The sequence below is a fragment of the Mytilus trossulus genome, unplaced genomic scaffold (genome assembly GCF_036588685.1).
Source record: "Mytilus trossulus isolate FHL-02 unplaced genomic scaffold, PNRI_Mtr1.1.1.hap1 h1tg000215l__unscaffolded, whole genome shotgun sequence".
Classification (NCBI taxonomy): domain Eukaryota; kingdom Metazoa; phylum Mollusca; class Bivalvia; order Mytilida; family Mytilidae; genus Mytilus; species Mytilus trossulus.
This window is the reverse complement of record NW_026963312.1, coordinates 242,025-470,472: the sequence shown is the minus strand read 5'-3', so window position 1 is coordinate 470,472 and position 228,448 is coordinate 242,025. Positions and strand designations below refer to the sequence as shown.

Sequence of the window (228,448 nt, the reverse complement as noted above, 5' to 3'; positions counted from 1 at the left end):
GAATTTTAGGAATTGACGCATACAAATAGTCTGTAAACATTTTGGGGAAAATACATAACACCACCCCCTCCCCACCCTTGAAGTTGAAATAGTCATATCTTAGAAGTTGGTGTGTTCTGTCTTATAATTTAAGTCTCAGTTTTTTATGGGCTTCATGTTGCTAAAGAATTAGTTGTCTAAGTTGTGTATCTTTGCTTGTTTGTCTTTAAATTTTTAACCAAGGTGTTGTTAGTTGAACTATTGAAAATAAATAATAGACAGAGACACAAAGGAAAACAAACAGACATACAAACAGAGGGACTCACATAACAATGGATACTGAATGAAGAATACAAGATCAGTTATTTGAATTTTAGGAATCCAGCATACAAATATCTGTCAACATTTATTAATGTGAGTGTTTAATTTAACCAAAACATTCAGTATTTACAGTTCAACAATTTTGTATCAGAGACTACAGCATTGTCAACCAGAGTTTGAATGTTTCTTTACATCATCTATAGCCATGTTGACGAGTAGGTTTGTGCACCTTAAAGAACTCTGAAAAAGAAAGCCTAAATAACTCTGGTCAAGTCTGGTTAAAACTACCCATACTCTTTTTGAAAATATCTATAAAAGTTATGGAGATCAGAATGGGTCAGGCCAGATGAGATCAAAACCATCTATAAATGAAAATGCTTAAGACAAACATGGCTCATCCTGAAAACAGGGGAAGTAACCATGAATAAATTGGCATATAAATCAACAGACTATCAATATAATCACAATGATTAAATTCCTTCAGAATGTTTACAAAATTTATTGCAAGGCCATAGCTCCTGCCGAGGACTCGCCAATTTCTAAATCTCTCCGTTTTGAATTCATTAGCTCACGTCTGACTTCTGGAGTAATCTGTTCGTGTACTTGTGCTCGTAAGAGATCCATTAAAGCCTCACATTGTTCACATGAAATGTCCTCTTTATATCTTTGTACAAATGTCAATAAACACTGATGCCACAACACAGGGAGCAATCTTTTATCTTTTGTGAAACTGAAAAATAAATAATATCATGTACATATGGTTGATAAGGTAAACAGGGAGCAATTGTTTATCTTTTGTAAAACTGTAATAATAAAATATATTATATAATTCATTGATAAGTTGTTGTTTTTTCTAAGGTCGGGTTGTTGTCTCTTTGACACATTACCCATTTCCATTCTCAATTTTACAACTATAGAACAGTAAAAGTGACTACAACCAAATTCAAATTGACATTTCAAAAGTTATGTAGGAATTAATTTATAAACTTGCAGAACAACCTTTTGTTCCTTTGTACATGTATTTTAAATATACAAGCATCTAAAATAATAATGACTAATGTGTAGAAAGTTTGGTTTGAAATGGCTCATCAGTTATAAGGGGGTGCTTGCACGAAAAAAACTTGAAATAAGACATAATTTCACGTTGAACGAGAAATAATTTCTGTAATGAACATTGCACGAAAAATAAACACTTTTATGTAAACCTTTTGTGACTGAGTCACTGTCTTCTTGTATCTATTAACTCTTTGTTTTACTTGATATTCCCGATTTAGTATACACATTTATGATATAATTGGTTTACGGCTTTTAGACTGCTAAAAAAGTATTTCTTGACGATCCCTGCCAAATGTTTCAATTTTATTTGTAAAATACCGAGCACGCAAAATAAGACTTTGAAAATCACGATGCACGTAAAATTAAATAAAAAGAACACGTTGAACGAGGCACCTGTCTTGCACAACTGAACGTCAAATAAAAAAGTAAAAACATGTTGAATGTGAAATAAAAAAGGGTGATCACGTTGCACGAAAATAACCATTTACCACCCTCTTGTAGGGGAGAAGAGTTTTGTAAAAAAATCAAATGATGATGACAGATTTCAAGTGACGAGAATAGTACATCTGACCTTTATCATGTACTTTTGTTTAGCCCTTTCTAGCTAACACAGTGAAAAGAATGATCCTAGTTTGATATAGTCAAATCTATTTATGATCCTGCTTATTTTTCTATGTTCACACACTGTGGATTCATTTATTTTCTTGGGTACCAATTTTAGTGGATTGAGTAAAGCTTGCATATTGGTGGATATTTTATTTCATGGTTTTTGCAAATTCTGCTTACATTCCTTTAGAAAATTGTCAATTTGTTAGTATTTAAATTCGTGGTTCCCCTGTTCCCACGAAATCCACGAAAATTGGCATCCAACGAATATTAATGAATCCACATATCTGACATGAGGAGGTACAAGAAAAAGAATTTGTTTCATGAATTTAATTGTTAATAAATAATATGTGCAACTCAATCCCTTTCTAAGAACTTTTGAAGATAAATGTCATTTGGTAGGTTAATGTAGGAATTCTTAACCTTGACATATACGTTTCTAATTTTGGGAAATCAGTTTTTATTCTTGTTGCTGTCTTGCTTTTTTTTCTTTTTTTTTTTGTAGCTAATGTTTGTTAAAACATACACACACATTTTAGACAAGATATCATTTAAATCCAGCATTTCCTCAAAACGTAATAATAAAATTCATGTTTTTTGTCCACTTTTCATCAATTAAAGGAACTATTACACCCCAATGCCATAAAAAAGAATAGGTTTGTTTGCCTAAACGCTACCTACCCAGATAAAAGCTGCCTACTCAAATTCTTTTATTGTCATGATTTGAAGAAGTTTTTTTTCAATGAGATAGGCATGAAGACTAATAAACAACTGATAGTTTAATTTCTCTTTTTGAAAAAAAAAAAAAAAAATGCCTACCTACCTACCCACTGTCTCAACCTTTGGGTAGGGTTTGAACAAACCAAAATATTTTTAATTGTGGCCCAACATTTCTGAACTTACAGCATATTGTTGAATACTACTCCATGTGAATACTACTCCATGTGAATACTACTCCATGTGAATACTACCCCTTGTGAATACCACTCCATGTGAATACTACTCCATGTGAATACTACCCCATGTGAATACTACTCCATGTGAATACTACCCCATGTGAATACTACTCCATGTGAATACTACCCCACGTGAATACTACTCCATGTGAATATCCCATGTGAATACTACTCCATGTGAATACTACCCCATGTGAATACTACTCCATGTGAATACTACTCCATGTGAATATACTACTCCATGTGAATACTACCCCATGTGAATACTACTCCATGTGAATACTACTCCATGTGAATGTGAATACTACTCCATGTGAATACTACTTCATGTGAATACTTCTCCATGTGAATACTACTTCATGTGAAATCCAAATCTTTATTCATGTTTGACTAGTTTTGTGAGTAGATTAACTTACCTTAGAAAATGAAAAACAACAGCATCTATTACTCTGAATGGAAGGGCATATTTTTTATCCAATAATGTCCTAAGAAATATACTGTTTGCACCATTATAGTCCATTTCTGCTATTTTCAAGATGGCAGCTGCTGAATGTAACATGGGTATTGAATTCTTTGATAAGATACTAGCTACAATCACTGCCTCTCTTAGTGTACAATTTCCTGACTGTCAATTGAAAAACATTCAGTTTTTAAAATTCTTTTAAATAGAATTTAACTTCACTTTTTAAAATTCTTAAAAATAGAATGAAACTGTGTGTTTTGTTGTGTGTTTATTTATACTAAGGGTGCATGAGCAGTTGTCAAAGAAATTAAAAACGTGGTCATAGCTAAAATAGTTATAAACAGATAATCATTGGTCATCTCAACTCGATTGCTTTTCTGGCTTTCCCTGTACCTACTCAAAACCATCTGAACCCTGCCTCTTGATGCGGGTTTTCTAGCTGCAATGAGGACCCACTAGTAGCGTTGAACTTTGTTTTCTCTTTAGAAGATTCTTGTTTCTTTGACACATTCCAAATTTTCATTTTCTATTCTTAATAAAGTTATTTGCAGTGCTGAGCAATGGTAAGAATTGAAATAGAATACAATGCATTTCTTTAGCATTCAGACATTTAAAGCTTTATAATAGTTTGATAACCGGTATGTTGGAAGAAACAAAATAATACTAATAATTTTCTATTCATATTAACCAAAATATTATCTTTAAATCAACAGGGATAAAAAAAAAAAAAAAAAAAAAAAAAAGGAAAAAAAAATCAGTTTTACTTCATGAACAGGGAGATAACCAACTGCAATTATAATTCAGAATAAATTTGAGTCTCTGGAAAGGGCTTATGTTTAACTATTGGTGTTAGTACAAAGACTGTAATAAACAATATACTGTTTTATATTACTCACCTCACAAAGTGGTAGTAATATACCTTTAAAAAAGGCAGCTGGTTTGAATAGGGATTTTTTGACAGCCTGCAAAAGAGTAACATTATCATAAATATATAATCCTAATGTCTGAAAAGAAAGAGCTTTGTTGTAGTGTAAGGTTCTTTATGATCAATAGGCTATTTGCCAATTTCCGTTATTGACCCTATAATTAGAGACCTTTATTTTTGTTGTCTCCCTTTTTTTTTATTTACAATGAAGAGCTAGCATAAAGAGCAAATTTACCTGTGTGTAATGTTAGTAATCTATAAGGTTTTCAAATCTTTTAATTCCATTAATTTGTTGCTTAGCTAAATACTTTTGACATCTGAAATTATTTTGCATGAACAATTAGTTAAAACGCAGATACATCACTTTCAATTCATCATGCTTTGCATTGGCAAAAACCAATTTTGTCCGGTATGGAACCAGTCTGACAAACAATGACAAAGGGAAGTAATTTGTTTAAAAAGTGTGTAATAATAGAATCAAATCGGTAATTGGCAAATGGACTATTTAGTGGTTCAAGTTATAAAATAGTCGTCTATGGTGACTGGACTAACCTACAATTTTTAGATTGAGACAGGAAATGGGGAATGTGTCATAGCGACAACAAATTAACCCGACCATAGAGCAGACAACACCCGAAGACCACCAATGGGTCTTCAATGTAGTGAGAAACTCCCGCACCTGTAAGCATCCTTCAGTTGGCCCCTTAAAAATATGTATACTAGTACAGAGCAGGGCTTCAAAAACAGTCATATATTCCCGTCATTTGTATAATGTCCGGTAAAAGACCGGCTGGGAAAAGCATGAAACGGTCATATACTTTTTAGTTTTCAAGGCTTTTTGGTCATTTTAATATAATTCACCATCTTTTTGACCCAACATTTTGCGTGTAACAGCCATACATTTCCAGTCATAAAAGTGACATGTTGATTAATTACTATCATAACAACCCTTACTTCAATACTTTCTAATTTTAATCAAGGCTAATTAGTTGTTGGACAGCTTAAAACTATACCTGTTCAGGTGACAGGTAAACTAATTTCAGTACCGGACATCGTATAAATTAATCGGTCCATTCACAATTACTTTCAGACATTTCAGCGGTTTGTATCTAATTGATTTAGTCCAAAAGATCAAATTTATAATAAATACATTTATCATGTTTATAAACTTGATTTGATGAAACATTTAAAAAGGTTTTACATGAAAAAATCGTCAGAACTACATTGTATGAACAGGTAAACTAATTTCAGTACGGACATCGTATAAATTAATCGGTCCATTCACAATTACTTTCGTACATTTCAGCGGTTTGTATCTAATTGATTTAGTCCAAAAGATCAAATTAATAATAAATACATTTATAAACTTGATTTGATGAAACATTTAAAAAGGTTTTACATGAAAAAATCGTCAGAACTACATTGTATGAACAAGAACATGTGTGCGCATGTGCACAGGTGGAAAATTCAATTATGCATCTTACATTTGTTCAAAGTTCTAAAACTATCATTGATACCTGTACCTAACGTTAATTTCAAGTATTTTGTTGAAGAAATAACGTGGAAAGAGCTTCTTCGCTCAGTCGTGCTATGTTAACGTACACAGATATTACGTATCCGTTTATGGTCCATGTTTTACCATTGTCAAGTCAACATCTAGTTTTAAAAAATGTGACTTTAAAAACGAAAATAAAGTTCTAGACAATGTCATTTTGCACAAATAAAGAGTCTAATGCAGATATGAGCACGCTGATGTGCACACTTTGAGTGATGCAATGCTAATTTTAACAGTTTATGTCAGAACATCAAATTCATATCAAAGTAAAGTTTAATATCGTTTTTAATCTAATGTCAATCATTGGGATGGCCATCTGATTACCATAATTGCCTTTTGTGACTTGGTCTTGGGGATTAAAATTCGGATCAAATATAAAATGTCCGGCTGGCTCAGAAAAATTTTGGAAGCCCTGGTACAGAGATAATGGACGTCATACTAAACTCCGAATTATAATCCAAAGCACTGATGAAAACATGTGCATCGGAAACCATCATAACTTGCACTAAAATTTTTCTTAGTCATTGAACTGTAAAATCAGGTTCATTGGTTTGGCATTTATTTATAAAATTCTCATCAAATAAACATGCATTGCATGTTTAACCCGCCGCAATTTTGCGCCTGTCTCAAGTCAGGAGCCTCTGGCCTTTGTTAGTCTTGTATGATTTTAAATTTTAGTTTCTTGTGTATAATTCGGAGTTTAGTATGACGTCCATTATCACTGTACTATTATGCATATTTTAGGGACCAGCGTAAGGACATATGGGACAGACAAACCAAAAAATTTAACCTGATATGGGACAGACAAACCAAAACATTTAACCTGATATGGGACAGACAAACCTAACTAGAGGCTCTAAAGAGCCTGTGTCACTCACCTTGGTCTATGTGAGTATTAAACAAAGGACACAGATGGATTCATGACAAAATTGTGTTTTTGTGATAGTAATGTGTTTGTAGATCTCACTTTACTAAACATTCTTGCTGCTTACAATTATCTGTATCTATAATGAGTTAGTTTCAGTGGAAAATGATGGTGAAAATTTACAAATTTTATGAAAATTGTTAAAATTTGACTATAAAGGGCAATAACTCCTTAGGAGGTCAATTGACCATTTTGGTCAAATTGACTTAATTTGTAAATCTTACTCAGCTGAACAATATTGCTGTTTACAGTTTATCTCTATCTGTAATAATATTCAAGATATTAACCAAAAACAGCAAAATTTCATTAAAATTACCATTTCAAGGGCAGCAACCTAACAACCAGTTGTCTGATTCATCTGAAAAATTTAGACCAAATAGATCTTGACCTGAATAACAATTGTACCCCTTGTCAGATTTGCTCTAAATGCTTTGGTTTTTGAGTTATAAGCCAAAACTGCACTTTACCCCTATGTTCTATGTTTAGCCATGACGGCCATCTTGGATGGTTGGCCGGGTCATCAGACACATTTTTCAAACAAGATACCCCAATGATGATTGTGGCCAAGTTTGGTTACATATGGCTCAGTAGTTTCAGAGAAGAAGATTTTTCTAAAAGGTTACTAAGATCTACCAGAAATGGTTAAAAATTGACTATAAAGGGCAGTAACTCCTAAAAGGGTCAACTGACCATTTCGGTCATGTTGACTTATTTGTAAATCTTTCTTTGCTGAACATTATTGCTGTTTACAGTTTATCTCTATCTATAATAATATTCAAGATATTAACCAAAAACAGCAAAATTTCCTCAAAATTACCAATTCAGGGGCGGCAACCAAACAACGGATTGTCCGATTCATCTGAAAATTTCAGGGCAGATAGATCTTGACCTGAATAACAATTTTACCCCCTGTCAGATTTGCTCTAAAAGCTTTGGATTTTGAGTTATAAGCCAAAAACTGCATTTTACCCCTATGTTCTATTTTTAGCTATGGCGGCCATCTTGGATGGTTGGCCGGGTCGTCGGACACAATTTTAAAACTACATACCCCAATGATGATTGTGGCTAAGTTTGGTTAAATTTGGCCCAGCAGTTTCAGAGGAGAAGATTTTTGTAAACGTTAACGACGACAGACGACGGACGACGACGGACACCAAGTGATGAGAAAAGCTCACTTGGCCCTGTGGGCCAGGTGAGCTAAAAATTGAATTATTGTAGATGTGACATTGCAACAAACCCTGTATTGGAATGACCCTTAAACATTACTGTTTTTTGTCGATTTTATTAAATACAATGGATTAATGCTCTATTTATTTCAGTTTTTCAATTGGACCATATTACAGTTAAGAGTTGAGCGAGAGTGGACCAACAGATGTCCAATAGTTACAGAAGAAAAATGTGCAAGTTGAAATACATGCAATGTGTATACCAATTAAATTTAAATGTGCATAACTTTATTTTTTTAATGATTCAACCTGTTTAGATACAGAACCTGTGTCCATGCATGGCTTGCAAGGATAAGAAAATGCTTAGTTCTATTTTCTGTTCCTCTGATTTTGTAAAATTGATACGCATCTTCAAAAATTTGCAGGCAGACATTTCATTGGCTAAGGTAATATTTACCAGATCAGAAAGTAACCAGGTGCTCCGCAGGGCGTAGCTTTATACGACCGCAGAGGTTGAACCCTGAACGGTTGGGGCAAGTATGGACACAACATTCAAGCTGGATTCAGCTCTAAATTTGGATTGTGATTAAATAGTTGACACAACATAGGTTTCTGACAGAGAATGAATGTGTTCTAATGAACTTAAAATTTTGTTTTCTCTTAGAGCAATTCACTATGCTGTTGAATATTAATCTTCTCAAAAAAATGTTTGAAGACAATTTTCTTTTTATTTATGAAATTTCAAATGAGAAAAATTGAACCCAATTTTTTAATTACATCCCCCTTTCCCTTATTTCAAAACTAATCTCAATTCAAATAATCTAATGGAGTTTGCAACAATAACTACTCATTTAAATACATCATAAAATATTAAGATGTAAAAAAACTGCTTGTTATCACTGAATGGTAAAGATTATTTATATTTATCAGTTGGTAGTAAAAAGTGAATATACATTGTTTATTGTATATAACAAAGATTTAAGTTGATTCTGGACAAAGAAAGATAACTCCAATTAAAAAATAATCTTGCTTTTGCAGAATATTGTGCAATAAGATATTTCTTGCTTACTCTTCTGGACAAAGAAAGATAACTCTAATTAATTTTTTTTTTGCTATTTCACAGTATTGTGCAATTAGATATTTCTTGCCATTGCGCAATACTGTACAATTGAAAAGACTTGCTATTGCACAATATTTAATATAATAATTGTAGATCCTGATTTGAACCAACTTGAAAACTGGGCCCATAATCAAAAATCTAAGTACATGTTTGGATTCAGCATATCAAAGAGGCCCAAAAAATCAATTTTTGTTAAAATCAAACTTTATTTAATTTTGGACCCTTTGGACTTTAATGAAGACCAATTTGAAAACAGGACCGAAAATGAAGAATCTACATACACAGTTAGATTTGGCATATCAAAGAACCCCATTTATTCAATTTTTGATAAAATCAAACAAAGTTTAATTTTGGTCCCGTTTGGACCAACTTGAAAACTGGGCCAATAATCAAGAATCTGAGTACAGTTTTAGGTTCAACATAGCAAAGAACCCCATGGATTCAATTTTTGTCAAAATCAAACTAAGTTTAATTTTGGACCTTGGACCTTAATGTAGACCAATTTGAAAACGGGACCAAAAGTTAAGAATCTACATACACAGTTAGATTCGGCATATCAAAGAACCCCAATTATTCATTTTTTGATGAAATCAAACAAAGTTTTTTTTGGACCCTTTGGGCCCCTTATTCCTAAACTGTTGGGACCAAAACTCCCAAAATCAATACCAACCTTCCTTTTATGGTCATAAACCTTGTGTTTAAATTTCATAGATTTCTATTTATAACGTTATGGTGTGAAAACCAAGAAAAATGCTTATTTGGGTCCCTTTTTGGCCCCTAATTCCTAAACTGTTGGGACCTAAACTCCCAAAATCAATACCAACCTTCCTTTTGTGGTCATTAACATTGTGTTTAAATTTCATTGATTTCTATTTACTTAAACTAAAGTTATTGTGCGAAAACCAAGAATAATGCTTATTTGGGCCCTTTTTTGGCCCCTAATTCCTAAACAGTTGAAATCAAAACTCCCAAAATCAATCCCAACCTTTCTTTTGTGGTCATAAACCTTGTGTCAAAATTTCATAGATTTCTGTTACCTTAAACTAAAGTTATAGTGCGAAAACCAAGAAAATGCTTATTTGGGCCCTTTTTGGCCCCAATTCCTAAAATGTTGGGACCAAAACTCCCAAAATCAATACCAACCTTCCTTTTATGGTCATAAACCTTGTGTTAAAATTTCATAGATTTCTATTCACTTTTACTAAAGTTAGAGTGCGAAAACTAAAAGTATTCGGACGACGACGACGACGCAGACGACGACGCCAACGTGATAGCAATATACGACGAAATTTTTTTCAAAATTTGCGGTTGTATAAAAAGCTGAATTACGTAAGATCCTTATAGGCAAAGCTTACATATACATAATTTGTATTATTATTAGATTGTCATTGATCTAAAGATGAACTGATGTTGAAAATTTAAAAATGATTGCAATGTTTTTTTTATTGTGAAAAATTGCCACAGGTTATTATGGCAATAATTTAAACTCACATTTTAATTTTTTTTATATGAATTCAACCAGATTTTACTCAATATCGCAAAAATTGTTAATCGACAAAATCGCAATAATAATGCTTGGAATAATTTCTGAATTTACAGTAATATTTTATCAAAATAATCCATACCATCCCCACTTAATAATATTTTGGTTTTTGTACTCACCATATATAAATGAAAATTGAGTCGTCTAAATTCTGAAATGTCATCTCTTATTCTTGGAAATAAAACCAAATTGAAAAATCTGAAAAAAATATATTCTCGATTATAATTTACCAATTTTATACTTGTAGTTGGAAAATTATTGTCATGCAAGGAAAGTTTCCTTTCAAAGAGTTTTTTTGTTATTATTTCTTTTAAACCATAAATTTGAAAATCCATAAACAATAATCAATTAAACTCATCATAGATACCAGGATTAAAATTTCAAATATGATGTTAACTGGTAGGCAAACTGCAATACAGTGACTCTGATGAAAGTTTAAACTATTTTTTTAACTTTTTGAGACTTTTATCTTTAATTAATGTTTATCATTACATCATCAATGATGAGTTTTTTGTAGACAAAACACAGGTCTGGAGTTGAATTTACAAAAAATCTTATGATTAAGATTGATCACGACTCAAGTTTTGTTGTTACATTTACCTCTGTGCCATTTTTGCATTTAGATTAGAAACAAATATTCTGGTAGCCTGGTACATAGAGGCTGCTGACCAAGTCTCAGGTTCTGTTAAATACAATATCTGAAATTACATTTAAATTAGAGGTAAATATTCTAGTGGCCTGGTACATAGATGCTTCTGACCACATCTCGATTAAATACAATATCTGAAATGACAACTCAAACATGTTTTAAATGTTCATAATCTTGTAAAATTTATCAAACTCTACAGCTAGTACAAGGAAACTTATAGAGAAACTAGTTCAGGTACCAGTCTTCTATTACAACTCCAGTTTCCAGTGCACGTCAAAACATGGAGGGAACAAAATAGTGCATTTTTTTCTGAATTTTTTTCTGAACTCAATTTTTTCTGTTTGATTATAGGTTTATGCTGAGTTGAAACATATATATAGACTTTTAAAAAAATCTTGCATCTTTTGGGGAAATCAATCCAGGAAAGTGGAAGGATATCATGTTTACTGGAAGTGGTGCGGCCCAGTAAAAATAGCAAAAAGAAAGCAGAAAAAAAAATTCTAGGAAAAATAATTAAAACATTCTTGATATCTCATTGAAATCTGGCTGGACTGATTATTTTCACAACTGGTTTATCTAAAGATGGTGAAATGTTAAGTCAACTCCAAAAATAATGAATATTCTTAATTTGATGTTGCCATCTTGGCCCATCTTGTCATGGATGCTTAAATAATTAAATATATCCCAATAAAATTTCTTCTTTCAACTGCTAGACCTACTATGGCCTAAAGGGGTGACTTCAAAATGTCATCAAAAGAATTTGTATACCTGCTAGACCTACTATGGCCTATAGGGATGACTTCAAAATGTAATCAAAAGAATTTGTATACCTGCTAGACCTACTATGGCCTACAGGGATGACTTCAAAATGTAATCAAAAGAATTTGTATACCTGCTAGACCTACTATGGCCTATAGGGATGACTTCAAAATGTAATCAAAAGAATTTGTATACCTGCTAGACCTACTATGGCCTATAGGGATGACTTTAAAATGAAATGAAAAGAATTTGTATACCTGCTAGACCTACTATGGCCTATAGCAGGGTTTCCCCTGGGTCAATTATTTTTTTCGCCACCAATTTGGCAAAACAATATACTTTTCGCCACTTTATTATTTTTTTCGCCAAGTTACACAGATATATTTTTATTTTGAAATTTTCCTTTTTTCCAGCAACCCACCCCCCCCCCCCCCCTCCCTAAATAAGAAGTGGTTTTTACAACAAAACGAGGCATCTAATCACTTGGAATTGATCCCTAGTGTAAGGTGTAGTCATTACATTGAAGGGTTATTCTCATGCCAACCTTTTGGATATATTTTCTTCATAACGACAGTTTTCTTTTCTAGACCATCGTAAATACGTAAAACTATATGCTTGAAACACGTGTGTAAGTGAAACGACTTTGAAGTACCCACTCAAATCAATGATCTATATGAAAGTTAAATGATAAAGTTTTAAATCAGAGATCTTTCTTACTTTTGGACATTTTTCGTCATAACATCAATTTTCTTTTCTAGACTATCATTGAAAAGAGGAGAGGAAGCGTAACATTTTTGCTTCAAACATGTGCGTCGCAAAGTGGTTAACAAATCCCTTTTGTGACATGAGACAGAAGCCATTGAACCATATCATTTTGTAATATCATACAATCAACACCTTTATTAATTAGTCCTTTGATAGCTATGAATGCAATCAGCTGATTATTGATTTTCTGTCAAAATCTTAACGAGTTCAAGGTGAATTCCGAGTATTGTCTGATCGGTAAAGTCAGAGAAACCCGAAAAAAAGTAAATAAACAAGATGGCTGAAAATAAATCGGTACATATATTTCTTTCGCCAAATTCTTTCGCCAATGACGAATTTTAATCGCCACAATTATTGTTTTTTCGCAAATTGCGAAAATGGCGACCGCCAGCGGAAACCCTGGCCTATAGGGATGACTTCAAAATTTAATCAAAAGAATTTGTATACCTGCTAGACCTACTATGGCCTATAGGGATGACTTCAAAATGTAATCAAAAGAATTTGTATACCTGCTAGACCTACTATGGCCTATAGGGATGACTTCAAAATGTAATCAAAAGAATTTGTATACCTGCTAGACCTACTATGGCCTAAAGGGATGACTTCAAAATGTAATCAAAAGAATTTGTATACCTGCTAGACCTACTATGGCCTATAGGGATGACTTCAAAATGTAATCAAAAGAATTTGTATACCTGCTAGACCTACTATGGCCTATAGGGATGACTTCAAAATTTAATCAAAAGAATTTGTATACCTGCTAGACCTACTATGGCCTATAGGGATGACTTCAAAATGTAATCAAAAGAATTTGTATACCTGCTAGACCTACTATGGCCTATAGGGATGACTTCAAAATGTAATCAAAAGAATTTGTATACCTGCTAGACCTACTATGGCCTATAGGGATGACTTCAAAATGTAATCAAAAGAATTTGTATACCTGTGAGACCTACTATGGCCTATAGAGATGACTTCAAAATGTAATCAAAAGAATTTGTATACCTGCTAGACCTACTATGGCCTATAGAGATGACTTTAAAATGTAATGAAAAGAATTTGTATACCTGCTAGACCTACTATGGCCTATAGGGATGACTTCAAAATGTAATCAAAAGAATTTGTATACCTGCTAGACCTACTATGGCCTATAGGGATGACTTTAAAATGTAATGAAAAGAATTTGTATACCTGCTAGACCTACTATGGCCTATAGGGATGACTTCAAAATGTAATCAAAAGAATTTGTATACCTGCTAGACCTACTATGGCCTATAGGGATGACTTCAAAATGTAATCAAAAGAATTTGTATACCTGCTACACCTACTATGGCCTATAAGGATTACTTCAAAATGTAATCAAAAGAATTTGTATACCTGCTACACCTACTATGGCCTATAAGGATTACTTCAAAATGTTATCGAAATAATTTGTATACCTGTTCCCAGTTCTGTAAATTTGGGATAACTTTAAAGGCTTTAGGGAGCTTCCCACTTCTATATTTCTGTAAAATCTGTCTAATACTTTTATACATGCCAACAACTCTCTCGTCTAACTGTTGCATATTTACACTGGCATTATCTGAAAATAGTAAAAAATAAAAGATTAGTAGTTAATCTTAAAATATGGATATGTGCTTATATTGTAAATAAACTCATCATAGATACCAGGACTCAATTTTGTATATATGCCAGACGGGCATTTCATCTACAAAAGACCAAAATTCCTAAAAGTTTTGCCAAATACAGCTAAGGTAATTTACGACTTAGTATTTCAAAAATTCAAAATTCGGTAAACAGTTAATTTATATATTTTACCATATCAATGATAATTCATGTCAGCACAAAAAGTAAATGAAACATACAGTACAGATTTTGAGAAAGCTTTCCCAAACTCCAAACACTTAGTTTTACTTGGTGTGACACCAGGAAACTCCAACATCCCTCCCTACAGTCAGGGATATAACTCTATAGGGTTATTACAGAAAAATAACATACATTTGTTATTGTGGACTACAAAAACAAAGAACTGTGATATCATATGTATGTTACATGTTTCAAAGGGACAATATACATCATCAGTTTAGTTAAAATGTTAACAAGTTCTATTGAAATTACTATTGTCTTTATGTATACTTAACTATTGAAAGATATAACAGTTTATAGTTTGCCAATTTTGCATAGTACACCTATATGTTATTACAGAAAAAATATGCCTGTTATAACTAAAGGGTGTTATCACAGCTACTCTATATCACTTCAAAGCATTTGCTCAGACATTCATCATGCTTAATTACAATGTATTTTAATTTATTGTAAGAAATCATGACCAGAGCATGAAATGAGGTTCTGCGCAAGTTTCCTAGTATTCCCAAGTGACTAATATAATGAGTAACATTCCTTAAATCACATTAAAACAACTTAGCCTTGTTATCACAGCTAAGTTTATCCCTAAATAGCCTTGTCTAATTGGTTTACCATGGTTAATCAAAAATGTAAAATTTAGTTATTAAGGCTATGCATTTAGTTTCTGTGCAAAGTCTCAAGAGTTCCCTATAGCCATGATAGCCTACTATAAATTAAATTATTTTACAACTAACAAACATATGTTATTACAGATTTAGAAAAATTAAGGCATAAAGATTAGACAACTCATGAAAGTATCTGTAATAACACATGCAAGTTATTTTCTGTAATAACCCTATAGAGTTAACGTTATATCTATGACTGGCCTAAATCCTCAGAGAAATTTGGGAGTATCCCTCCAACTTCCGCGTACATTCGCTACCAAGGTTGGGCGGTAAATACCACCCCCGGTATTTACCAGTGGTATTTACCGGTAATTACCGTCCCGGACAATACTCCCCAAGTTTAAAATTTAGTTTTTATGAATTATAATATACATGTAACACTTAAGATATATATATAATATATATACAAATTTATATTTTATTTAAACATGTTTAAATAAATGAATTTTTATTCAAAATGTATGATTTTACAGGTAATTAAAACTAAAGGTAAATAAAACTACAGGTAAATGAAGTTACATGGGTCTTTTTACCTATCACCTGGCATTGCTAGGTGTGAAAATTTAATTACTAAAACAACAGCCTCCAATAAAAGTTGACAGTACATGGGTTGAAAGTAATAAAATTGATATTTGAAGACTCCCCTAAACAATAAATTATTTCCTGTCTATAGCTATTTAACTGTGAGATAAAAACCTTCTTCATGCTGGAAATGAAAATTTGAAGTAGGGACAAAAAGTTTTTATCCTTTAACTATAATATTATGTTCACATTTATCAATATAGATTCCTGTTTGAATTTACAATAGAATTAAAAATGATTTGAACACCTTCTATATAAATTAATTATTAATTGTAATTATAATTGACCAAGTAGATAGAGGTTTTTATAGTAATGACCACTCAAAATTTCAATCGACCAGTATTTGCCGATATTTCCCAGTATTTGCCAGTATTTCCCGGTAAATACCGGTATTTACCACTGGCATGGTCAATACTAGTATTGACCGCTTTTTTGCCAACCTTGTTCGCTACCTTTGGTTTATTATATAAGCGACATCTCTCCTAGTGCAGTGTGAAACGGTGTCACACCAGGTAATTAATTGCCCTAATCCTTCTGATCCATGCCTACATGCGACAGTCAAGGTATGTGAGATTACTTATGTAATTAAACAATTGTATTTCCTGTCTTTTGATAATCAGGTTACATTTCTGATTGCTTGATACAAATAAAAGATTTAAAAGCAAAATGTTATTGTTAATTCTTTCACTGTACATTTTAATATAGTTTTCTTGTAGAAAAAAAACTATATTTAATGTTTACCTCGTTTTTTTTCTGTTCAGTAACACGAGTAAATTAATATTTAATTTACAAAAGAAATATACTTGTGTAAAAATAAATGGAGATTTACACTGAATAAATGTGGGCAGTTTAAAGGAAATTACATGTCTCAAAGTTTTGTATACAAGTAAAAAAGAAAATATTATTCACTATTTGTTATGCTAAAGATACCACGCCATTTTCTTTTTACGATTACAGAATTGCTTGAAACAAATAAAAGATTTCAAAGCAGAATGTTGTTGTTAATTCATTAAAGTTTTATAACAAAAACTAGACTAGATTTTTAAGTTCATCGGTAAATTATTTTTTTTTAGGAGAAGAGACATACTTGCTTAAAAATAAACAGAAATAATGCTGAATATAAAATGTGAGCAGTTTAAAGAAAATTATGTGTCTCAAAATTTATATATGCAAGTAAAAAAGAAAATACTAATTCACCATTTGTTATGCTTAATAAGTCTACAGCATTTTCTCTTTAGGATTTGTTAGCATTACTTTAGGAAAATTAATACATTCCCCATTTCCATTCTCCATTTTATTTCGCCTACAACAGGAATACACAGGGTGTTGAAATTAGTGGGGGTTATTAAGATAATGATACTTAAAGTAGTGATGTTTGGGAAGGAAATTGATGTATGATACTTAAACAAGTGTTTTTCATGTCATTACCTAGATTCAGTACAAGGTCATAACTTGAAATGACCTGGTCATCCTATCAACACAGATGTTGGTTCTGATAATTTTAGAAACGTAATTAGTCCCTGGATCATTAGTATTCTATATTTAAAGTAACAATAAAATTAAATCACTTCTTCTAGTGATTAATTTGTACTACTTAGATAGGAGATTATTAAAGAAAGACAACTCTTACTCCCAACCTTTGTGGAAATAATGTTACTTGAATCAGTGATTTAGAAAATCACTCATGTAAGTAAGTCCCTTGACTGAATATTTACCTGACATTTGTGTTTGTACTTCTGTCTTCTTCTCTGTGATTTTCTCCATGATGATATCGGCCAGAGTTCTTTGTTTGACCGGCTCGTTGGACATGAACATTTGTAAGGCTTTCTCATCATCTTCATCCACTTCCTGCGAAACATTAAAAAAGAAATACATAAAAAAGTTCTTAAGTCCCCCACCTTCCACTTATTTAATATTTCCAAGGGGCATTTATAACTCTTTTAAAAAAAGTCTATTGTCCACCATAATACAACTTGTCCCAGATATAACTGATACTAGCCTATAGTAAAAGTTTATAAAAATTTGGCAAGCAATAAAACAGACATATAAAAAAAAAAATAAAAAATGCTACATTTACTTAAAAAATTAGTCAGAATTCCTTAAATTCTTAAAATGAAATTTAAATGATTTACCAGTAACAACTTCCGATATGTTGATAAAAAAATTCTTAAGAAATCCTTATTTAGGGTCAGTCATGAAACTCTGGACACATTCCTTTGTACTTGCCCTTTCTTATGGAGTTTCTACATGTATGTTATCATCTTTTTCTATTTAACTTAAGAGTTTATAACTGCTCCTTACTTTTTTTTAATATCCTAACCACATCTTCATCAAATTCAAATGATATGAATGATTGCCAATGAGACAGGCATTATAGAGTGAGCTCCAGTTATTTCCCTTTAACAAATTTAGTGTGGGAAAACCAAGTAGGACCAAAAGAAACAATTTTTCACATATGATACATTTTTATGAAGTCCTAGCTTACAATGTCTTCATAAAATTCTTCATTATCAGAGGCAAGATCATTGTCAGAATCTGAATCATCTCTTGGTGGCCCTGTATCTAAGGTGGTCTTTTTCTTTACAGGTTGGGACCTAAAAAAAAATCAATATTCATGTAAACATATGTATAAAAGTATAATTTTAATCAGAATCCTGAACTTCATAAAACAGAATAAAACACAACACTTAATAGAACAGACTGTACAACATTTATAAAAAAAATTTAACAAAATTTCAAAATTCCAAAGAAAATTCAAAACCAAGATTGTCCTTTATCAAATAACAAACCAGATGCTCCTCAGGGCACAGCTTGATACGACCACAGAGGTGGAATCCTGAACAGTTTGGGCAAGTATGAACACAACATTCAAGCTTGATACAGCTCTGAATTTGGATTGTGATTAAAAAGTTTATACAGAATAGTAGGTTCTGACACAGAACGAATGTGGTATAAGAACTAAAAAAAAAAAATTTGACATTTACCTTTTATGGTACAATATCCAAAATCTAAATACATGGTTAGATTCAGCATATCAAAGAACCCTAAGAGTTCAATTTTATATGAAATCAAATAAAGTTCAATTTTGGACCCTTTAGAACTCAATGTAGACCAATTTGATAAAGGCGCCAAAATATCAAAAATCTAAATACATGGTTAGATTCAGCATATCAAAGAACCCCATATTTTCAATTTTTGTTGAAATCAAACAAAGTTTAATTTTGGATCCCGATTTGGACCAACTTGAAAACTGGGTCCATAATCATGATAATCAAAAATCTAGGTGCATGTTTGGATTCAGCATATCAAAGAACCTCATGAATTTAATTGTTGTTAAAATCAAATTAAGTTTAATTATGAACCCTTTTGACTTAAAATGTAGATCAATTTGAAAACAGGTTAGATTCAGCATATCAACCCCAAGAGAAAAGGAAAACGGGATCGATCAGGATCCCAATGCAATCCTGGTGAAATTGTCGGGATAAGCCAGGATAAGCATCTGGAGGCAGGATCCCATTCGGGATAAATATCTGAAACTGGGATCCCATTCGGGATAACTGTCTGAAGCTGGGATTCCAGTCTAGATGAAACGGGATAAATATCGGACACTGGGATCCCAATCGGAACTGTTTAAAGCCGGGATCCCAATCGGGAAAACTGTCTGATGCTGGGATCCCAGTCTAGTTAAAACGGGAAATTGTATGAACCATAATTAATTTATGTTGTTGAATATATGCAAGTGTTTTGTTTGTGTATACATATATGTCTCTAATAAATGATCAAGTATAGGTTATTGGTGTTAATTAACAATGTGTATGACACCAAAGCTGTCAGGTGAAGCCAATCACATTTAAGTGTCACTTAATATTCAGTTTGACAGATATTTATAAGTCAGAAAAATGCCGTGATTTTCGCGATAAAAATGATACTGGAGGGTGTCCGAGGAAATGTCAACGGGTGTTTTGCCAGACAAGCTTAGGTAGCAATACACAGTTAGGAGTTTAGTTTCGCATTATGGCCCCTGTGGATTTTTCAAATAGGAAAGTTATTGTGTAATAAAATTCATTTTTAGACAGATGAGTGCTAATTTAGTCTTCAAAGGTGGTTTATAAGAGCATCAAGATTATTTTTTACATGTTTTATGGGCTGTTTTCTGTTTGACAATCCGTATTTTCATAGCTAGACCGGCCATCGGTCCAGAAATTAATGTACTGTTTACAAACACTCTTTTTCTACACGAAGTTTTTGATGCATTTTTACAAAAAAATGAGATGAAAGACATATGATTTTCATCGGATCTGCTGAATGATATATGTACACAGTTTCAGAAAAGGTATTACTTCAAGCAATTGAAATTCTACTTTTAGTCAAATTTTGGGGAAATATGTGACATCTTTCCCCCCCTTTTTGTAATATTTTATAACAAATAAATGCAGATTGTTGCCATGGATACACCAAAAAGAAATTATATTTTACCATTTTATATACTGGAAATAAAATCTATGGAAGATTCTGATTACATACATATGCCCATATATATGACACAAACAGTAAGCTTGATATTGCAAGAAAGCAATGAAAAGGGAATGGTAAAATTCATAGGGCAAATTTTAGTATTTTTTCCTAACTGTTTATTGCTACCTTATGGCATACTTACCAAGCTCAGAATTGTATAATTTAAGACTTTTCATGCCACAAATCTATTGATATTTAGATTCAAAATCAACTTCTGAGTAAATTAAGTGTTTAACAATGACAATATGTGTCAACTTTATTGTTTACAGTCCTTAGCAACCAAAATGAGACATTTTGACACTAGGGTTATACTTGTACTCTATCGGCTTAACGCTTACTTCTGATGGATTGGGCTGCATGTAGTAGCCCAAGTATTGAACGCGTTGTTTTTTTTCTTGTGAATATATCATATTATTGTTTTTATCAAGATTTTATGTTACATTTTGGCATATATTAGATGTATAGTTAAATCAGAAGTAAGAAATTGATTCCCTATCACCAAGTTTTTTAATCAAGTCTTTGGTATGCAATAAAGCATAAAGATTAACATTTTTATGCTTAAAATTGCTCAATTTTGTACAATGGTGCATCATCAGAGATCTTATTATGATATTCAACATTAAAAAACTGACAAAAGTGGTACAGTTTTTAAGATTTGGCTAAAAATTGAGGTAGAGACAAGATTTTACACTTTGACTTGGCACCTTTCTTAAAATCAGTTTTTGTCGTGTTTCAGTGTCAACTGCTAACCTTCATAAAATATTCATTACTGACCCAATTTTCAAAAATAAAAGGCCATTTTACTCGTTTTAGTTAGTAGAACTCAGAAAATAAGTTAAAAGGGAGAATTTGAAAAAAATATTTACTATTAAGGTAGCAATACACAGTTAGGAGTTTAGTTTCGCATTATGGCCCCTGTGGATTTTTCAAATAGGAAAGTTATTGTGTAATAAAATTCATTTTTAGACAGATGAGTGCTAATTTAGTCTTCAAAGGTGGTTTATAAGAACATCAAGATTATTTTTTACATGTTTTATGGGCTGTTTTCTGTTTGACAATCCGTATTTTCATAGCTAGACCGTCCATCAGTCCAGAAATTAATGTACTGTTTACAAACACTCTTTTTCTACACGAAGTTTTTGATGCATTTTTACAAAAAAATGAGATGAAAGACATATGATTTTCATTGGATCTGCTGAATGATATATGTACACAGTTTCAGAAAAGGTATTACTTCAAGCAATTGAAATTCTACTTTTAGTCAAATTTTGGGGAAATATGTGACATCTTTCCCCCCCTTTTTGTAATATTTTATAACAAATAAATGCAGATTGTTGCCATGGATACACCAAAAAGAAATTATATTTTACCATTTTATATACTGGAAATAAAATCTATGGAAGATTCTGATTACATACATATGCCCATATATATGACACAAACAGTAAGCTTGATATTGCAAGAAAGCAATGAAAAGGGAATGGTAAAATTCATAAGGGCAGATTTTAGTATTTTTTCCTAACTGTTTATTGCTACCTTAGGCGTTTCTAATGTTCCCCAAGTTCTCATAAGTGCGTTTCTGTTAGTTGTCGTCCGGCATCAATGATCAGATAATGACTGACGTCGTAAAACGTTGGTTTCTCAACTTATGTAAAACGTAAAAAAAAAATGATGACCATGTGCTGTGTTTTCAATTGTACTGAACAGTTTGACCCAAGAAAATACTGTCCTAAATAATGCGGCCACTATCTTATCCGCATAGCAAATTAATTAACAGAAAGGAAAACATGACAAGTATCCTTTTGCATAAATAACCCAGGAATCCCAGTGGCAGTGCAATTTGAATTGGTGCATGTATATCCTGCTGGTATTTATTTTTGGGATCCCGCTTTTTTTTTCGGGAATCCCAGTATATTTCCACTGGGATTTACATCGGGATTCTGCTTCTTTTACGGGAATCCCGAAATTTTATCCCAGTACATTTTCATCGGGATCCCGCTTATTTAGCGGGAATCCCAAAATTTTATCCCAGTGGGATCCCAATTGAATTCCCACAATATCCCAGTGGGATCCCAGTATATTTCAACCGGGATTTACATCGGAATTCCCGGACTTTTGGCGGGATTCCCGAAATTTTATCCCGGTGGAATAAGGTGGGATCCCACTTGGAATCCCATCAAAATTCCAGCAGGGATTTCAGTGGAATTCCAGATTTATTTTCTCTTGGGAACATGATCAAAGAACCGCAATAATTCAATTTTTGATGAAATCATGCAAAGTTTAATTTTGATCCCTAATTCCTAAACTGTTCAAACCAAAACTCCAAAAATCAATCCCAACCTTTCTTTTGTGGTCATAAACCTTGTGTTTAAATTTCATTCATTTCTATTTACTTATATTATAAAAGTTATTGTGTGAAAACCAAGAATAATGCATGCTTAATTGGGCCCTTTTTTGGCCCTTAATTCCTAAACTGTTGAAACCAAAACTCCAAAAATCAATCCCAACCTTTTTTTTGTGGTCATAACCTTGTGTTTAAATTTCATACATTTCTATTTAGTTATACTAAAGTTATTGTGCGAAAACCAAGAATAATGCTTATTTGGGCCCTTTTTTGGCCCCTAATTCCTAAACTGTTCAAACCAAAACTCCAATAATCAATCCCAACCTTTCTTTTGTGGTCATAAACCTTGTGTTTAAATTTCATACATTTCTATCTACTTCCCAAGAGAAAACGAAAACGGGATTCATGGGGATCCCAATACGATCCCGGTGAAATTGTCGGGATTAGCTGGGATAAGCATCTGGAGTCGGGATCCCATTCGGGATAAATAACTGAAACTGGGATCCCATTCGGGATAACTGTCTGAAGTCGGAATTTCAGTCTAGACGACACGGGATAAATATCGGACACTGGGATCCCAAACGAGATAAATGTCTTAAGCTGGGATCCCAATCGGAACTGTTTAAAGCCGGGATCAAAATCGGGATAACTATCCCAGTCTAGTTAAAAGGGGAAATTGCATGAACCATAATTATGTTGTTGAAAATATGCAAGTGTTTTATTTGTGTATACATATCCTATGTACATCCAAGTACAGGTTATTGGTGTTAATTAACAATGTGTGTGACACCAAAGCTGTCAGGTGAAGCCAATCACTTTTGAGCGTCACTTAATATTCAGTTTGACAGATATTTATAAGTAAAAAAAATGCCGAAATTTTCGCGATAAAAATGCACAGGCACTTGTTTCTGTCAATATGGGGTTTACTATCCATACCAGTACAAAAAAAGTGTTTTTTTTGTACTGGTATGGATAGTAAACCCCATATTGACAGAAACAAGTGCCTGTGTAAAAATGTCCAAGAAATGTCAACGCCGGGTGTTTTGCCAGACAAGCTTGGGCGTTTCTGATGTTCCCCAAGTTCCCATAAGTGCGTTTCTTTTAGTTATCGTCCGGCATCAATGATAAGATAGATCGACATCGTAAAACGAGAAACCAAACTTATGTAAAAAATCAACACCGCGTGCTCTGTTTTCAATTGAACTGAACAGTTCGACCCTAGAAATTACTGTCCTAAAAAATGCGGACTCTAACTTATCTATATTCACCACGTGCCGATTAATAAAGTATTTTTGTCTTATATTTAGTAAAAACTGGCCCGTAAATAATACTTTATTGTGATACCCTTAATTTATTTATAATACCGTTACGGAGAAGATCAACTTCTGGCCGATATAATTTGGGGCGAAATTGTCACCTCGACGTTCGTGTACTGGTAAATACGTCATCAAAATATGATTACGCTGGTGATAGAGGACCAAAGATGCAGATTTTTTTCAGATAAGTGCATTAATAATTTAATTTAACATGTGTATATTTGTTTATAATGATTATAAAAATAATTTATTAAGGAACTATGATTTTTATGGTTTTTATTTGAGCAAATCAACATCAGAAAGTCTGAAAGCGTAACCTGAAAATATCTATTTTTAACATAAACAATGAATAAACTTGTTATCGCATAACAGGCATAACTATAGTAGTAGGTATAAATAAATTTAATTCAGTTGTGTGTATGTTTATTTTGTGAAAATAGTTAGTCGCTAGTTATTTATCTTCAGGGGATAAAAAAGGGGGAGGGTAATTTATTTCCCTAAAAATATTAAATAGCCTTCCATGACTTCATAATTATTTGGACTAACTTCCAATCTTCTGTTTAAGCATGCAATAATATTTCTATTTAATTTGTTGCTTTCAAAACGTATTGAACAAATGATTCTTTGTGGATTTTTTTGATACTTTTAGGGGATTTTAATGATAGTTTCAAATGGAGCTGCCAACGGAACAGATTGCATGCAGATATTCCAGTTACCATAATTTACTCAGCAATACTAGTTGGAAGTACAGAGACAGCAAATTAATTAACAGAAAGGAGAATATGACATGTATCCTTTTGCACAAATAACCCAGGATCCCAGTGGCAGTGCAATTTGAATTGGTACTTGTATACATGTACCTACTGGGATTTATTTTTGGGATCCCGCTTTTTTTCCCGGGAATCCCAGTATATTCCAATCAAAATCCCAGTATATTTCCACTGGGATTTACATCGGGATCCCACTTCTTTTACGGGAATCCCGAAATTTAATCCCAATACATTTACAGTGGGATCCCAGCTTTTTAGCCGGAATCCCGAAATTTTATCCCAGTGGGATCCCAATTGAAATCCCACAATATCCCAGTGGGATCCCGGTATATTTCAACCGGGATATACATCGGAATTCCCGGACTTTTGGCGGGATTCCCGAAATTTTATCCCGGTGGAATAAGGTGGGATCCCACTTTGAATCCCATCAAAATTCCAGTTGGAATTCCAGTGGAATTCCAGATTTATTTTCTCTTGGGTTATACTAAAGTTATTGTGTGAAAACCAAGAATAATGCTTATTCGGGCCCTTTTTTGGCCCCTAATTCCTAAACTGTTGGAACCTAAACTCCCAAAATCAATCCCAACCTTTCTTTTGTGGTCATAAACCTTGTGTTGAAATGTAATAGATCTGTATTTACTTATACTAAAGTTTGTTTTCTACCTGTATCTTACCTTATAATTCCATGTTCCTCTTCAAGTTCTGCTTGTTGTAATCTTGCTTGTTCCAAAATCTTCTTAGATAGCTTGTCATCAACATACTAAAATACATTAAATTAAACAGGTTATGTTAATATTAAATATTTAAATATCAAATAAGTAAAGATTCATGCCTTGTGACAATCTTCAGGCAAAGTCATTACAACTGTAACTGCAAGTACTCTTGTATTGTAACTTTGTATCTATTGTATTTCTGCTTCATATTGTTCTGAAGAGATACATGTACAATGTACATGTAAGCCATTAGCAACTAATTTTTCCAGTGTTTTCTTATGATGTGTTGTTACAACATGCACTAGTTCGAGATAAATATGATGTGGTACAGCTCTTTTGCCAGACAAGCTGTGGCCATGGGATGTCAGAGTTCATCCAAATCAAAAAGTAGATAGACGCCGCTCAAAATAGATGTGCTGCTTCATTGCTTAGGGAGCCGACTGATGGCCTTGTAATTATATAAATGGGGCATCAATTTGTTCATTTTTCTCTTCATTTATCTAAGTTTCATCTATCTGTCATCCTTTATTTTCTCATATTTAGACAGTTTTCAAAGTGTCCCATTGATTCTGGCATTTCATTTTTATCTTTACAGACACATTTCATCTTACTACATACTGTCCATGCCTATCCCAAGTCAGTAACCTGTACATGTACATGTATTTCTGTGATTTTCATTGGATAGTGTCCGTCATATTTGTTACTCTTATACATGTACATTGTAGTGTATTATCATAAACAATGAGACATCTATAAAAGAGGGACGAAAGATACCAAAGGGACAGTCAAACTAATTGTTCAATGAAAAAATAATCACTAATTAATGTCATTGTCTTTTGATGGATTAATAATAAAAACAAACGTTTTGTTTTGATAAAATATTCAGCTTGAAATTAATAAAAACAATGATGTAAGAACTGTTAATTATGAAATGGATTTACAAGTTCATTTATTTATACTCTCAGACTAGTCGTACTGCATACATTTGTGATTGACATAATACAATTATTTTGTTAACAAATATCAATAAAGATACAGTATATACATTGTATTCCAGTTTTCTACTCTGCAAATCAAAGGAAAAATGATGATAAATTGATTGCGGCAATATAAATATTGTCAATTTTTCAACAAACTTTACCATATTTTATTCAAATACTTAAAATAATGCAACTAGACAACAATAAGAAAATAATAAAAATCAGGGCAAATGGACCCTGGGCGAACAGGTATAAAGGCGAACAGGTACTAGGGCGAACGTGAATCAGGGCGAACCGAACTGGATTCATATTCATGATATTGCTGTGTTTATGTTTTTTCTTTATTGGCTAGAGATATTGGGAGATCTCACACAATATGTTTTACCGTGCCACATTTCAGCTGAATTGACCCGGTTCTGATTTGGTTTGTATACCCATGTTTATACCCTAATTTTTTGTAAAATTTATAAATTTATGACATGCTTAAATTAATCATGTTTTATATCATGTTTATACCGAATCATCTTCGTCCTTCCTGTTACGAATTTTATTTCGGCCTTTGAGTTTAACTGATTTATCTGTTAAGATCTGATCTGCAAGTGTTTGGGTTTTGTCGGTTTCGCCCTCAGTTTTAGATACTTTAACTTTCTTTGCCTTTCCCATGTTTACAGGTTTCACGTGTTGACAATTAATATGGAAGAGATCGTTTCGTCCAAAGAAGTTCCGAAAATTTCCAGAGTGTGCGGATAAAGGAAAGATTGTGTTATACAAATTAGTACCGGAATCATACTGTGATCAAAATCAGCTGATAACTGCTATTTAACTTCATATTACCATTTAAAGTTTCTTATAAAACACTGGTGCATGCCTAATTCACCATGGTGTCATGATTTTTTTTAGTAGACAATAGACAATAGACAATATTTTATTCGCACAAACACATTTACTATTATACATTTGGTATTGCTGTATTTTAATGTTCTCCCTCACGTAAACTGATAAACCCTACGGAAAGTGCATGGCCTAGAACACTTAAGTTAGAGTAAATCTTAAATTTATAAATTTCCTTGGAAATAATTTTTCAAACACTTTGCAATTGCAGATTAATGAGTTTGAAAAGTAGGGGGAGGGGTGTCAAGCAAATGTTTGGTGTTATATACTTGATTTGTATATGGTTGTTGGAAACGTAGTTCAGTACGTATCATACCGGAATCACAGGGGTGCTCCGGGATGATGTTTGTAAATAGTATAATCATCTATATATCCTCCGTATCAAATTACATTAGCATGCCTGTTCTCTTTCTCTTTACCACCACATGTTAAGGTAGTCACACACAAATATATTGAGAGCAGTAAAATTAGTTTTTAGAAACGATTTCGTCCTTTATTAGTCCCCCAAGGACGTTGAATGGTGGAGGACCTCAAATACTTCCCGCTGGCGTTATGAACATTGTATTTTTTGTTTGCATTCCGTCTTTAATACTAGTTTTAATAATGCATTAATTGACATTTTGATTGTGAGAATTTGACCCAAATTACAGCTTAGTGTGTGAATCGTCTGCACGCAATCATCATGCAGATAAGGAATGTATTTTTAGATTGCAGTGACCAGCTACATGATAATGAGCAATGATAAGCTTCAGCGAGAAATTCTTAAATTGAGAAACAAACTTTCGCACCAACGTGCCTTTAATAAAACACCTATAATTTTATCCGATAGTAAAGGGAAATATTTAAAATTACAAAGAAATTTAGCAATTGAATCTGGCGTTCGTTTTTGGCATAAAAAAGGAGCAACAACAAGAGACAGTTATAAATATTTAGAAGGACAGATCGAAGAAGCCGTTCGTCACTACAAAAACATTATATTTTATGTATGGTTAGGAACTTGTGACTTAACTGATTTTAATCGTAAAAATAGATATATCAGTCTCCGATCACGTGACTCTTCCTCGGTCAATGATATAATAAATAACTTTAGGCGAATTTATGCACTTGTCGCTAAATATAAAACAGTCGAATTAGTGTTTTTGGAAATACCTGTTTATTCCATAGTATGTTGGAATAAATATCAAGGCCATAAATATTCGGAACAATTTCAGAATGACGATTTGAAACTTGAAGAACAAATCAATACCGTAAATAGTTTTATTCGGGAGACAAATTTAATTCTTCGAAAACATTCACCAAAATTTAGCTGTGATCTTCAAAATTCTAGAAAATGCAGACAAATGAGAAATAGCCGGTTTACATACAAATTTAATGCCTTTTATTTAGATGGAATTCATCCTACATCATTGCTGTCCAAATTATGGCTGTTGCGAATAGTAGCTTTGATTGTTGTTGATTGCGCATAATCACATATGTTTTATTGTAATAAAGGAATTGTCAGTGTTGAAGAATTTATTTGTTTTGTGTGTATACAGATAGGCTCTCGGTGAGAATTGTCTCGCCAGACCAAGTTTAAATTCATGATTGCGTTGAATTAATAAGACATATAGTATGAGTAAATCTGTAACTTTTGAGGAAGACAAAATAAACCACAACCTTTCTGAATCTTCCATTGAACACATGTATAAAGATCATTCAAATGACCTCTCTCAGTCTAGATATTTATTAAGTGACAGTTTTATTTCGAAACAAGCTATACAAGAGGACGAGTTTAAATCTTTACCGACCCCGACACGTTCGTTTGACAACATAACCAACATTCCAAAATCTACTCCTCGAACGGACATTTCTCATTTACCGTTTACTAGAAGCACAACTTCCTTAATGTCTTCATCCTACTCACCCGCTTCCATCCCAATGGAGAAAATTGTAAAGTGTAGGGAATTCTCAGGTTATCCCCAAGAAAATGCCGCTAAATTTATGACTGAATTTGAGTCCTACTCAACTCTGTATGATTTACTGGATTCCAAAAGAAAAATTGCAGCATTTCACCTGCATCTCAAAGGTCCAGCCCTTACATGGTTTATAAATGTAAGCAATACCACCAAATCTGATTGGACTTTACTTTCAGCTTTATTTAAAAGACATTACATGGACTTTACAGGTCAAAGTTCCACAATGATAATGACAAATGAGATATTTCAAAACATTCGTCTAAGTTCAGGTCAGGCAATAGAAGATTTTTATTGTAACTTGGTGGAAAAAGCCCAAATTTTATCGAAACCAGAACATGAGGTTCTATCTAAATTTATCAATGGTTTGCCGGACAAAATGGCGTTTTTCGTTCGCGCAGGAAACCCAACTACCTTGCAGGCAGCTTTGACATCTTCCAAAATGGCAGAGGCATGCGGTTATCGCACTGAAGCAATATCAACACAAGCTATCAAAAGCGAGACTAAGGCCGTTACTGATTCTAAAACAGAAATAGATGACCTGAAGGATCATATAAAAACACTAACATCAATGGTGGCCAATATCACGGTAAAGACCAATGACAACCAAAGACCAAATTATCGCCGACAAGATTATCGCCAGGCATCAAACTATCCGCCTCGACAAGATTCGCGCGAATGCTACGGTTGCCGGGGACAAGGTCATATCCATCGGGATTGCAATTGGACTGAAACTGGACCTCCCAACAAATCAGCCACCTGTCAGTTATGTTCCCAACAAGGACATACTGCACAATTCTGCAAAACTCTACAACAATTTCAGTCGGGAAAGGTATAAAACCCGGGGGACAGGCACGGTCGTCGGGTCAACAGTTAGCTAGTGCCAGTATGAATGAAAGCAATGGAACTTCTTTTGTACATTTGCAAGTTTCATTTGATGATATGAATGTAGCAGCATTGGTGGATACGGGTAGCTCCATCAATGTTATTTCTCAAACATTATATAATACTCTTTCGCACAAATCAAAATTGAGTTTTGAACAATTTCCGTCTGAAATACGACTTGCTGATAATACAAGAGTTAAAGTGTTCGGTTTAGCAAAGATTTTATTAATATGTAACAATGAACAACATGCAATTGAAGTTTACATTTTGCCGTTTACCTCACACCCGCTTATTTTAGGAACTAACTATTTGCATAGTAACAATATTATTCTTGATTTTAGCAATTTTTCAGCAAACTTTAAGTCAGTCAAAGTGCAAACACACAAGAAACTTACAATTCCTCCCAATTCCGAATGTATTGTATGGGGACATGTTCCTACTTATGTTCTGCCTGGATTAAATGGTGTTTGTTCGAATCATAAGTTCATACTCGAAAAAGGTTTAATGGTAGCTAAATCTCTTGTCACAGTTTCTTATAATCACAAGGTTCCTGTGAAAGTTTTAAACGCAACAGCATTGAGTGTTGTTATTCCGAAAGACAGAACTATAGCGGAGTTTTTATCGCTTAATTCCGATTACAGTTATGTGCCTATTGACCAAAGTTGTCCAGTTGTACAGAATATTGATATTGTAAATAGTTGTGTTAAACCTGATTTGAATGATTGTAGTGAAAGTTGTAGTAGTAATGAACATATAGAGAAGGTAAAGGATCAATTCACCTTGTCTGATCACCTTTCAGAAAGTCAACAGACTGAACTTGCATTGCTTCTTTATAAAAATATAGACTTATTTGTTACCGATGACAATCCTAACTTGGGATATACAAAACTAATCGAACATACGATTCATTTGAAGCCCGATGCTAGTGGTAAACACCAGAAACCGTATCGATTACCACCATACAAGCGTGAGATTTTGAGACATCACTTAGATAAACTTTTGAAACAAGGTATAATCTCACCAGTCAGTGAGACCGAAGATTTGCCAATAACAAGTCCGATAGTTTTAGTAACAAAACGTTCGAAATCTTCCGACCAGCATGCTCCTCAGAACTTTCGATTTTGTTGTGATTTTCGTTATTTGAATTCTCAAACACAGGAATTTAAGTATACCATACCAAATCTGCAGGAGCTTACTGAATCGTTTTCGGAAATGACGCCGAACTATATAACATCGATTGACTTATCATCAGGATTTTTCCAAATGGGCATAACACCTGAATCTTCTCGTTATACAGCTTTTAATACATGTTTCGGCACTTATAAATTTTTGAGACTACCTATGGGTCTAAAAACGTCACCCAATACATTTCAACTGTTGATGGACAGGGTGTTACATGGACTTAAATTTAAATCTTGTTTATGTTATTTAGACGATGTTTTAATATGTTCCGAAAGTTTTGATCAGCACATGTCTGATTTGAGTGAAGTACTTGGCCGATTTAGAAATGCAGGATTGAAACTTGGACCGAAAAAATGTTCTTTTGCGGCACAATCATGCGTATTTTTAGGTCATCTTATTTCGAAAGATGGAATATTGCCACCTGCAGATCGTGTTCAAGCAATTCAGGAGTACCCTGCACCTCGAAATGTAAAAGAACTAAGAAGACTGATTGGACTTTTTAACTGGTTTAAGAAATTTATTCCGAACTTTAGCGCTACAATTAGCTCTCTAACTAGACTTTTACAGAAGAATCAAACATTCAAATGGGGAAAGGAACAAGACACAGCATTTAACGATTTAAAATACCGCCTTGTCAACTCTGAAATGTTGAGTTTCCCTCAATTTAATATGCAGTTTCGTTTGAGCGTTGATACGTCTTCTCGTGGAATAGGGTATATGTTGTATCAACTTGATCCGGAGGACAAAACTTGTAAACCACGAATTATTCGTTTTGGGTCGAAAAACCTAAGTCGTTGGCAGCAATCGTATGGGCCGACTAAGTTAGAGCTCTTAGGAATGGTTGTGAGTATATTGGATTGTTCTGACTATCTTAGAGGAAACCAGTTTATTGTGGAATGTGACCACCAAGCGTTGAAGCCTTTATATCAGAAGCAATTTAAGGGTGCGATTTATGAACGTTGGCTTTCTATTCTTCAACAATTCAATTTCGAAATAGTATATAAGAAAGCGGAACAAATGGAGGTTCCAGACGCTTTGTCGAGATGCGAAAATCACCATGCAGAAGTTGTCGAAAGTCCTGTGGAAGATGACCCGTATTTTCCTTTCGTTCCGGACAAAATTGGACATATAACATTACCAAACGGTCAAAACTTTGCAAACTTATTTCAAAACAATTTAGAGGCAGTTCAGGCTATACATGTGTCAACAGGAGAACATAAATCAGAACATTATGATCCATATGATGCCGATACAGATGAACCGCAATATGGAAATAAACAATATAAGAAAAAGCGTCAGCGCATACTACAAGAATCGTCAAAATCAGATACGGATATAGTAGTTGATAAAATGGTTAATGACAAAATTTTAGCTAAGATTTCTATGCCTATCAATAATATTAAAGAGTTACAGCGCCAAGATACATCTTTGTCTCCAATTATAAACTATTTAGAAAACGATATACTTCCAGATTTACAAAAGGAAGCAAGATGTGTTTTATTGAAATCTAACGATTATGCGCTTATTGATGATATTCTGTTCCATTCAAGAGTTGCAAAATCTAAACGCAACAAAATGATGTCACATTATCAAATAGTTATACCTCAAGCGCTGATACCTTCTGTATTAAAAGTGGTCCACGACTCGCCTCTCGGTGGCCATGCCGGAATGAACAATACACTTGATAGAGCCAAAGAACATTTCTTTTTTCCAAGGATGGGGAAAATTATAACGGATTATGTACAAACATGTCATTTTTGTCAAGTTCGGAAAGTTACAAATTTTAAAACAAAGCAAGCCATAGTGGCATTTCCAACTCCTTCTGAGCCTTTCGAAGTGTGGCAAATCGACTTATGCGGTCCGTTTCCGAAATCAGTTAATGGAAATACTTATGCTTTTACTGCGGTCGACATGTTTAGTAAATTTATATTTGCGCACCCTTTGCGAAATAATGACGCTTTGACAGTTTGTGAAGTTATTTATCGTATGTTTACTCAGTTTGGTGTTTGCAAAACTTTAGTCTCAGATCGTGGGTCGGAATTTGTTAATCAGTGCACTGCTGGACTTTGCAAACTATTAGAAGTGACACAAGAGTTCACGCCCGCCTTTGCTCACCATTGTCTTGGAGCATGTGAACGACAACACAGGACTTTAAATGAACGCCTAACCGCTCATGTTTTAAAAGACAAATTATGGGAAACGGAAATTAATTCTGTTACTTTTTCAATGAATTCGTCAGTCAACAGCAGTATAGATTTTTCTCCGTTTGAAATTGTATTTGGAAAACGTCCAAAATTTCCCGTGTTCGGAGCACATTTCAATCTAAATGACTTTCATCCAAATATGCAAAATTATTTTTCGGAATTAACAGATAGACTTAAAACAGTTTGGGAAATGGTTGTCAAAAATGCTCAATATTCGGGAGAAAAAATGGAAGAAAATGCAAACATTAAACTCAATGAACTAAAAGTTTCAATTGGCGATTACGTATATTTACAAAGAACTCTAACAGGTCAGGGTAGAAAATTTCAGCCACTTTACGACGGACCCTTTGTTGTAAACAGCATTCCTAGTCCTCACTTGATCAAATTACGCGATCCATCCGGAAAACGGAAATTAAAATCACCTGTTCATATTAACCGAGTAAAACTTGCGCATATAAGAGCACCAGATCCCCAAAATTATTTGGTACAAGTTCCACAGCAAAATCCAGTTTCAACAAGTTCCGATTCTAATTCCGAAAGTTCCGAACATGAAATACCTACTGAACAAGATATTCAATTACACAATGATAATCCTACTCCGTTAAGGCGAACATCTCGGGTTGTACAAAAACCTATTAGATACCGTGACGAAAATTTTCTAAGTGAATTAAGTTCTTGCGATGGAGCTCAGGAAAAGATAAAGCGAATTCTAGCAAAGAAACCACACGGAAGTTCGTTTCTCTATTTAGTTCAATTGATAGGCGAGCCTGCACAAAATGCAAAATGGAAACCGTTGTCGGAGCTACCACCAAAAGCACAGGAGCTGATAATTGCTAGGCCACCTCCGCTAGTGTAGTATACCGTAATTGTTTCAAAAATGTTGGAAAGTAAGATTATCACACATTCAGAGCTCATGGATATTTTGTTATTATTCGGTGATAATTGTATCGCCAAAGCGTTACCGTTTACTTGAATGTGGTTTTTTTTGTAAATACCTACGAAGATGTTTTATATGATCGGTGATGATTGCATCGCCACAACCAGCTTAGTGATTTGATGTTCGGTGATGATTGCATCGCCACACTTGTTTGACAATGATGATGTTATAATCGGTGATGATTGCATCGCCAAACGTGCTGAATCCAGATGTTGTGTTAATCAGTGATGATTGCATCGCTATTATATTCGTCCAGTACCAGGGACCAGTTATCGTTGATAACAGTAGACATAATTGAGACTTTATTTGATTTGATTGTTAATTTGTATTGAGATTTATGATTTTTGAATGTACTGTGTGTGACTGCCACCTTTCTCTTATCACTGTATTATTATTACTAGTTGTTATTGGTCGTTTCATTGATAGACTTTGTGTCAAATGAGGTTGATTGGCATGTTCTAGATATAAAACCTGTTTATTTTTCCTATAATATTTTCGTATGTTTTTGTAAGTGAGAGTGTCAGTGTTAACCCAATCTGTGTGTGAAAGTTTATATTATTTATGAATGTATTATCTGAAATATTAGGAGTTTCAGGTCTCTGCTAGACTTATCAAATAGACTATGATTCCTCAATTGCATAACTGAAATTATGATTCATTTGAATGTTTCATGCGCAAGACCAGAACTGTGATGAGAAAATATTACATTGTAAGAGATTTGTGTGGTAGTCGGCGTCAGAGATTTGATAGCTTGAACCTGTTGAAGTTTAGTGAGAAACTTGCATATACATGTATATATATATATTTTTTTTTTTAATTATCTTTTTGATTATGGTCGACTATTATGTGTGTTGTCTTATTTTAGTTTTATATTCTCTGACCTACGTTTACCAACAACCATCACGAAATTTTTGAATTTCTTTTTCTTTCGGGGCGGGGATGTTATATACTTGATTTGTATATGGTTGTTGGAAACGTAGTTCAGTACGTATCATACCGGAATCACAGGGGTGCTCCGGGATGATGTTTGTAAATAGTATAATCATCTATATATCCTCCGTATCAAATTACATTAGCATGCCTGTTCTCTTTCTCTTTACCACCACATGTTAAGGTAGTCACACACAAATATATTGAGAGCAGTAAAATTAGTTTTTAGAAACGATTTCGTCCTTTATTAGTCCCCCAAGGACGTTGAATTGGGGTGATACTTTTAAAGATTAAAAAATTCAAGGGATATTGATTGGGTTAACAGAATAGAAAAATGTAAAAATGCAGACTGAAGGGCAAAAATTTATAGAATAATGAGCATAGGCAAAATTAAAGATATAGAGAATAGAAAATAAAACACAGGCACTTGTCTCAGAAAAAAAAATTACCTATATACCTTAATGTTATATTAAGGTATATAGGTATTTTTTTTTTCTTAAGGTATATAGGTAATATTTTTTTTTCTGAGACAAGTGCCTGTGAAAAACACGTAAAGAATAGAGAACAGTATAAAAGAATATAGAAATCGTTGCGGGACGTTCCGGTAACATTATCCGGCGTTTCGGTCACAGACGTTCACGACCACACGGCCACAGACGTAACGTCGTTCACGACCACACGGCCACAGACGTAAAGTCGTGCACGGCCACAGACGTAACGTCATTCACGACCACACGGCCACAGACGGTCACAGATGTTTCGGCCACAGACGTTTCGGCCACAGACGTTTCGGCCACTGAAGTTTCGATCTAACTGCCAGTTTTGCCATGCATACTTTGTAAAGTGGTTTTTTTTTATTGTTCATAAACATGATAAAGGGAGGAATATAATTGATTAAGAATTAATAATTATTATAAATGACTGAAACAGCTGTGGCTGTATTGGAAGCGGCCCAAAACGACTTGTGGACGGATTCGTAGTGTAGCCAAAACGACGGTCTATGAACGAATTGGTAGTGTGGCAGAAATGTCTCGCCAGTAAGGCTCTAAATGAAGGGCCCCGATCAGATCCTCTTGTATAGGTCATCTTACAATTTTCGAGCTACAGTTTTGGCAAAATCATTCATGCAACAAAATATGAGAAATTGAGTTTATTATAGGCCTATCATAAAGTTTATATTTGTTTTTAGATTAAACAAGAAATAAAACATTATGGAAACTATAAATTTTTGAATAAATCTATCAAATTAATTCACACTAAATATATTGACAATTGGTACAGTGGCGGATCCAAAAGGGGTACGGGTTTGGAGCCCCCCCCCCCCCCCATTTGTTTGGACAATCAATGTATTTGTAATGGGACAGACATGTAGTTGGACCCCACCCCCATTTTACCCTGGGTTGGGACCCCCTTTTTTTAATTGCTTAATCCGTCGTGTTGGTGTGTATTAACTTGCCCAACAAATGCTTCTAATGAAAAATTGTTCAATCATTTAAAAGTAAAACAAAATTTTGGTTATGACAATTATCTCTCTTTGGTTAATTAAGAACTTTGATTTTAGAATTAAGTGCTATTTGTAAATTACGTATATCTGCTCATAAGCTGCAGATAGAATTTGATCGTTTTTCTAATACTCCACGAAATGAACGAATTTGCAAAAAATGCTCCTATGGTTGTGTTGAAGATGAAGTCCATATATTTCAAACCAAGGGTTTTATTATTTACAGTCTAATTGTGTATGTAATTTAAATTCTATATATCGTATATGTATCTATGCGAATCGATGTCCTTTCCCCTTATACTTGTATTCTCTATATGTCCCTTGTGGTTTTTTAATTGGAAATAAATTATCTTATCTTATATTTATGTATCCTGTATATACATGTATATACATGGTGCCCCTCGAGTGATTTGAATTCAATTCAATTCAATTCAAATCTTTATTGCCATAAAACAACATATTTATAGTATGTAACACAAAATAAACGAAAAAAAAAGAACAAGATCATTGATGTACACAATAAAAGTAAATGTCCTCAGTTCAAAAGACTGTTTTAAAAGGGTTAATGAGTGCGGAAATCCTGGTTAATCATATTTATCATTCCTTTATTCATTCTCATTTTTGTTAAGTTCGAAACATTCTTGAGTTTTCCATTTCATGTCGTTAACAGGCTAACAGACGAAATGGCAACAGTTGTTGAAAAACTAATATTTTTCGTCTGCATTTTCTTCCCAAGACTATTTTATTATTATATTGACGCTCTTATATCAGCATTTATTCCTGCCAAACCCAAGAGTATTGCCGGGAAAATTGTACTGGTTACGGGGGCGGGGCATGGAATTGGCAAGGAAATCGCCTTAGAGCTTGCACGAAAAGGAGCTAAATTAGTTTTGTGGGACGTAAACAAGGTAATCATTAGTTTAAAAAAGGTTAATGTTTTATATGCAATTCCGTGCACACGCTGACACGTTAAGTGGATAAATCTATTTTAAGTATCTGGTGTTCGATTCTGTGGTGCAAATGTTGACCACCATGACCACTGTGATGTTGACCTATGACTTATTTGCGTACTAGACCAGTCCAGACGACTTTATCTTACTTTCATTTTGTTTTACCTATATAATAAAATTGAGAATGGAAAATGGGAATGTATCAAAGAGAACAATCTCGTTGTAAATTTGCATTTGTAAATAAGTACTCTGACCCTTATTGTCCACAGTACAGTGTAATAGAATCTTGTTTAGTGTATACATGTATATACATTTACAAATGGAAGTGTTTAACAGCATTGACTGGCTATACTACAGCCCGTAATGCACAGTTGGTGTGTATAAACATTTTTAACGGTAACAATCCTTTAATTGAAAATTTTAAACCAATAAAATACCTTTTAATATATTTCTGTACATACATGACATATATGTTTGTCATGTTACCTAGCTATGATCATTCAAGAAAAACACATTATTTTTATTTTTCATTTATATCCTGGTTGACTTTGAAGGGTCAAACCTTTATCATGTTTATCTTTGTTGTTGTTTAAATTTAGAGAAAAAATCATACAGCACTGATCTCATTTCCTGACCTTTTGCTATCAGACTATCAATTTAACAAATGTTATCTAGTGTATTTCACAATTTTCAGGTGTTATCTTATCTATTTTAAAGGTATTGATAGATTTATGTTTTGTTTTATTTTCTGTCTGTCTGTCTGTCTGTCTGTCTGTCTGTCTGTCTGTCTGTCTGTCTGTCTGTCTGTCTGTCTGTCTGTCTGTCTGTCTGTCTGTCTGTCTGTCTGTCTGTCTGTCTGTCTGTCTGTCTGTCTGTCTGTCTGTCTGTCTGTCTGTCTGTCTGTCTGTCTGTCTGTCTGTCTGTCTGTCTGTCTGTCTGTCTGTCTGTCTGTCTAAAGGGAAATAACTTATTTTTTATTTATCTTAGAATAAATCTTTTGATGAAATGCTTATTAATTACTAGATTTCTGTATTTCTGTTCAAAGGGAAATAATTCATTTTTAAAAGAATTGTAAAAGACTTTGTATTAAGATAAATGACATTTTTGATTTATTTTCCTTTTCTTTAGTAAATTGTTTGAAGAATTTAACGGTAGGTTTGTTTGTTATTTTATGTAGTTTACACCATGACAAAATATAGATCAAGTTAGAATATTTAAAATAAAAATCAAAAAACAAAAAAATCTTAAAGGAGGATGACAAGGTTGTCAGCCTAGCTCAAAATTCTCTTCTCTAATGGTTAATTCATTCAAGCACTTTCTTACAACATTTGTAGATAAAGAAAGGAAGAATATGATGTGGTATGAGCCAATGAGACACCTCTCCACAATGGAACAAATTACACAGAAATTAACAAATAGAGGTCACCATATATGGCCTTCAACAATTAGCAAATCACATACCACATAGTCAGCTATAATTATATAAAAGGCCTTTTAATGACAGATGTAATACAATCCAAACACCATGAATAAGGATAACTAACAGCCAAATGTATGTGTAAAAAAAATGACAGAAAAACAAATGTGGTATAAAGCAACAGGTGCTGAATCTACAGAATCCTGATACAAAATTCTGTTTTAACAGGTTTCAAATTCATGCATTGTTTGATTAAGGTGGTACCCAACACTTTCACTAAAATTAATTTGGCTCCTTTAATTTTCATTAAATTTTGACAATGTATTTACTTTAACCCTTTGACATGTTTGACAAAAATATAAAAATTTCAAAAATTTTGAACCAACCACTTTTTTCAGAAAAAATACACTGGTTAGATAGCAGTTTGACAAACACCAATTTTGATAATTGAGAAGCTTGATATTCCCTTTACAACACAATGTAATTAAAACATGAAGCTGATTTTACAGAGTTATCTCCCTGTAGTTTTAGGTACCACCTTAAAACAGGTTTTGCTCTACAAGAACATAATTTGTGTTTACAGGCTAACAATGAAGAGACAGCTACAGAGATCAGAAGTATGGGAGAATCCGCTACAGCATTTGTTGTTGATGTAACGAAAACTGACGACATCCACAAAACAGCTGAACAAATGAGAAGAGAAGTAGGAGATGTGGATATACTGGTGAATAATGCTGGGATTTTATATGGTGGAGAACTCTTAAAACTTAAAGAGGCTCACATAAGGAGAACTTTTGAAGTCAATACATTAGCACATTTCTGGGTAAATAAGTAATTTCTAAAGTAGTGTTATTATATTTCATATTTGAAATTGATGTGTTCTACAATTGCCTAACTATTTGATTTTCTTACGTCTTTAATTTTATAATTGAATTGCTAGATAAATGATGACAGTCTTTGTTTTATTTCTTTGATTGTTTAACAATGTTTAAGTCTGATCTGTAATGCTCTTCAATTCACAGATGCAGCTTTGTAATACCAAGCTACCCTTAGATTAAAGTAGTTTTAGTATTTTCTTGAACTTTCAATAAGGTATGACATTTTCCCAACTGTTTGATTCTTAAATTTGTCTTTACTATATATTTTTAGACAGTAAAAGAATTCATGCCTGCCATGTTGGAGAAGAACAGTGGACATATTGTTACCATAGCTTCCATGTCTGCTAAATCTGGGACTGCATATTTAGTAGATTACAGGTAAAAAAAAAATAGAATTATGAAATTTGTTGTTGTTAGCTTTTTTCTGGGTTGATGTTTTATAAATGAGTCTAACCACATCCTCATTAAATAATTTCAATAAAGGGATAATCTCATTTCAGATTTCACATTCTTATACAAATGTAGTATGTTTTGCTGATTTGTTCTATTATTACTGTGGATTCATTATTATTCCTTGGATACCAATTTTCGTGGATTTCAAGGGTACAACAGAACCACGAAATTAAATATAGGTTTATATATACAGACTCTGCAAAATCATGAAATTAAATATCCACGAAAATGCAAGATTTTCTTAATCCACGAAAATTGGTACCCACGAAAATAAATGAATCCACAGTAAGCTATTTGGTTTAATCAGATACATACATGGGTTAAGTCTACTTGAGCTTTGATAATAGCATTATAGTCAGTGTGCCCTATTGGCCTAAATGTTTATCAAACATGACCTATTGGTCTTTCTGTTTATCAAATTGCAAGAAAAACGTATGAATATCATGATATAAAATTAGCTCTTAATTATATATAACTGGGCCTAAATATTTATACCTCAAAATTATGGAATGTCTGTCTAAGCCTATTTCTTTGAAATATGAATTATCCTAGCCTTTGATTTCTGTGGTCTAGCAAAGACCACTTACAATTATACCTCTATCTTTTTGATAAATCGATTTCAAATGGCTTTAGATGTTAAGATTTTGCTCAAATAAACACCAACAGAAATTACAATTTAAAACCATTTTGTGATTAATTTTAGAAAGGGCTCCCCCCGGCTGTTGATGTTTCATGTGCATGTGTGGGACTTGCATATTTGTTAATAAAAGTCAAAGCATGTGAAGTCATTTGTTTGTTATATGGCATGTTACATAAAGTTTAAAATTACCACTGAAATTCAATTATCTAACTACTATTAAGTACATGTAATAATACTTTTGCTATTCATTCTCTAAATGTTAAAATGGAAGAGTTTTTATTGTCAATAATTAATTGAGATTTGCTAATTTTACATATACATGTATGACAAAAATAACATCTCACATTTTTATCAAAATTGTTGACAAAAAAATGTGTTTTTAAATAATGTCAAATGATATTGGACTTTCAATGGTATTTTCAAGCATGGTGTAATGTTTCATCCTATGTATATTTATGTATGAATCCCACTGTTTTTAAAAATAAAAGCATATACTTGTACAGCTTATACCTCTAGAATAAAGAATGTACTTAGGTGAGGTTTTGGAATAAGTGTCAAATATTTGGACTACTTGGTGGTTTTTTTTGCATACGATACATGGTAAAATATTTTGCCTGATAACACCTATTTATCTTTTAACATAAGACTTAATAACTCATATAAGTTCATTTGACAAAAATTAAGCGGATTCTTAATTTTCTTTCTTTTGATTTGAGACCAAAACAATACCAATGCAAATTTAAGGTAAAAGTCTGAGTCAGCCTTTTCCCGCCATATTTCATAAAATTTCATAAAATCAAATATCTTAAAAAGGGAGCTCGATCCATGACCTATCAATATATTTAGCTTATTTTGATCCTTAACTGATACTCTTCCATCTTAAAGGAGCACTAGCTACGATATATATAAAAAAAATAAGTATATATTTTTTTAGATTAATCATTAATTAAATTGGAATAATGAAATAACAATTTGCTTTTAGCAATCAATTTGCTTTAATTTTGTTGAAATAAGCGATTATACATAATTTTTGACTGATTCACTTGCAAGTGAAAACGTCATCATCATTCTAACCGGTATTCATGTGAACTTAACTTAACCCCCTAGCTAGAGACTGACAACGCATGCATTGTACGTGAACTGGTTATTTAAAGAAAAAAAATGTCAACAATGAAAGTGAAACTACGGTAAATCATTTGATTACTAATTCGATCCACATAAATTATTTCTTATACGGTTAAAAACAATGAGTAACTTATATTTTTAATCTATAAATTCATATCAAACAGACCTATAAAAATCCAATTGCACGTGCTGGTTTAACCTATTCATATCTTTATTTGTGTTTACATCGCTTATATGGTCATCTGAGGTCAAATCGATAGTTAATTAGATGGCGTCTGGATTTAAATACACACGAAACGAACCTACATATCATCTACCCCATGCTCTGTAAACTGTTTATTTTAAACGTTTGATAGATTGGATAAATGTTTTACATTGTTATTAATCAAATATGAGAATTTGAGTCAAATTGGTGACCATGAATTTGACAGCTAGTGCCCCTTTAAAGTATCTAATTTGAATTCTTGATTTATTTGATTTTACCTTAGATCACCTAAGTACATCCTTAATAGACTAGTGTTCATCCTCCATTCTGGGAACAGTATGTCAATATATATGTTCCTGCTCCATTTAAAGTTGTTTGCAGTCGTGTTGCATAAATTTATGGAAAAGCCTAAATAGATTGACCACAAATGGCATTTATCTTTATTTATGCGATTTTTTTTGTCAACGGAAATTTTAAAAGATTCCATACAGACTCAAAAGAAGATTAAAAGCTGAATTAAATTTAAGGTTAGATATTAGTTAATGATTAAAAATTAAAAAAAAAGGCTCAGAGTAATAGTATAATGGGAAGGGATGATTGTGGCAAGAATGTTTCTTCGGGAAAAGTTTCATAGTTTTTTATGAATCATATACCAGAATGCAATTTCTTAATATTACAATACTCATTGAGTTGCATTGATAAAAGCCTTAGATTTATTTCTGAATTTATAGAGATGAAGTTAGGTCCAACCATCAGTACTGCAATATGTTGGGGTTATAAATCTTCCTCTTAGTGACACTGGGCAGTGATTTGGTCAGGTCTTCCAGGTATTTTCAATTTTTTGTGGGACGCCTTCATCCCAAAAGAAACTTAAAGTAACCTTGCCAGACGTCATAATTATTTGGACTAAATACAAGTGTGATATAGGAAATAGAAATAGAATAAAGTTTACTAATTTCAGTTAAATAAAATTTTAAATGTTTTTTTTGATTTTTCAATAGTGCTTCAAAATATGCAGCGTATGGATTTACAGAAGCTTTGCAAGAAGAAATACTAAAACTTGGAAAAGATGGAGTAAAAACCACAACTGTCAATCCTATGTTTGTTGCTACTGGTCTAGTTAAAGAACCAAAAGACAAGTAAGTCACTGCATTGTAAAGGGAGATAACACACTTTCAAGGGAGATAACGTAATGCATAGGTGGTACTCAGATATTTCCTTTAAATTGATAAAAATGTAATACCAAAAACACTGAAAAATGTCAAAAGTATACCTTTATGACCAACAGCACAGTTCTGCTTACTTCGATTTTTTGTGGTAATACTTGAACACAACCTTAAATTATATTAACTGTAAAAACCTAATCTATGACCCTATTATTATTTAACATCATAATAATTGTAATTCATATAATTCACATTTGTTTACATAGAATATCCTTTAACGAAATTATACTAATGATTTCCTTTGACATTAAGATTAGTTTGGATGCCTTTCTTGTATTTCTTCAGGGTTTATCCAATTTTAGAACCAAAAGAAGTTGCCTTAGAAACAGTAAAAGGGATTATGTATGACCAGGAATTTGTTTACATTCCAAGATCTTTAAACATATCACTAAGAGTGGCAGGGTAAGTTATAGAAATACAGGGTTTGATATAAAAATAAGAAGATGTGGTATACTGTAAACCAATTTATTTTCGCGGATACTATATTTTGCGTTTACCACTTTGAAAATTTTTTCTAATTTCTGGATATAGTTTAATAAGGAAAGAACTAAGTTTTACATATTTGCGAAGATTGATATTCGCATTAATTTTCTACTCGCGAAAGTAGCGAAAAATAAATCGCTCGCGAAAATAAGTTGGTTTACAGTAGTTGCCAATCAGACAATTCTCCACCAGAGACCCTATGACTCAGAAATTAACAGCTATAGGTCATGGTATGGTCTTAAACTTACTTTGAATTCATTTTTTGCTCACCTGGCCCTGGTCGTTGTTGTTCACATTTTGCATTTTAAACTTTTTCTAGAGAAGAACTGAATGGAATGAAACCAAAAATGGCTTGACTGTTCCTTTTGAGGTGCTGACCAAGTGTTGTTACTTTGTAGCCGATCCATTATCCAAAATGGCCGCCAGCGGGGAACTTAGTTTTACACAGGACCCTATGGGAAATGCATACAAAAGTCTTTTTTTAGTGAACCACTGAATGGAATACACCAAACATGGCATTAATATTTCTTATGAGGTGCTGACCAAGTGTTGTTACTTTGTAGCTGATCCATCATCGAAGATGGCTGCCAGCGGGGGACTTAGTTTAACATCGGATCCTATGGGAAATACATACAAATGTTTTCTTTTAGAGAACCACTGAATGGAATGAAACCAAACACTACATTAATGTTCTTATGAGATGCTGACCAAGTGTTGTTACTTTGTAGCCGATCCATCATCCAAGGTGGCTTCCAGCGGGGGACTTAGTTTAACATAGGAACCTTTGGGAAATGCATACAAAAGTCTTCTTTTAGAGAACCACTGAATGGAATGAAATAAAACATAGCATAAATGTTTCTTATGATATGGTGAAGTTACTTTGTAGCCAAATTTTATCTTTTTTTATATGATTTAGAAAACCCAAGTAGAGTCAGGTGAGAGATACAGGCTCTTGACAGCCTCTACTTTTTCAAAGGTGTCAATGTTCTTATCTGTAGAGAAAGTGTTTAAGGGTACTGTAAACTTCAACTCTAATAGTGGGATTTCATTTTTTTATATCGGGGTAAATGTAAAGGAATAAAGATGTTCAACTAGAAACAAATCAATAAAAACATTAATCAACAAAATCAAGTAAATTTTATATCCTAAAAAATGAAATTTTCCTCAATCCACGAAAATGAATTAATCCACTTGCAGTAATTGTTTACATGGTTTTGAAAAAGTTCTAAAAACTTGTCTCCAAGAAAATCACATTTTTGTCCATTAACTTGAAAAAATGTGATAATTTGTAACCCTTCTGAATTTAGTCATGAAATATTTGCAATCTGTCATCTATTTAGCATATGTTAATTTATGAACTTATTTTAAATTATTTATTTCTTTTCAGATTATTCCCAAGAAAATTTCAAAGATTTTTAAAGACCTTTGCAGAACAGGGAATTAAGCCTCAATATGACCCACACAGCAAATCAGATTAGATTCCCTCTTGTTTTTCCAATTTTAAAGGAATATTTTGAATGCAATATGCAACCAGGTTTTCTAGTGTGCAAACTGTCATGTGAAACATGCATTCAGAATTTTTATGTAGTTTTTTTTATAAAAAGTTAGCTGGGCTGACATCATAAAACTTACAGTGTGTTTAAAAATACAATTGGTAATTTATTATCTGATAAAGTGAGGAAATCAGTGAATATTTGAGGAGCTTAAGAATGTCCTCTATTAGTAAGTGAGAACCCCAGCTGAGAATAAATCTATTTATGCTGATCTTTAATCACATTAGAAAATATTCATATGGAATTTTTATACAAAGTGTAATATATGGTGAAATCCTCTTCTACAGCAAATTTGTTATGACCGATGAAAGTTTGGCCATGACAAACAAATATTGTTCTAATACATATATTTGGGGGCATTTGATATGCCTACATTTAATTCATGACATTTTTGTGAAATATCATCTTCTACTCTTTATTTGTCATGACCAACAATAGTTTGGCTATGAGAAATGAAAAATATTGTTCTAATGACATATATTGGGGCCTTTGATATGCATTTATATAGATTACACCGTTGGTTTTCCCGTTTGAATGGTTTTACACTAGTAATTTTGGGGCCCTTTATAATTGTTGTTTTTGGTGTGAGCCAAGGCTCCGTGTTGAAGGCTGTACTTTAACCTATAATGGTTTACTTTTTAAATTGTTATTTGGATGGAGAGTTGTCTCATTGGCACTCACACCACATCTTCCTATATCTATATACATTTATTTCATGACATTTTTTATTGAAATATTAAGTTTTGATGTTAGCAACTTGAAAATATTAACATTCCAGAGTTTTGATAATGATTTATAATTTATATTCATAAGTTCCTTTAAATAAACAGTATATTGTAAAACTGAATAAAACCAAAAACTTTTTATAGCATGACAATTTTTATTGAAATATTAAGTTTTGATGTTAGCAACTTGAAAATATTTACTGTCCAAAGTTTTGATAATGATTTATAGTTTATATTTTTTATTTCCTTTAAATGAACAGTATAACTGTGTAAAACCCAAAAAGCAAAATATTGATTATTAGTGGTGAAGGACCTTAAAATTGAAAGTGATGTGTGATTTGAATTTGAAAGAATTAAGGTTGTATCTCCCTGTTTGTACGATATATATGCAGAAGTTTAGGACGTTCGCTACTCATGTTTTGACTTTTGTCAGATATTTCAGAATCCTCTAGGTTTTTTCCGGTTAGTCATTTTAGTACTGATGAAAATATTGCTAATTTGATTGCTTATAGTTTAAAAAAACATATTCAAAAATCTTATAAAACCCTGGTTATTTTTTTATCAGTTTTGAAAAAAAACATGCCAATATTATATGTACGAAAAATCTACAGAGAATTATTTCCCATCAAATTTACAGTTGATAACTTTTCAAAAATATAGGACACAGACCTGTCATTTTTATCTTCTTTTCAAGTTCTGTTATTTATATTCCATCAATTTATAACAGTCTTTTAAAAAGCTTGTTATTTTAAAACAGAGTAGCAAACATCCTTAGCTATGTACCTCGTTTTTAAAACGAATCTATTCACTATAGGCATACAAATAAACTTTCCATGCTGATTATAAGAACAATGATTGATAGACCTTTACAAAGACTTTTATGTAATATGGGGGACATGTATTTCCATAAAACCCTTGTTAATTACCCTTTTAATCTTCAATGAACCTACCTTGCCTTTGAATAACAAGAATAAAAATCTGTGTGTATGTCTGTCCTAAATCAAATAAAAGTTTTGATTTAAGGGAATTTATGGTCACATTAGCATAAAGTTATTTCATAAGTTCATACACATGTTCATTTTGAAGAAAATTGTTTAATAAATATGCCAAATTAGGAATTCAAAGACCATGAAATTAGGATAAATTCATAATGCATATCAGAAAAGTGTTAGGTTAAATGTTAAAACCGTTTGCTTTAAGGTAAGTGTCAAAATGAAATTTATCAGTTGTGGATTCAGGGGCATGCATACATTTATTATAGTGTGTATTATTTTTTCTTAGAATACGTAAATTGTATTTTTGTGGATAAGATGTCATGATTTTGTCAAAATCTACATGCAAACCATTAGAAAAAATGTAGGTAATATGGTAATGGTGAACTGACATAAGAGGTCTCTTTCAATAGAGATTTAGTTAGTAGAAGTCATATTAATAAAAACAATATGTACTTCATTAAACAGTTGAATTTTTGGTTCAATAATACCTAATTTGCCAGGCAAAAATTAAAAAAAATCTATGGTATCTAAAACAGATGAGTTGTAAACTGTCATTAGATCCTTTACTCTTGTGTATTTTACAGTAAAAGTGATATCTTTAAAGCTCAATTTTTTATATACTTGTTTTTTTGAATATTTACTTTATTCGGCTGTTTTGATATTGGAGGTCAACAATTATTTTTATATTATATTGTACTAATAATAAACTATAATATAAGTTATTTTTATTCAACGTTTGTCTTTATACTGCCTTGTTAAACATTACAGCTTGTATAAATAAAATTAATAAGCAATATAATAGTTGATTGTTTTAATAACATGTGAGTGCAAAACCTTAAACCATGGTACATTTGTAGATATGTACTCAGTAGGAGCTGGGGAAAGGCAAATCCCCCTTTTTTTCTCATATTTGTGAAAATTTTGATAATTTATATGAAACAAACTTTATTTTGTCTTTCTATGTTGTGATGTTATAGTATTGTTTCAGAAAAAGAGAGAAGGTTTTGTACCATTAAAACGTTTAATCCCACTGCAATTTTTTGCAACTGTCCTAAGACAGGAATCTGATGTTCAGTGGTTGTCGTTTGTTTATGCAGTTAAAGTGGTTCTCATTTTTTATATAGAGTTAGACAGTTGGTTGAATGGTTTTACACTAGAAATTTTTGGGGTCCTTTATAGCTTGCTGTTTGGTGTGAGCCTAGGCCTTGTGTTGAAGACCCTGCCTTGACCTATAATGGTTTACTTTTATGAATAGTGACTTGGATGCAGAGTTGTTTCATTGGCACTCATACCACATCTTCCTATATCTATTTAAAGTTATTTCAGTAATATGCAGGGTAAGTGCTAAGAACTTTGCGTATCCCTTGCAACAACTCTTCAAGATAACAGTAGTGAGTCTGTTTCAACAATATGTATCCTGGCTTTAGTACCTTTCACCTCTCTTTTATTCTGTTAACCAACATAAACTCATTTTCAACATGTGGAGCAGGATCTGCTTACCCTTCAGAAGCAACTGAGATCACCCTCACTTTTTGGTTGGGTTCCTGTTGCTTAGCCTAATTTTTTTCAATTTTGTGTTTTGTGTACTATTGTTTGTCTGTTAGTCTTTTTCTTTTTAGGCATGGGGTTGTCAGTTTATTTTCGATCTACGAGTTTGAATGTCCCTTTGGTATCTTTAGTCCCTCTTTTATAGTATCAATTAAAATATCTTGCCTTTTATCCAGGTTGACCAACATCTAGCTATTGTATGAATTGTTGATTTGTATCGTCCTGAATTTGCTTGAAATATTTGTTACTGGACATTAACAAGCATTAATCATAATGAAGTTATATATTCAGCTTGCTTAGAAATGTTAACTGTATACATATTTATGTGTGAGTTACATTCAATGACTTTTAGAATATCCCACCCCCATTCGGGCACTCATATGCTGTTTAGCCTTCATGCTCATACATTCCAAAGTAGAGTGATGAAACAACTAGCTAGGACAAGGGATGTAAAATAATTAGTTTAAAATAAAAATAAAAGGAGACACTGGAATGAATAATGTAGAATGCTTAATGTCTTGTGACAAAGAAGGCTAGCATGACCAAGATAAAGACTTCTTAATGTTAAGTTAACACTAGTATGTTATGAGGTGGATAAAAGGAGGGGCAATCCCTATATAGAGCTACATATATGGTTTATGCATAGACTTTTTACATGTTTCCCTTAAATATTTCTTATCAGTGGTATGCTTCAAAGACTGAAATTGGTGTCCAATTTTTTTTTTATATATATATATTATCTGTTTATTGATGAGTTCTTAAAGTAGCCCATCTTCACTGGGTTAATGCCACTGCAGGTTGAATTTTGTGCACTTGTTATTCCCCAAGTGTATCACCAGCCCTTCTGTGTTGGCATGAATTATCATTGATATGGTCATAAATATATATTAACTGTTGACATGAATTATCATTGATATGGTCATAATTAGAAATTTACTATAAACCAAACTTTGAAGTTTAGGAATGTTTGGTCCTCAATGCACTTCAACTTCATTTTTTTCCTCAATGCACTTCAACTTCATTTTTTTATTTTGCCTTTTTAACATATTCTTATTCGAGCGTTACTGCTGGGTCTTTAGTAGACGAAATGCGCGTCTGGTGCAGATACGAAATTTCAATTTATGTATCTATGATGAGTTTATTTATCTTATATATGCAGCAACATAAGTACCATTTCATCCTTGTTTTAGTTATTATATCACACCCGACAACTTTTGTCTTCGGCTTCAGTACCTAACTTTAAAATGTTTCATTGTGCAACTACATGATTCCTTGCAAAGAATTACGTGCAGTTCACCTTTGGTGACATGTTGTTGCATTTTGAAACCGTATATAATTGCGGCTATGATTTAATTACAATAGCTATACATTGTTGGTTACGTTAGAACATATACCACATGTACCATACGGCTTGAAAGTGAAATGGAAAGTCCCAACGTGGCTGTATATTTTATATTACACAGAAAAGTATCCAAATAGAATAGTACATGGTCTACAGTATTCAAAAAACAGGTCATTGTTTTTCTCGTTTCAATTGTTCGATACTTTGTCATGTCGACCGTTTGTTTTATAACGGACAATATGACTTCTGCTTCTAGTTGAAGGTCGTACAGTGACCTTTATAGTTGCTTACATCCGTTTCATTTGGACTTAGATAGTTGTCTCAATGTCAATCATATGTACCTCGATCCTTATTTACATGATAGTAAAGATTATATGTATATTTTGTAGTTCATCAAAATCAGCTGTATTCGGGTTTACCGATGCTTTACGTGAAGAGATTCTGAAATTAGGGAAAACTGGAGTGAAAACTACAACAGTTTGTCCATCATTTGTTTCTACTGGAATGGTTAAGCAGATTAAGGACAAGTAAGCCAACTTAAAATTACCATACATTTTGTCTATGAAGGTCTGGATCGTGTTTACAAATAATACAGAATTTAATTGGCAAAAAAAGGAGAATAAAAGATAAAAAGAGTTTTGTAAAAAGCATGAAAAATAAAGAATTAAGAAATAGTTGATGCAAGCTATACTTTATTGTAGTTTTAACATTGGTAGGCATTATATGTGTGATAATTTTTGCCCGAGCGACAATGAGGGCTTAAATAATACGAATATAATGCATACACATGTTAAAGCTACAATAAAATATATCTTGCATCAATTGTTTCGGTTCTGATTAGGATAATAAACATGATGACGTAAAATTCTATGTCCGATGTGTCTTAGTGTAATTAATAGAGCGCATGTTTAGGCTCTTTTACGAACCTCCCTTTTTTGTTTATAAAAAGGCAAACGACTGGCAATGTGATTTTTCAAAGGGAGGAGTTTGAACAGCAAGCATGAACGGTTGTCGTATCTAGGTCAAATATGTCAATTTCGAATTGCAACTCATTACAGTCATGATAAATGAATGAGTAACAACATGTGCATCATTTAAGAGTTTTGAAGAGTTTAAAGTTAATGAAATATATTTAATGCATTCGGATTTAGTAAGATTCATTATTCTGCAGTAGTCAATATACGCATATTTAAAACAAATTTTATTGGATTTAGAGCATGGGTTTTTTTCACAAAGCAAAAGAAGCACGTCATATTAAAATATAAATTTTCTGAATCTGCTTCTGAAAAATGAACAAAAGACTCAATTATAAATGCTGAACAGATGGACAATGGACATTTATAATTGTTCGTTATGTAATAAGAAATTTACGATTAAAATTGAGTAAGTTTTTATTTACAACTTATTATGAACAGTTAAAATAGTATTATTCATTTTGAAAAATAATATGAGTTGCATTTTACAGCTTAATAGATGCTTTGGAAATAAATTCAAATCAATGTTCCTTAAATAAAGGCAACAGTAGTATACCGCTGTTCGAAAGTAATTAATCGATTGAGTAAATCAAATCCGGGTTACAAAGTAAACTGAGAGAAAACAACGAAACAACAGAAATACTAAAAGTGAAACAAAAGACACAACGACAATGCAACACTCACAGAAGTGAACTATAAAATGACAACTGCCATTTTCCTGACTTGGTGCATGACATTTTAAGAAAATAATGTTGGGTTAGATCTGGTTTTGTGGCTAGCCAAACATCGCGCTCTTATGTCAATGTTGAACTTAAGATTGTCAATATATAGGTTAATGAAAATTTCTACACCGGAAACAGTGGGCGCTGAAGTCGTTAATAGTATTCAGTGTGATGAAGAGCATGTTTATATACCTAGAGACCTCCATTTTGGATTGAAACTGCAAATGTAAGTTATGAATTAATCAAATTTATGTATATAGTCAAATCTATGATCAATACAAGTATAGAAAATTTGAGACTGATAAAGTTAAAGTGTTGACATTAAAACGTAAAAACAAGAAATCCGGAAAACATGAAGGCTTAAACAGATATGATATGCTTAGGATAGTAAGGCTCTTGTGTAAATTGTTTTGCTTTTGTCATGTCGGAGCTTATCATGACATAACATGCCATATGATGGCCATGTTCATTATCGTACACAGATTAACGTATAGGTATGATAGTTGCATATTTCTACGTCATTTTGCCTGATGGAAATTTGTATCATTGGCAAATACACCACATCTTCTTTCTTCATATGAAAAAAATAAGACAAGAAACTAATAACAAAATAAAACATATTAGACACAACAAATACAATGTAAAAAGTAGACAACACAAACAGTTATATGCCCCACCTACGATAAGCACAAGCACATATAACACCACCTATGATAACCCACCTACGATAACCCACCTACGATAAGCACAAGAACATCATAAGCACATAACAAGTACCTGGAAAGATCTCAATGTAATTTTTCCTCACCTACGATAGTACCTGGTCTGTGCGTCTGTTCGTTCGTCCGTTCGTCCGTTCGTCTGTCCCGCTTCAGGTTAAAGTTTTTGATCAAGTTAGTTTTTGATGAAGCTGCAGTTCAATCAACTTAAAACTTAGTACACATGTTCATTATGATATGATCTTTCTTATTTTAAAGCCAAATAAGTCTTTTGACCCCAATTTCACGGTCCACTGAACAAAGAAAATGAAAGTGTGAGTTTCAGGTTAAAGTTTTTGGTCAAGTTAGATTTTGATGAGTTGAAGTCCAATCAACTTGACACTTAGTACACATGTTTCCTATGGTATGATCTTTCTAATCTAATGCCAATTTCACGGTCCATTGAACATGGCAAATAATAGTCCGAGTGGGGCATCTGTGTACTTTGGATTTGTTTCTACTGTGTTAACAAACAAGACATTATATAAGAACATTCATAAACCAACAAATACACATTATTAAAAGCTAAATTTACGTTTTGTTGTTGTAACCCGCAATAAAGGGCGTAGTTTTGAGGTACAGATATAAAACGAAACATGCTATGTGTCATCTACACTATTATTGATTAGATTGATATCCATTTATAAATCTTTCATACCATGAACTAGGCCTAAATTTTAATTATTAACAAAAAATTGTGTGAACACATTGTTCATTGTAACTTTTAACTTTTTATATTGAATTTTTAGGTTCTTTCCACTCAAGTTTGTAAGATGGTTAAAAGAATTTGGAGAACAAGGCATCGTCCCACAGTATGATCCGAATGCATAAGTTACAAAAAAAAAGCCTTTTGAGTGTTTTACATGATGCAATATATCAGTGCAATAATATAATAAATTTATGTGTCATGCGTATTAGTTACTATCTTTTTGAACCATTGCTGTGATGTCCGCCTATTCATTCCCAATTGCTTCTTTTTAATGAAATGAACACTACCTAAATTTGACTAAATGCAGTATTTTACTGAACATGCTCTTACCTCTTATCTCTTTTATTTGGCCTTTTTAACTTTTTTCACTGATGAGTCTTTTGTAGACGAAACGTGCGTCTGGCGTAAATACAAAATTGAATCCTAGTATCTGTGATGAGTTCATATACAACCACTGGGTCGATGCCACTGTTAATGGAGTTTTAATTCCCCGAGGCCAGGGTATCACAAACCCAGTAGTCACCACTTCTGTGCTGACATGAATTATCATTGATATGGTCATATTTATAAATTTACTGTTTACAAAAAAATGAGATTCTAAGGCTTTACTACCGCAGCAATAGATTACCTAAGCTGTATTTGGCAAACCTTTTAGGAATGGTGGTCATTTAAATTGTTGGGCCTTTTTTACTTATTTGGATTCGAGCGTAGCTGATGAGTCTTTTGTTACCTGGCGTAAAACACAATTTAATTTTGGTATCTATGATGAGTTTATTTATATAATTGTGACCTATCATTTATCACATCAACAGTGAAGTTTTTTTTCTACATGTACGCCATTGAGTTATATAATATAGCTATACCTTGCTTGTTAATTACGTACAACGCTTAGTGACAAATATTTCATGTGAAATAAGGACGAGAATAAAGGACAAGGTACGATAAGGCCTGTTTTGGCCCCCTATTTTCTCATTTTTCAAATTCTGTTTTGGAAAGCTACTTATTATGTTAAAACATTTCCTGATGTTTGAAGTTTGTTATGATGAACTTCAAAATCACTAATTTTTGCAACTGGGTGAGGTGAGGGGGGTTAACATTCTGCTATCATTCAAATATTGTAATTATTATTGATTTTGCAGGTAATTTTACAACAAACTGTTATTTTTTTAGTGCCTGCGACAACTTGACCAAGGAATTGTTTTATTCCAATGTCATGAGAACTGTTTTTGCTATTCAAATCGCAATATTTTTATCTGGGTCACATAGTCACACGCTATTTAATTTTAAGACACAATGGTCAAAAATCGATATTTTTCCTTCTTTTGGCGTTTTTGATGCTCTTTTATCTCCCTAACCTCGCCCATTTTCTGAAATTAATGGTTTTAAAGTTCATTTAAACTAACTTCGAACCTAAGGGCATATTTTGTGATAAGTAACTTTCCAAAGCAAATTTTAGAAATATGAAAAAATAGGGGGGCCTTAAAATTGGCCTTATCGTAAATTGTCCTTTAACAATAAACCAATTTAAAGGTTAAACTTCGTCTAGCTGTGGCTGCATATGTATTCTTCCACGGGCATGTTTTCCTCCACAGAGCCAAACATACTTCCCTATCAGCGTGACTCTAACTATGGAATGGGAAAAGCTAGGGTGATAGTAATTTGGTATCAAAGTCACACACGAACGGAACTCACAATAGCATACGGTGTAACAAGGTTATGTATGCATTTATAGCTTATTGTTCGGTGTGAGCCAAGGCTCCTTGTTGAAGGCCGTACATTGGCCTATAATGGTTTACTTTTATAAATTGTTATTTGGATGGAGAATTGTCTCATTGGCACTCACACCACATCTTCCTATATCTATTCTACGATTCACAATACGGAAACAACAGATATGTACCAGCAAATGCATGTCCTGCTTGGCATTTGCGTGTAAAGAGCTGTATAAGTTAACGGTTACTTAAACATTTGCCTTCAACAATTATAATTAGGTCTTTCCACCTTTCCGTTTTTAATATTTTAATATCAAAATAGATCTTTACTGGTGGAAAGACCTTCAATTGTTCTCTGAACAATTGGTTTTTAATTGCCATTAATATTTCTTCTTTTTGTCGAGCCTTCGACTTTTAATTAGTCGAAAAAGCGAGACATAGCGATCCTACATTCCTGCGGCGTCGTCGGCGGCGTCGGCGTCGTCGGCGGCGTCAACAAATATGCACTCTGTGGTTAAAGTTTTAGAAATTTTAATAACTTTCTTGAAATATCCTGGATGTCTACCAAACTTGGACAGAAGCTTGTTTATGTTCATAAGATAGTATCCAGGAGTAAATTTTGTAAAAATAAAATTCCATTTTTCCCGTATTTTAATTATAAATGGACTTAGTTTTTCTGCCAGGAACCTTTACATTCTCACTCTGTGGTTAAAGTTTTTAAAATTTTTATAACTTTCTTAAACTATCCTGGAATTGTATGAAACTTAGCCAGAAGCTTGTTTATGATCAGACGATAGTATCCAGAAGTAAAATTTGTAAAAATAAAATTCCATTTTTTCCGTATTTTACTTATAAACATGATAAATGAACTTAGTTTTTTCTGCCAGGAAACATTACATTCACTCTGTGGTTAAATTTTTTAAAAATTTTATAACTTTCTTAAACTATCCTGGAATTGTACGAAACTTAGCCAGAAGCTTGTTTATTATCAAAAGATAGTATCCAGAAGTAAATTTTTAAAAATAAAATTCCATTTTTTCCGCATTTTCTTATAAATGAACTTAGTTTTTCTTCCAGTTAACATTACATACAGTCTGCAGTAAAAGTTTTTAAAACATCTTTAAGATTTTTAAACTAGCCTGAATTTTTACCAAACTTGAACAGAAGCTTCTGACAATCCAAAGATAGTGTCAAGAGGAATAATTTTATTTATTTTTTTCATCATTTTTGTTGAGTGTGTGATTAACAGCTAAAGTAGGCGAGACACTGGGTTCCGCGGAACCCTTACAAATTTTTTTCAAAAGCCTTCATATACTGGAATCATGTTGAAATTATTTTTTTTACCAAAAATTGTAAAATGAAAAAATGCCCCAAGTATTTACTCTGGTAAAAGTTCAAACACACCAAACGAATAGATTAAGACTGTCGTATTCCTGCTTTTGTACAGTCATTTCTTGTGTAGAAAATTGTGGATTTAACCTGGTTTTACTGCTTGCTAATAAATTCATTTATACGAGGATTGAAATTTGGTGTTTGCGGCACACGCGCGTTGTTTTTTTTTTTTCTACAAAGAACTTTGAATTGCCAAATAAAGTACAAAATTGATGAGCAATGAGGACCAAAAATTCCTAAATGATTTGCCAAAAACAGCTAAGGTTATCTATTCCTGAGGTTGAAAAAGCCTAAGTATTAACTTCTCATTTGTGTGACAATCGCTTAAAATATAATCTAGTCTAATATCAATCTTTTGGATAATTATTTCGTCTAACATGCTGATGATACGGAAATGTAACATTAGTGACTTTAGTTGTACGGAATTCTTTGAAGTTTAAAATACCAACAAGGTAAGTTCCTCCGATTTGCTTTGTTGTTCAATGTAATGTTCATTGAAGCAATGAAGGACTTATGATTGGCCAACATGTTATCCTGGCTTGTCAAATGATATGTTTTTGTATGTTGAATTACCTAATTGCTCATTTATTCCTAATTCTTTTTACACGACCCTCGTAGTAGTATGATGTACATACAAAACAATATTATGTGAAGCTTTGTCCGCAGGAACAATAACAGCCTTATCTTGAAGATATGATTGATATTTCACAGCCTCTTTGTCTTTGAAAACGGATTATGGTCGATCATTCACACAGTTTGTCAACTTATGAAAGCGAGGTTTTATCAGGAATTTGATTGTTTGACCAATTTTGACAAAGTGTCTAGTTCAACTTAATTCTTCTCGTTTAGCCCATGCTCTAGTGTAGTCCTCATTGGAATCAATGATTGATTTGAAGTTATGGTTCCAATTTAGATGTTAGGGTTGTCTAAACTAAGGACTATGATATATCATTTTTCAGAGATGGTCATGTTGAATCATGTTTAGATTCCCAGTAATAACTTGGCCAGATGGACTGTAAATATAAGGCGGGAACAGTCACATATCAGATGTCCTACAATGTTTGCTTATAGTTGAATACTTTTGGTGCCATGGTTTTATTGTAAAAGAGGGGCGTCAGATACCAGAGGAAAATTCAAACTCATAGATCGAAAATAAACTGACAACACCATGGCTAAAAAATATAAAAACAAACAGACAAATAATAGTGCACAAGAAACAACATAGAAAACTAAAGACTTAGCTATACGAACCCCACAAACACTGTGGGTAATCTCATGTGTTTCGGACGGGTTAGAAGATCCTGTTCCACATGTGGCATCAGTCGTGTTGTAACTGTAGGATACAATCGGAACAACCTGCTTTTGAAACTAAAGTGAAATTTTAGATGTTACCTCTTTGGGATGTAGAACTTTGTTTATGTTGATTGCATCAAATCTTTTATAAGTAATCTGATCAGGAATGAATTTCCTATGTTCCTCATGTGTAAGTTCCAATCTTACTTCCTAAAAAAGGCAGCAAAGAACTTGCATTAGAATTTATTTTTTCCAGTCTGTTTATTGCAGAAAAACGTATTTATGCATCCTTGATCAATTGCATATTCTCTCAAACATTTTAGTATTTAACAGGCAGTGGGGAAAGAAAAGTCTAATGTAATATAACACTACAAGGAGATGAACTTGTGAAAGAAGGTCATTAAAGCTCTAAGAGGTCTATCAAGATTGGGAAGACTTTTTTACTTTATAGGCCGATGGTAATGTTTTGCCTATGACTCCGTGTTTGTCCTAAATCAGTATTAAATAAACTCTTTACATTATTAAGATTGCTGCAAGCTGGACTTGACAAATTCTTACTCCTTTGATGTTTTCATTGCAACCATATGGTATTGCAGAACCTAGTTTCCTTATCTTTTAGTGTAGGGCTAATTGTGCGGTGATAACTGTTCTCGCTGATGCATACTTTCATAGATAAAGAAGGAACATGGCCAGGCTGGTTAAAATGATTATAAAGAACCCTGAATTGAGTTTCTTTATTATCAGACCTGTGTTGATTAGTCCTTTTACGCAGCAGAACTATATTTGTGTTTTTATTTTATTATTTTATTTTACTAAAGGAAATTTCAATACATAATGAAGCTAAAGCAAGATAAAACCTCTATAATATAAGCAAAGATGCCTCCTTTAAGAACACAGATTGACTGTACATATTTTTCTGCTGACACAATATAACATAGCAAACTGCATGAGTTTTTAATGCTAAAAGCTTTTAAAAAAAAAGCTTTGATTTCCTTATTTTTGCTGTGTGACAAACATAATAAGGACATTGCATAGCCCAGTCGTAGTACCGATATGCGGACTCTTTATTACCGGAGATCTCACAACATACACCAATAAGGGTAATTGATTCAGAAAATCCAACTTTTGACATGAAATATTTGTTTTTAACCGTTAAATATAAATTATGTAATGCCTCTTGTCTGTTGGAAATATCAGAAAGATGATGATAACATAGAAATCTTAGACAGTGAGACAATGCAACAGGCTGTATTGTAAAGCAGGGATCCGTAATAACCTCTAGTCGTAGTTCTTCTGGTATTAGTGACGAGTGCTGTAAAAAGGTAACGTTATTGACAATGGCTATTTTCATCTTTTTAACTAATGGCAATGTGGAATGTAAATATTCACTATAATTTGTTTCACGATACTGATGATTGCGTAATCGTTCCATATCCGGTGTGCATCTTGACAGAACATAGTCTGCAAGTGTAAGTGCAACATTGTATTGCCCTATTACGTAATAAAATGACGCGTATAACAACCAGCCGGACACAGCATCAGTATTGATGCCGTCTTGTAAATGTCTATGGTAACGTTTATGTATGTTATACATACTATCTCTTGTATTGGGCGATGGTAGAAGTTGTGCTAAATATTGACTGATTTCAGCATAATAGTATTTACACACCTCAATAATAAACGTACAAGATTCAGACTTTATGAAAGATTCAATTAATACAAGACCTTTAAAACAACTTGGAATTTCTGTTGGTGCCGATATCGATCCACCAAGCTTGTAAAATAGAAATTCTATCTTAACGGACGAAGATTCACTATTTGTTCGTGATATGCGATGATTTGCATTATCAAGCTGAAATATATTCGCTATTAATCCATCAATCCCTCCACACTTTATACTCTCAAGTACACATAGAAGTGTCTTATTGTTACTTTTATTGATCTTTTGTAGGAACATATTATGTTCAGGTATAAAATAGTTCGGACAGTAGCATATGTTTACCCATGATATCAATTTATCAAGACAGAGAGAAAAACAAAAATACAATTTCGATAATTGAAATGTGTCGATATCCTGCTCCTCCGAAACCCAGAATAAAGCCGTCTTTAGAAAGTAGGAACACAGTAACTCTTTAACATTATCGTTTCTGTTAACGACATGCTTTAATGTTAATTTGAGTAGACCGTAACATAGCAGTTGAGTGAAGTTAAACGAATGTACAAGCATTTTTTCTGCTACAGAGAAAGACAATCTCCATAAAAAGTCATCTTCTGATCTGTTCTTAGGTCCTATAGGTACCACCAAGCATCCGTAATCTATGATCCTGTCAATAACGATATTAGGGGCCATTGACGTCGATGACGGTATGCCCATGGAATTGCGTTCTGAGGTAGATATTTACTTCGTATGCAGAATGCATAATCTATTGTCTGATCTTTATCTGATAAACATGGACCGTGTGCAAAGACAGTCATTGTCGGAATCGATTGCTTATTCCTTTCAACAAAGTGATTAACTCTAAGATACAAGCTATTACCAGCAAAAGGTACAAAGAAGTATCCCTCTTTCTTTTCTGCTACCAATCGGAGTCTAGTGAATCCAGGATTATCATTATCAGTCTCCATAACAAAGGTAGTATGGTGTATTGGGTGTTTGATACTCCTTACATTCTGTACTATGTCTGCTTCTTCCATTTTGTTTATGCACATAATATCTATGTCACTTCCGGGTAAATCCAGTCCTTCTGCCTTACTTCCACTTGATATTTTTATTTGATGAGGCGAAACTTCATTTTCGATATTATCACTGATTATAAAGAATCGTTGTCTTGTTCTTATATCGATTTCAGTACCAACTCTTTCTACGAGGTGTTCATATAAGTATTTCTCTCTCGGTTTTGTTTCGAGCCAAAGCAAGTGATCTGTAAAAAGTGATTTTTTTTTCTTTATCAATCATAAAACCGTATAACGTCGTACGAACGAAGAGAGTTATCTCCACGATATTTATCACATGCAATCGTTGTGATTCGATCGGTAATATTGAGTACTGTGGATTCATTTATTTTCGTGGGTACCAATTTTCGTGGTTTGAGGAAAACTTGTATATTCGTGGATATTTAAATTCGTGGTTTTTGTAAAGTGTCCATACATTCCTTAAGAAAATTTACAATTCGTTGAACATTTAAATTCGTGGTTCTTCGGTATCCACGAAATCCACGCGAAAATTGGTATCCAACGAAGATTAATGAATCCACAGTAGTATGTAGACATTATACGTCTATAGTAGTATATTTGGTGACAGGTGAGGGACCTCATGGGGTTTTTGATTATGTGATTACTTGGCCGTTTTTTTCAATGATTATTTGATTATTAAGCCAAATATTTCATGATTATTTGATTACCTAGGACTGTATTTTTAGTTTATGATTATTTGATTACTAAAGATAAGCAAATATTTAATGATTATGTGATTATATTGGCAAAACAATGGTGATTATGTGATTACTAGGACCCCCCATGAGGGGCCTCATTATACGTCTATCGTAGTATATTTTGCGACAGGTATGCAAATTAACAATCAACGGAAAATACTTAATAATTATAAATGATATAAAAACACAGTGTTTTTGTTCTACTTGTAACCATATTCAGACTAAGCAATGTATGTTTGCTTGATAATCTAGGGTGTAAGCGCTTTTTTTTTAAATCCAATTTAGACGCAATTAGTTTATATGTTATTCATGACAAATTAGTATTTTACTGAAACCTAAATACAGATTGTTTTCATCGCACGTACTATACTAATAGTACGACCGACGTATACATTTCAAAAACCTTATACGTACCTTACACTATTTTCATAATTTAGTATTGTATAGCGGGTTATTGCAGCAGTTGTAAAATTTCGTGATTTTCATTGAATAAGGTAAACTAAATATTTTGGCGGATTTAAAACTTTTATCAATACCTTTTAACATGTGCACTTTTAAATTGGCGGATTTTATTTGAGCGATTGTGTTCTATTCGCGAATATAAGTGAAGAGTTACACCCCGCGAAAATAACCCCCTGCACGGAATTAACCAAATCATTTTCACGCGTGTCTTGAAGGGAACGTTTTGAACTATTTGGTGTTTTTTTTAGATTCTATCCTTTCGTTTCTCATGGTTTTGTCTGTTTGTGGATTCCTTTTTTGCCTTGTTGTTCTTTATTAGTCTTTATTTCGTGGTTTAATATTTGAATTATGATATGTTTCCACCTCGTTATATCATTTTTTCATTTGTATTCAAATAGACACCGTCATGCCATGCACTTGATTTAAAGAACATGTTTAACCACGCCACATATTTTTATTTATGTGTCTGTCCCAAGTCAGGAGCCTGTAATTCAGTGGTTGTCGTTTGTTTACGTGTTACATATTTGGTTTTCGTTCATTTTTTTACATAAATAAGCCCGTTAGTTTTCTTGTTTGAATTGTTTTACATTGTCTTATCGGGGCCTTTTATAGCTGACTATATGCGGTATGGGCTTTGTTCAATGCTGAAGGCCGTACGGTGACCTATAGTTGTTAATGTTAGTGTCATTTTGGTCTTTTGTGGATGGTTGTCTAATTGGCAGTCATACCACATCTTCTTTTTTATATTACACAATAGATACCTTTATTACAGTCTGTACAGTTCAGTAAGTAATCCAGATATTCATTTGAAGATTTATCAGGATATCTAAGGTTTAGTATCCACTGCTCATGTGCTTTTCTTCTCTCTAAACAAGCTTTATATGTTCGTTCAAACTGTCTGATTGTCAGTCCGAAAACGTCGTTTGAGATTTTCGTCCCTCCATCAAAAGATTGGTAAAGTAATGGTGTAAATTTACGCCGTCCACGATACGGAAAACGTTTCACACCGTGTATTTCCCAATACGAGATTTTCCTCATTCCAAATATATTACCATCGTCATTATTGTCTCGGTTTGTGGAGTTTCCATTCATAATGCCTGTAAGAAAGTTATATGTAAATACATTTAATCTCTGGGCTAATTTCGTATGAAATGAATACTAAGTTCCATATTACTGTTTGATATATAAAATAATATGCTGACTATCAGTTAATACATAATCAGTCAAAATGTAAAACTTGATTTCTAAGGGAGGTGGTATGATAAGAAGTAAAATAACAAAAATACTGAACTCCGCGGAAAATTCAAAACGGAAAGTTCCTAATCAAATGGCAAAATTTATTCCCTAACTCATCAAACGAATGGATAACAAACTGTCATATTCCTGACTTGGAACAGGCATTTTCTTATGTAGAAGATGGTGGACTAATCCTGGTTTTTATGACAGTCATAATAAAGACACTACATTTTTCCCTTTAACTCAAAAATCAAAAAGTAGTATAAATCTATCACAAACTTATTTTTCAGGTGTTTATAAGACATTAGTCTGTGACAATTGTATTATTTTTATACTTTGTACTACATGTTATGATTAAGGCTTCGAACTTCTTAAATGTAATGCCGAACAGCAAAAACTGTCAAATTAACCACATGTTTTATCTTGTTATTAATATACTAATACTAATATTATAGAACAGCAGCTGCACTCGAGAAAATATTTTGCTACAACGTCACTATGACATCCCACTACAGTGTCCAGATTATATTTGTTTACCAATTAAACTAACAATAAATAAATGAAGATTTCTATTTTTCAATTTTAGGTGTATTTTCTTTTTATCATTTTATAAATCCTCCTCCTTTAAGTTACAATTTACTTTAGTTACATTTCATGTATCTGATGTAAAATGTATGAAACTAAGTTGACAATCGTGTATCTTATATATTAATTCCGATGTTTAGAAAAAAAGTTGCATTTATCATTGTGATTTGGTCTTTATCCCACCTTTATCCCACTCCCCGCCCCCCCCCCCCCCCCAAAAAAAAAATTTAAATAAAATCAAAACAATTACAGTCGATTACGATTACAATTTCGATGATCACATGAAAGTATATTTCATGTCTTATAAATAAAGATAGTAGTAGATTACCAATGTTTAAGTTTCGTATATCATGTAAGAAGAGACTTACTTAGGTTACAAACAAACCCTGGGGAAATCCGGATACCACGACAGGGTAAGCGTCTACTACAATGTAAGTGTTTCTACAGATGTATTATCTCTTACCTTTTTTCACTGGACTGCTTGATGACTGGAACACTTGTAGTCACACAATATTACTTATTTAAGATAATCAAAAGTAGGGTTTTGTAGAAGCTGAAACAAAGAGAAAAACTTCCTGATGAAAACAGTGCAAATATTTGTCATGCGGATATTAGATTGTGATCGTTTTAAATTAAGGATGGAACGAAGGTCACTTGCTAATTGAAAGTTGTGTACTTACAAGGAAATCAAAACATAACGTTCATAAATCATAAAACTGCCTCTATTCTTGTCGAATAATACATAAAATTCCTAGTAGTCAAATGATAACTATCATACATTTATTTGATTTTGCCATTTGATTAGTAACTTTCCGTTTTGGATTTTCCTCGAAGCTCAGTATTTTTGTGATTTTACTTTTTACGTATTTATTACCGTTTTGAAATTGCAATCAATCTGCATCTATTTTAAATCATGTTTAGATTTAAAATATTAAATAATGCGTCTTTGATTGCCTACATTTTGTTATAATTTAATATAGTAGAAAAAGAGAAACTAAAACAAAAAGAAAATAACACTTCCTAATACAAACATTGAAAAGTACTTTTTCGGAGAAGTATCGTTGAGTTGTTATAAAACGATACATAAACTTGTCAAACACTTGTATCAATGTACGTACAAGGACATTTATATTTAGTAATGTAAGTTCGAAGTTCATAAAATCACTTCAGCTGTTTTCACTTTATAGATATAGGAAGATGTGGTGTGAGTGCCAATGAGACAACTCTCCATCCAAAAAACAATTTATAAAAGTAAACCATTAAAGGTAAATGTACGGCCTTCAACACGGAGCCTTGGTATTAGTGACGAGTGTTTTATGTAGAAACCCATATGAGCATAGGATATTTTCATCCTTTCAATAAAAGACAATTTAATTTAATTTAATTCTTTATCTATTTAAAGAGGATTGCCAACAGCCAGAGGCTACGCGTGGATCTCACAATTTAAATTGTACACTTTGTATCTCACAACAATCGTTTAGTTTTTCTTTATTTTTCATCATGTCCGGTGTACATCTTGACAGAACATAATCTGTTAGTCTCAGCGTTACATCGTACTGTCCAAGAACATAATGAAACGACGCGTATAACAACCAGCCGGACACAACATCTGTCTTTACACTGTCTTGTAAATGTCCATGGAAACGTTTTTGTATGTTGTACATGCTACCTTTTGAGTTTGGCGTTGTTAGTAGTTACGCTATATATTGATTGAATTCAGCATAGTAATATTAACATACATCAATGATAAATGTAGAAGATTCAGACTTCATCAAAGATTGAGCAATTGAAAGACCATTAAAACTTAAAAGGTCTGTTGGTTCCAATTTTATTCTAGCAATCCTGTAAAATAGATCGTCAAACGTTTCGAATGAAAGTGCAATCTTTGTACTTGATAAACGGGGATTTTCATTGTCAAGCTGAAATAAACTCGTTATTAATCTATCAATCTCTCCACACTTTATACTCTCAAGTACAAGTATCAGTATCGTTTTATTTCTCTGATTGATCTTTCCTTGGAACATATTGTGTTCAGGTATAAAATAGTTTGGACAGTATTACCAATGTTATTTCAACTGATCGGGCGGAGCTAACGTTTTAATTTGCATGTGGACAGTCTATTTGAAAATGTGTGTGATAAGGATGATTGCCGTTATAATAAATACTGATTTCTAATTACCAATCAGTGTCATCAAAGGAATTTACAAAAGAATGACTAGAAACTTCATTGATGAGTTTATCCTATAACACCTTAATATAGATGGACTGGTTTATTATGAGCGAACCGGTTAAACTCCTCCCAGTCAAGTGAAATAAATCGAGTAATAGCAGATGTTTACCCATGATATTAATCTACAAAGACAGAGAGAAAAACAAAAATACAATTTAAGTAGTCGAAATGTGTTAATATCTTCCTCCTCAGAGACCCAGAATAAAGCCGTTTTTAGAAAGTAAGAACACAATAACTCTTTTGCATCATTATTTCTATTAACAATATGCTTTAATGTTAATTTTAGTAGACCGTAACATAACAGTTGAGTGAAATTAAACGAATGTACAAGATTTTTTTCATCTACAGAGAAAGACAATCTCCATAAACTGTCATCGTTGGGTCCTATATGTACTATCAAACATCCGTAATGTATGATCCTGTCATTTACGGTACTAGATGGCCATTGACGTCGATGACGGGATGCCCATGGCACTGCGTTGTGAGGAAAGTATTTGCTCCTTACGCAGAATGTAAAATCCGTACTCAGTTGTTAATCTGATCTACAGGGACCGTGTGAAGTTACCTATACATTAAACAACGCTATGTTGTGTATATTAATAAAGTAGTCAACTCCTGTATTACATCTTTTACTAGGTTCCCAGACGGGTTCTCCTTTCTTCTCTGCTATTAATATAAGTCGGGCAAATCCAGGATGATCAATATCTGTCTCCATAACTAGTGTAGCACGATGTATTGGGTGCTTTATGTTCCTTACATTCTGTATTACGTCTGTGTCGTTGCGAATGTACATTATATCTATGTCATTTTGTGTTTGAGCTTTTGATTTTGCCATTCGATTACGGACTTTCCGTTTTGAATTTTCCTCAGAGTTCAGTATTTTTGTGATTTAACTTTTTACTAATCGTTTCCCGTTTAGCTGTGCATTACTGCTCTTTGGATTGTTGTCTCTTGATTTGACAACGTTTCCCTTAACTAATTCAGTATTCTAGTATATGTACCTACTACTCAAACTTTAAAACACGTCATCAGTATGTGAGAAGATATTTAAATTTCCAAAGTTATTTAAAAAAGAATCTTGTCCTTCTTAAAAAGTTCATTGGAAGACACCAAGACCTTGTTGATCAATAGTCCGTATCAACTTCGCAAATAATACATGATGGTCTTGCAGTATAGATTCGAAGTGTTGACGCAGTTTATAATCTTATCTTGACATCATTAATAATCTTGATTTATTGATTGACAACATATTTGTTTCATGCTTTTCAACAAGCACTCGGCATTCCCATGGGAAGCAACTGTACCCCTTTATTCATATGAGACTGACGTCATATGGAACTTCTAAAGAAGAAATAAAAAAAGTTAGCAGTATCCTATAATTCACTTTCTGCTATATAGATGAGGTTTTCTGGTTTTCTCACTAAATAATTTAAAATTTGATGACTATGTTGAATGCATTTAATAGTATCCAATCGAAAATAAGATAACGAATACATCAATTACGGTCTCATTTCCTGACTTACATCTAGAAATTGACAATCGTAGTCGAATTAAATCAAAATTTTACGACAATAGATTTGATTTAAGCATCCCAGCACTCTTTTTCTATGTAGAAACATTCCATTAGCTTCTGCATACGACGTATCCATTTTCATGTAATTAGATATTCAATGGATTGTTTTGCGCTGATTGAGAGTTGCTGCTCACAAGAAACCTATTTAAACCAAGAGTTTCAAGTCCCTTCGTATAATTTACGGAGGCCAGCACGAGTTGGATGACATTATGGAACATCCGTTTGTCGTAACTACAGTTCCGTCCTTTGACCCAGAATGTGACTTACCGAATAACACTTATCAACGGGTTTATACAAGCACGAGCAACACGACGGTTGACACATGTAGAGCAGGATCTGCTTACCCGCCCGGAGCACCTGATATCACCCCTAGTTTTTGATGTGGTTCGTGTTGCTCAGACTTTGATTTACCTTGATTTACCTTGATTTACCTTGATTTACCTTGATTTACCTTGATTTACTTTGATTTACTTTGATTTACCTTGATTTACCTTGATTTACCTTGTTGATTTTTGTGTACTGGTATTTGATTGTTTTTCTCTTTTAAGCCATGGCGTTTTCAATTGTTTTCCCGATTTGTTAGTTTGATTGTTCTTTTGGCACCCATCGCCTCTCTAATGGTGTTCTTTTTTAATTGTCTTTGTTCATTTTTAACCTTTTCTGTTTAGTCTTTTTTTGTAAATATACTATAGACGAAGCTCCCATCTTTTTGTTGGTGTACTATTTTCAATTTTGGATTGATATACTCTTATACCATGTATACATAAAAATTATGCACATGTTAATATTTTTCGGAAATTGTGAGATTGTGTTGTCCATGTTTTATAAATCCGACTTTAAATAAAAATCGTATCTATATTATCAATGCTAATCTTATTTATCTTATTAAATATATCGGAAGTTGAAGTGATAAACCAGGTGAGCGATACAGGTGAACAACCAGCTTGTAACTTCTTTCAATGTGGGATTGCCATAGACTGATAACGGCCGTTATATAGGAGGGTATGGATGGGGGGGTCTGTTATTCTGTAAACATTTAATTTTCACCCCATTTTTCTCTAATCTTTAAAAAATTAACCCCTTTTTTCTCTAATCTTCCAAAAATTAACCCTTTTATTCTCTAATCTTCTATTTTTTGGCTCATTATTCTCTAATCTTCATCTTTTTAGGGCATTATTCTTTAATCATTTAACCCCATCTAGGTAGTCAATTACAGTGGAGCATAACTCGAATGATTCAGCGCCCTAGGTCTCTATGGGTCAGTGTCCTAATGTTGCGCTCGATATAGTAAATCGGAATATATCTACTGGATTAATCGGGTTAAGTGGAGCATAACAAATGGAATCGCTTGTGGAGAAGATTATCTTTTTTACGTGTATTTTCTTTCCAAGACTGTTGTATTATTATTGTGTGGCCCTTGTAACAGCCTTGATTCCAGCTAAACCCAAAAACATCTCGGGTAAAATTGCATTAGTAACAGGTGCTGGACACGGTATTGGAAAGGAAATCGCATTAGAACTTGCACGAAAAGGAGCAAAATTAGTTTTATGGGATATAAATAAGGTAATATAATAATAATAAAGTACATATCATATTTAATATCGTCAGTTAAAAACTAATTAATAGTCAGGTAGCAGCCAACACATGACAGTTTAGGGACCATTTAATATGACTATTATGTTATTGTTTGTGCGTTTCTATGTGTGTTTTTGTGAGTGTTGGTGTTGTATTTCTGGCACGTAGTGTAGTATATGTCATAATGTTATTGTTCTATTATAAGTTTGAAAATTCTTTGAACGACAAAATTGTTTACTCGCATAGTTATATTAACCTTATTTGGATTCTTAAAAATTCTAGATTTTTTTCAACCTGTATACCAGAATTCCCCATGTGAAATTATATGAAATTATACTTTTTTTAAATGCTTTGAACGACAAAATTAGTTTATATTTCTTCCTATGTGACGTATATATTTGCTGACGTCATACACGCGAAGTAATGGATGTGGTTTTAAAATTTGATAGATGCTTTTTGTGCTTTTTAGTTAAATATGTGTTTATTTTGATATTGTGACGCAATGATGACTGATGTAACCATACTTTGACTATTTTACCAATTATGTCTTTTTTGTTCACATCGTTGAAAATAAATACAATGGAATTTGAAACGACTGTCATACAGTTTGAACAGCGGTATACTGCTGTTGCCTTTATTTATTCAAACAAGTGAGAGGTTTAGCGCTATACAACCAGGTTCAATCCACCATTTTCTACATTTGACAATGACTGTACCAAGTCATTATGTTTTCTGGTCTGTGCGTCCGTTCGTCCGCCTGTCTGTCTGTCTGTCTGTCTGTCTGTCTGTCTGTCCGTTCGTCCGTCTGCCCGTCTGTCTGTCTGTCTGTCTGTCTGTCTGTCTGTCTGTCTGTCTGTCTGTCCGTTCGTCCGCCTGTCCCGCTTCAGGTTAAAGTGTCGTCAAGGTAGTTTTTGATGAAGTTGAAGTCCAATCAACTTGAAACTTAGTACACATGTTCCTTTAATATGATATGATCTTTCTAATTTTTAAACCAAATTTAACTTTTGACCCCAATTTCACGGTCCACTGAAAAGAGTATGTTTCAGGTTAAAGTTTTTGGTCAAGGTAGTTTTTGATAAAGTTGAAGTCCAATCAACTTGAAACTTAGTACACATGTTCCTTATGATATTATCTTTCTAATTTTAATGCCTTGTTATATTTTCTATCCAATTCCATGGTCCATTGAACATGGAAAATGATAGTGCGAGCGGGGCATTCGTGTACTTTGGACACATTCTTGTTTAAAACTAAGTTTAAAGGGGGGATTAGTTCATATCTGATTTGACGCAATTTCATTGAGTCCTAAAATGAAATGAAATGTGAAGTTGAAAGTAAAAACTGAGTCTATTTTTTTTAAATTAAAATGTATATGAACTGATGCAAATGTAATTATGATGTTTGCAGAAAACCTTACAATTGCACTCTCTCTGTTATCGAAATATCATGACGTGTATCAATTTCATATGGAAATCTTGCAAGCCTTAATGCATGATTTTTTATATTGCATTATGCTTGTAATTTGTGCTTTTCCGTGTTTAAGTCCAAATCCAAAAATTATCAAGGAAAAAAATCGGTTCAAACTTTCATTCACTATAGATATGACAATATTATTGAAAATGTAGCTTAACTTTTGAAAAAATGAAGGAAAACGAAAACATCAGTGTGTCATTATCAATATCTGTTATCTTACTATTATAATGACGCCATTTTTAGAAAAGTAGTTACCGAAATCGTCTATACTGATACTAGTTGTTCTATATTTAGTCCACTTCACCCAAAAATAGTCATCTCAAGTTTATTCTTGGTTATTGATCATACTTATATTATGTAAAGAAGATCTAATCTATAATTCCCTACGTTGATTTGATAATAATCTGAATGTTTATTTATATTACATAAACATTTTCCATCTTTTGATAAAGATTTGTATCGATATTAGTTGATTTATTTTAGTACTAGTGTTTTATACGTTTTGTCGTTGTATGTACATGTATTTTGTCGGAGAAGTCGATCGTTGGTGGTTGATATCTCTTTTGTGTTGTTCAATATTTATTTTTAATGCCATTTTTTTTTTGTGTTTGTATTATGTGTCTTTTTATTTCCGCAGAACCACACACAGAAACACACTAAACAAAATAGTATCAAAATGTTATGACTCTCTCTGAAAAAACACTGAAGAAATCGTTTTCATAAATTTTATCATTACAAAATGGACACGCAAAAACGTGCTTAAAAAGTGTGAAATTAACCACTGAATATTGACAAAGACGACATATAATATTTTTATATTTCTAAAGATTACGTTTATCGTGAATCTTAAGTGAAACAGTGAAACTTTTTAGTTAGCTCGGGTTAGGTTATTTTTGACATGAGATTCACAAGAATTTATTTTCATGTAAACTTGATGCACCTACATGTACAAGAGAACGAAGATCACAACACGAAAAAACTATTTGCATATAAACAAACACTAAAATATGTGTTGTCCTTGTATCTACAGGCAAATAACGACGAGACAGCTTCACAGATCAACCTGATGGGTGGCTCAGCAACGTCTTATGTGGTTGATGTAGCAAATGCCGACAACATTCACAAAACAGCCGAACAATTGAGAGAAGAAGTAGGAGATGTAGATATACTGGTGAATAATGCTGGAATTTTATATGGTGGAGAACTCTTAAAACTTAAAGAGGCTCACATAAGGAGAACTTTTGATGTTAACACGTTGGCACATTTCTGGGTAAAGAAATTGGGTTTCGTCAGTTATTTTGATTTGATCTATTGAGATATGTAACGTTTATAATTTCAAAGAAGTTCAAAAATTAGTTAATACCTTACCATTAAATTAAACAAATCGGACACGAGTCCTCCATGTCAAATCCTCAAAAGGACGCCACACTTAAAAGCAACATCAGACTTGGGAGAAGATTGTTCTACTTGGTCATACGGAAGATATTTGTTTTTTTTTCACACAATTAAGTTAAGAATGGAAACGGGTATATTCAAAGAGATAATATCCCGAACAGATAACAGCCGAAAGCCACCAGTGGGTCTTCAACGCAGCGAGAAAATATAATCTTTTTTTAAGATCGACTTACTAGATCTATTTTTTTCTTCTTCTTAAACTGCATATCACAAAAATAAGTTCTCCACAAATGGAGAGGAACAAAAAATAAAAGAGGTCAATGAAGGCACCACTAAAATTGGATCCAGAAAACTGCAACTTACATGTATTTACCAGATGAAGGCTATATTATTGATAATTGGCCCAGTACTCTTGATGTTGTAAAGTTAATTTTAAAATAATTTTCAATACATTGTTTGCGTATAAAAAATCAACTATTTAACGAAAGCTTTTGAGATGTTAAGATTGAGTTATTATATATGACCATTGTCTCTATGATACATAGACACAGGTTATGGGTCCACTTTTCGCAAAAGTATATAGTAATTTTATAATCTTGTACATGTATGATCAAATATAACCTTCTGATAAAAAGCATAATGTTTCACAGTCAAATTTTTTATATATATTTTTTTCTCTTATATTCGCAGACTGTGAAAGAATTTTTGCCAGCAATGATAGAAAAGAACAGTGGACATATTGTCACTATAGCATCAATGGTAGCTAAATCAGGGACAGCCTATATGGTAGATTATAGGTAGAGCACATGTTATAACATACAGCGCAACTTGTTATGAACCGATATTCCAAAGCTCACCGATAATCGAACATATCCCTTCCGTCGGTCGAAACTAGAACACGATCGTTAATCTAGGATGTCGATTAGTACCCGTACCTTGACCTACGGTGATTTACTTTTACAAATTGTGACTTGGAAATGGCTTTCATACCACATCTTCTAATATGTATTGTCATTTATAGTCTATAAAACTAAAACATGCACGATGATCAAGACACTCGGTCTTTCTCCAATTAAAGTTCGTGAAAGTTTCTCAGTTTTTGCACACGTTATGTGAAGTAACACAATGGATCACAATGGCATGTCATGACGCAAATCGCATTCTGATTTATTTACCGGAATTTTATTTTTGATTTTATTGGTGAAAGTTTTTTTTTGTAGTGACACATATATATTTTTACTTTCTATTTTATAGTGCATCTAAGTATGCTGTATATGGATTCACCGAAGCTCTGAGTGAAGAACTTATGAAGTTGGGGAAGAATGGAGTAAAAACTACAACCGTTTGTCCAGCATTTGTTTCAACTGGACTGGTCAAGCAGATCAGAGACAAGTAAGCAGATTTTAAAAGCGATGTAGTATAAAATCCTATAATTCTATTTTTTTTTATTGTTTTATTTAATTCAATTCAAAGTTTTATTTAAAGTCGATATTCAATAAACTACATACACACAAGCTCATGTGAGCTTTTACAGATCGACTGATAAATTTATTTTTGTAGAAAATTCCTGAATTTATTCAATTATAGGCTGTTAGCATAATACATTTTATAAATTTAGACTGTGTTTAGTACTTTCTTGACATTATTCTACGACAATAGTTGATTTTGCAAGATTAAAGAGCACATTATTACATTATGATGAAAAAAGTACCGTTTTCAAATAAGAAACAGGCATGCTAATTTTAATTTTTTATATTCGGTGTCCTTTAATAAATTTCCGCTTCTATACATAAAACTACGGTATTGCAAGTATCAAATATATGGCTATGCGTCTTGTTAATTGAATGAGTCCGGTTCATCCAGACAAAGGTTCGTTCCACTATGTCTGACCTCTGGCAAATGAGACCGAAAACAGATGTTCGGATACTTTAATATTATATATAAAATTTACACAAGTATGTTGAAACCTTAACATAACTTATAGATATATGAAATCCACAGTCAAATTTTAGAGCGCGGAGCTATTTCGGCTTCTTTTGGTCTTATTCAAACCCAGAACAAAAATGTGATAAGTCTATTCTTTTCACAAGCACATGTTAGTATAGATATAGGAAGATGTGGTGTTAGTGCCAATGAGACAACTCTCCATCCAAATAACATTTTATAAAAGTAAACCATTATATGTCAAGTTACGGCCTCCAACATGGAGCCTTGGCTCACACCGAACAAAAAGCTATAAAGGGCCCGAAAATTAAAAGTGTTAAACCATTCAAACGGGAAAACCAACGGTCTAATCTATATAAACAAAACGAGAAACGAGAAACACGTATAAATTACATAAACAAACGACAACTATTATTTTCTCCATAAGAATGACAAAGTCTTTTACAAAATATCCAGTAAGCAAATGGTGAATACATGTATCAAAATCGTTATTCCGCTTTAGTACAGTCATATTGTTCATTTTGCGTCATCCAATCGTCTTGTCGAGGAAAATTATAAAAAAAAACGTTATAATATTATTTTGCTTTCTATACAGATATTCCATCATTCTTTTGTAGAATAACGACATTATTAACTCCTGGTACTGTGGCTGTTGAAGTTGTTAAAGGTATCCAGTATGAAGAAGAACACGTGTATATACCTAGGATACTCCATCTTGGTTTGAAACTACAAATGTGAGTTATTATAGTTGGGAAACATGCGATTGTGTCTGAAAAAGGCATATATGCCTTTATAATAATGCTATGATTTATTTTGAAAGACAAGAATATTCCTTGTGCGCAAAAACATTCTAAAAATCCTTTTTTTCCTTTCAGATTAGTGTTAAAACTGTTTCATATTTGATCAGTCAGATAGTCTTCTTAATTAGACACTCCCCCGCCCCCCAAAAAATATGATGTGATAAATGAAAAAAATATTTCTTATTTTTATATCTCAACAATAACTGTTTAATTAACAAAATACCCAATGCACACAGTAACTTTATCTCGGGGTCCGTATGCATAAAGCTGCTTAAGATTTGTTCAGAACGAACGGATTTTTCTACATGGCGTCCTACAGTAAGTCTACGTTTGGATATCTTAAAACTTAAGTGGTTGTATGCATACCAACCCAGACTCATAAGTCAAAACCTCTGTTTTAAGCATACACTAAGCCGAAGTTAGTATGACCATATTAAATCACAAGTGCTATGATCTTGAAAGAGGTATATACATTGGCGGATCGGGGGTCGGGGGGGGGGGGGGGGGGAGGTCGGGGAATGGACCCCCTTTTTGCCGATCAATGCATTTGAATAGGGACATATAGTTGAAATCCCCCCTTTTTTATTTTTTAAATGGCTGGATCCGCCCTGAACATATGTATACTCGAGACAACTATAAATGATTTTTTTTAATAGCAGCAACATCTTCATTGTGAAAGTTGGATACATATACTTTTGACCTCAAGATTTGATTAAGGTATAGGTTAAGGTCATCACTTGATTACTAATATCCGCCGGTAAAGATAAATGCTGAAGAAGAGGGGTGTCTATTTGACTCTGTGGGATGTATAAATACGCGACAATGTCTGGTCGGAATTGAGACGTTAAATATTAAATCAACTTTTAGGGAACGTGCCATACTCTAAGTACGTCGTAGGTCGACTGTTGCAAGACAAAATCTCGGACACTTAGATAGCAACTGCCTGAGGGAAGACAAAACTCCATCCATTCCTTCATTTCGGTCCAACCACTTTGCACATTTAACCTTTCATAGTGTATTTAAAAAGGTTCCCTTCTTATAATATTTGCCACTTCACTTGCGGCAATGCCAGTCACCCGGATAATGATTCTGTATATTAAACTATTGGTATTGTGAGGATATATGCATCACATAATGATGCAACTTCCGAAGCAAGGTTGTCGGCTCTCCGGACATTCCCGAAGTCCTGCGTTCAACACGTTGATTGCCGAGTTTATGAGCTTCGGTCCTTGCTTGGAAGTTGATAATGATGCTACTAGTATTTGCTTTATTGTTTTCTTTCATTTTAGGTTTTCCCCACGTAAGTTTGAAAGATGGGTCAAAGAATTTGAAGGTATTGTACCACAATATGATCCGAACTCCTAGATGTTGGCATGAAATTATAAAAATGAACAAAATAAAAACATTTTAATACATTTGCAGTTAATGTCGTACATTGTTTTTATTATAAAACCAAGCTTTAGGAACAGTATATAGTATATGTTCCATATAGAACATACTGGCAAATAAACATTAAGAATGTTCATTAAGGTAATACGTATGCAGAAGTACAACTGGTAACTGATCATTTTCTTAAAACATTGAAGCCAATAATTGTTTATTTTATAGTTAATACATGTATATGTAATTTAAACATGCGTTATACATTTGTATATTATTAATTAATATGTATTTATTCTCTGATACATTTTTGTTTTATGAGAATAAAGTATTCATTCATTCATTTCAAGAAAATTAAGATTGACGAAAATTTTCTTCTTACGACATGTATGAATGTTGTAAACCAGTAAGTTGTTGTACGACAGTTGAAAATAAATATACGTGATAAAACTCGATCATTTTCGAAACGAATACGAAAAATAAAATTATCCCTTTCATACATAATATCATAAAGTCGACGCTTAATCAATAATTTTTGTAGACTTCTTTCAGTCAGTTGTACTGCCTCCTCTGATTTCTGCCATGAAAGCTGGTCAAATTATTTGCCCCTTCATTTGAACGCATCTATCGGTTGTGCATTTCTATTGTCTGGTAACATCAACTCCACCTGGAACCCAAGCATCTAAAGCCATGAGCCGACTTTGGAACCTGCAACCTAAGGATATGAAATACGCGTTTTTACCGACCTATTTATTTCTAATAGTATGACCCCTAAGAGACCTAAGATGTACATGTATATAACGAAATTAGAGCAAATAATACTGACGGATTCGTTTATTTAACACCAGCAACACATATTTCAAGCATATTATATGAACACGAAAATGCAATAAGCGGAAACACTATCTATTGACTGAAAACTACAAAAGTGCTTATTTGGTCCCCTCACTTGCTGAACCCCCCCCCCCCCCCCCTGGAGCAAGACTCAATATTTCAGCCTTTCCTTTGATGTGTAATTTTCAGAAAGATCCAAACACTTAAACACATGTTATTGCATGTAAACTAGAACCAGATGCTCCGCAGGGCGGTATGAAAATGAAATCGGCTGTCCTTTCGAATTCTATGTGTCCTTACGGTAGAAGCAACAAATACCAATGTTAAATCCCAGTTTGATCCGCTATATATGGACCAACGTTCGATCTACCGCAATTAAGATTCAAGTGTAGTGCCAAGTCCCCGGGGGCGGGGGTAACTGACTTTCCTTTTGGTATAACTGTGCCGACAGCAAAAATATTGAAGAATATACCATGTTCTAAACACGAACAGAAATGTATACCCTGTTCTAGACAAATACTTAAGATTTAAAAATATCCACTTCTCTCCAGCAGCGCATGAAAAAAGCGATCCTGTTCTCACCAGCAGGGCATAAAAAAGCGACCTTGATCTAACCAGCAGAACATGAAAAAGGGACCCTGTTTTAACCAGCAGAACACGAAAAAGGGACCCTGTTCTAACCAGCAGGACATGAAAAAGTAACCGTTTTGCGGCACACTCATACCACTAAAAATATAGGTAGTAACACATCCCCCCCTGTTAGGGCCAAGTCTCGCCTACCTTATTAATTATGCCATATAGAGAAATTATCAATCTAGTAAAATAAAATCGCGACATATCAGAACAGGAGCAATTAAAGGATTTAATTTTAATTAGATTGGGAAATTATTAGATATTGTGTGTGCATGTATTCAAGAAATAACCGTCATTCAGAAAATAGAACATTGACCAATGGAAAATAAAAATGACATCGAAGTCAACCCTGCAATACAACAAAAATACACCAAATATAGGTGACCGTTGCTACAAGCATAAATGTTATAAAGAGACATTACTGAAGAACTGTAAAAATGACGGCTCACCAATATTCGAAATTGACCGGTGGATTGTGGTATAAAGCATTGTGTACAAGTTTCATTATAAACATTTGGTCGAAGCAAACTAAAGTTAATGCAATTTTGCAACTTACAGACAAAGGTAAACCTTAATAAAAATCAATGACAATGGTCACAAGAGAGATACTGCTCAACGTAAGTCGTTTGCATACAATAAATGAAGCATCCAGGAAATCTACAAACTGTTTACACCATTGAATCGTTATCGTCATGTCTTGCAATCTGATACGCATCAAATGATACAAACAACCAAGTGATCCGCACGGCACATCTTTATACGACCTTAGTGGTTGAACCCTGATCAGTTGGGCACTATATTCAAGCTTGATACTGTCTGAATTTGGGTTTGTGATAAAAAAAAATGACATAATACAAGTTTTTGTCACAAAATAAATGTGGTCAAAGATCTTACAAATCTATTGCACAATCTGAGATTTCTTCTTGAAACTTTTGATAACAAGCAGTGTACGGGAGGTAATCAAGTAATTTTAACATATATATCAGTCTATAAATTTTAACTGCAATTCCTTCCTTACACTGCTTTTATAGCATTTAAATTGTCCTTTTAACAGAAAAACCCTCGTGTTCCCCCTAATTGCTAAATGATTTGCGCCATAACCCCCCCAAGACTATCCCTTTGTAGTATAATTTGAGGAAGATTTTTATACTTGAACACAAGTTATTGACTGAACTACAAAAGTGCTTATTTGGGCCCTCACTTGTTGACCCCCCCCCCCCCCCTCAACCTTGGAGCAAGACTCAATTCCATCCTTTCCTTTGAAGTATAATTTCAGAGATAAACACAAGTAATTGCCTGTAAACTAGAAAAATGCTTCTTATGGGCCCTTTTTTCTAAATATTCAGGGATGTTTACCTCGAACCTAATTAAAGCCTTTCCTTCGTTATATTGAACCTTGTGGTACAATGTCAGAAAGATCGATTAGTTATTGTTCCGCGTTCGTATCAAAATGCTTGTTTTTGGTGTTTAATTCCTAGACTGTTTGCCCAATAACCCTTAAATTAAATCCAAACCTTCTACTTTATGGTATGAATATTGATGTCAAGGTCAAATTAAATCAGAGTGACCGACATATAGATCATAAAATATTTCCATACACCAAATATAGTATGATACTACAAGAACAAAACTCAAATATTTAATTTTGACCACTGAACCATGAAAATAAGGTCAAGCAATCGAGTCTGGTAAGACGACACCTACCAGCTAGAGATGTACACCTTACATTCTTTCCATACACCAAATATAGACCTACTGCATTCAGTATATGAAAAACAGACAAAAACTTACCACTGAACCATGAAAATACATTGGACATGTAACAGACAGAAACTTCGTAACATGAGTCATATATAGACAAAGTATGAAGCATCCAGGTCTTCTACCTTCTAAAAAGTTAGCCAACACTGCCACCACCGGATCACTATCCCCATGTAGAGCTTTCTGCAACAAAAGCTGCATATAAAGAACCCAAAGATGAAAGTTAACAAATGCTACCATGCAGCCTCCAATCACACAAAAAACATTTTAGATGCCTCGTAATTTCATATTCGGTTGATAAATGTTATAAAGTTCTTAATTTTTTTTAACTCAGATAAGAATAGTTATTTTGGTTTTAAATCTTCAAATCTACACGTATTTAATGATCCAGTATTCAGTCTGATACTGCTAATGATTCACAACCGTGTTCAGTTTGAGTAGGGAACATTTTTTGTTTTTCTGCCATATACATTGTATCTGACAAACTATATCTTATCCTGCTTGCATTTCAATCCCTCCCTGTTTGTCAAACCTACCATCTAATATTTGTTGTAGTTCTGAATGAGCATGAAATATTTGCTACTGGAATTCATCAAACAATTGTTTCATAGATTATTTTGGATTTCCAACTTTTAACATTGCTTGCTTGTTAAGGTTGACAAGGGAATTATTTATTTATAATGCATTATTTGCTTAATATACAGAAGAATATTTAAGTGATCTAGATGATTGTCTTCCTGGAGAAGGTTGACAAGGGAATATTTTTTTACAAGGCAAAACATCTTAAATACACAATATTTCAGAGTGATCTACATGTATTATCACCATCATAAAGCACAACCGAGAGTTGAAATAAACCACCTGATGTACTGTATAGGCTCTTGTTCAGTGTTAAACTCCTGTGGTGATTTTTTCTGGTCTTTTGTCAACAATTTCTTGCGGTCTTATTGACACAGTGCATCTTGCAGATTTTTCAAGTCTAGCATTAACTGATTTTTTTAAAGATTGATTTATTCGAGTGTCAGTTTAAGCGTCATTCTATTGCTTTCTCACTGATGCATAACCTACATTTCCATTTACCCTTTTAAAGCAACTTTTTATTCATTTGACTGTGTTTTTGTTTTATTTTTGTAGTTTGTTTTCATGGTGAAATGACTATGAAGATATAGACAAAATGAAGAGATGAAATAAGTTAAGAGCACTGTCTTTATTTCTTAGCAGGTTCTTCCTTTTCAGAGAAAGATTTGAGCAGTTCTTCCTTCTTTGTTTTGATACGCTCCTCACGACGCTTACGAGCCTCCTTGACTCTCGTTCTTCTAGCCTCTGCTTGGTCACTGAGAACTTTGCTTCTGTTCTTTTCTGCCTTCCTCTTGTGAATATGTTCCATCAAGACACGTTTATTCTTGAAACCGTTACCTTTACATTTCATGTATAATTCATGGTACCTAAAAAATAAAGCAGAACATTTTAAAACTTCATAAAATTACATGTAGAACTGCAATAAATATAGGCAATTCATTAAGTGACATTGATCAAAATTTCTCTGAAATCTATTAGAAAATATTTGAATTTGAATTGCGTGAAACTCTAATGAGCAAAGAGGTCATTAATTATGTTACATCATACTAAAATTCTCTGAAATCATTGTGGATAAAATTGAACATTTTTGTCTTTGAATTGGGTAAAGTATATACAGCATCAAATTAATTAAGTTTGTATTATATTGTACTAATAATAGCACCTTTCATCCTTTTTTAAGGTTCATGTGTCTTGATTGTTTCATAGAAAGTCAAATGTGGCTTGCATGGGTCTTAATTGATTTAAAGAAAATATAATGTAGAGTTCAGGTGTCTAGGTTGATTCACAGAAAATAACAAGTGTTGCCACTGCACTTTCTCATACGAACGAGACAAAAACTCATCATCACTCACAATATGTCATTTTATTTTATTAATATTTAGATTGAAAAGGCTGCAATATCTCCAATAATATATATAAATAAGTTACATAAATTTATAGTTTACACCTGACAGATGACAACGACAAGTGATGGCTAAAGCTCCTTTGGAACAGTGAGCTAAAAAGGTATGCAAAAGGCCTTTAACAACAGACAAGTGCTTATTTAACACTACAATCATCAAACAAAAAGCGCAACACTTCATAACCATGATAACCTAACTACAAATAGTGAGTTTTGTTGGAAATTTTGATGTGGTACATGTAAACCAATAAAGCTACACAAGAAACTAATTCATATTCAATAAGTGTACTCAAGTCAATTTGTGGGAGTTCAGGTGTCTAGGTTGATTCAAAGAAAGAAACAATGTTTCCATTGCACTTTCTCATACGAACGAGACAAAAACTCATCATTACTCACAATTTTGACAGACACGGCAATGAGTGTTAATCTATTAAAGCATAGCAATTTGATGTACAGTACAGATCTAGAGCAGTGTAGGCTGTCTGCACCAAAATCTTTTCAATTTACTAGAAGTACTAGTCTCAAGACCAACATTCGAACAATTTTCTAATGTATTTCTTTGGTTAATTAGCCATTAGATGAATTACAGGGAAACAGTTCGATAAAATTGATAAAACTCTGATTTACTATTTTTCTTTTGGTACCTTTAATAAAACTGTAAAAAAAAACCAGGTTCAATGCACTCAAGGCTAGTCAGTTTAAACCAGGTTAAAAATCATTCTGTAATGGAACTTATTTAAGTTGTTTTAAAAGCTGTTGGGTAACATAATTGTTTAGCATTTGTTAAGGTTGTTCACCTTTCCATTCTGTAAACTTTTGTGCAGTTTCGAATTTTTAAGAGTTCAGGTGTCTTGATTGATTCAAAGAAATAACAATGTTTCCACTGCAATTTCTCATACGAACGAGACAAAAACTCATCATCACTCACATTATTGACAAACACAGCAATGATTGGTTATCTATTAAAGCATTACAATTTGATTGGTCTTGGGTTTTCCCCTGCTTTTGAAACTTATTAAAATTACCAAAGCCTGAATGTAATCTGACAAAAATCATTTGATATACAGTACAGATCTAAAGCAGTGAAGGTTGTCTGTACAAAAGTCCATAATTTCAAACTATCAGTCTAAAGACCAATAATCGAACTTTTTTCTAATGTGTTTCTTTTAATAGTGAATTACTGGGACACAGTTTGATAAAAAGTGATAAAACTCTTAATTACTATATTTCTTTTGGTACCTTAACCATGTCAAAAAAATGTCAATGCACTCAAGGCTAGTCAGTAAAGACCAGGTTAAAAATCATTCTGTAATGGAACTAATTTTGGTTGTGTTAAAAGCTGATGGGTAACATAACTGATTAGCATTAGTTAAGGTTGTCCTCACTTCCATTTTTAAAATTTCTTGGCAGTATTGATAGAGTTCAGCTGTCTAGGTTGATTCAAAGAAAATAACAATGTTACCACTGCATTTCCTCATACGAACGAGACAAAACTCATCATAACTCTCCACATTAACAAATATTGCCATGCATACATCTATACATAACATGGAAGGTTCAATGCTTGCTTTTCAACAGCACTTTGATAAGTTCCTGCTTTTTAAATGATACATAGATACAATTTACTATTTGGTCAAATCAGATATAGACAAACTTGATTATTGTAATTACAAAATCTATATTATACAATAATCAAGTTTGTCTATATTATACATTTTGTAAATGCACTTATGACCATTATAAAAAAAAATTTGGTTTTCACTTATGTTTATATATAATTAGGTGTATGAAAGGACAAGCAGCATTTGTGCTAATATGAAACATCATCTTACAAGTGCTTGTCGATTTTCTTGGCTTCTCTGTATCTTTTTAACAATCTTCTCAGGACTCTCATTCTTCGAATCCATAAAACTTTGACAGGCATACGAGCATTGGCAGTACCCTTCCTTTTACCATGGCCCATGTGACGTCCTTTCCTTCTTGCAAGAGCATTTTTCCTTACACGAGCTCTGGAGTGTACTGCCACAGGTTTACGGATGATCAAACCATCTTTTACCAATTTTCTGATGTTCTGTCCTGAAACAAATGTAGATAATACTACATGTTTAAAGTTACCTGGTAATTGCAGGATACAAAAGTGCAGTATTTTTTTTTCCCATGAACATGGTGATTTGTAAGAATTTGGGGGTCTTTAACAAGAAAACGGTACATGTACATTGTATTTTAATTGTGAGAATTCAGGTGTATTAATTGATTCATAGAAGAGCAATGATGGCACTGCAATTTCTCATATGTTCAGACATTTAATATAACTCATCATCATTCTCAAAATTGTAAATCACTATCATAGCTTACACTTCTATATATATATATATATGTTTATTCTTTACAAAGGTTTGCATGGTCAACTGGAGGGCAAAATGTTTCTTTAATGTTTGCACAAGGATTGAAAGTACAATTATGTTCAATATTTTTCACCAAAACGAAAATGATACAACTTTATTTAAAAGACATTGATAGTCCACCAGATTCCAAAAAGACATGATTTATGACAGAGGTAATCCTCTACAACAACATTTTATTGATTAGCAACAAGTTTTAAGATAGGGTTAGAATGTACACATATGCTGAATGTTACAATGTATTACCAACAAAGACCATTTGAATCAATTTAAAACTTATTTTTGTGTACTTTCAATATATATTATATATGCAAAGTAAACAAGTTTGTCAAAAATCTTTTTTGGACCTCCTCAGAGTGCAAGTGTTTAACTTTTGCTGATCTACAGAGAATCCACGATAATTTTGTGAGATTCAGGTCTCTTGAATGTTTCACAAAAAATGACAGGTGTTAATTTTATGAGAATTCAGGCATATTGATCGATTCAAAGAAAAGCAATGAAGGCACTGCAATCTCTCATATGTTCAGACATTAAATATAATTCATCATCATTCTCAATATTAACTAATACTGCTTTAAAGGTTTATCTTCACATGTTTATATAGCTTAGATTGTTTCTATTTCTTCTAAAGCACTTGATTTGTCGACATGTACATGTATGCACAAGTTAATCAAGGCGAGTATCAAACCAATCAGCCATCTTGTTAAAAAATATCTGTCTTGCATTGACTTTTAACAAGTTTAATCCAGATTGAATGGAGAATGACAGTTAAAGAGTTTCTTGCATTTTTTAACAATCCTATATTCTTTAGGCCACTTTTTTTTTATTAGTTGGTTTACGGGATTCTTCTTAAAAAAGGAAGGGTAGGAGGTCGAAAAAAAAATAAAAATAAAAACAATGAAAAAATGTAGGGTAGGAGGTTGAAAAATAAATAAAAATAAAAATTGGAATTAATACTGGTTTTTTTTAACCAAAAATGAAGAGAAACAAACAATGACATTACTCTATATAATAGTAATATAATTGCTGGAGTATATACACTCAAAAATGAGTCCACTCCTTGACGGAAGATAGATAGATAGATATGATAGTATTATGCATTTTGTACTAAACATGTATGCAGATCGTTTCATAATTTGGTATTGATTCTTGCTGTTTTAAATTAATTTAATGTGTTACAAGGAGTCCAATGTCAATGTAGATTGATGAAACCATGTTCCTGATGAAAGGGAAGTGTCTTTACCAATTGCATTTCTCTTTGTTCTGTGTATTTATTTATCAAATTTAGATCAGGGAGTGACAAAATTCCTCATAACAAAATACAATCTTATTGAGGAAATACCATATGCGCTCTGCATGTCATATACCTTCATATGTGGTACATGAAAACATGTCCTTCTTAGGCTTTTTATGCTATTTTACACTGCTATTAATAAAGTATAAGCTTATATCTTGAAGTGTTCTGTGATTGTCCCTTTTTATAAATGTTGAAGTGATTTTAATTGTCAGGCATTCTATTACAGTAATACATGTTCTGATTTTGTGTTGGGATCTTGTCCACCATATCCCATCTCTGTTCCATTAAATCTTAATGGGTACGGTGGGATGGTATTTATAATAAGGCCAATTAATCAGACACCCATCCCTGGCAGCAAGTTAAAAGATTCTTCCCATAAGTGACGTCTGGCAAGGCTATTTAAAACAAATCTTGGATGCCAGAAAGCCTTGCCAGACGTCATAATTATTTGGACTAGTACCTCATATATGTAATGACAAATGCAGCTCAATCCTCAAGAAACTAAAACAACCCCTTTCGACGGGTTTCAGACTTTCTGATCAACACTTGAACCAAAGTTGACCCGCCGTCAACCTCACTGACTGTCTAAAATAGGGTTTCAAATTAGCGGTTGTTCGACCTTTTAAACCAAACTTTCCAAACCATATGATCTCAAAAATAATTTTCATTTTTATTATTCATGACTGCGATGTTTAATTTGTTCAACCGTTAAGATTTACACCGAAAATCTCCAAGGCAACAATATCAAAATCGTATCTGGTCCTCCATTTCAACTTCTGAAGCAAGGTTGTCGGCTCTCCGAACTTTCCCGAAGTCCTGCGTGTAACATTGATTGCCGAGTTTATGAGCTTCGGTCCTTGCTTGGAAGTTGCCTCCATTTTCAACTGGTTCCTTTTCACCGCATTAAATCATGATGAAACGTTGACTGAACAGGGAACCGCCTTTCAACTGGTTCCTTTTCACCACATTAGATCATTATGAAACGTTCACTGAACAGGGAACCGCACAGGATTTCCGAATTCACTCCGAGGGTATTCCGACTGGAAGAAGAAAGACCGATCTTTTTTTATTCATGTTTTTATTTTTATTTGTACTTCTTCAAACAGAAAAAGGTCGGCGGAATTAAAAAAAATCTTCAAAATCGTTTTTATTTTTATTTCAAAATCGTGAAAAACAGGGTCGGCGGATCCGTAAACCAACTAATAAAAAAAAAGTGGCCTTAACAAGCATAATTCACTTAAAGCCACCTTCATTTCTTTGTCTCTCAAGTCAGCTGTTTACCATTTAATAATCATCTTTTTAGAATTAACTTACTTGAGTTAGCGTTTGCTATTTCATTTGTTTCATTTGGATCCAACCAAACTTTATTTTTTCCACATTTGAGAACGGCTGCGGCCAACCGTTTCTGCAACCTTAGGGTGCTATAAAAATAGAGAAATAAAATCAATTTAAACAAGCCTTCAATATTCCTTTTGCACCTATCTTCTGTCAGTATCATACAGAGAAATAGAGTTAAATCTGACAATGCATTTAGACTTAATAAATCATGTATTCTGTGACTGTATCTTTAAATATTTAGCTAATCTGCAATCAATTCAATCTTCATGCCTACTACATCATTCTACTGATAGCAATGAAAGGTAACACTAGGCCACCTAAAGCTGAATTATTTGTTCAGTCTAACCGGCCAAGAGCTATGGACATGGTGCAGGCAGTGCCTTGATATCACAGGCACTTGTTTCTGTCAATATGGGGTTTACTATCCATACCAGTACCAAAAAAAACACAAGGTAGCTAACGGGAATTTTCAATGTGTTCGCTTCAACCAATATTTTATTACTTTCCCTTGCCCCTTTCACGAATAAAAGTACACCAGTCTTTCGGTAATTAATTTATCTTTACAATGAAACAACTCTCACGTACCTTGAGAATACCCCTCAAACAGTATAACACACTTGAGATGAGAATTATTGACCTTTTTCCAGACCATTGAATTTGGAAGTACTAAACTTCCGGTTTACTTAGGAAGTTAATATAAAACAGCAATCTGATTGGTCGATTTCATCTGGTTACCTGTTTATTTATACTAGTTACCAGAAACCAGAAAAATGTGACCAATGGGATTGCACAGTTTTATTAACTTCCTAAGTAAACCGGAAGTTTAGTCCTTCCAAATTCAATGGTCTGGAAAAAGGTCAATAATTCTCATCTCAAGTGGGTTATACTGTTTGAGGGGTATTCTCAAGGTACGTTAGAGTTGTTTCATTGTAAAGATAACTCAATTACCGAAAGACTGATGTACTTTTATTCGTGAAAGGGGCAAGGGAAAGTAATAAAATATTGGTTGAAGCGATCACATTGAAAATTCCCGTTAGCTACCTTGTGTTTTTTTTGTACTGGTATGGATAGTAAACCCCATATTGACAGAAACAAGTGCCTGTGCTTGATATCCTCAATAACATGAGTTTGAATGCCAGTGAGGGAAGACAGGGCCAATTATTTAAAATATGTTTGTTTCCCCTCCCCCACCTGGCTCAAAAAAATATTTTCCACAAAAAATCTGATTACTTTTTAATTCAAAATAAATAAATTTGGTGTTTTTATTGTCTTCTAATTGGTTCAAATTATTAGTTTTATTTTCAATGATGTCAATTTTGATGGTGACACGCCCACTCTGACGATGTGTATTCTTACGCCAACATGTGTGTACGTTGTTATTGTTAATATAAATAATATAAAAAGTTCTTTGAGCCTTATTTTAATAGAAATTTATTTATAATGAATGGCAATAATTTATTTTGACTTTATTGAACCATAAAACTAATTTTTGACTCTTCACATTTTACATAATCCGCAAAGGATTATTCAATGTGAAGAGTCAAAAATTAGTTTTATGGTTCAATAAATTCAAAATAGATAATAGCCATTCATTAAATATTTTTTAGAAGAGCTTGAAAGCAAAAGGATTGATAATCTAAAAAATACACTCAAATTGACCACAAGCAACTGAATAGTGGCCTTGAAAAAGGTTTCCACTGCACTATAGATTGATGGTAAAATTTTTCAATAAAATTCAAGCTCTGCTCTTTTTTTTTTTGAAAGATCGAGTCGAAAGTTTGAAAAAATTTGTTCCCATGAAAATTAATAATTTTTCAAGGTTTTTTATCAATTTACTATTCAGAAGTATTACTTTTTTCCATTGGATTATGTTCAGCATGTTTCAGAAAGTTTTTTTTAACACCAGAAAAATGTTACTCATTTGAGAGACTTGCTCTATCAAATTGTTGATCATGCCCAATTTGTTTTAAAAAAATGTAAACAAACTAAGGCTGTAAAAAGGGGGGGGGGGGGGGGGGTGGTATCTGAACAGAACTTATGCAAAATAAAATTGGGCAGTGTCAATAGTCAAATTGCCGTTCTAGGCTGCGCGTACCCACATCTGGTTTTCTAATAAAATGCCATCGGATCGGGTATAAAACGTGAAATATCTACGGAAATTATCGATAATATGGGGATATCGTGTAGAACGAGTGAAGAGCATGAAAAATAATATTTTCAAATTGTATTTTTTAAATAATGATACATAATAAACATTGCAAAGTTAAATGCACAATGATGGAAAATGAAAATGTAAAGTCCCTGTAAAAGAAAAACATGAAAGAAATTAATACTATTACAAAATTTTAATGCAAATTTAAAGAATATTTTTTTTATAAATTAAAAATATACCCATATGGTATTTTAAAATGATCTTTTAGTAAAATGTAAAACAGAAACTAAAATTTTAAAATATATAAAACTACTCAATAAAATTAGAGCTTGAGTTTATAAAAAATAAAGTTTAAAGAAGCAAGTGATAATGAATAATGAAACGTGAACGTAGGCTGGCAACATTTGAAATGTGCAGCCGGGTTGAAATCTGTGCCAAAACAATCATATTTGATATGTAGAATTTGTTCCAAATCTTAATTAGTTACATGAATCTTTTATAATTGATTTAAATTGATATCATTACTTAATTGCTTCTTTAATTTTATAAACTCAAGCTTTAATTTTAGTAGTTTTCTTTTACTTTTTTCTTTTCAGGGACTGTACAGTTTCATTTTCCATCATTGTGCATTTAATTTTGAAATGTTTATTATGTATCATTATTTAATAATTACAATTTGAAAATATTATTTTTTCATATTCTTCACTCGTTCTACACGAAATCCCCATAATATCGATAAATTAAATATATTATCATAATATATCGATATATTTCACGTTTCATTCCCGATTTGATGGCATTTTATTAGAAAACCGGATGTGGGTACGCGCAGCCTAGAACGGCAATTTGACTATTCGTACCCGCATGCGGGTACGCGCAGACACTGCCATAAAATTGTCTCTTCACGAAACTCAGTGAATAACGAATCTTTGTCATGGCTGCACATGAAATAAAATGCGGTCGTATAAAAAAGGCAAAACATGTTGCACAAAAATAGGCCTTGGACTTTACCACATTGCATCTTGAAGTGAATTTTGTAGGCATTTAATTTAACAGAAAAATACAGATGGGTAGATTTAAACGTATGATTCAATAGGAAAATGTGTTACAAAACTTTGAGGACTCGTCTGCACAAAAATGTTACATGTACAAGTATTCCCGACTTCTCGATATATAACATAGGATACTTCAATAATATGCATTAAGTTAAGATACTGCTTAATTCAGTAATAACTAAATGCCAACGATATTATGTAAAAGAGGGGGAACATGTGCGTCGAGTACGGCTTTGAAAATAACAAAACCAAGCATTAAAATATTATTTAAGTAACTTGTGAGACATATTTATAAAACAAATCAATTAAGGATAATAGTATCATAATAAATAGGTAATATTTTGCTTATATCACAGGGAAATTTGAGAGAAATCGTGTTTTCTCTTTTACCTCATGGCTGCAGATTGCACGTTGTTGAGAAAGAGAACGAGCGGAGGAATTCGGTTAAAAGTAGGGACGAAAAAAAATAGTTCTAAACTTATTAATCCAAATTTAACTATCATATATGTGTAAGACACCTAAAAAAACTATCATGATTTTAAAGAAATTATCTATTTTATTAAATTCGAAAGTGAAAATGACTATGGTAAAATTTTGGCAATTTGGGTTTGTAATTCGGTCTGTTTCCGGTGATTTTCTATTTCCGGTTCAAATTGTCCGTCGTCTTCTTTCGTTTTAGCAGACGGAAGTTATCCAACGGTGAACAGGTGAAGGTCATATCGGCTGAAGGTTGCAGCCGATTCAGTATCCCAACACAGAATCTCACCTTCACACTAGCTTCATCATGGTAGACCATAGCAGAGAGCATCTTTTAAGGAAAGACAGTATTTGGATCCAAACTGGAAGAGAAGGACAGGAACTTGATGCTGGATCTGCAACTGGCAAATCCCTCGGAGTTTTTACGAGCGGGGGCGATTCACAGGGTAAAAATAAGTCGCAAATGTGCACGTTTAGTTATTACACTATTCAGTGACATTCATGACATTTGCAAGCATGTCATTTGATATAGAAGATCTACTTTGCAAAAGAATTTAAAGAACAAAATTTGTCTATTTATATTTAAATTAATGCTAGTTTACTGTTTTAAAGTAAAGATGTAGGTAACTGGTTCCTCCTATATTAGGAGCACTTCTTTGTGTGGGTTGGTTGTTTGGTTTTTAAGACAGATGGCAGGCTACAGTGCTAGCGTCCTTCATTTGATTCTGACTCAGGGTGCTGGAAATTTCAGTACATTAGAACTAGAAGTGTGATATTCATCGTCCCACACACATCTCTGGCTCTGGTGTTCATACCGGAGTATAAACTGGAAAGGGTACTATGGGGGCCTTGCTTTGTCGAAGTTGGTTATTGGATTATTTATCATAGTTTTCAGACACTGATATCTAAATTAGTTTTCCAGGTGAGCTGAATAGCGCAAATTCCAACATTGATCGATACACAGTATCTGGAAAACTATATAAAAAATAATTCTACAGCATGGAATCCCACACTGACCTTAAATTTAGTTGTTCTTGTACATGTATCATCCATTATTTAAAAAAAAATAAAAATATATGTAATGACTTTATGTCTCTTGCTACTAACTCATTCAAATAATTACATGTACATCTATCATGTCTATCATTATGATGTTTTGAAAGGCTATTTTAAATTTTGTTTTCTCTGTGTGATACCTTCAATAATAATTATAATAATATTTTATTCAATAAAATATTAAGCATATGAATTATTACAATACACAATATATACGATACATTAAGACAATACTAACACATACTCAGGGGTGTGGAAATGCTATGCCCGACTCGCCCGACTCGTACATTTGAACAACCGGACAAGTAATTATTTTTGTCTTGGTTGCCCGTGGACAAGTAAAAAAATACACAAGACAAAGTTCAAATCCAACAAAAACATAAAATTAATTTCAAAACGTATAGAGATGTTTAATTTATGTAAGAGAAACCAATGTTCAGCAAGTAAAAACATCAATGTTCATGACGATAAATATTACATGATACCGGAAATAGATCGATTACCAAAATAAATAAAAATAAGTATGCGAACCCCAGTCGCGTAACATTGCATTGGCTTTGTCCATTGACCCGGGATCGTCGATTAGGTTTTATCCGTCATTTGCCGGAAGTGTCATTTCTTTTAATTTTGTATTGAGATTCAGATTGATAAATACTAAATAAAAAGCTGGGCAAGCAAGACAAAAAGAGTCATGAGTCGAGTAGAAAACCTTAAATGCAGGACACAGAGTATTTAAATAATAAAAACGGAAGCGAGAATTTCAGACATCGTGGATATCAGATTGCCCCTGGCTATCTATGGAAATTCGGAAAATAAATTAAGTTTTTGTCTTATTTATAATAGATGAAAGGTCAACATTATTTGTTGTCAAAGTGGTAAAAAGAAGGGACGCTTTAATTGCCCATCAAGACAATAATGAATAATCAAGAAAAAAACAAGTGTGTCAGTTGAGAGAAACACCACAAAATCAATAGTTTTATCTATTATTTATAGTTTACATTTCTTCAAATTATCAGTCACTCTCCTCAAATTTAGTATATGTACCTACTGGCTACAATTTTTATCAAAACTGCTTACATGTCATTTCATTGGTTGGTTTGCTGTTAGGTTTCTGTCCCATTGATGTTAACCCATTTCCTACTTTCCTATTTTTTTTACACATATAAACAAATGGATGATGCACAACAGTGCAGAGTAAGAATCATATATTAGCTAACAAGAAATACTTCAATATTTATTGAGATCATCAGGGCAAGTAAATATTTTTCCGGACAAGTAAAATGTTAGGTTTCACTTGCCCGGGGACAAGTGCTCACAACAAATATTTCCACACCCCTGATACTTTGTAAAATTTAATGTCATTTTTGTCGAGCCCTCGACTTTAGTCGAAAAAGGGAGACTAAGCGATCCTACTTTCTGTCGTCGGCGGCGGCGTCCACAAATATTCACTCTGTGGTTAAAGTTTTTGAAATTTTAATAACTTTCTTAAACTATACTGGATTTCTACCAAACTTGGACAGAAGCTTGTTTATGATCATAAGATAGTATCCAGAAGTAAATTTTGAAAAAATAAAATTCCATTTTTCCGTATTTTACTTATAAATGGACTTAGTTTTTTCTGCAGGGAAACATTACATTCACTCTGTGGTTAAAGTTTTTAGAATTTTAATAACTTTCTTAAACTATCCTTGGTTTGTACCAAACTTGGACAGAAGCTTGTTTATGATCATAAGATAGTATCCAGTAGTAAATTTTTGTAAAAATAAAATTCTATTTTTTCCGTATTTTACTTATAAATGGACTTAGTTTTTTCTGCGGGGAAACATTACATTCACTCTGTGGTTAAAGTTTTTAGAATTTTAATAACTTTCTTAAACTATCCTGGGTTTGTACAAAACTTGGACAGAAGCTTGCTTATGATCATAAGATAGTATTTAGAAGTAAATTTTGTGAAAAAATAAATCCATTTTTTCCGTATTTACTTTTAAATGGACTTAGTTTTTCTGCGGGGAAACATTACATTCACTCTGTGGTTAAAGTTTACTTTCTTAAACTATCCTGGGTTTGTACCAAACTTGGACAGTAGCTTATTTATGATCATAAGATAGTATGCAGAAATAAATTTGGACTTAGATTTTCTTCCAGTTAACATTGCATACAGTCTGCAGTTGAAGTTTTCAAAACATTTATTAGATTCATTAACTATCCTAGATTTTTACCAAACTTGGACAGAATTCGAAGCTTCTTACAATCAAAAGATAGTATCAAGAGGAATATTTTTATTGATTTTTTTCCTCATTTTTGTTGAGCCTGTGATTTACAGCAATAGTAGGCGAGACTCTGGGTTCCGCGGAATCCTTACAAATTTTATGAGTGTAGTATCCTTTTAAAAGTGCATGGAAAAAGTTTGCTGATATTTTATCAGGGATAACCCATGAAAGCTCTAAAGCTTGTTCCCAATGGAGTCCCTTCATGTAAACGGCTTATAGTTTCGACATACAAAAAAAATAACACACAAATTAATATGACATAAAAACTTCATATAAAATTTTATATAATGATAATTTAAATAAAAAATAAGTTTAATAATATAAAAATGAGTCTGATGAAGCCGCACTATAAATTTTGGTCAAGTACTCTTTGACGCTAATTTTGAAATCCTTTATTTTCTTTATTTTTTAAACATTATTTGGCAACATATTCCAATCTTGTATGCCATTAAAATAAAAGGTACATGTATCTTTTTGTTTACTCTACTAATATTAATGCATGCATGAAAATATCAGCTTGTCCAAGCCATTTAGAATAAAATGTTGATTAGCCCATGCACTAAAAATTGAGGCACATGCATTTTGGAACCACTTTTTTCTTCTTCTCAAGGTTCATCACATGTGTCATAACAAACAGACACAAATTTGTTTTATTAAATATCAAATTACTCTGAATACATTCGAAAGGATTTAACCTGTAGCATCATCTAGATATATTAGGGGTTTCATTATCTTTCATGTTAACTGGTACATTCCTACTTGTAGGTGGTACTTTTCAATATAGTCAATGAAAGTCTTATATAAAAAATTCCTGAATTCAGGCGGTACTTATCAGTAGCATAGGAGGGTAAAAGAACCGGGTACCAACTCCTAAGTCCAAATAAAAATATGTGTGTGGTTCCAGTTACCAGACCGACCCTAGTTTAGACCCCCTGACCCTAGAACTTTTTTTTTCATTTCTGAAAATAAATTTTCAAACGATCAAATTTTGAGGAAAAAATCTATGAAAAATAATTAAATATCCTTTTTCATATAATGAAATGCATTAATCACTAACAGAAGTTGTGACACTTTCTGGTGTGAAAAATGAAACTTTCAGTTTACGTTTCTAAAAATAGACAAATCAATTATTAATGACCTTGAAATGTCGTTTGCGCAAATAATTTTGCGGAACGAAACCTGTGTTTAAAACCAATTAAACAATAAGTTCGTTTCCCTTATTTGTCACCAGTCCGCAAGATGCATGTTCTCATATAAATAGATTTGTCCAAATGTGGACAGGTGGTAGTTCAAGACATCAAGTTAAAATACTGAATTTTAACAAATCATTTGATATTTTCTTGTTTTAAAGATAATAAAAAAATATCGTCCATTTGGATAAAAAAACGGGAATGCATGACAACAGATTATTTAACCTGATATTCTCGTTTTTCCAGTGGACGAGTCTATTACGTTTTTGACACGTGTGTTGAAACTTATTTTCGTACGACGTTTTTACTTTTTTTTTCTTTATCAGTTTTCACCAAGTTTTGATTAAAAGCTAAGTCAAATAACTGACGTGAATCTGTTTTTCTTGTTTGTGAAATGACGATTTAATTTCGTCTTTGTCAGTGTACCCCCCCCTTTTTTTAGGGGAAATTATTAGACAATGTCATGCGATGTTTACAGCTGAGCAATTATATTTCATCAAACTAAAATTTAAGAAAAATGAAAAAATTGTATGACAAACAAATTAGAAAGGTGAAATATATTTTTATTTTGCATATCAGTTTTCTGTCTTGAAAGATCTTTTTTTCTTCTTTTTTTCCGACCGACCGACCCAACTTTTTTATGGAGAAAATCCGTAAACCAACAAATTAAAAAAACGTGGCCTAATGAATGGCCTGATATATTTTGTACTTTAAAGATATATAAAATTGAAATTGGAAATATGTCAAAAAGACTACCACATGTCAAAACCGCTGAAATTTAAAGCAGCGAGAAAATCTGGCATTCAGAGGTAGGGCTCAGCTGGCCCCATAATAAAATTGCGTATTAGTTAACTTCAGGGAAAATTGAGGTCATACTTCATGTACTTAACTCCAAAACATATAAATGTCAGAACTAATATTACAAAACATACATGACTAACACTAACAATGCTAACTAATGCATTTTATGTAAATTATGTTGATTTAGATAAAAATATTTTATGGATTTTAATATCCCAGAAAAAAATAGAATTGATCTTAAGTATATTAGTCATAACTCATATGTGTTGAGGAATGGAATGGAATATTATTGTTGAACTTCTCTGTAAATATAGTACAATACATGCAATTATTAATCCATTAATAGATTAACTATTGGTTATCCTGTTTGAATTGTTTAATAATAATAGTCATTTTGGGGCCCTTTATACATTGTAGCTTGCTGTTCAGTGTGAGTCAAGTCTCAGTGTTGAACGCAGTTAATTGAACAATAATTGTTTTACTTGTTACACATTGTAACTTGGTAACTCGGATGGAGGGTTGTCTCATTGGCACTCATACCATATCTCCTTATTTCTATCTATAATCTGACAGGTTAATTAATATTGATGCTAATTGTTATAGGTAGCACTAATTGCATTCTTCTCATGATCATTATTAATAATATTTAGATACACTGTATATTGGGTCAACTTAGGTGATACCAGAATGAAATGATATATATATATATATAGATATATATAGATAACATAGAAATATCAAATAAATTATTCTATTTTTAGTATGTATATATATATATATACACACAAACAGAATGTTGATATAACATTTATGTAAACATTTATTTTTTGTTGGCTTGTAATTTTCAGACTCTATGCATATGTGATGGAAATTACTCTCACAATTATGAGTAACAAACCTTAAAAACTTTTTGACATGAATAATAGATTCTAAAGGTTGTAATTACCGTTTGGATATCTTTGTCAAATACTTTCCACATTAATGTATTTTTCTAATGCCAAAACCAAATTTAACATGTTTTAATGGACATTCATCTGCCTCTGTAAAACTTTAAAGGTCATAATTTCTGTAAACTACAAGAAGGATAGTGACTGATTTTAGTGTTGTTAGTGATATGAAATAAATATAAATATGAAAGGAAAGTTTAGCAGTTATGCAACATATATATAACTTTTTTATAATAAATTTCTTTTGCAACATATGTCATATGTACATTTTTGTATATTTAGATAAAAGAAAAATTAAGATTTCTCATTCACCCTAATTAATAAGGTCCTATTAGGTTGAATAAATGTATGCATGTATATCACATACATATAGTCTTATAGATAATCAACTATAATTTGTTTTACAGGTATGAATTCTGCTGTGAGAGCTGTGGTTAGAATGGGAACATTTCTTGGTTGTAAAGTTTACTACATCAAAGAGGTAAAATGTCTTCAAATACAAAGAGTAATTAATATGAATCGATTTATCATTATACGCCCGTTTTCGGGACGTATTATGGTATACTGTTGTCGGTCTGTCTGTCGTCAACATGTCGAACAATAACTCACTTCTTGTATTCAATGTAAATATCAAAAACACACTGTATATATAGCTAGATAGCATCTACTGCACCTATATGCAACTAAAAATGAGCTTTTTGAAAAAGAAAATATAGCGTGAAAGTCACAATGAACCTGAAGCAAATGCCTATCGAATCTTCTAGAGGTTGCGTTTCTGTATAGACAATGCAAATTCCCATAGGAACTCCTTTTACGGCTAAAACTGTACCACTTTTACTATGAAGTTTCGAAAAAATTTATATCCTAGAATCATTGAAAGCTCATATGCACTACTATTTTTTTCAAAGGTCAAAATATAGGGCTGTGCGGCATATTTTCAACATTTATATGCCCCGAACGTCTAAGAGTTTAAACTTGTACTTAAGTTCTGTACTACATATACTACCCCTACCTTAACTTTTGGTCTCCCTCAGAATTCAAGGCTGCCGCAATATTTTTTTATTTATACTGGTAACAATCCCAAGTTATGTCTCTATGAGATGAACATGGAGATCATATGTGGGAACCAGTACATAAACAAAACAATTTATATATGAATTTTATATATCTCCCCAAAAGAGGCGTGGTTTGTGAAACAGCTGTATTTACAAAGTGCAAACTAGAAGTATTATTCATCACAAATTTCACCAGAGGTCAACTGTGGTCAAGTGGTGTAAGTAGTTCATTTGCAGTGATCAACTCTGAGGTTGTGAGTTTGAACTCTTTTTGTGGCAAGATGTGTTTGCCTCAGATCTTTATTGACAAGGATTACAAGTTTTCCTGCTGAAGCCTATGGTTCTCTGATAGTACTCTGGTTTCCTCCATTTTTTAAATACAGGCAGCCATGTTACAACCGAGGTAACTGAACTTGTTGTTTTACACCAACAAACCCACTAATTTCAGTGATATAAAAAGTAAAAGCATGTAAGGTCTATAGAAAAATAAATTAGGCTTATAGATGATTAACATATTTATCATGGACCCAATGTCAAAAATACTTAAATCTTTTATTTTACATGTCAAATTTAATTTCTTTAAACAATAATTGCTTTCATTGTAGTGAAAGTAGATTCAATTTTCTGTTAAAGTGGTGTTTTGAATATTTATTTTACCTTTTGCATGTATAATACAAAAAGTTGTGAATAAATTTTACAGACTTTGACGATCTGCCAATAACACCAAATTTTCCAAATGACAAACATTTTCTCAACTGGTAGTTATGAAAAGTATATGTGCACTTCCTCATGTTCCTGAACATGAATAATTACATAGAATATCATTAGAAGAGATGCTTAAAATTAAAGTCTAAATTTAATGGAAGTTCCATTAAGGATGTTCCTGAAATAAAGGCATGGGGCATGACAGGCACTTTTTTTTAAAGACGCTGACCACAACACAATAAAAATTTTCATGAATTATAATTCTTACAAAATTCTGATAAAAGAATGGAGAAACATTACTTTGACCTAAAAGATAAAGAAATATCAGAAGTACCCCCTTCAGACCCTCCTGCTGTACTTTCAAAATTCAAGCCAAAAAACAGCAGCATTTAATTCAGCGAATGAATGATCGACCGAGCGACCGGCCGGCCGTGTGTCCCCAGCTTGGCGGATCAGTCTTTTCCTTGAGGGATATAAAAAGCAAATACCATGGTAGGAGGGATAAAAGTGAGATTTCCTTGGGCAAATAACACAGCAGATAGGTTAAAAAGCAACATGAAACAGGCATTTTTGCTGCTGGTGTACTTTGTGACGGCTTTGGTACCTTCACTGACAGCGTGCTTGGCCAATTCACCGGGTAAGAGCAGACGAACTGCAGTCTGGATCTCCCGAGATGTGATGGTAGATCTCTTGTTGTAGTGAGCGAGACGGGAGGCTTCTGCAGCGATTCTCTCAAAGATATGGTTGACAAAACTGTTCATGATAGACATAGCCTTTGAGGATACTCCAGTGTCTCTGCATTTTGTTGTTATATATGAATAAAATTCATCTGAAATAAAACAATTCACTTAAGCTGACAGCCAATCTAAATCTTGGATATACTTATTACACGTTATAAAACAGTACAAAGCTGTCAACCAATCAAAATCTAGGATATTTGTGTTATTAGACAGTACACTAGCTGTCAACCAATCAATATGATACTTACAATATAAGGCAGTACAGTAGCTGTCAACCAATCAATATGATACTTACAATATAAGGCAGTACAGTAGCTGTCAACCAATCAATATGATACTTACAATATAAGGCAGTACAGTAGCTGTCAACCAATCAATATGATACTTACAATATAAGGCAGTACACTACATGTAGCTGTAAACCAATCAAAATCTAGGATATTTGTGTTTTGAAATAGTGCACTAGCTATAAAAAATTAAAATCAAGGATACTTTTTTTTAGGTGTAATTATCATGTTATGTTCTTTTAATCTATGAAATTTCTATCTTTGATTTTAGGGATACCAGGGTATGGTTGATGGAGGTGATCTTATTACAGAAGCTTCTTGGGCAAGCTCATCTGGAATAATGCAAAAGGTATGAAAAATACACCATGTCATGACTGAATTCTATGCTTATATGGTATCTAAGTTTCAATTGGCCGGAGTGAAGTTCCAAGCAAAAAAATAAAATAAATAATAGTGTAAATTCAAAAATTATTGCAATGTTTTAAATAATGTGAAAATGTAACAGTACCAGGTTTGCAATAATAAACTCGCCTTCATATGTGCAATAATAAACTCACCTTCATATTTTCCGTAGTGATATTCCTACATAAAATTTTTGCAATCGCATTTATTAGATTTCGCTAGTGGTTAAGGATGGCAACGATAAATGCACATATGAATTTCAAAATTTAAATACAGTAATTGTTGAGAGGTTTTTGTTGATAAACAATTTGCCAGTATGTTGGCGTAGATACAGAAATTGTCTTGATAGTCATGACTAATAATTGCTATATAGTTTGAACAAAAGTTAAAAGTTACCAAGGGAGCAAACAAATCCTTAAATTGAAGAAGACTTACTAAAAAATGGCCAATAGGAAAAAACTACAAACGGCAATAGCCCAAAACATTGCATGAAATCTTAAGCTTGGGAAACACCTACTGTACATGTATCCCACTGGGCAAGTATGTCCTGCTGCACATGTGGCACCTGTTATGCTTTTTGTAAGTTGATGACAATTAGACTTTTAGTCAAGAATAAAGATAAATAAAAGGTAACAGAAAGGGATAAATTTGAATAAAGAATATAGTACCTGAAACTCCTATATATATTTAAGGATACTCCTTCGTTGTATTCCCTTGCAGCGACAGAATTAATTGGTCCTTTGTAAGATATTTTGACATGCTGGATAACAAATAAAAAAAAAAAAAAAATTGTTGTCATTACACAATGTGGAGATCTTCTTAATTTTTGTGAATTTTTTGGGTCTTTTTTTATCCTTTTACAAAAAAAGAGGTGGGGGTGGGGAGGGTGACTAAAATTCAAAGTATAGATAATTATATAAATAGTGCTAGGTTTCTTTTGTATTTGAGATCAAACTGGGACGAAGACATTAACAAAGAATTTAAACAATTCAAAATTTGAATAATTAACAGGGTGGAACTGTGATTGGCAGTGCTAGATGTGCCGATTTCCGTCAAAGAGCTGGAAGGTTGAAGGCTGCCAAGAATCTTATAGATAAAAACATAACAAATCTGGTAGTGATTGGCGGAGATGGTAGTCTGACTGGTGCTAACTTATTCAGACAAGAATGGATGAGTTTACTGGATGAACTTAAGGAAACAGGTACAAAAGTCATGTGGATCATTAACAGTGTGTTAGAAAATACTGAGGATTCAATTATTTTCATGGGTACCAGTTTTTTGGGTTTTTAGGGAAATTTGTATTTTTCATGGTTTTTTCCAAAGTCTGCATAAAAATGTTTACTTTGTTAAACATTTGAAATGTATAAATATTGGTTTATAAACTATTTCAATATTGAGTGAAGTTGTCAAAAATAAAAAATAAAAAATGAGGTAAAAAGTTATTTTCTGTTTCAGCTAGAATTTCAACAAAAATTGATATTTAGGTATAAAATTATTCAAAATTGTTCACTAGTGTCAATAATTTTTTGTCAATGATTTTTATACGACTGCAAAAATTCAAAAAATTTTGGTCGTATATTGGTATCACGTCGTCGTCTGCGTTGTCCGAAGACCGATGGTTTCTGGATAATAACTTTAGTATAAGTAAATAGAAATCAATAAAATTTTAACACAAGGATTATAACCACTAAAGGAAGGTTTGGGATTGATTTTGGGGGTTATGGTCCCAACTGTTTTGAAATAAGGGGCCAAAAAGAAGGGGAATTAAGGGCCCAAATAAGCATTTTTGTAGTTTTCAGACAAAGACTTGTGTTAAAGTGTATGAATCTCTCTGAAATTATACCACAAGTTTCCTTCTATACAACAGAGGGATGGTTAGGATTGACTATGGGGGGTTATGGCTCAAACCATTTAGGAATTAGAGGAAAAAAGGGGTGAAAACCAAGTTTTTTTTCCGGTTAGAGGACAATTAAGACAATTTAAAAGCAGTCTAAGGGAGGTAAGCCAATCCCAATTTAAAACAACAATGCTTGATTACCTCCCTTACACTGCTTGTAAATTATGTATTTAAGAATTGAATGCTTCTTTTTGTAAATTTATTGGGTGGTAAAAGCGTTGACCGAAGTACATTTTGTATGAAGCGCGGAAGCGCTTCATTCTAAAAATGTACGCACGGTCAACGCTTTTACAACCCTATAAAGTTTCAAAAAGAAGTATTCAATACTTATAATTACATTTTTTTAGCTAAAATCATGAAAACACGATTTTTATCCAGTTTTATTTAATTCACCTGTGCACTTTTTTGTGGGACCTCGTGTCATCATGCATGACAAATGTTATTGTCTGATGCAATTGTTTACGGAATAACATGTTAGCCAATCAGAATAACGTATTATAATGAAACTTACATCTAATGTAATTATTAAGAAATGATGATTGTCTTGAGGTGATTAGCTGTCAATTTATTTTTAAAAGTAACTATTGATTAATATTAATTTTAGCCATGACTATGTATGTCATTTTATATTTTAAGACTTGTATCATGTATTTAAAAGGGTTATTATGGTATTATGGTTGCAAACTTTATTAAAATTTGTTTTGAGATTATGACTAACACTTGAGGGAATGAATGTTTTTTGGGAATAAGGGAAAGGGGGATGTGAACAAAAATTGGGGGGGGGGGGGGGGGGGGGAGGTAAATAAGAATTTGTGGGGGGGACTATTTTTCTCATTTCAGATTTCAGATATTAAAAAGAAAATTTCTTCAAATATTTTTTTGGGGGGGTTAATATTCAACAGGATAGTGTATTGCACCAAAGCAAAAAAATGTTTTATTAAGAGGGGGGGGGGGGGGGGTAAATTCACAACAGCATAGTGTATTGCACAAAATCAAAAAAAGAATTATATAACCAATTTTTAAGTTCTTTGACTACAGTTATTCTGTGTCAAATATTTAATTACAATCCAAATTCAAACCTATATCAAGCATGAATATTGTGTCCATTTTGACCCCAACTTTTCAGGGTTGGACATCTGCGGTCGTATCCAGCTGCACTTAGCGAAGCAATTTTTTTTTTTTTAAATTGAAAAAAACATAGTTTAAAAAGATAATTTAGTTTTGTTAAAAAATCATATATTTTGAGAAATGTCTTCTTATTATATGTCTTATGCTTTTAACAAAAATTGATATTAAGGCCACACCAATTTGATTCCTTGTTCGACGGACCCGCCCGCACCTATTTTTCTCAAAACAGAATTTTTTTATTTTTTTGCTCACCTGGCCCAAAGGGCCAAGTGAGCTTTTCTCATCACTTGGCGTCCGTCGTCGTCGTCGTCGTCGTCGTTAACTTTTACAAAAATCTTCTCCTCAAAAACTACTGGGCCAAATTGAATCAAACTTGGACACAATCATCATTGGGGTATCTAGTTTAAAAAATGTGTGGCTTGACCCGTCAAACCAACCAAGATGGCCGCCATGGCTGAAAATAGAACATAGGGGTAAAATGCAGTTTTTGGCTTATAACTCAAAAACCAAAGCATTTAGAGCAAATCTGACAGGGGTTAAATTGTTAATCAGGTCAAGATCTATCTGCCCTGAAATTTTCAGATGAATCGGACAACCTGTTGTTGGGTTGCTGCCCCTGAGTTGGTAATTTTAGTGAAATTTTGCTGTTTTTGGTTATTATCTTGAATGTTATTATAGATAGAGATAAACTGTAAACAGCAGAAATGTTCAGCAATGTAAGATCTACAAATAAGTCAACATGACCAAAATGGTCAGTTGACTCCTTTAGGAGTTATTGCCCTTTATAGTAAATTTTTTACCATTTTTCGTTAATCTTAGTTATCTTTTACAAAAATCTTCTCCTCTGAAACTACCAGGCCAAATTAATTCAAACTTGACCACAATCATCTTTAGGGTATCTAGTTTAAAAATGTGTGGCGTGACACGGTCAACCAACCAAGATGGCTGCCATGGCTAAAAATATAACATAGTGGTAAAATGCAGTTTTTGGCTTATAACTCAAAAACCAAATCGCGTAAGATTTAACTGTTTATCAGATCAAGATCTATCTGCCCTGAAATTTTCAGATGAATCAGACAACCCCTTGTTGGGTTGCTGCCTCTGAATTGGTAATTTTAGGGAAATTTTGCTGTTTTTGGTTATTATCTTGAATATTATTATAGATAGAGATAAACTGTAAAAGGCAATAATGTTCAGTTAAGTAAGATCTACAAATAAGTCAACATGACCAAAATGGTCAGTTGACCCCTTTAGGAGTTAGTGCCCTTTATAGTCAATTTTTAACAATTTTCCTGAAATTTGTAAATTTTAACTAACATTTTCCACTGAAACTACTGGGCCAAGTTCAATATAGATAGAAATAATTGTAAGCAGCAAGAAAGTTCAGTAAAATAAGATGTACAAACACTTCACCATCACTAAAACACAATTTTGTCATGAATCCATCTGCGTCCTTTGTTTAATATTCACATAGACCAAGGTGAGCGACACAGGCTCTTTAGAGCCTCTAGTTTTATATTCCCGCTTCCCGCATCCGGAAATGTAATCATGTCCATTTCCCGCACCGTTTTTTAGCTCACCTGGCCCGAAGGGCCAAGTGAGCTTTTCTCATCACTTGGCGTCCGTCCAAGGATCCGGAAATTTTTCCATGTCATTTCGGTCAGTTTTTTTTGGTGATGTAATATTATCATGATTATCATGATGCACAATAATGCATGTTTCTGAGGGTGACAAGTCTTGCACAAGAACAAGTAAAGACCTTTTCTGTGAAATATTAGTTCAAACAAGTGTAACTGTACCTTGAACTATCAGTAACAGTGATGTTTTGGATGTACAAACTACTCGAGGAGACGTTTTTTGTTGTGTATTGCATCTCTGAGGTCATATGCATAACCCTATAAATTTGCATAAATTACTAGAGGAGTAATTGCGGCATGTTTCATCATTTTGAAATAAAGTTATATAAACCAATAAATAAACAACTGTGTAATGTTTCTTATTGTATGTAGATATATCGTTTATGTTGTTCAAATTGTTGCTGTTTGGATGAGTGGAATTGATTACTTTTAAATACACAACAAGATAAATGTGTATTCACCTGGTTTACGATTCGAGGATCAAAAAGGGGAAACTTTTCTGTGAATAAATAACTCAAGTCTGGTATAGTGATAACAATTGAATTTAATATCAAAATTCATGATTTTAAATAAATAAATAGTTTATCTGAATGATAGTTTGTAAGCAATAACAACAATTCAATGAAAACATTTACATAGTTATACTTTTTGTGTTTCTGGCATATGGTGCAGAACATAGCATTAGGTATACTGTCAAAGGTAAGCCATGCGAACAACTGCAACCATTTGGCATTGAAAGATCTTGCATTTTTGGCAGGTTTCTGGTTTTCATCTGACGCGTCTCTTTTACGCTTATTCATTGTTGGATTTGGTTATGAGTTTATATTTAATATTCAAAGGTTTTATACCAGCAAAAAAAAATATTAAACAATTGACAGTGAAGATGTATGGCTTCACCCGGGTAAAAATCGGAAGTTTAGGAGAGAAAACAAAAGAAAGGATAACGCCCATTACATTCTGTGAGTAGAATGGTTTCAAAAAATCGGAAGTGCAAAAAAACCAAAAAAAATCTAGATTGTTCATTCGCTGAGATATTTCTTAAAATAGGCTGTATGGCTTCAAATGTAAATTACGTTATTTATTTTTTATTCTTTTTTAAAACATTTTTTTTTAATTCATCATTTCTATAAACTATATGCTTTACCACTTTTGCAAATCTTTTAATATCTTTAACTACCATACCCGACCGAAAAGTTAACAGTAAAATCCATCTCTCAAGTAAGATAATTATCAATTAACCCATGTTGATCCCCAGTTTTCATGTGCAAACTCAGTAATCATAAATCTATATTTAACCAACAGTGTCCAAATCAGCTGATCGACTATAAATGGATTATAAATGTTTTATTTGGATAAATATAGAAAGATTCTCTAGTCAACAGTGTCATTTGTCTTCTTTAATGAATAAAAAAAATGACAAAATCTAGGTCAGAATGGTTAAAACGTTAAATTTGATGCACAGGAAATCGCCATATTGTTTTTATTTCTGAACAGGTGTTTCCAGGTGAGATTTGTGAGATTTGTGAACATCGCCTTTATGGCTTTAATCAAGACAATAACGACACCCAAGCCGAATTCAAACTTCCTGGACATTGATTACTATCCTCAAGTGGTGATAATTACTATGAAAACAAACCTAGTGGCTTCAACCCAGACTTGCCCCACGCTGTGACTCGACAGAGTCCTGTTCATTGTTTTCACTTATATTATAGAATAAACAACAAACTAATGATAAATATTTATTAAAACACAACTCAAATCAGCAAACATTTTATTTTGTCTCAAACAAATCTATTTTTCTTGATGACCTGAAAACGAAAATAAGTTCAAAATGGCGACTGAAAAATCCTGATCGTAATAAAATGACCGAAATTATTTCTGTAAAAAAAAAAAAAAAAGACCAAAATCCCAATAAATCATTTCGTTCTTCTGAGTTTCCAAATCGGTCATGACTGGCATATATGACCGTTTCCGGACCCTTGCGTCCGTCGTCGTCTTCGTCCGTCGTCGTCGTTGTCCGTCGTCGTTTACTTTTACAAAAATCTTCTCCTCTGAAACTACTGGGCCAAATTAAACCAAACTTGGCCACAATCATGATTGGGGTATCTAGTTTAAAAAATGTGTGGCGTGACCCGCCAAACCAACTAAGATGGCGCCATGGCTAAAAATAGAACAAAGGGGTTAAATGTATTTTTTGGCTTATAACTCAAAAACCAAAGCATTTAGAGCAAATCTGACACGTGGTTAAAAATGTTTATCAGGTCAAGATCTATCTGCCCTGAAATTTTCAGATGAATCGGACAATCCGTTGTTGGGTCGCTGCCCCTGAATTGGTAATTTTAGGGAAATTTTGCTGTTTTTGGTTATTATCTTGAATATTATTATAGATAGAGATAAACAGTAAACAGCAAAGTAAGATTTACAAATAAGTCAACATGACCAAAATGATTAGTTGACCCCTTTAGGAGTTATTGCCCTTTAAAGTCAATTTTTAACCATTTTTCATAAATTTTAGATATCTTTTACAAAAATCTTCTCCTCTGAAACTGCTGGACCAAATTAATCGAAACTTGGCCACGATCATTTCTAGGGTATCTAGTTTAAAAAATGTGTGGCGTGACCTGCCAAACCAACCAAGATGGCCACCATGGCTAAAAATAGAACATAGGGGTGAAATGCAGCTTTTGGCTTTTCACTCGAAAACCAAAGCGTTTATAGCAAATCTGACATGGGGGTAAAATTGTTTATTAGATCGAGATCTATCTGCCCTTAAATTTTCAGATGAATAAGAGAACCCGTTGTTGGGTTGCTGTCCCTGAATTGGTAATTTTAAGAAAATTTTGCTGTTTTTGGTTATTATCTTGAATATTATTATAGATAGAGATAAACTGTAAACAGCAATAATGTTCAGCAAAGTAATATTTACAAATAAGTCAACATGACCAAAATGGTCAATTGACCCCCTAAGGAGTTATTGTTCTTTATAGTCAATTTTAAACAATTTTCATAAAATTTGTAAATTTTTACTACCGGTAACATTTTCCACAGAAACTACTGGGCCAAGTTTATTATAGATAGTGATAATTGTAAGTAGCAAGAATGTTCAGTAAAGTAAGATGTACAAACATATCACCATCACCAAAACACAATTTTGTCATGAATCCATCTGCTTCCTTTGTTTAACATGTTTAATATACACATAGACCAAGGTGAGCGACACAGGCTCTTTAGAGCCTCTAGTTTGTAAATATTATAAAAATATATCAATATTTGTTTTAAAATCACAGTCTATTAACCTGTATATAACGATTTTAAACATAAATGCACGCCACCACACTTCTTAAATATCTGTGAGAATATTTGTTTCAGCATGAAACCTATTTATCCAAAGAAGGAGTTCTCCGATATATAAATTTATAAAAGCGGAAAAATATACCGGTAAAGAACAAAAAATTGGTTTCGTTCCCCTTACTTATATTCCCTATCAAAATATGTTCGTTGTTAGAATAAAGTACAAAGAACTTCTGAAGGATTTGCCTTCAACGGCAATTATATTCTATGTTGGCGAAACAAAACTATCCATAGCCGCTGTATGTTTATGCACTTGTCCTGATTGATTCAGGGGCCTGTCGTTCAGCAGTTATCGTTTATTGATGTAGTTCATTGGTATTTTCCCGTTTGGATATATAAATTAGATCGTTGGTTTTCATGTTTGAATTGTGTACGCTTATAATTTTTGGGCCCTGTATAGCTTGTTGTTTGGTCTGTATCAAAGCCCCGTGTAAAAGGTCGTACTTTTACCTGTGTTTGTTATTATCAGGTTTAGAACAACCCTCCCTCACTCAGACAAGGGGTCATTTTACTAATGTAGAAAAGAAAATAGAAATACCAAGGAGTTGTATAGTTCTTCTATTGAAAACCTTTGAAAACTTAGAATTTTGTACTCAAAAAGAGGAGAGTTACATCATATTTTAAACAACTTTTTCTAAAAGAGAGGTCCACTTATTTTGAATAATATTAAACTGTTATAGTAAATGCGTTAACATGGTTAAAGTCCAGGAATATAACAAAATTCTTGGACATGTTTTGACCATTTAATACGAGATAGATGTATAGTTTTTTGAGAAAATATGAGCCCTTTTGTACAAACAAATATATTATAACTTGTATTGATCACTCATAAAACATGAAAAAAGGGATACTAGTATTTATGACATTAAGGGGTTGCCCCCAAACTGAATATGACTTAGATAGAGAATTGTCTCATTGTCAGTCACACATACATAGACCAGATTTAATTATTTCTTGGTGAACAGGGGAAAAATACTTCAGAAATTAAAGAAAAGACAAAGTACAAGTGATAAATCAAGTTTTAATATTGTTGAAACCTACTATTTTATGTTTACAAAAAAAAAATATAATCGCTCGCCTTTACTTTTCAAGCTAGGCCTCAAGAATTTACAAAATAAATATTTTTTTATTTATAAATTTTCAAATTGCTCGCTCGCCCCAAATTTTGGAGTCTAAAAATCCGTAGAACTGGTGTGGCCTAAGGTGTAATAGGCTATTTCAATGTGATTGCAAATTTGACAATTTTTTTTCTTCTAATATAAGTATAAACCTACTTTTTGTTAAAAATCTTAAAATTTTGATATAAAGTAGGTAACTACCATTATATCAAAAAGAAAAAGTCCCAAAATTTGACTTTATAGTCAATTTTTAACCATTTTTCTAAAATTTTAGTATTCTTTAAAACAAATCTTCTCCTGAAACTACTAGGCTAAATTTAACCAAACTTGGCCACAATCATCATTGGGGTATCTAGTTCAAAAAATGTGTCCGATGACCCGGCCTACCAACCAAGATGGCCACCATGGCTAAAAATAGTACATAGGGGTGAAATGTAGATTTTGGCTTTTATCTCTGAAACCAAAGCATTTGGAGCAAATCTGATTGGAATTAAATTGTTTATTAGATCAAATTTTCAGACAAATCAGACAACCCCTTGTTGGGTTGCTGCCCCCTAATAAATAATTTTAAATAAAATTTTGCAGTTTTTGGTTATTATCTTGAATATTATTACAAACTGTAAACAGCAATAATGTTCAGCAAAATAAGATCTACAAGTAAGTCAACATGACCAAAATTGTCAATTGACCCTTTAAGGAGTTATTGTCCTTTATAGTCAATTTTTAACCGGATTTTTGTGACAAAAATGTCGGTTATTAAATTGGGGATGCTCGGCGGGTGGGCGGCAGGGCGGGCGGCAGGGCGGGCGGGCGGTCGGTAGGGCGGGCGGCAATCAAATGTTGTCCGTGCATTAACTCAAGAACCGTTCAACCAAAGCTTTTAAAATTTTAATATGTTGTTACTGACAACTAAATGAAGGTCAAGTTCAATAATGGCCATTTTGACTCTTACCGTTCAGGAGTTATAGTTCTTGAAAGATTGAAAAATGGCGTTTCCAGTCGTGTCCGTGCATTTACGCATGAACAGTTCTACCAAAGCTTCCCAAATTTTAATATGTTGTTACTGGTAACAAAATGGAGGTCAAGTTCAATAATGACGATTTTGACTTTTACCGTTTAGGAGTTATGGTTCTTGAAAGATTGAAAAATGGTGTTTCCAGTTGTGTCCGTGCATTTACGCATGAACTGTTCTACCAAAGCTTCTCAAATTTTAATATGTTGTTACTGGTGACAAAATGGAGGTCAAATTCAATAATGACGATTTTGACTTTTACCGTTCAGGAGTTATGGTTCTTGAAAGATTGAAAAATGGTGTTTCCAGTCGTGTCCGTGCATTTACGCATGAACTGTTCTACCAAAGCTTCCCAAATTTTAATATGTTGTTACTGGTGACAAAATGGAGGTCAAGTTCAATAATGACGATTTTGACTTTTACCGTTCAGGAGTTATGGTTCTTGAAAGATTGAAAAATGGTGTTTCCAGTCGTGTCCGTGCATTTTCTCATGAACCATTCAACCAAAGCTTTTCAAATTTTAATATGTTGTTACTGATGACAAAATAGAGGTCAAGTACAATAATGATGATTTTAACACCGTTCAGGAGTTATGGTTCTTGAAAGATCGTAAAATGGTGTTTCCATTCACGTTATTGCATTTACTCACAAACCATTCAATCTAAGCTTTTCAAATTTTAATATGTTGATACTGATGACAAAATAGAGGTCAAATTTGATATTGACAATTTTAACTTTCACCAATCATCAGTAATGGTTCTTGTGATATTGCCAGAACACAAATAAATGCTAATAAATCCGGTTTGCTGTCGTTGTGACAGCCTCTTGTTAACAATTTTCTTAAATTTTTGTAAATTTTTAGAAAATATTTTCCACTTTAATGATTAGGCAAAGTTCATTATAGATAGAGATAATTGTAGCAACAAGAATGTTCAGTAAAGTAAGATCTCCAAACACATCACCATCTCCAAAACTCAATTTTGTCATGAATTTATCTGTGTCCATTGTTTAATATGCACAAAGACCAAGGTGAGCGACACAGGCTCTTGAGAGCCTCTAGGTTTTTTTGCTTTAAAATTTTCAATTTTAAGTTGGTTATTTCTGATTTATATATAAAAGCAAATAATAATGATATGGCAGGAGATACACACCAAACAGGATGTGTAAATTATTATATTAAGTATTGTGCAATAGCAAGAAATCTTCAATTGCACAGTATTGCGCAATAGCAAGAAATATCCAATAGCACAATATTGCGCAATATCAAGAAATCTTCAATTTCACAGTATTGCGCAATAGCAAGAAATATTGAATTACACAGTATTGTGCAATTGCAAGAAATATTCAATTGCACAGTATTGCGCAATAGCAAGAAATCTTCTTTTGCACAGTATTGCGCAATAGCAAGAAATCTTCAATTAAAATTAAATACAAATTTTTTAACCCATTTAAAAATTTTAGATAATTCACCACATTTATTTTGTGTCAGAAACCTGTCAAAAATTTGATCACAATCCAAATTCAGACAGTATCAAGCTTGAATATTGTGTCCAAACTTGCACCAACTGTTCAGGGTTCAACCTCTGCAGTTGTATCAGGCTGCACTCAACAAAGCATTTATTTTTTTTGCACTTCACATCCGGTTTTGGGTCAAAGATGGAGATAGCAAAATATTAGTAAAAATAACATAAATTCCTAATGTAAAGTAATATATAGGGAATTGAAGCAGTAGGATAGAGATAATTGTACAATTGAACGAATGGTTTTCAATTAAAAGCTGTGACATGAATGGTTTTACCTGAAAATTCTCTGAAATAGAAGGGAGTACAGTACAACAAGTTAATCATGAAATTCATTTTGCTTTCGGACCAACAAAAAGCATTTTGCTAAGATGTATTTGGCATGACTGTCTGACCCAATGTTAGACAGTGTCAGTCTGGCGGACTGTAAGTCTGTATATAAATTATGTGGTCTATATCAGTGACAACATAATGTCTCTCCTTAAAATAAAATTTTTAAGCTTTGAAAATCTTCAGCTGTTATAAGACTTTCAATATTTAAAAAACTTAATAATTTCTTTTTTATATAGGGAAAATAACAGATGAACAAAGAAGAAATTGCAGTCACATAAACATAGTTGGAATGGTTGGATCTATTGATAATGATTTCTGTGGCACAGACATGACCATCGGGACAGACTCAGCACTGCACAGAATCATAGAATCAGTTGATTCTATTTCAACCACTGCATCAAGCCATCAAAGAGCTTTTGTATTAGAAGTTATGGGTAGGCACTGTGGGTATGTGGCATTTTGTCTTTATAAAAGGATACTGTGGATTAAACATTATTCGTTGGATACCAATTTTCCACGAAAAAACAGAAGTTTTCCTCAATCCACATAAATTGATACCCACGAAAATAAATGAATCCACAGTAAGTAATGATAGCAAATAATTGCCTCTAGACGTCCAAGCTACAACATCATTATACTCCCTCTCTTATGGAGGATACAATTTTACCTCTCAGTCTTCATGATAAACTTTTAAAAATAGAGGCCAGAAGCTGAATTTTACGAACATTTCAGTTAGATTCTGCAGAGAGTATTTTTACAAGCCTGGGTTGGTTAGCCTGTGGTTGAGTGCTAAGACTGGCCTCTGTCTGTTTGTCCGTCCTTTGGTGGGGTTTCCTCCATGTGCTCACTCTGTCCCATGAAATATTGGTTCATTTTTGATAGGAACTAAAAATCAGAGCTTTCTGAAATTTGGCTTCAAACTTCATATGAGCATGTTATTTTAAACAATGCATTTCACATCTATCTCTTATCAACTTCTGAATAACTGAATACAGTCAAACCTGTATTAAGCAGTCATTTATGGGTAGTATCAAAAGTGACCACTCAAGAGAGGTGACCTTTTAATTAAAGTTCTTAAAAAACATTCCTATTCCAACTTAGCACGTGGCCAGGCCCAGGGAAATTATTTAAGTGTTTTCAATTGGTAGAGTTGTCGTTTGTGCAAGCAGACAAATAAAAATGCAGATTCCAGCACTCTAAATTTGAAGAAAACATTTAAAATAGTTAATACTTGTTGAAAAATAAGTCCATGATATGGTTTTTAATGGAAACTGAAAGGAGTGGAACACGAGAAATTCTCAAATTCACTTCATATTGCGCGATCTCAGTTGCAAACAGGTTCATTTTTTCTTTTTGACCTCGATTATAAGCACATGTATTTTTTTCGTCATGATTATATTTTGATCGTTAAAAACTTGAAAGACTGTTGTTAAAAGTTGAAATGAAGATTTCGTCCAAAAATTAGTTGACTGCTGACCGCTTTAGACAAGTGACCACTGAAAAGAGTAAAATTATATAGAGAAAACGTTTGTGAGGTCTGAAAGTGACGGTTAGAGGCAGGTGACCGCTGAAACAAGGTGACCATTATAGCATTAAAGCAGATTTGACTGTACTTACCATAGATATTCTTACATATAGAAGGGTCATGTATTAAATGGATTTTTTTTGTGACAGACAACAATACAATTTACAAATAGATGACCTTTTTAACTAATTATAGGATATTTGTATATTTTTTGTCATCTCCATAGGTATTTAGCCTTAGTTGCTGCTCTGGCTACGGAAGCTGATTGGGTATTAATTCCAGAGTGTCCTCCAGATCATGGTTGGGAAAAAACACTATGTAAAAAACTGTCAGCTGTAAGTATATGTAAAGTTTTGAAAAAGTAACACATTTGAAAAGTGCTACTGCTGATTCATTATTTTTTTAGGTAGTTTTTGTGGTTTTCATGAGCAAATGTGAACCAAGAATTCAGATGTTCAACAAAATACAAAAATACAAAAATTAATGTTTCTATGAGGGGTTTGTTTTAGCAAATGTGTTTCAGGTTAGGTAAGAAGGATTTGAAATTGATATTTACTCCTTTTCCTGAGAGCATGTTAAAATAGAAGTAAGATTTAATACTAATAAGCCTGAATTCAGAACAATGAGTCTTGATTATGGTGATATGTCTTCTTGGGTTCTGTCCCTTTGCAAGCTATAGCTAGCACATTATAAATCATGATTTTGATCAAGTAATACAATTGGTTATTCATATCACATTAACACATTATTTTTCAGGATATGCATGTGATATTTTACAGCAAATTTTCTTGTTCAAACATAAAGCAGCTATAATTCAATCAGTATTTCATGAGATTGTTCAGAATTTTATTCATATAAAGTCTTTTAAGTTAAAAAATCAGATTTGAAGGTCAATTATTTTAAATTTGCCTTATTAATGATGATTGTGATTAAACCTGAGTGCAGCTGATTTGTGTGAAATTAAAGCATTTTTTAGAAACCCATCTGTACAAGTCAATTTAATTCAGTAAAAAATAGAGAATGATAATGGGAAATGTGTCAAAGAGACAACAACCCGACCAAAGAGCAGAAACAGCCTGTGGCCACCAATTGGTCTTTAGCACAGCAATAAAATCAAGTACCCAGAGGTGGGCTTCAGCTGTTCCCTTAACAATAATGACTATAATGTATTCTATTTTCACTGAAATGGACAGCACAATAAACTCTGAATCATACAAATGAACCTAAATAAAAAAAAACACAAAAAATATTTTTAAAATATTACTGGACAGTTAAGGTAATTTCAGTGTCATATTCTTTTATCAGGATGATGGATGTTTATTGCTATAATAGGGTAAGGGAAATGTTTACTTTCTAATTCATATTCAAAGGGAGACAATAAGAAAGGCAAGATTCTTTGTGAAAAGGTAATATAAATGGTGTATTTTTACAATTTGTAGGAAAGAGAGATGGGCCTGCGCTTGAACATAGTCATCGTGGCAGAAGGTGCAATTGATATTGATGGCAATCCAATAACTGCCAATATGGTTAAAGATGTATGTTAATCATTTTATTCAGCGTTTATAGTCAGAGGTCAAAAGTGTTTCTCCATCTAATATTTTAGCTATATATTTATACAAAAACAATAACGCTTAATGTCAATATTTTTAAACAAATAATGTTTTTCAGTAATGACATGTAATAAAAATATTTCATATTATTAAACCAATAGAAACTACAATTTTTAAATAATTTTTTTATGTTAAACTCCTATGTTAAAAATTTTAATATGAGTTTAACATAAAAAAAATCAAAAATCTGTCCTCAAATTAGTTTTTGAGAATGTTTTTATTTGAAATAATGATTTCTGATAAGTGAAACACTTTTGACCTTAGCCTGTATATTGAAAAAGTGAAATGTAGTCTTTTAAATATGCAGTTAGATAGGTAATTTTAAGTTACTTTTTGTTGTAGTTGTGGCTATAAGATGGTTTTGTACATTATAATACTTAATATGAGATTCTCTTTCAAAGCAAAATGTCTTTTAAAATAAATAGTTTTGAATATTTTAACAATTATGACCAATTTGAATAAAGATATGTTGATTTCAAAGCTAATTGTGCCAAATCACCAGTTTTGCAAGGAAAATATTCCTTAAAATTCCATAAAATGATCAAGTGGAAAAAACTAGGGGTTCTAAAGTGTATTAAAAAAAGGAGGTACAAGATACCAATTCGCCTTTTCAGAATCTAAAGGACAATGGGTAATCTCATTATTCGTACACCAAAATGAAAATAACATTAATTCATTGGTTTAATATCCATTGTTTGGGACTATTTAAACCAATCACAACGTTTTGGTGAACGTTTTTGAAAATATTACCCATAATGCATTAGATTCTGAAAAGGCGAATAGGACAATAGAATACCATACATAAAAAAAAGGGAGAAAAAATACCATGGCCAAAAAATCAAACACCATTCTTCAGAACAGTAGACAGAAAACTAAAAGCCGAACTGCACGAACCCAATCCAAAATTGAGTGATCTAAGGTGTTTTTGAAATTGAAGAAAAGTTGCACATAAATAATGAAATATGAATTTAAAATGCCAGAAATATGCCTTTAAGAAAAACTGCACACAAATAATGAGATATGTATTTAAAATGTCAGTTACAATGTGCCTGGTACTGTCACAATTTAATATCACAAACAGTTCTCAATTTACTGTAAGTTTTGTAATAAACCAACATTAAGTTTTGCTAGTAGATAAAAATGCAAATATACAAGTTTAACAACACAAATAACTTGTCAAATCTTACCATACATATAACATTTGTATAAGTTTCATTATTTCTTATTTTTGCTACACATTTGTAGAAATCTAGTATATTTCAAGCATAACTTAGTGGTGAAAATTGAATTTCAATAGAAAAAAATCAAAAATTTAAAGTTTCAAATTGGTCAAAGCATAACCTAGTGGCGAAAATTGAATTCAATAGAATAAAATCAAAAATTTAAAGTCTTTAGACAACTCAATTTCAAATTGGTCATTAGACAAGATTTTCTTTTAGAAAATGAAAAACAGTCACTTTTCGTTGTGAAATGTGAATTGATGCAACACTTTGGTTTTCAAAAATTTGGCAGTTTTTATGTTTGTATATTAAAAATGTGGTTTAAAGATGACAAAAATTGGAATTCAGAAATTTTCTCATTTTTACAAAATCTTGTGTTAAGGGCTTTAGAAACATTGTGTCAAAATTAAGACTCAAACCATGAATTTAATTTTAACAAAGTTCTATGCAATAGAAATTTTAACTACGAGAAAATTAATGGAGATGTTGTGTTTCTTTTATTGTTATTTTGTCAAATTATTGCTTTGCTAATAATTTTTGTTTATAGACAATCCTGTACATGTTTAAATGTTTCTATGAAAAAACCTCAATGTTTCATCATCACTGTGACAGAGGGTAACCTTGTTATAATTGTTTACTGTACTATGAATACCATTGTATTCACATAGGTCATTGGAATAAACTGTACAACTGACCTGTACATTTTCAATCAACTCACCATTTAGTACTATAGTGGCAAATATGTCAAACTTGTAATTTCTCTTATGTGAATGTTCAGACAAAGTTGGAATATTGGGGGCCTCGGTGGCTGAGTGATCTCAGTAATCCAACTACTGCATCATTAGCCAGTCAACACTGAGGTCATTCATGAGTTTGAATCTGGCATGGGGCAGGTGCACTCTACGCCATCCTTAACTATCTAGGATTGTTAGTTTTCTTACCGAAGGTCGGTTGTCCCCTCCCGGTACTCCGGATTCTTCAACCAAAAAAACTAACCACCACGAAATAGCACAATAGTGTTGAAAGTGGCGTTAAACACCAACCAATCAATCAGTTAGAATATTGGGAATACATTGTATATATGGCAGATTTTACAGTATTGTGTTCTGTCTCCTACTTTCATGTTGCTAACGTGACGGAGACAAAAATGAGTAACGTTAGCGAACTTTGGACATGTCACATGAGCAACAACATCTTTAAAAGTTAAAATGTATGCACACAGTGATGTTTGATATATGCCTGGAGTAATAAAATTGTACAGTCTGGTTTAGAATTTCTAAATATACAGAATGTCATTTTCAGGTGTACTTTATATCAAATGAATACACAAGAAACCAATTCGTAATAGTAACATTAGCAACATCTACTATCATGACATTACGTTTTGTTGCGAATGTTTTTTTGATGGACGGAATACATTTAAGGTCCTCTTGTAACGATATTACATACAACTTACCTTTTTTGCTTCCCCATCATGTGAAGGAACTGACTCCAAATCTATTTCTGCAAAGGGCGATATCATAACTCCTATACAGGAGAGTTACAGATCTAAATATATGTTGCTCACGTGACACTGATTTGGACGGAAACCTCGAGCAGTAACGTTCGCAAAAAATAAAACAGCCAATGATATTGATTCCTCAAGTCCTTTGACCCCCTTGCGTCATCCAAATTTAATATGATTGCTATTTTCAATTATTTATAAAACCCGGGATAAAAATAACTACAATGGACTGTCTGAGAACCAACAAGAAAATTGCGATTGTGACATACCACAATGGACGGAAAAGACGTGACGTTAGCAACAATATAATTAAATTACCTTTTTTAGCCTTTACCAATAAAAATCTGCCTTAAAGTTATGATTAAAACACAAAAGAAGACTTTTTATTAAAATATAAGTCCATGTTATTAGGCTCCACTTATAAATAATACTTCAAAATTCCACTCCAAATAAGCTGGATGTCAGTAAAGTAGGTCATGATGTCTATTCCATGTCCAATATTTTGAAATTGAAAACCCTCTAATTCTAACAAAAAACACAAACACAGAGTAATTTTAATTTTTATTTACTCAGAAAGACACATTTTATTCAATAACATAATGCATTACTCCAATACACAATCTGTTTCACAGTTTCAGCAATTGCTTTTTTGATGGATACAAAAAAACAATAATTCCTTCTTATTGTAAAATCTGCCATATGGCAGTGAAATCGGCTGATAAGGCCTAAAGGTGACAAACAGGTCTGTGAAAAGTTGGTTTACAGTATTCATGGTATATATCATTATTTAGGGAACGAATCTGAAAGTTATTAATATTTTTCAAATTCTTATGAAAATTATAAATTGATTTTTGATACATCAGGGTATGAATATAGCACAAACTTGGTGAGGTACATGTAAATCAGTATGAAGCCTTAAGCTTGCAATCATATTTAAGTTATTACCTTCTTTAAAATAAATGTTATAATTTCTCTCTTGCAGCTAATCACAAATGAGTTGAAGTATGATACAAGAGTTACTGTTCTCGGCCATGTACAACGAGGAGGAAAACCAACAGCTTTTGACAGAATTCTGGTTTGTACATGAAAAGTTTGCGTAATTTACTATGTGATTTATACAGCTTATATATTTGATTTGTGAAAAAGTATTTACGTTAATTATGAAATCTATAATATCTTGCAAGTGTCATCTTTCTTGGGAGTTTAATGAAATACATGTTAGAGGTTAACTTCACAATTGTGTCAGACAAGTTTGAAAATTGATGCTGATGGAGATATTTTGCCGTAAGTAATTAATGTAAATATTAAAAAAAATTACATTGTTGGCACTCTGACATCTTCATTTTTTTTACTGTATTCTCCTTTTGATAATGTTTTACCAAAAACCAAAAAAATGAAAGAAAGAAAAATGGAAAGGGTGTTATTTACTGTTGTTAAAGGCTTTTGAGTTTGTTAGTGGTATGACCCAAATAACCCTTTTTGCAAGTTAATATTGAATGTTGTCACAGGTGATATTTAGGAGATGGCCTATGTAAATTGAAGGTTTTACTGTCTTGATTGCGTTGACCAAAAAATGTGATGGGGAGCTAGATAGATAGATTTTTACAACAGAAAAAACAAAGTTTTAGTAGCCCATACTTAAAAAATATACAGTTATCTCCAATCTAATGCAAATTAAACAATTTTATAAATGGAAAATTCAATGAAACCTTGTTCTTGTGTTTGGAACTAAGGCAGTCTGACTTCTAAGCTTCTCTTACGACATCAAAGGTAAAAGCTTCAGTATGAAATAAATTTAACAATGGAAAGATTTTCATATAAATAAGTTGTCATCCAATCAAACTCTTTGCTACAACAAATTGCATAAAAATGTTTATTCTCGCAATTTTAAAAAAATTCAATATTTTTCAGGGAGCCAGAATGGGTGCTGAGGCTGTACTAGCCCTGATGGATGCCAAACCTGATACACCAGCATGTGTTGTGTCTTTAGATGGTAACCAGACAGTTAGAGTTCCTTTATTGGAATGTGTTGAAAGGGTAAGCCAATCTTCATCTACAAAACTTTAGATGCTGCCATTTTGAATGCTTGATATGAAAAACAAGGTGGTTTTGATTAGTTATACCCCCACTTAAAAGGAGGGAATATACTGGTTTTTGTCTGTCAGTTCTTCCATTCAAGTTTCTTTCTGTCCATCTGTCAAATTTTGGTCACATTTTCTCAGAAACCGGTGTTAACTTTTACAAAAATCTTCTCTGAAACTACTGGGCCAAATTTAACCAAACTTGGCCACAATCATCTTTGGGGTATCTAGTTTAAAAATTGTGTCCGGTGACCCAGCCAACCAACCAAGATGGCCACCATGGCTAAAAATAGAACATAGGGGGAAAATGCGTTTTTTGGCTTATAACTCAAAAACCAAAGGATTTAGAGCAAATCTGACAAGGGGTAAAATTGTTTATCAGGTTAAGATCTATCTGCCCTGAAATTTTTAGAAGAATCCGACATTCCGTTGTTAGGTTGCTGCCCCTGAATTTGTAATTTTAAGGAATTTTTGCTGTTTTTGGTTATGATCTTGAATATTATTATAGATAGAGATAAACTGTAAACAGCAGTAATGTTCAGCAAAGTAAGATCTACAAATAAGTCAACATGACCAAAATGGTCAGTTGACCACTTTAGTAGTTGTTGCCCTTTATAGTCAATTTTTTAACCATTTTTCGTAAATCTTAGTAATCTTTTAGAAAAATCTTCTTCTCTGAAACTATGTGGCCAAATTAATTGAAACTTGGCCACAATCATCTTTGGGGTATCTAGTTTAAAAATTGTGTCAGGTGACCTGGCCAACCAACCAAGATGGCCGCCATGGCTAAAAATAGAACATAGGGATAAAATGCAGTTTTTGGCTTATAACTCAAAAACCAAAGCATTAAGAGCAAATCTGACTGGAAGTAAAATTGTTGATCAGGTCAAGATCTATCTGCTCTGGAATTTTCAGATGAATTGAATCATCAGTTGTTAGGTTGCTGCCCCTGAATTGGTAATTTTGAGGAAATTTTGCTGTTTTTTTGTTATTATCTTGAATATTGTTATAGATAGAGATAAACTGTAAACAGCCATTATGTACAGCAAAGTAAGAACTAAAAATTAGTCAACATGACCAAAATAGTCAAATGACCCCCTAAGGAGTTATTGCCCTTCATAGTTAATTTTTAACAATTTTCACAAAATTGTAGATTTTCACTAACATTTTCCACAGAAACTACTGTTATAGAAAGAGATAATTGTAAGCAGCAAAAATGTTTAGTAAAGTAAGATCTACAAACACATCACCATCACCAAAACACAATTTTGTCATGAATCCATCTGTGTACAATGTTTAATATTAACATAGACCAAGGTGAGCGACACCGGCTCTTTAGAGCCTCTAGTTTCTCTAATATTTAAAAAATTAACACCTTTTTTCTCTAATCTTCAAAAAAATAACCCCTCTATTCTCTAATCTTCATTTTTTTTTGCCTGTTATTCTCTAATCTTCATTTTTTAAGGGCATTATTCTTTCATCATTTAACCCCATCCAAACCCTCATACTTTGTGATGCATTTTCAGATTCATGGATCTTGTATTTCTTGTTTTCTGAATTCTGATATACTCTTACATATAATAGTCATGTATGAAATTTTCTTCGCAAACAATTTTGCTTCATCTAAGGAACTACCAAGTTTCTTAAATTTGGAATCAACCTAAATCTTAAAATGCTTCACTGTGACTTTGAGATGAAGAACAGCAATACAAGTGCTGTTTCTTTGCACTTTTTGTGTCTTTTACTGTGCATGTACTGGTTTTGTGTTGTGGATGTAAACCCCATATCCTTAATTTTCTATTTACAGTGTGATGCTTTTAACATCAATCATTCATCAACTTCCTGTTTACTGAATATTTATAGTGCTCTATTTATTATAAGAGAGCAATAGCTTACAATTCAAGTTATTTGTGCAGCTTCGTTTTCAATTGTTCAATTAAAATGGAAAGAAATTGTTATACACAAGTTGTCTCAGTTAAAAAAAAACCAAGTATTTCTTTTGTTGAATGAATCAATGTAAATCCAGGCCTTGCGGTCATACAATTTTCGAGTCAGTTTTTTGCACTCGTACTCGAAAATCAACCAATCAAAATGCTGGATTTCATGTTTCAAGCACGATTTTTGTGCTCCGAGCACTGAGCAAAGTTTTATGACTTCAACCCTAGATGATTGCTGTTGATTTGGGGTCCTAACACTTTTCTTTACCTGATGCTATAAAGTCTGCTAAAGAAAAATACCTACCTATGCTAATTAGTAACAAGTGTATGATGCATGATTTTATAACTATGATTTTTTTCAAAATTATATTTCTTATTATTTTTGAAAATTTTGAAATGTCCGAATTTTATTGGCAATATTGTTCTGAACAGTTTGATCAGTATTAATGAGAAAAATATCAGATCCTTGCCAAATATATACATTATGATTTTCATCAAGTCAATAAATGATACAGGCCCCTGGGAGTCTTTGTTTTTTGTTTTTTATTAAATTGTTAACAATAATTTCTGTAATTTCAGACAAAAAGTGTACAGGAAGCAATGAATAAAAAGAATTTCCAGGAAGCTGTGAGGTTACGAGGAAAGTAAGTTTGATTTGATGATTGAATCTTTGAACAACTTGAGGTAACAGTTTATTATAGATAGAGGTTATGAGGAAAGTAAGTTTGATTTGATGATTGGATCTTTGAACAACTTGCGGTAACAGTTTATTATAGATATATATATATGGATATTAAAATGATCTGTGACTCATTTTGCAAAAAATCTAACGAGAAAAATACTCTTAAGTCATGGAGAGTTCAATACAACTTAGTATCAACAATTGTAATTTTTATGCCCCACCTAGGGGCATTATGTTTCTTCAGTCTGTGTGTCCGTTCGTCCTTCCATTAGTTCGTCCGTCTGTCCCACTTCAGGTCAAAGTATTTGGTCAAGGTAGTTTTTGATGAAGTTGAAGTCCAATCAACTTGAAACTTAGTACACATGAAGTTGGAGTCCAATCAACTTGAAACTTAGTACACATGTTCCATATAAATGATATGATCTTTCTAATTTTAATGCCAAATTAGAGTTTTGACCCCAATTTCACAGTCCACTGATCATAGAAAATGATAGTGCTAGTGGGGCATCCGTTTACTATGGACACATTCTTGTTTTTGTTTGTGAAAAGAGCCATTGATGTTTATTATTTCACATTTTTTAAGACAAGAGAGTGCCTTATAGACTGTGTATGTGTATGCAGAAAGATATTTCAAGTTGAATCGATAGCATTCACTCTTTAACTTCACATTCTCCTTATGGGTAATATAAGTGAAAAAATTATCTCTGAGAGGTGCTACATTTCTTTATTTCAGTCATATAAATGATTATAAAAATAAGAAGATGTGGTATGATTGCTAATGAGACAATTCTAAATGACAAAGAATGTTGACACTTTAATACAAAACAAACCTATAGAAACAATATTTATAATTGAATTCATGAATATTAGAAGGCTCTTTTGTACACAAGAGCCAATTAAGAAGATTTTGGATTTAAGGATGTTAAAGATATTTTATTTTGTATTTTAGGAGTTTCCAAAACAATTTAGCAACATACTTGAGGCTCAGTAAACTTCGGCCACCAAAAGTAATGTGTGATCCCACTGGTCAAGTGTGCTCAGTAAGTTAAAAATAATTATAATTTACTCTAGCAATAAATACAACTTTTTATTTATGTATATTTAACTTACTTCATCTTGATGACATTGAAGTAGAAATAGGAATTTCTTTAATAATTGAATATAAGATAGATTGATTGATTGTAGCTTGTATCTATTTAATATAAAAGAGAGGAGAAAGTTATCAGAGGGACCTTCGCACGTGGACCTTCGAACTCATAAGTCAAAAATATACTGACAAGCAAATAGCCAACAGACAAACAAAATTACCTAAACCACATAAAGAAAATTAAGGCTTAGCAACACAAACCCCACCAAAAACTGGGGGGGGGGGGGGGGGGGATCTCAGGTGCTTTAGAAGTTTAAGCAGATTTTATTTGAAATGTGGCACCTGTAGCCTTGCTCATGTTATTTCAAAACCAACAATAAGTCTACTTTGGTAGGTCACAATCAGGAAAGGGGGGGGGGGGGGGGGGGTGGGGTGTAATGTAGTTACAACATCTATTAAGTAACGTCACCTTAATTGTAGTGTAGATGGGATACAACTCTTCCATCATTTCTTTATTTTCATTCAGGTTGAGTTTTATATTAAGTCAAGCAAGATGATGGCAGATCCTATTAACAACATATCATTGATAGGTTACTGATTGCTTTATCAGCACTGTAACAAAAATATTGTGAAATTCTGTTCTGCCATTTTTATTTCTATTGTCCACGTTCAAATTTGGTCACTTTGACCTTCATTAATAATTTCAATAAAAACTCAAATAAACAAGGAATGAGAGATTAGCTGTTCAACATGTTCAATGGCTCCAATGTATTTATTTTTACTATTTCAGAGTGGTAAAAAGTTAGCAGTTATGAATATTGGAGCCCCAGCTTGTGGTGCCAACGCAGCTGTCAGATCTTTTGTCAGATTTGCTTTGACAAAAGGATACACTGTACTTGGTATCCATGATTCATTTGATGGTCTTCTTTATGGTGATGTAAGTATAGAGGAAACTTTGAGAAGGGAGATAACTTTTTATAACCAATTGCTAAATAGTACAATTTGTATTTAACTATAGCTAGTATTTGTATAGATGTAAGTTGAATACTTTTGTAGTGTTATATACTTTATATTCTGAATAGTATTTTATGTAACAAAAGTCTAGATAGAATTTTGTTTTTATTTATGAAATATCTCTTTATCACAGGAAGTTGAATAAAAGACAACATTACATTTGAAATTTAGTCTTTTTCTACGTTTAAGAAAAAAAGATAGTTTTAAAGCTTGTTGTATAACATGCTATTTTACATTTGAAAAAATAACTTGATTAAAGATTTGTAGAATTTTCATTAAGTAGGCGGTGAATACTAGGTCATAAATACTGATTTTTTTTATTAACTTGTATAAATTTCTTTGAAATTCGTTTGTTGAATATGAGGAAGTGCACAGGGATGAGGGATTTTGCTTAACTTCTCTTGTCCCTCTACTCTACTGTACTCCTTTTTCTCCCTTCTCTGAGTTCTCTTTTCTGTCTTACTTAGATATTAAAAGGAAGATATATAGATGTGGTGTGGTGTGAGTGCCAATGAGACAACTCTCCATCCAAATAACAATTTATAAAAGTAAACCGTTATAGGTCAATGTACTTGTCTTTTTATTCTGTTTTCTAAGCTCTCTTCTCTCTCTTAACCAGATTCTCTTTTTTTTTTATCCCCTTACTATTGGTTGCCTTCTATACCTTTTCTTTCTCTTGCCTATTTTGGCAATTCTCCTTTCAGCTGAAATCGTCTGCTGCCTTCCTCTTAAATTGGGGGAAAACTGTTTGAGTGAAAAGTGTAAGGCTTTTTATGCTTAATTAAACCATATTGAAAAAAAAGTGATAGACTTATAAACCATTTAAAAAATATCAATTCAAGTAAAAAAGAATTAAGGAATTTTCAACTTTTGTTTTTTATATTAATTTAGGCCTTGTGCAAGGTACTTGTATAAGTAATTGGCATGTTTTTTTTGTTTTGTTGGAGGCTTTTTCCAGCTTGGAAAATTTGTGGGTTTGTTTAAGGACCTGCCAACCTGTTCATGCTGTTTAATTTTGAATCTGCTTAGAGCTTAGCTCACTGATAGCTGGGTCCACCTTTAGAAGTCCTGGTATAAAGATAAAAATGAAGTTTATACCCAATTGCATGCACGGGTTTATACAAGGGAAAAGATTCAACTTGAACTAAAATAAGGCGGAAAAAAAAGATGTGAAAATTTGTCTTTCAGAAATTTTAAGTGAAATACAATATTTAACTGTTTTGATGCATGAATTTAACTGCCTGTTTTATGTAAATAATAACCACCCATCAATTAGAATCATTTTATGTGGCATAAGGGAGTATCAAGTATATTTTTGCTTTCCCAAAATGAAATTTGGACAAGTTTCTATTTAAATTTTATGTATAGATTGTAGCAGATTTTTGAAATGATGCAAATTTGAAGCTTTTAACCAATATTGAAGAAAATAATTTTTGTAATGGTCAACTATTTTGTAGAAATTTTTTTTTTCAAAACTTATTCCAGTATAGAAAAGTCCATTGGAAGTACATGGTGGTTTATCATTAAGGGTTCCCATTGGCTGAGGAACTGTTTATTTTAGCTGATTTGTATATACCCATAGTTGAATAGTTGAAATAATACTGTATTTGTTTATTAATTGAGCATTTACTGCACCTGTAACTTCTAATATTTAATTTTATTATTATTTATTAAAATAGCATTTAAATTGTTCTGTTCATGCACCGTGAATTTTTTAGAATGGTTTGAAAATTATTGCTTTGAGTTGCATAGCAACTTTTTGTGCAGGCTGAATGGTTATTTATTCAAGGCATCTCTGAATGCAATTTATTTTATTCGTTCTTTAACTTTTTTCTTGAATTCAGAAGCAACTACAGTGTTAAAAATCATTAGCTGGGAATTTATGGTGTTGGGTATGTGAATATTAAGATTGACAAGGCCTTCCTTATTTTGTGGGACTTATATCCAGTTGATAAATAGGTGTATTAAATCATATACTTTCCTTAATTATAATCTTTCTATATTTGTCTTTCATTCATCTGTTTTATCCTTTCGTCAACAAATTGTTTAGGCACCCTTTTGTAAGAATCTGTCAAAAATCTATTTCCTCTTTGCCCATACGTTAAATTACAATTGATTAGACATAGGTGCATTCCTGCTCCATGTAAACTATATATATGTTAAATTATTTTATTCAAACCCTTTTATTACAAAGAGTGAATTTGTCATTATTTTCAGTTTTAAAACAATTTTTCTTTTTTAATGAAATTTAGAATATCAATGATTGTGCATTGTTTACTGACGTTCCTGTAAAGTTAAGGAGACCAGAAAGTTTTGCAGAGTGAAAATTGTCTTTAACAATTGTCTGTTTCAGAATCTAATGCATCCTGGGTAATATTTTAAAAAGTGCACACCAAAATGTCCTGATTGGTTTAAAACGTTATAAACAATGGAAATTCAACCAATGATGTAACGTTATTTTCACTTTGGGGTACGAACAATGAAATTACCCATGATGCTTAAGATTCTGAAACGGCCAATTCACCAGATGGTTTGTTTTTGCAAAACTTTTACTATAATGACAAATGCAGTAAATTAGGGATGTTTAATGCATTGATATTCAAACACACTTGGCAAATGTTAAAAGAAATAACTAAAATTGTCACCCTTTTTATTTAAAATCATTCACAGAATTTATTCCCTGCAATTTCCTCATAATGTTTGTGTGGTCTTTTGTGAATTTGCTTTCACTATATGTTATAACATACCTTGATTAACAGCTTCATTGATCTAAGAGGCATCACAAAATATCTTATGGGGAAAAAACAAAAAGCACTGGACAGATCTAAAAATTGAGAATCAGGAAACCGTAATCGGGAATCAGGTGGATCTGTATGCATAGCAAACCCATGGCAGTATAATCAGTTTGCTAACTGTACATTTATCTGGCAGAAGCAGAAACCCTAGAAAATATTCAATATTAGGTCAACGTCAGAAAAATATAAACTCTTTTGTATAAGTTGTGAAATTGGGGAAGGGTGAGGTTTTACTGAGCTGTTCCAAAGTTTTGTGCTGAAAACAAAAATGTTCATATTTTTCTGACCTAATATTGTTTTCATACTGCAACTAAATTAAAACATTGATAACTATTTAAATTGTAACACAAATTTCAAACTTATTTCATCCCTTAATGAATCTCGGATTGTGGAAAAAGATACCCATGATGAAATTGACATTGCACAAAATTTAGCTGTGTTACTATATTTAGGAAATAAACACAACTAGTTGCAGTATAAAAATACAGGCTGAACCAGAGTGCTCAGAAACGGTATTAAAGCAGTGCCTACAGATAAAAAAATGAGATATAATTTTACTTCTAAATAATTTGATACTTTTACAGTATATACAATGTTTGTACCAGGCAATAATATTATTTTAATTACAAACTTTTATAGAGTCACCAGAACATTATTGAAATGGTTTGTAATCAATAGATCTCTGTATTTTCTTAACTTAGCTTGAAATGAAATATAGAAAACTGAACATAATTCTCATAAAATATAAAACCATCTGAAAAGATGCTTAAAGATGTGTATTAAGGTGGTACCCAACACTTGCACTAAAATTAATTTGGCTCATTTATTTTTCATAAAATTTCGTTAAAGTACTTACTTTGACCCTTTAACAAAAATATAAAAAAATCAACATTATTTTTGTTTAAACTAACCGTTTTGTCAGAAAAAATACACTGGTTATATATATAGCAGTTTGACAAACATCAATTTTGATCATTGAGAAGCTTAATATTCCTTTTACAACACAATGTAATTAAAATGTTTAGCTGACTTTACAGAGTTATCTCCCTGTAGTGTTAGGTACCACCTTAGTTCCTGTTAAAATGTGTTTATTTGCAATAACTGCTCCTTTGTCCTACTTCAAAAGAGAAACATCTGAAGCATGCATAGAATTAGAAATGCAACTTTCGTGTTCAAAACTACAATTTTTTATTATTGGATTCAATGTATGGAGAATTGTGTCCTGCTTAATGTTAATCATGTTGAGCTAAGTACAATAAGAAAGATTTGCAAAGAGCTAAAAACAGTTTTATTAATAAGTCTTCGTTGTGTTTCTGTTTATAATTGAATTGTGGTGCAAATGCTATAATTTCATCCAATTTTATCAAATCAGATTACAATTTACAATTTACAATTTACAATTTATTTAATATGGTTGAACTGACATTTTTGGTATTAAAAATTGCTGAAATAACATTCTTGCTTTTTTACTATATATTTTACTTTGTGTAGGAAGTAGGAATATATTGAAAAAAAATCAGTGGATAATGATTTTTGATGGGAGGGATGGAAAAGGGCTTAAAAATGGGGAGATTTCACTCCTGGCGAAAGAACCACATGTCTATGGTTTTCAAGGAAAGTCTAATAAATTAAGTCCTGATATCTATGATGTGTTTATCTTATGGTCTTATAGATTTTACAAGATAACTCAAATCCTCAAATTTTTTAGTTTATTGAAAGAGAAAAAACTTTATTTGCTTTCAAATGCTGAAATTGGATGAAAATTACATTTGCTGTTCTAAACAGTAAGAGGGTTTTGTGAAAAAGATTTATTTTATGTCTGGGACGGAAGGTATAATATATTGTCTTGTATTTGAAACATAGATGACACAAATTGTGGATCCGGTAAGGAACTAATATAACTAAACTGCAGTGTTCACCCATGCGTTATTATGATTCAGGTCACACATTTTGATTTTTTTTGGCATCAAAGTCTAAAAATAAAAATAAAAAAAAGTGGATAATTATCCTTATTTATTGAGAAGACAAAAATTATGTGAAGGAGTTTTCGATCTAGCCAAGAAAGAGCTGATAACAAAAGAAATACAAAATTTGTGATATGAATTACCATGTAATCAGAAGGCATATTTTTGAAGAATTATTGCAAAATTATAGAGATCCTCAGTAAAAAATTTGAAAAATGTTTAAATTTGATAATGTCATATTCAAATCTGTTATATGATTATTTGTTATTTTAAATATTTATTTTTATATATGTTATTTTAAAACCTTATGTTTTAGGACTAAAAGGGAAAGAACTAGATATTTCACAATTATTTGATGTCTCGCTTTGTTTAAAATGAAAGGGAAATAACTAGATATTTCACAATTATTTGTTGTCTCCCTTTGTTTATTATTTGTAGATCTCTATAATTCTATGCAATGGTTTAGCTATATGTAGTTTGCTAGTGTCCATTACTTTAGATTGGATTATATTATGGTGCATGTGTAAGTAATTTTGTTTGTTGAATTTTTTATTAGATTTTAAGGGCAGTAGAACCGGTAAGACTTTTCATAACTTCAATCTTCGGCTTTTTAGCGCTTACATTTTTCACACAATTTTCTTGGTTTAGAGTTAGTTTACTATGAAGAATGGCAATATGACTTCCATACTAATGTAATTGTAAATTTCTACACAAGTTTTTCCAAGAATTTTTGTAAGGATAAGTTCAAATAGACCACTTTCAAGTTCATCTGTCACTGCATGGAAAAAACTCGTCAATTATGCGCGCCTTTGTGACGTCATTTACCAGATAGAGGGGGTCGCCTGTATCCCTGCACTATTAATGTTCATCAAGCGTCTTAGTGATCGTCATTGTGCAGGATAAACTAGAAATAATAGGTACTTAATCACAATTCCCTAATGACAGCAGTGCTGATTGTCAATTATGCGAATTCAATTTGCCGCATAATTCGTACAATATAGATCTATACTTTTCCAACCACTCGCTCATCATTGGAATGGAAGTGACGACACACCTAAACGCACGAATGATGTTCACTAAAACCAGAGTTTTTGACGGAAATGCATTGAACTCGAAAGTTGTCTATTAAATCAAATCAAATCAAATTAAAGTTTTATTTATTGTCGATACATAGTTAACAAAGTAACACATTAGCTCTAGTGAGCTTTTAAAAACAACATTATAATAAATTACACATGGAATATAGAATTTTAAATTTAATATTCTTCATAGAAAATGTAAGTTTTAATAGGGTATGATATTGTTGTTGGATATCATTTATGAATATGAATAATTGGCCAAATCAAGTTAATAAAATCAAATAAATTCAAATAATCTAGCTACTTGAGCTTTTTCACTCTTGTTAAGTTTTGGCAAGTTAACAGCTTTCAACTGCTGCAATTCTTCAGAAAAGTCAGATTTATAATATTCAATTTTTAAGACTTCATACTTATTATTTTGATCCTGACTATTATTTTATTAGATATTTTTCTTATTCCACTTTATAGCTGTTGTGCTAATGCATTAATGCATGGATTAATGCCTATCTTGCTAATATTGATATAAAATGTAGTATATATTTCAAGGGAAAGAACTTCCTTTCATATAATTAACAACAGACATGAGTATCCCATTAGTAAAAGAAAAATCTGTATTATTGGGTGTTTTGTGAAAAACTGCTTTGACAAAATTGACAACCTTTCTTTCTCAAAACATGAACATCTTGGAAGAGTCCAGTATTCAAGGTGTTTTAGTTTAAATCATGGGAACTTTTCTCTACTCTTATATATGCTTTTTAAATAGTTTGCCTTTTCAATTTCCATATTAAATATTGAAAAGGCATTTGCAATATATATGGTATATTTTTGACAGGGATATAATACTTTTGTATGTTATTAATTGGAGAGTAAAATAATAAGTGACACAAAAGGTGTTTCTTGTAGTTCAAAATTTTCTCTTTGTAATTTCAAGATCAGATTCAAAGTTATTTAAGGAATGAATGTAATATTTTTTCTGTCTATGAAGAAATAACATAAAAAATGTGGTGCACACTGAATAACGCATGTAGCAGGTTTTTTAACAGTATGCACCAAACTTTTGTGTTATTTCGAATAGACAGAAAAAATGTTACAGTAATTTCTGATAATTTAATTCTAAATTCCATTTTAAACCGTAGAAAGCCATAAAAAAAAGGGTGATGACATCACGGTCACATGACTAGATGACAAGACGTGACACATCCTTAATTAAATTATTATTAAATTAATGATTCAAAACACAAAGGTTCACAACTTAACTGGAATAGATATAATAGATAGAAAATAGAAATCAACTGGAATAGATATAATAGATAGAAAATAGAAATCAACTGGAATAGATATGATAGATAGAAAATAAAAATCAATTTATTGTGATGAAGCTGTATTGATTAGTCCAATCCAAGTCAATTACGATTGGAGTGAACACACAGTGTCGTATAAGAGTTTGAATTCACAACCTCAGAGTTGACAGGATATGGAATTTTGTAGATGAAGTTGATGAACTATTTAGTCCGTGCAGTAGTAAAGTCATTGTATCTAAAATTAATTTAGGTCCTGTATACATTTGTATTCGAAAAAGTCAGTGAATTACAAAAGTTATACATTCTACATCTTTTAAAATTGTGATGTTACCAATTGACCAAAATATATAAGATGTATGAAATGATCTGGACTTATTATTATTTCTAGGTAAAACCGATTGGTTGGACAGATGTACATGGATGGACTTGTCAAGGTGGATCACTGTTAGGAACCAAAAAGTGAGTAAACGCCTGATAACTTAGGTAAAATATATTTAATTAGCTTTTACAACAAAGACTTATCAGTTTCAACTTTGCAGAAGTAATGATGTGGCAGTCATCATTTTTCTCAAGTTAAAGATCAGTGATCAGTTCTTATGAATAAGTTAACATTTTTTAAAGGATTTGTGCCTCAAACAAACCTTTTTTTGCAGCCTTTTATTTTAGCAAACTTTCATTTTTGTTATCTTTTTGAAATTTAGGCCTTTAATAGTCAATTATTAAATTTATTATCTAATGTTAACCCTTTCCTCAATGGAAATATTTTTTTTTTGCATACTAGATTCGCATAGGATTTTTCAATAAAATGCAGAAAATATGCTTTAAATAATGAAAAGGCATTACAAAAAATAGATTTTTATGCCCCACCTACGATAGTAGAGGGGCATTATGTTTTCTGGTCTGTGCCTCCGTTGTCCGTCTGCGTCCGTTCGTCCCGCTTCAGGTTAAAGTTTTTGGTCGAGGTAGTTTTTGATGAAGTTGAAGTCCAATCAATTTGAAACTTAGTACACATGTTCCCCATGATATGATTTTTCTAATTTTAATTCCAAATTAAAGTTCTGACCCCAATTTTCACGGTCCACTGAACACAGAAAATGATAATGCGAGTGGGGCATCCGTGTACTGTGGACACATTCTTGTTCATCAAATAAATTCAAGTCAGATATTCTTGTGAACATCCTTTTCATATTGGATACAAATTTGATTAAGTCTGATGCAGACATTTTGTTGTCTTAGCGTTTCAACTAAGGTATTACACAGTCGTCAAAAGGCGTCATTATGGAGGAAAGGGTTAATTAAAATGAAACTAATTTTATAAAAATATTGATATCTGTTCTTCTTCTTAGATGTACTGCTGCAAGATATGGATTAGACAAAGTTGCCGAAAAATTAAAGGAACATGATATCAGTGGTCTTCTTATCATTGGAGGATTTGAGGTGAGATTAACCAACATACAGTGCTGAATATTTCATGGAGTGGTTTTTAGCTCACCGTTCCGAAGGAACTGTGAGCTTTAGCCATCACTTGGCGTCCGTTGTTGTCATCATTGTCCGTCTGGTGTAAACTATTTCAAACATCTTCTCCTCTGAATCTACTGAACCAATTCCAGCCAAACTTAAGCTGAATGATCTTTAGGATATCAAGAATAAAGTTTGTGTTTTATTTTCTGTTTCGTCAAAAAACACGGCCACCATGGCTAAAAATAGAACACAGGGGTAAAATGCAGTTTTTGGCTTATATTTCAAAAACCAAAGCAGTTAGAGCAAATCTGACATGGGGTGAAAGTGTTCATAAGGTAAAGATCTATCAGCCCTGAAATTTTCAGATGAATCTTATAACCCATTGTTGTGTTGCTGCCACTTAATTGGTAATTTTAAGGAAATTTTGCAGAGTTGGTTATTATCTTGAATAGTATTAATGATAAAGATAAACTGTAAACAGCAAATATGTTCAGCAAAGTTAGATCTACAAATAAGTTTTGTATGACCAAAATTGTCAATTGACCCCTAAAAGAGTTCTTGTCCTTTAAGGACAATTTTACACAATTTGTTTATCATGTTTTCTAACTTTGCAGTTTTTGGTTAATATCTTGAATAGCATTAATGATAAATATAAGTTGTAAATATATTCAGCATAGTAAGATCTACAAATAAGTTTATATGACCAAAATTGTCAATTGACCCCTAAAAGAGTTATTGCCCTTTTAGGACAATTTTACACAATTTGTTTATCATGTTTTCTAACTCTAAACAATCTTTTCCTCTAAAACTACTGAACCAATTCCAAAAACTGCATTTTCAAACACTAATCAATAAACAGTAAACCAAAAAAAAAACCTACGAAGAAATTTGACACTTAAACTCTTAAACGAAAGATAAATTAATAAACAGTTTATTGCACTTAATTATGAACTATTCAAAGTCAGAATTTAAAAAATAATAAGGTTTATTGATTTATATGTTTAATTTGCATATACATCTGGCCATGAATGTAGATGAAAATTATTCAACTAAATATTAATTAGTTCACAGTGGTTGAATGGGTGGGACTGAAATATGCTTGTGACAAAAGACAACTTGGCTGTCTTTATTTAGTCTCCTCTGGGTGTTTTTTTTTATGAGACAGCACTAAAAATTTACCTAAGTAACCATCATATTTCTTGTCAATCTTTAACTACATCCCATCAAAAAAAATTGTTGAAATCCTTGTTATTTCTTGTAAGCTGTTGACAGGGAAAAAAATTTCACTTTACCAAATGTATGAAAATTTAAAGATTACTTATTTTTTTTTGCTTAAATAGGACTCAGAAATTTAATAACTTACTAGTATACATAGAAATGCCTTCTTTCTTACTCTTAAATACAAGTCTTTCATTTACCTATCTTTCAATTTGATAAATTAAATACTGTAAATTCAGAAATTATAGCATGCATTTTTTATTGTGATTTTGTCATTTTAGCCTTAAATGCCATTTTATTTTTTACGAATTTGCGAAAAATCCTGTTCATATAAAATATTTCAAAATGCGAGTTTAAATTATTGCGTTTACAAACTCTGCTGCATTTTTCGCAATAATTTCGGAATTTACTGTATACAGTCTGATAACTTTTACAGGCCTACCACAGTGCCCTTCAGATGGCAGAGGCTAGATCAAAGTATGATGCTTTCTGTATACCAATGGTGGTTATTCCTTGTACTATCAGCAACAATGTACCAGGGACAGATTTCAGTCTGGGGGCTGATACAGCATTAAATGAAATAGCAGATGTAAGTATTAAAATGCTGAGGATAGACTACAGTTAGGGAAGGGGGTGGGGTCTGAGGCCTGCTACAGTATTAAATGAAATACTGTGGATTCATTTATTTTTCGTGGATACCAACTTTCGTGGTTTGGGGAAAACTTGCATATTCTTGGATATTTAATTTTGTGATTGTGGAAAAGTCTGTATTCATTCCTTTAGAAAATGTATTATTCTTTGAACATCTGAATTCATGCTTCTCTCGTACCCACGAAATTCACAAAAATTTGTATCCAACAAATATTAATGAATCCACAGTAGCTATTTTAATTAACTAATTTATAAGGGACATTCTTCAGAAGATATAAAAGGAAAAAAAAGCAGACAATAGTATTAAACAGCATATATTGAGTACAGTCTTCTTTTTTTGGTTTCAATATAGCATGTTATCTGACAATTGTAGCAGATGTAGCAGACATTGAAGTCTATGGGCTATTGAATATTTAATCATAAAGCTGATGTCTTGAAAACATGGAAATTGTAGTGCTGCAGTTATTTCTGCTTATTTGATGACCTTGTAAAATGAATGAAAATATCCCTTAACACAAAGGGTTTGTTAAAAGCAATAATATTGATGAGACAAATGAGCTTTTCCCTGATACACAAAGAAAATTTTTGGGCATTGAAATTGTATTTTTTAAGTTAACAGAAAAGGAGATTTCAGTCAGCATGCAAAATAGAGTCACACGAATAATTGGTCCGATTAGAAAGTATCATCTGACCAAACTCGGTTTCTTCTCATATTTGAACCTTACATTTTGACAGGTGCTTCTTTATTTTGAAATTGTAGATCTTTGATAGATTATTATGATTTTCTAGATCTGTGATAGATTATTATGATTTTCTAGATCTGTGATAGATTATTTTGATTTTCTAGATCTGTGATAGATTATTATGATTTTCTAGATCTGTGATAGATTATTATGATTTTCTAGATCTGTGATAGATTATTATGATTTTCTAGATCTGTGATAGATTATTATGATTTTCTAGATCTGTGATAGATTATTTTGATTTTCTAGATCTGTGATAAATTATTATGATTTTCTAGATCTGTGATAGATTATTATGATTTTTCTAGATCTGTGATAAATTATTATGATTTTCTAGATCTGTGATAGATTATTATGATTTTTCTAGATCTGTGATAGATTATTATGATTTTCTAGATCTGTGATAAATTATTATGATTTTCTAGATCTGTGATAGATTATTTTGATTTTCTAGATCTGTGATAAATTATTATGATTTTCTAGATCTGTGAAAGATAATTATGATTTTCTAGATCTGTGATAGATTATTATGATTTTCTAGATCTGTGATAGATTATTTTGATTTTCTAGATCTGTGATAAATTATTATGATTTTCTAGATCTGTGATAGATTATTATGATTTTTCTAGATCTGTGATAGATTATTATGATTTTCTAGATCTGTGATAGATTATTATGATTTTTCTAGATCTGTGATAAATTATTATGATTTTCTAGATCTGTGATAGATTATTATGATTTTCTAGATCTGTGATAGATTATTATGATTTTCTAGATCTGTGATAGATTATTTTGATTTTCTAGATCTGTGATAGATTATTATGATTTTCTAGATCTGTCATAGATTATTTTGATTTTCTAGATCTGTGATAGATTATTATGATTTTTCTAGATCTGTGATAGATTATTATGATTTTCTAGATCTGTGATAAATTATTTTGATTTTCTAGATCTGTGATAAATTATTATGATTTTCTAGATCTGTGATACATTATTATGATTTTTCTAGATCTGTGATACATTATTATGATTTTTCTAGATCTGTGATAGATTATTATGATTTTCTAGATCTGTGATAGATTATTATGATTTTCTAGATTTGTGATAGATTATTATGATTTTCTAGATCTGTGATAGATTATTATGATTTTTCTAGATCTGTGATAAATTATTTTGATTTTCTAGATCTGTGATAGATTATTATGATTTTCTAGATCTGTGATAGATTATTATGATTTTTCTAGATCTGTGATAAATTATTATGATTTTCTAGATCTGTGATAGATTATTATGATTTTCTAGATCTGTGATAGATTATTATGATTTTCTAGATTTGTGATAGATTATTATGATTTTTCTAGATCTGTGATAGATTATTTTGATTTTCTAGATCTGTGATAGATTATTATGATTTTCTAGATTTGTGATAGATTATTATGATTTTTCTAGATCTGTGATAGATTATTATGATTTTCTAGATCTGTGATAGATTATTATGATTTTTCTAGATCTGTGATAAATTATTATGATTTTCTAGATCTGTGATAGATTATTATGATTTTCTAGATCTGTGATAGATTATTATGATTTTCTAGATTTGTGATAGATTATTATGATTTTTCTAGATCTGTGGTAGATTATTTTGATTTTCTAGATCTGTGATAGATTATTATGATTTTCTAGATTTGTGATAGATTATTATGATTTTTCTAGATCTGTGATAGATTATTATGATTTTCTAGATATGTGATAGATTATTATGATTTTCTAGATTTGTGATAGATTATTATGATTTTTCTAGATCTGTGATAGATTATTTTGATTTTCTAGATCTGTGATAGATTATTATGATTTTCTAGATCTGTGATAGATTATTTTGATTTTCTAGATCTGTGATAGATTATTATGATTTTTCTAGATCTGTGATAGATTATTATGATTTTCTAGATCTATGATAGATTATTTTGATTTTCTAGATTTGTGATAGATTATTATGATTTTCTAGATCTGTGATAGATTATTTTGATTTTCTAGATCTGTGATAGATTATTTTGATTTTCTAGATTTGTGATAGATTATTTTGATTTTCTAAGATTTGTGATAGATTATTTTGATTTTCTAGATCTGTGATAGATTATTATGATTTTTCTAGATCTGTGATAAATTATTATGATTTTCTAGATCTGTGATAGATTATTATGATTTTCTAGATCTGTGATAGATTATTATGATTTTCTAGATTTGTGATAGATTATGATTTGTGATAGATTATTATGATTTTTCTAGATCTGTGATAGATTATTTGGATTTTCTAGATTTGTGATAGATTATTTGGATTTTCTAGATCTGTGATAGATTATTATGATTTTTCTAGATCTGTGATAGATTATTATGATTTTCTAGATCTGTGATAGATTATTTTGATTTTCTAGATTTGTGATAGATTATTATGATTTTCTAGATCTGTGATAGATTATTTTGATTTTCTAGATCTGTGATAGATTATTTTGATTTTCTAGATTTGTGATAGATTATTTTGATTTTCTAGATCTGTGATAGATTATTATGATTTTTCTAGATCTGTGATAAATTATTATGATTTTGTAGATCTGTGATAGATTATTATGATTTTCTAGATCTGTGATAGATTATTATGATTTTCTAGATTTGTGATAGATTATTATGATTTTTCTAGATCTGTGATAGATTATTTTGATTTTCTAGATCTGTGATAGATTATTATGATTTTCTAGATTTGTGATAGATTATTATGATTTTTCTAGATCTGTGATAGATTATTATGATTTTCTAGATCTGTGATAGATTATTATGATTTTTCTAGATCTGTGATAAATTATTATGATTTTCTAGATCTGTGATAGATTATTATGATTTTCTAGATCTGTGATAGATTATTATGATTTTCTAGATTTGTGATACATTATGATTTGTGATAGATTATTATGATTTTTCTAGATCTGTGATAGATTATTATGATTTTCTAGATCTGTGATAGATTATTATGATTTTCTAGATTTGTGATAGATTATTATGATTTTTCTAGATCTGTGATAGATTATTTTGATTTTCTAGATCTGTGATAGATTATTATGATTTTCTAGATCTGTGATAGATTATTTTGATTTTCTAGATCTGTGATAGATTATTATGATTTTTCTAGATCTGTGATAGATTATTATGATTTTCTAGATCTGTGATAGATTATTTTGATTTTCTAGATTTGTGATAGATTATTATGATTTTCTAGATCTGTGATAGATTATTTTGATTTTCTAGATCTGTGATAGATTATTTTGATTTTCTAGATTTGTGATAGATTATTTTGATTTTCTAAGATTTGTGATAGATTATTTTGATATTCTAGATTTGTGATAGATTATTTTGATTTTCTAGATTTGTGATAGATTATTTTGATTTTCTAGTTCTGTGATAGATTATTATGATTTTCTAGATCTGTGATAGATTATTTTGATTTTCTAGATCTGTGATTATTTTGATTTTCTAGATTTGTGATAGATTATTTTGATTTTCTAGATTTGTGATAGATTATTATGATTTTCTAGATCTGTGATAGATTATTTTGATTTTCTAGATTTGTGATAGATTATTTTGATTTTCTAGATTTGTGATAGATTATTTTGATTTTCTAGATCTGTGATAGATTATTATGATTTTCTAGATCTGTGATAGATTATTATGATTTTCTAGATCTGTGATAGATTATTATGATTTTGTAGATCTGTGATAGATTATTTGGATTTTCTAGATTTGTGATAGATTATTTGGATTTTCTAGATCTGTGATAGATTATTATGATTTTTCTAGATCTGTGATAGATTATTATGATTTTCTAGATCTGTGATAGATTATTATGATTTTCTAGATCTGTGATAGATTATTATGATTTTCTAGATCTGTGATAGATTATTTGGATTTTCTAGATTTGTGATAGATTATTTGGATTTTCTAGATCTGTGATAGATTATTATGATTTTTCTAGATCTGTGATAGATTATTATGATTTTCTAGATCTGTGATAGATTATTTTGATTTTCTAGATTTGTGATAGATTATTATGATTTTCTAGATCTGTGATAGATTATTTTGATTTTCTAGATCTGTGATAGATTATTTTGATTTTCTAGATTTGTGATAGATTATTTTGATTTTCTAAGATTTGTGATAGATTATTTTGATATTCTAGATTTGTGATAGATTATTTTGATTTTCTAGATTTGTGATAGATTATTTTGATTTTCTAGTTCTGTGATAGATTATTATGATTTTCTAGATCTGTGATAGATTATTTTGATTTTCTAGATCTGTGATTATTTTGATTTTCTAGATTTGTGATAGATTATTTTGATTTTCTAGATTTGTGATAGATTATTATGATTTTCTAGATCTGTGATAGATTATTTTGATTTTCTAGATTTGTGATAGATTATTTTGATTTTCTAGATTTGTGATAGATTATTTTGATTTTCTAGATCTGTGATAGATTATTATGATTTTCTAGATCTGTGATAGATTATTATGATTTTCTAGATCTGTGATAGATTATTATGATTTTCTAGATCTGTGATAAATTATTATGATTTTGTAGATCTGTGATAGATTATTATGATTTTCTAGATCTGTGATAGATTATTATGATTTTCTAGATTTGTGATAGATTATTATGATTTTTCTAGATCTGTGATAGATTATTTTGATTTTCTAGATCTGTGATAGATTATTATGATTTTCTAGATTTGTGATAGATTATTATGATTTTTCTAGATCTGTGATAGATTATTATGATTTTCTAGATCTGTGATAGATTATTATGATTTTTCTAGATCTGTGATAAATTATTATGATTTTCTAGATCTGTGATAGATTATTATGATTTTCTAGATCTGTGATAGATTATTATGATTTTCTAGATTTGTGATACATTATGATTTGTGATAGATTATTATGATTTTTCTAGATCTGTGATAGATTATTATGATTTTCTAGATCTGTGATAGATTATTATGATTTTCTAGATTTGTGATAGATTATTATGATTTTTCTAGATCTGTGATAGATTATTTTGATTTTCTAGATCTGTGATAGATTATTATGATTTTCTAGATCTGTGATAGATTATTTTGATTTTCTAGATCTGTGATAGATTATTATGATTTTTCTAGATCTGTGATAGATTATTATGATTTTCTAGATCTGTGATAGATTATTTTGATTTTCTAGATTTGTGATAGATTATTATGATTTTCTAGATCTGTGATAGATTATTTTGATTTTCTAGATCTGTGATAGATTATTTTGATTTTCTAGATTTGTGATAGATTATTTTGATTTTCTAAGATTTGTGATAGATTATTTTGATATTCTAGATTTGTGATAGATTATTTTGATTTTCTAGATTTGTGATAGATTATTTTGATTTTCTAGTTCTGTGATAGATTATTATGATTTTCTAGATCTGTGATAGATTATTTTGATTTTCTAGATCTGTGATTATTTTGATTTTCTAGATTTGTGATAGATTATTTTGATTTTCTAGATTTGTGATAGATTATTATGATTTTCTAGATCTGTGATAGATTATTTTGATTTTCTAGATTTGTGATAGATTATTTTGATTTTCTAGATTTGTGATAGATTATTTTGATTTTCTAGATCTGTGATAGATTATTATGATTTTCTAGATCTGTGATAGATTATTATGATTTTCTAGATCTGTGATAGATTATTATGATTTTGTAGATCTGTGATAGATTATTTGGATTTTCTAGATTTGTGATAGATTATTTGGATTTTCTAGATCTGTGATAGATTATTATGATTTTTCTAGATCTGTGATAGATTATTATGATTTTCTAGATCTGTGATAGATTATTATGATTTTCTAGATCTGTGATAGATTATTATGATTTTCTAGATCTGTGATAGATTATTTGGATTTTCTAGATTTGTGATAGATTATTTGGATTTTCTAGATCTGTGATAGATTATTATGATTTTTCTAGATCTGTGATAGATTATTATGATTTTCTAGATCTGTGATAGATTATTTTGATTTTCTAGATTTGTGATAGATTATTATGATTTTCTAGATCTGTGATAGATTATTTTGATTTTCTAGATCTGTGATAGATTATTTTGATTTTCTAGATTTGTGATAGATTATTTTGATTTTCTAAGATTTGTGATAGATTATTTTGATATTCTAGATTTGTGATAGATTATTTTGATTTTCTAGATTTGTGATAGATTATTTTGATTTTCTAGTTCTGTGATAGATTATTATGATTTTCTAGATCTGTGATAGATTATTTTGATTTTCTAGATCTGTGATTATTTTGATTTTCTAGATTTGTGATAGATTATTTTGATTTTCTAGATTTGTGATAGATTATTATGATTTTCTAGATCTGTGATAGATTATTTTGATTTTCTAGATTTGTGATAGATTATTTTGATTTTCTAGATTTGTGATAGATTATTTTGATTTTCTAGATCTGTGATAGATTATTATGATTTTCTAGATCTGTGATAGATTATTATGATTTTCTAGATCTGTGATAGATTATTATGATTTTCTAGATCTGTGATAGATTATTTGGATTTTCTAGATTTGTGATAGATTATTTGGATTTTCTAGATCTGTGATAGAATCAAACAGTCAGCTACTGGAACAAAAAGACGAGTGTTTATTGTGGAGGTGATGGGTGGATATTGTGGTTACCTAGCAACCATGGCTGGTCTAGCAGGAGGAGCAGATGCAGCCTATATATACGAAGATCCATTTAATATCACTAATTTAAGGGTAAATATTTTACTGCCTACCACACAAAATCTTCTATCAACCAGCAAAAAATATCATACATTCACACTGGCAAAACAGATGATGAGAGAATAATAGAAAGTAACTCTATCAGCACACAAGATCTTCTCTACGAGCCTGTAAAAAACAAATTCCCAACTTATGTAACACAATGTCTGTATTTTCATGTCAATACCAAAATTTGAGATTTTTATAAGTAGCTATATATGGTATTGGTTTTCCCATTGTGGAGTGTAAACAGCCTTTAGCTTTCAGCTGGAAAACCAATACTGTATAGTCACCTATAAAGTCTCCAACATGACAAAGTGTGGAAAAAGAAGGGAAAACAAAAGGCCTGATTCATGATAAGATAATGATTGGGGAAAAAAAAGGGCCAACAGAAAGGAACATCAACCATGGGATGACAGGCGCCTGACTTTTTGGAAGCAACATAAAACTATACAAAGAAAAACCTCTTGAGTAATCGAATATTGTAGATCTATATAATTTAGATCCACAATTAGGTTATTAACTTTAATCCAACTTTTTTTCTTTTTAAACAGGATGATGTCATCCATTTGAAAAATAAAATTATTCAACTTGGTGTACAAAGAGGATTAATTTTAAGGTTAGTATTATATATATTTCTAAACCTGATTTTGAAAATATATCATAAATTTCATTTTAAGGGTGTGGCCGTTTTTATATAAATGTGCTTGGAAATAGTGCTTCAAACAATGTTTTACAGTATAGAAAAAAAAAGGAAATGTAAAATATGATTAAAACAAGATGTTGAGTACATGTCAATCAGACAGATACAAAATGACATAAGGCCATGGAAAATTAATTGTTGGTTTCCCCTAACATGGGAAAATTTTAAAGACCCGGCAGGCAGGCTTTTTTTTTTTCTTCATTTTTTTTTCACAAAAAAATTGAATGACCCGGCGGTAAAACAGTGACCCGGTCGGGTTAGGGGAAACCATGAATTATTTTCCCATGGCCTAAATAATCAAGACAAATGACCTTGGGTAGAAAATTTTTGTCAAGTTTTTCTTGGAGCTTATGAAAGAGAATGATTATATATTAAGTCTGAGATTTGTAAATGTTGAGCTGTATTTCGTTAGCAGTTTTTACATCAGCTGTGCAGCCACTCTCGGTTTGCTGATAGTTAAAATATTTTACAACACATTTTGTACAAAGAAAAAAAATACTTCTGTTGGCTTCCATATGAAGGAATGTTTTTATATATTTGGTCTGGGGATTTTAGATATTAAGTTATAGGGTGTAAGCAAGTTTTACAATTCTGTGCAACCACTTTCTGTTTGCCGATAACAAACACAATATTTTTATTTTATTATTTTCAGAAATGAAAACGCAAACACAATATTTTCATCATTTTTAATAAAAAAAAACAAAAAAAAATCAAAACACAGTATTTTCATTTTTTTCAGAAATGAAAACACAAATGCAATATTTTTATTATTTTTCAGAAATGAAAACTCAAACACAATATTTTCATTAAATTTCAGAAATGAAAACGCAAATGCCAACTACACAACAGATTTTATCCATCAGATGTTTTCTGAGGAGGGTAAAGGATCGTTTACTTGTCGTAAGAATGTTTTGGGACATATGCAACAAGGTGGCGTACCATCACCATTCGATAGAAACTATGGAACAAAGATGGCTTCCAAGGCAGTAGATTATATGATCACTAAAGTGGAAGAAAATACTACAGAAGATGGTTTGTTAAATGCATTGATATTTATGTTTTTGTAATCTCGTCTGGGTATTCATGGCTTTGAACCACATATTTTCTTTGGTATTTGTATTGCTACTATATTATTATGGATTCATTTTATTAGCTCACCTGGCCCAAAGGGCCAAGTGAGCTTTTCTCATCACTTGGCGGTCGTCGTCCGTCGTCATTAACTTTTACAAAAATCTTCTCCTCTGAAACTACTGGGCCAAATTTAACCAAACTTGGCCACAATCATTATTGGGGTATCTAGTTTTAAAAAAATGTGTGCGTTGACCCGGCATATCAACCAAGATGGCAGCCATGGCTAATAAAAGAACATAGGGGTTAAATGTAGATTTTGGCTTATAACTCTGAAACCTAAGTATTTAAAGCAAATCTTACAAGGGTTTAACTTGTTTATCTAGTAAATATCTATCTGCCCTGAAATTTCATATGTATTTGACAACTGGTTGTTGGGTTGCTGCCCCCCAATTGGTAATTTTTAAAGAAATTTAGCCGTTTTGGATATTATCTTGAATACTATATATTATAGATAGAGATAAATTGTAAACAGCAATAATGTTCAGCAAATTAAGATCTACAAATAAGACAACATGACCAAAATGATCAGTTGACCCATTAAGGTGTTGTTGCCCTTTTTAGTAAACTTTTAACAGTTTTCATTAATTTGGTAAATTTTGTTAAGTTTTTACAAAATGTTTTTCTCTGAAACTAAAGGGCCATGTTCATTACAGATAGAGAAAATTGTAAGTAGCAAGAATGATCAGTAAAGAATGATCTACAAACACATTACCATCACCAAAACACAATTTTGTCATGAATTCATCTGTTTCCTTTGTTTGATATGCACATAGACCAAGGTGAGCGACACAGGCTCTTAAGAGCCTCTAGTTTTTTTGGGTACTGTTTTTCTGAGGATGGTGCATTAAGTGTTACCCTTGTCTTTCTGTACATCTATCTGTCTGTACGTTTGTATGTACGTCCTGAAATTGGTTTCCATTCTCTTAACTTTAGTTTGCCTCTAGCAAATGTTATGAAACTAATACATAATGCTTTATACAAGAAAACATAGATCAAGTTTAAATTTGGTTGGCATCAATTTTACTTTTCTAGATTTAAAGTTATGACCTTTTACAAATGGAAACATTGCAGAACGTTTTGTTTGCGTTCTCTAACTTAGTAAGCCTAAACCAAATGTTATAAAATTTAAACACAGTGCTCATACTACAAAACTCTTTTTTTAATTTGAGTGGCGACACTTATACATCTTGAATTATATCCCTTTATAACCTTACATGCAAGTTGGGCATCATATGTGACCCTTAGACACATTCAAAGGACACATTCTCCATTTAATTTTAGTAGTTTACCCATAATCATAATAATGATAAAAGATTTTGAATAATGATTTAAAATTTAGATAAAGAAAAATGTAATTTCAGGATAAGAATAAAGAGAATATGAATTAAATTTGTCATTTTGACAATCTCTTGTAGGAAAAATAAAATCCTGTACAAAAGATTCTGCAGTACTTTTGGGTATGTGTAGAAGACAACTGCTATTTACACCATTAGAAGAACTCAGAGAAATCACAGATTTTGAGTAAGTAACATATATTAAAACTGCACATTAAATCAGTCTTTCAGAACGTGATTTTTTACTTTTACAAAATTTTAATATTCAATGACATAGACAACCCTTAGATATGAACTTAAAACTTTGAATTGTAGGAATTTGACTTGTTTAACATTTATTTTATTTATAATTTTTTTGAAGTTTTAAATGTTTTATTTATAATTTTTTTTTTAAAACAACTTAGACTTTTTTCTTTGGTTGTTGTTCATCTGTACATGTATCTGTGTATGAACAGTAGAAATGTGAAATGCACGAAAATATAACTACTTATTTCTAGAATTTTCAACATAAACTCAATCTTCAAAAAGGGTTATTTATGCTAATATAAACTGGTCTGGTTGTATGTATATATTAAATTTTACATGAATGTTTCATTATAAACTTATTTGCATATATAGGAATGGGTTTGCGGTGTTTACATTTTGATAGTTCAAAGTTCAACATTTAAGTGAAGTCATGATAAAGTTTCTTGTTGTTTTTGTGTCTACATGGGTAAATTCCTTTTCATTGAACAATTATCTTTGATATTTGATTTTATTTCAAAATTGGTGGGTAAAAAATATTTCCTGAAAGGGAGACAACTTCTTGAAACTGGAACTAACACATGTAGTCAAAAGGGATTAATCTTTATTTATATATATCTCTTTACAATGCATACTTTTTATTCATCTCTTGACAATGCATACTAATTTTTCTCTTTGTATATGATATTAAAACAAAATGCTTAAACATAGACAGATCTTTAGTATAAATTCTATATCTTTCTTCTCGGCTGCACTTATACCTATATGAAGAACATATGTAAAAAGTACATTTTCAGAATTAATTTACTGTAAACTCAGAAATGTTTTTATCATTGTAAAATTTGCACCAAGATAGGTTTAGAAAAAAATGAAGATAAAAGCCTTTCATTTGCATTAAATAGTTTCATGAATCATTTCATGAAATCGCATGTTGTCTGGAATTTTTTTTCAACAAGCTCAGTATAAATACAAAATGTCTGAATTTACAGTAATGTTTAAACTTCTTAGAATTAAAGGTCCTTGTTCATTTTGTAAGTGTTCAACTGAAATGATAAAGTTTATTGCAAAGGCTTGACAGAAGCTAGACAATTAACTACTAATTAAATTCTTACTTACAAGCTTTAAATGGGGCAAGTTGTTGCATTGAAAGCACTGTCTGTCTAGTACTATCCATGTGTTATACGTCTTCCCTTTTCAACCTTTGTATTATTATAGCTCCTCTTCTGCTAGCTATATAGTTATGACAGAATGAGATTTAAGAACCACTGCCTCTTAATTATTATACAAAGATGTCATCTGAAATCTATTTATTACAGAATTTTGTTTTAAAAAGTGAAACATTCAAAAATTCTTTGACAATTGTTGTCATTCTATTCAATCTTAATAATCTGAGTCTGTTGGCCCTTGTAAGATTTATGTGTAAAAGTATTTTATACATTTGTGGATTTTTTTTTGTAAAGGTGGAATTTTTTTTTTGTAATGGTAAGCATATGTCTTTACTATAGCCTTCATCAGGAACACCTAAAGCCACAAATTTGGATTACCCCCCCAAAAAAATTAAACCAATTTGTATTGAGAAAAGCAAAGCTCAAAGGTCAAAGGTCAACAGTAACCAGCCTTAAAAGCAAGTTTTAAAGATCAACTTTGCTTCACAAAGCGTGAGTTGCTTTAAAATACAAAAACAGACAGAAAAAAAAGAAAAAAAAATGTAAATAGAAGTTCATTTGATATTCTAAAAAGACACAAACCTTTGTTTTAGTCATTTAAAAACTTAACAGCAATTCTTAATCGGGTAAAAGATGATTTTGGGTAAAATATAGCAAAATCAGTAAAAACTGGAGAAACACCTATTTGGAAATTAAATCTAGGTTTATTGAAAATTACAAAAAGTTATTAACTGAATTTTCTAACAATGAGCATGCAAGTTTTGTATGTGCTTTGTTGGACAGTGTTCTGTTTCTCAGATGAGCCATGGTCTTTATTAGGAAAAAAGGTAGACAATTTCTAGAGTAGAACCTAAACTGTGGATTTATTATTTTCTTGGGTACCAAATAATCATGGATTTAGACAAATTTGCATATTCGTGGATAATTAATTTCGTGGTTTTGCCTAAGTATGCATACATGCCTCTGGAAAATTTGGTATTTGTTAAACATGCATTCAATTTAATGGTTCACCTGCTCTCACGAAATCCACAGTATCTAACAAATTCTGTAACCAAGACAATTTTATAATTTTCAGCAAGAGGATACAACATGATCAATGGTGGTTAAGGCTTCGGCCATTACTTAGAATTCTTGCTAAGCACTCAGAAGTTGCATATCAGACAGAGGGAGTTCCCCTTGGTGTTGACGAAGTGGAAGATGAAGACAATGCTTAATGCTTGTGCTATTTATAGAAAGAGAACTATTTATAGAATGAGAACTATTTATAGAATCTCACCCTGATAAATGTGATTTCATACTTACAAATATTCCAAACCTAAAAGTCTTGAGATTTTTTTACTTTTATTATTCCTTAGTGTACCAATTGTCTCATTTTAGTTTATTTATTGTTTTTTTTTCATTTATATTTAGTGAAATTTTCTTAGATGTTATTTTGTTAAGAAGATTATTTCCCTTTGTATTTAATGATAGTATGGTGCTGTTGTTGTCTCAGAACATTTAAAATAAGAGGAACAAATATTAAAGAAAAACCATTAAAATTAAGTTAAATTTACCAGGTTGTTATATTGTACTGTTTTTTGTTTTAAATAATTACAATTTCCTGCTTTGTTCTTCTGTTGTTTTTTAAAAATTGAAAATTCAAAAAAAGGAAATTACACTTGGAACTTTTGTGTGAAATTGAGAGACTATTCTGATAGGGAAACTTATGTCTCAAGTTTTTGGTGCAAGTACATGTATTTCTTCATACACATTTGTTATATTTTGATTTTCTAAAAATAGGTTTTATTGTATTATAAAAATCTTATCATCCCACAGTACCACTGTAGAACTTTATCCTACTCTTACACCTTGCATGTTGCATGTCTATAAGCTTTATTGCATGATGCTTTATGTCTGTTGCTTCACAGGAACAAGGTGACATTTATACACTATATTAACACAATTCTCTTAGTCTTCTAACATGTCTAATATTTAGAATTCTCACTTTTGTTAATTTTTAGTTGTTTGTTATATTGGTTTGTTATGTATTTAATGAAAGCATTGTCCTTTATGTGCCAATACAGTGTGTTATTTATATAATGTCGTCTGCAAATACAATGTATTATTCTGTGGTCTGCAAATACAATGTATTATTCTGTGGTCTGCAAATACAATGTATTATTCTGTGGTCTGCTTCAAAGTGTATGAAGTGTACAATACATAGGGATCACTTCTGATTTGTGAGCTGCAAACTTTTTTTAATCTGTAACTTCTAGAAAAAGACTGAATAAATTTTTCTTAGGATATTAAGACAACACACAACTTTGTTTTTTTTAAACTGTTGGATTTATTTTTAAAATAAAACCAAAAAATTTAAGAAATTTGCCATGAAACTGGTGTGTTCAGTGTTTTTTTTAAATAAGCTTTCCGTGTGAAACAGATTTTTTTTTTTTACACAAGTGCAATTTTTCTTGTATTTTACAACTTTACATACTTGTAAATCTAGATCTGTTAATGGTTTTACTTAATCACATTTGTTTCAAGTTTTAAACATCCCCCATGGCAATAGACCATGAAATAATTAATGACAGACAGATGTTTCATATTTATCTGTCATTAAAAGCAACAAAATACAGTGGAAAAAATTTCTTGTTTTTTAAATAATTATGTTGTATAGTTTTGTTTGAATTTCAGAAAGAGGTTACCAAAACAACAATGGTGGCTAAGTTTAGTGCGACCATTACTTAGAATAATGACAAAACACTCCAATGAAACGTATCGTGCTGATGCAATTCTTACTAACGTGGATTTCGAAGATGATGATAATGCATAATAGATTTTTATCTACAAACGTCTCATTATTGTGATAAATAGTGCTTTGTTTGTGCTTATGTTGAAGAATTGAAGTTTTTAACATCCGATGTCCAAAAAACTATTTGAAATATGTTATTTTCTTGAACTATGATCTGATGGTAGTTGTTTTATTTATTTCATACCAGATAGAATATCTGTTTGTTTTTTCTATGTAGTATAGTTTTGTTTGAATTTCAGAAAAAGATTACCAAAACAACAATGGTGGCTAAGTTTAGTGCGACCATTACTTAGAATAATGGCTAAACACTCCAATGAGGCTTATAGAGCTGACGCAATTCTTAGTAAAGTGGACTTCGAGGACGATGATAATGCATAATAGACTTATCTACAAGCATGTCTAGTGTCTATATCCTGATAAATAGTGCTCTGTTCATGATGATAGGTAAATAATTGGCCTTTAATACATCAGAATATATTTTTTATGTTAGTAAAGAAAACTATAAAGCCATGACCTACAGTAATGATTAAAAAAGTGTCATTGAACCTTTTTTCATTATTTTTTTTAAGAATATCTTATTTTCTGCAAACCAGCACTAACAAGCTTTGATTTTCAAAGAAAATGCTGAAAGATTTTCATATGCTGTGCTTAAGAGAGAGTGAAAAAAAGGTCAGATGAGTTTCTTCCCGTTCCAAAAGAGTTTTGTTCCCTAGGGTGGTTCCATTAATACATACATAGTAACCAGGGAAGGCACTTTAAAAATGGGGTAACCATTTATAGAAGCAAACAAATAAATTTTAACTTACATTTCCACTATGCAAAAACAGATGACACCCAGCCATGGTTGAGATTTGGAAGTGCCTTCCCTGGATGCCATGATTTTTTTATGTAACCGCCCTTCCTAAAACCTTCATCATGAACTATTTCCATTTTTAAGAAAAAAATCAATTTGTAAAATAATTGCTTTCAATAAAGTTGTAAATTTTACCCTCAAATAACGGTCACATTTATATATAATTTTCTGGGTGAAGACTTATTGGTGGCCTTGGGCTGTTTTCTGCTCTTTGGTCCTGTTGTTGTCTCTTTGACACATTCCCCCTTTCCATTCACCATTCTATCATCTTCACAGTGAATAAGCAGCATTATTTTGTTCAATTCAGTTATACAATTTTTTTTTGTTTTTTTATCATCATTTTACATTTTTACCCTGGTCATTGATGAATTGATTAACCTTATGTTTTCAGAGGTAAACAAAGCAGTTTTGACAAAACGTTAAATGTGAAATAGCTTTTAAGGGTCCATTTGAGTTTCTAGTCTATTCAATTGTGAAAAACATTTATTGAATATTTTAAGATTTGACTTTGCCACAAAGATCATTCCTCTGTTGACCTCATACCTTGAAGATGATCAATTCTATTAAGATTTTTCAGAAGTCATTTAGAAAAAAAGATTTCAGTGTCAATTTTTTTCGGACAAAAATCTGGCATTTCTTTTATTTTCTTTTTATAAGGAATTATAAGAGTATAGTAGCTTCTTTAACAATCAGCATTTTATTTGAGGACAAATGAAGACTATATTTAGCAAATAGAAACATCCATTACCATTTGCAATAACATTTGAGCTGTGTTAGATGAAAATAGGCCTTATGCAAGGGCATGTATACCTATACTTTGATTGATTTTGGAACATTCAAATATAAAATACAAAGATTAATATTGGTCGGTGTTGTAGTTTTCATCTAAACTACATGTTCAAACTGTTCCATATTGATTTTTTCAACCCAAAATAGATGCATTGCATAAGGTTGATTTCTAGAGGAAGCAGCTGATATATATGTGATACATTTTGTGATAGTAATATCTTAGTGCTACTAGTTAAGGGTATACTGTTATCTTAGTGCTACTAGTTAAGGGTATACTGTTCTTGATTATTGTTGTTTGTTAATTGATATGTGTATTGTCAGTAAAGATATCTGAAGGTTGTGTACATTTTGTTATTATCTATTTAAAAAAAATGTTGCAGCAGATTTATAATTTCTGAAAAAGACCCATTAATGATATCTACGTATGTCAGTTGGATAAGATGTTTCCTAGCTAAATGACCATACATTAGCAATAAGCTAGGACTCCTTATTTGCTTAAAAATAAAAATATTTTGTTAGTCACATGAATATTTTTGAAATTGCTGTCTGCATTTATTTGAGGGCATTTTCCAGAGGAAATCCTAAATAACTATAAGAGTGCCATTGTTATCCACTGATGTTATTAATTTTATTTAACATGTTTGTTGTATTGAATAATTGTTTTTGTTTCTGCATAATTAACAGTAATGTTAAAAATGATATTTTCAAAAGATGAGGTACTTGACCATTGAGTTTTTCAGTACCTCTCTTTAATTTTACTAATCTTACAACATTCTTGGCACCAGCCTTCCTTATCATATGATATCGCAGACTTTCAAGCCGTCTCTTTGGTGTTTACATTGTGTCTCCTTTTGTTTCTGTACTTTATACATATTTGGGCAGATTTATTATATTTACTGTAATTATAAACAAGTTTATGTATGACTTCATTAATTCAGAGAACAGAGTTTCTTTTTTGCAGAAAATACTCTAGTGAGCTTTGTGTTTGCTATTTCATAGAATAACACATTTATAGAACAGTTTTCAACCCTTTGGAAATTAAAAAAATGTCTTTTAACATTTAGGTAAAATCTCTTTTTTCTTTTTATTGTCATTATAGTTTGATAAATTCATTGAATTATATGGTTTTTATTTACTGTTCACTTAGATTCGGCATCCTTTAATTAAATGGTTATTTATCTGACACAACAGATTTCTGATCCTTGCCAGTATATTTAATTATTTGTGGAAATTTTACAACTAGCTTACTTGTTTTATTTGAACATATATTTCAACAATAGTTGATAAGTCTCCTTTGTTGTATTCTAGTTATAAGAAAGGCATTTTTATTTATAATGGATAGACCAGGGTACTTAACTTCCAGATGTATAGCATGCTTATATAATTTCTTTGGTAGAATGTAAGAGCCGTGGACATTGTTACAATCAAATGATAAACTCCCTTGTGGTGAAATGTATTGTTTTGTAAACAAGAAGAAAGCTAACATGAAATCAGCTATCAACCCATATTGTTTATTTCTGAGCAAAACAAAAAAAACCAGCAATTTGTGCCATTTTATTTCCGAGATAGAGAGAAGAATTAACCAAAGTTAGTTTTAGCATTAATTGTGCTTCCCAGCCTGACCAGACTGTTTGATTAAACAAGATGTACACAATTTGCAAAAATTATTCAAAATGTACATGTATGTGATAAATACTAGGAATGATAGATATACATAAGCAAAGGGGTTATTCCATTTATTTTTGTGTGGTAGGGCAGGAAGGGACTTTCAATACTCACCTATTTTACAACCAATATATTTTATCAGTAGATTGACTCAACCCATGTTCAAAAAGAAATCTTCCTTGAAATTTACGCTTATCAAAATATTTGATCAATTTGTCCAGCAACCAATATCTAAAACAAAACTTCCACTCCTGCCATCCCTCATTCATTTAAATGGAATAGCTCCAGTAGATTTTTACCTCCATATATACAATGGTATGTTTACCACTGTCATGTTTTAATTGATGTTGATTTTTTCAGCTTTAAACAATAAAAATTCATTTTATTTTCTTGGTTGTTTATTTCAATTTATAAGAAATGGTTTGTTACTGTTCAATCATACTAATTAACCATACTGCATATACAATAGAAACTTGGGACTCTAAGAGAGCTTGTGTCGCTCACCTTGGTCTATGTGTTTATTAATAAACAAACGACACAGATGGATTCATAACAAAATTGTGTTTAGGTGATGGTGATGTGTTTGTACATCTTACTTACTAAACATTCTTGCTGCTTACAATTATCTTTATTCAACCTGGCACAGTAGTTAGAGTATTTTGTAAAATACAAAATTTACAAAATTTATGAAAATTGATAAAAAGTGACTATTGTGGATTCATTAATATTCGCTGGATAATAATTTTCATTGATTTTGAGGGCACAGGTGAACAACAAAATTAAATGTTAAACGAATACCAAATTTCCCATAGGCTTGTATACATAATTAAGTAAAACCACGAAATCAAATAGCCAACAAGATTTCCTCAATCCACGAAAATTGGTGCACATGAAAATAAATGAATTCACAGTATAAAGGGCAATATCTCCTTGAGGAGTAAATTGACCATTTTGATCATGCTGACTTATTATTAGGTCTTACTTTTCTGTACATTATTGCTGTTTATAGTTTATTATAATAATATTAACCAAAAGCTGCAAAATTTTCTTAAAAATTACCAATTCAGTGGTACCAACCCCACAACAGGTTGCCTGATTGGTTTACAAATTTCAGGGCAGACAAACCTTGACTTATCGAATAGAATCCTTGTCAGATTTGCTCTAAAGATAAGATATGAGCCAAAAACTGCATTTTACCCTATATACTTTTTTTTAGCCATGTCGGCCATCGGTTCACATTTTTAAAGCTAGATACCCTAATGATGATTATGGACAAGTTTGGTTAAATTTTGTCTATAAAGTGGAATAACTCCATAAGGGGTCAACTGACCACTTTGATTATGCTGACTTTTTTGTAGATCTTACTTTGCTGAACATTATTGCTGTTTACAGTTTATCTCTATCCATAATAATACACAAGATAATAACCAAAAACAGCAAATTTCCTTAAAATGCCCAATACAGGGACAGCAACCCAACAAGGGATTTTCTGATTCATCTGAAAATTTTAGAGCAAATAGATTTTGACCTGCTAAATATATTTATCTCTGGTCAGATTTGCTCTAAATGCTTTGGTTTTAGAGATATCTATAATAGTATTCAAGATAAAACCAAAAAACAGCAAAATTTCCTTAAAATTACTAATTAAGGGGCAGCAGTCCCCCCCTTTCTTGGAAAAAATAAGGTTGATTATGTAGGGAATCACTGAAGCATGACTGGTGCAGGCCCCCACTTAAGTCAGTCAGCGTCACCCTTATGAAATGTTCTGGATTCGCCACTGCCTATGTTCTGTTTATAGCCATGATGGCCATCTTGGTTGGTTGGCAAGGTCATCGGACATTTTTTTAAACAAGATACCCTAAGGATGATTGTGGCCAAGTTTTGTTAAATTTGGCCAAGTGGTTTCAGAGGAGAAGATTTTTGTTAAATTTTACGGACACAGGACGCTGCACACCAAGTGGTGACAGAAGCTCACTTTGCCCATTGGGCCAGATGATCTAAAAACTAGAGGCTTCCAACAGCCTGTTTTGCTCACCTAATTCTACATTCGTTTTTGAATTCATGTAAATAGATATAGGAAGATGTGGTATGAGACAACTCTCCATTCAAATAACAATTTATAAAAGTAAACCATTATAGGTCAAAGATAGATTAAAATCATAACAGATACCCTGACAATGATTGAGACCAAACTTGGTTTAATATATTGGCCCCGTATTTTAATAAAAAAAAGTTATGCTGGCCATCTTGAAAAGTAAATTGGCAACATAGTAGCAGCACTTCATCAGGACCACATGAGGAATATTTTCGCCATGTTTGGTTTTATTCCATACAGTGCTCCTCTAGAAGAAGCATTTGTGTGTATTTCCAACAAGGTCTAATGTTAAACTAAATTCCCTAATGGCGGATGTCTTGGATGATGGTTCGGCTACACAGAAACAACATTTGATCAGCACCTCATAAGGCACATTCATGCCATGTTTGATTTCATTCTATTCAGTGGCTTTCTGGAAGAAGCAATTTCCTGTGTATTTCCCAAAAGGTCTTATGTTGAACTAAGTCGCCTAATGACGGCTGTCTTGGATGATGGTTCGGCTACACAGAAACAACATTTGATCTGCACCTCATAAGGCACATTCATGCCATGTTTGGTTTTATTCTATTGAGTGGTTTTCTAGAAGAAGACATTTGTATATATTTCCCAAAGTGTCATTTGTTAACCTATGTTCCCCATTGGCAGCCATCTTGATTGATGGATTTGCCTCAAAGAAATGACACTTAGTCAGCATCTTATATGGAGCATTCATGCTATGTTTGGTTTCATTCCATTCAGTGGTTCTTCAAAAGAAGACTTTTGTATGTATCTCACATATTGTCCTTTTTTAAACTAAGTTCCTAGCTGGCAGCCATCTTTGATGATTATCGGCTATAATATAACAAATAAACCAACACTTGGTCAGCACCAATTCATGTCATGTTCTATTTTGTTCCCTTCAGTGGTTCTCTAAACGAAGAAATTTGTATGTAGTGATTTGGGTCCTATATTAAAATAAGTCCCTCTCTGGTGGCCGTCTTGGATACTGAAGTAACGTCACTTGGTCAGCACCTCACAAGGAACACTCATGCATAATGTTTGATTTCATTTCAAATAGTGTAGTTAACTTGATTGTAAAAAGAATAATCTAGTAAACCTAACAATGCAAACAAAAATAGCCATTAGCATGATTGCATAATAGTAACCATCTGACCTGACAATACCAAAAAATATCCAGTAAATCTGAAAATACCAAAAGATATCCAGTAAACCTGACAATGTTAAAAGATATCCAGTAAACCTGACAATGTTAAAAGATATCCAGTAAACATGAAAATGCCAAAAGATATCCAGTAAACCTGACAATGTAAAAAGATATCCAGTAAACCTGACAATGTAAAAAGATATCCAGTAAACCTGACAATGTAAAATGATATCCAGTAAATTTGACAATGCCAAAAGTACCCAGTAAATATGACAATGACAAAAGATATCCAGTTAATCTGATACTGCCAACAGATATCCAGTAAATCTGACAATGCAAAAAGATTTCCAGTAAATCTGACAAAGCAAAAAGATATCCAGTAAATCTGACAATGCAAAACGATATACAATAAACCTAACAATTTAAAAAGATATCCAGTAAATCTGACAATGCATAAAGATATCCAGTAAATCTGACAATGTAAAAAGATATCCAGTAAATCTGACAATGTAAAGAGATATCCAGTAAATCTGAACATGCCAAAAGATATCCAGTAAATCTGACAATGCAAAAAGATATCCAGTAAATCTGACAATGCAAAAAGATATCCAGTAAATCTGACAATGCAAAAAGATATCCAGTTAATCTGACAATGCTAAAAGATATCCAGTAAATCTGACAATGTAAAAAGATATCCAGTAAATCTGACATTGAAAAAGATATCCAGTAAATCTGACAATGCAAAAAAATATCCAGTAAATCTGACAATGCGTGCAAAAAAATATCCAGTAAATCTGACAATGCAAAAAGATATCCAGCAAATCTGACAATGTAAAAAGATATCCAGTAAATCTGACAATGCAAACAGATATCCAGTAAATCTGACAATGTAAAAAGATATCCAGTTAATCTGACAATGTAAAAAGATGTCCAGTAAATCTGACAATGTAAAAAGATATCCAGTAAATCTGACAATGTAAGAAGATATCCAGTAGTCTGACAATGCAAAAAGATATCCAGTAAATCTGACAATGCAAAATGATATCCAGTAAATCTGACAATGCAAAAGATGTCCAGTAAATCTGACAATGTAAAAAGATATCTAGTAAATCTGACAATGCCAAAAAATATCCAGTAAATATGACAATGTAAAAAGATATTCAGTAAATCTGACAATGCAAATGATATCCAGTAAATCTGACAATGCAAAAAGATATCCAATAAATCTGACAATGCAAACAGATATCCAGTAAATCTGACAAAGCAAAAAGATATCCATTAAATCTGACAATGCAAAAAGATATAAAGTAAATCTGACAATGCAAAAAGGTACCAAGTAAATCTGACAAAGCAAAAAGATATCCAGTAAATCTGACATTTTAAAAAAGATATTCGGTAAATCTGACAATGTAAAAAGATATCTAGTAAATCTGACAATGTAAAAAGATATCCAGTAGATTTGACAATGTAAAAAGATATCAGTAAACCTGACAATTTAAAAAGATATCCAGTAAACCTGACAATGTGAAAAGATATCCAGTAAACCCGACTATGTAAAAAAATATCCAGTAAATCTGACTATGTAAAATGATATCCAGTAAATCTGACAATGTCAACAATGCCAAAAGATATCCAGTAAACCTGACAATGTAAAAAGATATCCAGTAAACCCGACTATGTAAAAAGATATCCAGTAAATCTGACTATGTAAAAAGATATCCAGTAAATTTGACAATGCCAAAAGATATCCAGTAAATCTGACAAAGCAAAAAGATATCCAGTAAATCTGACATTTTAAAAAAGATATTCGGTAAATCTGACAATGTAAAAAGATATCTAGTAAATCTGACAATGTAAAAAGATATCCAGTAGATTTGAAAATGTAAAAAGATATCAGTAAACCTGACAATTTAAAAAGATATCCAGTAAACCTGACAATGTGAAAAGATATCCAGTAAACCCGACTATGTAAAAAAATATCCAGTAAATCTGACTATGTAAAATGATAACCAGTAAACCTGACAATGTAAAAAGATATCCAGTAAACCCGACAATGTAAAAAGATATCCAGTAAATCTGACTATGTAAAAAGATATCCAGTAAATCTGACTATGTAAAAAGATATCCAGTAAATTTGACAATGCCAAAAGATATCCAGTAAATCTGACAATGTAAAAAGATATCCAGTAAATGTGACATTGTAAAAAGATATCCTGCAAACCTGACAATGTAAAAAGATATCCAGTAAACCTGACAATGTTTTTTGGTTTGAGGTATGCCAATGAGACAACTCTCTGGGAGAGACCAAATGACACAGATATTAACAACTATAGGTCACTGTATTGCAAGTATTTTTTTCTACATATGATTTAATATGATTTTGTAAATTTTGTGGTAAATGATTTCTTCTTTTTTATTTGAATAATATTTTTGTTAAAAATTACTGGTATGGCATTTATTTTGAAGCAACAGAATAAGGTAGGAAAACAAGGTACTGATTTGTCTTGGTCCCAAAATGTCTCCTGCGTTGCCAAACTGTCTATTAATCATGTCTATTAAAATACATCTTCGCTAGCCAAGGGTTACGATCCACTCCCGCTCTCTCTCAGAGAGAGAGCGGGAGTGGATCGTAACCCTTGGCTAGCGAAGATGATTAAAATATGGATCCTACGGTGCCAAACTGTCTATTAAACCAACAGTACTGGAAGCTGAATGTTTCCAGCTGGTGACGAACTGTCTTGTAAAGTAACTTATCTACAAAGCGCATCACTGATTCCGATCAGTAAGACTGGTTTCTGAGAATTGTATGCATTTTACCTGTTAAAAAGTACCTGATAGAGAACCAGTTTTAAATTATCGATTGCAAGTGGTGGGGTCTTGAGAAATAAAATGTTTCAAAGTTTCAAAGTAAACAGTCAAATTATAATTTGTTTTTATCTTCTTTCCCTGTTTTTTGTTTATAATTAATTTACTTTGTTCATCAAAGTTGGATGAAATTTATTTTCTGCAGAATAATTTTACTTGTCCCATCGGACAAGCTTGATATAGCTTTTACTTGTCCGACCTTTTTTCCCTCTGGTACCGGACAATCGGACAAGTGTTATTGTCGAAGCCTGTGTTTGTGAATAGACAACTTTCGAATGTGTTACATGTAGGGCATCAGCACTTCCTTTTCATAATGAGAAAATATACATAGGCGGATCCAGGGGGCCCTTGGGGTGCCCGGGTCCAGGGGGCCCTTGTGGTGCCCGGGTCCAGGGGGCCCTTGGGGTGCCCGGGTCCACCCATTTTATGGGGAAAATTTGGTTGATTATATAGGGAATCACTGAAGCATGTCTGGAGCGGGCCCCTTCTTAGGCCCGTCAGCGGGCCTCCCTTAGGAAAAGTTCTGGATCCTCCACTGATATAATGCTTAGTATTACATTGCACAAATAATTCCACATGTTAATTGTTTTAATTGATAATCAGCACTGCTGCCAAAAAGGGAATTGTAATTAAATATCTATAGGAACAAACATTATTTCTAGTCTATCCTGCATAATGATAATCAAAGATTCCTTATGCGGTTATAAACCTTGATTTCTATCTACTTATCCTGAAACCATCTGTCTTAGGACAACGCTGACGACGACGACAAAAAGGAAAACGATGACAACAACGCGATACCAATATATATGACCAACAGTTTTTAATTTTTGTGGTCATATAAAAAACCATTTGAGTCTCAACAATCTAAGTAAAAAAAAACTAAATTTGACATATCTTTCTGAGAGTTTATGTCATAATGAACTTGTGTATCAAGTTTTATATTGATAGACAAAAGCACCGACTAGATGTCCTCATCTGAAGGGGGATAAGACCTTTATCAGGACTCTGACCAGATGTCCCCATATGTAGGGTATAAAAACTGGTTTTTTTTCTCAACAAACCTTTTCAACAAAATTGTATCTCCGTTTCGAGTAATGTGTAGTAGCACTTTTTGGCTAATCAAACATTATCGTTCTTCTGAGGTGGATTCGTTTTTATGTCTTGACAAAATCCGGACCACTAGAGTGTTCATTATGCGGTACCTGGGAGGATACATTCAGACCAGGGATCGAAATTGTGAGTCCAAAGTCATCAAGGAACTCTTTAACCTGACAGGATTAAAGAAGTCTCACACTACTAGCTACCATCCTCAGAGTAATGGTGTGTGCGAGAGGTTTAACCGCACAATACTGTTCATTCAGAAATTGTTGCGATGTTTTTATTATTGTGAAAATGCAACAGAGTTATACATTGTAACGACAATAACTTTAAATTTGCATTTTGAATATTTTATATGAATTATGTTTGCACTTTCCTAAGTCAGGAATCTAATGTACAGCAGTTGTCTTTTGTTGATGTAAATTATAGGTGTTTCTCATTTCTCCTTTTTTATATAGATGAGACCGTTGGTTTTTCCAGTTTGAATGGTTTAACACTCGTAATTTTGGGGCCCTTTATAGTTTGTTGTTCGGAGTGAGTCTAGGTTTTATGAATTGTAATTTGGATGGAGAGTTGTCTCATTGGCACTCACACCATATCTTCCTATATCTATAAACAGGATTTTTCATAATTTTGCAAGGAATTTTAATTTAGTTCAAATGACAAAATCGTTATTAATAAATGCAGACAATAATTTTGAATTTAAAGTTCTTGATACAATATGACATATTATTATGACAGGCATTCTCAATTTATCAAATATATCTTACTTGCAGGATCGAGGGAAATGGCATTGAACGTGAATCCACTGGGTTCATGTCCAACATACTGATGAACTGTTTCTTGATTTAATTCCTCTTGAACAAGGGCATACACTAGTGGTTTACTGGTCGACTGTAAGCAAAATGGTACATTATAGTTCCCAACGGAATGCCTAAAAAATAAAATAATGGTACATTTCATGTCTCAACTGAATCTCTAAAAATAGAATAATGGCACATTTCATGTCTCAACTAAATCTCTAAAAATAGAATAATGGTACATTTCAGTTGCCAACAGAATGATCCTGGACCAGTTTTGCTTTTATTAAGAAAGGGGCAGTTTTATATATTATGCACATAACTGGTTAACTGGTTAAAAGCCAAGATATAAATAAGTTGCTTTTCTGAGCGCAGCATGATAAGACCACAGAGGTTGAACCATGAACAGTAAGGGCATATTTGGAAACAATATTCAGGCTTGATACTGTCTAAGTTTGGATTGTGATCAAATTTTTGACATAATATAGGTTTCTTACACAAAATAACTGTGGTAAAAAATCTAACAATTCTTTTGCGCAATACTGTGCAATTGAAGACTTTGCAGCTGATAATTTTTCAAGCACATGAAATTAGAAATGTTTTGAAAACAAGAATGTATCTTAAGTACACGGATGCCGCATCCACACTATCATTTTTTATGTTTAATGGACCGTGCAAATGGAGGATAATCTCCAATTTGGCATTCATATTAGAAAGATCATATCATAAGGAACATGTGTACAAGTTTCAAGTTGATTGCACTTCAACTTCATCAAAAACTACCAGGACCAAAAACTTTAATCTAACTCAACCAAAAACTTATACCTGAAGTGGGACAAACAGACAGACAGAAGAACGCACAAAAAGACGGACACACAAACCAGAAATAATTATGGCCATAAATGGGGCATAAAAATATGAATACCTAAAATTATTGTCTGGAAACTAAAAAAAAAAGTTTGTTTTTCAGCCCTTTTTAGCCCCTAATTCTCACATGTTTGGTGCCATTAACCCCAAACTCAATCCCAACCTTCCCACTTTGTTATATGGAACCTTGTGGTACAATGTCAGAGAGATCTATACACTTACTCACAAATTGTTGTCTGTTTTTGACCCCCTTTTGGCCCTTTATTCCTAAACTGTTGGTTCCATAACATCTAAAAATGAATCCCAACCTTCTACTTGTGTTACAATTACAATTTCAGAGCAACCAAAATACTTATACACAAGTTATCATTCTGAAACTAGAAAATGCTTGTTTTGGGCTCCTAATTCCTTAACAGTTGATAGATATAGGAAGATGTGGTGTGAGTGCCAATGAGACAACTCTCCATCCAAATAACAATTTAAAAATTAAACCATCATCCCCCATTATCATAATTATACAATCCCAAAAAATGTTTTTGAGACCGTATAAAAATAAGGTACACATTATTCAAATGAGAAAATGGATCTGGATCTAAAATATTTGTTAGCACTACCCCCCCCCCCCCCTAAATCTGAGACAGAGGTGTGGCAGCATATAACAAACTGTACAATCTGTTGAAAAAGTAATGTTCTTGTATTGTGACAATTAATATATACTTATTTACATATATAAAGATAAAAAGATTATTATCAACTTTAATTATCTTGGTCAGGTATGTTTACATAATTTTATCACCTGCATAGGGTATTGTCATATGCTCTAACTAGTAATGGTGGACATTTTTAAAACAGTGAAGGAAAATAAATTCTTGATACTAAGGCAGCACACACAACTGATGTAGATTTTGTCATAACAACATCAAGAGGTATTTGATTGAAATCTGAACTTTTCTATCATGTTTTGTTTAGTATATCAGGGGCGGATCAAGCCATTTTAAAAAGGGGGCGGTTCCCAACCAAATATGTAGGAGATGTTCCAACTATTTTTTCCCATGCAAATGCATTGATCGCCCAAATCCTGGAAACCCCCTCTGGATCAGCCCCTGTATATTGAATAAAGAGATGTTTCTTAAAATATAGATTCAAAAGACATGTCCTCATAAAGCCTATACTGCTTGTAAGTACCCATGTATAATACCAAGAACAGACCCCTCATCTTAATGAAACATATTGAGCATCCTTAATTTTATGACAATTTTGTCCTTATTTGAATTTTTTGAATTTTTCTTATTATAAAGAAGTAACTTTAGTTTTCTTTCATTGGCCAAGGTCCATGTAGCTGGATCCTCAAACAAAACTCTGATGAATACAAATATTTCTCTCAAAAATTGAGCAACCTGAAATGTCTCACCTGCTTATACTTATTATGATTAAAATTCATACCATACAGTGAATATAGTAAGTCTATTGCTTAAAGTATCTGAGAAAAAAACTTATCTACTAAAATTGAGCATTGACCAATGACCTATAGAAATGAGGTATAGTTGATATGAACACTGTCTGACTGAATATGAACTACATTCAAATGTTCCATACACCATATATGCCATATGTAGTCAATCCACAGTAACTTAAGGGCATGCGATACCATACTGTTTTGATAACTCAGATTTTAGAATTTAAGCTGTTTTCACCTTGTTCATGATTCACATATTGAATAAAAAATACTCCTTCATGTGCCAATTTTAGAGATAAATCAACCAGGAATGGAAGTTAATATAAGATATTAACTCACTATTTCAGTCTTGCAAGGATCCTAAATACCCCATATATGCATAAAGTTACTGCAAATTCAGAACTTATTACATGCATTTATTATTGCAATTTTGTCATTTTAAACTAAAATGCGATTTTAATTTTGCGATATTGAGAAAACTGCTTTTTAATTCTTATAAAAAAATTCAAAATTTGTGTTTAAATAATTGTGATTTTTACCCTGTCACATTTTTTGCAATAATAAAAATATTGCAATAAATTATAATTTCTGGAATTTTCAGTATCCTATAGCTATTACTCATAATAAGTGAGTATTTCACACAACAAAAATGTAATATGGTAGCTCTTCATCTTTTATATAAGCTTTGGATTTTAAATATTTTGGCCACGAGCATCACTGAAGAGACATGTATTGTCGGAATGCGCATCTGGTGCAAGAAAATTAGTACCGTTAATTTTATTTACAGTGTAAATTGACATGACTTCTATATCATGTCTGTAAACAAGATACTGTATTATATACAAATTTGTCCAGTAATGGCAGACAAAATGCAATAAGGTGTACTTAGGTCCCTGACATAACAAAATGTAAAAGATTTCAAACAAGAAAACAAACAGCATAATTTATCTTGTTTATGTTCAGGTCATGTCGTCCGATAAACCTGTACCATGTGGACCTTGTCAAGAAGGAATGGTAAACACTAAAGCTGACATCTGGTGTAACAACTGTGATGAAGGACTGTGCTCAACATGTTCCAGTCATCACAAACAGTCCAGAGGAACACGAAATCATAAGACTATTGATATCAAAAGCTATAAACCATCCATTCCTGCTATTCAGACTGAATGTGACAAACATGGTCAACAACTCAACTGGTATTGCCCCAGTCATTTAATGCCTTGCTGTGATAAATGTATTTCCACTAGTCATTCGAAATGTACTGGAATAAAAAGTTTAGCTAGTGTTGTGGAGATAACAAAAATTGAAGAGTCAACACAGTCCATAGTAAAACAAATTGACTCCATAAAACACTTTTTGGATAAATTGATTGAAAACAAATCTATAAACATAAGCAGAGGTGAAAAAGAAAACAAAAACATCCAAAAACTTATTGCTGATATTCGCAAGAAAATAAATAATCATTTAATCAACCTGGAGAAGAAGTTTTGCAATGAAGCAGACGTCAACTTGAATCAGGAAAAATTGAAAGCAACAGATTTCATGGCTGAAATTGAAGGAAAACAGATACAATTAAAGGAAATGCAAGACCACTTACACACAGTCATATTTAACAGTTCAAAACTGCAATCATTTCTAGGAGTACATCAGATTGAACAACAAGTACACCAATGTCAACGATATGTCGACGATCTAGAAAATGATGGCAGGGCAAAAAAATGCAACATCAAAATGAAGCAAAATGATGAAATAGAAAAAATACTTAGGAAGTTAGAATCATTGGAAACTCTAGGAGAAGTAATGGTTTTTAAAACCGATATAGACTTGAATAGAGATACAAGTGTGAAGAGGGAAGCACAAGTAGAATCAAGAGAACAATTCAACATCAACAACATGACCATGACAATTGAGACAAAGATAGACCTCAACATAAATAGACAGATTAGTGACATGATTTGTCTGATGGATGGAAGAGTAGTTATAGTAGTCGAATTGGATAGTAATGTTTATGTACTTACTGACAATGGCGAACTTGAGAAACAGGTTCCTATATCTGGTGATGCTGTCTGTGTCACACAAATCAATCAGAACACAATTGCCATAACTTATCCGGAAGAGAAAGCCATTAAGATCTTCAATATGGACAGTGAAACCGTTACCAAAGTAATCACTTTAAACAAAAAATGCTATGGTTTATCATTCTCTATGAATTCTATGGTAGTAGGTTTGAGTATTGATGAGATCCGTATTATAGACTTGGAAGGAAATTCACTGAAATCAGTACATGTTCAGTGTACATCACGCCTGATTTACCTTATCTACTGTAATGACAGAGTAACCTATAGTGACTATGTTGGTAATGCAGTATACTGTGTGGATGGATCAGGTAAACAGATCTGGGACTATCAACAGGATTTGAGAGGACCAAAGGGACTATGTACAGATGTTTATGGTAACATTATTGTAGCAGACCAATACTCTGATAGAATAATAATGATATCAAAAGATGGACAGACTAGTAAAGTATTGATTAGTGAAGAGGAAGGACTAAGGAAACCTCAGTGTATTTGTTTAAAACCTAATGATTCTTCAGGTTATATTTGGTGTGATTACTATAACACATACTTGGAAAAGTTCAATTTATCTTCTGGATAACATATGGACTGAGAATTCCAATGATCATGTACTACAACAAATAACATATATTTATTTACCATAGTTTAACTCGCATAAAAGTTGGACTTTGGGAGAAAATTCAGAATCCAGAAAAGAGATACCGACTAATAAGCAAGATTCAGCAACCAAAAAAAAATAACTGAGGAGAGGTTGTCAGATATGAATTTCCGGAGCAAATTATTTTGGTGATGGCTAAACCTTCTAAATCTTTAATTCTAACATGACGTCCTTCAAACGCTTTGAGTACACACCCATGGTAAAATTTGAATATATTGCAAAGACTGTTCCGATCGTACTCCCACGTCATATGATTTTTTATGAATGAGTTTGCGACGTCATAAAACGATGACGTTAGAATTTATATGAGCATTTTGCGGGAAAATACACGCTTGTATTCACGAAAATCATCACAACATGGAAACGTAAACAAACGATTCTAAAATGTGTTATAAGCCATATTTGTTTAAACATTTAAGACAAATAATTAATTTTCATTTAAATTAATTAAAAACTATCTATATACGTTATTTTGAATAGTTTAAGCATGTCACTAATTCAGTTTGCTCCGTTCTTTTACGCCAACTTAATAGTGTGTTTATTTGTGGGAACGGCAAATATTTGCCTCCACCTAGAGCGCTTCGATCCAAAAGAATTGCCGTATTTGACCTATTAGAATCGAAATAATTCATGGGGGCTGGAATATATCAAGACTTTACCACGGGTTGTCCCTTTATGCCGATATTTTACCCCCTCCCTATCGCTCAGGGTAAATTATTTGTCATAAAGGGCCAACCCGTGGTAAAATCACGATATATTCAAGCCCCCATGAATTCTTTCGTAAATATAAGTTTTTGTTGAAAACAAAATACTACAAGACTGTGGCCGTTATAGGTGATTTAAACGGTCGTGTAGGTCAAGAACCTGACAACATAACAGGTGATGTTATAGACAAACAATTACAAGACAACATTATAATAATTTTGGCCAACGTGTCTTGCAGTTATGTAAAAACTCTGGGCTACGTATCTGTAATGGAAGATTTGGTAAAGAAAGTCAGAAAATAACAATTAACAATAAAAATGGGTGTAGTGTAATAGACTATATGTTGATTTCACAGAATATTATGTTCAATGTTATTAATAGATTTTCTGGTGGATCGTTTAATCATTTCTCTTGTCATGCACCACTAGAAGTTGATTTTAATCTTACTGATAATGTTGTTAATGAAGACCAGTGTAATTGTATTAACCATGTTTGTGATATTTTCAAATGGAACGAGGGGTGCGAAGATGAAATCAGAGACAGTTTATTGTTGAACGCTCAACAATTTGAACACTTACTCACAAATATAGACGAACTAAGCAATATTGATTGTTGCGTGGAAGAATTGAATAAACTTTTGAAAGATATATTCGAGCAATACACAAAGTCAGAAGTGAAATACAAAAAACATTGTGACTCCTGCCCTACAAGTAGTAAAACACGTGACCAAAAAGATGATAAACCGTGGTTTACAGACGAATGTAAAAGTTTATACAGAGACTATGTACGAGCTATGATGGATTTTAATAGATACCGGTCGAATGAAAACAGACTACGTTTTAATTTGGCCAACCAAAGATACAAACGATTGGAAAATCAACTGAAAAGACAATATAAAAACCAACAGGGGGATATGTTATCTAAATTACATAAAAATAACCCTAACCGATTTTACAGGAAATTGCAAAAAAACTATTACTCATACGCTTACTGTAGAAGAATTTGAAAAACATTTTAAAAACCTGATTTCAAAAGATGTCACCACAGAGGATCAGCAAAGTGATTCAATTCTAGAGGTCGTATATGAAGAATTGGACTCTCCTTTCACAGACTTAGAACTTGACACTTCTATTAGATATTTAAAACGTGATAAATCCACTGGATATGACAATATTATGAACAAATATATATTAACGAGCAGAAACTTTATCAAACCAGTATTATGTAAACTGTTTAACCGTATATTGAGTGATGGCGATTTTCCAGAAATATGGGTAAACAACATTATAATACCAGTTTTTAAAAAAGGACCAGTGGACGACCCTGGCAACTATCGTGGTATTTCTCTTGTATCACATGTGGGTAAACTGTTCACATCAATTATTAACACCAGGCTTACCAAATGGAGCGAAAAACACAATATTATAACTGATGCACAGTTTGGATTTAAACCGGGTTATGGAACAACTGACGCCATCTTCGCACTCCATTCTCTAATTTCTAAGTCTTTACGTAGTGGAAAACGATTTTATTGTTGTTTCATAGACTATAAAAAAAGCATTTGATAGTGTGTCTCATTTCAAATTGTGGTTAAGATTAATAAGATGTGTTATTAAATCTATGTATGCCAAAATTAAATGTTGTATTAAACTGGAAGGATTTTTTTCAAATTTCTTCCAAAGTAATGTTGGTTTGCAAGGAGAATCATTATCTCCTTTTTTATATTCTTTGTATATTAATGACATTGAAAATGAACTTTAAGCTAAGGTTGTCAGTCATATGAGTTAAAGATGCTCAATTTATATTTGCTAATGTATGCAGATGATACAATTCTTTTTAGTGAAACTGTTGATGGTTTACACATATATTCTAGAGAGTATGATTTGGATATTAACTTGTCTAAAACAAAAATTGTTGTGTTTAGAAATAGAGGCCTCGTTAAAGCGACTGTAAAATGGTACTTAAATGATGTTGATATTGAATTATGTGATGAATTTACATATCTTGGTCTACTTTTTAAATACAATGGTAACTTTGTACATACACAGAAAATGTTAGCAAATCAGGGTAGAAAAGCATTTTTTAGTTTATATAGTAAAATATATGATGATTGTTTTAACCATGAAACTATGTTATCTCTTTTTGACACATATGTATCTAGTATATTAAATTATAGTTGTGAAGTCTGGGGACATCACAAAGCCGAAAATATTGAGAAATTTCACTTAAGTTTTTTAAAACGTATATTGAAAGTCAAAACAACTACTGTTAATTATATGGTATATAGTGAATTAGTAAGATATCCATTGTACATCGAGAGATATTGCAGAATGCTTAGATATTGGTGTAAAGTATTGAAAACAGATAACTGTATTTTACAATCTTGCTACCAAGAAATGTTAGAAAGATCAATATTAAAACCTTGTGACAAACAAAATTGGGCATGTGAAATAAGAAACCTATTATTTCGTTATGGTTGTCAAGATGTATGGTTACACCAAAATGTTATTAATGTTGATCATTTTTTGCTAGAAATTGTTAATAGAATGAAAGGTAGTTTTGTCAGTGAAATGAATGCTTTTTTCAATGAGTCATCAAAGTGTAATTTTTATAGATATATACACGATCCAGATACTCTACAATTTTACCTACAAAAACCTGTAAACTATGTTTAAGCCATATATTAGTAGATATAGATTGTCTGCACACTGCCTTAACATTGAAACTGGTAGATTTTGTAATATTGAAAGAGAAAACAGATTACGTAATATGTGTGATAAAAACATGATTGAAGATGAATACCATTATATTTTAGTATGTGAGAAATATTCTGATATAAGGAAAACATATAAAAAACCATTTTATTGGAAAAAAACATCTAGTTACAAACTTGTACAATTATTGTCTGTTCATAACATCAAAGAGCTTAACAATCTAGGTAAATATCTTTATTTAGCTGATAATATTTGTTATTCATAATATTATACTTATATTTCATTATTTATATTATTTGTCGTCATTCTCCGCCATTGATACAAACTGTATGTAATTATAAAACATGTATGTAATTATTCACTGATGCTTTTATATTTGTATATGTAAACTCTATAAGCTGTATTGCTTCTGAATAAAAGACTATTATTATTATATAGTGATATTCAGTAAGATATAATTTTTTATCAGCTGATGGACAAAAAGACAAGTTTCTCTACCAAAATTTATTTGTAAAGGCATAGAACCACTAATCAAGGTCTGGTTGAAAAGAACATACAAGAAAAGAGTACATATTTTAAAAAAAATAGTTCCTCCGCATAGCTGTATTTTTTTCAATAGTTAAATATTTGAAATATTTGAATTGTTTTGATATCAAATGAAAGCTTTGGGACTTGAGATCACAGTAGAACCCTTGGTGAAAATTTCTTTTGAATAATATAAATAATATGTAAATAAAATTTTGATAGGAGGGTTTATTTGCCCTGTTGCCAGATTAAAAAGTACTAGTACCTGTTTTTGTACTATCAAACCTCTTGGAACCAGTATGTTCTAAAATGCATTTAAAGGTATGTTTAATTTTTCAACACAATTCTGGATAAGATATAGTTTGAGTCAAAACTTTTGACATGAAATAACTGCCACATTATTTGAACGTAGCCATAAATGCTTAAAATTGCATAATTTAAAATAGAATGCAGTGGGGCTATCAATTAGTGGTTTTATACCTAAATGGTTGCGATTAGGAATACAGAATTTCTATTTTTACACATTGGTTTGTTATTTATAACTAATCTCAATCATGTTTATAGGATAATTTGTTGATTTTTTTTATAAAAATTATATGCCACTTAAAATAAAAAGCTAGGTTTTCTATCAGTTTTTTAATTTTACTGAAAAAAATCATTTAATTACATGCAAACAGATGGAGTATTTCCAAATATTGATACCAATTCTTTTGATCTTTCAATTTTATAAGGAGCACAGATTTCTAATAACAGCATTGAGCATTTTATTTTATCAATTTAATAATTAGTTATGATTAGAAAGCGACTTACAGTATATTTCTATTGCAGTTTGACTTAATAATTCAAAACTAGAGGCTCTAATTATATAAAGAGCCTGTGTCGCTCACCTTGGTCTATGTGAAAATTAAACAAAGGACGCAGATGGATTCATGACAAATTGTTAAAAATTGACTATAAAGGAAAATAACTTCTTAGGGGGTCAGTTGACCATATTGGTCATGTTGACTTATTTTTAGGTCTTATTTTGATGAACATTATTGCTCTTTACAGTTTACCTCTATCTATAATAATATTTAAGATAATAACCAAAAACAGCAAAATTTCCCTAAAATTACCAATTCAGGGACAGCAACCCCAAAACGGGTTGTTGGATTCACCTGAAAATTTCAGGACAGATAGATCTTGACATGACAATAAACATCCGTGACAGATTTGCTCTAAATGCTTTGGTTTTTGAGTTATAAGCTAAAAACTGCATTTTACCACTATGTTCTATTTTTAGCCATGGCGGCCATCTTGGTTGGTTGGGCGGGTCACGCCACACATTTTTAAACTAGATACCCCAGAGATGATAGTGGCCAAGTTTGGATTAATTTGGCCCAGTTGTTTCAGAGAAGATTTTTGTAAAAGATTATTAAGATTTACAAAAAATGGTTAAAAAATGACAATAAAGGGCAATAACCCCTAAAGGGTCAACTGATCATTTTGGTCATGTTGACTTATTTGTAAATCTTACTTTGCTGAACATTATTGGTGATTACAGTTTATCTCTATCTATAATAATATTCAAGATAACCAAAAACAGCTAAATTTTCCTAAAATTACCAATTCAGGAGCAGCAACCCAACAACAGGTTGTCAGATTCATCTGAAAATTTCAGGGCAGATAGATCTTGACCTGATAAACAATTTAACCAATGTCAGATTTGCTCTCAATGCTTTGGTTTTTGAGTTATAAGCCAAAAACTGCATTTTACCAATATTTTCTATTTTTAGCCATGGCGGCCATCTTGGTTGGCCGGGTCACGCCACACATTTTTAAAACTAGATACCGCAATGATGATTGTAGCCAAGTCTGGTTTAATTTGGCCCAGTAGTTTCGGAGGAGAAGATTTTTGTAAAAGATAACTAATTTTTACGAAAAATGGTTAAAAATTGACTATTAAGGGCAATAACTCCTAAAGGGGTCAATTGACCATTTTGGTCATGTTGACTTATTTGTAAATCTTACTTTGCTGAACATTATTGCTGTTTACAGTTTATCTCTATCTATAATAATATTCAAGATAATAACCAAAAACAGCAAAATTTCCTTAAAATTACCAATTCAGGGACAGCAACCCAACAACGGGTTGTCCGATTCATTTGAAAATTTCAGGGCAGATAGATGTTAACCTGATGAACAATTTAACCCACATGTCAGATTTGCTCTAAATGCTTTGGTTTTTGAGTTATAAGCCAAAAACTGCATTTTACCCCTATGTTCTATTTTTAGCCATGGCGGCCATCTTTGTTGGTCGGGCGGGTCACTGGACACAATTTTTAAACTAGATACCCTAATAATGCTTTTGGAAATGTTTGGTTAAATTTGGCCCAGCAGTTTCAGAGGAGAAGATTTTTGTAAAAGTTAACGACGCCGGACGACGGACGACGGACGCAGGACGCCGGATGCCGCCGGACGCCAAGTGATGCCGCCGGACGCCAAGTGATGTATAAGGTTCTTCTGTTTAGCCTAGGACAAATATCATGTGTATCATATCCCTTCACTTGGAATACTATGGCAACAAACATGACTCGTGATTTCAAGCGTGTGGGATGACATAAAAAAGGTTAATTCGGTGGAGTTCTCAAATCTAAATTCACGTGAAATTCACATGAAAATTTTTACGTGAGTTTCATGTATAAGCTCGATAGAGGTTAATTTCATGTGAAATTCATGTGAGCAAATTTTGCCTGTGCATATATTCATTGAAAAAGAATAATTTCCTGCATTCAGATATATATGTACATTTACCTCTACTCATTCCCAGTTAAGGTAGGGTTGAGGGCTCACAAAGATACCTGTGACTCAGTGATTGTCATTGGATCATTGTTGTCATATATTTTTTTCTTCAAAAATTGGTTTGTTTTAATTTTATCTAAAGTAACTTGTTTCATATTTTTCATGTCATGGCTTTATAAATACCTATCTACATGGTAGCATATTGTTGTAGGCCTTACATTTGCCTATTATTACTAACATCCACTTCATTTGAAATTTAGTGGATAGTTGTCTCATTGGCAAACATCTTATCGGGCCCTTTATAGCTGACTATATGCGGTATGGGCTTTGCTCATTGTTGAAGGCCGTACGGTGACCTATAATTGTTAATGTTTGTGTCATTTTGGTCTTTTGTGGATAGTTGTCTCATTGGCAATCATACCACATCTTCTTTTTTATATATTCCAAATCTTTTTATTTTTGTACTGTATGTAGCAATATGATGGGGACTTAGCGCTTAACCTTGATTGCAGATAATGCCCAGGTATAAGAATAATGCAATAGTTTGATCATTTCAAGCAAATTTGTGATATTGTAACTTAAATTAACCCTATTTTTTTTTTTTACTTATATTAGATTATTATATATAGCACTGATTTTCAAGTTAAATAGACCCTCCTTTCTAATACATATTTTATATTTTGTTCTTCCTTTGGTAAAATTTAATACTTTTATTTATAAATTTTTCATCTTTAAGAAACCATTTTTCAGACTAATTTGATGATTTGGAAATCTGCACCATTGCAAAATCCAAAGTGATAACATTGATCTAGCATGGCTGAATATAAAATCTCCATCAGTTCAGTGAGCAAATGCCTGAATTTATTAATAGTTATTTGGATACAGAGTTTACTTCTTTAATTGAATGAGCCATTTTACATGAGGGGGAGATTGCCAATATTCCATGGCCGAAAATTGAAATAGGGGTTACAAAAAAGTGAAGTTTAAAAACTTAAAACAATTACAGCTCTATTTTCCTTTGATTTTACCGACTGATTATTTCCTTTCTCAGCACAATAGAGTAATATGAAAAATTATCGCTAGAAACTGAGGGCGCACATGCTCATTGTCAATTAAATTAACAAAGTGTCATAGATAAAATAGCTTTACACAGATTATCATTGGTCAGCTGAACTTGATTGCTCTTTTGGCTTTCACCTTACCCGCTCAAGTAAGAAAAGCATACTTGTTGAGATGATCAACAATAATCTATAATCAGAAACCACAAGCGAGTAACCTGAAATAACTTAATATTTTTTCTTTGTCTGAAAATATAATTACCTTTGCCCATCTATTGTGCAAATAGATATCCCCCAATCATCAGGGCTGTACCTGTCCAACTGTGGTATATAATTAGCTACCTGTTAAAATATTTTACATTTTTTATGTTTTTCAATTACAAATATATTACCTAACATTCAGAAAAAATTAAGATGTTTTTATCAATACAAAAATATATCCCAATAATCAAAACCTTTGAAAATTTTTATATGAATTAAACAAGATTTTTCTGAATATTCGAAAAATTAAAATCGCATTTTAGTCTAAAATGGCAAATTCAAGACTAAAATCGTAATATTTAATGCAGCCAAATGCTGTATGTGCCTGTCCAAAGTCAGGCGCTTGTAATTCAGTTGTTAACTCTATGTACATCATATTTGTTTTTCATTTATTGTTTTGTACATAAATTAGGCCATTAGTTTTATAGTTGAATTGCTTTACATTTGTTACTAATAATGCAATACTGTGGATTCATTTATTTTTCGTGGGTATCAATTTTTCGTGGATTGAGAAAAACTTGCATGATTGTGAATATTTCAATTGAATTTCATGGTTTCAGCAAAGTCTGTATTCATGCCTTTAGAAAATATGTCATTCCTTGAATATTTGAATTTGTGGTCCCTCTGTACCCACCAAATCCACAAAAATTGGTATCAAAAGAATATAAATGAATCCACAGTATGGGTTTTGTTCATTGTTGAAGGCTGTACAGTGACCTACAGTTGTTAACTCTTGCTTCATTAGGTCTCTGGTGGAGAGTTGTCTCAGAAGCTACTAGGTAGAAATGAATGCCACTTGCAATCATTTCCTCCTATCAGTTACACCATGCACATGTATAGCCTTATGCTCGAACCACTATTACTTTTAGCTACCCAATAAAGATCTCCTTTTTTTGTCTAAATATATGGAAATCTGATAGGATGAGATTGTTGTGGAAGGCTTTAGTCATATAAATTACAATTACGACTAACTTTTTTTTCCTATGTCTAGCAGTTTTGTAAATAATATGTGTTATATATTTATTTTATTTACATAAGTATTAATCCTTTTATTTAAAATATTTGTTCATTTAATTTAGGCCATGCAAAATTAATCGTTGGTTTCCCCTAACATGGGATAATTTTGAACACCCTGCAGGCAGGTTTCTTTTTTTTTGTAACCATGCATAATTTTATTTAATTTATTTTTTCCCAGAAAAATTTAATGACTTGGCTGTAAAACAATGACCCGGTCGGTAAGGGGAAACCATGAATTATTTTTCCATGGCCTTATATGAAAATCAAGATTTTGAAGTCTTTTGATTTAATCATCAGTTTTAAGTTATTATTCATCAATTATGGACTTATTGACGAGGTCAATATGTTGTATAATATGGACCTGTTCAGACTACATTGACCATGAACAAGTTATATATATAACGTATTGACTGAGTGAATATTCTTTAAATTACATATTACATATATGTAAATAACATATTAGGAAAGTGACATTCCATGTTTTTCTGTTTGTTTTTTAATTGTATTTTGCTTGTTGTGTTTAATAGCTATCTTGTATTCTAATAGAAAATAAATGCAAATAAAAAAATTCAACCTGTTATTTCTCAATAAATTTTTTAGACAAATTCTATCAAAATTATAGAAAACTGCATATAGACAATTTTATGTTAAGGGGGTCTTGAAATGTTTTGACAGCTTCCGAAATGCTTATTTTTAACAATTTTCAGCTGGACCAAATCACTACTTTACTTTAAAATTCTGGACCCAAATTTCTGTACAGTGTAATTTCACCCCCTACTTGTCATTTGAGGCATAACACATTGAGAAATAAATTTGGAAATCAAGGGACAATAAATGCGGTCCCAGACCATATATAGTGTGTAGTGCATTTTGATTTAAGATTCATGCTCATAAATATTTTTCACAGCATATACTAATTTATCACCTGTTTAATAGGATTTATAACTTGTATGACACCCCTGCATAATAGTTTGATTATCTCCCCTTAAATTGACAAAATAAGTATTTATCTTATGACTAGTATCCTAACAACTTAAAAACATTTATAGAATGACGGTCCCTCATTCATTTTGAATGGAATAGCTCCAGCAGATTTTTACCTCTATATATACAATGGTATGTTTACCACTGTCATGTTTTTATTGATGTTGATTTTTTCAGCTTTAAACAATAAAAAATCATTTTATTTTCTTGGTTGTTTATTTCAATTTATAAGAAATGGTTTGTAACGGTCCAATCATATTAACCATACTGCAGAGACAATAGAAAAAAACAGAGGCTTCCAAGAGACTGTTTCGCTCACCTGAATTTACATTGGTTTTGTAAATCATGTAAACAGATATAGGAATATGTGGTATGAGTGCCAATGAGAAAACTCTCCATCCAAAGAACAATTTATAAAAGTAAATCATTATAGGTCAAGGATAGATGACAATTAAAACGGATACCCTGATAATGATTGAGGCCAAATTTGGTTTAATATTGGCCCAGTATTTTAATAATCATTCCTTGTGGTCATCTTGAACAGCAAAATGGCAACAAAGTAACAACACTTCATCAGCGTCATGAAGACTGACATTATAAAAAGATATCCAGTCAACCTGACACTGTAAAAAGATATCCAGTTAACCTACAAATGTAAAAAGATATCCAGTAAACCTGACACTGTAAAAAGGTATCCAGTAAATGTGACACTGTAAAAAAATATCCAGTCAACCTGACACTGTAAAAACATATCCAGTAAATCTGACATTGCCAAAGGATATCCAGTAAATGTGACATGGCCAAAAGATATCCATTAAAAATCATAATGTAAAAACATATCCAGTAAACCTGACAATGTAAAAAGATATCCAGTAAACCTGACACAGTAAAAAGATATCCAGTAAATGTGACACTGTAAAAAGATATCCAGTAAACCGGACAATGTAAAAAGATATCCAGTAAATCTGACACTGTAAAAAGATATCCAGTAAACCTGACAATGTAAAAATATATCCAGTAAATGTGACAATGTAAAAAGGTATCCAGTAAACCTGACAATGTAAAAATATATCCAGTAAACCTCAAAATGTAAAAAGATATCCAGTAAACCTTACACTGTAAAAAGATATCCAGTAAACCTGACAATGTAAAAAGATATCCAGTAAACCTGACAATGTAAAAAGATATCCAGTAAACCTGACAATGTAAAAATATATCCAGTAAATGTGACAATGTAAAAAGGTATCCAGTAAACCTGACAATGTAAAAATATATCCAGTAAATGTGACAATGTAAAAAGGTATCCAGTAAACCTGACACTGTAAAAATATATCCAGTAAATGTGACACTGTAAAAAGATATCCAGTAAACCTGACAATGTAAAAATATATCCAGTAAATGTGACACTGTAAAAAGATATCAAGTTAACCTGACATTGTAAAAAAGATATCCAGTAAACCTGACAATGTAAAAATATATCCAGTAAATGTGACACTGTAAAAAGATATCCAGTAAACCTGACAATGTAAAAATATATCCAGTAAATGTGACACTGTAAAAAGATATCCAGTAAACCTGACAATGTAAAAAGATATCCAGTAAACCTGACAATGTAAAAACATATCCAGTAAATGTGACACTGTAAAAAGATATCCAGTAAACCTTACACTGTATAAAGATATCCAGTAAACCTGACAATGTAAAAAGATATCCAGTAAATCTGACAATGTAAAAATATATCCAGTAAAACTGACAATGTAAAAATATATCCAGTAAACCTGACAATGTAAAAACATATCCAGTAAACCTCAAAATGTAAAAAGATATCCAGTAAACCTTACACTGTAAAAAGATGTCCAGTAAACCTGACAATGTAAAAATATATCCAGTAAATGTGACACTGTAAAAAGATATCCAGTAAACCTGACAATGTAAAAAGATATCCAGTAAACCTGACACTGTTAAAAGATATCCAGCAAATCTGACAATGTAAAAAGGTATCCAGTAAACCTGACACTGTAAAAAGATATCCAGTAAATGTGACACTGTAAAAAGATATCCAGTAAATGTGACACTGTAAAAAGATATCCAGTAAACCTGACAATGTAAAAAGATATCCAGTAAACCTGACAATGTAAAAAGATATCCAGTAAACCTTACACTGTAAAAAGATATCCAGTAAATGTGACACTGTAAAAAGATATCCAGTAAACCGGACAATGTAAAAAGATATCCAGTAAATCTGACACTGTAAAAAGATATCCAGTAAACCTGACAATGTAAAAATATATCCAGTAAATGTGACAATGTAAAAAGGTATCCAGTAAACCTGACAATGTAAAAATATATCCAGTAAACCTCAAAATGTAAAAAGATATCCAGTAAACCTTACAATGTAAAAAGATATCCAGTAAACCTGACAATGTAAAAAGATATCCAGTAAACCTGACAATGTAAAAATATATCCAGTAAATGTGACAATGTAAAAAGGTATCCAGTAAACCTGACAATGTAAAAATATATCCAGTAAATGTGACAATGTAAAAAGGTATCCAGTAAACCTGACACTGTAAAAATATATCCAGTAAATGTGACACTGTAAAAAGATATCCAGTAAACCTGACAATGTAAAAATATATCCAGTAAATGTGACACTGTAAAAAGATATCAAGTTAACCTGACATTGTAAAAAAGATATCCAGTAAACCTGACAATGTAAAAATATATCCAGTAAATGTGACACTGTAAAAAGATATCCAGTAAACCTGACAATGTAAAAATATATCCAGTAAATGTGACACTGTAAAAAGATATCCAGTAAACCTGACAATGTAAAAAGATATCCAGTAAACCTGACAATGTAAAAACATATCCAGTAAATGTGACACTGTAAAAAGATATCCAGTAAACCTTACACTGTATAAAGATATCCAGTAAACCTGACAATGTAAAAAGATATCCAGTAAATCTGACAATGTAAAAATATATCCAGTAAAACTGACAATGTAAAAATATATCCAGTAAACCTGACAATGTAAAAACATATCCAGTAAACCTCAAAATGTAAAAAGATATCCAGTAAACCTTACACTGTAAAAAGATGTCCAGTAAACCTGACAATGTAAAAATATATCCAGTAAATGTGACACTGTAAAAAGATATCCAGTAAACCTGACAATGTAAAAAGATATCCAGTAAACCTGACACTGTTAAAAGATATCCAGCAAATCTGACAATGTAAAAAGGTATCCAGTAAACCTGACACTGTAAAAAGATATCCAGTAAATGTGACACTGTAAAAAGATATCCAGTAAATGTGACACTGTAAAAATATATCTAGTAAACCTGACAATGTAAAAAGATATCCAGTAAACCTTACAACCTTACACTGTAAAAAGATATCCAGTAAATGTGACACTGTAGAAAGATATCCAGTAAATGTGACACTGTAAAAAGATATCCAGTAAATGTGACAATGTAAAAAGATGTCCAGTAAACCTGACAATGTAAAAATATATCCAGTAAATGTGACACTGTAAAAAGATATCCAGTAAACCTGACAATGTAAAAAGATATCCAGTAAACCTGACACTGTTAAAAGATATCCAGCAAATCTGACAATGTAAAAAGGTATCCAGTAAACCTGACACTGTAAAAAGATATCCAGTAAATGTGACACTGTAAAAAGATATCCAGTAAATGTGACACTGTAAAAAGATATCCAGTAAACCTGACAATGTAAAAAGATATCCAGTAAACCTGACAATGTAAAAAGATATCCAGTAAACCTTACACTGTAAAAAGATATCCAGTAAATGTGACACTGTAAAAAGATATCCAGTAAACCGGACAATGTAAAAAGATATCCAGTAAATCTGACACTGTAAAAAGATATCCAGTAAACCTGACAATGTAAAAATATATCCAGTAAATGTGACAATGTAAAAAGGTATCCAGTAAACCTGACAATGTAAAAATATATCCAGTAAACCTCAAAATGTAAAAAGATATCCAGTAAACCTTACAATGTAAAAAGATATCCAGTAAACCTGACAATGTAAAAAGATATCCAGTAAACCTGACAATGTAAAAATATATCCAGTAAATGTGACAATGTAAAAAGGTATCCAGTAAACCTGACAATGTAAAAATATATCCAGTAAATGTGACAATGTAAAAAGGTATCCAGTAAACCTGACACTGTAAAAATATATCCAGTAAATGTGACACTGTAAAAAGATATCCAGTAAACCTGACAATGTAAAAATATATCCAGTAAATGTGACACTGTAAAAAGATATCAAGTTAACCTGACATTGTAAAAAAGATATCCAGTAAACCTGACAATGTAAAAATATATCCAGTAAATGTGACACTGTAAAAAGATATCCAGTAAACCTGACAATGTAAAAATATATCCAGTAAATGTGACACTGTAAAAAGATATCCAGTAAACCTGACAATGTAAAAAGATATCCAGTAAACCTGACAATGTAAAAACATATCCAGTAAATGTGACACTGTAAAAAGATATCCAGTAAACCTTACACTGTATAAAGATATCCAGTAAACCTGACAATGTAAAAAGATATCCAGTAAATCTGACAATGTAAAAATATATCCAGTAAAACTGACAATGTAAAAATATATCCAGTAAACCTGACAATGTAAAAACATATCCAGTAAACCTCAAAATGTAAAAAGATATCCAGTAAACCTTACACTGTAAAAAGATGTCCAGTAAACCTGACAATGTAAAAATATATCCAGTAAATGTGACACTGTAAAAAGATATCCAGTAAACCTGACAATGTAAAAAGATATCCAGTAAACCTGACACTGTTAAAAGATATCCAGCAAATCTGACAATGTAAAAAGGTATCCAGTAAACCTGACACTGTAAAAAGATATCCAGTAAATGTGACACTGTAAAAAGATATCCAGTAAATGTGACACTGTAAAAATATATCTAGTAAACCTGACAATGTAAAAAGATATCCAGTAAACCTTACAACCTTACACTGTAAAAAGATATCCAGTAAATGTGACACTGTAGAAAGATATCCAGTAAATGTGACACTGTAAAAAGATATCCAGTAAATGTGACAATGTAAAAAGATATCCAGTAAACCTTACACTGTAAAAAGATATCCAGTAAACCTGACAATGTAAAAAGATATCCAGTAAACCTTACACTGTAAAAAGATATCCAGTAAACCTGACAATGTAAAAACATATCCAGTAAATGTGACACTGTAAAAAGATATCAAGTAAACCTTACACTGTAAAAAGATATCCAGTAAAACTGACAATGTAAAAATATATCCAGTAAACCTGACAATGTAAAAACATATCCAGTAAACCTCAAAATGTAAAAAGATATCCAGTAAACCTTACACTGTAAAAAGATGTCCAGTAAACCTGACAATGTAAAAATATATCCAGTAAATGTGACACTGTAAAAAGATATCCAGTAAACCTGACACTGTAAAAAGATATCCAGTAAATGTGACACTGTAAAAAGATATCCAGTAAATGTGACACTGTAAAAATATATCTAGTAAACCTGACAATGTAAAAAGATATCCAGTAAACCTTACAACCTTACACTGTAAAAAGATATCCAGTAAATGTGACACTGTAGAAAGATATCCAGTAAATGTGACACTGTAAAAAGATATCCAGTAAATGTGACAATGTAAAAAGATGTCCAGTAAACCTGACAATGTAAAAATATATCCAGTAAATGTGACACTGTAAAAAGATATCCAGTAAACCTGACAATGTAAAAAGATATCCAGTAAACCTGACACTGTTAAAAGATATCCAGCAAATCTGACAATGTAAAAAGGTATCCAGTAAACCTGACACTGTAAAAAGATATCCAGTAAATGTGACACTGTAAAAAGATATCCAGTAAATGTGACACTGTAAAAAGATATCCAGTAAACCTGACAATGTAAAAAGATATCCAGTAAACCTGACAATGTAAAAAGATATCCAGTAAACCTTACACTGTAAAAAGATATCCAGTAAATGTGACACTGTAAAAAGATATCCAGTAAACCGGACAATGTAAAAAGATATCCAGTAAATCTGACACTGTAAAAAGATATCCAGTAAACCTGACAATGTAAAAATATATCCAGTAAATGTGACAATGTAAAAAGGTATCCAGTAAACCTGACAATGTAAAAATATATCCAGTAAACCTCAAAATGTAAAAAGATATCCAGTAAACCTTACAATGTAAAAAGATATCCAGTAAACCTGACAATGTAAAAAGATATCCAGTAAACCTGACAATGTAAAAATATATCCAGTAAATGTGACAATGTAAAAAGGTATCCAGTAAACCTGACAATGTAAAAATATATCCAGTAAATGTGACAATGTAAAAAGGTATCCAGTAAACCTGACACTGTAAAAATATATCCAGTAAATGTGACACTGTAAAAAGATATCCAGTAAACCTGACAATGTAAAAATATATCCAGTAAATGTGACACTGTAAAAAGATATCAAGTTAACCTGACATTGTAAAAAAGATATCCAGTAAACCTGACAATGTAAAAATATATCCAGTAAATGTGACACTGTAAAAAGATATCCAGTAAACCTGACAATGTAAAAATATATCCAGTAAATGTGACACTGTAAAAAGATATCCAGTAAACCTGACAATGTAAAAAGATATCCAGTAAACCTGACAATGTAAAAACATATCCAGTAAATGTGACACTGTAAAAAGATATCCAGTAAACCTTACACTGTATAAAGATATCCAGTAAACCTGACAATGTAAAAAGATATCCAGTAAATCTGACAATGTAAAAATATATCCAGTAAAACTGACAATGTAAAAATATATCCAGTAAACCTGACAATGTAAAAACATATCCAGTAAACCTCAAAATGTAAAAAGATATCCAGTAAACCTTACACTGTAAAAAGATGTCCAGTAAACCTGACAATGTAAAAATATATCCAGTAAATGTGACACTGTAAAAAGATATCCAGTAAACCTGACAATGTAAAAAGATATCCAGTAAACCTGACACTGTTAAAAGATATCCAGCAAATCTGACAATGTAAAAAGGTATCCAGTAAACCTGACACTGTAAAAAGATATCCAGTAAATGTGACACTGTAAAAAGATATCCAGTAAATGTGACACTGTAAAAATATATCTAGTAAACCTGACAATGTAAAAAGATATCCAGTAAACCTTACAACCTTACACTGTAAAAAGATATCCAGTAAATGTGACACTGTAGAAAGATATCCAGTAAATGTGACACTGTAAAAAGATATCCAGTAAATGTGACAATGTAAAAAGATATCCAGTAAACCTTACACTGTAAAAAGATATCCAGTAAACCTGACAATGTAAAAAGATATCCAGTAAACCTTACACTGTAAAAAGATATCCAGTAAACCTGACAATGTAAAAACATATCCAGTAAATGTGACACTGTAAAAAGATATCAAGTAAACCTTACACTGTAAAAAGATATCCAGTAAACCTGACAATGTAAAAAGATATCCAGTAAACCTGACAATGTAAAAAGATATCCAGTTAATATATGGTTTTGCAATAAGATATCTAGTAAACCTGACAATGTAAAAAGATATCCAGTAAACCTTACAAAGGAACAGAAACTGTAGGACATACTTATATAAACCCTTTTTAAAAAATTCACCAGAACCTGAAACCCGTCTATAATAAATTGCACTTTGATATATAATAAAAAAATATATGTAAAGTCTAGGGTAGAATACTAAGTTTATATAGCAGTGTAAAAAAACAACTGGAGGACCAAAATTTTTCTGCAAGAGCCACATTATAAATCTTAAAAATACAAAAATATGAAAACTCTTAGAATAAATTTAAATTTAAAATGAATATTTGCTTAACACCAACAAATTGAATAAGGTACTTATAGCGAAAGTCTGAAGCTATTTGATTTAATTGGTGTTGTAACACTACTTTTAAGCATCACTTTTGAGTTATTTTGTGTCGGCCAGTTTTTATTGGTAGAGTAAACCTGAGTGTTCTGAGAAAACCATGACCTTTGATAGGAAAACTGACAATCCTAGTCAAATAAGATTGGAGTCAAGTGCACCTACACAAGCAAGGTTCGAACTCACAACCTCAGTGTTGACCGGCTAGTGATAACAGTAGTAACTTCTTGGACCACTTGGCCACCTGCCTCTGGATTAAGAATTTCTCTTTTGAAAGTCTTCAATTTTATCATATGCTTGAAAAGGACAAATTATTGTTGATATTGACAAATTTCCAGAGAAAACAAATATTTAAATACCATAAAGCAACACAAACTTTGGCAACAACACCTTTATTTCTTTGTATAATCTGAAACATTTAATGACATTTATAAGTATTTTACCTGCAGGAATTCAACATGAGAACATCATAAACGATACCACATCAAATGTATGGAAAATATAGTTATCTGTATCTTGTTATCTGTATCTTTCACGTGAAATGCGAAGGAACAAATAAATATTCTAAAAAATCACAAGAATTTGAAAATATTGTACAATTAATGATTTTGAAATGCATGTTTTCTAAAAAAAATGTTGAGAAATTTAATAGTTGCTGACCACAAATTTTTCATGCATAACACAGGAAAAAACAAATCAAAGAAAATGTAAAAAAAATAAATCATTCAACTCATAACAAAACCACTTGTGTATAATATAATAAATGGTCAACAAATAAAACAACAACAAAATATAAAACTCTTTTGTAGATAAACTATGCAATAAACCTTTTGAGAGATTAAGGTTATGGATAAGAGATTCAAACAAAACAATAGACAACTTTCGAGTTCGATGCATCTTCGTCAAAAACTCTGGTTTTAGTGAACGTCATTTGTGCATTTAGGGGCATCGTCACTGCAATTCCAATGTTGAGCAAGTGGTTGGAAAACTATAATTCTATATTGTATGAATTATGCATCAAATTGAATTATCAAATTTGACAATCAACACTGCTGTCATTAGCGAATTGTCAGTAACTACCTACAGAGCAACCATTATTTCTAGTTTATCCTGCACAATGACCATCACTAAGACGCTTGATGAATGTAAATAGTGCAGGGATACAGGCAACCCCCTCTATCTGGTAAATGACGTTATAAAGGCATCCATAATTGATGAGTTTTTGTCGGTAACGGATAAACTCGAAAGTGGTCTATTAATCCATAGCATTTCCATCACCAGAAATACTCTATTACTATATTTATAGATTATCGTTGATCACCATGGCAATAAGATTGGTTTTCTCGCTTGAGCTGGGACAGTGAAAACTAGAAAAGCAATTGAGTTGAGATGACCAATGATAATCTGTTAATCACTATTTTATCTATGACAACATTTTTAATTTCATGTCCATTTCAATTGCAATACCACTTCCTCCTTAGTTTCTCACAATAGTTTTCCATCTCAAGAAAGTAACACGATATGAAAAACTATCACAAAAACATATCAAAGGAAAAATGCACAAAATAGCGATACACTGATTCTTACATCATTTGAACGATATTGGGTAACTGGATCCCTGCGTTTTTCCAGTGATAAATATGACTGCTTCACATATTTAAAACACTTTTCTAGACTCGTATGTACATATAAAATGAAATCAAACCCTGACTATAGAGAACCAGTTATTGAAGCAGTCATAAGAAAGTTATCCCTATAGGAATATCCATCCTTAGCTCAACATACTGATGTAGATTTTACCCCCAACAAACGCACAAATGATGTAGAATAATGAAACATAAAACAAAAACTTTGATGAAAAGATAACAATAAGAATCATGCGTATTACAAACATTTCAACATGTATAAATTATTAAGTATAATGAGAAATACATTGCATAATCATAAAGACATTCTAAATAAATGCAAAATAAAAAATAAAATACACAGCACAGCACAACTGAAGTGGACTAAACAACATCTCCCTTTCATCTGTTTTTTAAAGTCATTACCGTTAAGAGACAGCATACACATTAAAGGGTACTGTAAATGTATTGTCAAGGCAAATAAGAACATATCTGGTTTATCAATTGTTAATATATTATATGAGATAATATAAATGGACTACAACATTATTTAACCAATCTTTGGAGAAAAAGCAATTTTTGGTCCCATTTTTGTCCAAGACTGAACTTTTTTTTAAAGAAAGAGTTGGGGGGCCCTTTATTTCTGTTTATATCAATTGAAGAAGGTTCTCAATATTGAAGACTCATTTCTTTGATAGGCCACTAGTCTAAATTCCACATGTTAAGATGGTCATTAATATAAATTTGTTACTTCCCTCTCATCTCAAATGGAATTTATTGAAGATATATATTGTATCAGGTCACTAACACACTATGTAACTAATAATATTTACCCTTTAAAAAATCGAACATTGCTAAATTTTCAAACATATAACCAAACTGACAAAAAAAAATTTATGGAACAATGACTAACAAACAAAATATGAATAAAACAAAAGTATTATGCACAATAAAATACCGCAAAAACAGAGTATTTTTTATCATGAAAAAATATCAATAAAAATCTAAAATCTTATAAAGCTTCTACCACGAGGGTCATGGACTGAAGGTCTTGTATCGCAATTAAAAAAATACCTTAAAGGTCAAATGTATTTTTGTGTGTATATTTTACAAATTCTTATAAAAATAATGACCTATGATCACAAGACTTTATTCTGGCAAAGAATACAAATTTATCTGGACTTGTATCTGAGACTTAAAAATTCATTCAAGCGTTAAGTATAGGTCAATGTGACCCAGTTTTTTTTTTATAGCCAAGACATCTTCACTATCTCCAAGTTGCTTACAAAATTTATGGCAACTTGACATTTATTTACAGTGGATTCATTAACAATACAGATTTTTCATAGACATTTGAACAAATTTAATACTCGATAATATACAGATTTTAAGTTACAATGACATGAACAAGAAATGGAAACAATTTTTTTTTCTCCATCTACAAAAGTCATCACCAACAAAAATAAATGCATCAAAGATATTTGCTGTTCTTTCTATTGGTTTGTAATCAGCTTGTCATATTTAAATCTCATACATATTATGGTAATAAATAAAAGAACAAATTCCTGAGTCAAAAGTATTTAACCTGACTAGCTGTACATTATAGATTTTTTGTATGTTATATACTCTTTATACATAATTTATAGTATGGAGATAAAAGATACAATGCATCTTGTTAAAATAAAAATAGTCACAAAACAACTGATTTGGGTATTTACAAATTATTTCAGATCTTACAGATATACATATATGTACAATGTATCAGCTGCAATGTATATGTATAAATTTCATATAAATTGACTGTGTAAAAAGATAAAATTTCATCTGTTAAAATTACTAACTTGCATCCCATCCCCCAGACAACATTTCTGTGAAGAAAAAAATAATTGAAAATGAGTAAAAATCCTTATTCTGAAGAGAAAATTAACAAATGAAACTGCGAGCTACTACTCACTGTTGATACCCCTTCTGCAAGTGTATAATTTCAGGGGTATAAAAAGAAAACACCTTTTACATTTCTATATTATTTGGTCAATTTTCTAGTGAAAATGGCAATGTTGGGTCTAACTGGTCAATTTTTCAAATGAATATTGTGTATGTTGTCTGTGGCTGTTTAGTAAATATAATAACGAAATGCACCAATATTCTAAGTTTGCAATATTCTTTATTTTGCATCTGTACCACTCATGGCTTTTTCAAACAGCTCCAAACTAAAAAGAAATAGAGGCTCCAAAGAGCCTGTGTTGCTCACCTTGGTCTATGTGAATATTAAACAAAGGACACAGATGGATTTATGACAAAATTGTGTTTTGGTGATTGGGATGTGTTTGTAGATCTAACTTTTCTAAACATTCTTGGTGCTTACAATTATCTCTATCTATAATGAACTTGGCCCAATAAATTCAGTGGAAAATGTTAGTGAAAATTTACAAATTTTATGAAAATTGTTAAAAATTGACTAAAAAGGGGAATAATTCCCTAGGGGGGTCAATTGACCATTTTGGTCCTGTTGACTTATTTGTAAATCTTACTTTGCTGAACATTTTTGCTGTTTACAGTTTATCTCTATCTATATATAATAATATTCAAGATGATAACCAAAAACAGCAAAATTTCCTTATAAAATTACCAATTATGGGGCAGCAACCTAACAATGGGTTGTCTGATTCATCTGAAAATTTCAGGGCAGATAGATCTTGACCTGATAAAAACTTTTACCCAACGTCAGATTTGCTCTAAATGCTTTGGTTTTTGGGTTATTAGCCAAAAACTGCATTTTACCCCCATGTTCTATTTTTAACCGTTGTGGCCATCTTAGTTTCAGAGGAGAAGATTTTTGTAAAAGTTTGTGGACGACGACGGACGCCGTTTGGGCCAGGTGAGCTAAAAACAAGCGGAAAAACACAGTTTTCATGGGTGTAATTCAGCTTAAAGATTAATTATTAAATTTTATATACTATGTTAACATTCATTAAATCTAAATCTCATGAACTATGTTAAATCATTAAATTTTAAGTTAACAGTCATTAAATTCCAATAACTACATTAACAGACATTAGATTTCAGGAACTAACTATTGGTCTAAAGAATTTCTATTTATAGCCTTCATCAAGAATCTACAGTTGTATTGTCTTTATCTTCCTCTGTGTAGGGTTCTAATATTTTCTGTACTTCTGTGTGCCCAAATCTTACAGCATCATCAAGTGGTGTAAATCCCCATCTGAAAGATTTTAATATGAATAAATATGAATAAATATTTACAGTGGTACTGTACATAGGGCTATAGGGAGATAACTCTGTAAAATTCAACTGAGGTTTTTAAAATCACTAAATATTAAGCTTCTCATTGATAAAGATCAGTGTTTGTCAAACTTCTATACATCGAATGAAATTCTTCTGATAAAGTGTGGGGTTCAAGTTTTTTTTATTTTTTTTTATTTTTGTCCTTTAAAATGTTTATGAAAATTTAACAAGCCAAATTAATTTAAGTGAAAGTGTTAATTTGGTGCAACCATAATATTTATGATCCTTATTATACAGTGAGGGGGATAGGAGCTTTATCAGGAATCCTGGATCAGGTGTTTTAAGCTCGGGATTTCGGGATGGACCCTTTCGGGATCTGGGAATTCTTTTTTCGAATTTTAGGACCTTGGGATTTTGTGTTTTTAAGCCCCGGATTTCGGGATTTCGTATTTTTAAGCCTGGGAATTCAGGATCAGGACCCTCCTACCCTCCCTCTACAGTGGATATGTAATACCGGTACATGTAATAATGAAATTTCAAATTTTAATCATTAGTCAAAATTAAATTTAACAGTACTTCTTTTAATTTGAAATTAACATGTATTCATCAAATTTATAGAACTGGATAAAAGATAGAGATAACAAAATAGTACCTGTCTCTAGGGAATGGGTTAACTTTACATTTCTCCAACAGAAACTTAACAACAGTATCATTTCCCTCTGCAGCCCCAACATGTAAAGCTGTTCTTCCATCATAATCTCCTAAGTTCATATCAGTACCTAATAATGCATATCTGAAAAATAAGGAATTACTATAGAATTTAAGACTTTAGATTTATGAACAATACAATGACTTAAGATCTTTAAAGGAATGATCACATTCACAACTATAGTTGTAATTCAATATACTGTTAAACAAATTGTGTGGAAACCTATTTTTGCCTCACTTTTTTTGTTGACTTTGCAGCAATTTTAGGGATGTTCTAACTTCCTTATTCACATAAATAAAATCAATCTTGACATATTCTCATGTCAATTTACATTTGCATTATTTTTTTATTTGCTTTAAAAGTCATGCCAAAACAAAATAACTGGTGAAAATTATTATATATAGAAGATGGATTAACAAGAGGGGGTCTCATTAGGTGGTTCTGATACCGGATCCCGCTTACTGTTTTGTCAGATTCCCTGTCTTACACAATGTAGGTAAGCAATTCTAAATGTGTAAGTTCCCGTGTCAGGCAAGACTTCTTTCCTTGTTTTCAGAGCACAATAATTTGACTTTTCACACTTACAAAAATTTGGCAATCCCATGTCACTCTTAGACCTCACTTATTCTATTTTTTTTTGTCCGGCCGTTTAACTCCTTCCAAGAATTTCCACATTTTATACTGTTGTGAAGGACGCTCAACCGAAACATTAATTAACTTGATCAATTGTAATACCCCCAGTATCATGTAATTGTTTACACATGTAAATTGTTTTGTAAACAAAAGGAGATTGCGATGCAATCAGTTATTTTTATCGTCAAATTTCTAAAGGTCCACTGGACCAACAGCTGACAGAATCTTCTGGTCCAACGCCCATTCTACTGGTCCCGGACCACCGGTCCAGCGCTTATTTCTACCCCTGCTTGAAAACCAAGTAAACTCACATTTCAATTGATTATTTAAACCTAACGTTATTTTGTGTTGTCCTACACAAGTCTATGTGATTTTTTTTATTGTCTCTTAACATGCAAATTTGAAGATCATAGTTTTAAATGTGTTTTATGTATTACACAAACTCTATAACTGCAAAATACAAATTGTTTGTTATTTGCGGTGAAAAGGTAATTATTCAGATATGTGTTTGTCCAAGAGTAGGAAGAGAGTTTGATGCTACTGGATAGTAGATAATATGATTAAAATAACTTTTTTCTGCTTCATTGCCTACATATACAAACCTTCTGAGAGCTGTTACGTCTCCATTGTAAGCTCCAAACAACAGATTAACGACAACTTTGGCCCTAGACTCTGCTTTCCTTATTCTAGGGTCAAACTTCTTAGGAGAATGTATTAAGCTATCGTAATTATGGAAATTAAATTTCTCAACAAAATCCTACAAAAAGAAAACAAAATCATAAAACCTTAAAAAAGTCAATTATTTGTTAATCATTTATAGGACTTGTATAAATCAAGTTGGTTTTGGTATTAAGATGCGTCTTTTACCATGTGTCATTTTATTATTGTCGAAGGCTTCAGTGACCTATAATCATGTTACTTGTTATAACCATGTCATTTGATTTCAAATTGTATATAGTTTTCTCATTGTTGAACATACCACTTTTCCTTATTTCATTAAGTTTTATTACAAATACACAATGACATTGTACAGTTTATATAATCTTCTCTGCTATGAAAACAATGTGACAGCAACCTTACTGCATAAAAATAATAAAAAACAACAGCCATGTAGTTTCAATATAATGTCTTAAACAAGAATGTGTTCACAGTACATGGATGCCCAACTCACACTTTTTCTATGTGCGGTGGACCATGACAATGGGGTAAAAAATTTGGCATAAAAATTAGAAAATTATATCACAGGAAACATGTGTACTAATTTTCAAGTTGATTGGACTTCCACTTCATCTAAATTACCTTAACAAAAAACTTTAACCTTAAGCTTGACAGACAGATGGACATCCAACGGACGAGTACTGCATAAAACGGACACCGAACGGAAGCTTACCAGATAAAATGGATGAACAAGATATACGAAAAATTACAGGTGACAATAATAATACACATAAATATTCTAAAAGTTTCTGTGTAACTGATTTTGGTTTGGTCTTCAAAATGCTGCCAAAGGGTAGTGTCTGGCCTAAATAAGAGCTGCTTGATAGTGAAAAATTACCCTACTCTTAGATTGATTACGAATAATAAGAATTTATGACACTAAAGAAACTGGCATTTATCCGTTTCAGAACCATTAATCATCCCTTTTATCTGTACAACGGATGTATGAAGAACAAGTAACAGAACCAAAAAGGACACCTACCATTGTTCAACAGACACTTCATCCATTGGACTTCTGTTCAAAGTTTTGAACATGCTCAAAATTTTCCAAAGGACAGAATAGACTTAGACAGATAAAACGTACGCTAAATGGACAAGAAAAGGATATGGATGGACATCTAACAGATAAGAACGAACGCCTACAGACATGAACAGCTTGAAAAAAAGATACCAGTTTGGCATCCATTCGAGCTATCCCTTCAAGTGTGACCGAGGCTTTAAGTGGTAGATGTTCAAGCTAATTTCAACAAAATCTTCAGTTTTCAGTAAAATCTGACCAAACTAATGGAGGAAAATAACTTTTTACCCCAGTCTGAATGGAATAAAATAAACTCTTTTAATGTTAATTTTTTTCTATAAAATTTGTTGCAAATATCTTTATCTATATAATTCTATCCATACCTTACAGAACTGTATCCCTCTGACACTGTTGCCATATTTATCTAATGGCGGTGACCACATACATATACCCATTACGTTTGGTACAACCAGCATTATACATCCTGAGACACCAGACTTAGCAGGTAAACCAACCTATAAAATACAATTTATAATCTATAATTTTAAGTTGTATCTGCTATAACAATTAGTGTAACACCTCTCATTCAAAATATCAATACACAGGAAGTAAAAATAAATAAAAGCAACAGCATCAAAGTTCAAACTTGATCTGTACACAGCTAATTTTGCATAGGTACTATTTATGTACCACAAATCAGTAGTACTGGAAATCTACTTTTAATTTTCAGTACTATTGTGTTACTTATGAATTATTGTAATATACCTAAAGTACCTGTATTTTACAGTACTTGATTTGTACTTGAAATTTAAGTAATACAGATTTTTTGTTGCACAGTTACATTTTCAGCATTTTTAACGTTTATCTTTTTCAAATCTCATGTTATGATGTTCAAACCTGGAATACTGTGATCATTGTTGGTATTATTGTTGTACCAATATTTTGAGTACAAATCAAGTACTGGAAAATACAAGTACCTAAATATTACAATAATTTTAAAGTAAAGAAATAGTATAAAAATATTAAAAGTAAATTTCCAGTACTACAGATTTTACGTACAGAAATAGTACCTATGCAAAAGTAGCTGTGTATATTGGGGTAATAAGCACTGTGTAAAAGTTTTATAACATATGGTTTAGGCAAACATAAGTTAGAGACTAGAAATAAAAATTTAGCAATTTTGTAAACTCTAGAACGCCACCAACATTCAAACTTGATCTGTATTTAGTGGTAATAAAAGTTTGATAACATTTGGTTGAGGCAAACTAAAGTAAAGAGAATGGAAACCAACTTTGGGACATACAGACTTACATAAGTACAAACATAAAGACGGACAAGGGTAAAACTTAATGGCCCAACTGCTACTGCATTTAAGTGTAACACCTTAGTTATCTCATTCAAAATATCAATATTAATTTGCAAATAATACTATAATAAGTGTAACACCTCTCATTTAAAATATCACACAACAAAAAGTGGCTACATTGTAGATCTCAACATATCTTGTATGGTATAATGCACCTTATTTATTCTACTGCTCAGTAACATATGGAAAGAAAACTATAAGTCACAAATTGAGTATGCCTGGTGTGCTAGATCCAAGGTTTGAGGAAAGGCAATGGTTATTTTTTATAATAGTCTAAATAGCATAGAGTATAAGGACAAGGGAGGTAGAAAATGTGTTTTGGTTAATCAAGAAATTAAGTGCTTAACAAAACCAAATAATATCCCATAAAAATAAAAAAAATTCCATCATCCATATAGAAATAAATAGAGATCAAGGTTAATACCAACCTCAAAGGCAAAGCCTCCAGAGTAGTCATACATGCCACAGGAATGCATTAATGACAGAGTATTCCGTACAGAGTTGGTAGAAAACACCTTGTCCCCTGTCGTAGGACACACCCCTCCATTAGCTAGAGTAGCTGCTATCACAGAGGCAGAATCACAGTCAGCTTCTATTGAACAAAGCTAAAAAATAAAACATAAATTATGTACTGTGGATTCATTTATTTCCATAGGTACCAATGTTTGTGGATTGAGCAAAATTTGTATATTCATGGATATTTGATTTCGTGGTTTAGTTTAAACATATTTATTTATAGTGGATTGAGAAACAAGTTTTGCAACTTATATTAATCCCTTTCCACTTTGCCAGTGCGAGTGCTGCCTTGTAGCGGCATTAGCCTACTCTTTTTCCAAATCTACAAGGGTGTCTTTAACGTGCAAGAGATATGGCTCTCTCTTAACAGGGGTCAGCCATTTATTGTCCCCTTCCGACGGACTATCATAGTTTCCTCAAGACCATACTTGCAAATGGTGTCAAGAGAGAGCCGAAAATTGAGTTCCTGAAATTTTCATCCCGAACAGGAATTGAACCAGGAACCTTTGTGTTAGTAGTCTGATGCACTAACAACTACACCACGGCTCTCTATACTACACCACTTTCATGGTTTTGCCGAATTCTATTTGAAAACTTAATATTTGTTGGAAATCTAACTTTGTGGTTGACCTGTACCCACAAAAATCTAGAAAATGATTCAATGAAAAATAATGAATCCACAGAATGTACCTCCTCAATAATCATGATAGTATTAGTATAATTAGAAATCAAAATACATATATAAATAATTTCGTCCTCAGTCTTTGTATACACATTTTTTTTCTCCAAAACTGACCAATTGATGTTCTGAATTTTTTTTAATCCAATTTATAGAACTTGACTAATTCTTGATTCAATCAGCTGTGTGACTACATTTCAGACCAATTGTAAAATGAGTTGGATATTTTGGGTTTGTTTTAAATCTACATAAAAAATTGTTATAAAAGAATGCAAGTTATAAATATTACTATTGTTAGTGTTGTCATGGAGTATTTAGTTATCTGCTATCCACAAATTCACAGAATTCTGCATTCCAATACCAATAGACATTACTAATATCTCTTATCTAAATGACCCTGAATGAAAATGAAATAAATAACTTTCAAGTTTGGAAATGATATCTATGAGTCTATGACATGAGTTTTTTTTTGCTAGACACTGATTATACTTTTTCATCAAAATTTAACATTTTATGTGATAATTACGTCAAGAACAGTTTGCAATAAGTAATGAGAATTTATTATTTTTCACGATTTTTGTGGATTCTTTTGGAACTATTGAACAAAAAATTTAAATGTTCAACAAAATACAAATTTCTATCAGGTTGTATGCAGACTTTTCCATTAAAGCAAATTTTTCTGCATTCCACAAAAATTTTTTCACATGAAAATAAATAAATCTAATGTCTGTAACTGCATCACTGCATGCAATAGACCACTTTCGAGTTCATCCGTCACCGGAAAAAACTCGTCAATTATACGCGCCTTTATCATCGTCATTTGTGAGTTTAGGGGCGTCGTCACTTCCTTCCAATGTTGAGCGAGTGGTTGGAAAACTATAATTCTATATTGTACGAATTATTCGGCAAATTGAATTCTCAAAATTGACAATCAACACTGCTGTCATTAGGGAAATGTCAGTAAGTACCTACAGAGCAACCATTATTTCTAGTTTATCCTGCACAAAGACGATCACTAAGACGCTTGATGAACGTAAATAGTGCAGGGATACAGGCGAGCCCCTCTATCTGGTAAATGACGTCATAAATGCGTGTATAATTGACGAGTTTTTGCCGGTGACGGATGCACTCGAAAGTGGTCTATTGGTTGAGGTATTATTTAACTGAGAATAACCAATAATTCGCAGTCCAAATATCTAAATACATAGTTAGCCTATATATTCAAAGAACCACAAAAGTTCAATTTCTCATAAATTCAAACAAAAATTTAATTTTGGACGCTTTGGACCTTAATGTGGACCATTTCGTTAATGGGGCCCAAAATTTTATATATAAATACATAATTTGAAAGATTCAGCATACCATCATTTACCGGATGAAATGTTACTTGTACGAGTGTTGTAAAATTTCAAGCTATCAGCTAACAGATATTGGCTACAGGGCACAGGTAAAAATTGCTTTCTCACTACAACTCAACATTAATATGCTTCAGACTAAATTTTAAATCATTCCCTTTACCGAACAATGAAACAAATAGACAAGATAAATCAGGGAAGATAACTCATCAAAAACACATTAAATAAAATAATTAACCCAGTAAGACATACCTGGAAATAAAAATCCAATGTTTCCATCAAATTGGTTCCCTCTGGAAAACACTGAAAAGTAAAATATTTTTTTAGCTTATAATCACGTTTAAATGCACAGTCATCATGGATATCTTTGTTTCTTCTTTTTTCTTTGGTCAAAATTATTCATGTGACTGAAAACAATTTTTTATGTTTTTACAAAAATATGTATTTAAGGTAACAACCCTATTGTTAAGTACTATCTAAACCATATGTATTACATGACCAGGCATTAGAGTTCCAAAAGTAATTATCCATGAAACAATTGTGGAAAAATAATGTTAAAACATTGTTAAATATCTTAGTGGATGAGAAAAATCTGTAAAGTTTAGCAAAAGACTGAGATCTTCAATTTATTTAGAGCTGCGTCAAGAGTTCATGATACACCCTAATTGTGCATGTCAAAATTGTTGCAAGATTATAATGGTATATGAAGATAAGAAGATAAAGGATATCAACGAGAGAGCATAGTTTCAGAGAAAACCCTTAAGACAACTGAAGGTCTATAAATATACAGGTGTTAAAATTATATGTTAAGTTCTAAATTGTTCGAAGGTGACTATTAAACACCAACATTAAATAACCATGCAGATGTAACTAAATATTCTTCATAACTTGGAAACTCAAATAAGCATGAAAATCTACAAATATTACGGAACCATGAAAGTAGTGTCAAGGAAAGATAAAACTGTTAACTTAGTTTAGATGAGTTATTAAAACTACTCATAGTTAATCTATAATTTACCGGTTTAGTACCTACAAAAATGACAGATCTAAATTTGATGGGGCATTACATAAATATGTCATACCTTATTTTCTCTCATATAATATCCCAAGGCAAAATTGCGGTCAGCTGTTTCTCTCTCAGATAAAAACCTATAAAACAATAAACAAATTACTTAATTATATACTGTGGATTCATTATTATTCGTTGGATACCAATTTTCGTGGATTTCGTGGGTACACTGGAACCACGAAATCAAATGTTCAACGAATATCATCTTTTCAATAGGCTTTGTATACATAGATTGACAAAACCACGAAATTCGATATCAACGAATATGCAAGTTTTCAGCAATCCACGAAAATTGATACCCACAAAAATAAATGAGTCCACAGTAGTTGAGCCAATATTTAAATACCTCTTTCAAAATTTCAAATGGTCTACTTTCATTTTCTATTGTTAATCATCCATTTTTAGATGGTGACATTCACTTGGGACCATCTTTTTTCGCAAATATACTGTAACAACATTTTTATTTTTATCAAAAGAAAACTCTTTTATTATTTTTAGTCTTGTATGTTTTTTTTTTGTTTAATTTTGGTTCATTTATGTTTCAGAGTTTAGTGTGAAGTTCATTTTTGCTGAACCCAAGTATTCACAATACATGTAGTTTATGGCCAGCTGAAGGTCACCTCCGTTGTGGGATTTTCTTGCTTCGTTGATGATCGATCCTTTGTGACCTTGGAAGGTTTCCTACTCGTTGGTTGGATTTTGGATTTTTGTCTCTGACGCAGCCCCCTTTTCTGTTATCAAACTTACTTGTATAAGTAGGATGTGTTGTCTATATCTACTTACACAGCATTATTGAATGCCAGATATTCTCCACCCGTCAATCTTTTAAACATCTTTGTTACCTATAGTAATGAAGAAAAAATACTTTAAGAACTTATGCAATAATTCGTAAACTTTGTTTAATATTTAAATCTCCAATTAAGTTTTCATTTCTTGATGCAATGAACTTAATTGACAAGGATTGGCAGTTCTGAGTTACAATTCTTTTATTCATAATTTGAGGTTATAGTTTTTGAGCTAATATTTCTGTATATCCATGTTTGAATTTATCCTACAATCATCAACTAATGTACCAGGTATACATCAACAGAACCATGTGACATAAGGTGTGACATGTTTTATCTCTGCCATATTCTGAATGTGCCTAGAGAAGCATTAATTCATTGGTCCTAATGGTTTACTTTTATAAGTTGTGACTTGGATTGAGAGTATATCATATTTGTACAGCAATCTGCCAGTTAATTTTCTAGTTTGAATTGTACACATTTTGTCATGGTGTGGTCCTATATAAGCTTGCAATGAGATGTATGTGGCTCATTGTTGAAGGACATAAAGTGATTTATATTTTTAATTTTATTATTTATAGTTGCACACATCAGTAGCATTGGTCTCTGGAGAATACATTGGCGTATCCAGGGGGTGGGGTGGGTGTACTAGGGGTTGGAACCCCCCTTTTTTTTGGCCGATCAATGAATGTGAATGGAGACATATAGTTGGAACCCCCCTTTGTCCTGGGTTGGGAACCCCCAATTTTTAAAATGGCTGGATCTGCCCCTGCAATAGCTGTCTCATTGACAAAAATCTCAGATCTCCTTCTATGATATAGAAAGGACACTAAACACTTAATCTGAGCAGTAAATTACAAAACTGCTAATAAAGGGGAGATAATAAACTCAAGTAATGATAAAAAATTACTATATAAACACAAGAAAAAGTCTGGTTGACAGTAGAAGGAAAACTTACATAATCAAATCTATCTGCAAGATTCATGTTCTGCTTGAGTAAAGAACAGGTCAGAATGGCTCCAGCATTTATCATTGGGTTGTGTGGTTTATCTGAAATAAGTAATATAAATTCCTTTAACAAAATACAGGCTTCTTGACTTCTTGTCACTGTAGAGGACTATAATATTTAAATTTCAAGTACCTAAAAAAAATCTATCAATCTGTTTCAATAAATACAAGTGAAACTCAGGAGCGAGCTACTGCTCACTGATGATACCCATGCCTAAATATTTCAGGAAGTTGTTTAGCGATGAATTTGAAAACACATCACACTGTATAGCTGAATGATATAAACCTTGTACCCAAATTTAAGAAATGCTTGTATTGTAGTTCCTAAGAAAAATGTGATGAATTACAAATTTGCATAACCCCATGCCTGTAACAGAGACAGATTTAGAGGGGGCCAAATACCCCTCATTTTTGTTGTTGCTTTTAAATTATAAAAGGAATCACTGAAGCATGACTGGTGCATGTCCCCTCTTAAAATAGGCAGTCAGTTGGCCCACACATCTAATTTTTTTTGGATCCACCACTGTGTATATGTACCTTTCCATACCCTCTTCTTACAGACCCATAGAGGGTAAGTAATACCCAAAGGTCCTCACTCCAATGGATTTTACTAACCCTCTATGGTTCGGTAGGGGGTCAGCAAACCATATACTGTAAACCAACTTATTATTGAGGTTACTTTTCTATTCCACTTTGCGGTGATATAATTTGGTGATATTCTTAATCATTTTATGTAGGAAATGAAAGATCCAAGTTTTACAAATTCGTGAAAATTTATATTTGAGTTATCTTTTTACTCATGACTGACTCAAAAATAAATTAGTTACTTATATGAGAACAGTTACTTATATGAGAACTAGTAATTCATTTTTTGGGGCCCTTTATAGCTTACTGTTTGGTGTGATCCAAGGCTGCGTGTTGAAGACTGCACTCTGACCAATACAATGCTATAATGGTTTTTCTTTTACAAATTGAGACATTAGTTGACAGTTTTCCCATTGGCACTCATACCACATCATCTTATATCTAATGAGTCCAATCAGTAAGAATTGATTTGACAAAGACAGCTAGTGCCTCTTTAAACAAAATTCATTCAAGTAATTGGTTTCATATTTCTGTACTTTTTAAATTTGCATTATAACCCCAAAATATTCTGTAAGTTTCCAGTCTAGCAATAATCTTTTCAGCATAACGTCGCTGTTATGCAAAAACCTCGTATCTAAGGTTTTCATAATTTTACACCAGGCAATAAAAACTGATTTTTTTTTATCGATTATTTAGAATTAAATATTTATGTTCCAATGTATGCAAAAATATCGTATCTTCTAACCAATCAATTACCAAGGCGAGCAAAAATTTCTGCACCTATATTGTATTTTCAAAGCTTTTCATTATTTCTAAGCTATACATAATATATTAGACAAAAAATTGACAAAACTGTACCTGTTATAATCTCAGCTGCTAGTGCCATCTTTTTTTTCTTTTGAGATATGATATTTTCGCACAACAAAATGTCTCACCAATCCGACTAAACTTTTTTCGTCACTTGTCAGAATTCGGGTTAATGATTGGTTAGAAGATCAGATATTTTCGCATTCAGTGGAACATACATATTTAATTCTTAATAATCGATAAAAAGATTTCCGCAAAAAATTGAGATACGAGGTTTTTGCATAACAGCGACGATAAAATCAAATCTTTCATAGAATTTTGATATGATAAACACCATGTGTAATTTGTTTATCAATTGTACCTTGTCCTTTAACTTTTGAATATTATTTTTTTATAATTTAGATATATACCTTGTCCTTATGGACAATGCTATGTACACAAATGTGATCAAGTCTAAATATTAGATCAAGTTTGAATTTAGCTGTAGATTTGAGAATTCACATATCTGAAATCTAATCAATGTTTTATTTTAAAGAGTCTAAATTTAATAGCTACATTTCAAATTTACCCTGTTAAATAATCAACCATCTTTACATAAATTCAACCTGAATTACATTTTCAATAATTTAGATAAAAATATTAAATAAAAACAGTTTCTGATTACAAAACTTAATCTGAGCAGTGATTTACAAAGCAGCCTAATTAAGGGGAGATAATCATTTCTAGTCATTTTTCTTGTTTATACACTGAAGAGCCTCTCTCAGTTCATCATTGAAGTGCTGCTGAAAATGGGATTCTCTAGAGGGGCAGATCCAGACATTTTAATACAGGGGAGTTCCAACAATACCTTGTTCATCAGTCGTATTTTAAACATGTATATATGGTAATATTTTAATGGGTCTTACTTCTCATGTTTTTACCTTATTTTGACAAAATTGAATCATACTGCTGGATGCTAACAGCAAATTATTATTTCACTATTTCAGTGGCAGATCCAGAATTTTTCCTAAATCTTGATTTATTTGCCACAAAGTCCACTTTTTCTATCAAATGCAATGAAACAGTAAAAAATATCACCTTGTATCAAGTGTCCCCTTGGAATATGTACAAAATGGCCTATCTCTAATATTCATTATATCTGTAGTCTTGATACAATTGAGGTTTGAAAAATTCGTACAAAAATGGCTACAGAAAGGTACATAAACTGTAATGAAAGAGAAAAAAAATAATATATTAGATTTTTTAACTCTTTGTAGCTAGTGCCACTTTATCATATACAAGGCCAATAGAGATAATATTCACATCACACTGTCAACGTATATTTGTTCCAGCTAACAGAAGATCCAATGGAAACTTTGTTATAAACATGGTCATAATATCTATTCCTGTTGGAACAAATATTCTATACTATTTATTCCGTTAAGAACATATACTGTAATATTTATTCCTGTGGAAATGATATTATCCAGAATATTTTTTCCTTTTGGAACTTATATTATAAAGGAACTATCCATAGACAGATCCAGGGGGCGGCCCCCTTTCTTGGGAAAAATTTGGTTGATTATATAGGGAATCACTTAGGCAGGACTGGAGAGGCCCCCCCTCCCCCTTAGGTCAGTCAGGAAAAGTTCTGGATCCGCCACTGCTATCTATTCCGTGACAAAACCACATGTTTGTGAATAGACAACTTTCGAATTTGTTGCATGTAGGGCATCAGCACTTCCTATTCATGAGAAAATATAATGCTTAGTATTACATTGCACAAATAATTCCACATGTTAGTTCTTTTAATTGATAATCAACACTGCTGTCAAAAAGGGAATTGTAATTAAATATGAGTGGGGTAAGGAGGGGTCCTGATCTTGAATTCCAGGGCTTAAAAACAGGAAATCCCGAAATCCCGGACTTAAAAACACGAAATCATGAGGTCCCGATATTCCAATAAAGAATTCCCAGATCCCGAAAGGGTCAATCCCGAAATTCCAATTAAAAACACTCGATCCCAGGGTCCCGATAAAGATCTTATCCCCCCTCAAATATCTTAGTCTATAGGAACAAAGATTATTTCTAGTTTATCCTGCATAATGATTATCAAAGATTCCTTATGTGGTTATAAACTTTGTGTTAAATTTTATTGATTTCTATTTACTTATTCTGAAGTTATTATCCTGAAACCATCTGTCTTAGGACAACGCTGACGACAACGACAAAAAGGACAACGATGACAACAATGCGATACCAATATGTGACCAAAAGTTATGAGTTTTTGTGGTCGTATAAAAAAACCATTTGAGTCTCAAAAATCTAAATAAAAAAAAACCCTTAATTTGACATATCTTTCTGAGAGTTTATGTCATATAAACTTGTTTACCAAGTTTTATATTGATAAACAAATGCACTGACCAGATGTCCTCATATTTAGGGCATAATTATAAAAACTGGGTTTTTTTCTCAACAAACTTTTTCAACAAATTGTATCTCTGTTTTGATTTATGTATATAGTAGCACTTTTTAGGCTAATAATAGTTATCACATGTACCAGGATTATAATTTAATATGCCAGACACACATTTCGTCTACATTCAAAATATTTATTAAGCCAAATAAGTACAAAGTTGAAGAGCATTGAGGATCCAAAATTCCAAAAAAATGTGCCAAATACAGCTAATATAATCTATGCTTGGGATAAGAAAATCGATTAATTAAAAGTTTTGTAAACCGGAAATTTATAAAAATGACCACATTATTGATATTCATGGTAACATCGAAGTGTTTACTACTGGGTTGTTATAAACATAGTAGTTTTTCTGCGGTGGATTCGTTTTTATTTGTTGACAAAATCAGAACCACTACATTGTTCACTATGGGATACCTGGGAGAATACACTCAGACCAGGGAACAAATTGTGAGTCCAAAGTCATCAAGGAACTCTTTAACCTGACAGGATTGAAGAAGAATCACACTACTAGCTACCATCCTAAGAGTAATGGTGTGTGTAAAAATAATGAATGCAGGCAATAATTTTTGAAGTTACATGCAGTACTTGATAAGAGAAGGCATTATGGCATTTTAGAGTTATCAAATATATCTTACTTGCAGGATCAAGAGAAATGGCATTGAACGTGAACCCACTGGGTTCATGGCCAACATACTGATGAACTGTTTCTTGATTTAATTCCTCTTGAACCAGGGCATACACTAGTGGTTTACTGGTTGACTGTAAGCAAAATGGTACATTAAAGTTCCCAACAGAATGCCTAAAAATAGAATAATGGTATATTTACTATATTATAGTTCCCAACAGAAAGCCGAAAAATAGAATAGTGGTACATTATAGTTCCCAGCAGAATGCCTTAAAAATAGAATAATAGTTCCCAACAAAATGGCACTGTATTAATGCCCTGTTAGTTTTTAATGGACCAGTTTGCTTTTATTAATAAAGGGGCAGTTCATATATTATCCACATACCTGGTGAACTGGTTAAAAGGCAAGATATTAACAAATTGCTTTGCTGAGCGCAGCATGATAAGACCACAGAGGTCGAACTCATAACAATTAGGGAAAATTTAGACACAATATTCAGAATTTGATACTGTCTAAATTTGGATTGTGATCAAATTTTTGACATAATATAGGTTTCTAACACAAAATGATTGTGGTCAAAGATCTTACAATTCTTTCGCGCAATACTGTGCAATCGATGATTTTGCTTCTAGAAATTTTTCAAACGTTCGAAATTTTAAAACTTTTAAAAACTAAAATGTGTCTTAAGTACACGGATACCCCATCCTCACTATCATTTTCTATGTTCAGTTGACTGTGAAAATGGGGGAAAATCTCTAATTTGGCATTAATATTAGAAAGATAATATCATAAGGAACATGTGTACTAAGTTTCAAGTTGATTGGACTTCAACTTCATAAAAACTACCTGGACCAAAAACTTTAAACTACCTTAACAAAAAACTTTAACCTGAAGGGGGATGAACTCACAGACGGACAGACTGACTCACAGACCAGAAAACATAATGGCCATAAATGGGTCATAAAAAATATGAATCCCTAAAAGAATTGGAATAAAATTCCCCTCCCCTTATACTTTTTGACAACCAACTTGGAGCAGTTACCCCAAATCTCAATCCCAGCCAATCCTTTGAAGTATGGAACCTTGTAGTACAATTTGAATGGGATCCAAACACTTAAACACAAGTTATTGTCTGGAAACTAGAAAAATGCTTGTTTTTAGCCCTTTTACAACCCCTATTTCTTACATTGTTTGGTGCAATAGACCACTTTCGAGTTCATCTGTCACCGGAAAAAACTCTTCAATTATACGCGCCTTTATCACCATCATTTGTGCGTTGAGGGGCGTCGTCACTTCCTTCCAATGTTGAGCGAGTGGTTGGAAAACTATAATTCTATATTGTACGAATTATTCGGCAAATTGAATTCTCAAAATTGACAATCAACACTGCTGTCATTAGGGAATTGTCAGTAAGTACCTACAGAGCAACCATTATTTCTAGTTTATCCTGCACAAAGACGATTACCAAGACGCTTGATGAACGTAAATAGTGCAGGGATACAGGCGAGCCCCTCTATCTGGTAAATGACGTCATAAAGGCGTGCATAATTGAAGAGTTTTTGCCGGTGACGGATGAACTCGAAAGTGGTCTATTAACCCCAAACTCAATTCCAGCCTTCCCACTTCGCTATATGGAACCTTGAGGTACAATATCAGAGAGATCTATACACTGACTCACAAATTATTGTCTGTTTTTTACCCTTAATTCCTAAACTGTTGGTCCCATAACATCTTAAATGAATCCTAACCTTCTACTTGTGTTACAATTTCAGAGCAACCAAAATACTTATACACAAGTTATCATTCTGAAACTAGAAAATGCTTGTTTTGGGCCCCTTATTCCTAAACGGTTGAGACCATCATCCCCTATTATACAATCCCAAAAAATGTTTTTTGCGACCGGATAAAAATAAGGTACAATTCAAATTGGATCTTGATCTAAAATATTTGTTAGCACTACCCCCCCCCCCCCCCCCCCCCCCCCCCCCCCCCCCCCCCCCCCCCCCCCCCGCCCCCCCGTAATCTGGAACAGAGGTGTTGCAGCATATAACAAACTGTAAAATCTGTTGAAAAAGTAATGTTCTTGTATTTTGAACAATTAAATTATACTTATTTACTTATATAAAGATAAAAAGATTATTATCAACTTTAATTATCTCGGTCAGGTATGTTTACATAATTTTATTACCTGAAGGGGTATCGACATATGTTCTAACTAACTTCATAGTAATGGTGGATATTTTTAAAACAGTGAAGGAAAATAAATTCTTGATACTGAGGCAGCACACACAGCTGATGTAGATTTTGTCATAACAACATCAAGAGGTATTTGATTGAAATCTTAACTTTTCTATCATATGTTTTGTTAAGTATATCAGGGACGGATCAAGTCATTTTAAAAAGGGGGCGTTTCCCAACCAAGGATGTAGGAGATGTTCCAACTATTTTTTCCCATGCAAATGCATTGATCTTCCAAATCCCGGAAACCCCTCTGGATCAGCCTTTGTATATTAAACATTGTTGAAAAAAGAGATGTTTCTTGAATTATAGATTCAAAAGACATGTCTCATAAAGCCTATACTGCTTGTAGGTACCCATGTATAATACCAGGAACAGATCCCTCGTCTTAATGAAACATATTAAGCATCCTTAATTTTATGACAATTTTGCCGTGATTTGATTTTTTTAATTTTTCTTATCATAAAGAAGAAATTTTCATTCATTGACCAAGGTTCATGTAGCTGGATCATCAACCACAAATCGTAAAAGGAGATGAACTAGAGGCTCTAAAGAGCCTGTGTCGCTCACCTTGGTCTATGGGCATATCATAAACGAATAAAAATTTACAAAATTTACAAAATTTATGAAAATTGTTTAAAATTGACTATAAAGGGCAATAACTCCTCAAAGGGTCAACTGACCATTTGGATCATGTTGACTTATTTGTAGGTCTTACTTTGCTGTACATCATTGCTGTTTACAGTTAATCTGTATCTATAATATAATTCAAGATAATAACCAAAAGCTGTAAAATTTTCTGAAAATTACCACTTCTGGGGCAGCAACCCAACAACGAGATGCCTGATTAGTCTGAAATTTTCAGGGCAGATAGACTTTGACCTAACAAACAAATTTATCTCGTCAGATTTGCTTTTTAATGCTTTGGTTTCTGAGATTTCAGCCAAAAACTGCATTTTACCGTATGTACTATTTTTAGCCATGGCGGCCATCTTGGTTGGTTGGCCGGGTCAACGGACACATTTTAAAACTAAATACCCCAATGATGATTGTGGCCAAGTTTGGTTAAATTTGGCCCAGTAGTTTAAGAGGAGAAGATTTTTGTAAAAGTTAACGACGGACGACAGACGCAGGACGACGACGGACGCAGAACGACGACGGACGCCAAGTGATGGGAAAAACTCAATTGGCCCTTCGGGCCAGGTGAGCTAAAAATATTTGTTTCTCTCAAAAGTTAAACATTGTAACAAGAATTCACATGCTGACATGTCTCACCTGCTTAACTTTTTATGATTAAAAATCATACAATACCATGAAAATAGTTAGTCTATTGCAGCAATTGGCAAAGTAATCATGATTACATCTGATTACAATGAATTAAAAAAAAAACCATTTTGCATGATGTGAATGAATAAACGTTTAATATATAACTATATCATATTTTAGAAAGTATTGTGTTTGTTATATTATAAAATGATAATTTCAAACTTCATCTATTTAATAAACCTCAAAAGTTGACTTCATACATACATGAACATTGTGTCACTGGTTATGACCCATTGCACTTTATCATCATTAATCTCTGAATTATTTTGACTTCAATTGAATATAGCTTTATAAAAAGCGTTTGTTGTTTGTCTTCTGACATATTCTAGACTTTAATTTATATTTGTTTCAAGGTGTAGTTTATGGGAGATAAAAAATGGATGAAATAAAGTTACCAGTTTAATCAAATTGTAAACAAAATACAAGTGCTAAAAATCATTGCATTTTACATGTCCAGTCTAAATACATACACAAATTTGCTTATTTTAAACAAGATATTTGTCCAACATTTAATTAAATTTGTGCTAATTGGATAAATGATCACATGTCTGATTTATCTTTTACCATATATATTGTCCTACAGCTATACTCAGTTGGTAATTGCAATAAAAACAAACCTTAATTGGTTTCCTACCTGTCAATTCAAAGTTGACAAAAATCACAAAATTAACAAAAGATTATAATTAAGGGTTAAAGAAAAGTATAACTCGAATATAACAGTTATTATCAAATATACATATGTACATCTTTAAATTGTGAATATTTGTACAATATCTTTTACTAAGGCCAGAAACATATAATTGTATTATATGACTCTTCTTAGGCTATTGATGACTTTTCAATACTGTAACAGTTTATTTTTTTACTGAAGTATACAAACCAATTGTCATGCTTTATATAAAAAAAAAAGTAAACCAAACTATCTTAACATGTTCAATATAAATTGAATAAGATTTTAAGAATAACAAAAAGTTTCTTTTATTGACCATAAACACAGTTTAAGATTTTTTTAATTGTAATCAGAATGTATTCATAAAGTAATCAGGATTACAGGGTATTTTGAAAAGTAATTGATTAAATTAAATTACATGTAATCAGATTTTTGGCTGATTAATGATTACAATAATTACTTGAAAAATTGTAATCAATTACAGCTGATTAACGATTACAATTACAATTACCCCAACTCTGCTATTGCTTATAGTATCTAAAAAACAAACTTATTTACTAAATGTGACCTTTGAATTAAAAAAAATGAGGTCACGGTCATAAGAACACTTCCAAACAATTACAAATATGTTCTTCATTCAATTGTTCCATACACCATATATAAATGACTTAGCTTTTGCTTATTAACTTATGGTATCTGAGAAATCACATATCAAACCAGAGTAACTTAAGGGCATGCATTGCCAAACCATTTTGATCCCACTGATATTTAGTGATAAAAATTAGCATACAAGTTATTTTCATCTTGGTAATTCACAAAATGTAAATTCAGAAATTATTGAGATTATTTTATTATTGTGAAAAACCAGACAGGGTTATCATAGCAATAATTTAATTTCATTTCTTATTATGAAATGTTTTTATATAGACAATAGACAATATTTTATTCGCACAAACACATTTACATTAAATGGTTATGGCATATGTCATAGGTGTTCTTTTAGGTCAAAGTTTTAAAGTGAATTTTTTTGAGAAAATATATTATTTTAGAAAATATGAAATTATGAAATATTTTATCACAAATCTTAATTTAATTACTCAGGTAAATTTTTGAAACATGTCGCTTGTCAATAATTGCTCACAGCAACACTTTGGTTACCTTGTCAATTGTCATTAATTAATCTGAGGCTCTGAGCCATATTATATTTTAATTAGGATTATAATGTAATTAACTTGTATCTCTCTAATTGACATTATTCATATTTCACCTTTGGACATTGTAAACAATATTATTAATACTCAAATTATCTCAATTATCAAAATTATCAATGTCTGTCATTTATGAGTAGTTTTCAGCATTCACCTTAAATATCGAAGTCGAACAGTTATTCGTCAGTGTAGTCTCGTCGGTGTTATCCAGATAGGAGTGCTTCCAAAGCCAACCGGGCTCAGCTACTCAGGAGAAACGCTAACTCAAAAGACAGCTCAACACAACTGTTACTGCTCAAGCCAGACAACATCAACTTGGAATATTACAAACATTTTTGACTTTAACTTTAACTGTGAATTAGTGAAATTAGTGACTTTATTATTTGGAACATTTGGACTTTATTTATTTGTAAATTGTTTTGGCATCATTATTATTATTTGGACCAGTTACTATATAAAATTGTTACAACTTGCTGATTGCTTTATAGTTTTGCCTGCCATTGCTTAAGTCTTGCGAAAGACTGACCCTCTGTACTTTGGGCTGTGCATGTTCGATAGTCCCCCTTAAACTCGACGTGCATTGGCTCTTGGTGACAGATTTGGTGGCGGGCCCGTTGGCAGCTTTTCGATCCATTTAGCTTTGGCATGGCATTATTATTAGCATCAGCGTTCAAAAGTACTTTTAAATTATCTACTTACAAAATATGTGAAGGGATTTATAACTGAAATTGACAAAAGGAACATCTGCAGAAAATGAGGAACTACTTTCGAAGCTAAGTAACTTATTGAAATATTATTTATTATTTTATCTTTACAGTTATATTGAATTTTTTCTAGTTTCAGCAAATATTGTGCAAGATTGAATCTAAATAGATTAAAAGTAAAATTAGTTTTAAATCTGTAAAAAAGCAATTGGTAGTGTTCAAATGAATTTTTCTTCATAGTCTACCTCTACCATTTACAGAAGTCTAATTATAATCTTGTTTAGTTTCAGTTTTCAACTTTAAAAGTTGCTGTACCAAAGTTGGCAAACTAATTGTAAAGAAAGACAACTGCAGCGTGTGAACAAAATAGTACTACCGAGACTAAAGATAAGTAGCTTTTGAAATAATAATATTCATAATAATTCTCGAAATAAAATTGCTAGTTATTAAAGCAAAAGGTTTCTTCAAAGAAAAGTTGTGAACATATAAATTATTGAGATTGCTAATAGATTTAAGACATTTTGTAGTTTTATACACGTTTTAAGTAGCATATGGACTTTTTATTCTGTGAATAGATTTTATCTAATATAGCCAAATTCTTTTAGTAGAAGTCATGGGAAAGAAAAGAATTAAGAATATATGGTGCTGCAAAAGATCAAAATGTGCAAGTCTTTCAACTGTTACAGCAAGAGAAGCAGATATAGAACTTAAATCATCTTTAGAAAGAAACTTCATGTATCTGAACATTGAAAATTCAAATCAAAAGTGTTTAATTGACAGTGGAGCCAGTATAAGTTGTATAAGTCAGCATCTTTTAAGACAACTTAAACCACAAGCTGAAATACAGAGATCATCAATATTTAGTGGAGTTGGAGTATGCGGAGAAGTACACCCAGTGCTAGGAAAAGCTACTTTGGAAATAAGATTCGGCGAACACAAAATTTTACAGAGCTTTCACATTTTCGAAACGCTTCATTCAAAAATACTTCTTGGTGTGGACTTTTTGGTAACTCATAAGTTTAATTTGAATTTTGGAAAAATGACAATATCTGTGCCTACTATACCAGAAAAAGATAGTGCTACACTTACGGGAAAGGAGAACATAGTTTCTACAATTACTGTTCCAACATTCAAAGATGACAATGTTCAGATTGCCATGGCAACCACGGTGTATTTAGTCGAAATACAACCGCAATCTGAAATCATAATTCCAGTACATGTTGGAAAGTTTAAACATGGAACAACAGTAATTTTGGAACCAAAAGGAAACTTATCCATTGAACATCTAGTAGCAGGAGGGAAGACAATTTCTACAGTGTTAAGAGGCATAGCTTCATACAGACTTATGAATCCTACAAATTCAACAGTTTACATTCCCAGGAGGACTAAAATTGCAAAAGCCGAAACTATACAGTCAAACCGTGTTACAAAGTTCACAGAAGGATCATCTGCTACTATCAACTCTTTTAGTGAAACAACTAGTTATCAACTTTGTAGTGAACTTTCAGCCCTAGGATTTAATTTAGACAATTTAGAACTTACAGTGGAACAAAAACAGCAAATTCAAAACTTTCTAATTCAAAATAGGGACATATTTGCAAAGGATTTAAGTGAACTGGGACATACAAACTTGCATCACCACACAATTTATACTGGTGATGCAAAACCAATTAGTGCTGCTCCGTATAGACAATCTCCAGAAATGCGCAAAGAACTAGATAAACAACTTGATGAAATGGAAAGATATAATATTATTGAGGAATCTACATCACCATGGCATAGTCCAGTGGTACTTGTTAAGAAAAGAAATGGAAGTATTCGTGTATGTGTAGATTTTAGGGCATTAAATCGTATAACAGAACCCATGTCAGCAGTGATGATATATTTGACACTTTAGCAGATTCGAAACCAGAACTATTTTCATCTCTCGATTTAACCTCAGGATTTTGGCAGGTCCCGCTAGACCCTTCAACAAAGCATAAAAGTGCATTCATTACACATAAAGGTGTATATGAATTCAACAGACTTCCATTTGGAATGATGAACTCTCCATTAACTTTTCAATGTTTGATGACAAAAGTGCTAAAGGATTTAAATTTTAAAATTGCGTTAGTTTACATAGATGACATTCTAATTTTCTCAAAAAACTTTGAAGACCACCTTTATCACCTTCAACAAGTGTTTTCAGACCTACGTGAAGCAAACTTGAAACTTAATCCTAAAAAATGTAAATTCGCGACAAGAACAATCAAGTATCTCGGACATGTTATCTCAAAAGATGGCATCCGTGTCAATCCTGAAAATACAGAAAAAGTTCAGGACTTCTCAAGACCAACCACCGCAAAGCAGGTTAAAAGTTTTTTAGGAATGGCAAATTACTATAGGAAATTTGTAAAAGACTATGCACACATAGCAGCTCCATTAACAAAACTTCTAAAGAAAGATCAAAGATTCAAGTGGACTCCAGAATGTGATATTGCGTTTAAAAATTTAAAAGACCGTTTGACATCAGCTCCAATTTTATCGTTTCCTCATTTAGACAAACCTTTCATCTTAGCAACAGATTCTTCAGAGTTTTCAAATGGATATATTTTAAGTCAGATTCAAAATGGATTAGAACATGTGATTGCTTATGGTGGAAGACAATTAAGGGGTTCAGAACTTAAGTGGCATATTACTGACAAAGAGGCTCTAGCATTAGTTGAAGGAGTTCAACATTTTAAACATTATTTGGCAAATCAAGAGTTCACTGTGTTTACAGACAATATTTCAGTTAAATATCTTCAGAAAATTAAAGACTGTCAGGGAAGACTTGGTAGGTGGAGTTTGCTATTACAAGGATATAATTTTAAAATTCAACATCGTGCAGGATCTAAAAACCCAGCAGACTGCTTATCCAGACAAAAACATTTAGAAATTAACAATAGTGCTTCTTATGACTCTAGTGAACTTGCAGACCATTTAGGCTCCATAGATATACCGAAAGATTATACCGAAGTAACATTTATATATAAGGGTGAAAATGAAGATGCAGTTATTAACAGTTTACAAACCGCGACAATTAATGATATTCAATTAATCAATTTAGCTGAAGAACAAGAAACATGTAGAGATTTTGCCGATATTATTAAATACAAACAGACAGGAAGAGTACCACAAAATCCAGAACTTGCAAGGGCAGTCGTAGCTGAATCTTACAACTTTGAGTTAGAAGATGGAATTTTAAAACATTTCTACTCAAAACGTTGTAAGAAAGTGCCAAAAGATGAACGACTTGTCAAACAGATTGCAGTTCCGAGGAATTTCCGTGATGCAATACTCAAAGCCTATCATGACTGCATTCTGGGAGGAGGACATCAAGGATTTGAAAGAACATATGCTGCAATTAGAAACAAATATTTTTGGCCATCAATGTATAAGGACATCAATCAATATGTGAAAACCTGTGAAGTGTGCCAGCAGTCAAAACGTGCATTTAATTCAAAACCACCACCTTTACAACCACAACCAACCAATGACATTTTCGGACGATGGCATATGGATATTTTAAGTGGCCTTCCAACAACTAAAGACAAATATAAACATGTTCTACTCGTAGTTGATAGTTATTCAAAATGGTGCGAAGCTTTTCCGTTAAGATCTGAGGAAGCAGGTGAAGTTGCAAATGTTTTATATAGAGAAATAATATCCCGTTATGGTGCTCCTAGGACCCTTTTATCAGACCGTGGACGTAATTTTGTTTCAAATTTGGTTAAAGCTCTTTCTGAACTGTTCAATATTAAAAGACACCTTACCAGCTCATATCATCCCCAGACAAATGGTGCATGTGAAAGAATGAACTCTGTAATTTTACAAGCGTTGAGAGCCTATACAAAAGATCAACAAGATGATTGGTATGATGTTCTACCAGGAATTTTAATGGCCTATCGTGCTACGCCAGCTACTCAATCTACTGATTATTCACCATTCTTTTTACTTTATGGACGAGAAATGACACTACCGATTGACACCGCGCTAATTCCAAAAGATCGTTTGGCACAAGATCATAAAATATTTCTAAGCAGAATTCTACAAAATTTGGAAACATCAAGAAAGATAGCTGCTAAAAACATCAAGCAAGCTCAAGAAAGATATAAACAACAATATGACAAAAAATCTAAAGAACCTGAATTTCAACCAGCTCAACGTGTTTGGCTTTATTGTACCAAAGTTCCTGTTGGAAAAGCACCAAAATTACACAGAAAATGGTCAGGACCTTATTATATAACCCGCATTGGACCTAATAGTACTTACAAACTTAGGAATTGTGCAACAAACAAAGAAGTAGTGTCAATGGTAAACGCGCAACGAATGAAGCCATATTACGATCCAAAAGACAGACCGACTAATTTACCCGAGGAGTTTCAAGATGACAATGAAGAACTTAATCCAGAAGAAATACAAGATGACATCAATGATAATGATCAACTGGTACCAAACAATCGTCATCAACCTGTGCCACCAATCAACAACAATGGAATAAATAGACAACAACCACCCATTCCTTTAATTAATAACAATAGGCCAACTCAGAACCAACAACAACAACCCCCTGTCGATAGATTTAACAATAGACAACAACAAAATAGTGAAACAATTAAGAGAACTGCAGGACCTTCAGGAGATTCAACCGTAAACGCACCAGTTAAAGACAACAAACCATCATGTCAGGATTGTAAGAACAATAAGTGTAAAGCATTCAAAGAAGAGGAGATTCACCAAGTGATATCATCAGTCAGAGGTAATGGTACATTATATTATAAACTTAAGTTTACCGATAAATCAAGAAACACAGAATGGTATTTCCCATGCAAGGTACCAGCAAAATTAGTACGAGAATTTCATGCGCAACGAACAATGAGTGGTAAGAAAAGAAAACGACCATTACAGCAGAATAAACATAAATTTTTCACAAAACCAGATCCAGCTGTTAATAGTGTACAATATATTTCAACTAAAGTCAAATCTGATATAAGCACACAAACTGAAACTATAAGTGAACAAGATCAAGGAAATGAACATCAAAAGTTATTAGCTGTAAGAATAGTGAACAACAGACCATACTTTTTAATTAAATCTGGGAATACTACAAAATATGAATCAATGACTTCAGCACCAAATATCGCACGACAAGTTTTAATAGATCATAAGGAACGTTTCAAACAAGCTCTTTTACAATAAGACATTCAATATGCTATGGAGAAAAGATTAGGAAAGGAAAATCAACGCGACTGTAGTTTTCAAATAGCATCTGATGGAAAAATACACGAAATTCGATACAACATAGATGGTACAACAGAATATTTATCAGGATACAGGAATCCAATCATTGCACCAGAGTGGGATACATTTGATAGTCTGTCAAATGCGTCAATAAATAACTTTATAAATGTGTTAGAACAACAATTCAAGATAGAAATAAGTATGAGGAGAAGATAAATTTGGGAATAGTACATGTACAATTGTTAAATATGATAGTGTTTTATAGAATGAAATAATGAATTGTAGCTACTATTTTTATAAAGCCACAAAGATGGCCAAAGAATAGATTTTGAATAAAACCACATAGATTGGTAATGAAATATTATAGAGTATAGCCACATAGATTGGTATAAATGAGAATATTATATAGCATAGCCACATAGATTGGTATAAATGAGAATATTTTAAAGTATAGCCACATAGATTGGTGTAAATGATAATATTAGGGTATAGCCACATAGATTGGCAAATAATGAGTTATAGAAAATCATGATTGTAAAAAGATAGATTATACCGGTATTGTAAATATATATATATTGTATGTCTTATGTTTTATTGTAATACTAGCTAGTAATTGTGTTTTGTTTTATTTTTATTTTTATGTAACATTTTTGTTTTAATTTTTTTTTATTAATGATCAATGATTTAAACCCTTTGGAGTTGGACTGGTCATTCAACTCCACACCCTGCACTTGTATAGGGCCGACCACCTTATACAAGGAGCATACAGCATAACATTTTATTTGCTTTTATGTAATTTTCAGTTTAAAACTCTTCTTTGCATATGTCTTGTCTTATTTTTATTTTCATTATAGTTTTGCTTTTCATATTTCATCTGGCAATTTTCTTAAATTAGTAATTTTCTTAATATAGCAATTTTGTCTTAATATTGAATATTTCATCTTATCTGACAAAATAAGCTATCTTTATCTTAATATTTTCTGGTATATAACATTTTATTCTTCATGATTATTGTATATATTAATTTATGTTTAACGTATAATGTTTTTGTATATTTTCTCATGTTTGAGGACAAACATATTGGAGAAGGGGGGAATTTGTCATAGGTGTTCTTTTAGGTCAAAGTTTTAAAGTGAATTTTTTTGAGAAAATATATTATTTTAGAAAATATGAAATTATGAAATATTTTATCACAAATCTTAATTTAATTACTCAGGTAAATTTTTGAAACATGTCGCTTGTCAATAATTGCTCACAGCAACACTTTGGTTACCTTGTCAATTGTCATTAATTAATCTGAGGCTCTGAGCCATATTATATTTTAATTAGGATTATAATGTAATTAACTTGTATCTCTCTAATTGACATTATTCATATTTCACCTTTGGACATTGTAAACAATATTATTAATACTCAAATTATCTCAATTATCAAAATTATCAATGTCTGTCATTTATGAGTAGTTTTCAGCATTCACCTTAAATATCGAAGTCGAACAGTTATTCGTCAGTGTAGTCTCGTCGGTGTTATCCAGATAGGAGTGCTTCCAAAGCCAACCGGGCTCAGCTACTCAGGAGAAACGCTAACTCAAAAGACAGCTCAACACAACTGTTACTGCTCAAGCCAGACAACATCAACTTGGAATATTACAAACATTTTTGACTTTAACTTTAACTGTGAATTAGTGAAATTAGTGACTTTATTATTTGGAACATTTGGACTTTATTTATTTGTAAATTGTTTTGGCATCATTTTTATTATTTGGACCAGTTACTATATAAAATTGTTACAACTTGCTGATTGCTTTATAGTTTTGCCTGCCATTGCTTAAGTCTTGCGAAAGACTGACCCTCTGTACTTTGGGCTGTGCATGTTCGATAGTCCCCCTTAAACTCGACGTGCATTGGCTCTTGGTGACACATACAAAATTGAGAAAATAAACGTACAATAGTTAAATTGATTATAATTATATTAAAGTGATAGTGGTATTCACAGCGAAGAAGAAAAAGGCTATAAATATCAACAGTTAACACATTATTTATGTTCATGAACAATTAAAAAAAAAAACACAAATAAGAATTAGGTTGCATATTAAAAGAAATACAAATTATACAGATGTTCTTAATAAAAGACAATCATTAATATACTTTATGGTGATTTTTATAATGAATGGTAAGACTGCTATTTAAAAGTACAGTCAAATGCTTTAGTGTTATAGTGGACTGCAATGTAATAAAATTGAATTTAAGATTTTTATTAATATTTTGTATATAGGTATCCCTTAATGATGTATAGCATGGACAGATTGAGAAGAAATGGTATTCATCCTCAATTTCTTGTCTGTTACAGGATAAGCAAATGTGTTTACTTCTTTCAATGTTGGTATAACGCCCTCTTTCAATTGCTAGGGAATGCGCACTTAGTTTAATTTTACTGAAAACTGAAACTGATCAGTCAGTTTTGATATTACATCAATATATGGGGGCCTTTTTCTAATTCCTTTAGTATGACAAAAGAAATTTAATTTTTCACATTTATTGATAGAACAATTCATAATTTGATAAGCCTGGTCATAGATTCTTTGTTGGATACAACTTATGTGATATTTTAAATTAAAAGTATCAAAAGTGAGATGACCAAAACCTATAATTTATTTAACCAGTCTTTTACAATGTTAACCCATTTACTTGTTTTCTCTACATTATTATATATTTTATGGACTAAAGCTAATGTGGTTTAGAAATTTTATAGCTGAAAGCTGAATTTTAAAGTACAAAGGGATTCTGTTTGTCTCAGTTAAACAGGCTACATTTTTTGTTTTGCACTGTACTCTTAAAATTTCTTTAATAAATTTAATATGTAAATGTTCAAATGGATCTGAATCTTTGAACACTTGGCTTACACCCCAAACTTCACTTCCATAAAGAGTTATTGGAACAACTAAAGTATCAAATAATTTTTCAAGCATACTGCAGGAATTATCTAAAGAGACTGTTTTTTTAATTTTAAACCAAGCCTTTCTTCCTTTTTCCAAAGGATTTTTTTTTTTGAATGACTTAAACTTCCTGAACAATTTATAGTTATTCCAAGGTAACAAATAGATTTAACAGTCTCAAGATGTTCTTTTTCTACTTTAAAATAATTACAATGAGATTTTCCATTAGAATTGAATATTATAATTTTGGATTTTTGTTTATTAACATCAAGTTTCCATAGGGAACAAAATTTATTTAACTCATTTAGTGCATTTTGTAGCCCTTCTTGGGTTTCAGACAATAAAATAATGTCATCTGCATATAAAAATGATGTTAGTTTAACATCTCCTATAATAATTGGTTGAGTGTATGCATGATCAAGGTCATTTACAAGGCCATTTATATAAATATTAAACAAAGTGGGGCTAAGTACATCCCCTTGTTTTACTCCGCAATTTGATATAAATTCATGGCTAATACCATTTTGAAATTTAATTCTGCATTTGTTGTCATTATACATTGATTGGATGACGTTAAAAAGCTTGCCTGGAAGTCTGTTTTGGAGTAGAATGTAGAATAGACCCTCCCTCCAGACAGTATCAAAGGCCTTTTAGGCTTTAGCAGATCTATAAATGCTGCAAAAATTTTCTTTTTTTTAGTTTTAAATTTGTCTACAATAGACTTTAATGAGAAGATATGATATGCTGTTCTAGCTTTTTCTTTGAAGCCAATCTGATTTTCACTTATCAAATTATTGGTGTTAATAAACTTCATAAGTCTAGTGTGTATAATGTTATTGAATAATTTTCCCAAATTAGAAGTCAATGAGATACCTCTATAATTAGAGGGGTCAGATTTGTTCCCCTTTTTATGAATTAAAGTAATCAGACTTTTGTTCCATAATTTTGGGAAACTGCCTTTCATAAATACTAGGTTGAAAAGTTTAAAAGGGGTTCTAACTAGAGGCTCTCAAGAGCCTGTGTCGCTCACCTGTTACTGCACTACAAACTGCTCAGAGTCTGAATTGACCAGTTTTTGTGCTCGACCAGTAAAATCGAGCACACATTTTACTCAACTAGTCTCGACATTGTCTCGACTGGACTTAACTGTACTTAAGTGTACTCGACTAGGTCTCGACTTTACTTAATTAGTCTGAAATGGTCTTGACCAAATCTCGACTCAGTCTGAACCAGTCTCGACCTGTCTCGACTAGTCTCGACTCAGTCTGAACCAGTCTCGACCTGTCTCGACTAGTCTTGACCTTCAAATTTAGTTTTGACTGGTATAAAGAAGCCCATCTAACTAAATTAAATATTGATCTTACCAAATTCAAGCTTATTAGGTAGTTTGATTACTGGCTGTGAAATAAAAAAAAGTTTTTTTTACAATAGGTAAAAATAAAAATTATTATATAAATTCAGATAGGCATCTTTAAATTTTCTAATAACTTTTTCAAATCAACTTGGATTTTCATCAAACTATGCATCTATCTAAGATATATACCAAGCTTACTGAATCCCATTTCATTTACTTTTTTGTTGTATAGCAATGAAATTTAAGAATTAAAGTCATCTCGGTAAAAAAAGCTAGGATTTGCAATTTGGACAAAATAGAGATAGGCATCTTTAATTTTTTTAATAACTTTTTCAAAATCACTTGGATTTTCATCAAACTATGCAGCTATCTTAGATATATATCAAGCTTACTGAATCTTATTTCATTTACTTTTTGGTTGTATTGCTGTAAAATTTAAGAATTAAAGTCATCTCGGTCAAAAAAGCTTGGATTTGCAATTCAGACAAAATAGAGATAGGCATCTTTAATTTTTCTAATAACTTTTTCAAAATCACTTGGATTTTCATCAAACTATGCAGCTATCTTAGATATATATCAAGCTTACTGAATCCAATTTCATTTACTTTTTTGTTGTATTGCTGTAAAATTTAAGAATTAAAGTCATCTCGTTAAAAAAAGCTAGGATTTGCAATTTGGACAAAATGGAGATAGGCATCTTTAATTTTTTTAATAACTTTTTCAAATCAACTTGGATTGTCATCAAACTATGCAGCTATCATAGATGTATATCAAGCTTACTGAATCCCATTTCATTTACTTTTTTGTTGTACTGTTGTAAAATTTAAGAATTAAAGTAATGTTGGTAAAAAAAAGCTAGAATTTGCAATTCGGACAAAATAGAGATAGTACACTTTAATTTTTTTAATAACTTTTTCAAATCAACTTGGATTGTCATCAAACAAGGCAGCTATCTTAGATACATATCAAGCTTCTTGAATCCCAGGTTATTTAGATTTTAGTTGTATTGCTGTAAATTTAAGAATCAACGTATTCTAGGTATAAAAGCTAGGATTTGCAGTTTTGACAAAATAGAGATAGTACACTTTAATTTTTTCATAACTTTTTGAAATCAACTTAGATTTTCATAAAACTCTATAACTATCTTTGCAATATTCTTGCTAAATATCTTACTAAACCATAAGTTGTTATTTAGTTTGGTGTATATCTGTCAAATTTAAGAATTTAATTAATCTACATGTAGGTCAAAAAGCTTTGATATTAGAAATATATCTTTCTTTAAATAAAAATATTAAATTTTTGTTTTAACAAAAAAAAGGTGTCTTTTTTAAGATTTCATATCTCTTTCAAATCAGCATAAACAAAAATAAACCCCTTTTTTTGTAGTAAAACAAAAAATTAATATCATGAACTTTCATAACAATCCTTGAAAACCTTTTAAAAAAAGAAATGTGTTCCAAAGTTACAGTAAAAATTTATTTTAATCAAATCTTAAAATATTTTTTCGTCAAATTTAATGACATGGCACTATACATGGTTTAATTACATCAGTACACCTGAGTTTTACAGGTAAAAAGAAAGCCCTACTTTTCTTTAACTCCTGTATTACTTAGCAAGAGAATTAAAAAAGCCTTGCGATTTAGATTAAACAGGATGTTGCAACTTTGAATAAATGTTACTTAGAATTTAAAACTCTCTGGTAGATGTGATCTTTTTAATAAGTTTGCCCCAAGCAGAAGGTATTGCCTTATAAATCACCACAAATCAGAAGAACTATTTGAATAATTTCTTTAATTTTTTTTTGCTTTTTGATATATTTATAGGATATATATATCAAAAGGAATAAAACATTAAAGGAATTATATAACTAATTTATATATACTTTTTCCAAAATTATGAGGAAAGATATGTATCTAATATTGTAGTTTTTTGACCTACATGTAGACTAATTAAATTCTTAAATTTGACAGAAATTCACCAAACTAAATAACAACCTATGTTTCAGTAAGACTGATACATCACCAAGGTAGCTATATAGTTTGAATAAAATCCAAGTTGATTTGAAAAAGTTATTAACAAGTTTAAAGTGTACTATCTCTATTTTGTCAAAACTGCAAATCCTAGCTTTTTTTACCCAGATTAAATTAATTCTTAAATTTGACAGCAATACACCAAACTAAATAACAACCTGGGATTCAGTAAGATTAATACATCAACAGGGTAGCTATATAGTTTGAATAAATCCAAGTTGACTTGAAAAAAATATTAAACCAGATGCTCCGCAGGGCGTAGCTTTATACGACCGCAGAGGTTGAACCCTGAACAGTTGGGGCAAGTATGGACACAACATTCAAGCTGGATTCTGCTCTAAATTTGGATTGTGATTACATAGTTGACACAGCATAGGTTTCTGACACAGAATGAATGTATTCAAATGAACTTTAAATTTTTGTTTTCTCTTAGAGCAATTCACTATGCTGTTGAATATTAATCCTCTCAAAAAAATGTTTGAAGAAATTTTCTTTTTATTTATGAAATTTCAAATGAGAAAAATTGAACCCAATTTTTTAATCACATCCCCCTTTCCCTTATTCCAAAACTAATTTCAATTAAAATATTCTAATGGAGTTTGCAACAATTACAACTCATTTAAATACATCATAAAATATTAGATGTAAAAAAACTGCTTGTTATCACTGAATGATAAAAGATTATTTAAATTTATCAGTTGGTAGTAAAAAGTGAATATACATTGTATATTGTATGTAACAAAGATTTTAGTTGATTCTGGACAAAGAAAGATAACTCCAATTAAAAAAAATTCTTGCAGATATTTCTTGCTTACTTTACTGGACAAAGAAAGATAACTCTTAATTAAAAAAAAAATGGCTATTTCACAATATTGTGAAATAAGATATTTCTTGCCATTGCACAATACTGTGCAATTGAAAAGACTTGCTATTGCACAATACTTAATATAATAATTTTAGATCCTGATTTAAACCAACTTGAAAACTGGGCCCATAATCAAAAATCTAAGTACATGTTTAGATTCAGCATATCAAAAAGGCCCAAGAATTTGATTTTTGTTAAAATCAAACTAAGTTTAATTTTGGACCCTTTGCACTTAAATTTAGACCAATTTTAAAACTGGACCAAAAATTAAGAATCTACATACACAGTTAGATTCGGCATATTAAAGAACCCCAATTATTCAATTTTGATGAAATCAAACAAAGTTTAATTTTGGACCCTTTGGGCCCCTTTTTCCTTAACTGTTGGGACCAAAACTCTCAAAATCGATACCAACCTTCCTTTTATAGTCATAAACCTTGTGTTTAAATTTCATAGATTTCTATTTACTTATACTAACGCTATGGTGCGAAAACCAAGAAAAATGCTTATTTGGGTCCCTTTTTGGCCCCTAATTCCTAAACTGTTGGGACCGAAACTCCCAAAATCAATACCAACCTTCCTTTTGTGGTCATAAACATTGTGTTTAAATTTCATTGATTTCTATTCACTTCAACTAAAGTTATTGTGCGAAAACCAAGAATAATGCTTATTTGGGCCCTTTTTTGGCCCCTAATTCCTAAACTGTTGAAACCAAAACTCCCAAAATCAATCCCAACCTTTCTTTTGTGGTCATAAACCTTGTGTCAAAATTTCATAGATTTCTATTAACTTAAACTAAAGTTATAGTGCGAAAACCAAGAAAATGCTTATTTGGGCCCTTTTTGGCCCCTAATTCCTAAAATATTGGGACCAAAACTCCCAAAATCAATACCAGCCTTCCTTTTATGGTCATAAACCTTGTGTTAAAATTTCATAGATTTCTATTCACTTTTACTAAAGTTAGAGTGCGAAAACTAAAAGTATTCGGACGACGACGACGACGACGACGACGACGACGCCGCCGACGACGACGCCAACGTGATAGCAATATACGACGAAAATTTTTTCAAAATTTGCGGTCGTATAAAAAATTAAAGTGTACTATATATCTTTATTTTGTTTGAACTGCAAATTCTAGCTTTCTTGACCTAGATTAATTAAATTCTTAAATTTGACAGCAATTCAACAAAAGACAAAATAACCTGGGATTCAGTAAGCTTGATATATATCTAAGAGAGCTGCATAGTTTGATGAAAATCCAAGTTGATTTGAAAAAGTTATTAGAAAAATTAAAGATGCCTATCTCTATTTTGTCCGAATTGCAAATCCTAGTTTTTTTTACCAACATTTCTTTAATTCTTAAATTATACAGCAATACAATAAAAAAGTAAAAGAAAAAGGATTCAGTAAGCTTGTTATATATATCTAAGATAGCTGCATAGTTTGATGACAATCCAAGTTGATTTGAAAAAGTAATTAAAAAAATTAAAGATGCCTATCTCTATTTTGTCTGAATTGCAAATCCTAGCTTTTTTTACCGAGATGACTTTAATTCTTAAATTTTACAGCAATACAATAAATCAAAGAGCTGATAGCTCTGAAGTGGAAGAAGGTGAATAAAAAGTAACTTGAATTACCATAAAAGCAGCCCCACTTACCCAGGCTGCTTTGTTCCATTATTGTTAAAATGTATTTTTTTCTTCAAACAAGAAAAGGTCTTAAGTACATGGATTTCCCATCCGTACAATCTCTTTCTATGTTCAGTTGACTATGAAAATTAGGTAAAATCTTTAATTTGGCAGTAAAATTAAGAAGATTTCTTAGCTTACACAATAAAATCTAATATAAACTAACTTTTACACTTTTAAATTTAAATTTAAATTTAAATTAATCTGACTACTAGACCTTTTATTAGTCTTTTTTTTTTTATCTTTATTCCACCTTTTATTAGTCTAGTTGCACATATTGTATGTTAACTTATTAAAAATGGAAACAAATTTATCATATAAACTTCAATGTAATCCTTGAAAGGAGGTCTAGATTGCTAAAATAATTTATAAATTTTAATTTTTTTATTTGTCCAAAATCATTTAAATACATTTAATTAACATCATTTTATGATTATTTGATTAAAATATTAATCATTTATAGTCTTTTTACAATTTACATTTTTAAAAGCAAAATAACTGAAAACAGGCTAAAACAAAGGGAAGTAACAAAAAAGTATTTCAATATTCCCAATACACATCGTTTTGATAACACAACGGCAGTTAGCCGGAGGTAAACATCGTTGATTACCAGTATGTTTGACACCCAAGCTGTCAAGTGAAGCCATATAATTATACATCTTCTTTGATGTTCAGGTAAAATTTAACACAGGTGTCAATTACACCCGTACAGTAGTAAGAAATGATTAAATATGGCGTCTGAAAATTGTCATTCATGAAATATTTCATACTCGGGAGTTTTTTCTCCTAAACGGGAGGACGGGAGGAGACCCCTGAAATGTATGTTACGAAGGGTATCTAATTCACATGACAAAGGAAAACCATGAATAAAGACAACACTTTATATATCCTTTTTATTTATATAAAAACAAAATCTTCTTGTCTGCAAGATTGCAAATTCGTAACTTCAAGGGCGAACTTGTAAACAGGGCGAGTTGTCCCGATACCAAATTCACGCATGCGTAATACAAATATCTACAGTTAAAACATCCTGTTACAAGTAAACAAATAACGTTCATGTGGATGAGATGAAATCTAATAATTTACATAAATAAAAGGGTCATATTTACGATAGTGATTGTTTTACAATCATAATTTACAAATTAAATGATTCAGATGCCTAATCATGTGTAAAAATCGGTGTCAGGAATCTAAGTTGTTTTGAAATTGTAATATACGAAATGAATGCGGCATACAGAGACTCAATGACAAGGGTCGGCCCCTTAAGTCTTCAGAAGACTTGACGTCTTCTTCCACTAAAAAGTAAATGAAATGGGATTCAATAAGCTTGATATATATCTAAGATAGCTGCATAGTTTGATGAAAATCCAAGTGATTTTGAAAAAGTTCTTAGAAAATTTAAAGTGTACTATCTCTATTTTGTCCGAAATTGCAAATCCTAGCTTTTTTTACCAACATTTCTTTAATTCGTAAATTTTACAGCAATACAATAAAAAAGTAAATGAAATGGGATTCAGTAAGCTTTATATATATCTAAGATAGCTGCATAGTTTGATGACAATCCAAGTTGATTTGAAAAAGTAATTAAAAAAGTTAAAGATGCCTATCTCTATTTTGTCCAAATTGCAAATCCTAGCTTTTTTTACTGAGATGACTTTAATTCTTAAATTTTACAGCAATACAACAAAAAAGTAAATGAAATGGGATTCAGTAAGCTTGATATATATCTAAGATAGCTGCATAGTTTGATGAAAATCCAAGTGATTTTGAAAAAGTTATTAAAAAAATTAAAGATGCCTATCTCTATTTTGTCCAAATTGCAAATCCTAGCTTTTTTTACCCAGATGACTTTAATTTTTAAATTGCATAGCTATACAACAAAAAAGTAAATGAAATGGGATTCAGTAAGCTTGATATATATCTTAGATAAGTGCATAGTTTGATGAAAATCCAAGTTGATTTGAAAAAGTTATTAGAAAATTTAAAGATGCCTATCTGAATTTATATAATAATTTTTATTTTTACCTATTACAGCCAGTAATCAAACTACCAAATGAGCGTGAATTTTGTAAGATCAATATTTAATTTAGTTAGATGGGCTTCTTTATACCAGTCAAAACTAAATTTGAAGGTCAAGACTAGTCGAGACAGGTCGAGACTGGTTCAGACTGAGTCGAGACTAGTCGAGACATGTCGAGACTGGTTCAGACTGAGTCGAGACTAGTCAAGACAGGTCGAGACAGGTCGAGCCTTGGTCAAGACCATTTCAGACTAATTAAGTAAAGTCAGGACCTAGTCGAGTACACTTAAGTACAGTTAAGTCCAGTCGAGACAATGTCGAGACTAGTCGAGTAAAATGTGTGCTCGATTTTACTGGTCGAGCACAAAAACTGGTCAATTCAGACTCTGAGCAGTTTGTAGTGCTGTATTTACTGATGTCAATCATCTTGGTTGGTAGGTGGGGTCATTTGACACTTTTTTTTAATATAGATACCCTAGTAATGATTGTGGCCCAGTTTGGTTAACTTTGGCACATAGTTTTAGATAAGAAGATTTTTACAAAAGTTTCAAAAATGACGAAAGTTGTTCAATATTGACTATAAAGGGCAATAACTCCTTAAGGGGTCCTCTTACAATTTTGATCAGTTATAAGCCAAAAACTGCATTTTACCCCTATGTTCTATTTTTAGCCGTGGCGGCCATCTTGGTTAGTTGACGGGGTCACACCACACATTTTTTAAACAAGATACCCCAATGATGATTGTGGCCAAGTTTTGTTAAATTTGGCCCAGTAGTTTCAGAGGAGAAGATTTTTGTAAAAATTTACGGACGACGGACGCCAAGTGAGGTGAGCTTATAATACTGGCATACCGCATTTAATCATTTCATTATAAATTAAGCTCAGCTGATGATTTACCATTTTTAAGTGTTTTAACTGCATTTAAAATTTCAGCTGGCTGAATTTGTTCATTAAATTTGTTGTCAGAGTTGCATGTATTTAGTGTCTTTTTTAAGGCTGTTAATTTTTCAATAATTATGTCATGGAAGATTTTGTTTTAGATATTAGAAGTACTGTTCATTTTTTTAAAGTAGTTTATAAATAATTCTTGATCAAAATGGTTTTCCTCTTTTATTTCTGAAAGAGAACTTAATTTTTTAAGTAAATTCCAAAATGTCTTTTGGTCTTTTTTCATATTTAGTGAAATTTGGTCACAGATTTGACTCTTGTAACTTCTTTCTTCTTGTTTACACCTTCTTCTTAAATTAGATTTGAATGAGTAAAATGATTTTCTTTAGGATCCATTGTCTGGAAACTTATTTACAAGTAAACAGTACTTTTTAACTGTAGTATGGAGGTCATGACAAGAGTCTGAGAACCATGGTTTTTTATTTTTCTTAATAGGCCTAATCATGATTTTCTTTTGAACAAATTTAGTGGATAAGAGTGCTGTATCACACAAAATAGCGTTGAATTTGTCAACAGCTGAATTAGAATTAATCTGTTTATCATTTACAAATTCATCTTGTCTTTGTTTTACATGTGAGTTTTGAATGTTTGTAGTACATGTATAACAATCAATTGCTTGGTTATCCCCAAAAAATTTACCAGGGAGAGGATCTAATTTTGTCTCTATAGTTTTACATTTTTGAAAGCAAGTAAGTAAAGAGCAACTGATAGGACAGTGAACTGATATTGGAGTAAAATCACTAACTTTAAAGTTTCCAATGCATTGTAATATATTAGAAGACACAAGTGTATAGTCTACAAGACTGGAACCATTATATGTTATACATGTACATTTGCCCAAAGGGTCTCCAATAGTTCTTCCATTCAGTATTCTGAGTCTGGATTCTTTACATAAATCAATTAATAACTTTCCACTCTTATTTGCAGATTTTGAATCAGGATTATTTCTTAAATTATGTGAGTCATTTGAATAATCATTGTCTTTTGATATTGGGAATTTTGCTTCATCAGAGATAACAAAATCAGGAATAGTATTGGTATATGCATTAAAATCACCTTGAATTACAATATCTCCGAGTTGACTATAGTGCTCAATATTTCTTAGCAACTTTGAATAAACTTCATTTATATCTTCTGTACAACCAGAAGAATATTCTGGTGAAAAATATACTGTAGCCATAAAAATATCATTCTTAAGATTAAAAAAATGTTTATCTAGTTTAACCCATACAGCATTATTATGAGTACAAGTTAGTTTGGATATACCTTTATATATAGAACTTCTGACATACAGAGAAATACCACCAGAACCACGTCTGGCTCTTTTATGTTTTTTCCTGGTACTATTACATATAAAATCAAATCCAGGAATATTATCAACAGGTTTACCACTGTCTCTCCAAGTTTCAACAAGACTAATAATATGCATTTTTGATACAAAATTTACAAATGCATGATCAGTAATTTTTTCTGAATTTAAACCTTGAATATTCCACATGCCAATGTTAAGGTTATATTCAGTAGAACTAAGTTTTGGCATTATTTTAGTAAAATGATTTAAAGTATAAGTTAAAAGGACAAAATTGGAGTTGATTTTGGATGATCCTTTGTCAAGGAATTGATAATTTCAAAATTACAATTAATTAAATGATCCATTTTTTGTATTTTTACTATAAATGGTTAATAGAAGTTTCAATATTTTTATGATTTATCACATAAAATTGAACTAAACAGATCTTTTTTCAATTGAGCAAAAATTAAAATCGCATAGTCTTAAATGAGAAAATTGCAATAATAAATGCACATAATAATTTCTGAATTAACAGTATTGAATAATAAATAATCCAGCATGTGCCAATTTCAGAGATTTATAAGTCTATAACAGAGGTCAAAATTTTATATATTACATGTTCCCTGATTTCAGTCTTGCAAAGATCCCAAATACCAAATATACA

General features: G+C 31.9%; 9 protein-coding genes across 16 annotated transcripts; 5 read left to right on the top strand and 4 right to left on the bottom strand.

The window, feature by feature from the left end:
- Window positions 1–783: 783 nt before the first annotated feature.
- LOC134701079 (bystin-like) lies at window positions 784–27,262 on the bottom strand. The gene is made up of 10 exons (XM_063562222.1): window positions 27,056–27,262; window positions 25,521–25,606; window positions 18,387–18,495; window positions 17,617–17,749; window positions 14,228–14,370; window positions 11,216–11,313; window positions 10,735–10,813; window positions 4,278–4,343; window positions 3,335–3,543; window positions 784–1,030 (listed from the first exon to the last, which is right to left on the bottom strand). Exons 1-10 carry the CDS (start codon window positions 27,200–27,202, stop codon window positions 799–801), a joined length of 1,302 nt encoding a protein of 433 aa, XP_063418292.1. The 5' UTR covers window positions 27,203–27,262; the 3' UTR covers window positions 784–798.
- A 10,405-nt stretch (window positions 27,263–37,667) lies between these two features.
- LOC134701098 (17-beta-hydroxysteroid dehydrogenase 13-like) lies at window positions 37,668–48,332 on the top strand. Its single transcript, XM_063562235.1, has 6 exons — window positions 37,668–37,929; window positions 39,972–40,211; window positions 40,538–40,644; window positions 43,691–43,828; window positions 44,201–44,317; window positions 45,786–48,332. Exons 1-6 carry the CDS (start codon window positions 37,705–37,707, stop codon window positions 45,874–45,876), a joined length of 918 nt encoding a protein of 305 aa, XP_063418305.1. The 5' UTR covers window positions 37,668–37,704; the 3' UTR covers window positions 45,877–48,332.
- Window positions 47,854–53,846, top strand: LOC134701090 (17-beta-hydroxysteroid dehydrogenase 13-like). Its single transcript, XM_063562231.1, has 4 exons — window positions 47,854–47,876; window positions 50,951–51,088; window positions 52,367–52,483; window positions 53,765–53,846. The coding sequence occupies exons 1-4, from the start codon at window positions 47,854–47,856 to the stop codon at window positions 53,844–53,846; spliced, it is 360 nt and encodes a 119-aa protein (XP_063418301.1).
- A 5,102-nt stretch (window positions 53,847–58,948) lies between these two features.
- On the bottom strand, window positions 58,949–64,431 carry LOC134701104 (uncharacterized). The gene is made up of 3 exons (XM_063562239.1): window positions 64,299–64,431; window positions 63,067–63,111; window positions 58,949–61,042 (listed from the first exon to the last, which is right to left on the bottom strand). Exons 2-3 carry the CDS (start codon window positions 63,104–63,106, stop codon window positions 60,438–60,440), a joined length of 645 nt encoding a protein of 214 aa, XP_063418309.1. The 5' UTR covers window positions 63,107–63,111; window positions 64,299–64,431; the 3' UTR covers window positions 58,949–60,437.
- A 4,545-nt stretch (window positions 64,432–68,976) lies between these two features.
- LOC134701089 (17-beta-hydroxysteroid dehydrogenase 13-like) lies at window positions 68,977–76,254 on the top strand. The gene is made up of 6 exons (XM_063562230.1): window positions 68,977–69,201; window positions 71,714–71,953; window positions 72,769–72,875; window positions 73,333–73,470; window positions 74,640–74,756; window positions 76,112–76,254. Exons 1-6 carry the CDS (start codon window positions 68,977–68,979, stop codon window positions 76,185–76,187), a joined length of 903 nt encoding a protein of 300 aa, XP_063418300.1. The 3' UTR covers window positions 76,188–76,254.
- Window positions 76,255–80,618: 4,364 nt separating this feature from the next.
- Window positions 80,619–90,286, bottom strand: LOC134701114 (large ribosomal subunit protein eL19-like). The gene is made up of 4 exons (XM_063562258.1): window positions 90,046–90,286; window positions 86,425–86,531; window positions 83,244–83,487; window positions 80,619–80,875 (listed from the first exon to the last, which is right to left on the bottom strand). The coding sequence occupies exons 1-4, from the start codon at window positions 90,156–90,158 to the stop codon at window positions 80,638–80,640; spliced, it is 702 nt and encodes a 233-aa protein (XP_063418328.1). The 5' UTR covers window positions 90,159–90,286; the 3' UTR covers window positions 80,619–80,637.
- Window positions 90,287–90,315: 29 nt separating this feature from the next.
- LOC134701112 (ATP-dependent 6-phosphofructokinase-like) lies at window positions 90,316–153,360 on the top strand. 8 transcript variants are annotated; one of them, XM_063562252.1, is made up of 21 exons: window positions 90,316–90,578; window positions 96,804–96,877; window positions 99,455–99,532; window positions 100,597–100,786; window positions 111,818–112,028; window positions 113,333–113,441; window positions 114,546–114,641; window positions 118,423–118,515; window positions 119,352–119,477; window positions 122,038–122,102; window positions 123,090–123,180; window positions 124,018–124,164; window positions 127,676–127,699; window positions 131,769–131,839; window positions 132,727–132,817; window positions 134,496–134,648; window positions 142,130–142,294; window positions 142,855–142,919; window positions 143,821–144,035; window positions 145,550–145,655; window positions 149,908–153,360. In XM_063562252.1, the coding sequence occupies exons 1-21, from the start codon at window positions 90,440–90,442 to the stop codon at window positions 150,044–150,046; spliced, it is 2,448 nt and encodes an 815-aa protein (XP_063418322.1). In that variant the 5' UTR covers window positions 90,316–90,439; the 3' UTR covers window positions 150,047–153,360. The 8 variants fall into 8 exon arrangements, with proteins under 8 accessions (XP_063418322.1, XP_063418324.1, XP_063418320.1 ...); XM_063562254.1 differs by lacking the exon at window positions 127,676–127,699 and adding an exon at window positions 129,557–129,577 and having other exon boundaries at window positions 149,551–150,162; XM_063562250.1 differs by having other exon boundaries at window positions 149,551–150,162.
- A 10,909-nt stretch (window positions 153,361–164,269) lies between these two features.
- LOC134701088 (uncharacterized) lies at window positions 164,270–166,226 on the top strand. Its single transcript, XM_063562229.1, has one exon. The coding sequence runs from the start codon at window positions 164,270–164,272 to the stop codon at window positions 165,956–165,958; it is 1,689 nt and encodes a 562-aa protein (XP_063418299.1). The 3' UTR covers window positions 165,959–166,226.
- A 22,234-nt stretch (window positions 166,227–188,460) lies between these two features.
- Window positions 188,461–203,414, bottom strand: LOC134701105 (glutaminase kidney isoform, mitochondrial-like). Its single transcript, XM_063562240.1, has 10 exons — window positions 203,255–203,414; window positions 198,720–198,811; window positions 197,760–197,818; window positions 196,990–197,056; window positions 196,160–196,210; window positions 193,786–193,962; window positions 192,375–192,506; window positions 190,859–191,013; window positions 189,567–189,707; window positions 188,461–188,891 (listed from the first exon to the last, which is right to left on the bottom strand). Exons 2-10 carry the CDS (start codon window positions 198,792–198,794, stop codon window positions 188,780–188,782), a joined length of 969 nt encoding a protein of 322 aa, XP_063418310.1. The 5' UTR covers window positions 198,795–198,811; window positions 203,255–203,414; the 3' UTR covers window positions 188,461–188,779.
- Window positions 203,415–228,448: the final 25,034 nt, after the last annotated feature.

Bases quoted from the DNA above. Each gene is read 5' to 3' on its own strand.
- LOC134701105 (XM_063562240.1), bottom strand. From the start codon at position 198,794: ATGATAAATGCTGGAGCCATTCTGACCTGTTCTTTACTCAAGCAGAAC. The intron at 197,057-197,759 runs GTAAGTAGATAT...ATTGTTTTATAG, and splicing joins CTGGCATTCAATAATGCTGT to GTTTTTATCTGAGAGAGAAA. The intron at 189,708-190,858 runs GTTTGTATATGT...CTTATTTTTCAG, and splicing joins GACGTAACAGCTCTCAGAAG to ATATGCATTATTAGGTACTG.
- LOC134701112 (XM_063562252.1), top strand. From the start codon at position 90,440: ATGGTAGACCATAGCAGAGAGCATCTTTTAAGGAAAGACAGTATTTGG. The intron at 112,029-113,332 runs GTATGTGGCATT...TCATCTCCATAG, and splicing joins GTTATGGGTAGGCACTGTGG to GTATTTAGCCTTAGTTGCTG. The intron at 124,165-127,675 runs GTAAGTATAGAG...AAACTTTTATAG, and splicing joins ATGGTCTTCTTTATGGTGAT to AGTCACCAGAACATTATTGA.
- LOC134701090 (XM_063562231.1), top strand. From the start codon at position 47,854: ATGTTAAAACCGTTTGCTTTAAG. The intron at 47,877-50,950 runs GTAAGTGTCAAA...TATATTTTGTAG, and splicing joins TTAAAACCGTTTGCTTTAAG to TTCATCAAAATCAGCTGTAT. The intron at 51,089-52,366 runs GTAAGCCAACTT...GTCAATATATAG, and splicing joins GTTAAGCAGATTAAGGACAA to GTTAATGAAAATTTCTACAC.
- LOC134701079 (XM_063562222.1), bottom strand. From the start codon at position 27,202: ATGGGAAAGGCAAAGAAAGTTAAAGTATCTAAAACTGAGGGCGAAACC. The intron at 11,314-14,227 runs GTATACAAATTA...ATGTAATTTCAG, and splicing joins ATTTACAGAACTGGGAACAG to ATATTGTATTTAACAGAACC. The intron at 4,344-10,734 runs GTGAGTACAAAA...ACTCTTTTGCAG, and splicing joins TCAATTTTCATTTATATATG to GCTGTCAAAAAATCCCTATT.
- LOC134701089 (XM_063562230.1), top strand. From the start codon at position 68,977: ATGGAATCGCTTGTGGAGAAGATTATCTTTTTTACGTGTATTTTCTTT. The intron at 69,202-71,713 runs GTAATATAATAA...TTGTATCTACAG, and splicing joins TTTTATGGGATATAAATAAG to GCAAATAACGACGAGACAGC. The intron at 72,876-73,332 runs GTAGAGCACATG...TCTATTTTATAG, and splicing joins GCCTATATGGTAGATTATAG to TGCATCTAAGTATGCTGTAT.
- LOC134701114 (XM_063562258.1), bottom strand. From the start codon at position 90,158: ATGATAGTTAAATTTGGATTAATAAGTTTAGAACTATTTTTTTTCGTC. The intron at 86,532-90,045 runs GTAAAAGAGAAA...CTATTTTTATAG, and splicing joins GTGCAATCTGCAGCCATGAG to CACCCTAAGGTTGCAGAAAC. The intron at 83,488-86,424 runs GTAAGTTAATTC...CATTTGTTTCAG, and splicing joins AATAGCAAACGCTAACTCAA to GACAGAACATCAGAAAATTG.
- LOC134701104 (XM_063562239.1), bottom strand. From the start codon at position 63,106: ATGAATGGAAACTCCACAAACCGAGACAATAATGACGATG. The intron at 61,043-63,066 runs GTAATATATTTG...CACTTTTTACAG, and splicing joins CCGAGACAATAATGACGATG to ATCACTTGCTTTGGCTCGAA.
- LOC134701088 (XM_063562229.1), top strand. From the start codon at position 164,270: ATGTCGTCCGATAAACCTGTACCATGTGGACCTTGTCAAGAAGGAATG.
- LOC134701098 (XM_063562235.1), top strand. From the start codon at position 37,705: ATGGCAACAGTTGTTGAAAAACTAATATTTTTCGTCTGCATTTTCTTC. The intron at 37,930-39,971 runs GTAATCATTAGT...TTGTGTTTACAG, and splicing joins TTTTGTGGGACGTAAACAAG to GCTAACAATGAAGAGACAGC. The intron at 40,212-40,537 runs GTAAATAAGTAA...ATATATTTTTAG, and splicing joins ATACATTAGCACATTTCTGG to ACAGTAAAAGAATTCATGCC.